Source organism: Watersipora subatra, chromosome 9, assembly GCF_963576615.1.
Source record: "Watersipora subatra chromosome 9, tzWatSuba1.1, whole genome shotgun sequence".
Classification (NCBI taxonomy): Eukaryota; Metazoa; Bryozoa; class Gymnolaemata; order Cheilostomatida; family Watersiporidae; genus Watersipora; species Watersipora subatra.
In genome coordinates, this window is record NC_088716.1 from 53,224,947 (window position 1) to 53,509,415 (window position 284,469).

Consider the following 284,469-nt stretch of genomic DNA (forward strand, 5'->3'; position numbering starts at 1 on the left):
AGGAACTTGGAGTGGGGTGTTTTAATTTGTACCCGCGAGAAGCAAACAGGCCAAGCTACAAAACTTACATGTGGTCCAAAAGTCCTTTCATATCTAGAAATATATTGCAGGATTCGAAGTAACATTTCTACAAAAAGATGTTTTCTAACATCAATATTTCATATAAAGAGTCTTTCATAAGTAGTTGTTTCGCAGCATTACCTTAATAATTAACTCAGTTGATGTTATTCATAGCTGAAGTTTTTATCATATACCCATAAGTATTCCGAAACTTCTAACTCTTGCTTCTTATCCATTGATTAAATTAGAGCAAACTCTTGTGAAAGTTTTTGGTTGCGAATAAACTTGAAAAGAGAGATAGCAATGTTGAAGAAGCCAGAGCAAGAAACGTAGAGTGGGGATTAGAGTGGTATAAGAAGGTTCAGTTTGATGTGCAGATGTTAAACAAAATGGAAACAAGAAATGTCTACCGAGCCCTTCATTACTGAGAGGTTCTTGAAAGCTGGATAGAAAGCACATTTGTATGATTAAGCATGTTACTATGAGCTACGATGGAGCCTAGCGATGACAGCTCTTAGTAAGGCTACTAGTCTCTACTGCAGCCTAATGTAGAGGCTCATCCGATAGGAGTTCTCTGTTCACTTCTAGCTATTGACACTGAAGCGGTCTCTCCTACACTCTCCTACACTTGCAGAGTTACTGCTTTGACGATTATACATGTAGAATTTTGTGCTGTTTGAAGGCAAGGAATCACAGGTTGCATAAAAGATTTCTACCATTTTGTTTGCACAAGTGCAAACAATATGGTAGAAATCACAAGAAAAAGCAGATTGAGGCTCAAGAATTAAGGCATGTCTTGCTCAAAATTTGTTTGGTATTTAGTGCTATGATGCCAAGCATTCAAATAAAGTAACTCAAATACAAAGTAAAACCCATTATAAAGGTCAAACTGGTTTCTGTTGTCATCTCTAATGCGACAGCAATTGCAGATGGTAGTTATTGCAGATTGTGGCCAGCTGGCTCTTGGCTATCCGCCAAGGTTAGGAAAAAACGCAGTCAAGGCTATTCACTTGGTTATATCAGTTTTATGCTTTTTTGGGTTGCTATGAACCCTCATTTTTATTTCAACCAATGTTGCCTAAAACATCATTTCTTCTGACCGGCAAGAGTCCTGGCTAATAAATACAGAGCATGATCAGATGCACTAACTTTTCTACATACCTGCAGCTATTTGTAAGGATCTAGCGTTTGTTCAACATAGCCTGAGTAAATAGCAGAGTTATTCGTAAACTGAAAGAGGCATTTACCTTTTTGAAGAAACTCGCGACAAGAGGTTTTGAGACAGTAAGGTGCAGGCGAAATTTGAAAAGATGACAGTGACATTATTTATGTTAATTCTTATGACCTTGATTGTACCCAGTCTGTCTTCATACTTTGATAGCTGGTGTAGGTGTATATATTAGAGAATGTGCTTCATTATGACAGCAAACTCATACAAATATTAATCGTACGCGCTTCCTTAGCATTAAAGCTTTACAGAAGTGTAACATGATTTAGTTATTATTACTTAAGATATACCTATGGCATTATTTCCTCACTTTTGTTAACCTGAGCATGTAGGAATGTCTACTCAAGCTTGGGTCTCCCATCTGGGACCTCGGAGTTTGAGCACAATCCTCGAGATCTTAGGCGTTTCCATTAGTGTACTTTTCTGCAACTGACTTGTAGTGGTTGTTGCCAGTATTTGGGCAAGCCCCATTTGAGGCCATTTGATGTTCATATGTTATTGCACCCAATTCTCTAATGATTGCTGGAATTATAGTTGTTCCTGTATGTCAGTATTTTTCAATCTCCTCTTGGCGTAAAATACATTTCTCATTTTTCTCCTTTTCTCTGCTGGCAAAGATGTAGTCACAAGGTGCATCTATTATAGTACCCCTTTTCCTCTCCTTGTCTACCAGTACGATATTTGGATATTATAACAAAAGATATATATATATATATATAGGGTATAGCTATATATATAAATTGTTTCCTCACCTCGGCGAACCCATATGGGTGGTAATTTCTGCTCTAACTCGGGTCTCCTACCAGAGACCTGGGGAGTTTGAGCACTCAACCATTTTTGAACCAGTAGCCATTTTCACTGCCTTGTCCTGGTTCAGCTACAGGCAGCGCGGCCCTGGTTGGACCGGACGACGCTCAAGCCGGCATGGCTTTGGTTATTGCACTCATCATAGAGGTTGTAGACAATATACAGGCAAAGGTCTTGTCCAATGACCTGCCAGAAAGGTGCAGTTGTTGTTGGGGTTTGAGCCTAGGACCCAATGATCACTGTCCCAACACCTTACCAACTGCACTATCTGTCCCGTATATATACATGTATATATATATATATATATATACGGGACAGATATATATGTATTGTGATCGTGGGGATTTGTGTTCCTTGCCTAAGCTCTGAGCTACACTGATGAGGCTTCAATAGCTAAAACAGTACTGTCTGTAGCATGAGTATATACATGTATATAGCCCAAACAGCACAGTCTGTAGCAAGAGTATATATATATATATATATACTTTTGCTACGGTATATATATATATATATATATATATATGCTTGTTTACAGTATAAAAATATATATATATAAATATATATATATATATGTACATGTATATATACCGCAAACCTCTAATTGAATGTCACCTCTATTTGAACACCACCTCTATTTAAACGCCACTTCTATTTGACTGCCACTGTGAGAGAAGAGTTGAAAAATAGAGCGCCACTCTCTATTTGAACGCCACCTCCATTTGATTGTCATTTTAACAATCTTTGATCTTTATGAACCCATAATGTCAAGTGATCAGTAGAAAAATGTTCACAAAATCATATTAATAATGAATCATTTACACCAATAACAATCAATTCTCTCATTGTTCAACTCCAGAATTTTTCGCTTTTCTTGCTAAAACTTTGGAAGCCACACCATGGAAATAATTAATAACTGTAATAATTACTTAATAGGCTAATTAGGCTAATAGTAGTTCTTCGTTTAACACTGTCTTGATACTTCGAAATACATACATGTATATAATAACGGTTTACACTGATGATGGTAGATGAATGATTAGTTTTAGGCCAAAGGCACATTTAGTGAGCAAAACATTTGCGTGTTACATTTGTGCTAAATGCCAAGCGTAAAAGCTTTGCTCTGCCAAAAAACTGTTTGAACACTAATATCAACTAGTTTAGTAGTGCAGAAGAAAAGTTGAGGTTTGAAGACATTGTTGAAGGTACTGGACAACCACAAGATGTTCGTTCCATCAAAAGCAACAATCAGAACGCAGCTATCCAAGCAAACAATGCAAATATTTTTGTTTTAAAAATGTAAATTTTTGTTTCTGCATGTCATATAAATATGAATCGTTTATGTCACTTGTTCATGAATAGATACATGTATTTTCAGCATTTGATAGACTATCATTATATAAGTTATAAATTTGCAGATTTATAGCATATTAATTGATGGCATCATTGCAATAATCTGATCTTACAATTGATCGATGTTCGTAACTCTTCTTCTGCTGCACATAAAAAGCTAGTTTTGGTTGCAAACTAGCAAAAATATCAATGAATGCAATGAGCTTTTATGCAGCATTGGTAAATAAAGATGTTAAATAAAAATGTCTTCAAATTGAGAGTAAAATAAAAATTGAAAGCTCCAAAACCTTGCAAAGCAGGACACAAGTTATAATATAATTGCAGGTTAATTGCAAACAATATAGATCAACTGGTAAAGATAATTTTCAGTTCCTCAATGCATATTTATTAAAATATCTTTGACAAGTTGGAGATAAGCTAGCAGATTTACTGCATCCACAAGGTTTAATATCGATCTACCGGAAAGCGAGGGCAGAATATATAGGCGACATTCACTTCGCCCGTAAAAAGGCTAAATTTATCTTCCCAGAATTCTGATAAGTCATTTGAAAAATACAACATCACCCTCTATTTGAACGGCCCCTCTAATTGACCGCCACTATAAAAGAAAGATTGAAAAATAGAGCGACACGGCGTTCAATTAGAGGTTTTACAGTTTTATATATTTATTTATATACAAACATACATATGTATATATATACATGTATATACTTATATATATATACATATATAAACATTATGAAGACATTACCACATACTGTTTTCTTTATGAATGTTCATTTATTGGGCCATCTTGACCATACATTATTCGCACATCAGGCCATTATTATAGCTTTTGTATCAATGGGTGTGGAGCTGGTGGGATTTGCTTTTAGTCAACCTTAAATCTTATTGGGTAATGAATGCTTTCTAAATAACATCGATAGGCCGAAGCAAAGAAGGGAAATTTGCATGTAGTAAAAGTGCATACTTCTGTAGAAAAAATAACTTGTGATCATACAGACATATGGTAATTATTACGTTGATTAGAAAGCATTGAGTGTGCATCACTATATGAGAACTAATAAAGCCTCCTTTTATCTGCGCTGACTGCTACTCTAAAAACACTCATCATCGAAGCACCCTAATGTTTAGATTGTTAGGAAATTCAAGAGCAAATCTACATGTATATAGCCTTACACCCTTACATCCTCCGCAAGCTGAATATATTTATGCAGCCATAGAAACAGCCATGCTTGTTATCATTGTTTTAAGATAACATTTCGGTCACGCTGTAGCCATACTTTTTTGGCCATGCATTCTTGCAGACATTGTATATATCAAATTCGTTATCTGTAGCTAGATTCAAGACACAAAGCATCGTATTTGGGCATACTCCCATTATTTCCGGTTAGTGTTATATCTGCTCAATATCATTATTACATAATCATGTCAATCAAAAGCATGACTCTTTATTCTATCTATAGGTCTGTCCTGTATATAATTCGTCTTTGATGCCTTGTTGGAAGATATATACAGTTAGTAACATGTATAATCTTTTTCAGATGGGAAACTGCCTATTCAAGCATTCTTTTAACAAGAATCTCCAGGTTTTTACGGACGCTAGCTCAACTTGTCACGATCCAATTTTTTGTGTAAATATTTATCTCAGTATAGCATATCTGGGAGTAAATGCAAGTTTCACAGCTGTATATATGAGCTCGTTTTATGTTTAGTTATGAGAATTGCTAGTAACTGTATTCAACTTTTTATGACACTTTGCTCTTAGCTATTAGGCAAATTTTTGTTATCAGAGTACACCTGTCTTAGCCATCATTCGTAAATAACTGTTTTGTCATTGCTTCATAGATTGCCTTTAAACATGGAACTGAACTTAATCCAACTATATATTAAAGACCTGTTGTCGAGTTGCTCATGTAATTTTTAAATTTTTGATATTTTAACCGCCTTTTTGCGTTCTTATTGATAAAACCAATGACCTTTGTTAGATCAATTGGTTTCAAGAATAATTTTATGGGTTGCTTAGTTTATTTAACGTTAGTTGAAAGATGTTTTAAAAAATTAGTTTGACTTTAAATATAAGCCTGATACTATTTACCTATAGCCTATACTTTATATGTCTTATCTTTGTCAAATAGCCACGCATAACTAAACATCAGACATATTTTAAATTGTTTCTTTTATGCATACATGTGACTTTAATCAATGATGCGCAGCTGTACGTAATGATCTCTAAAACTGTTAACCGGTAACTCAGAATGGCATAACAAACAGCTAAATCAGAAGTCAAAATTAAGTTTCATACTGCAGGGATATGTAAGTTTTGGTTCATATTGCCATTTATCACAAAATGTTATGCGCGGTCTTATTTATGGCAAAAACAACTAACATTCGCTATGAAAGTTGTTTTACAGTTTGGTATGGAAAGCCCAACAAACTAGCAAAGCTTCCATGCTTTCAAAGGGCTTTTTTAGTTGTTACTCCTGCTTGCTTCTAGTGCAGAAATCTCGTGTAACAAGACACATTTTGGTTAGGCTCATCTTTGTTTAATTGGAAAAGTAAACATTGAACGATAATGGCCTCCCCGCAAGATTAGCCCCATTAATATTCATTAAGGTTGAATGGGCGTGTCTTAGCGGCTCATTAAATAAATCATAAATCACGAAATGAAAGGTTTGCAGAACTGTATCGAGTAGCGAAGGTTCAAGTTATCTGCTCGCTAGCTCATCCCTTTGCAGATTTCTCTGCAAAAATGTCAACGACTAGGAAATGGTTCCTGGTCTTCGTAGCAATTTACTTCATCAGTCTCCTAGATAACATCTCTTCCGCACTACCCAATGTAAGTTATTTGTCATATAAGCATGCATTTTATTACAGTATTTAATTTATTTAAAAAATGTTTTGTAATTTTTTACACTGGCGAATTACCGAAAGTCTATTTTATGTTTTATTGTGAGAAAAATGTAACTTTGTCTGGTGGAAATGTTTAAACTCGCTTTTGAAATATTCAAGAGCTTGGGAGATAATTGAGGGATCAGATATCTTCTATTGCCAGACAAGAGACCCTATTGTTGACACTGGATACCGCTCCCTAATCATGTATTTTAAACAGAACTACGGTTTCACACACTGAATAGACAGCTTGCCACCTATTTGCCTAAGACTATTTTAGTGTCATCTTGTCTTTAAGGTTAAAAGCAGTTCAGCTACTTGCTTTTGCACTCCTGAGCTATTATATTATCTCTCTACTTCATCAATGTGTCTAAGAATTACCAAGGTCGATTAGGTTTCGTGCTAACCCTCATTTGTTACCGGTCCACCTAGCATATCATCAGCAATAGTTCAGCAGATAATCCTGTCAAATAGCTAATGTTCCCTCAAATCATCTTTGTCTACAATTCACAACCAGTTGATTCTCCGACGCGATGCAAGATCTAATTTCAAGCCTGCAGTTGTCGATTATGTGTAAATAATGTTACTCCCTTGATACTCATTGTCTTGTATGGCTGCCATGCGTAAGTTGTATGACAAACATATTCCGTGCAGCTAACGACATAGCTCATACATAACCATAACACGTATTGGTGTCATTCATGAAATAGCTCTCACAAGGGACTACTAATAACGCTCCATAATGTCCGATACCCATATGAGCTTTGATTTTAGCGTGTCTATCTTAAGGATGGTTCGCACTATATCACCGTAGGCTATCTCGGCGTTGATGCCACAATATTTTGGTGATCGTCGATGATAACGATGTTCACACTATCACAAACCTATCCCGTTTGCGTTAGAAAATACTCTGTGATGTAGTGTTCCCACTTCTCTTTTTAAATTTTTGCAAAAAAACCTCAATGTTTTTGCACGCTGGAATTAAATACTAGTCCCGCAGCGACTATCATAAATGGATATGAATAAATCACGCTATCCGCGACCGCGAATTACCATCGCCGAAAGGGTTCACAATTGAAAGGCAGTCATCGATGCTCGGCAAAATATCGGAAAAGTTTGACAGCTGCAAACGTTCCCGACATGTCCGTGTTGGTTCGTCGATGCCATCGATCTAAGGTTTACATAATCGATGATGAACGCGGAAAGGAAAACGCTGACAAACACAAATATAGTGTGAACCAGCCTTTACACTGTACATTATTAAAACCAGGCAGCAAGTCAGCAAGTAGATTGCCATATCTCATTAATCCCGCAAATCGGATAGCAGTAATATCTGATGTTATCTCTGTCAAATCCTATTCTCAAGCAAGCACAACAATAGTTTCTAAATTTACTGTAATATAACCTGCATAAGGCCATGTTACATGTTTGTATCTTTGAAATAGTATACTGCTGGTGCCTTGTTTATTAGTCTGTTGTTCCCTGACTCGATCTCAGCTTTGTCAAATCCTTTCTATTATAAACACGTTGCAATTTATTTACACAGTTTAAAAGATCTTTTATTGTTAGTTTAGTGTTACACTTTGTAAGTTATTCTTATTTCTACACTCCTTACAGCTATTTTCGTCCGTCCATGTCATATAAGGTCTGCATTCAAAATTCGGTTGTTGCTTAGCTAGATGATGATTGGTTAATTCAAACAATTGGTTTTGGTATTCCTTAAAATGTAACATAGAAATTGTGAACTACTATACAGTAACTTGACAGGAAATCAACAGTTACATCAGAGACGGGGAAAAAGCGTTTAGTTTATTCAGTTGCTGAAACATTCTCATCAGCTGCTTGAAATGCTACTGCTAGTCAATATTTAGTGTTGCCCATTGTATAGACCCGGCAGGGCTATAAAATCCTTGCAAATGGCTACTGAAGGTGCTTGTTATGCAATTTAGGTCATATAGACATATAGGATGAGTTGCATTGGTTATTTTGGACATCTAGCCAGTACAATGCAAGCGTTTTCTGAAAACTTGCTAAATAGCCTTGGAAAGCTTATTTTTACATCCATAGAGAGTTGGAATCATCTCCTAACACCTCTTTGGAATTTCATTATTGCCGACACATAGTTTATCATAGTTTGCTCTCTGCTGATGGTTTAACGTACTTCAATAACAGTCCGTTCATATGTTGGTCAATAAAATGTAAATGTGCATTCCTTTACAAGTCACAGAAAGTACCATAATCTTACTAAAACACGCTGCCACTGCTATTGATGTTCGCTTTATTTACCTATAAGTCCATCAATCACTATGTTTGCATTCTGCGGATGACACGGATTTGGAGTTGTGTGCCCACGTTGAGTTACCGCGCGATGAGTTTTTCAATGGACATTCGCATGTTGTGGATCAGCGTGAAAGCTTTGTTAAAAAAGATAAAGAATTCTATGCCAGAAGTCATAGCGGCGTACTCCGGTCTCGTCAAATTGAAATAGGAACTGCTGAAGTTGGGAAAATGTATTAAAATGGAATAGCTTGAGCAGAATATTCTTTCGAATCACAAGCAAGTAACATTTCTATCTTTTGCAAGCATAAAACATTCTATAAAAATTTGTGTATAACCAAATTCGCTCGCAGTTTTTTGCCGTTTCTATTTTACGCATGATGCAGACTTGGGGATTAACTTGGGGATTAACCACATTATGAAAATATAGAGAATCGTACAAATTCATTAAAGCCTGAGAAACAATTATAAAACTTCATTAACAGTTATGGTTATCAGTACCATAATTTTATTAAAATAAATTTCTGTTCCTGTTGTTTTATTGGATTTTAGGACTGATACAAATTGTTTCTCTATATATTTATCACTAACCTTCAGACCTCTAAAATGCGCATAGCTTTTTTGCTAAAATCAACCTTGCTCTACGCGATGCTCATCATCTACTCCGCGATGTTCATCATCTACTCCGCCTCATCATTAATAGGATTAATTACTCGCTCCTTAATCATCGTAATTGCATAATTACTAGTTACGCAATTCCTATATTAAAGACTGCCTGTCAGTCCACTACAGGGGTAGTCAACACTATACTTGTGTTCCAGTCATAACATGAAGTCAGATTTTGCAATGAGTTAACAACAGTTACAGTTTAGACAATTTTAAATCATATTCCGTTTTGTTGAAACCTTACTGAAGTGTGGCATCAGATTAGCTTAGCACCATCAGAGCATCAAAGCTCTCATCGTATAAGCATGGAATTTTAAGTTCAGTAATTATCTTATTAAGATTTTCAATGATACGCTCGAAAGAAAGGAAAACAAGTGTATGAAGCGAACTTGAGCAATACACTAACGAGTTAAGGTTTGTTGCGCAATCTTTAGATGATGTCCATTTTGACAAGTTGCCTAGCTGTCTTTTTTCGCAATGTCAGTCCTATGATATTCAATATGACGCCTCCTCAGCCCACCTTCACCTCTGAGTAAGCTGTTTAATTGAACCACTTGTTGAGGCTATCAATCAATTGTGACTACTGCATGTTCAGTGCAAACACATCCACCGACATACGCTAAGCTATAGAAATGTAGGCAAGTGGGTATCTTCTCGTATTGATATTTTACACACTGTAACTGCCACTGCTGCTACGGACCTTTGACATGGTCTAGCTAAACTAGTTGTATGTTTATAACTGTTGCAAAACAGAAAATTGTTTTAAGAAGCTAAATGGATGTCCTTTGGATGAAAATTAATTATCTTGCCAAAGTTCTGCCAACTAATTGATGCAATAAGTACGCTATCTTTGGCTGATTCTAAACTTTCACAGAAGCCAAATAAATCCCAATTGCTTGCTCCCTTTACTCGTCTACATATTATGGTACTTTACGGTATTATCAATAAAAAATAGCGCATAGTCGGCTTGTGTACACCAAATAAAAATCTGGCATTATATCTTTTGTAGCTGTGAAAACGTACAAAACCAAACGATCTATGAATTCATAAAATTATTGCGAAGCAAATTAAATAATTGTATCTGTAATTTTTTTTGGGATGAAACGCACATTAGTATATTATATATGTTATATTATAATTGGATTGGATAATATTATAATACTAATGGATATTAGCAAATATGAAACTGTGTTATAACAAGCTTTTAAGTAAACCAATAAATTCTTCATAAACACATTCTTTGCTGGTTGCTATAGTCCACTGTAGCTTCCATTACAACAATGGTAGGAGCTGGCTGGTACAATGTATGTTGGAATTGCAACAATCGTAGGAGCTGGATGGTACAATGTATGTTGGAATTACAACAATGGTAAGAGCTGGATGGTACAATGTATGTTGAAGTTACAATGGTAGGAGCGGGATGGTACAATGTATGTTGGAATTACAACAATGGTAAGAGCTGGATGGTACAATGTATGTTGGAATCACAACAATGGTAGGAGCTGAATGGTACAATGTATGTTGGAATTACAACAATGGTAGGAGCTGGATGGTACAATGTATGTTGGAATTACAACAATGGTAGGAGCTGGATAGTACAATGTATGTTGGAATTACAACAATGGTAGGAGCTGGCTGGTACAATGTATGTTGGAATGAAAGTTGAATAGATAATGGTGATATCAGCTGATGACAACTGCTACTGAGCATCATTCATTTATCAACTTGTGGTTTTAATGGTGACCACCTGTTTACACAAACCTTTAATTCTGATATTTTGGGCATACCGGTTTCACTAGTTTTTCTCAAGGATTACTCATAGGATAGCGGGTGTAGCGGGTACAGCCTATCCCCCATTCTTCACATAATTATGTATCTTTTTTCAAATTAGTTTTGCTCTATTTAATCTCGTCATAGTAATCTTTCTTCCTCTCAAATATCTCAGTTTAAAACAAGCGCTGGTATTTCTCTCAGCTCATTGCTCAGAGTGATATGCCGATAAGGCTTACATGAACTCATTGTCTTTAAATATAATTGGCTGTTGCTGACGATTTCTTTATGGTTTTATTAGCCCAAGCTGCGTTTGCTGAATATAAACTCTTTGTCTGATAGGTACAGAACACACTTGCTTTTTACAGCTCCATAATTTAACAGCAGACTTCCGAGTTTATTACCTCGGACAAATCTAAATAGCTATTCAAATATTGAGTTTCTTTGGACTACTCTTGTGCAGATGAGGTTTCTTAGTAACAAGTACTTGCCGTGTAGTTGCAATATTCATCTTTCTCGGCTGGTTATCATTCTGAGTAGACCAAATTTTTTTCGCTTGTAAATCTTTTTAACTTAGACTTAGTAGGTGTTTCAAATAGACGTCCGTTTTTACGTTATATCAGACAAGCCTACAAAAAACATACAAAAAGAGCTTACAAAATTCAACTATTGCAAATTTACTTTAACTCCATATTTTTGTAGCATTAGGTTTCAGGGACTGCAGTCATTTTGGTGATAATGTGTTCAGCTTCTTTTTACCGTAACTTGGTTAATCTGATTAATAATATATATAACTTTTTAATTACAAAAAATTACTTCAGTAATATTTAGTTAAAATAGCTAAAATAATCACTGATATTACTATTTAGAGAAAGTATAAGACTTCATCGCAAGCTAAGTGAATTACAAGTATATATGTATTTAATTGACAATTCAAACCAATGAGTACCGTTGAGTCCCAAAGTACCATTTCATTCTCAGAGTACCAAAAGTTTCATTTCGTTGTTTTAAGTATTGTATTCTTCACATAATTGTTGAAAAACTCTAGTAAAGTGGCTGCTATTAGTAATAAATAGCACCTATTTGTTGATTGCTTTATACGAGTAGTCAACCGTGGCTTATGGTCTAGAACGCCTGAGATGCAAACAACAGGTCGGGGTTCAATTGCCCAAAAGCTCTGCTGGTGGTGACAAGAATGACATCCAGCCTTCAATTGTTCTTTGCAACTTAGCATGCCTCCTGTCGTTTAGGGTTTGTTGCCATCAGACTCAGACATTTCCAGCCAAGATCGCAGAGCCATTGTTTGTGCAGCAAAGCTCTTGTAAAACAAGTACAGCCTCTGCTTGGAGTAAGCTAAACAGACATCTTGCTTGTCCTTTGAGGGATTGTTTGCACACTATTCTTACCTAAACAAGAGACTTAATGTTTCTTGTCAAATCAGCTGATCAATATAGTTAATGAATGATTAAAATAATATATATTGAATTAGAAGATCTTCTGAAAGTTTTTTGCTATAGATTTAATACATTTTTCCACTAATCTTCTATATTGTTCTAGACTTAATATTGTTAGGCTTCCAATCCCCGTGAATGCTTGTCCTGGCTTCTATCGACTGATTTAATAAAGACACACAAATTGGTCTGTTAAAATAACAGTCTGCGTAAACTAATCTGTTGAAATTTAAAAGATAACATCATCTTGACTTTTGACTCATCATCTCAACAAGCATGATGTTTCCGTAGTGCATAAAACCTGATAACTTTATCCACTTTTGGTGCTTTAAACTAAACACTTGAGCATCCAACTTCTTTGCCAATAAATTTTTGGTTGCATTAATCTGACAATTATGAGCCAATTCAAAGCATGATTATTACAGTTTTAACACGTAATGTGTAATTGTTAGTTTCTGCATTTTTACTCACATTTCTACAGTTGAACAGATAACATTACTCGAAATGAGGACTTCAAAGTCAGCAAGTTGGGTGTACTAACATTAACTTACATTCTGCTTATGGAAAGAATGGTGCCAGTTTTGGCACATAAAATTGTTTTGACGTTAGAGGTCATTCTGGTCAAAATATTCCATACTAGTGCTTTGAAGGTTTAATACTCGGTACAACTTGTGAACTCATAAAAAATTAATAGTAAGAGAGCTGTCTCATCTTAACATGAGCTTTCATAAATTGTTTAAACCAACCTGAATAAATACGAAAATGCCAGTTAGGCTGCTTACAACATCTGAAGGTACAAGTTTTTAGAAAAGCTGCATACTGTCAGCCACTAGAGTAATACAATTTTAGAATATAAAGCACCAGATTTAGATTCCTATAAAAAGAAAGAAAAATTGTTATTTGGATGAATTTTCAAAAGCATTTTTGGAAGAGGTACAGAATAATTTTTGTCCTCGACATCGTGAGACTGAACTACAACAGGAAGCAGCATTAGCCTGGCCCAGACTCACACCTGGATATACACTGAACATAAGCTATAGGTGACTGTAGCTGTACAAAAGCACGAAATGAATTTTACTTTCGTTCCCAATTTGTAGTCAATGTTATTTGTTAAAATAAGACAAAGCTTATTTGGACGAATTATTAAGGATTATAAACAATTATTAGACGAAAAGCAATATTTTTAGTTTTTAGCAAATATTTGTTCCTGCAGCAAATGATTGTTATTATTATTATTATTGTCATCAACATAAATTATGTTTAGGTCTACTACTTTTTAGAATTAAACTTTTTCTTCTCTCAATCCTAATGAAGTACACGTACTTAGAGTTTCCCTAAAATCAAAAATTAAAAATGTCGCTAAATTCAATTTCGATAAAGCCTAATATAACATCTGTGTGAATATCTAAGCAACATGAACCCACACTATTAAGGCGATGAAACCTACACCCTATTGCGGCTTATCTTCTCTTTCCCCTCGCATACCAGTAGCACATTAATCAACAAGCTTTCAAATCTTCTATCACTAGCGATTGACACTAGAGTCAGACGGCCTGCAGCGATGGTGTCAGTTACTCAAATATGTTTCTCGCACACATACTGGTCATAGTTTTGGTCCATAGCTTTTGTCAAAAGCAGAAGCGAGACTACATGTTACAGTAGATTTCTTAGACGTTATGGTGTGCTGTTTCATTGTTAAGCTTTGTGAGCAGCTTACATTTGCACAACCCACTGGCCCGATTGCAGACCATATGTGATCGTTCAAGATGGTAACTTAATCTATGTAGATTGCTAATAGTCAAAACTTAACTTTTGTTGATGTTATCTCACGTACTGGCATGTTATGAATGTCCGTGATTGACAAAACACTTGCCTATTCACTCGCTACTGCTTAGAACTGGCAAATGTCAGTGGCAGCCATAATGGCATGTTTTAATTTCTTGCCGGCTATCGGAAATTCTTTCCGGAAACATTTTGGCTAAGACTCATCACCAGGCGATAAAGCACTTTCCTAGATGTACAGTCATGTGTTGGGTTTTTAATATTTCATGGGAACGAGTCATCATTGGTACAAATCATGTGTTTTAGGATTTCTTATTTGAAGAGGATTTATCCTTAACAAGAGCAAAAAGGCAGTTTGATATATCAGATTCATCAGGAGAAAAAGAGAGCAAAAACACTAATGACGCGGCTTTGCTGACTTCAGATGGTAATTGTATTGTATACTCACCTGCTGTACACCCTACAGACACATGTTTTGTCTGTCAATGCTACCCTTGTCTACTGATGCTATTCAATATTGCGCAGACGGTTGATTGTGTTGTCAATTATCTGAAGAATTTGCTACACATTGGTTTCCTGTTTTATCAAATGTGAGGAAATCAATTGCTACTGTCAAAAAACGTATAAAATCAGTGCTTTTTGTTAGTAGTGACTTATCTTTGTAGTTGTGTTCTCATGTGGCATTATACTTTCTGGAAAAATCATAATAGTTTCAATAATGATTTTTCGAATATCCCAGAGGTCGACACAATGTAGAACTGTTTGGTTTAGCTGCTGTTTGATGGTTTGTGTGAGAGAGTTGAATTAAATATGGCGTATAGGTACCCATTTATTTGCTGACGAGAGTGTATTGAAACTCATTTTTTGTTTAAACTTTATTTTCTCAATGAAATAGGCCGGCATTTCTGTGGTGTCGCCTTCAACTGATAATTGCAATTTGGTTTAAGTTGTGCAGGTTCAAAATCTAAGCTAACACTGTTTTCCACCAACCTGGCCATTTTGTGATACACTAACCTGGTAAAAGTAATAAAACAAGTGAATTTGTGTAGCATGAAGGAGTTGTCTAGTCATAACATTAGCTTGTATGGTGTATCTTAGACCCGACCAACTTCTGATTGAACGTGAAAGTGTGGAACAACCCTGGTCAGTCTTTGCTTGCACTGTGGATATCAGGATGACAACAAGAAACAAAAAAATTTCTGGATTTATATTCTAACGTGGCTTTCTGTAGTTTTAATTTAAATTTGGCTAAATTTAGATCATTGTTTGCTTTTGGATAAATTTCTTTTGTGAAAGTTTTATTAAAGTAATATCCATTTTTATAATAAAATTGGAGCATGATGAGGTGTTGTTACAAGTAAACACCTCACTTACTTTTTATGTCTTTTGTGATATTATCAGTTTTTTACGGATTCTGAAGCAGCTGATAACGCAATAACGCAATAACGCAATAACAATAGCAAATAATCTAATAAACAAATGGTTAGCGTCGACAATATATGAAGTCTCCAACTGGTGTATGGAGGATGCAAAAAGTTGTATAATTAAAGATCATTGCTCCTTTCTTACATTTAACCGTTGGCTGACAATTGAGCTACTAATTTTAATCTGACAGCCATGTGGGGTTATACTCCATTGAGCTACTCACACTGTGTTCTTCGCTGGCCCTTCGCTTCTGTGGTTTCCCTGACAAACAAAGGTTTGCAAGGAACAAATTTTTTTTAGGCAAATTTGCCTGAATAAAAGTTCTACAGCAGTTGACTTATTTTTTATTAAAACTTTACTTTTTAAAAAGTAGCTGTTCGCCGCTGCTAAGGAAAATTAGCATGATAACGGTTGAAAGAACTTAAGGAACATAACTCTGGAATGCTCCTCTAGTTTATATGTGCAGAGAAGCAGGAATCAAATAGACTTGTTGAAGTTTACTAGTGTAAAATATGTGAAAAATGTGCAAAAATGGTGTTTAGCTCAATATAGCATCACGACTTTTGCAAACCTCTAGGTATTTGTACTCAAATCAGAAGTTATCATCTTACATCATTTTACTCTTATCTCATCCTCAGGCAAAGATGAGTCACCAGAGAAAGAAGACTCAAAGTCAATTATCCTTCCAGCAGCATCGGATGATGACATGGACCTAGATGATTGGAATGGTTTGTTCCGTGACAGCGGTTCTGGTCTTCCACCACCAAATCCAGAACCTCAACCTTCTAGTCCAAACCCACCTGCTAGCAGAGCAGGTCGGCCATCTTAATATTTTGATTGCTATCTATCACCAAAGTTTAAATATGAGTCATGATACGTCTGTAAATGGTCTGATTAATTGACAGCCAGATTATCTAAGATTACTGAGTTGAGCCATTTATAAATGTCCTTATGCATTCATAAGATGTCATGGTACTTTTGTAGGCTTATACATTTATTCCATGTTACAGTCTGAGAACACTTGCCTACACACGTAAATCTCATGTGAATTAATAGAGATGTGTACAAAAACAGAGTTATCTAATCCTACTATGATAAGGTTCATTTCCAAAATCATTGAGGTTTATTACAAATCTTTTTCTGTAAAAAGGATTTTCTGAAAGTCCATTTGGTTAAATTAAAATTCAAAATAATTAGTTTTACTATTGAGGCACAGAAATCAGCTCAAAGTTACCCATATATTACTTCTTACAGCCAAATGTAATTACAAAAAATCTTTGAATTGATATTTTAAAGCACTCAGTAAAAATGAATGAAATTTAAATCCACAATTACAAAATCTAGTACACTAATCCTTAAAGATAAATATGTTCTGTCTGTACTGCTAGAAAAAGACAAAGCTGCTTGTTTTATGCATACCAGCTGTTGGTTTTCAGCTTTTTGATTTTTAAAATCTGCAAATTCCGGAGTTTATCTGGCTCCCATTTAGTGGTTTATTTGAACGACACACCAATTTTCCTGCAGACAGGAAGACAAGCTTATAATTCAGAAATGCTTGCAAAATAGAAACAGTTGTTATACTTTTTCCGTTTCAAGCATGACATTACTTCAAAATTGTCAATTTTTAGTCTAGGCAAAAATCAGTTAGCGTGACACTCATGCCAGCTAAAGTTCACTAATAGCCCTAAGGGTCACAGGTCACACAAAATAACAGCAGCGTTCAACAGTTCGTGCAATTAAAAATAAAATCTAGCCAAAGCACTTAGTAGTTTTTTGAAGCAGACACTAAAGGTTGTCAAAGGAAGGAGTGTATTGTTCATCAAGATATTATGAGTAGGAGTATTTGCTGTCATATGAATAACTGAGTGATGCATAATACATTTGATGTGCCTTATGAAACTCCAAGTGCTTTGAGATTATTTGAGGAACGGGGTGCGGGTTGTGGGGTGCGGGGTGCGAGGTGCGGGGTGCGGGGTGCGGGGTGCGGGGTGCGGGGTGCGGGGTACGGGGTGCGGGGTGTGGGGTGCAGGGTTTCGGGGTGAGCAAGTAAGGGTACATGATTAGTAGGAGAACTACAGTGGTTTTTGCCTTGATTGTGGTAGATGAGGGTACATAATAACCAAATTGAGTGAGTCCAGTGACAGCAGATCAGCGCATGCATGCCGATGCATCATTAAAAGCTGTATCGAGATTTTTCCAAATAGTGTGATGTTTTCAGGTTATGATAACCTTATAACAAATGCTATAGATTTTTACACATATTCATTCGGTGTATACTATAAATCTTTTATTGGGTTGTTAGTTCCTGACCCTCGATAGAGCAATTACTGTGTCTGTAAGATAGCAATAAAAAGGCCTGTAGAAGATAACTCCATGTTTATGCATACACCTATGACTACAGGAATGCTTATCGCGTATCACATTCTGCAAAAGACATTTTTCGATATTTTGGGCATGCATAGGAGACCCAAAAGCACCGCAGCTATTGCCATGACTTAGCTTCTTTATTGGATACTGGTCATATAGACTGTGCTTCTAAGAGTACTTCTATGAAACTTCATGTACTTTTACATATGGATTGTGGTTCTTAGAGTATTTCTATGGAATTTCATGTACTTTTACATATGGATTGTGCTTCTTAGAGTACTTCTATGGAACTGCATGTACTTTTACATATGGATTGTGCTTTTTAGAGTACTTCCGAGTGACGATGAATATCACCTCCATGCTTTGCACGAGTAGCCTGATTTCTCGTGAATCAGAAGAATTTAAAGATTTTGAGGCTAGATGGTCTTTGTCAGTCATCTCTCTGTTGTCTGGCATATCTGATCGAACGGATATAACTATACTCGTCATACGGTAAGATCTGAAAAAATATGTCAGGTTTCATACACTGCCTTTTAATGAATGGGTACTACCAAAATGTTACAAATTATATAACAATTTTCTGGACTTCTTTGGTTCTATTTCAATAATAAGAAAGGTAGTTGATTAGAATCTTGAATCTGGGTTGCCAACTCGAGCAACAACAACATCCCTGAGCAGTTTCCTTTTAAAATCGGCTTAATCAAAATATTTTGTTTTATGTAAATTATTGAGTATTAAAGATCATGTGCTGACAACATCCCAACAACTCCAGCTCATAAAAGTCAAAGTTTCAGCCCCCGAATGACCTTATTTTTATTATCAGCAGTCTCAAAGGCGACTAGTCTTACGTGTATTCAAAACTGTGAATGCACACTGAACTTTTAAGATATATGATGTCTATAAACAGTTTAATTACTTTAATTGTTAACTCTAAACTTTCTGTGCAAAGACTTTTTGATTACCCGGGCAACACCGGGCATTCAGCTAGTCTTTACTATAATAAGAGTCACGTCCGTCTGTTCGAAGCCACGGTAAGAGTGTTAGGAAAAAAGGTTGTCACACACAGGAATCAAACAGGGGCATCATATTCAAAGCCTGCTCGCTACCGCTACACCCCTAGGTCACCATACTGTTTCATGGAATAATTATGCACATACTAATTACTCATGACACTCTCTCACAATGCACAGCACTGGCAAGCGTACTCGTGAATATAGTAATCCGGTATTAGATGCCAACTCAAAAATAAATATAAATATATAAATACATATATGGCGAATAAATATTTTTGGCAGAATCTCATCACTAATAAGTGGCTATTACAAATACATGTGAGTTTCTCCAACTATATGGTTGGAGGTGTTGCTTATGACCAAAGACAACTTCAGTTTAGGATTAAATTCATAGTTGCCATGGTTACCATGTAACTCGACTTGCAAACGCACTGACTGAATGTGCAAGGGCAGTGTGAGCTGAGTGAAGTGGGTAACCAAACAAGCGTTTGACAGATTTCTCTTGGTTGAATTGGTCTGATTACCAAACAGCTTTTTTCAGTGATAGTTGGGATATGTCTGTTTGACTTGTCAGTCATCTTCGTATGGTGATTGGTCAGTCATCTCCGTATGGTGATTGGTAAGTCATCTCTGTATGGTCAGCATTAAATATAATATATGATAATATTATAATAATATATATAATATAGCATGTGAATTTTTATATTGGCACTAGCTCATTGATTTATTGTTTTTGTCTTATGCGCACTTCTCACTTTTCTTAATTTTCTCTGAAGAGAGAATATTTCAAGTTTAACAAAATTAAAAAAGGCTCGATGAAAATGATTGGCTACTAAATAATTAGTGCAACTATTACTGGGGTTTAGTGATTTTACAGATATATGTGCACTCGATCTTTTTGAGTATTAACTTGGGAGATATTGTTTGCTTGAGCTTCATTCGAACTTGAGTATCACAAGTTATTTTGTGTAAATGGCAACTTGGTATCACCCTTCTCGCATCGCAAGTTGCAATCAAACCTCTGACATTTTGCACGTCTCCACTTTCTGCCATACCGTCAGAGACTACGTAAAATGTGGAGTTGCTAGCATGACCATAACTATGAGTGTGGCAGTAAAAAATACCTCTACCAGCATCAACATGGTTAAGCTATCCGTTACAGCGAACGAAATTAAGAAATCTTCTAACCTACCATACCCAGAAAAAAGTTAGTTTCTGTTGATAAATTGCTGTTAGTCTCAAATGACCTTATTGCATTGGTCTGACCTATAAACCTCCAGATAAAAATCGCAAATGTCGAACCCAGCTCAGTTAGTCACTCTCACTGCTCATTGCATTGATCAGATCCGTATATCCTCTCACAGCATTTTACTTCAATAGGTTGGACATTTTTGTAATGAATTTCAACTTATGTTAATAACTATTTAATTTTTAAAATAGAAACAAGCAACAAGGATTTAATACTTTAAAATATTGAGCCATGCTTTTAACTGAAGTCAAACATTGGCATATGGAGTTAGTCTAGCCTGGGCATGGCTCTCTTGGGGGGGGGGGAGAAAGAAATTGTGATATTAGCGACTACAGAAGTCGACTTTTACAGTTGTCTTCCCCGAGTGTTGCTATGTGCCCCAGGCTCTCTTTCTCCCCCACCTCCAAGAGAACCATGCCCAGGCTAGAGTTAATCCATTCTGATATCTTTTTCATGAATCAAAACAGTCGTAAAGTAAAGCAATTATTTTTATAAGAATATATTATATTCAGTTTGATTCATTTCAGAACAAACTATAAAAACTACAAAATAAGAAAAGCTAAGAAAACAAAAAATATGAAAAAGACTTCAAATAATCTTTTAGAGCCTCAGAACAGATCCATTATTTGGAACAATTAGAAAATATATGTAAAAATCTCATTTATGTGTAGAAACCAAACTATTAAAGTAAAAATCAGTAAAAAAATGTGTGTTTTGATTGTTACCTTTTTCTGGAGACACGTGAAAAAAATGTTGGCTTGGCAAGGCTTGAGTAACAGAATAAGGTATATCAATCAGGGCATAACTTGCTTCAATTTGTTAACTCGCTCTAGATATAGTTTCAATTAACTTAGCTTTTAAATATGTTATCATTTTATCTTTTTTGTTTGTTTTATACCAACTGTTTTGCTTTGTCTAAAACAAAACTATAATATTTTTATGAATTTTAGGTGAATGTTTTTTCAACTGATTTAGTAGGTCAAGACTAATATTTGGTCTATTTTTATGTCATGTGACACAATTTGTATATCGAGGTGATCATGAGTCAAAGTTTGACTGTACTGAAGAATTTCTGCAAAATCTAAACAAAACAAGGGATGATGAGCTATCTGATTCTTTTGCCGTTTGTGAACAAAAGCTAGACATTAGTGTCTTTCCTTTATCCACATGCACTTACGAAATTTTGTAGATGTGACCCACTGACAGTTGAATTTGATATCAGCAGCCTAGGCTTTGGTAATGGTGTGATTTTCAACACTCGACTAATGCAAGCTGTTAAGAGCGGCTATATTGGCGAATTTAAAGTGTCTCCTATAGGCTATGACTTTACTCCTCTGGATGGATGTAAGTCTTCATTGTTATTAAATGTCTACCTTTCATTGTGTTCTTATTGAGGGTCATTTCCTCATTACTTATACATGAACAGACAACTCTCATAAAATGTTTTATCGCAACAACAGTCTCAAACAGTAATACGTTTTAGTTTAGCTGGCTAAAAAGGTCACCACATATTCAAAGTGTATTTCTAGTCATGGCATCTGGTTAGCAAATGTAGAGAGGTTGTTATCCGTTCTTATAAGGAGCCAAAAACTTGAATAAGCTGTGCGTTTGCTAGGCTACGATAAAACAAATTCTCCCTAGACTCTCATTTCTATATTATTAGTTATTGATATTGTTAGGTAATTAGGTATGTAGGTTTTCTATTTAGTGACCAACTATGAGACTTGATATTGATTTACATGCACCTTAAACTATCGTTTCTCGTCTGCTTGTTTTGTTCTGGCTGTACTAGACTCTGATCCTGGGGCATATTGATCACTGTTTACGCATAAAAGAAGTAAAGAGATGCAAACAGAAATGTTTTATTTAGTAAAATGCTTCTGTCTATGTCATACATATTTTACACGTTAACAGTGGCTGATGCAGTCAATACTTTTTCAGGTGCAGCTTCAGTCGTGTAGATGCTCCGAAAGCGCTTAATGGCCACTCGTAGACTGCTATAACGACATGTAGTAATTATTAAATAGTTTCAGTATCTTCTGCTGATTACAAATTGTAAATAAAACAATGCAAGAGTCAGTAACTCTATGTAGTCATCTGCAGGTAGTCTTTTCTTTATAAATGCCGTAATAACTTCATAACACTGTTCGTTTGACACGCGGTATAGAATAAGCTCTCCTTGCTTCTCTTTGTCAGATACTGGTGATTGTTCCATGAAATTAAACCTTTATGCCATATAATGAGCTGTATAAGTGGTATATGCTTACTTATGTATTCTCACCCGCATATCTCACCCACAAATTTGCTTATTGTTCTGATCAAAACTTAAAGATTACCTTCACAGGGTGTCACAAGGTGTCACAAGGTGTCACAAGGTGTCACAAGGTGTCACAAGGTGTCACAAGGTGTCACAGTTCTATAGATACATTGTGAAGTCTACCACACTACGCCTTTAAAAAGAGGTAATATATGCTGGTTAAATATGGCAGCAGTTAGCCCGAGATCATTTAGTAAGGGAGGGGCTATTTGATGGTTGCACCAATGATAGGCAGCACTGACCCGTGATAATTTCACAGCTTCATATTTGCAAACTTAAAAATGCTTGGCCCGCTTGTCAATGTCAAACAGCCTGAATGATTAAAACAACAAACACTGGGTTCTGTGTCAACAGTTCGTTCAATTCAAACAAGAACAAATAGCTAGCTTTGTTGGTGACTTTAATAACTAGCATTAGCATTAGAACCTCACGGTGGAAGGGTGGGTGTATAATAAATCCCCTATGAATACAATCTTAGTCCAAAATTTCTCTTACGTAACAACAGCAGTGGTGGAACAGTGTTATTGCTTTATTTCATAGCACTTGTTTGAAGGTTACATACTTACCAGTTGTACTTGCAATGTATTTCCAGACAGAATAAAATAAACAATAGAATTTATTGCTTTTTACAGAAACACAGAAGTTCTGTCGGAGAGTCTGCTGTTTATTGAACTAGTTTGAATAGTTAGCATTGAGCAGCATTCAAATCAAGAGATGTATCTTAATCATTGCTCCTTATTATAGCATATGATTTTAGTTTTGAGCTATAGCTTATGTACACTATTCAATTGGCATTCGGTCATCATTGTAACCACACGCTACTCCTGAATGCTGTGATGAGATGCATCAAGTTGACAAGCTTAACTTTTTTTACTTTCGAAAATCTTATTCATAAAAAACTAGCACCAGTCAGTTAAGCTCGATGTTAGTTGTCAGCTCCACGCTGCCTCTCATCTCTACGCTGCTGACAATAAATCACTAATCAGATAATTGGTGAATGCAGATGTATTGGCATCAACCGGCCATGTCTATGCCAAAATTAGTCTTCATGCTGTATTCATAGCAAAAGAATGAATACATACAATCAATACTAGACACAGAATTCCTCACAAAACTTGTCTAGCGAAGCACGGCATAACTCCAGGTTCTAAACTAAGCAGAAGGAGGTGTTTTGTTACCTAAACTCAAACATTTCTAACAACTTGAAAGATAACAAATTATCACTATTTGATAGCCTTTTTCCTGTCTCTTTGCAATGTTAGTTTTTTTCCATTCGCTAATAAATTTTCCCCCTTCGCATCCTTAGCCCCATGACCAGCCAATCAGTGAGAAGTGTTTATCAATAGCCATGCGGTCGCTCCTATCTTACGTGATTGCGGGTTGTGCTGTCTGGGTGATAAGGAAGCACTCCAGTGTCCTCTACTACCTAAACATCAGTTTCATAACTGGGAGCCGCAAGACCAAGCTTTTGGTTCCCATCATCTGCAGAGTGTTTGCCATTATAAACAAACCAGTGCAGACACGAAGGCTAACTGGGAAGTTTATCTTCGGAAATCTATCGCTATTTTGCGAGAAGCTCTTTGGAGAAAAGCATCAGATGCATAGCGGCTCAAGCCCAGGCATAGTTTGTTAGTCTACAGCGTACAAACGTGTGTCAAGATGAGACTCACAGCTATTCCTCTTTTTATACTTCTAGCCAACAGCCGGGTGGAGGTGATACAGGGGCAAACTTGTCGATCCAGTGAGTTCAGATGTGGCTCTGGCGAATGCATTCGAAGTGAGGAGCAGTGTAACAGGGTAGTCAACTGCAGAGATGCTTCAGATGAGCGAAACTGTGGTGAGTTTAGCTTACTGAATCTAAAGTTTTAAATAGGCTGGTTTAACTAGAAAGTTATCTATTTCAGTTCCTAGTTAGTAATTATTGTGAGATTTTGTGATTGAACAACTTTAGTACACAGTAAGAGATTTTATTTAAAAAATGAGCCAAAATTCTGAAAAACCGAAGTTTTACCAATTTTTCAGGCAGAGTGTTTGATTGTTGTGAGAAAAATCATGTTTGCAATAATCGCTTTGTACAATTTAAAAGAATATAACTGAATGCGTCTATGAATAGAGGAAAAATAGTGTTTTAAAGATGAGAGCAGGATTGTAGATTTTTAACTTGGATAAGTTTCAGAACAAAGTCTTAAATAGCTCCTTACAATAAAGTACAACCGTTTCTAATCTTGATCATAAACGTTCATAGAATTATGCGCAACTACAAGACTTGTCTACTGTGTATAGAAGGTATTTTTGACTACCAATTTATTGTTGTGTTTCATAAACGATCTCAGAGAAAATACAAAGCTCAAATTCATTAGACAGGAAGAAATAAATCTATCAGTTGCCAATTAGTATATAAGATATTCTTATATCAGCAGTTATAGTTTAAAATATTCGCAACTGCACAGTAACTATAAATAGTACAATAAAATTAAATAATCAAATAATATTCAAGGGATGATCTATGGTATGTCATATGTTTATGCACAGCTCACATTATATTTTCTCGGCAGACATTAACGTGGCTTCTATCAAGTAAAGATCAGAACATTGTACCGATCATGCTATATAGCGATCATGCTATATAGCGATCATGCTATATAGCGATCATGCTATATAGCGATCATGCTATATAGCGATCATGCTATATAGCGATCGTACTATATAGCGATCATGCTATATAGCGATCATGCTATATAGCGATCATGCTATATAGCGATCATGCTATATAGCGATCACGCTATGTAGCGATCATGCTATATAGCATGGATTTGTTCAATAAGGAATTGTAAACAAACTTTATTGGAGTGCAGTCAGCCATAGCTTTGCTGAAGTGTAAACTTTTGATATATTTGCTGTTATAAAATGGCACTAAGATTGCTAGAAAAGAAGAAAGAGCATTGTCATCCTCCGTAGTGCTGGTGTCATGAAGGGCCAGCCAGTTAATGTAATAGCATTACCTGAACTTTTACACTGAGCTTTTATCTTGAGCATATTTGGTCACTAGGAGTGTTTTGGTTGGCGAAGAGCTCTAAAGAACTGTAAAGGCAACAGTGTGTTAGTTATCTCTCATATCTTTTTACGTTATTCCTAGTCATTTGAATATAAGATTGCCAAAACTAGCTATGGTATGAGTCGTATTATACACTAATGTTTACAGGGTCTGTACAAGTATTCACTACTTTTATTAATACCTTGACTCTAGTTGTAAAATTTCTTGCCTATAAAATATAAAGCTGCTTTACTTGAACATTTTTTCAAATTTTCTAATTTTTGCTCCATGAAGTTTGTCCTAACCTTGCTGATAAGCTTTATTCTGATTGAAATGAAATTCCTTACCATACAGCCCAGCTTTAAAGGCGCTATGTCTGTTAATACGCTCTGAAGACACTTTCAGCATAGCATATACCGGTACTCGCCAAAACCGCATACATATGTTATGAAATAATAACAGCTTTAATGACTCTAGAACTCTGGCAGCGTGCTTTGTTACACCGGCAATAAAAATCAGAGTATTGGGTTAAACTGATTAGTCTTGGAGGAGGGAGTGTGGTAATCCTGTTTGCTATTCTCAGGACAGTCATTTTAATTTTAGCTGTTTTCAGAAAAGGCAGCATCATGCCATTTTTACTGGCTACTGCCGTTTGAGAAAAGGCTTAATCAAAGAACCGCTATTGCTTAACTCCAACTAAGCTAATCAACAGTCACCTTACATCCTACATCAAAAGAAAAATTGAGCGCCGGGTCCCCGAACTTTAATATTTTGAAGTTATAATAAATTCCCTGAATAGTTGCTAATACTTCATTTGGAGGTGCCTTTGGCCATCCTAAGGCTCTTAGGTAAGATATTTGAAGAGGTAAACCTCAGGCCAAACACAAAGCATTGCACTATTTACACTAAATACGCTAAATGCGATTGTGCAATATCATATAATGTATCTGTCTAACATTAACATATTGCGTAGTACTTAGACATCAGCTGTTGAAATAGCTGAAATGCAAACAGTCTTATTCATGTGGTGCAGTCACCTGGGACTCCATGAGATTTAGGCCTCTCCAGCCCCATACCTCTTATATTACAGCATATGTCAACAGAAATGGTCATGTGATATGGCGTGGTACACACTGGACTGATAAGATACGCTTTTGGGGCTCTATGTCTACGCTACGCATAGTCCGTTAGTTTTAGTCAATGCTGTCATTCCTTTGTTTTACATATGGACACCCTTCAATTTAGCCAGCGTGTATGCTGGGAAGTTTATAGATTTTTATTTCTGACAGCCAAAAGCGAGTGAATTACGGACATCGCATACAATTAGAATTAGTTAAGGCTACTGTTTAAAATCTCTTGTGGCAAAGTGACTGCATGTAGCTTTTAGACTAGTATTAAACTAATATGACAGTGGTCAGGTACTACTGCAGGTTTCAAATTGGGCATAAGCGTTTCAACTATCTCACTGCATGTAGTGTAACTACATGTATTCCAGTGAGTTATTGTCACTATAGGCATCAAAGTAGGTATACTGCAACGGCAGACATCGCAGTGAGTTACTGTAACTATAGGTATCACAGTGAGTTATTGTCACTATAGGTATCACTTAGAGTTTACACTACCTGTATAAATAAAACTGAGTTCCAAATATTTTTCAAAACCAGCATCCGATCTTCAAAGGACAACTAAAATGTCACAGACAGACCAGACCTTTAGTTGCCCTCTGACTAGCCGCTGGCTATGAATGTCCCTACCCTAACTGTAAACGCCTCCCTCTTGGGGAGTTCTATCTGTATAGCTTACGCTTCTAGTTTAACGCTTAACGGAAACTGCTTCATTGTTAGCCTTGTAGTCAGTTTCCTTTAGTCTCCTTTAGCTGCCTGTCATGCCTCTGGTGTGCTCAAGTTGAATTTCATGCAGGTCACCTGCTGTCGCATTGTGCGAAATTTGCTGACACCTATTGATACGCTATCGCCAATGCTTCAGTATTGGCTTGAGCTTAGTATGTCATCACTTATGCATTGTTGTACAACAGTTATGTTGTGTCATCACTTATGCATTGTTGTACAACAGTTATGTTGTGTCATCATTTATGCATTGTTGTACAACAGTTATGTTGTGTCATCACTTATGCATTGTTGTACAACAGTTATGTTGTGTCATCACTTATGCATTGTTGTACAACAGTTATGTTGTGTCATCACTTATGCATTGTTGTACAACAGTTATGTTGTGTCATCACTTATGCATTGTTGTACAACAGTTATGTTGTGTCATCACTTATGCATTGTTGTACAACAGTTATGTTGTGTCATCACTTATGCATTGTTGTACAACAGTTATGTTGTGTCATCACTTATGCATTGTTGTACAACAGTTATGTTGTGTCATCACTTATGCATTGTTGTACAACAGTTATGTTGTGTCATCACTTATGCATTGTTGTACAACAGTTATGTTGTGTCATCACTTATGCATTGTTGTACAACAGTTATGTTGTGTCATCACTTATGCATTGTTGTACAACAGTTATGTTGTGTCATCACTTATGCATTGTTGTACAACAGTTATGTTGTGTCATCACTTATGCATTGTTGTACAACAGTTATGTTTGCAGATTTGGCTCACGCGAAATGCATAAAATTTAATCTACATTTTGCTGAAATTAATAATTTAAAAACTGCCATAAATGAGTTCTTGTCTAATAGCAGCGATACTAACTCGAAAAAATCTATGCCTTTTCAAAAAAATTCCTTTTGTGTTCTGACCAGAACAACATTTTTAAAACAGCTCGCTGCAAATGGTAAATTCGTAATAATAAGTTTGGTATTTCCAAATAATTAATGAAATGTGTATATTACATGTAAATATACATATATGTATACGCATACAAATATACATATACTATATTCTTGCTAGTTTCTTTAAGTTGTCTTAGGTAGCTCAAGCGTACTCTTCTTGTAAGTGTCTAGCCAGGGTCGATAAATAATTGCATTTCAAGGAATTCTTTTTCCGATTCATCTCAATCAGAATCATATGCTGCCAGTCGCGAGCCTGTTTTGATCATGTACCTTGTACAGCTGTTACTTGTACTCTTTGCTAATGCACCTCCATGTCTCTTTCATCATTTCATCAGTTCACATTATGGGCATGTGCAAACCTGACATTCGTTGCTCTACCTTGTACACACCTTGCCTCTAAGGCCTTTGTAGCTTCGGCTCAGCTTGGCTATTGTGACAGAGGCGACAACCGATATAATTTCTGCTTGCTGACATTTTATCTTGCGAGTGTTGACCCACGAGCCATTGTTTCGATCGTGAGGAAATTTGTACACAAAAAGAATGACTTAGCGCCGTCACAAAGGTGTTACATTTTTCATTACATATGTCTCCTTTGAAATTAGCTTGCTAATGTTTTTTGGGAAAATATGATTTTTGTAAGACTCGATACAGTTGAATCTCGCTGTGGATGACACTTGCATTAAAACAAACGTATTGGAAGACTGTCAAACATCTTCAAATTGAGTCTTTTTCCCGCTTGCTTGAGTTGTGTATTTGATAAACAGCGGGAATTGATAAACAGCGGGAATTGATAAACAGCGGGAATTGATAAACCGGTTGCCAATAATTTTCATCTATTTACTAGTTATAATGAGTGCAAAAAATTCTTTCATTGGCCAAATTTTAAAAATAAAAAATTAAATTGGTTATTTGATAGTACGTGTCTGGTTTTATGCAAACTTTTATATATTTTATCAATATGCGTTTCATAACAAAGAGAGGTTTTCTTGAGAACATTAGTGTAGCCAAGCGTCCATCACCCTGTTAGCCATTCCTTTTAAAACCTTTTTAATAGTTGTGCGCCTTTTGCAGCAATTTGTATTTTTTTAAATAATGAATGATTGTAATTATTAATATCAACGCTATATGACGAGTGTTATCAAAAAGCAATTGGTTTTTGCGCTTCAAACAATACGTTTTTAGAGGTTTTTTAAAGGCCGCATGATGCCAGCTTAGATTGGCCCACTAAGCTAATTTATGCAGTAAGTGGCTTATAGAGCCATCGAATGTCTGTTCAACAAGCTATGTCCCTCTCTATAGTTGCTAGCGGAGTGTATTCCTGCAATCACTGTCACCAATCATCCGTTAAGCAATTCCTATGTAACGTCTGCTCTCCTTTAGGTCACGCTTCTCTTAACCTGAATGCTTACTTCACAAAGCCAAAGATGAAATGATAACCTAATTATTTGTTCCTGTCCCACCAGTTTCTCTCAATTGTAGACAACAGCAGTTGTCTCAACTAATTTTTGTTTGACACTGCCCTAACAGCTGTTTGATTGCATTTTAACCGACATTTAGACCTGCTCGGAACGAAATAAGTCCACAGCTTTTCCTATGTAATAGTACAATTAACAAATAGCCAAAGTACCCGATTCGTTTAATATTTCAAATTCCACCACAAAAGAATTTAGTCTGCAAACTCTGTATCAACATTTTTTGAACAGATCAGCATCTGCTGCCCACATTGTCATTCCTATTTGCTTGTTACAATCAAAGTTTATACGACCTCTCCTTTTATCTTCCACGCCTACATTCATTCCGACACCTGCACAGTGTTATCAAATCATGGCAGGCCTTCTCAACGCCTCAATAATCTCAATTGTACAGTGTCATCTACTTATTTATAAATGTTAATAAATGCTGATATTACTATGTAATGCAGAGGCAATACCTAGTGTCTGTTATAAAAGTTGTCACCAGTTCTTTAAAAATTATTTAGTTCACACAGAGATTGAATTTCAAAGAAACTTTTAAATTTATCAAAGATTTACTATTCCAGTGATATAAAACAGTTTGCGATACTGAAAGTGTTGAGAATTATTTTATGGTACTTGATGACCAGAGCTATTTAAAATTTAGCTGTCTGATAAGCAATATTCTTGTTAAAAAAAGTATCATTGATAATTTTCAAGTTTACTCGGCAAGGGTCATCAAGTTTATATCTCATATTGCAGTCCGATGAAATTAGCTGCTATTATTTGTTCCAAGTGTAGGAACCAGAAAGTGCCGTAAGTTATGTTGCCCGTGGCAATCATGGCGTGTTTATATGACAGTTATGTCTGCATGGTGTTGATTTTTATAACTTCAATTGGAGTCCATTCAACTAACAAGGAGCCAGTAACCTCTTATGGTGTCAAATGCAAGCACCTACATAAAGCGTTATTTGGATAAGAGACGCTTTGTTCTACTTTCCTCCCCACGCCTTCAACTACGCTATAATCAACGGCATGCTAATTAGTCTTCAAAAGACCGCTGTTCAATATAGATTGTTAAATCATAAACATACTGGCCACTGCCATTTTCCTTAGGAAGATCTAAGTTTTAAAGGAACTAAATTTATACTGGTTTAAATGATAAAACAACATTTTATTGCAATTTTTTGTTGGGAAAAGTGATTAACAATGTAACAAAATAGTAACCTGGTGAACAACATTTTGAATTTGCAAAATTCATTAAAGAAAAAGATTAATATTAATTTTTCAAATAAAATACTGCATATATTAGTTTCACTAAAAGTGGTGATACCACCTGATACCATATCCTTTTGTCAAAAGAGCAAATTTGTTTTAGCAAAAGTCAGAAATCGTTTCAACAATTGCATGCAGCTCTATGGAATAATTGAAAAATTGGCAATCTCTTCAGCCGATTTCAGGCTGGTTCTCTGGCCAATTCTCTCACTGACCAAAAAATTGCATCGTGTGAACATAGCAAATGAGCCTGAGACCAATTTTCTGCAGAAAAAAATTTGAAATTTGAATGAAATCACTTTCATAGCGGGTCACGCATTGTCAGTTAAAGTGAACGTCATACTAGTCTTCACATTTGAGCATATTTTTATCATAGCTTCACTCACGAATAATAATTCTGTTGATAACACCTCTGAAAGGTGTTATCAACAGAATTATTGCTCAGGTTCAATTATTATAGCAACAGTGCAACAATAGAAGCATCTGCTTCAACTATTAAGCTGTGGCTATAAAAGTTGAAGCATATTATGTTAGCAAAAGATCATCTTCTCTATGGTTATGCATTATAAGTGATAAGTTGGGCAGTGCGAAGTAATTTGTAAACTTGCCAAAAAATGTCCAAAAGGAACATTGTAGGAAACAGTCAACAAAATGCAAAGCATGGCTCTCTAAAAATGTATCAACTAAAGTTATCTGACCCTGCAAATAAAAACTGGCAACATAGACCTCTCTCGGTCCAAACTCGGCTTAGTGTGAGCGAAAAAATCTGCTCGATAGCTTCTTTAAAATCGTTCAGAGATCGGCCACAAAAACTCGGTTTTGCATTCGGCTGGTGTGAATGCAGCTTAAATTTGACAAGCACTTAACCAACCAAAGAGAACATATTATATCATATCACTTGATTTCAACACTAGTTGAAGCCAAAATATACGTATGTAGGCTACTCTATAGCTATGCCCACATAGAGCTGAACAGTTGATGAAATCCTGTTCTATGTGACTTGTAAAAAATTATCACTAATCTCAGTATACTATCCGACATATGACATAACCTTAGCCTTGCAGCGTTACAATATTATTCATGCATGTCTATATCTGTGCATATCGGTGAATCTAGCAAACTAGACAGTATTTGCTAGAAAAGTTGACTACAAATAACCTATAGTGTTCTTTCTGAATAAGGTTTAACATACATGTACATCGGCTTGAATATAATCGATGGTTGAGTTTTCTGTAAGAGGTAATTTTCTTTAATCTGAGTAATTGCTGGGCACCATTCATAAACTTACTGCCCTCGTAGTCTTACGCTGGTCAGCAAATCAAAGCAAATCTGTCTGAAACCGGCTTCCTCATGTAGATATTTGGAATGCTTTTCTTATGTAATGTTAGTAAAGACTCATTAATGACCAACAGCTGTTAGCCGTTCACTAATAACACGTATTTCCTCTAGTGAAGACTGTCTGTTCTTCTCATAGCAACAGCTAGCCTCATTTCAGTTTGTGCCAGTTAAAATTTGAACCTGTCATCTTTGCCAATCAAAGAGATAATACTGATAAAGTAAACTGATGATTAAAGTTTACTGGCAAGAACATGTGTTGTAGTTAAGTATATAATCAGCCATAAAGGAGCCTCTATTAATCGATGTCATACGACTACCTTAACAGGTGCTTGAATAACATTTGAAACAGAAAAATTAATTTTCACAGAAGTGGCGTATAACACGTTTATGTCCTACTCTGCAGCATGGGTATTACACATCATTAATAGCATACATATTACAAATAAATTTTGTATTGAGATATATCATGTATATTTCATGATAGTTTGGATAAATTAAAGGCCAATCTATCAAGCGAATTACATGTACATAGCCTTAGTGCTTTTTCGTGTCATTACAGAATCTGTCTATTATATATAGTGAATGTGTTGGTTATTATATAGTACACACATTGCAAAACTTGAAGAGTGCTGTTTTACTGTATACTGTGTATATTCAAGCCCTAAGTTATCCATGTATTGCATACATACTGACTTTATACAAGACGTTTGACATTCCATTAAGATTTAAAAGCTTCAAGATGTTGGAGCTCTTTAAGATAATCATGAACATATAACTGAATTATGGCATGTATTTCATGCTGATGAGTTGTTTTGAGCTCCCAGACAAACTCTCACACTGCCAAACTGACAGTACTAACTTTACCTAAACATGCCAGGGCATGTGAAAAGAAGTATTTTGACAGATAATGGCAGAATAAAATATTAAAAGTATTTCTATAGTATCTTTATGATGAAGTCATTCTTAGCATGTCTTGTTTGAATGATCGATAGAACAAGCTTTCCCTTTAAACTTGTAGGCAAAGCCACCTTTGACAGTTCAAATGATGAGTTATTTTATTGAATACTCTCAATAGATAAATCACAGAATTGATGCAGTTATCTGCCCTTGTAGTATCCTGCAGTTAGAGGCTTATTTCCATTATAACTTTGCACAAATCTTATTGTTGAAAAATATAAAAAGTCCTAGATTGGTAACTTGATTACAATAAAATTTAAACCGCCCCTATTAAGTTCTGTTACAATCTGGTAAAACCTACAAGCGTGATTTTTGCATTGGCTCTTAAAAAAAACATCGCATGCCAATGGAAGATTCTTTGAACAGAGCAACTAGAGATTTCTGAACGAATTTAGAGTATTCCGGAAAAAGAACGTCTGTAAAAAGGAATACAATCTTGGAATGGATAACAGTAGTTCAATTCGATACTGTAATAGTACCAGCACATCCTTTTATGGTAAATAATAGCAAAGTCTATCATGGTGCTTCAATTTTCAAACGTAATCATAGATGTGACCAGTGCGTAATCATAAATGTGACCAGTGCGTTCATATCAGAATGACACGATGGAGTATCAAATAATCTGCAAACTAGCCTAGGCTGTCATTGTGTAATGGCGCATAGCTGTGGTCTAATATTACACCAAATGCAAACCGTAATCGGAGATTGAGGTTCCCTGTGCACCAAGTATTACCTTTGACTACTTTTCCCTTTGTTAACTCATCTAGCGTGTAGATACTGTTACACGCAATCTTATCTTCAGCACGGCTCTCCAGTCAGTTCAGTCAGTGCGCTTGAATTCGGGCTCACTTTCCAATATTTACATTTGCTTATTGTAGCCTCCTTGCTTACACAATGTCTCGCTCGCGAAGATGCGCGAAAAGTCTGCACTGCATAACCGACGATTACGTCGAAAGAACGCGGAAGCGTTTTATTGTAAGGTGCTCTTGTTGATTAAAGCTTCGACGCGCAGTTAGGAGACACGCTGGCATACGGCACGCGACAAGTTCAGTGCGCACGCTTTTATCTTCATACTTTACACTAGTTGCAGCTTAGTTGCGTAAGAAGATAACTCCCAAATTGGAGACCATTCGGTACACATGAAGTAGCTCTTATTGCAGCAATGGAATAATTGTGAACAATGCTACGCTCAAACGTCTCACATTCATCTGAATGCTTCCATAAGTGTTCAACGGAACCACATTGATCTTTTCTATTTGACTCCAATAGAAAGAAATTGCTAAATCGTTGATATGCCGTGTAAATAGACAGTACTGATCGACCCGCAGTTATTGTCTCTCAATAATCCGATAAACGAAACAATGAAATGAAGGCTTAAGCTAACAAGCTGAGCCGGCAGACTCATACTAAAAGTCATCCAGTTATTCCAGTTCCTCAACCATAGCTCGCTGCCTCTATTACTTCACCACAGCGAGTAGCTCATCTGATGCCCAACTTGATTTGGTACCGCCTGATGCTGTTTATTGATCATTTATTGTGGCATACCAAAACATCATATTTATTCTCCAATGCTAACAGCAAAGTTTTGTTTGCTTCTAAAAAAACTATATTTGTAAACAAAAGCCTAAATATTAATAATCAACTGCTATATTGATGTGCACATTTGGGTGATGGGTTAGATACATTCCTTTAAGCATGAGCCATACCGACATGGTCTGTTGTCAATTTTTTACATGGGAAGACAACTCATCACGTTAGACCAAAGACCACATAAGTACTTTATATATTTTTTCTCAACTCACTCAACTAGTCATATTATGTCGCTTGTATTTGAGTTAACATATATAGTTGGTTTGTAACGTTTTGGGTAACTTTAATCAGAATATACTGCTTTATACATCATTAAACTCATACTGACAATGTAATATACTCATAATTTAGTGTAGAGATGCTGAGTTTAGGTAGAGAAGGAAATTTATCTTACTTATATCTCAGAAGTTGGTGTTATTCCAAGTCAAAGAACTTCAAGCTCAAGGCCGCCCATTAAAAGTTTTAAACAAGTTATTAATTTTAATTATGATAATAAATAGGATTCAATTTAATAAGATTTCTATGAATAGATCACAAATAGTTGATCTAATATATGTAAATATTGATGCAAACTTCAACTTTTTTATATATTTTTATAGCATTTCCATTTCCTTTTTATAAGTTTCCAAATGTAATTTTAAAATTATATAGCCTATACAGTAATTGACTTGAGTAGTTGATTGCCTTCAATATAAGTTGAGTTTTGAGCTTCTGATTTTTTAATATGCTTTAATTACGCATTCAAAGAACAATTTTATTGTTTCAAGGTTTTGTATATGCAAAGCGGAAGAACCATGCAGTAAAACAAGTTTGTAGCATCTTTAAGAGTAACATGCAGAATGAGCCGGACAGACATTTCAGCTCAATTGCTATGAATTAGACAAGGCTGACTATATATGAAATTTATTATATATGAAAGGTTCTATCAATTAAAATACTATAATAATAATGATAGTTTTTGTGTGTAAAACATTAATTTGTACATGATTATTAATGCTAATAAGAAGTTATACATGCCATATACATGCATACATACGTACGTATATACATACATATGCACATACGTATGTGTATACATACGTATGTACATATATATGTATATACATGCGTATGTACATGCATACGTCTATACATACATAAGTACATAGGTACGTATATACATACATATGTACATGCGCATGTATATAAATACATATGTACATGTACATACGTAAATACGTATGTACATATGTGCGTACGTATTTACATACATATGTACATACGTAGTAACAATAATAATTCTAATGCTGATATTATTAAAACAAAATATCGAGCATAAAAATAAATGATATTTTAAATCTATTAATTTATTTGGGTCACTGTAAATTAGTTGATTTAGCTAATAAAATGTTGAAGTCATCATAATATTGAAAGGGAGGGGATGCTGTGAAAAGTGCTTAGTCTAGTTCTTTTTTTACAGCTAGACAAAAATCGTGTTCCATACTCATTGCCCGTTAAACACAAAACCTTTTGTTCACATAAAAAACTGCCTTACTCTAGAGTCTGCTAGAATCAACTGCTCATCAATGCAAAGTACCAACTGGCCAGAGTAGGCAATCACTAGCTATCTATCTATTGTACTTATGTTTCCATAGCGAGTGGTCACAGTTTTAGTTGATGTTTGTAGATCAAAATGATTATACTCTCTCTGTAGAACTCTTTGTTTCGGATGCAAAAGAAAGTTCCGTTTTATAATTAGTTTCATACATAGAAATTCTTAATGGCAAATATTTTTGAACACCTGATTGTTGAAAGTACTACTGTCATTAAAATGACACTCACGATGGTTTAAAAGAAGGTCATCAGCCAGGCCTTGAGATGTGACACGACAGCAGTTATAATACACCGAGTTTATGCTAAACTATTTGACTTATAAACTCACAATAGTTTTATCTATTAGTATAAGTTGCATCATCAATGAAAATCGATCAAATTTTATCTAATTAGTTGGCCTTACATTTGCTATGGTCAAAAGCGCCGATATGTTTAGAACACACAGGCAACAAAAGTTGATAGAATATCAAGGTCAAGTCTTAATGACCCATCTAATTGAGAGGTAATTAGATTCTTGTCGTCAGAGGATCACTCGGGCAAGAGTAGTGACTCCTTCCGCTAAGATTGTTATAGTCTCAGGTGTATGTGGGAACAAGAATAAACGGATATCCATTGAATAGCGCAGCCTTATCATGTTCTCTTACTGTTGCTGTCTGCGACAATTCATGCATTTAGCATACAGGCTTTTTGCTTTCTTTCGCACATGAATTTTTGTGAAACGGAATGGCCAGCTTAATACCCAACTGGGTCTACAGCAAATATTTGCTGTTGTAATGAAAATTCATTGCCAGCAGAATTTTCTCACAAGAGGCATTAATAAACAACTTGAACAAGAAGTACGTACAACAGTCATCTTAACATGTGTGTCAACAAGCGTCTCACTGGAGGAACTTTCTGTACTGGTGTTTTTTAAATGAAACTGTTTTTAATGTCAACTACTGTGATCAAATAAAAAATTTTTTGTTAGCAAATTTTAATTAAATTTTACATCGAGCTTTACCACAATTTATCATTCATTGCCTGATTATTCATATGGTGCTTTTTTGAATTGCCTCGTAATTTTATTTGTCCCCCCTTCTCCCTCTTTGTCCCCCCCCCTTCTCCCTCTTTGTCCCCCCCCTTCTCCCTCTTTGTCCCCCCCTTCTCCCTCTTTGTCCCCCCCTTCTCCCTCTTTGCCATCCCTTGAAGCTACGTGTCTAAATGCAGCCTGAAACAGCATAAACGTAGTAATACAGTATTATTCATAAAATTTATAGAATTTTTTCTGCTTTTTTATTTTTGTGGAATAAATACGAAATAGAAGAAAAGAGTAGCGTCATTTTTGTCATGAGTGCGAATTTCCAACGCTTTATGTCTTAGTAGATCGAGTTTCGATGGTAGGGCTAACAGAAACTATTTGCAAATCATGAGCTTTTCTAAACGTGATTATGTTATAATGACTGCTACAACGAAAATGCGAAACCACAACTATTGCCTGAAATGATGTTGCTTTTTTCTTCATAGTTTAAACTTGTCTTGCATTTTGAAAGCTAAAAGCAATGAAATATCCTAATAAAATTAAACTCCAATTAGCTATGTGCTCTATACAGCAATATTCTTGTTGTTTAATAGCTCACGTCATGTGCTATTATGTAAGAGTTGTTCTCTCTCTTGAAGATATTTTGTGAGAATACAACTTTAAAAATATTAAATGTCATTTCTATTAATAACTCCCATTTTGTCATTGTGTGCGCGCGTGAGTGTGTTTGTTTGTGTGTATGTCTGTTAGCTTGCACAAATTCTATGCATGTCTACATTTTTAGCTGATTTCATCCAAACTTCACAAGCTCAATGCCTTCTGCCAGTTCACTAAAATACTTCGTTTCAAAAATTTGCTTTGTTCCTGAGAACAGGCTCTTAAACATCAACCTGCAGACTATCTCAGTGAAAATGATAAAATGCTCAGGCCTTACTGGGCTCACTGCTAGTTCCTTATAAAACAAGGTCATCGATGAATTGTAAACACTTGTACAACTATTCAACAACCTGACATAGATAACCGACAAAATGTAATTTTAACACTCATAGACCATTTCTAAAAGGATTTTAGACAGCCAGCTGATAATATAAAGTGTAAGAGGGAAACCTTTACGTTAGCAAAGTCTTAAAAGAAAATCAATTCGCTATTGTATCAATTAAACTTGGAGGAAAGGATTTCTGTTGTGTAATTGTCTCTTCACGCATCTGCTTCCTGTTGGCTGTTATTAAAAATAACATGAAAAGGTTGTTTACTGTTGGCACTCATACATGCACACTTATCTGCCCTTTAAAGTATTGAATGTTATTTTACTTTGAGTGATGTTGATTCGGTCTTGTTGTAGGCTCATTTAGGCGCTGCTCGCCAGATTCTGAGATTGATTGTGGTAATGGACTCTGTGTTGACATACGAAGACGATGTGATGGAGTCTTGGATTGTCCAAATAGAATTGATGAAGCCAACTGCGGTCAGTATGAGCACTTGTAAAAACATTCAACTACAATTCATTGTGTACACTACAGTCTGAGTGTATAGTTCCTGTAGTTTAAATTAACTTTTTGCTCTATGAAGCTTAGTCTGAATGATGCACAAAAATTGAATGATGCAGCCGCACGCTATTATATTTTATGAGTCTCTTAGCCCAAATTTTATAAATTCACTCTATTTTGCACTATATTAGGACTTTGCAGACCGCAAAATGATTTTCATTACTGAATCAATGAAAACTTATTAATGAATACTGCAGCTTATTGTGTACTATGCTAGGTCGGCTGTATAAATTATATGCATATACTCAAAAACTATATAAAGCAAGGAACCTTTTATTGTTTAGTCTGAGTTCTACCGGGCCATCTAGCATCTAGAACAAACTATTTTCTGTTATATTTTTATACTTACATAACAAAAGAGATATTTTAGGTGTCTGCTGCTGATAGTATTATTGAACTTGTACACTTGTACACTTGTACACTTATACACTTGTACACTTACTGTCCTGGAACCTTGTAAACAGATGCCATGGAAGGCTGAAGCTTGGCATTTCACTCAACCTATATAGAAAAACCTCTTCTGGTGTGGCTCAACGGTGTTTCCTTCTCTACATTGGTGGTTTACAGTAGGCTAAACTAAATCCCAATAGTAAAAGTACATTATTTTGAACACTTCAAAGCCTACGGGAAAAAGTAAAGCATTCTACACACATGTATGTTCGCATAGGAGTCGAGGAAAATTAGCCGCTTCAAAGAATATGACTGCAAGATTTAGGACTACTCTCTCTCTCTCTCTCTCTCTCTCTCTCTCTGTTAAGCAACTCTTGTGGTTTCAGGCATATTAAAGGACAGTATGGCGACAAAGGGTGCGACAAAGGGTGCGTCTAAGTCGCTCTGCCCTATTGGCTACTTTACTTGCAGTAGTGGCAAGTGTATTTTATCTACCAGCCGGTGCAACGGGGTCGCCGACTGCTATGACAGCTCAGATGAATGGCTGTGCCCTAGTGAGTCAATCTGCGTTTTGACCGCTTTTTTCACTCGCCTCAAAAGTGTTGTTTATTTTTTAGAAATTACCTCCACATGATCCCACCACTATGTTTGATTTGCACAAGCTCTGGAACCCATCTGTGTTTGTTCCTCACCTACCCTGTTTTTGCCTACATAATTATCCTCTCATCACAACAGCCTTACTGGTTGTATTTATGCTTGTCGTTCTATATTCAGTTACTTTTATTATGTTTTGACACGTCATCAAATCGCTTGATATTTTCTTCTAGAGATCTCTAAAACCACTAGAACAGGCAGCATGGGTTTTTGCTTCACTTCTCCTCCTTACAATGATACGTTGAATGCCTTTAGCTACAGATATGCCCTGTTCCTCTAACCAGCACTTGTGCGATAAGGATGCTGATGGACCAGGCTCTGTTCGGTGTATAGGTATCTTGCATTTATGTGATGGGTACAAGGACTGCTATGACTCTAGCGATGAGACCGGATGCCAAGTTAGATGTAAGCTGTGATTCGGAGTTGTTGACTCTTTAAGTGTTCTCGCAATGGCTCAGTGGAATGGCACAATAGTTTGAAGTCTGTTGCAATGAACAAGCAATGTATAGCATTAAAGAAATATTTTTCAGTATTTTCAGTAAATAAAATTGCATTGCTGTCACATCACGGATTAAACTTCCTCTCATCCAATTACTTATCATCCTAATGTTTTAAAAATTACGGTATGTACTGTGAGTTTCTAAATTCTATAAATACTTATTGCTGATATATATATTTTATGAAAATCCATTTTACAAGATCGCTTCATAAATTTTGAACTTTATCTTACTTCATTAACTTCTCTAAGATTTGAGAAGATTTGCTTGCGTGTATCTCTTTTTTCTTTATTGAGGCAATTGTGCACTGGTTTTAGCACTCTCTCATCGCTGTCGGGAAGATGACTTCCTGTGCGACAATGGTCGTTGTTTGCCTAGTCAGCAGCATTGTGATGGAATTATTCATTGCCAAGATGGCTTGGACGAACGCGACTGTTGTATGTATTGAGTGTGCAGCAAAGGGTCGCATTTGTCCGGTGGTCTCTCCATGCCTCTGCTTCCTGTTGTGTCAAGTATTGTTGAAAACAACGGTAACCCTTGTTTGTCTACTGACTAACAGCCGTCAGCTTTGCCATGATTATCAGCAACTGCAGAAGATGACATGTTGATTTTAATTGTTTCAAGATATATGTTCTTCCCTAAAATTTCTCCTCAATCACACATCAGCCCGAGGTGAATGTGCCATTTTTATGTACTTTACATTCTAACATCTCTGACAAACTGTGTTGTAGGGCCGCAGGAGCAGTGTCCGCCAGAAAGCAAGCTATGCGACGATGGAAGTCGTTGCTTTGATTTGCGCGGACACTGCGATGGAAGGCGTGATTGTCGTGATAATTCAGATGAGCGGGGATGTGGTTAGTGCACTCGGTGCTGTCTCCACCCAATTTTTTATTTCCTTTAGCCCTCCCCTAGATGTTCACTTAGCATCTTCATGTTTAACAGATATGTTCTCCCTTTTTCTTGGTGTATTAAAAATAAACAATAGCTGTAGTTCGCGTAATGTGAACTACGTCAGCCCTATCTCTCCACTGGATAGTGTTGTCTGTTTCTAGACAAGAAGCACTTTAACAAAGTGTGCTTAACATGTTTCCATTATATGTTGCTTTATTAGTTTTTTGCCTCCCGTAATATTGCATCTGCTAACATTTAAAAAAAAAAGTTTTCTGTTTGCAAATGCTTGGAAGATTCCATGCATTGTTCAAAGGTAATGTAGCACTTACTATTTAAAAAACTATTTGTACTTGTAATTGACAGAATTTTATTATGAGTGTCTGTTGAATATTTTGCAGAATCACTCCTTGCAGTGTTTATCGAGAATCCCAGACAAAGAGTGAATGAAGGTTCTGTGGCTTCTTTTACCTGCACGGCTACCTGTCCTCGGTCTCTCAGTCCCTGCGTTGTAAGATTTTAATTTTTTACTTTCTTTCTCTGTTTGCATTTAAAAAGCACATTTCCGTTTCAACCTGTCCGTCAGGTAACGAAACTTCCGATATGTAATCTTCAAATGATACGTCTCACTACATACAATAAAAACGGATCTTAACTTTTTGAAGTGTTTACATACACTGTAAATTTACATTTACATTATGTACACAGTGGCACACAAGAGTACAACTATATATTTAGCCAAGTTGTTGAGACTATATGTTTCAAGGTGCAGCAAAACCTGTAGACGCATTTTATTGAGTTACAAAAGGTAGTTACGCTTCAACTTGCCAGAAAGTTGATAATTATAAAAGACGAACTTTGCACATAACATCTTATTAACAGATTGATTCACATCATAATAGTTCAATAACATCATTAAGCTTTATTTATTTATTTACGCTATTTATACTACTGCCTAAAAAATGTTTTTAGTTTCTCAAAAAAAATTAAAGAGATATTGATGCTGTTTTGGACTGTCACTGCACAATAATTTTATTCATTTATAAGTCTTTCACTGCGAGAGGGGAGGGAGGGGGCAAGTTGAATCAATTTTATACAAAGGGAAACGAATATGGACATGGACTGTAGGCTTTATCGTATGGTCAAGTTTTAAACCAATCTGTCAATTGTTTCCTGAGACGGGCAACAGGAGAAGTCTTATTGCAGGTTCAATGGAGCTATGGCTCACCCACAGGTGTTTTACCCTACGATGTAGGGAACAGAGGAGCTACTATCACGTTTGGTCCGGTATCTACATCTCAAGCGGGCTACTATTACTGCTTTGTCAGTGGCTATCCTCAATATGCTGAGACTGCAGAACTTGTCGTAGATAAGCCTGCAAGCTGTACTGTCCTTGAGTTTCGATGTGGCAATGGTAACTGTGTGTTCCGTGGAGATCTCTGCAATGGTCAAAATGACTGTGGCGATAACTCAGATGAGAACAACTGTCAATCGTGTAAGTGCTCATTGATGTCATAGTTTGGTTACATAGCGTGCTAGTTTTGAAACTTGTAGTTGTCTTACCACTTCCTTTGCCCTTACATTCCTATCAAAACAAGCATAGAGATCTTGGTAAATGTTTAATATAGCATTGACCAATTTAGCTTAGAGTTGTAATGATGCTTTCCTTTGTACTATTAGTCTTTTTCTGAAGAACCGTGTAAGTTTAACACGATATTATTACTATAGATGGTCATTGGAACTATTGATATTATTACTATAGATGGTCATTGGAACTATTGATATTATTACTATAGATGGTCATTGGGACTATTGATATTATTACTATAGATGGTCATTGGAACTATTGATATTATTACTATAGATGGTCATTGGAACTATTGATATTATTACTATAGATAGTCATTGGAACTATTGATATTATTACTATAGATGGTCATTGGAACTATTGATATTATTACTATAGATGGTCATTGGAACTATTGATATTATTACTATAGATGGTCATTGGAACTATTGATATTATTACTATAGATGGTCATTGGGACTATTGATATTATTACTATAGATGGTCATTGGAACTATTGATATTATTACTATAGATGGTCATTGGAACTATTGATATTATTACTATAGATGGTCATTGGAACTATTGATATTATTACTATAGATGGTCATTGGAACTATTGATATTATTACTATAGATAGTCATTGGAACTATTGATATTATTACTATAGATGGTCATTGGAACTATTGATATTATTACTATAGATGGTCATTGGAACTATTGATATTATTACTATAGATGGTCATTGGAACTATTGATATTATTACTATAGATGGTCATTGGAACTATTGATATTATTACTATAGATGGTCATTGGAACTATTGATATTATTACTATAGATGGTCATTGGAACTATTGATATTATTACTATAGATGGTCATTGGAACTATTGATATTATTACTATAGATGGTCATTGGAACTATTGATATTATTACTATAGATGGTCATTGGAACTATTGATATTATTACTATAGATGGTCATTGGAACTATTGATATTATTACTATAGATGGTCATTGGAACTATTGATATTATTACTATAGATGGTCATTGGAACTATTGATATTATTACTATAGATAGTCATTGGAACTATTGATATTATTACTATAGATGGTCATTGGAACTATTGATATTATTACCATAGATGGTCATTGGAACTATTGATATTATTACTATAGATGGTCATTGAAACTATTGATATTATTACTATAGATAGTCATTGGAACTATTGATATTATTACTATAGATGGTCATTGGAACTATTGATATTATTACTATAGATGGTCATTGGAACTATTGATATTATTACTATAGATGGTCATTGGAACTATTGATATTATTACTATAGATGGTCATTGGAACTATTGATATTATTACTATAGATAGTCATTGGAACTATTGATATTATTACTATAGATGGTCATTGGAACTATTGATATCTATCTATAATCATGGAGGAGGCAATTTTGTTTATTAATCTTGAAAAATTATTTATTATCAGGTTTGTCAGCATAATGCCGCAGATGTTTTTTGAGAACTCTGCCTGCGTTTGCTAAACATAACAAATTGAGTATTTTGACTGTATTTTAATGTCAGTTTATGAAATAGTTCAGAGCTATTAGCATATGTCATGGCAGTTCCAAATCATATTATGCCACTATTTTAGCTATTCGGTAATCAGACAATCTAACATTGATCAAATCCAATTTCTTTTATGAAAGCTGCTGAAATATTTAATGAACAAAGAATTTAGAGTTTCCTATTAACAGTGGATCTCTAAATATAGAAACAATACAATATTTGAGTTTGTAAGTTGTAACATGTATAATGAAGATAGCTTTACAAGTGCATCCTCAAAAATGCTTAAACCTACGGCTGCACAAAAGGCTAGCTAAGGTAGTAAATCTAAAATTAGTTTTAGCATCAATAGAAAAGACCATTTTTTCAAAAAATTTGCAGTTTATTAATTAAATAATTATCCCATGAAAATGCTTAGCGAGTCTTCAGATTTTCATGAGGTGTAGGCACTTTATCACCATGTGCAACTCATGCCCTTGATAAATAACTATATTATATAATAATTAATAATATATATATATTATTAATTATTATAAACAGCTATTTATAAATTTAATAAATGCCTTTTTAGACTGCAGACACCAGCAGAAACACAGAAGTTTATTCGATGTTATTTTTATTTTTTATTTATATTACCCGTTATTTTTAAAAAGAAGAAAGTTTTAATTTTGGTCTTTTTGAGCTTTGATTTGTTCATCCGATTAGACTTTTGAAATACTTGGAGCATAAAAAATAATTTGATGAATATGAAATCCATCTAACTTTTGAGCAAGCCGACTAAATCTGAACAGGTTACTCCTATTGATTTGCCATCTCTAAACATGTATTTCTGCATTATGTATACAAAGATCTTACATTAGGACTGGTGATGCAGTGTGTCTGCTATCCAATTTCTTTAGAAAATTGCAATGCAGGTTTATGTGTTCTATAGATTACTGGTTGTTAATCCATAAATTACCGGTTTTTAATCCATAGAACTCAATATGATACAGTCACTGGTGAAAAGAAAAGATAAGTACACTGGTTTTTGAAATTAACTATTAGTGAGACAAAATATGTGAAAGAAAAAATTCTTTCATTGTAATGAGCAATAAAGTTATTATTAGTAACAATTGTTGGTTTTGGTTTAAGAGATTCTTGTTGCCACTAAATACAATTTTCTAGCGTTGATAATTGTTATAAAAACTTTATAAACTAAATTCACTAATTTTAGCAGGTGCAGTCTATGCAGCACATGAATTGTTTATTATGAATGATTGTAAACTTCAAAAATGTTCACAAAATAACTTAGCTTAGCCTTATTGCTTGTTGAGTGCTGATTTGCCACGAGCTTTACTAGCGTTTTCTGTGCTAACATTCAGTTGATCAGCGGATGTTGATGATGAGCAAGTGATCTTGACATATGAATTAGCTTCTTATATGGGACATGTGCGCCCTTACAACAGGTAGCATTCCCTTTTAGCACCAGACCAATGTGAACCTCCAGAGATGAAGTGCAACAATGGTAGATGCGTGCAAAAGATATGGAGGTGTGATGGAGATGACGATTGCAAAGATGGTACTGATGAGCAGAGACAGTACTGTACCGCGAAACCCTTTGGTGACCCGTGTGAGCTTCACGAACACCAGTGAGTTTGTGTTAGTCTCGTGCTCTACTTATCTTCATCATGGTCGATGCTTTTTGGTTCATGATCCTTGTAATTGTATTTGAGAAGTCAACTGCATAAAAATTTGGGTATAATTTTCAAAGCTTCAGGAATTTTTCCAACTGACATTTTAATATTGCTTTATAACAGTTTAACAAACAGTAAACTAATTTATTGTTTAGAAGCATGGGGCAATGCTGCAGAGTGTCATTTGAATAAAATATTCCTGATCCAAAAGCGTCTAATGCGAATAATCTTCCATACAAACACCGTTTAGGTATTCTCGCTCATTCATCATTCTACTCTGACACTCATGTTCAACAACACTCTTATGCTAATCGTTATTCTTCTTATGCCTTATCTTACCCTAAGTCTACATCTACAGCTGGACATCGACAGGTAACTTACCAGTTGTCCAGTATTTGGAATGATTTTCCAATATCGATCAAGTACATTGAAAATTCAAATAGCTTTAGGATTGCTTTAAGAGGCATCTACTTGACTCATTGGGATGGCTTTAGGTTTTAATATGTGAAAATTATTATATTAAGAAAAATGTCAACTCGGGCCCTGCACCTTGATTAGCCCTGCTACTGTGCACGTGAGCCTTCATCACTCCCTATTGTATTGTGATTGCTCATTCATATATGTATATTTATTTAGTTTTTATCTCTGTGTGCATCTGTTTTTATGATGAAAATAAACTCAAATCAAATCAAAAATTGTTTGCGGGTGTGTTTTGGGAAGAACCTACACACTCAGTGGTTATCAAACGTTAAGAATATGCCATATCCTATTTGTAAAATAATTTCTTCTAGAGTATATCAACCATCCCTACTTCACATACAACCTTCAGGAAGGTACACTAGAATGATTTTATTGCATTTTTTGTATTTAACTATTTACCCTATGCGTCATTTCATCTATTTTATGTTTCATGGTACTGAGTGATATCAATATATATCATCAGCCCTCACACATTGATCATCTAAAAAGATTGGTTAGATAAACTTACCTCTCACTTGGATCTCTTCATGATTTTTTGACAAGACTCATGCTAGGAACTGAGAAAAGCGCTTTTACTGCATTTGTTATAAAACTCATCAAATGAGCTTATTTCCTTTATGCTCTTTTCATCTATTAGACTGTTTATAACATGCTGTGGTGAATTGCAGTTTTGCCTAAGCTTTACAATACTAAATATGGCTACGATTAGAATTATTAGTTGGTATGAAAATATAAAAAGCGTGGGGTACAGAGTGGTCTGAAGTAAAAAATGTATATTTTGAGGAACATAGTAAACAGCTAATCAGAACAAGAGTAAATCTACTTCTCAGATGCTCTAGCCGAGATCAGTGCGTACCCAAGTCATACATCTGCGATGGTCAAACCGACTGCCTTGACAACAGTGATGAGATTGGCTGCTCCATGCCAACAGTCACTATTCCTTTAAGGCCAACGCTGACAGTAACAGTGGGTGATACCTTCACTCTAACTTGCACTGCTATTGGCTACCCGGTTCCACTCATCAGCTGGAGGCTTAATTGGGGCAACATTCCTACTGGAAGTCGGGTGACTGTGAGTTTACGTATTAATGTTGTTTGTCTTGGTCTTGTTTGTCTTGTATATACATTTGGCTTAATTCCAAATTCTTGTGGTTACTACCTTAAAGCCAAGCTATTCTTTGTGGTTGCTACCTTAAGGTCCAGACATTCTTTGTGGTAGCTACCTTAAGGCCCAGATATTTCTTGTGGTTGCTACCTTAAGGTCCAGATATTTTTTGTGGATGCTACCTTAAGGCCCAGATACTTTTTGTGGTTGCAACCTTAAGGCCTCGATATTTCTTGTGGTTGCTACCTTGAAGCCCAAATATTCTTTGTAGTTGCTACCTTAAGGCCCAGATATTTCTTGTGGTTGCTACGTTAAGGCCCAGATATTCTTTGTGGCTGCAACCTTAAGGCCCAGATATATCTTGTGGTTGCTACCTTAAGGCCCAGATATATCTTGTGGTTGCTACCTTAAGGCCCAGATATTTCTTGTGGTTGCTATCTCAAGGCCCAAATACATGGGTACAAAATTTGGGGTGGTGGTATTTCGTGCTGTAGTAAAAAATCATGCGTTGGCAAAATCATAGTTCATTACAGCTTTTTTGAAGTCCTAGCTGACCAATAGGGTGCATCAGAGTTAAAAATGCGAGCCTACTTTCTAAACTTGTTAATGGCCAATGCATATCCTATAAAAACCAATCAAACTACTTATATCTATACAAATGCATACATGTACATCTATATATCATGGGCTGAGCGCAAAATTGTAACTTCATATAGAACATAAGGGAAGTTTGGCGCTCAACCCAATTTGGGTTGAGCGCCAAACTTCCCTTATGTGAGCGCAAACTCAACCCAAATTTTGGGTTGAGTTTGCGCTCAACAACAATTCGGCGCTCAACCCACGATATGTAAGTTGTATATATTTTGTATATATAGTTAAATAGAAAGATTTTCATGGAAAGTCAAATGTGTCTTCACTACAAATCTATTTCGTCATGTCATTCGTCAAGTGTCTCTGTTTAAAAATTAAGATAATGCCAGATAAGTTTTAGTCTAGAAAATGACTCCACTTATTACTAGTAGTATAGAGTTATTTTGTAGCTTTGAATTTTACTTATCTTATTTATGTTTAGTTGTAGAATGACTTTTAAACTTAAACAAAGGATCTTCAACTCTATATGTATATGTACATATGTATATCAAGTTGTCAGCAAATGTTTATAACACTTGGCATTACTTTGGAATGTTCATATCTTTGACATCAACTCGAGCCAGAGTTTTTATCCATCTTAAGACCTCTTAATGAGACTAGAAATAACTCAAATATCTGAGCCAAGATTATGAAATATCTATTTTATAACATACCTAATTTTAGTAGCATTATCTTGTAAAAGATTGAAGTTCATGATTGGCATGCAAGAGAATTTGTCATTTACAGGAAACGAGTGTGAATGGTAAAGGCGTCCTGATAATAAGAAATGTTCAAGAATCGGATGCGGGCGCTTACACTTGTGAGGCCATCAACAATCAGAACAGCATATTTGGTACACCTGACACAATCGTGACAGTTGATCCAGGCGAAAGTAAGCTACATGACCGTAAAACTGTGAGCTTGTGCAGAAGTTAGCATTTGTGAGCAAGTAGTAATGACACAGTTCATGATACTCACTTCAACTCACATACAAGCGATCTTTTCCTTGCAGTCAGTTGTTTCGACAATGACTGTTTTAAGCCTTGTTCCCATATACGCCACAAGCACCGGCGACAGCACCGCAGGCCTATCAGCGGTAAAATGTGAACCTACGCGCCGGATACCACCGGTCAACGCAAGAGTTCAGCTCTGTTCAACTTTCGCGAAAAGCTGCAGGCAAAATCTCCCTAAAATGCATTGTACAGGTGAAGGTCAGCACTTTTGAGATGGCATAGCTAGCACCAATTTTTATGCAATCACCAGCGACGCAGCTTTATGTGAACATAAGCCACCAAGCCTAGCGTCCGCAAGTGTTTTGCTGCGCGAGATTACCGCCAGGGTCTCGCATTCGATGTGGGAACCAGGCTTTATGGTTTAAACTTTATCACTGTCTTTCTCACAGCTTTGGTTTTTGCCTTCTCTTGCCATCCGTTTGTGTCTAGTTCCATCAACTTTATGTTATGTAACACACAAGAATTAGCTACATGTATACTGCATATTTGCTGTCAAATCCTATCTATTTTCTTGTGACCTGTGTAGGAATTTATGAACTGATTCGACAATTTATGAATTCAATCGGCAACCAATTTTTGCAAGATTACAAATAATGACTAGCCGTCTGCTACTTTGACCAGCATTCTATTATGAACGTGTGATTACAGTAATAGATGATTATTGCTCAAGGGGAACGTTTAACAAAGCTGCTACAAGGCAAGAGGATTGTCTCACTTGCTACTGCTCAGGTGTAGGAACTGGTTGCGACAGCACTGATATGAACATGTACAGGGTGAGGAACACTTAAAAATATTGTTTTATTTGGTAGCTGTACTGTTGATGTTTTTGATTAAATTGAAAATTCCAAAAACATTCAAAAGTCACATAAATGAGCGCATGCAATTGAGGTCTATCTACTATCATGACTATTTAACAAGATTTATGTGCTTCAAACAGTGCTACCCTTGAGGCTTATTGATACATCATATCAGAGGTAAGACCTGATAGTTTGCATAGCAAAGTGAAGACGATTCTGAAGTGTCAATGAATTTATAACATGAGGCTTAGTGAGTCACTTTCTTGTGAAAAGTCCAACAGCTGAAGAAAATATTTTCTGTCTAAAATGCATTCCTCTTATGTCAGCTTCTGCAACTGTAACAATACTTTATATAGAGTTGATAGTAGTTTTTCAACCAATCATTTTTGCATATATATTTGGGTATATATATGTGTATATATATGTGTATATATGTATGTGTATATATGTATGTGTATATATATATGTGTATATATATGTATATATATGTGTATATATATGTGTATATATATGTGTATATATATGTGTATATATATATGTGTATATATATGTGTATATATATGTGTATATATATATGTATACAGACGGTTCCCAACCTACGAACGAGTTACGTTCCGAGCGATTGTTCGTAAGGTGAATTTGTTCGTAAGTTGCTTCAGTGCTATATTTTGTATTATAATTTATGTTTAAGGCCTATATAAGTATATTGAAGGTTTATATAAGTATGTTTAAGGCTTGTATAAGTAACCTGTATTGGTTTGTACTGAAAATTTTTTTCAATAAAATGGAGATAATACTTTGGTGGATGCCGGGCCATGACACTGCATTTTTTATAATTATGTCTTGTTCTTTTTATTATATTGTTGTTTAATCATTATGCTATCACTTATTGTTGTTGTCTTATTTTTTGTATGTGTTGTCCTTTATTATATCGTTGTTTCACTCGTTATGCTATTGTTATATCTGATATAACGTCATAACACTATCACTTATCGCCACTTATATTGTTGTCATACCAACGTGCTATCGGTCCTATTTATTCACCTTGTTAGCCCGTGTTCTTATCGTTTGCCGTTAGCCCGAACGGTTGATATTATTGTATATAACTGAGTGCGCTCATTTAGTTGAGCAGAGCAGATAGCCGTACGCTACTCGGCTAGTGAAATTTCCTTCGCTAATTAAAAGCTGAATGAAACTACACAGACTCTCTTCTCTTTATTTATTAGTAGAGATCGTGCCATGTAAAGGCCGGCAAACCCCTTTACAATACGTATGTAAAGTTCAAACAAAGTTCAAACAAATAACTCGAAAGTTATTCGAGTTACGAACAACATACATTGTACATACGTTTGTATGTATCGTTGTTCGTAACTTGAATGTTCGTAAGTAGGGAACTGTCTGTATATATATACATATATATAATATATACATATATGCATATTAAAGCTGCACGACGATTATAAAAATTAATTGCGATTAATAACTGGTCTGAACCAGTTAATTTTTGACTAATCTTAGAATTAATCTAGCAAAAACCTGCATATTCAAAAACAAATAATACAGCTACATATAGATTAATTATATTTTAGACAATTGTTAGCAGTAGTACATGTTATGTACAATGTACATAAGTTACAATGTAATAATTATTATGAGTATGAAAACTGCCTATGAAAGTTTTTAAGCCAGCCAAGAGTTGAGGCAGCACAGTTTATTCACATTATCTGAATAAAGAGATGCCCTCTTCCTACATACAATATTGCCAGCTTAATAAAATAGCCGCTCACAGGGGACAGTAGTGACGGTAGTCAGTAGTATTAGTTGTTGTCTGCGACAGCTGGTTATGATTTCTGCACGGTAGGAGGAGAATTAGTTAAAATACACTATATCCTAATGATGATGTGTTGTGGTGGTAAGCAAATTTTTTCTGGCATATATTGCACTTGGCTTTCTTGTTTACGCTTCCAACAACTTATAGAAATGTGCTACTTAGGGTGGAAGACATTTTTCTGCTTTTGTGTTCCAATAAAGTGTCAACCTTATATTACTAATATTCTGAAGCTGAAATATGATTGTGATTTTTTTGAAAAATGAAAAACCATGTATAATTTATTTTTAAGAAAGTTTTTAAAAATAAACAAAAATAAACTGTAAAATACGTATTAAATAATACTGAAATCACTTTTGTTGCTATTACATAAAAACATGTTCAAACAACTAACAACATGTCTGCTTACAGCTAGATCTGCACGGCGTTTGCGCATTGTATTGTATAAACAAGATTAATGTTAGCGACTCAATGTGTTTTCATAGTTGAGTGCAAAATAATTGTGGTTTAATTTATTGGTAAGAAAGGGTTGCTTGTCATAATATTTATTTGTTAGTAAATTAAATGCTAGTAACCTGCTATGTTAATGGTATGGTACTAAATAGTACAAAGGAAAGGAACCACATCAAGATCATCATCTCGGTTGCATTTTAGTTGAAAATTAATTAGCCCAACTCCGTTAATCGTTTATTTGTATAGACCACGTTAATCGTTTAATTAACGCGATCATTGTGCCGCTCTAATATATATATATATATATATATATATATATATATATATATACCTATCCATATAGCTCCTCGTCAGCCAGTAAAACATCTAAAAGACGAGTCAGTCGCTCCACTCAGCCTTTAGACTTTGTTATCGTCTGTGAAGATGTGCTCTGGTGGCGTCATCACTCTGGCCATCCTTTTTCTGAGCATGGAGTCGTGTGCTCCCTGTCGTGTTGGGCTCGATAGAGCCGTGCTGCTGCGCAGCCTGCGAGATGCTTCCGGTTGATGCTCCTCCATCTTCCGGTTAGTAGTAGACCCAGCCACCGACTCTCTAGAGGGCCGGTCAGCTATGGTAAGTGTTACGTTAGCAGGGCAGCATCTTCAGTTCGACCCGCCACCCTTTGGCAAAAAAGGGTCGTTAGCTGTTTTGCTGTTTTTTGCTGTTTTAGTCATTGCTCCAGTCATTGCTCTATGTACCATGAGTCGGTCTTAATGCCTTTAAGGTAGGCTTCCGATGGCGTACCAAGCTGTTTTGCTGGCTTAGTGCTTGTGCCCAGATGGGCTACATGCTACTGCTGCTAAGCCAAGCAAGCCTATCCTCTCCAAGCACTACTGAGGCTGCCGGGCGGCATTCTGAAATGCCTTCAAAGCCCAACCGGTCTATGTACCATGGGTCGGTCTTAATGCCTTTAAGGTAGGCTTCCGATGGCGTACCGAGCTGTTTTGCTGTTTTAGTGCTTGTGCCCAGATGAGCTCAATGCTACTGCTGCTAAACCAAACAAGCCTATCCTCTCCTAGCACTACTGAGGCTGCCGGGCGGCATTCTGAGATGCCTTCAAAGCCCAGCCGGTTTATGTACCATGGGTCGGTCTTAATGCCTTTAAGGTAGGCTTCCGATGGCGTACCGAGCTGTTGTCCTTTTTATCGCCTCTATGGCATAGCCCAGAGGCCCACACTTTTGAAGCGAGCTCATGAAGTGCCGCATTATTATGGTTAAATGACAGGAAACACGTCGGTCCGTCCGTATAGGCAGGTTTCCGACTCTGTATCGGCCAGTTTCTTTCCCATTGATTCTTGAGCATGCTCTTGGCTGGGCAGTTTAGTGCAGCTTGACTTGAGCATGCCGACATGTTGGGTTCATCCTCGTGAGATCAAGGCTTTAGATTTTCGTGGGTCTAGTAATAGTTTTGAAGAGCCTTGAGGAACATGTCTCCTACTGTCAACCTGGTAGGGGAACTTCTTCTTTTTTGGCTTCCCGCCTTGGCATCAGCGCTTTTGGGCGTGAGTCTCCCTTGGTTGGATCTCGTCAGTCGTGACTTGGTCAGGTCGATCGTTATGATGTGCCTTTGACACAAAATTTACTAGTTTACTTTTGCCGGGGAATATGAGTTTGGGGGCTTAAGGCAACCAGCGGTTGCCACTACTGTTGCAGTCGTTACGGTCAAGCAGTGCAGAGGCTTCAGCTCTTTTCTGTTGAGGCCGATTCATTCTTAGTTGCAGCTGCTGCACTTGTGTCAGTTGCTGCACAAGCCGGTTCAGCTGACCAACTGCCTTGTCTTGCATCACAGCTGTGTGTTCCTTCGGGGTTTCCTTCAAGGTTCAGACATCGGTTGACCTTTTATCTTCGAACTTAATCTGCAGGAACTCCATCTCAGGGCACACTGCCTTCATTAGAGTGGCTGTGGGCACGGCCAGTAGGTGTCATTGCAGGCCGGCATGATTGACCAAGCTACAAAACAGCTCCTTGGCCATACCGGTCCAGTAGTGGCCCAGCAAGTCACCGTCATCTACTTGAACTAGCTTTTTACTCGGGAGGTTGCTGCGGCCCGCCTCAGGGTGCTCAGCGTATTGCGAGTCTGTTTGGGCGAGAGACCAAATCGGGTGCGAAGCACATGAAAGACGACTTTTATGCGGTTTGCCTGTTCGCAGTTGTCGGCCTCTTCCTTCAGAGCCTCCCTGAGATGCAGTACGCTAGCTTCCTCGGTCTAAGCGTTTGCTCCTGCTATTGCTTGAAATCAGCTGATAAAGTACTCCACATCTCCAGTTTATGAGTACCGATGTACCTTGAACTGATAGACCAGGGCCTGAGCCTGCGTGCTATTGCCAGTCATTTAAGGACCTCTGTCAGCTGGTCCATCTCTCGGTCAACACTCTTTGACGGTCGGCCATCTATATTTTGTTTAATCAGAAAAACTCACTGAACTCCATGCTTTCTTCCTACTGGGAAAAACTTACTAAACTCTGGAGCGGCCCTGCTCTTGCAACACGGCCTACTGAGTTCAGAGAAATCTCTTTCCGCTTTTCACCTAAGCAGTGCTCACCAATCGCTAGGGGAAAGTGATACTATCTCCAGCACACGGCTCAAAAGAGATCAGGGATGCTCCTGCTTTTTGACTCTGTCTTGTGAAGTTCTCAAATTCTACTGCTGCAGCCAGTATAAAGGAAACTTTACAGTTCCCTTTACTTTCCACAAAACAGTCAAACAACAACACCGAGTGTTAAGTAGCAATGAAACATATATTTAATAGATAAATATATAAGTTTGCATGCATGACAGGCAGTAAACCACATTCAAAGCATGCAGAGAGGGTGTGCATACCGCTCTGCCAAAACAACCAAATCTTTTTCGTGCTATACTTTTACTTTCATTTTAGGTTCCATTCCTTTTCTTTTGTTCTACTCTCAGTTTCTCTTTTACGGTCTCTCGGTTTTTTCTCGGTCTTTCGGTTTTTTCTCGGTTACTTAAGCGCTCTGACAGTGTCCAGGCCCTCTTCGGTGTTTTGAAAGCTTGCCCTTACAACAGTGGTGACCAGGAGGCCTATCGCCATGGCCCTAGTCACACCACTCTACCGTAACAATAGTGTAAATACTTTTGATAAATACTTGTTTTTGCTAATAAAATGTTTCGGTTAACTCGATCAGCTTGCACATGTGTGAATGCTTTCATGCATAGCCTATAAAAACTATAGTGTTATAAAACAATAACTTATAATACAGTTGCCTGTGAACAGTATTTATTTGTATATTTGGTGTCAGAGCTCTTAGTTTCATTATGTATATGTCCAGTACACAATAGATGAAGGCGTGACCCTCGCAGATGAGAGAGCGTCAGAATTGCCGAGCAACCTTTACTCATATGATCCCAGATACAGGCAATACACTATTCCGAATTACAGAGATACTCCGCCTAATAACCTTTACTGGAGGCTTCCAGATGCTGTCAGGGGCAACCAGGTGGGACTCAGTGGTTCACTAAATTTCTTTTTTGAAAGCTTTTTAAAAGAAATCTTTACTATAATAGCCTGTCTGTTATTTCATTTGTCTAAACTCTAAAGCCATTGCTGGAGGTTGAGATAGAAAAACATTGCTATAAGCGAGATTCGAACTCATGACATCTGGCGTGGTAGATTGACACACTAACAACGGCACCAGTAAACGAGTTTCTAGTGTTTCAGAGTAATTGTGCAGATACGTAGCCTCAGTGCTCATCGGCACACTTGATAATCTCCCTGAGCACACTAGACTGCCAGGGTACTAGTATGTATAGGGTACTAGACTGCCAGGGTACTAGTATGTATAGGGTACTAGACTGCCAGAGTACTAGTATGTATAGGGTACTAGACTGCCAGGGTACTAGTATGTATAATTCAACTACTCTATTACCACTTTGAGCTTTAATGTACTTACGATTAGCACTAGTACATATTGCTTTGATTTACCCATGTTCGTGACATTCTTCCTTATTCTCAATAGTGTCTGCCAATATACAATCCGTGTTACTTTCAAACCTCTTCTTTAAACATGTGCAACTTGAGTTTTATTTAGAAGAAAAAGGGAAGATCAACAACTCATCTTTGAGCCTTGCTTAAGATAGCAATTGTTACTATAGTCTGTATTTGTCTGTCTGTTCAAATCCGCGGTTAGAGGTTGGGAAAAAAGAATTGCATCATACGAGAATTGAACTCGAGCCCTGCGCGCTGCTACCTACATGCAGGGCTCGGGTTCTTTATTCTTCAACTGCATTAGCATTATTGTGCATATACTTATTGTTTGTGTTTTTAACACTCATGACAATCTCTCACAGCGCACTAGACTGTCAGAGTACTAGACCGTCAGAGTACTAGACCGTCAGAGTACTAGACCGTCAGAGTACTAGACCGTCAGAGTACTAGACCGTCAGAGTACTAGACCGTCAGAGTACTAGACCGTCAGAGTACTAGACCGTCAGAGTACTAGACCGTCAGAGTACTAGACCGTCAGAGTACTAGACCGTCAGAGTACTAGACCGTCAGAGTACTAGACCGTCAGAGTACTAGACCGTCAGAGTACTAGACCGTCAGAGTACTAGACCGTCAGAGTACTAGTGTGGAATAATATATCAAGTTTAAGTTGAACTACTTGTGCTTACCAAATTGGAGTGAATATATTTAACTCGTTAACTGAAGTTTTTCTAGCATTAATAGAAAAACAGTAAATTTGGTGTAATTAGCTGACATAGTCTTATGCTGCTTAAGCTATCAGAATACTCTTGCAAAATTTGTTACAAAGAGTAACAGTGGGTTGTATTATATCGGAAAACTTGAACTTTTGAAATAATTACAAAGACTACGGAATAAGCTGCTAGTGGTAGTATCATATACCGCTACACGCATTTTTCATTGTTGAAACCGTCTAATGAAATACTGGATTTCTTAGCGTGACAATTTTTGGTACACTACAAATCATGAAGTTTTTATTCATTTTTTTATTCTTCATACTCCATATGCAAAGAATGGTTACTTTTACTACCCTTAGTAGACTGCCCACAGAGAATTACATTTTCTAAGCTACCTACCCTATAAAAATCACTTAGATTATTGCACATAAACTCAGTTTGTATATAGGCTTATTTTGAAATTACAGTATTTAAAACATCTATATTTCACATGTTTTAGCTCATGTCTTATGGTGGAACACTGCGCTACAGCATAGAGTACAATGCACCCGATGGTCGGCTCAACTCGGCGTATGATGTGATCATCTTTGGAAGCTCCCTGGTTGTGTATTGTCGCTCTGCCGCCAGATATATTCCTAACAGAGTCATGCTGGTGCAAGTGCAACTGATGGAGAGGGACTGTGAATCCATGAGAATTTCATCTAATTCTGATTTTCCGGTAGGTTCTTTTTTCTACTTTTGCTCAAGATATACACTTAAATCTACACTTACATGTATATACATCATGACTCAACGTCGTCTATATTTATATTTCTCAAAGTTTGTCGTCGTCTGTTTGGATGTTTATAGGTCGGTCCGGCTATAACTATTAAAATCTTGGATATTAAAATTTCCCATTCAGATGGACTCGAACTCACGTAGATTGCAACTGCAGGTTTGCAATCCAATTCTACATCCACGAGACGATGAAAGCTCATACGATTCCTAGCTTTTTATATATACTCTATACACCATTTCTTGATTGTACAAGCTAAATGACATATTAATTGAAAATCTATCAACTCTATGAAACACAATGCTTTTTTGTGTTTTCGTGAACTTCCATTTCCGGTTTTTCGTAAGGTTCAATTGCTACATCGCAGTTAAGATCAATAATTTTTATGCAGACAATCATTTTATCTCGAGTAGTAAAATGATTGTCTGCATTTGATAGTATCTCGAGCCTTCACATTCTCTCTCTGTTCAGTGAGTCAAAGACACTCCGATATCCCATTTTTACATGTGTACCAGTATCAAGAGGTACCAGTATTGTTGCATTCAAAGTTTGATGGCTAGCTTCTGGTGCAACAGTAACCTTTTTTATACACAAACACTTCTATGATCGGATTGTTATTATTAATTCAACATATTCAGAATTTTTATTTTGTTTTCTCAGTTCGGATTAATTGTATCATTACCGAATCATCTTTTATTGTAATCAAAGTAAAGCCGATTTAATTTAGCTGTTACTTGCTAATTATTTCACATTTACATCCAAACACTTTTATATTTGTTTTATTTTGTTTCTTGATTTGTTTGACCTGCTCAAAACATTTTCTTCTTGATGGTAAGTTTGAAAGTTACAGCTGTTTGACAATGTTTAAAAGCCTACACAGTTGTTTTATTTTCTCTCTTAATAAATTTAAATTGCACAAAACACTTTTCTCATGATATGAAGTTGAAAGGTTAACATGGTAACTGTTGTCATATGTTAAATAAAAGTACGTTTTCTGTGCAAAGACCTTTGTTACTCGTACCATGCCAGGAATTCATCTAGTATACTTATATAGCCATTTACGATACACAACTCATTGTCATGAAGACATTTGGTCTTTTGCTGTGTCACTATATGTTTTGCTCTTTTATCACCATTTATATAGCCTATAATATTGAGCCATAACAACCTTAATACAGTTATTGTTTCAGATTGCCAAAACATGACGAATCTTTGTTGCTAGGTAGAAATTTTATAATGTCACAATGTATATTCTTTGTCATGTTATTGTGGTAGTCACGTCTACTTAAGAAATAAACTATCCAATGATACCCCTTTTCCTCAAGTGCAGTCGTTTTTTACCTTCTGGTCAGATCAAAGGTAATGCTGAGATCTTTCAAGTTATCTTTTATAATTTGGAAAATTCCCATGATTCTGAAGGTTTCTAGAATATCAAACAAACCTACTTTTTTCGAGTTATAAATTATAGTTCTAGTGCATGTGGCTTGAGGCCTTTTAAGGTTTCTGTACATGACAAATAACATAAATGTCTACAGATACCCGAGACAGTTACACGAGCCGAGTTTATGGAAGTACTCATAGATGTGCAAGATATGCTTATCAGAGCCACATACAATAGTGATCAGTACTCGACATCTATTAGAGAAATAAGTATAGAGAAGGCAACTCCTCAAGTTTCAGGATCACAGGCAGTTATGGTAGAACATTGTGACTGTCAAAGAGGATATGTCGGTGAGTTGGTTTGCAATTGCTGACATTTTCAGAGCTGTATTATTTCATTTTCTTTTTAAAATTGCACTGAGATTTAAAATACATTTATATTCGAATTCCTTAAATTTAGTCAAAAGCTCATTTGCTATACATAAGCAGACAGACATCACTCTTGCAGAATATCACACATTCGTACCACGTTGCTGTTAAGTCAAGTTGTCAACTCTATTTTTCAATCTCAACTTAATAAAAACTAAAAGTCAGCTTGCAGGTTGCTAGTAATGATCAAAAATGGTTTCTTCATTCTTGATAAGCTCTGCTTCCCTCTTTGTGTTTAAGATGATAATAATACAGGTATAGCTGTGGGTCAGTAAACGTTAGTAACCGTATAATTTGATGACCTTTGATGACCTCACATTTACTGATTATAGTTTCACAGCCAGTGTTTTGCTGAAATAACTGTTAAAGTTCTCTATTCCTTGCTTGTAGGGAAGGGAATATGCGCATTGAATTTCAATTCCATTTACCAAATTCTTAAAAAATGGTGGTTTGTGTGCCAAATTAGTTAACGATGGTTCGCAAGAAAATTTCCTAGAGGGCTTGTTGACAGGGGCTACGCTTATGTTCTGCAGTAAATTATTAATACCTGTGGCTGAGATCATCAGCAGCACCCGATGTCTGTAGGCTATAATAAAAATGTGTTTAGTGAGTGTTAAAGGTTTGGTTATTGAATTCATCTGTGGGTATTCATTGAGTTGATACAGTATTTGCTACATCTATTGTTGAAAGTGACATGCAAGTGATAACTGCATGCTTATGGATACACATAGGCTGTAATGCTTACTCATCACACACTATTTGTCAATGAGAGGTATTTTTCACGTGTACTTGAGTCGAATACTCGAAAAGAGTTCAAAGGCGAACTGAGCCAAATAATAAAACTTAATTTCAACAAAATTATAAACTTACCTGCAAAAATTTAAATGTTTGTATTAAAGCCCAATTACAGTTCATTCTTATCAGATATTATACCATTGTATCTTATCAGACTTTCAAAAAAGCTAAATTTTCATGATCAGAATAGGAGTGACTAGAAGTGGAATACAATTTGACTTTGAATTTAACTGGTTGATCATTCACTATTTATCACTCTCTGACTCTAAATCAAGATTATTTGGCTTTTTCCATTTTTTTGCGTTTCTCAAAACATATTCAAATTATCTTTGGACAGGTATGTCATGCGAAGATTGTGATAATGGGTTTGAAAGAAGAGGTCCAACTAGTCAATATCCACGAGGAGAATGTGTGCCCATAATCACGACGCCGCCGCCATGCAATTCCTATGGCACCCTGAGAATAGATAATGGCCGATGCGTTTGTAAGCTCTTCGCTAATGGCACGTACTGTGACCAGTGTTTAGGTAATGACCATCTATATGTATATAATGGTACAATGGAGATAGAAATCTTCTCTCGAGCATATTTGTAAACTTATAACATCTATCCCACTTGGTTATTATTTTGTTTTTTGTTCTTGGCGCACATGTTTGTAGTAACTCAATTCTCCTTTTTATTAAATAATTGACCAAAAGAGTTGGAACACTTGTAACAGAATGTCTCCCTGGTGAAGCCACTCATCACCAGTAAAATAGTCAGCAGATTTATGGCATTCTGTCAGCTTTGAGCTAGCTCGTAATATCATATGAGCTGGGTATGAGCTAACACAAGCTATGGGTTGGTTAAGGATTTCACCGATTGCACCTGTAAGAGGCTGCGATACCAGTCCTTGTTTGTTGGATCTTGAAGACATTGAACCCTACTAGATGTTAGAGTATTCCTTTATAGTGGCAGCTTTAGCGATCATACTAGCTTAAGTGATTTATAATTTGTTCTTTGCTCATCGAATTCAATAGCATCACGTTTCTCCCATGAACTAATTATGTAAACTGTGATATTGCTATAGAGTTGCCTGCTCATTCAACCTTTGAGCATTTCAGAATCAGGCTGATAGTAAAAGGTTATTTTATGATTATTTTATTGTAAGTATGTGAATTTGTGAGCGTTTTTTAGAGTCAGTAGCATTCTAAATAGGAGCTATAATGTCTTCTTGTTATAAAGGTGTTCTAGAATCTTCTATCACGTAAAGCCTAGTTTGCTGTTTGCTACCGGTTAGCTGCTTCTGAGCATCATGTCCAGTGAGGTGATGATGCCATAACCAGTTAAGGTGTAAACTATGCAGTGCACAGACATGGCGTTACACCATATGCAATACGCTTTACCCTCTTTATGACTCCTTTCTGTTACTTATATCTTAGCCAACACATTTCACCTCAATCGCTTAACTGAAGGCGGCTGCATAGAATGCTTTTGCATGGGTGTGACGAAAGATTGTACAAGCACATCGAGACGACGAGAAGTGGTGAGTGTCTCATCATATTATTCATCCAACGACTGGAGCCTCGCCGAAGATGATGGTCAAACTCTTTCTTCACCCAACGCCGGTATGTTTTAGAGTTTTGATGGCTTGTGTTGATCCGCTATATATTTCTGTATTTTAGCTGGACATTTGGGTATCACACGAGATTGCCCGACTCAATGCTTCTGTATGGGGGTGACAGAAGATTGCGATGCATCCTCAATGAAATATGATCCAGTAATGGGGCTTGTCAGTGAACTCACTGTTATCTCAAACGAGGCCAACTATGGCAGTGGTAACTGGTTTCTGGGCTATGCTTAAAAATGGCTGCTCATGCCTCTCAAAATGGCTTCAGACTTGCTTCCCAAAGCTTTTGGCGCAAGTTTTAGTGTTTAACCCTGAATCATTTACTGCAGTTTAGTTTGATCGGTTGCTGTTGAAGCTTATGCTCATCAGTAGTTAAAGAAACGAGCTCTTGTGGTAAATGTGAAACAATTTCAATCAACAGCAATGCTACTGTGAGGGTTGCAAATATTTGTCAATAGCCTGTGTAACAGCCAGCTAACAGCCCACACAACAGTGAGGTAAAAGGAATTTCCTTAACGCAGCGCAACACCTAACATAAATTTATTATATACTCATAGATCTACTCATGGCTTCCTAATTACTTAATGTAATATAACCTAGTTACCTAATTTAATATTCTAATTACTTAGTGTAACATAACTGTGTTATTTGGAGGTAAAAACTGCCGTAACTTTTACATTCTTTTTAAAAAAAAATTAGTCATCCGATATCCGCTGCTTAATTTTTGCTGTATTTTGGTTTTTCAACAGTTCCCAAGTATCAATGCATTGTCCTTTTGTACAGATACCAAAGGTGACCGTCTAAAGCAACAAATATATATTCACCAGCTTCACCTGTAAACCTCTTAGTTTCATTGCATAAGAAAACTTACAGATTTATTCTTGAATACTCCACTTTTAAAATGTTCTTAAGCCTTGAAGCTTAGGCTTTTGTATAATAGATCTTATCACAACCAACCAGATATTTTGCAGCTGTACAGCCATGCTGTCAATTTCACACTTTTCTCTAATTGCTTTGAATAGTAAATCGGCAGAGATGCAGGAACGTAGGAGCTAGCACTAAGGAGCTAGGAGCATATAGTAGTGTAGCAATAACATGCTAACACAAAAGTAACCCACTATCAACGCATAACATAGCATTTATAGCAAATAATATTATTGTATTTATAGTTTACTCCTGTATGTAACCAAAAAATGGCAAAACCTTTTGTGCCTTTTTGAAAAAAAATATGTACTTGCTTTGCCCTGTCATAGCATGAACGAACTGAGTCCTTGTCAAGTTGTCATTACCATAACTTCTGTATTAGCCCATTAGTGATTCCTGCTTTATAAATTAGAACTCTGAACACTTCGTCAGCTGTCTCATGTGACAGAAAACTGTAACATTGAGAGCATTTAGCTAATATCCGGTTATCTTAGACTCGATCATTTTTCTAGTCTTTAAAAACATTGTTGAAATTGATGAATGCCACTATGCCCTTGCGCTTACACAACTTTGTGGGCCTTTTTACAGTGATCTCTGCTTCTGGCAACGAGATGATTGCTGACCTAAGGTCAATGGGCAGCGAGACATACTTTTGGAAGCTCCCCAGCCAATTTAACGGCAACAAGCTGGGTGCATATGGAGGGTGAGTGAGTGTTTGCACTTACACAAACACCTATACATGTATACACATAATTAAGAATGGTGTGTTTTATTGTGCGCCAGATGGTACTAGGGGGTCAGGTCAACCCTTTTCTAAACTAAAAGCCTAATTGCAAGTTGTGTACAATGAACTTTTTCGATGGTTGGAGGTGCTTGAGAAATCACTAAGAGTAAACATACATAAGATCCTGGTAACAATCACTATGTTTCCATGGTGCGCAGTACTGCGAAGCAGCCCCCTCCAAAGCAGCCCCCTCCGAAGCAGCCCCCTCCGAAGTCGAGGGGATTGAACGTTTCCATGCTGCGCAGTGGTTTTCAGCAAATTAGCCAGAGAAGAGAAATTGTATAAATCAAATCGCCTGATGGAGAAATAGAATCGATCACGGATACCGAACGTCATAAACGGTCTTTTTATGATTCTGTCGTCATTATTCTTTTATTTACAATACACATTCACAAGGTTTTACAAACCTTAACACACTTTTTACAAAGTAATATATTTTTAATAAGTATTTGTAAGTAATATATTATTTATACGTTAATTTAGGACTTGCCACCTATTTTTTGAAAAGTGTTGGCATCGATATCAAAGTCCAGGAAAGTAATCACCTCATCATCCTCGTGAATGCAGACCATAATAAAATTTAGGTGAAAGAAGATCGGAAGAATAGAAAAAAAACAAGATTAGCTGGACAACCTTTGTACTAGTTTATGGCCCTCGAAGAATCCGTCTCCACGGCATGAGAGTTATGCGCAGCCATTGCGCAGTTGCTGTTTCCTTGCTGCGAATTTGCACTGGCTTCGCACTGATCAGTGCGCAGTGATTTCAGTGTGAAGACGCTGTTTCCATGATTCGGAGATAGCGCAACTCCGAAGCACTGCGCATCATGGAAACATAGAAACATACAAACAAAAATGTTTGTATTTTACACAGAATATGAAGATTGATTTTGATTAATTATGCATGAAAAGTGATTAGGTTGGAGAATATTTATAACCTAAGTAGCTATAAACTTATGGTTATAGATTGGTAGGTGTACAAATTTAATTTTATGACAATTTATGTTGCAAATAGATTATTGTCAATTATTTGTACTGACAACCTCTTTGACTCATATATTTGACAAGTACAAGGATTTTACCTCAGTATTTATGTCTATTGATATGCACTCCAATAGACTTGGTCACTGTAATGTAACTGTTTATTATAATAGCATTTCAGTATAGTTTAATTAAGTCAGCTACTATTAAGTTGCTGAATTTAGTTTAATCGCACGGCAGAGTTTGCATTTGTTGATGGAGAAGTAACTTTCACTGTCTTATGAATATACAGTCTGACGCTCTTTAGCATCGTTTAACTGTTTGCAATGACATTGCTGATCAGAAGTTTCGACAATACTAACGTGACCCTTAATCTCTGCAGGACCCTGAGGTTCACAATCAAGTTTATCTCTCCCTATGTCGACCGACCGACTAGTGAACCAGACATCATTATCATCGGAGGTTATGGAATTCGGATGTATTCACCATTTGTAGGCATTAATCTGGATACAAGAGAGTACAGTGCTGAGGTAGGTAGTAAAGCACACTCTTTCAGCTTTGTATTATTTGAATCTATTTGAATCTATTTGAATGTTTATTTATATTTTAATATAAATATAATTTACAATTATACATATTATTAGATATGTATAATATATTATAATATATAATACATACATATCTTAAAATTTGTAATTATAATATAATATATTATAAATCATAATATTTGGAGCTTATATATATATATATAAGCTCCAAATAATTTTTAGTACAATCACGTCTGATGTGTGCTCCGCACGAAACAAATTTGTAACGCAAATACTAAAAGTTTACTTTTTTCGCAATAATTTTTCAAATATATATATATATATATATATATATATATATATATATATATATACACTCTACTATATAACAACCACTAGCAAGCAATCTGATTAAAAAAATACCGGGCAACGGTGAGCTTGCTACTAGTGTTTATATACATAGTGAGCCTGGCCATGCCCAAGAGTTATTTCATATACATGTAAATTTATCTATATATTTCTCAAAGTATGTCCGTATGTCGTATATCTGTCTGTAATTCCGGCTATAGCTATTATTACAATAGCGTAGCTTGGCAACAATGCTGACGCAATGTAATTGCCTACCAGCATTAGAAGCTTACTAACTAGCTTAGTGGAATTTTCCATTGGCAATGTGCCTGGCTAACAGCTTGAAAAGTACAGTTGTTTGACAAAGTTTTAAAAACCTTTACAGTTGTTTTTATTTTTCTTTTAATTTATTTCAACTACACAAAATACTTCCTTCATGATATGTAGTTAGAAAGTTAGAATGGGAAATGTTGTTATATGTTAAATACAAATCAATTTTCTGTCTGAAGACTTTTTTATTACCCGGGCAACGCCGAGTAGTACAGCTAGTCTATATATAAATCTTAAAGTTTGTGTGTCCTTTAGTATGTCAAGTAATAACTATTAAAATCTTGAAATTAAAAGCTTCATGCATGCTGGATTCGAACTCCCAGAGATTACAACTGCGAGTTTCTAACCACATATTTAACCACTGAGCTATACAGTCTTTATCATTCTATTGCTCTTATCATATACCGTATACCTTATGCACATGCTAAATGTGCACTTTTGATTATTAACTAATGGTAACTTTTGCATTTGTTATTTTTTGAAATTATTTAAAAAAATTTTTGCTACCATTACCTAGTTTTTAATTTGTAATTTTTGAATGTGCCGTTTCAATTTCAAATGTGCCGTTACACTTCTATTTCCGGTTTTTGTAAGGTTCGATTGCTAAATCAGTGAAGGATAATACTTTTCACGCGGACAATTGTATTATCTCGAGTAGGAATAGCCTCTACATTCTCTCTCCGTTCGGTCAGACAATGTACCAGACAAAGATAGTCCGATATCTCGTTTTTACATTTGTACCAGTGTTGAGAGGTACCAGTATCATCGTATTCAAGCTTAGATGGATAGATTATTGTGGAACGGTAACCTTTTTTATACACAAACACTTCTATGCATGAATTGTTATTATTAATTCAACATATTCAGGATTTTTATTTTGTTTTATCAGTTCAGATTAATTGTATCATTACAAATCAGCTTTTATTGTAATCGTAGCAAAACAGACTTGATTTAGCTGTTACTTGCTAAGTCTTTCACATTTACATTTTAATGCTTTTGTAGTTTTTTATTTTGTTTCTTAATTTATTTGACCTGCACGACCTCCCTCATGATATGAAGTTTGAGAGTTGCAGTTGTTCAACAAAGTTTGAAAACCTTTACAGTTGTTTTATTTTTTCTCTTTATTTATTTAAACTGCACAGAACACTTTTTTATAATATGAAGTTCAAAAGCTAGAATGGTAACTGTTGTTATATGTTAAATAAAAATGAGTTTTCTGTGCAAAGACTTTTATTACCGGGGCAATACGGAGCATTCATCTAGTATCTATATATACATCTCATTGTTTGTCCGTTCGTCTGTCTGTCTGTCCAGCTAATGTGATAAAGTTTCAAGAATGAGAAATCTGCTGAAAACTAGATTTGAACTTAGAACCTTCAGTTTTGCAGACAGCCATTTATCCAATTCATACACTGTTCAACGGGCTATACCATGGAATAAATTTGTCACATACTTATCATACATGCCAGGCTTTCATGGCTTCACTGCATCTGCACGCTGCAGCTAAAAATACACGAAGCCATACCAGAAGAAAAATGCCTACCAATACAAAAAAAATTGAAATCACCTGGCCAACAAGACGATTGCAATCAATTTAAAGATGTTGTAGGCACAGAGCCGGTACAGTATAAATTACACAAAAATAAACACAGTACACAGAAACGAACTCAACCCTTTCATTTAAAAATTATAATGGCTCATTTGTTGAGTAAAAATAAATTTTTTTGCAAAAAACATTTTATTACCCGTGCAATGCTGGGCATTCAGCTAGTATATATACCAAAGCTATTAGTTGGCCTTTTCATGCCTGCGTTGACCATCATTATGATTTTTACTGTTGTTAAGTCTTCATCATTTCTTTGCTTTTTAAAATATTACTTCTTAAAACAATAATTATTTGTTTGACAATATTGCGCGTGTCATAAATTCCAGTCATTGCTTTTTAGTTATGGTTTTTAATATGTTCAGCCAGCAGCTCATATGCTACAGAACCTTTTTCACCGAAACACTTATGTTACATTACAGATCCCCATGCTTGCAAATAACTGGCGCAGATCAGACAATGCCCCATTCACTAGGGAGCATTTGCTCATGGCCCTTGCTGATGTTCAAGCAATACTCATCAAAGCCACCGTCACTGTTGACACTGAGGAGGCATGGATACTAGACGTTTCATTGGATGTGGCCTCAGAGAGAGCAGCCTTTGGTAACCCAATAGCTTATGAGGTCGAAGAGGTAAAGGCTTGTTGACTACTTCCTTATTTCACACAGCATTTTTAGCTCATTGAATGTATAATACTAATGCCGCAAGTTACTCAGCTCCCCAGGATTTGTAGCAAAATTATGTTACGTAAATGAGTACGAAAGTTAATTAATATATTCAAATCAATGGTTGTCTGAAAATTGGAATGAATGTAGCAATAACAGTTGTATTAGCTCCAAAAGCTTAAAATAAAAAACACTGTTTCAGTTTCTTGTAAACCACCTTTTGACTGGACATATAGGCCTTTGAGTGGCTGTACAAGTACTGTCAGAGTATCAGAATAGGGTAGAAGGCTTCGCTGATTTTGTCACCAAATTTTGTTCTCGTTCATGTTCCAATTTTTTTTTTAATATTTCATTGACAAGGACATCCTAAAAATATTTGCACATATATTATTTTTATTCTGAGCCCTTGGCTTTAGTTATATTGAAAATGCTTTGATTTTATTGGTTAGCAAAATTATTCTACCCAATTTCCTTTGTTTATATTTTTGGCCAAGTTATTGGTCACAAGTAGAGCAACCCGATGCTAAAAAGTCAAAATATTTTTGGTACTAATTATTGTTTGAGACCCTTATTTGACCATTCTTTTGAAAGCTTGATGATAAAAATGGCTGTTCAAGTAAATATAGTCAGAAATAAACTTTTTGGATCAATAATATCAAAATTCTGTTTCTTTAAATTTTAATTTTCAGAAGAACAAAATTTAAGTCATCAATAGTTTTTTTATTCTTAGGTAATTATAAAGAGATTTCCAATTACTCTGCTCATTGTGGTTTTGCCTTCAGCTTGATACTCTCATATTTTTTACTGAGTGCTTAGAACTACAATGATCCCTGACAACAGGATTTTTCAGATTACAAAGTTGATAAGTGTGTGTAAAATATAACCCATTTTTATTATGAATTTTGATGGATATTGCTTTTGCATATCTATTTGTTAGTGTTTTTTAGGCCAAAATACCATTAAGATAAGCTATTTTTAGGTCCAAGAGTTAAATTTTTGGTTCAGAATCAACAAGTTGTTAGGTCAAAACTTGGGTTGCCATAGGATTCTTAGATTTAGAGGAGAACAAGAAAAGCTAACGACTGTTTATTTGTTGAATGTGAATGGTGGAATGGTGAAATGTGAATGGTAGAATGGCTGCGAATTAGTACTCATAAAGATACACAGTGATACAGTGATACAGTAATACAGTGATTCAGGGATACAGTGATACAGTGATACAGTGGTACAGTGATTCAGTGATACAGGGATACGGTGATATAGTGATACAGTGGTACAGTGGTACAGTGATACAGTGGTACAGTGATACAGTGGTACAGTGGTACAGTGGTATAGTGGTACAGTGGTACAGTGGTACAGTGATACAGTGATATAGTGATACAGTGATACAGTGATACAGTGATACAGTGATACAGTGATACAGTGATATAGAGATCCAGTCATACAGTGATACAGTGATACAGTGATACAATTTACTTGAGAGAATAGTAAGTTTGATCAATATAGAGAATAACACCCGGTGCTGGGACATGAAAAGGCTGCTACGCTCAATAATTTTTCGTGGTTTATCGGCTGCTTGGTGGCTGTTGCATTATCAAAGACTTGTTGGTCAATAAAAAAATCAATTAATTAACTTTAGATTATGTAATATATGATGACAGACAACAATAAATAAAAAATAACCCTGTTAGGGCATGATATGTGAATGACAGTAGTCAGCATTCTCAACTAAGCTATGTAATTAATAATTATAAACCAGATAAATCTATTCTGATATGTTTGCTTGGGATGATAAATATTAGTTGTTGAAGAGTCATAGATTACCATAGATCATAGAGAGTTCATAAAGATGTCTGGCATTTTTAGTGCAACTGCCCAGCAGGCTACGAGGGGATGTCATGCGAGACTTGTTCGCCAGGCTACACCAAAAGCGCTGGAGTTTATCTTGATATCTGCACCAGATGTGATTGCAATGGACACGCTGATGAGTGTGACAGTGATACTGGCGCCTGCATTGCTTGCGCTCATGGCACTGCAGGTAACTTAGATGTTTAGTAGTGTTAGTAAACAAATGGTAGTATAAACAAAGCATTTGTGCAAAGCTACTTGAGTTTTTAAGTTATTAGCAATATATGTATTAAAATATTTACTCTACGTGAGCTACATATATCCACGTTAAGATTGTGACAAGCATTGAAAGTGAGAATATTGAGCTTGCAATATGCAATATTGATATATTGTAATATATGATAATAAAGTAATATGTTTAAGTTTTAAGTTAAACTGGTCTCAATATAGTGTTTTGTACAACCTCATAATATTAATTCGATATTCATAGGTGATTCTTGCCAAGTTTGTGACACTGGATATGTCAGGAATGCGAATGACAATTCTCCTTATGACTGTATAAATCCTCGCACTATGGTGACCATATCTGAACCAACAATCACCGTGACGATAGGCGGCAGGGCTGAGCTTATTTGTAGTCCTTATTCTTCAGGTATGGTTTTAGGAAGTCTCGAAAGGGTTATCAATGCAAAATGATTGATTTTCACCAGCACTGCTTAGCCTTGCGGTCTTATAATTGTTTTTGCTTGCTGATGTTGTTTTTATATTAAGCGTTCATTCTTAGAGCGGTAAGGCGCAAGCATAAATCTCATGAATGCTCTTAAGTTATTTATAAATATGTAAATACATTGTTTAATTAATTTAGGTATAATGATTCCTACCAGATTGTTGAGCCAAACCATATACATATATATATTATCAGTATTTGCTATATGACCATTTGCTTTCTTACTTCGGCTTGGTTGAGCTCTCTGTGAAGGGTGCGACACTATTAGCCTTCTGGCATAGCTTATTACTTTCATGATTTGACCAGGTTTGTGTCAGGGCACTGACTTTCTTAAAGCCTGTGAGGTAATTTAGTTGTTTCATGGCAGGGAGTCAAATCTCAACAGGACTGTCTGTAACATGAATATATATATAGACTATTTCTTAAAATGTGTGTATGTGTGTCCCTCCAGCTGAAGCTATTATTTGAATAGCTTAGCAGGACAATGCTTACACAACGTCATGGCTTACCGTCATTAGAAGCCTAGCGCTTATTAACTAGCTTACTGGAATTGTGCATCGGTAATGTGCCAGGCTAATGGTGGTAGGTGGGCAAGTGGTAGGCAACTCTCATCACTTTTCGTTGTTTTTAGGCTAATTTTTAATACAATTTTCTATTGGCATTTTGCCAGGTTAATAGCAAGGGGTAGGCAACTCTCACTACTTCTCATTATTTATAAACTGATTTTTTATACCCGGGCAACGCCGGAAGGCACAGCTAGTATATATATATTTCTCAAAGTATACATATATAGCATATATGTAGCATGAGTATATATATTGTTATATATACCGTATTCATATAAATCTCAAAGTCGTGTATCTGTGTGTAATACAGTCTGTCCAGTTATTACTAATAAAATATTGGAATGAAGAATCCATATCGCAGAAGATTTGATCTCGGAGCCTCCTATTCACCAGCCAAACGTCTTACCAATTTAGTTACACGAAATTGATATCGATTGATATTGATTGAAATTGGGCGGTATATGTCGCTAAGTGGGTGAAAATAGGCTACCATTCTTTGTTACGTAATTTTATACTTACTCTCTCGTGAGAGCAAGTAGTTAGCTCTTATTAATAAGCATACTCAATTTAGCCATTGGCAATATGCTAGACTAATAGTAAGTGGCAGGCAACTACATTACCTCTCATTGTTTGCAAGCTGATTATTAATACTCGTGCAACGCTGGGCATTTCGCTAGTATATGTATATATATGTAGCTAAACTGTTAATTATATATGCTGGATGGTGTTATATACATGTATATGTTACTTTATTGACAATAATTTAATTTCTAACATAAATTTTTTTCAGTGTATGCCATACAAAAATCATAAAACAAAAACATAATAAAAGCATTGTTGTTGTTTTTATGCAATTAACAGAAATACTGTCGAATTATTTTTACATGTGGTTCATTTGAAAGCGCTCATAATTAGATGTAAATGTTACAGAGTTTGGTTTGCATTAATATACCATGTGTTTTATAGATCTTCCTTACAGTGAGATTATCTGGAGACGAACGGATGGTCGGCCAATTCCTAGTACAGCCACCTATATTTCACCAGGACGGTTAATGTTTAGTCGAGTACAAGTGAATGACGAAGGGCAATACGAGTGTTCAATCACGACTGTAGGTGGTGTTGTGGGCACTGGCATAGCTTCCATAGTGATTATCAATCCTCAGCCATGTCCCACAGGCTACACTAACTATCCTGTGTGCAATGTGTGCGCCGATGGCTATTACTTCAATTCAGCTAGAGTCTGTGTGGAAAGAAGTGAGTTTGTACTTTTACTTGAGAGAATACAGGAATACAGTGATGCAGTGATGAATTTTACTTGAGAGAATAGTAAGTTTGATCAATATAGAGAATAACACCCGGTGCTGGGACATGACAAGGCTGCTACACTCAATAACTTTTCATGATTTATCGGCTGCTTGGTGGCTGTTGCATTATCAAAGATTTTTTAGTCAATAAAAAAATCAATTAAATAACTTTAGATTGTGTAATATATGATGACAGACAAAAATAAATGGCAAATAACCCTGTTAGGGCATGATATGTGAATGAGAGTAGTCAGGGTTCACAACTAAGCTGTGTAATTAATAATTATAAACCAGATAAATCTATTCTGATATGTTTGCTTGGGATGATAAATACTAGTTGCTGCAGAGTCGTAGATTTGCTATTTAAGTTTAGAAATATGCATTGAGGTATGACTATTCCTTTCTTTCCATTACATAAAATTCTAACACAAATTGCTAAAATTGTATTGGCAAACTATTATTTGCTAAATTAACTTTTTTTGTGAAAATTTATAATACTGTAGCAAAGAGATGAAGCAATACTTATTTGTATAAATAAACACATATATATATATAAATATATATAAATATATATATAAATATATATGTATATATATATACATATACACACTAGCATTAAACTGTGTAATTTATTAATGTAGCTAAGTAATGTTGTAGCTACTTACATGTATATCTCTATTAATAAAGTCAACTTTGTCATTATGTGTAGGCGTGTGTCTGACTGTCTGTCTGTTAGTCTGTCTAAACACTGCGTTTTTACATTTTTTGGCTGATTTTATTCAAACTTGACGCATGCTCCGTGTCTTCCATCTGGTCGCCAAAAATATTTGGTTTCAAAACTCCGCCTAGTTCCTGAGAACCAGCCTCTTAAGCACCCGTCTCATAAAAATTCAAGAGTACGATTTTGCATGCATTAAGAGCAACTGCCCTCTATGAACATATTCATAGATTGTTGTTGTGAAAGCAGTGTAACAATTTGCGTTAGAAATCTGAATTGAATTCCTGCTGATTGAATTAAAAATATGATTATATGATTATGATATGTGCGATATGATTGAAAACGAAAGAACTCCTGGGCAGCACCGCCAAGGAAATCATCGTCTACGCACACATTTCTCAGCTTGCTTTACTTTATATGTTTAGATATATAAGTATGGCTTATGTAAGTAGGTATTATGAAGTTATGAGTTTTCGTAAAACTGCTGCAATTATCAAAAAAAAACTATCTTCGATTAGTTTGGGAGCTTTTCCTTTCTAATTACTGCTCAGTTGTTTATTGTTAGTATTATTGTTTAGTTGTTGTTAGCACTCTAAAACTTCATATAAACTATTGCGCAACTGTGCAGACACGCAGCGCACGTCTAGTTTTATGGTATTTAATATCATACAGTAGTACCCAAGTCCGTATGTCTAGTTAGATGTTTCATGAGAAAGAAATTAGTAGATCATGTTTGTTTGCTTACGTCGCTACAGGTCAAATCCTGGTCACAGTGAGCCCTACTTCGCTGACAGTAAATGAAGGAGAGGACATTAGACTCTACTGTACTGCCAGGAGTCAGGTAGATAATGTAAGTGCTGCTATATCTCCTCTTTTATAATACTGATTTGCTCATACTTCTGTGTTATGGTGAGGTTTACGATAACGGCGTGTTGATAATTGTATACACAGCATGTCTTCTATGAGACCACAAAGTAACCCTGTATATATAGACTCCTGGAAATTTCAGTCTGGTGCTCCTGACTCTACCCTTAATAGCTTTACTTTCCCGTGTGAGGGGCAGCATATCAGATCTGTCATTATAGATTTTTATAGTATCATATATATTATATTATATATTATGTACATATAATATAAGTCGTTATAAGCTTTTAGGACCATTTTTAATTGGTCTATTGATCTGATGGGTAGTTTTGGAATTGTGGTGTGGAAATATACCAAATACCTTGACATATGAAGTTAATTCATTGCCAAATTCACTTCATATGCCAAATCCATCATACATGTACATGTATGTCAAAGCAAATATTCCTATAAAACTGTATTGTATTTTGTTTCATTTATTCCAGAGCTTAAAAAAGAGTAATACATGCTCTAAGTAGAGGCGTGTAGCATTAAAATATGCTCTATATAAGAATGTGTACAAATGCTACATGCAAACACTTACATATGTGTAAAAAATTAATACAACTGCGGTTAATAAAAATGTTTTTATTTTTATATTATTTTTGAGATTCGTGAATGGAGTTGTCAGCTCAACAATTTGTAAGTTTGTTAGTGGAGTGAGTGATAATTTACACTAGACATAGTTACAATTAATTTAATTTATATATTTTTTGTTATTGTAGCATTTTGATTTTTAGTAGCTTTGTAACTTACACTTTTACTTACTGTACATGTTCCCAAATGAGAAGTTTTGCATGCAGTTCTGGCATGATAAAAGTGTTCTCATTTTAGATTTGCCACCTTTGGGTCAACTATTTTGATTTGTTTATTCTGAATTGTCACAATCTATCTTGTAGACATTTTCCTATGTAACAAAGTGTAAGGTTTGTGTGTGACTAACCCAGGAAGATTTTGCTTTGGGAGTTGTCCCCTTTTTTGGTGATGAACTTATGACTATATTACGCTCCTCATTTATAGCTATAAAAATAATACTTTGCATTATTGATTATTGATTGAGTTGCCAGTTTAGTTTTCTTTTTCTTCTAATAAATGATATTGATAAAATTCTGACCTGTTCCCAGAATGTTTGGGGAGTATTTTTTAGCAAGTTTTGATAACGGTTAGATTAATAGATAGAATAATAGATAGCAAATGTCATGAACACTTGCCCATCACATGCCTCAAAATATTAAACCGTGGATTGTTTTCTTGTACATTTTATTTGACTTGAAAAAAGCTGACAACTTTTTATTTGACCTAGTCATATTTAAATCACTTTTCCCCAAACATCCGTGCAAATCGACACCTTAAAAGTCATTTGGCTGAAAGTTTCTATTAACAGGTCAAGAATTTTCATAATGTCATTTATCCATGGAGAAGATTGAAGTTTTTGGTGATAATCTTCATTTTAATGTCAATGATGTCAGTTTCAAAGTTTTGGCTAAGCTTCTCTCACCCTCTGCTATATTCACAACATAGAAGTCTTTAAACTTTACATAATTTTAACTAGCTTCGTCAGTTTTTTAAATGACTATAATAATTTTAGGCGGGTTATTTGGTTGTGTGGCGACGAGAAGATGGGGGCTTGCCAACAAAAGCAAGAGACACCAACGGTGACTTATACATTCCTCAAGCTACGCTGAATGATGCAGCAATTTACATCTGCACAGGAAGTAACCAATTTGAGCAGCGATCGGAGCGTGTTGTGGTGAGAGTATTGAGAGCCACTCTACCCAGTAAGTATGATTTTTGACATAATATTTTATTTTACCCGACTCTATTTTGCATGAGAATAGAGAAGTTATTATCTCTTTGCATGATTTCATATCCTGCTTTGCATGCTTTCACAGCTCTCTCCCCTCCTACAACACCGCCTCCACGGCCTTCCAACTCTGACGTTAGCCTCAGGATTTATCCTAACTGGCTTTCAGTGGAGCCCGGGCAACCCGCAATGTTTGAGTGTAAACTTAATTGTAACAATGCTTCAGTATGTAACCCCCTGCCTACAATTCGTTGGAAGTCAGAGTTAGGTTATTTTAATCCTGGGGCTACCGTTGAGAATGGTCGTCTGTCAATTCCTGCAACGAGCAGTGAGGACCAGCAGTATTACATTTGTACGGCTGTCAGCGAATTTCTTTCGCTGTCGCTCAGAACAGTTATTGTCGTACAGAAGAAGTGTGAGTAGACACAGCAGCTGCTGCTAGTAAAATCAACAGCAAATCTTTTGATGCTCTAAACGCTGCTAGGCGCTAAGTTAAGTCTCATCGCAAGCCGTTCATGCTACCTCTACCACTTTCTGCGAGTATCCGTGTCTTTCTCTAACATATCTTTTACATCTGGGGAGTCTGCACAAAAATTCTTTCTGTAATATATAATTTTATCAAACTTTATTGGCTAGTGTGTGTGGAGGGCAGTTGTGCTATACAACCCCTTGTATATCATGTATATCAGACTTTATTGGCTAATGTGTATGGAGAGGGTTGCCCCATTCTGCTTCTTGTAAATCATGCACATCAGACTATTGGCTAATCTGTATGGAGGGGAGTTGTGCTATACTGCTTCTTGTATGCCATGCCATGTACATTATATCAGATTCTATTGGCTAATGAGTATGGAGAGGAGTTGTGCTATACTGCTTCTTGTATACCATATATATCAGACTCTATTCGCTAATGTGTATGGAAGGGAGTTGTCCCATACTGCTCTTTGTAGATTATGTATGACAGACTCTATTGGCTATTGGCTAATGTGTGTGGACAAGAGTTGTCTCATACTGCTCTTTGTATGTCATGTATATCAGACTCTACTGGCTAATGAGTATGGGAGGAGTTGTGCTATACTGCTCATTGTATGCGCATGATGGTTTGGTTATCTTTTGATGTGCTGATCTCTTTCAACTTCTCTTGTTCAGTAGCTCCAAATGTGTGGCATTAAACATTTGAATACAAAGTAAAGTATATAGGATAACTCTTTGTCTCAGTATGTTATATTTCATGTCATTAGTTACTGTAGAATAGTATCAAATCTATAAATATACTGCTCTACATGACTTATTCACAGTTGATTGCTAGTTGCCAGTTTAGCTAGAAGGGGTGCTGGGTAACGGCTATATGGCCTATCTAAATTGCTACGCTTCTATAACCAGCGCGGCATTCCATATCGCTTTGTAAATAATTTTTGGAGCTGTTTCATTGTACGGTAAGATAACTCATTTTGCAAACAATAAGTTTTTTACATGTTTATAAATCTTCCAAAAATGCATCACCCAATTTTTTTTCTTTGTGTTCTTTGATTGCAAAAATTACTAAAGATTTTGCTCTTTTTTGACCTAATTTTGATTGCTTAGTAATGTCAGTAGTCACTTCTTTCTGCATTTCATAAATTCATCAAGTTTTTAAATGTTTAATATAGATGCACAGGTTTACATTCTATTAGTTTCTATATTTATCTATTATACGTTGTTCTCAACAGCTGATCTCACAGTTAGAATTGAACCAAACAGATTGTATGTTGCTGAGGGCAGATCAGGCTCCATCCGTTGCATGGTTACTGGTAACGCCAGGTCTGTCTCGTGGAGAAGGCCCAGAGATGTACCAATATTAGACAAAAATCAGGTATTTTAATATTTGCCGTTGTTGTCTACTTTTATAATTTATGTGAAGATAACTCTATCAGCTTCCAATGTATTATTTTGTCATCGTTTTGTTGTCACTGCCTGCCTAAAGCAAGGCCAATCCGGTACTTCAAACTTGCAATTTGTAATAATACTACTGCTTCTTGTCTTATTGCATGTTTTGTGCCATGCTAGTTGCATATTTTATGATCATTACATTTTATGATATACTGACTAGTTGTGTTTGTTCTAAGATTTTTGAACTTTTTACTTTCTCTGCTATAAACCCTTATCACACCTGTTCGTTTACATCCGTTATTTTCTTCTTTCCATATTTTGGCAATTTCTTGAGTTTAGTTTAATCATTTTGCTCCCCATAATAACTCTACTCCATGGATGTGTAATAATCATTATTTGAATGGTTGCAGATAAGTACGACGATGATCCGGGATGACACTCTGACTTTTGTGAACATGGCTGTCAATGACCGAGGCTACTACTATTGCACAGCCATTGGAGCAGACTCTGTAACGCGTGTTGATTCAAGGGAACCAGCTGTTGTTGACATTGAACGTAAGTAACTAGGCTATTAAGTACTCTACAATCTTTCAGTATGAATTGCTGTAATACGTTACTTAGTTTGGTTATTTAACTTTACCAACCCTTTTCAGATATTTAGCCCTATTATTTTAGAGTCTTCACTTTACAGCTCACAGCTCTCTGATTTCTGATAGATTTGGTAATTATAAGTATTAAAATTTGTTCACAAGGTACAGGATAGGAGATGTTATTCCAGCACATATAATAACATAGATTTCATATAATAGCACAAAGTTACTTGAATTATGTATAAATACGTTATACATAATTCTTTAGGTTATCTATTGGGGTTTGTTATGCGCACATTCTAATACTATCCTAATGTTTCACAACTAATATTATAGTTAGTTGAAAAGACTGCAAATGCTTAGTTTTATCTATCACTGACCAGTGTAGTTGTTTAGTACATCAGAGTGTAGTGGTAAGCTCTAATAAAGTCTGGAGTCTGTGTTTTATGCAAGTCTGCTCATTGAGCATTATTATTACTGGAGTCGTCTCATTTTGCATTTACTAGAGACAACTGGTACATCATATACAAGCCATTCGTTCGGAGTGGCTATACATTCATAACTTATTGGTCACATTTTACTGTTTAATAAAATGATGACACTATAAATGCTTTCAGATCTTGAATCCTTTTTTATCTTAAGAGGCAGTCTTTGGAATAGTCAGGTTCCAAAGACTAGAATTAGTCAGAGTCAGCGACAATGGTGGGCTGAACAGATGACCTCTTAAAATAACTAATTATCTAAATCATTTCACTGGCTAGATTATTCATGTCTTTCACCTATTTGTTTTAAAGTTCTTTATGTTCCTGTTTCTAGTTGATATTTTACAGACAATGATGGTAGGTTTTTATGATGGTATTTTAGTATTCAACTTGTATTGTCTTTGTTAAAAATATATAAACAAAGCATTTAGAAGTTATAAAACAGACCGTATGGCAAAACTTTATTCAATTGCAGTATCAGAATGGCTTGAGGGTATCACAATAACACAATATCTTTATGGTATCAGAATTAGTTGAACTTACAGTATCACCATTACTTCAACTCACAGTATCGCAATGACTTGAATCTATAGGATTATCATGACGAAATGATCTTCGAACTATCTATAGAAGAATGATATATTTTAATGCTTTTGAAGTTAGTAGGTTAGATAAGGCTTTGTGATGGTACACAAAGTTGAAGTTTTGAAAAAGCACAAAAAATATTTAGTGCTTTGAAGACGCGGGCTTGTACACAGATGCAGATAATCTTTTGAGTTTTGCTACCGTGATTGTGTTACTGGTGATAGCTACAATAGTTCTTGCAATAGCTTGAAGATGCTCACTTTGTATATGTTTTGCGCAAGTGCAGTGCGTTGACCTTAATCACTAAATGTTTACTCATAACGGAGCTAATGTGTTGGTTTGTACATGGCAAACATGTTTATGATTTGGCAATGTAGGTACAATCACTCCTGGAGAGATACGTAAGTATGAAATCAGCTAACTAGTTGTGATGATTGCCAGGATGGTACACCAGTACTGTAGCTCTCTTTAATTTGCACTGCTAAACAATAATCTATCTGTCAGCTGTCTGTCAGCCATGTGGTTAACCAATCATTTAATTTTAGTGCTTGTTCAATCATCTATCTGCCAACTATCTAATTGTCAGTCTGCATATCTGTCCGCTCTTGTTAGCCTACCTTCTATTGGTCAGCTTTGTAATTTTATAATCTATCTAGTTTCTCTATCAACCAGATAGGTCATTCAAGCATCTATCTGGTGAATGGATGTTCATTCCCAGTCAGCTCTCCAATCTGGATACTCAATACTTTGCCTCTGGGCTGTATATCTCCATACACTGGAAATATGAATATGGAGCTTTAGCTGTCTCAAAATTTCTTTCATCAGCCATTATGAAAGTCTATCTATTAACATTCCTTTATTGGACAGACTTTACCCAACTTTTTTCATCTAGCCAATCACTGTTCATTTATCTATCAGTCAAAAGTTGATTGGAGGAAATTATTAGTTAGTTATTAATCATTTAGCTTCAGTCGAGCTGGTCTAACAAGCTGTAGTGTTGTCTTCTCTTGCGTTAAACACGGTGTATTCCTTTGAGATGGTGTGAACAGCATCAATGGAACACACCATGTTTCACAATTCAATAAGATGTGTATCTTCAATATGTTTTTAATTACTGCCAAAAACTTTATCTGCTATCGAATAAGGCTCCTACCTTTATAAAACATATATAACATATATGGACTTTGTAAAGCTCTGGTCATTGTTGATTTATGCTGTCACCCTTTCTGTAGGTTTGGTAATTACTGGTAATTATTATGCTTTTTCAGGCAACTTTATATCCATTCCAACTCCAGATGTTAGAGTAACAGCCGGAGATAACGCTAGACTTGAATGCAGAGCAGACAGCTCTGTTGCGGCTGTTAGCATCCAGTGGAGTCGAGATGCTGGCTCGATGGACAACAGGTACAAATGCACCACTTAGGCAAGAGAATAAATAAACTAAACACATGAAAACCTAAAGAGATGTAACATAAACGGAGAGCATTTCCTGCTGCTTTTCTCTGCTGGGCTTTTCTCTAAATGCGGAGTCAAACAGATTTGGTTTCAAAGGCCTTGTGTTGCTATAGGCATTTCAACATTTTTCAAGACTGTCAATAACATAAATTAAATTTTGTAAGAGTACTCCAGTATTACATCCGAGATTCGCTTGGTGGCTGCAGCCACCAACCACATACCAGGTGATATAAATCGGGTGAAAAAAACATTTTATTTTTCGTTTTAATAAATTTATGCAAATATTCAAGGTTATTGTTCGATTAAAGAATATATTCAATTGCAAGCATTATAGAAGCAGTTTGCTCCAATCGGTAAAAACATTATAATTAAAATGGTGAAAGGATTATAGCTCAATAAACCATTCCAACATGCGAAGTCTTGTTCTAGAATTGTGAGTAAAATATAAATGTATAATAATTTATAAAAACGTATTTGGTTTTGTAAATATTTTTACAAATTTAAATTTTTTCTCTATTACTTATACGATTCATGAACATTTTGTATGAGACTTGCTTTATCGTAGCCCTACCTTTTAATTCTATCTAAATTGAAAGCTTCCTTAATTATTTATTCTGTTTAAATATTATTTGGTGAAATCTTCGCTTTTTTACTGCAGAGCAGTATTTAGTAGATCCTTTAAAATGTCAGTAAGTACTAAACCAGAAGTGAAAAATTCAAACCACATTCTTTTGTACCATATGTAGTGAATAAACTATTTTCACCAACTTGGTGGAAATTATTGCAAGTTTCAGACAATCAATGTACCAACTTGAAGCATTACCTACAGCAATTACCTTTACTGCTGCCGTAGCGAATGTTCAATTACCTTTACTGCTGCCGCAGCGAATGTTCAATTACCTTTACTGCTGCCGTAGCGAATGTTCAATTACCTTTACTGCTGCCGTAGCGAATGTTCAATTACCTTTACTGCTGCCTTAGCGAATGTTCAATTACCTTTACTGCTGCCGTAGCAAATGTTCAATTACCTTTACTGCTGCCGTAGCGAATGTTCAATTACCTTTATTGCTGCCGTAGCGAATGTTCCCATGATGCACAAGTTTGCGTCTGCACAATGGAAATGACAAAAGTTCACAAATCAAGCAAGTTTTGTTACTTGCAAGTCTTTGTCGAGTTTTTCAAATTTTGGAAACGTCTTTTACAAATGATGCGCAAGGAAATATGATGCAAGCTTTTTTATTTTAAACATCTCCACACTTCAGTCATTCCTATTTTGATTGGAAAATGCGAGAGTGTGCCGCTATGATCTCTGACGTAGAGTTCCTTACCTTTTTTAACAAAGCACAGGCGCTTATCCGCAACATGCGAATGTCCAATTGAAACACTTATAGCACAGTAGTTCAATGTGCACACAACTCCAAATCCTATGGAAACCTAGTGGTAGAAAGAATATGTTCAACTTTTAGATTTATCCATTTTAGTCTAGGAAACAGAAATAGGACATAAGAAGCTGCAAAGATAATGTGTATTTACAGATTAAAGGTTGTTTACACATATTATTACTGATGACACGCAGTAATAATACTTAGCTGGCTCAGCTGGGTATTCGTATGGTTTAAAATTGCATTGCTTTTGGTAATGGCGAGATGTTAAAATATGTAGACCTGTTCAATGAAAGTTAAATTAACGTTATATTTTTGCTATTATTAAACGTTATACATAAATGTAACATGGCCAGAATTTAAGGCCTTCATTTAACAAATGTGAATAAACCATAAAATGAGTTGAACCACAAAAATATTTAAAAAAACATATTTGATTTTTTCATAAAAGTTATAATGTTTACCAAATATGACCATATCAGAGCCATCTTTTGTTATTCATAAATTTTAAATGAAAATCACAAAAAAAATTCTTTTCTTATTGTTAACTATATATCAGTGACAAATTGTTTAATTGATTTATCAAATAGTCAATCTACGAAAATACTTTAAATAATTTTTTCAGTCGGTAACATCTATTCCAAAAAGAACTGCTGATTTATAGAAAGCAATAAATTGTCCTGTTCTTATCTATCTTTGTAGGTTTAGGCAAAGTAGTGGCATACTGGATATTATTCCAGTCGAAGAACGTGATGATGGAACCTACACCTGCACAATACGTACCAGCACAGGAGCAGTACAGACGGGATCAGCTCGTCTCACAGTCTATCCTCGTGTCCCTCAACCAGGTAAGTTATCCCTTGTTTGGTCTCGTTACTCACATGTGGAGACAGCTCTTTATGTGGTGGAATTGCACATTAATTTTTATATTTAGGTAGCCTCGTTGAGTGTCAGTGTCTCAAATTGTTCAGTTTCGTAGTGTTTCTATTGCTGCCCACTAAAGTATGTCATCAAACTTAAAAGTCTACCTAACCTTGCCCATAGGTTCGCATAAGCAAAATATTGTTTAAAGGTTTTTTATTTTATTCCTGCACTCTATGTCCTATGCTAGGTTGAAGTTTTGCTAAAGAGATTCTCGGCTAACCAAAAGTAAATGTGATGGAATACGCTTGAGATTTCATCACTTCATATCTTTGGTTGGTAAAAATGTTGCTCATAATAAAGCGTCATTGTTGATGAGAGCGCTTGAGCTGTCAACATTAAGCTGAAGAGAAAGAAAATATACTTTAAAGAATTTATTGATCATAAGGAAGTACAAACTATTGATTTTTATATATAGATGGTTTCAGTTTGTATATATATAGATGGTTTCAGTTTGTATATATATGTCGATGGTTTCAGTTTGTATATATATGTAGATGGTTTCAGTTTGTATATATATAGATGGTTTCAGTTTGTATATATAGATGGTTTCAGTTTGTATATATATGTAGATTGTTTCAGTTTGTATATATATAGTTTGTTTCAGTTTGTATATATATAGATGGTTTCAGTTTGTATATATATATAGATGGTTTCAGTTTGTATATATATAGATGGTTTCAGTTTGTATATATATGTCGATGGTTTCAGTTTGTATATATATGGTTGGTTTCAGTTTGTATATATAGATAGTTTCAGTTTGTATATATATACATATAGATGGTTTCAGTTTGTATATATATAGATGGTTTCAGTTTGTATATATATGTAGATGGTTTCAGTTTGTATATATATAGTTTGTTTCAGTTTGTATATATATAGATGGTTTCAGTTTGTATATATATATAGATGGTTTCAGTTTGTATATATATAGATGGTTTCAGTTTGTTTATATATGTAGATGGTTTCAGTTTGTATATATATAGTTTGTTTCAGTTTGTATATGTTAAAGATTATATGTATATTCTATTATGTATTATATAAAGATTCCGGCTGGGTTTTCTCACTCTCGTAGCCAGTAGAATAGAACATTGTTTGTAATTGTTTCAGAGAATATAGAGGCTGTTATTGATGGAGTCAGTGATGATTCAATCACCTTCACAATAGGCTCACCAATTCGACTTCGCTGTTCTCTCATCAATGCCGTAGGCCCCTATGAGACATACTGGCAATATGGGTATGCAGCCAAGTTCTCTCGCTAGTAGACGACTTTCTAGTACGATTTCTTTCAAAAGATTTGTGAATGTCTAAATGTTTAAAAGACAAGATAAAGGTTGAAAACACTATCAGTTCAATTTCTTAAAAAATGTTGCTTTTTGTCAGAATCGTTTTATTTTTTAATCCAGGGTCATGTTTTTTTAACTTTTGTTGAGCATACAAAGTTCAATCATTCACCATGAACTTGCTGCAAAGTATCTGTTCCATAAAGGTCTCACTGTATCTGTAAATGTTTCAGTGGGTCACGGAATGCATTACCAGACAATGCACAAATCTATGATGGTATAATGTACATTCCATCAGCAAGAGGAGACAATGCTGGTAGATATACATGCACCGGTGTGTCAGGAAATGTTTTTTACACAAGAGATGTGTATCTATTGATCAGTTCACGGATTGTCATAAACCTTCCAGATAAGTATGACGCACCACTAAACACAGATGTCGACCTCACTTGCAAGGTTTGTATTTACACCATGTTTATTAAAATGCTCATTAGGCCTATATTGATAACCTTAGTTTATTTCTTGTGTCAGCATCATTGGCCATTAAAACTATTACCTTAACAAACATACCCTTTTTGAGGTTTCGTAAACGAATAATGCCAAACTGCCCTAATGAGAATCTATCAGAGTTTTGCAAAATTGTCTTTGGTTATTTTTTGGTTTAGTCAGATGTCACAGGTTATGAATAACATGAAGCTTTGTTGTACTTATATCACTTGAACAAGCTTATACGCTTTCACATCAAAAATAAAATATTTCTAAAGCAGAAACAAGTTATGATGTTTTTAACTGAGGTATTTTTTAAGCATTAGTATATGTTTGTGTTGAGCATGCAAACTGTCGAAAAAAACATGATGTGTTTGACTTATGAATAATGACTATTGATACCCAAGAAGTGTCTTTAAACAAAATCTGTAATTAAAATAACATTTCAGAGCACTTTGCAAACAATGTTTGGAATCATCTTGTTGTATGGTATGACAACTCCTTATACAACTTGTTGCTTGCATTTGTTTTTTACATAAAGACAAGCTTTTTAAAATTATTTTTATTGAAACTACTCAAAAAAGTTAGAATTTTTGCTTTTTGGGATAATTCTGCATCGTAATATCTACCCCTGGTTTTTTCTGCATTCTAAAAGTGCTTTGATATTTTAAGTGTTTTATATCCATGCCCAAGACTCTGTCTTATCAGGCCGATATCTCATTTGCGGGTTTCATGTTTGTTGAACTATACTTGTTAGAAAGAATCTGTAATCTTAGCTAAAATGTTTGAAGTTATTTTCCATAGTTTTAGTGTTTGCTGCGGTGCTGATTCATATCAAATAATGTACTTGTGCATCTCACTTTTGCTTGATTAGCCCTCACGTGACCTTCATTGAATGGATACCAAATCCTTTCAGTAGAGTCTTTGGTTGCAAATTGACCTCTTTGTCTTTTTTTAGGTACCTCTCAGCCCAGGCGCTGTGCAACCAGTAGTGTACTGGGTTAATGGAAAAGGTCAGCGACTCACTCAGTCTCAGTATAATGAGTAAGTTATATTTTTATTTAATGATAATGATTTACTTTTTCCTAGGCCAATGTAATCAGCTAAAAGAATAGGAAAAAACATCATTACTTAAAATGGTTTGATCTATTAAAGGATGATGTAAAATGAATATATATTTTTCACTTTTGTATGTCATAAGAGTTTAAAAATAGACAAACTGGAACTGTGCGCCATGAAGCCATTCTCAATTCTTGTTGATAGGGCTTTCAGCCAGCTACACCACAAGTTGAATCTAGATTATACAGTTAGCTAGTGCATGATTACAGGTTTTCATCAGATAAACAAACTGTTCTGGTTTTTGGTATAAGCAACTGAACTCGCTGTCTGATTCCATCTCTTTAATGTCATTGTTTATGTCAATTATTTTATTGTTTATTTCAAATTAAGGTTGTTCTGATTATCATTGGCCAAAAAGATCAATTAATTTAGCTGTTCTACTAAAACCAACCCAAATCATGCATTATCTACAATCACAGGCTGTTTATAGGCTTGCTTGCAAAATGTAACTAAGTTGCTATTAAGATGATAGAAGCTGTCGTTGTCTAGTAAACTAAGGGTAGACCAAAGGAGGCAAGAGTACAATTGATTTTGCCATAAATCCTACAATTTAGAAGTAGTCACTATGTAATTGTTAAAATTTTAATGACACATTTAAATTGTTTTTACTTTTGATGTATTATCCCTTTGCACTGGTAAAATCAACCAAGCAGACTCTATTCTCTTTATTAAAGTCTGATTGCATCATCTAACAAAACATTATGTTATGTACGATGCAGTTCAGTTGATAGAACAGCATTTATTGACCAAAGTTCAAAAGAACAACTTACATCCACCTCCAAGGAAATAGTAAGAAATTGTGTCCGCCACTGGTTAACAGAATAGCGAAGTTGTAAAACTAATTGTATTGAAGCAATTGTACTTCTCTCTTGTGATAATTTTATTGGCGAGCCAGCAATAGAACAACATGATTATAAGCATATTATCATTTACTCACCAATATGGTTGTCGGTTTATTTGTAAAGTCTCTCAACAGTATATAAAGTTTTGCTGTTTTCCGATCTGTTTAAAAGGCAAGATTTGAGTTCAAATCCTCAAAAATGTTTTGATTGTTTTACTTTATTTTCAACATTGTATTGTATCTGTGGGAATGTTTGTTTTCTTGATAAGGTTTTTTTTTAGCAAGGTTCCTACTTTATACTACTTAATGTGCTGTTACTAGGGCTACACTCAGCATAGTCAACGTGCAGATGTCAAACGCTGGAAACTACACGTGTATAGTAGAGGTGGATGGAGCAAGTACAAGTAAAACATTGAGGCTTAATGTTATCCCAAATTCCAATGGTCTACTATACTGGGCACAGAATCCTCTGACTTTCAATTCAAGGCCTGGTGCTCAAGTTAGCTTGGATTGTCAACCAGAAAGTATGTTGGCGATAGACAGTTTTTGCTGGTTTTTAAAATAACTATTTTTAGCTGATTTTCATTTTAATTATGTTTTTGAAGCCAAAACAGAAATCTGGAAAATCTAAATGAGAATGAATACCATAGAAATAGATTTAGTTAATAACAGGTAAATGAGTATGCCATAGGAATAGATTCAGTTTGTAACAGGTAAATGAGTATAGTATAGGAATAGATTTAGTTAATAGCAGGTAAATGAGTATAGTATAGGAATAGATTTAGTTAATAGCAGGTAAATGATTATATTTTAAGAATAGGTGTATTGGGTTGTGCTAAAGGTCTTACAGAATAATTATATGGAATTAGGCTGTGAATGATTAAATGTAAGTTAACAGGTCTGAAAGGCTTCATAAATAGCTGCCATCTTTTCTTCACTGGCTTTAAACAATTGTATTCGAAAAAGCTTGCTATATAAACGTTTCACCTCAAGTTACATTTGGTTAATCTGCTTTAGATTGTTCTCAGATTCAGTTTTTATAAATAGCGTTGAGTCAGTTACCTATATTCAATGTTTGTCTACTTAGCTTCACAACAAGTTGTGATGGTGTGGAGGCGAGATAACTACCCTAGCTTGCCTGCTGGAGCTGTTCAGCGTGGAAGTATGTTGGAGTTTAGAAGTGTATTGACAAGTGATGCTGGAACCTACACTTGCACAGCAACTAATGCATTTGGCTCATCCGAGCTTTATGCAACCCTCATGGTTCAGGGACCTCCAGGTACTTCTCTCACCTTAACTTTGTTGCTCTTACTTGCTCCCAAGTCAGTTTTTAACTTTTTTTCTGGAAACTGATAGGAGATTTTAAATGGGCTACAGCTATTCAACAACAACAATTCAGGCTAGTCACTTTCGTCTTTTGCAAGCCCAACTCTGAAGCAAGATGTTGAACTATAAATGAGTTGCTGTTTGCATGACTCAACTGATGACTCAACTGATGACAGTATAAGCAATAAATAGTAATAAATAAATATAAATGTATGATTGAGTTGAGAAATAAAATATCGATGCTGATCGATTGAGTTGATCAAAAAAATGCTAATCGTGTTGCTGATTCCTAAACCTATTATATTCTGTTAACAATAGGTAGACCGGTTGTTTCTGCAAATGGTGACAGAATGGAGCCTGATGGTGTGAAGACATACAACTCTGGAGACCAGGTAGTTTTGAGCTGCATTGCGGATGGCTCACCATCTCCACAATATCGCTGGAGCAAAACAAATGCTTATGGAGGATTCGTGGAGCTACAATCTGGTGGAAACATTCAAATCAATGATGGCATCCTAAAGTGAGTTGTATAAATTATTCTTTTTCCTGGTTTAGAAATCTTCTTGTCAAGTAAATTCTCTTTCATAATATGCGTTACATTACATTTATTTGTCATGTGCCTACAAAGTTGATCTAAATGTTGTTTCATTTAGGAGAGACCAACTCAACTATCTAAAAAGCTACTTGTGTTTGTGCAAACTTACCTCATAACCCGAAATAGAAGTGTTACAAAGAATATTAGTTGAATCACAAAAATCTTTGTCACTAATATTTGGAGTTGTCACTAGTATTTGGAATTGTCACTTCTTGTTGCTGAAACCGCAACTAATCCAGCCAGTAAACAATGGCAGGTCTAATGTTACAATTAGCTATTACCTAACCGTTTAACATGTAATGTATCTCTATTCAACAGTGGCCAAGGTTCACAGCTTATGTAAGTCAGCCTATCTATCACAACATGAGCACAACAGTAGTCAAGTACAACCACCTATGTTTACTTGCCAATTGTATGACATCGCTAGCTGTCAGTTACTCGCTAGGGGTGTGAAAGGCAAGACAAGGTGGTTGACTTGACTCATTCATTTGCACCGCTTAAGTTTTTATATCGCTTGATCTTTCTTCACTATCTGTTGTGCATGATTGTGTATGCCAGCTGTTCATCATTGGTTGCTCTTTCTTATTCCTTCTTTATTCCTATAGGTCCTCAATTTTTTCAAATATTACTTTAAGCTTTTCAAATTAATAGTGATGAGTGTATATAATTTTATTGCAAATACTTGTTCAAATGATGATTTTGTCAAATTACAATTACGTAGAAACTTTTTACTGTGCTTTTTAATTTAAAGTCAAAGAAGTGGCAGAGTAGTGCTAGCTAATGATTGGCACGCTTTAAGCATTACTGTTTTTGTTGTGCGCTCAACAGCTTTCCCCTACAGAAGGCTTCTGCTCAAGTTATGGCCATGATCCACTCAATTTACTTCGTACACTCTTCTTATTTAGAAGTCTGCAGCAATCTATATTGAGACATTTTGTTGCGTAGGCGGAAACTGGTAGTTATTACAATATTAAAACTTACGAAGTACACATGTAAATTGCTTTATGACTGGAACAGTTTTATTCAAGTTTTGTCTTCCCATCATATCTTTAACCTTATTCTAATAGATTAGAATTCTGGTATTGATAATACAACAACTATCTTGTGTTACAGTATTAGTAATATAATAACTATCTTGTGTTACAGTATTAGTAATATAATAACTATCATGTGTTACAGTGTTAGTAATACAACAACTATCATGGGTCACAGCGTTAGTAATATACTAACTATCATGTGTTACAGTATTAGTAATATAATAACTATCATGTGTTACAGTGTTAGTAATATAATAACTATCATGCCTTACAGTGTTAGTAATATACTAACTATCATGTGTTACAGTGTTAGTAACATAATAACTATCATGCGTTACAGTGTTAGTAATATACTAACTATCATGTGTTACAGTGTTAGTAACATAATAACTATCTTGTGTTACAGTGTTAGTGATATAATACTAACTATCATGTGTTACAGTATTGGAAATGTGAGAATGGCCGATGAAGGATACTATAATTGCACTGCTTACAATAGCCTTGGCTCCAGCTATGTCTACACCCGCCTCATTGTCCGTTCAGGATATGGTAAGCTTGACTTTTAAGTTTTTGGTGCAGTTTGATTCTCTCTTCAACATTGTTTCTATCAGATAAAACTAAACTAGTTGTAGGACCAGTCATTCTTTGAGTTGCCAACAAATAAATTTTATGTAGTTTTCCAAAGCGAAGTATTGTAAACATCTGTACAAAATATATTGTAGACTAGTGTGTTGATACATGAGAAACTACCCGAAAAGCAATTATTTGCATTTAAATCATTTCAATTTTATTAAACTTGCCACTCATTAAATTTATCCAAGCATCAAGAGTTTGTAATTTGATTAAACTAGCGATCAGACCAAACACAACTGCCATAGTTCATGTCAAAAGAAAAAAATGTATTGGTAGGACATATGACTAATTTATAAAACTGTACAACACTTTTGCATTTGTTATTGCATGATGGTGTTTTATTTTCAATGCACAATCTGTATTTTCATCTACCAATGCAGAGCCGTATTGGAGTCGGTAAAGAGCATGATATTTGACGCCTAACTATTGCGCCTACCCGTCATCTGCTGTCATCCATGCTTTAGCTTTCAATAGCTGCTAAAAAACTTTATAAGCATTGTTATTGCTCTTTACTTAAGTAAAATTTGTTCATATCTGTATCAACAGCTACATGCATGCATTGTTAATATTATAGACTATCGATCGCTGAAAGGTTGACAAAAAGTAACTCTGTGTGTGGATGATAAGGGTCTCAAACAAAGACCAGCCGTGTAATGTTTTTCGCAGAGGTTGATTGTCTGAGATCAAATAGGCATTATATTTTATGCTAGCATTCATTTAGTCAACTGCTTCTTTCTAGTCTTTATGCGGTTTAGCACTATATCTTGAAAATATCATTACAAGCTGTATACATGAATATATAAAAAAAACTTGTTATGAAACATATACATATATAATTAACATGTATATCTATGTATATCTATGTGTGTATATATACATATCTTCAAATAAAATTTTTCAATTTCATCACAAATTCTAATTATGTCTCAGAAACCATCAATGGGTTGGTCCTTGTTACAAAGGTCATGACTTAAGGATTGCAATGGTAGGCAGCATTATTATGGTCATCAATGTCTATAATAGTCTATCAAAAGCAAAACAATAAATAACATCACCTAAGACTAAAAAGGTTGAGGAATGCATGTTTTGTGCTATCATTTATTCAGTTGTTGCCTTATTCCATGTACAGCTGTGCCTGCTAATGTCAACATAATTGGTGGCGGGGATGGACCTCTGAGGAACATGTATAACATTGGTGAGACAGCCATTTTGAGATGCCAGGCTTCTTCTGTGACTGCTATGACATACAGGTGGACATTCAGTGGCGGAGTCCTGCCATCAAATGCTGTCACAAGGAGTGCAGTGCTAGAGTAAGTGTCGTTTAGTTTTATTTAATACAATAACATCATATTTATCATGTAGCATAGCTCTGACAGTTCTGATGAAAACATACAAAAACAAGGCCTGTGACGAATGTATTGCGGTGTTATGTTTATATCAGTTAACAGTGAACCATCTGAAGACTCTGGTAGATGTACTAGTAAAGCTTCACCTGGCAGAAAATAAAAGTAATTCATACAGAGCTGCAATATCGATATCATACCCTTCTTTCACCGCTCTAAAACTTGAGCAAACTTAATCTGACCTTCTGAATCCAAGAGTATAATTAATTTAAGAGTTGTCTGGCGCGCTGTTTCATTTTTATTATTCACATTCAATGTGCAGAAGCCTTTAACTGATATTTAGTTTTCAAAATTTTGTTTGCTTGAGATGATGGTCCTTTGTCAATACCAGTTTTTATCTATTCGCTGTAGAAATCTCAATTGTCAGCTTAATTTACGTACTGCAATTTTTGATAGAATAAGAGAACTGGATGGTCGCAACCAAGGAACTTATTACTGCGTTGTGATGAATGCAGCAGGGAGCTCGAGTCCAGCCGCTCATCAAGTTATCGTATCAGGTTTGTTGCGCAAGACTCGCTTGAAAATTCATAATGACTGTCTCAGTGATCATAAGTTCAGTACACGCACACTGTCAGAATATCTAAGACTTCCAGACACTCAAATACTTGTAGTAGCCATTTATTCTATTTAATTTTACAGAACTTTTGAAAATATCTAGGACAGCAAGGTTTTATTCAGTAAATGAGTCTTTCTCAAAAGTGGCATTTTTATTGAGACTTAGTTTGCTATGGAATTGTGGTGAGAAGACACGACATATTTTTGCCATCATTTGCCTTTGATGCCCATTATACAGCCACTTTCTCTGAAATGCTTCATTCGCAAGTACAGAACTAAAGTTAATATTTCGCTCTTTATTCTCTTTTTGTTTTCACTTTACCTGTTGTCCAAGACAGACTTCTAGCGACAAACAAATATCATTCTAGATTCATCAGGAGGTCAAGCTGACAGTAAGTAATGGCTCATATCGAGTGATAATCTAGCTGCCCCACTTTTCTAACCTTACGATTGATAACTTCTTAGTATATGTAGAAAGCAACACTTTCATTTCATACAAATTCTTTTTTTCATGCTAAGTAGTGCACGGATAATAGATAACATAACTGGTTAGTAGTTAGCGATCAGAAGGTATTGTGCAGTCTGTCTCTTCAAACATGCTGTATGTCCAAGAATGTGTAGAAGTTTGCTTGCTTTAGAGTCTTCCTTGGCATTAATTCATTTATAATTTAAGTGACTCAAGCCCCTTTACATCAGGATGATTTCACTGTCACCATATCTGCTGTAACTTATAAATACTGACTAATACCGACTTGGTACTTCAGAAGCTGCTAACCCTAATATCTATAATGCTGGTTGGGAAAAGCTTTAATTTGTTTCATAACAGCGAGTGACTACAATACAGAAGCTCAGCACTTGCTGATTTTCTTGTAGTCTACTCTGAACTAATACATAATCCTAGATAAACACTCTAATTTAAAATTAGACTATTTTCTACTATTTGGCATATCATCAATTAATAGCGGGTATATATCCGGCTACTTTGTTCATTGATGGCCCAAGCCGACTCAAATTGCAAATTAATCAGTTTTCAGTTGATAGTCTCTTTCTCTCTCGCATTAGAGTAGCTTCTGTCACTCTTCTCTGTAATAAGCTATATACGTACGTACACACGTACACACGTACACACATACACACATATGTATATATGTACATACGTATATTTACCTGAAGATTGCAATACAATTGCATGAAACTGTTAGTAGTAATAATTAATTAATGTTAGTTTTAATAACCTTAATACACAGCTCTGATTGACTCAATTATCGATCTCCTCACTTTACAGTGTAAACTCCATATACATCTGTATATTTATATATATTTCATTTTTTATTATTTGAATCTTTTGAATAACTTCTCTGATACATGCCTGCTTAAGAAATGTATACGACAAAGATAAATATAATTATGTGAATGCTTGTCTAATTAATATGTAGTGGAGACTTCCGAAAGCTTTTATACTCTCTTTCTGTGCGGTTTTAGTTTTATTGTTTTTCGCTGTCCAAGTCTTTTTATTTGTTCGAGCTTTTGTCTTTTTTATATGTAATTTTATAGGAACACCGGTGGTTCCAATTGCGGCAAGAACCGAGTACAGGGCTGATGTCGGAGATTTAGTGAGACTGCAATGCTCTCTGCCAGCCAATGCTGACAGCATACAATGGATAAGAGAGAATGGTCTACCACTTCCATCATCGGCACGATTGAGTAGTCGTAACCAACTTCTTGAGTAAGCGCATATGAGTTGATTACCATGTTATATAGTAAGGTGCCGGTTTCTCTTTGGCTGTAGATTACGTGTTAATAATAAGCTTGCTCTGACATGCTTACGTATGTTAGTATTGTGTTGATGGTGGACATTTAACATGTAACATGTTAACAAATTCTGCAAATTTCAAAAGTCGCCTTGTAAAATCAAACTTCTACTTATGATTACCTCAATGTTACAACATACAATTTGTTTTAGCTTTGCGTGTAGTTTGCATACAATAAGGGTTTATGATTTGTTGCGCATTCATAAAGGAGTTATTGCAAATTGTTAGGCTGTGGATTATAAGGACTAACCGAATGATTGTAATATACAAAATAGATCTCGGAACCTATTAACTTTTTATTTGGAGGTTTGCCTGTATAATCAGCCTTGACACAGAATGTTTGAAAAAAATCTGAAATACAAAGCGTTAAGCTTCACTGATTACTTTTTATATTGTTTACACCAACAGGCAATTTCTATACAAGTGAAGCAGTTTAACTTGTTTTCATCTTTCACCAGTTACTCTGATATTATCTCTGGTCTATCTAATGGCTATTATCATACTGCATATCAACCATACACTGGCTCTCACAAAATCACCTAAATGTGTTTTATTTTGTATATTAGTATCATTAAACACTGTCTGACTATTCATACAGACTCGTGGATGTGAGTCTAGGAGATGCTGGAGTATACTATTGCTATGCCACAAATTCTGTTGGATCAAGTCCTTATGTGGCTCTTGATGTCATTATAAGTACGTTTATTTGAGTCTATTCATTTCGATTTTTATTGTGCAGTCTTGTTTCTCTATCGCAGAAAACCCATACATCTACAGCACTAGTTCTGTTGTGGTTTCAGTAGAAAAATATAGTTAGCACTCTTCCCACAATGCTTTGTATAGTCACAGTGTATGATTTTATTTATTACAGCATAACATGACTGCTTTTAGTTATTTCAGGATCTTTCATAACAGTGCACAAGTCACACTAAAGATTAACACGTTGTGTTGCTTGTATTGCTGAATAGATGAGTCGTATAGTAAAGTCGACTAACCCTCTCCACTAACTGTAGCTAGCTAACCTACTGTTTCCTCATTCTTCATAGATCACAATTTTATTTGTACCCGCTTGCTATGCTTTGCTTTCACTTAGCCCTTTGCACCACTCCTTGCTATAATAGGCTCAGAGCTCGCAAAAGAGATCGGGCCTCAAAGTTATGACATTGAAGAGAACGGTCAAGTGACACTCCAGTGCAATGCTCCCGATGCTGCCATTGACAGCATTTGGTCACGAGAAGGCAACAAATCACTTCCTGGCCAGTACTACTTTGAAAATGACCTTCTGATTATTCCTCGAATCAAAGTACAAGATGGAGGCATATACTATTGCACGGCTCAGTTTGCTAATGGCAAGACTCAGACCACATCAGCCATTGTTAATGTTGTTGGTGAGGAGTTGCTAACTTCTTTCCCCGCTCTTGCTTGCTTCTAATTGATTTGTAGATCAGTTGTCATGTGCTTCTTTAGAGTAGAATAGATAATAATTGTGCCTCAATTTTCTAGCCTAACAGCCTCTGTATAAAATAAAGTCTGTTTAATTTAACTAGAAGTATAAATGATGACAATTTATTTGTGTCACTGGTTTTGCATAAGTGTATGCTGTGGATGTCATCTTACCTCACTTTTCCCAGCTCAACCAGATAGTAGACCGAGCCTTTCTTTAGTGCCGGGTGTCGCGGCGCTGCAACGGGTCAGAGAAGGAGCTACGGTAGATATTAGATGCGTAGCCTCAGACTCTGATGCACTCATTACTTGGGCACGCCAAGACGGCAAACCTTTGAGCTCTAATGCTAGACAGATAAATGGTGAAACGTTGAGGTAAGATTTGCTAGCATACAATTGTGACAGTCAATAACACCGCAACCAATGGGGGCAAAGACAATTAAAAGAACCTTTGTTTCCATCCATTGTTAACCTTCCCAGAGGTTATGGTGTTAGTGACTAAAGCAAGGACTTATTTTTCTCATGTAATGGGTAACATAACTTCCTGTTGTTATCAAGGTCAAGGACTGCCTGAGAAACCCAACTCTGCTAGCGAGCGAACCTATATATTTACATACCCTGGTAGTGATGTATACATGTCGTGTAAGACAACTGACAATAGTGATATTCTTTGGTCGAAAGAGGTTGGCTCTCTTCCATCCTCTGCCACGACCGCTTCTGGACCTGGATGGGCCCGTCTTGTGTAAGCAGCCTGATATTTGACAGGGCATGCAGGTGGTCTGCGCATGCGGTGCATATGTATCTTTTCTCATCTCGGTCAAGCTTGCTCAGCTTGTTGCTCTGATAACTGGTCTAGTAAAAGAGAAAGATTGATATTTTAAAGCTTTGCTCCGCTACAGCTGTTCATATCTACTAACTGACCCATTTAGTTCGTAGAAATTGGGTCAGTTGCTTTTTCAGAAAAAAAGGATAATATCGTGTTTGGTACACCAGATAGAGCTTGTGAGCCAGACTCAATGGTTGCCACGAGTCGCTCTAGGGTTTTGGTTGCTGGCTTTTCATGTAATTTTGGTTGTAGAAATCTAAAGATTAGCAGGTGTAGACTTTAGTTATTTCTAACACAGTGATTATCCAATGGCAGTTGTATCATTAATTTCTGCGATGGCTTACATTGCTTTCAAGTACTGGCTAGCATGTGTCAACCTTTTTGGTTCAGCACTTATCATTTCATCGCTCGTATGACTAATAATGCTTACGATTAGTTATTCATGTTATTATTTATTTTGGTCATTTCATGCATGAGTAATAACTAATTTGATATAATACCATTTTTTCTGGACATTGATATTATTTATTTAAAATAGCATATACTCATTAAATATTCTATAATGCTCTAAATTTTGCCATGTACCATGGGATATTTTGCAAATTAAAAAGAGATTATTCTAGTAAACTATATGACAGAGACCATGAAAAACATTTTTTCGCAGCATTCATGATATACTTGATAGTTTGTAGCTCAATAGTAATAATTCATTTTGAAGATTCATGCATTTTGGTTTAAGATTTATTAAAAAAACAGCTGCAGCAGTAGCTACGATGTAGTAATAAAAGATTGCTTCCTCCGGTGAAACAACAAGCAACAAAATAGTGATTTTACTGTTTTTATGGAATTTTTTTGTTGCATTGTTGCTAATTTTGACAACTCCATCCCAAGTGCAGGGTGAAATTAATAATGGCAAGATTACTTAGTGGTCAGTATCACTTGTGATATTGTTTCTATTCATTGGTCCATTATGTTATTAAAACCATAATAGAGGAAGTGTGAAAACAAAAAAAACCGATTTATTTCCATTTTAATTTATTCCAAGAGATGCACCAAAATAATGGAAGGTAACTCTGTTTCTATAGTGAAGTTACTCTTCAACAAAATCTTTGCTAACATTTTCAGACTTGACCCCCTCAGTGTAGTTTTAGCTCACTGCAATATTGTAGAATCTCGGATATAAAACCTGACGACGCAGGTGTGTACTTATGCCGAGCAACCAATGGATATGGCGTTTCTGAACCCCTTCTTCACACCATAGAAGTTGGATCTGCTCCAGTAAGCTCCTCATCATGTCTACTCACTGTCTTCTTGGTTCTTAAAAAATAAACTTTTAGTGTATAACTTTTGTATTATTGTTGATATACTTTAAAATACATATTCCTTCACACATTTGTCATGAAGAACAGAAACCATGTGAAATTATTTCTTACAATTCAAGTAATAGCATAAAAACCAGTTAGTTATGTGGTAAGCACCCAGCTGAATTGCCAAACTAAAGTTATGCTTACCATGACATCAATAAACTATGCTTAGTGTTATTTGGGTTAGATGCAGGTTAAATAATCAGAACTCTGATGTAATGTGTAGTTGAAACCAAGCAACATTACAAATTAGAAAGGCCTAAATACTAGGCAGGAGTTCAGGCAAACTTTATGTTCCGTTAAAGTTCTTTCTTGAAAAATAGTGAAAAAATTTTTAATTTGTTTAATTAAATTTAATTAGTTTCGTATTCTCATACAAATCTGTAGCTACTCATAGTAACTGTTATTCATAGACTGTATAAGCATTAGTCTATTTTACAAAATAGTCATATCATTTGCACTAAATCTATTGACAGAATCATGTACAATATGCTCAATAATGTTTATTTATGCTTTATTTATTTCATTTTACTTTCAAAATGCCCATCCGGTTTTATATTTACATTTATTATAAGCAAATTCATTTATAATTTGTTACAAATCTATATAAAAACTTAATTGAAATTTATCATACTGCACAAAATACAACATTCTAGAGAGCAGAAGATTTTACTGCTATCATATTATTTCTAAGCATATCTTATAGACCCTTATATAGCACGGTCAAGATATCTGTACAAATTAGCCTTCATAGAGCTATTCATGCAGCTATTCATAGAGCTATTCATGCAGCTATTTATAGAGCTATTCATAGAGCTATTCATAGAGCTATTCATGCAGCTATTCATAGAGCTATTCATAGAGCTACTACTGGGTAGCAAACTTGTAGCTTCAACAACATATTTTCTCAGAAAAGTCAACAACAAAAAATAAAACTAAGAATATTTCAATATTTAACTATGATTGCAAGGTGCTTTTGCATAAAAATTATTGAGTTTATCAAATTGTTTTGAAGTGGTTTCTTTTATAGATTATTTCATTTTATAGTTAAAAATATATTATTATTTACCACTTTTGCAAGACAATTTTTCCAAGAATCTTTGTAACAAAATTACTTGACAAAGAATGGAACAGACAATAAAAGCGTCCAACTTAAATCCTGTAATGAGGGTTACTTTCATTGAAGACAAACGGAAGAACACTATGTACATCTATGTGTTGCAGAGCACGTTATTTGTATTTGAGCATGCACAAATTCATAAAAGAACAAAAAACTTAACTACAATATTGGCATTATTGTCAGAAATTGTTATACAATCATGTAGTAATAATTACTGATAAGCAGTAATTCATATTGATATATTTTAATCTTTTATATAATCATATTATAATATTTTACAACTTTGCCAGTTGTGATAATTGTTTTTTTTTTCTAAAGTATTTCAGTTGTATTTGCAGTTCTGTGGTCAATTTCATTTTTTTTCAACGTGAAGACACATTACAATGTTTTAAGCAATTGGATGTCTTTAAAAAGTTTATCATCTGCTATTGAAGACAGCTTTCTAGCTCTTACAAAGCTTTTAAAATTGATGTACACAACGCCAAAGTATTTAGTATTGTCACATTGCATACACAGTTCATGAATATGTTTGCAGAGGCCCTTGACACTACAGATAATGGCTGAGGGTGTACTAGCTGATGCCAACCAGCCTAATACCTACAAGGAGGCCTCTCAGCTAAGTCTTGATTGTACTGCATCTGATGACCAGGCTACGGTGGTGTGGAGCAGGATTGGGGAGGTTATGCCCTATGGAGTCCAACAGTATGGCAATGTGCTTGTGTAAGTAATTGGCACTTCTGTAGTTTTCAATTTTATAAACACATCATTTTCAGACATACATTTTATACATACATTATTTTATACATATGACATTTTATACATAAATTTTTATGCATATGTTATTTTATACATATGTTATTTTATATATGTGTTATTTCCCATATAGGCCTAAAGTGTTGGAATCTTACACATCAAAAATGTTCAGTATTTTGCAAAGAGCTTAAAAGTGGGGAAGAAATGTGAAAATGTACCATTTTGCTTGATTTTTCATGTTTTCATGGCGGAACTGAAACATTCCAATAGCCATATATGACATATTGTCTTTTTTCCATTTTCCCCTTCTATTTGGCAGCCGTCAAATGACTGCAGCTTCTAGGATGAGAAACCAATTTTATCACTCTCTTCTTTTTTTTTCCCTTTACCCTTTCCTTATAGTAAATTAGTTGCTAGGCATGATTAGATGTAGGCATATATTTAAACTCTTCTAACTTGCAATGAATGGCAAGGAATCATCCTTCCTTACTAAAACAAAAAAGTAACTGACTTGTAGATATATAACAAATAGACATACCTCCTTATCAAAATAGATTAGTAGGGTTTCCTAAGAGGTGGGTTGTAGGTGCTGGAGCTGAGTATCATTGCACTTATGGAGGCCATCAAGTCTGGTTCACACTATATCGCCATATCTTAGCGTTTATGTCACAATACTTTGGTGATAGTCGATGATAACCATGTTCACACAATCACATACATATCTACATTTGCATTAGCAAATACTCCGTGACGTAGCGTTCCCATTTTTCTTTTTAAAGTTTGGCGAAGAAACTGTTTGTTTTCATGTGCTTGAATCAAATACTTGTCCCACAGCAACTATTATAAACGGAAATGAATCACATTATCACCGAGAGCGAATTACCATTGCCGAAATTGTTCACATTGAAAAGACATTCGTTAGTGCACAGCGAAATATCGGAAAGTTTGAAAGCTGGAAACTTTCCGAAAGTATCCGCTTTGCTTTATCGATGCTACCAGTTTACGGTTCATATAATCGATGATGAACACCAAAAAAAAACGCTGTCACATGGCGATATAGTGTGAACCAGCCTTTTAAGGTAGTTTAACCCTAACTAATTACTTCACTGTTGCCATTCACTCATTTCTTCTGAGGTCAACCATCATCAGCCATCAGACAAGTGCTCTCTTACATTTTAAAATCATACTTTCTCGACCGAGGATCGTCTTTAGATTCATTGCAGTTTTGTTAAAACAACTGGTCATCACTAAAAGTTGTCTAATAGCAGCTTAATTATTTGGGCTCTACCTCTTAGGTTTGCAAGTCTGGAAGAGAGGGACAGAGGAACATACAGATGTGTTGCATCCTTGTCTGGTTCTCGAGTCTACGGCGACTATGCATTTGATGTGATCTACAAGCCGAGTGGTAAGTACTTTTTGTTTTGTTGTTGCTAGTTATCTGCTGTTGCACGTATGCTATCAGCATGCTTATAGTTTCTTATGTGGTCGTACAACAGTACATACTCAGGTCTGATGCAGCAAAATATAATCAAAAAGTTGTAATTTAATTACTACAAATGTTGACTTACAGGTTTCGTGCAGTGACAGTTAAAGATTTAAAAGTTACAAGGTGCTGTAGGCTTCTTTATCATAAGTAGTACAGTGTATACTTTCATATTAACCGATTGCATAATTAAAATAAAATTATAAAGGTCAGAGGTCAGCTCCTATACGCAGAAGTTTGATTTTGCACAAATGAAATAACATGACCTAACTTCTGAGGTCGTGCAATATTAGGGATATTCTATTCAATCATATATGCATTTATAAAACAGACTCACATAGGTTTTATTGGTTGGAAACGTATTGCCATATTGCAGGCACCATATTGCATCATATTGCAGGCAATCTTGTTAGTAATGTGAGCATCACTGTGCAACCGAACAACTACGTGTCAGAAGGAGGAAGTGTGACGCTACAGTGCTCTGCAAAAGGAGATGGCATTTACTATGAGTGGACTAAAGATAATGGTCCTATCTCACCAGAAGCTGTCGTCAGAAATGAGTATCTAGGGTCAGTAGTATTCCTTTGATCTGTCAAAGATGGCTGAGCACTACCAATTTAATCACTTCTTTTTATCAACTAGTGTGACTGTATTGATTGGTGCTCGAAGCCTTTTTGTTGAACAATATTCCTTGAAAGAAAACATTTTACAAATCAAGTGCCATCAAAAACAGCCTTACTTGTTTTTCTAGAATATGCCGACAACAAGCATGTCATCTTCAACATAATACTGGCTTATTGACAACCTTTAGTATTACAAGTACTTCAAAATTTATTGGATTCTATAGAGCGATGACTTTCTAAGAGCAGCCTTCACGTTTAGGCACATGTGAGGAATAATGACAAGCTTACTGGTGACAGCTTAAATAAGATTGCCGTAGCTTAATATAGGGTTGACTAGCTTCTATTTAGGTTTGGTCTCCATGAATCACCAACTGAATGATAGGAAAGAAACTGAATGATAGCTACTGCTCTTTCCATTCAAAAGCCTTCGTAATTTGAGAATGAGAAATCATATATGTATCTTTGATTACAATTTCTATTAGACTTCCTTCTGGCTTTGTTTGAGAGTCATTTAAGAGGATACGTACATGTAGATGTCTCATTAGTGAATGGTGACTTTCAGATCAACAATAAATTGTCAAAAATGATACCGTGTAGTATGATTGTCCACACTTTTTATTTTTATAGTACCATAACAGTTATTTTACATTTGTCAACTTTCACGCTCTGCACACAATTCTACACATGCAATTACTGAGATTACTGAAATATTGGCTAAGAAGGGTTTTGAACCTATGGCATTGAGCTTGTTAGACTGAGGCCCAACTAACTTAGCTAACCAGCTACAGTATTCTTTTCTCCGTTGGTCTTCTAACCCCTCAGAATAATTTTGCCATTCTTTACTCTTTGTACTTGGTGACAGTAAAATTGAATGACATACAGATGGACCGACAACAGTCAATAATAATATGTGCACAGAATTCAGAGATGATTTTCTATAGAACATGAGTTTTTCATAAGAATTCGGTCTTGCATTAACCATTTGCATCACCAACTAATGGCTCATTGCTTCGATAGAGTTTTTTTCAAATGGCTCTCTCTTAAACAACCTTTGTTTAAAATATCTGGAGCAAAGAAAGATTGGGCTATGGAGTTAAGGCACCAGAGATATATATGTTGGCAAGAAATTTGTTGTAGTCATGAATGGCTGGTGTTATTGACCAGAAATAGTTGTACTAGATAAAAAGTAAAACAACATTGGCTTTTCCTTTTCATATGTTTAAACTCATTCTATATTAACTGACTGTGAAATCAAAATAAAATGATAAAACTTGAGCTTTCGCTCATACAAGCTGAACTTTGATGTGGAATGAATCAAATAACATGATATCTTTTGTTTTAGAATCACTGACTTCAACATTGAAGATGTGGGCGAGTACACCTGCACGGCTTCCAACAACTATGGGCCATCTAAGACGGCTAGCACTCGCCTCGCACTTCGTAAGTAACCTCAGCTCTCATTTTGCTCATATTTTTACCTTTGGCTAATCGTATTTACTCTCACCGACTGCATTCAAGTTTGTTTTATACTGTCAGGCACTTTAACATAATCGTGTGCAGTTCCATCTTGCCTATAATATTTGATATTTTTTCAGCAAGTATGTATTTTATCAAACGGGCTGCTTGCATTTTACGAACCACTGTTTGGTATAGCTACCGCGCAGATGGACAGCAACGCTTACTAAAGCAATTTGGCTTTGCTTCAAACTCCTGTTCTACAAATTAAAAAAAAACTTCATAGAATTACGCAATACCTGTCTTTAACACTGAAGCATATTTAATTCTTTTGTCAATAGAGTAGCTCCAGTATAAGGTGTATATGTGGACTGTTAACTTTAAATGCTTGTGAATCTGTGAAAACTGCCTGTCTGCATACTTGCTGGATGCCTTTTTCTATTTTTAGAAGTGATCCCATATGTTCATGTTTATATTAACATTTGTGGTCTTCTATCCGACTTCATAAGCATGATTTTAGAATCTCAGCTATTTTAAAAATAAAATTAAAATGATAAACCAAATATTGGCTATTTAAAATAGTAGATCGCTTCATGAATTTTTGTCGTCATAAAACTAAATATTATATGATATAGTATTCGAGTGTTATTATTACACTGATATCAAAATTGAGCATGGTGGTCAACAAGATAATTGCTGTTTGCCTTCAACTCATGAAAGCAAAAGCCATAAAATGGGTGATCATTTGGTTGGGAGTGATTATTCATTCATTTGGTAGAGCCTTGAAGTTTTTCAAACTTGTTGTCACATACGTGAGCGGCAGAAATTAAACCCCGATCAGTCATAAAATATTTACACACACTTCATGATTGGTTAAATTCACATCTCTTTCATGAAGAAAATTCTTAAAATCGTTTTGTAACTGCTTCTGAAAATTAAACCTGTCAATTAAAAGGCAGATAATATTTCATTTATAACTAGGTTTTTTGTGAGTTAATTGGCATAAAAAGGTTTCAATTCTTCAGTTTTTAAATTTTCAATTAGTTATATTTCAGCCTTTGTCTGATAACTGTGTCAGAGTGTATCAAACCAGTTTAACTGAACTCGCAATATTTGTATTCCGTTTTCTATCTTATTGCAGGTTGAGACTCTATAGTCTTACATTTTTGATGAACTCTAGTTTGTATTATTCTTCTACTGACATGACTAACATGCCCCACCGTGCATAGACATTGATACTGCATTAGCTCACCTCGCTTTACAATAATAAGCTTATTAGTATAAGCTTTCTTTGTCTGTGCCCACAGTTTGCTTGCGTATTCTGTACTAAGATGGTTAGCATTTTCCATGTTTTCATCTGAAATATGAAACGATGTCTCATTGCATCGGTCTGTCATGAGTTGGTGTTGTCGCGGCTGCAGCCAGATGTGAAAGTTTGTAACAGTTTACGTGAAATGTGGCTGATGGCCTCTGTTTATGTTTTATGCTACTGCAATTGTGCTAGTACACTTAGTGTTTCTCATTTCAGCGTTGCTGTACTAAAGTGTTTGTAGAATGTCTTGCTTTTGCTGCCAACACAAGTTTCCTTTGAATGTTGTTATATTTTTATGTAATTTGAGAAACTAGTGTAAACTTATTATGTAGCCATGTGTATTTTAGTTTTTATTTGATACTGTGAATGTAGTGCAACCACATGGTTATTGTTATGTAGTCATTAGAAGGGCATTTTGATGATTTTACAGTTATCTATGCTTTTAGTTAGATATCAAAATATAAAAGTCAGTGTCGCTAAACTGCTGAGTAATTAGCTTGAACTAAAAACACTCCCATTTAAAAGCTTCATACAATTTAAAATGGAGTGATGCAGTTTGAAAACATTTAAAAACTCACAGAAAATGTTCGATCATGTAAGCTAATCGCAAATGCTGGTTGCTTCTATTTCTACAAAGGAATAGAAGCAACCAGCATATTGGATTCACAACATAGCAAAAATTATCCAATTAAATTCATTCTTTATAACGCATGTCATCTGTTGAATGAAATGCTATCTATATGTATTTGCTTGCCATATACAGAGGGTTCTCTTTTTGTGATCTCCCGCAATGTTAGTTTGGTTCATTTGTGAACTTGCTGACATCAAACGGGCAGTCTTTCCATTTAGATTCAGCTCAAGAAAATCAATTATAAGTATTTTTGTTTTATTGCTTATAATGCTCGCTCTATTCACCAAAGAGTTATACATATCTATTAAAATCACACAAAATTGCACTTGCATGTTGTTTCACAAGCACGTTTATAATACTAAACCTTTTCAAGAGCATTGCCAAATTCTTGTGGATTTATGGTGAGTGTTCGTTCATCAACTTGACTTAGATTGTTTAATAAATTGCGGATGATTTATTGATTGAGCATCATTCCATCATTATGGCTTGTGGAAAGTTGTTAACTAGTCTTTAACCAGGATCTCTGTGGGGGTTCTTTTAGGCGTAAGCCTCTACACTCCTTCACTCACCATCAATGGGGAACAGCGTTACGGTGAGACGGTTACCATTGAATGCTCAACAGTCGACAACGAAGCAAATTTGAGCATAAGAAAAGATGGTCTGATTTTAGCCCAGTCCCCTTTTCCTGGAGGGGACGTCGAGTATAGGTCAGTCATATTTGTAACTTATTTTTATTTTAACCTCATCACTTTTTTCTGGTATTAATACAGAGTATAGGTCAGTTATATATGTACTCTAGTTTTAATATAACCTTGTCACCTTTCTCTGAGACTAATATGGAGTATAGGTCAGTTATATATGTACCTTAGTTTTATTATAACCTTGTCACCTTTCTCTGGGACTAATATGGAGTATAAGTCAGTTATAGATGTACTCTAGTTTTAATATAACCCAGTCACCTTTCTCTGGTAGTAATATAGAGTATAAGTCAGTAATAGATGTACTCTAGTTTTAATATAACCTTGTCACCTTTCTCTGGTAGTAATATGGAGTATAAGTCAGGTTTAGATGTACTCTAGTTTTAATATAACCTTGTCACCTTTCTCTGGTAGTAATATAGAGTATAAGTCAGTTATAGATGTACTTTAGTTTTAATATAACCTTGTCACCTTTCTCTGGAACTAATAAAGAGTATAGGTCAATCATATATGTACTCTAGTTTTATTATAACCTAGTCACCTTTCTCTGGAACTAATATAGAGTATAGGTTGGTTATATATGTGCTCTAGTTTTATTATAACCTTGTCACCTTTCTCCGAGTCTAATGTAGAGTATAGGTCAATTATATATGTACCTTAGATTTATCATAACCTGGTCAACCTTTCCTGGGGGAAATGTGGAATACAGGTAATTTATAACTGTCTTTTTAGTACCCGTCACAATTAAGTCCGTTGTTGCAAATATTTTTCTGTTGTTTAAATTAGAAATTTGATAAATTTAGGCATGATTTCATACCTTAGTAGTAGCAGTCCAACTGCCATATATGTTCCTTTTACCAATTTTAGGTCTTTCCGTTTCCTGCCACATTAATGCTAAGAATTCTATTACTCTCTAAAATAAATACTTAGTAAAAATCTATTTTTTGGCATTTCGTTTAGAGTTGGTCCAATCACTGTTGGTGACCTCGGCACCTACCAATGCTTAGCCACTCAGGATACTGCAACTAACACTGACACCATTGAGCTAACAATACCTGGCCCTCCTCCTCCCCCTTATGTTGCCATACAGCCTCCGCAGGCAGACGTTCCTGAAGGCTCTACCTTTCAATTTAAGTGCCAAACTCCAGGTACTGGCTTTAAATTTATAAATTTATAAAATTTATATGTTTTTATTTAATTTATTTATAAATTAAATAAAAACATATAAATTTATATGTTTATAGTTTATCAATAAAGATATACAGGCTGATGAAATACTGCTAAAGTTAGGTTAAATATTTATTAGTGGTTCCATACGACTATTATTATTATTATGTTTATGTAAAAGAAGAATATAAAGATGAATGTCACTCGGCATGTCAATGTATGTAAGCGTTGTATAACCAGTCAATGGTTCAATTGTTCTCGGTGATCATTTATTTAACAATTGAATATTTATATTGCAGATGATTTGACGTTGTCAGGTAAATTTTAATAACATCTAGTATTTGTGTGTGATCTACATGTTACTATTTTATCACAAACTATAAACTGATTTGGCTTCTCCCCTTCTCCTTATAACCTATTATACATCCTTCCTGAATGTAAAGTCCCCTTCGCGTTATGTTCTATTCAAATCATTGATCACAGCTTTAGTTTCGGACCTGTAGAGAACATGTTGATTTGCACCTGGTATTTGACCTTTTTGCCACTTTATGCCAGTAAATTCAGGCTATACCCACTTATTCTCAGACTTTCCTGAATCATTTTCAGTTTGTTCAAATTTTGGTCAGCTGCACACCTTTTTGGTAAAACTTGTTTGCAGCTCCTAAATATCCCAGACACGTCTTACGACCATTATCTGTCGTGGATATTTTTGGCTATATTCTGTACAGAAAATGTGTTTTGCAGATGCTTAAGTACATTATCAAACAAGTTAATTTTTGTTATAAAATAATAAAAAGATGCAAAGCAGTTTTTTGTCAAATATATGCTGATAACAGGGTTACATGTAGTTATTATATAGTTATATATGCTGATAACAGGGTTACATATAGTTATTATATAGTTATATATGCTACTAACAGGGTTACATATAGTTATTATATAGTTATATATGCTGCTAACAGGGTTACATATAGTTATTTACACAGTAAGTCTGAATAAAGAGTAAGTTTGGGCCCGCGGTTATGAAGTGGATGTTACAGCCGTCATCTGCTATCTACTTCCCTGCACAATACAGTATGTAGTCTTAAACTCTGAAATTCTGTATTCACAAACACTGCATGATTCCTCTTAATGTTACTAAAGGTCATAGGTTAAATGAGGTATACTCATATAGCGGTGAGTTTTAGTTTATCATGTTCTACTAAGCATTGGCTTGCAACTTTAATAGAGACCTCCGTTGAAATGTGTAATTTTCTTATAGAGACACGGTTTTAAATGTGATATATGAGTGCTTTTAGTGCTGCAATTTTGATTTTTAATAAACAATGAGTCACTCAAAAACACTACAAAAAAGTTAAAACAAAAAACAATGTGTGAATAAATTTATTAAATTTGTCTAGTACAAAAATACAACTTGTATTGACAGGTATTGTAATGATGATTGGCGTATATAAATTGTACACACAAATAATTTTGATTTTGCTTTTTTTCTACTACTGTGCTCCAATATTAGGTGGTTTTTGCAAACATTAGACTTAGACAAAATTTTAGGTTACAGGCGAATACAGCTACGTAGCAAAATTGGCTAACTTTTAGTAAAACAATTAGAGTTGTCTAACAATCAGCCAATTCTAGTAATGAAAACATTTTTTGTCTTTATCTAAAGTGTTAATTATAAAATGTGCAACATATGGTTAATATATTATTAACATATGGTTAATATATTATTAACATATGGTTAATATATTATTAACATATGGTTAATATATTATTAACATATGGTTAATATATTATTAACATATGGTTAATATATTATTAACATATGGTTAATATATTATTAACTAGCTTATACAAGCTCAGAATATTGATCTTTAATTTGTGTTAATCTTCATTTAAGAAGTTTCATAGTATTGCTTTATTTATGAATTTGATATAGAAGCCTTTTCAAATGTATTACTATATGTAATCATGACTAATGATGATGAGTGTATAAAAATGACAGCCTCACGGGCCCAGTAAGTAACAGTACGATTTTTTTTGTTATTATCAGTTAACTTTTCAATGCCAAGCAATATATTGCACCTTTTAAATTGCATAAGGAAAATGCTAGGAACTGCTAGGTTTCGTCATGGGTTTTTATCTTGTTAATGCATTTTGCTAGCATAAACTTTGTTTCGCATTGCAGCCATGGCCAGCTACAATTGGACCAAGGATGAGTATGATATTCCTGATCATGTGGAGGTTACAGGCAACACACTAACTTTTACAAACACATCAGAAATTGATGAAGGGAACTATACCTGCATAGCATACAATGAAAATGGAGAGGCGCAGGCCACTGCTGTACTAACATTGCAAGGTATCACTTTACATCCTGTGTTGGCCAGGTAATGTCAATTCAGCAGTTACACCCATAGCAGTAAATGCAGTGAAAGTTACACCTGCGCTATTTAGAGTTAGATGGCAGATTTTTCACCAAAACCTTGATAGATTTGTTGCTTATGTCAGTGTGATATAGCTTTATTGTATTTGATTTCAAGTCTATGTGATGTAGCTGTATGGTACTTGATACCAAGTCTATGCTATTAGCTTCTTGGTACTTGATGTCAAGTCTATTTTATACAGCTTTGTTGTACTTCATATCGAATCAATATTATATAGTTGTATGATACTTTATATCAAGTCTATGTTATATAGTTTTATAGTACTTGATATCAAGTTTCTGTTGTTTATTTATCTGGTGCTTGATATCAAGTCAATGCTATGAAGTTGTATGGTATTTCAGTTGCAGGAAACTCAACAGTCACATATGCGAATGTAAATAAAACTACAGGTTCACCTGAATACGATGAGACGACCTTAAACGATTTTCTCACAACTCAGGTGTTTTCTGGTGAGTATCTACATGTATTTTATAATCTTTACAAGTCTAATAGACAAAAGCCTAATTATAAAAATGATTATTTATATTCGTAAGTTAGCATCTAGTGTTATTAAAAGCTAACTAGTTCACTACATAATAGTAGTAGAGTTTTCTACACAACAGTGAGTGAGAGTAGTAATAATGATAACAATAAAAATAGTGGTTTACTAAATGTATTTTTGGCTACCATCAGTTTGCTATTGTTCTATTTGCTGCCCACAGGCCAAAGTTTGCAGAAATAGAAGCTGACAGTAGATGAAAGAAAAGTCATGAATCCTTGTTTTATTTTTGGCTAAATTTATTTTATTCAACAATCACAAAGGCTGTGCAAGTTTACTAATCTATTTATTCTTTATTCCTAAGGACTGCCTTACTACGCTGTGTCTGACAACTGTTTGTCACGGTTGTATCTGTAGCTTTAAAACAGGATGTTTCTTGGCATTAATCATCTACTAGTCTTTTGAGTTTGTTGGCTACAGTTCTATCTTTAACGAGTTCTTGTGTTGAGAGAAGTATCTTGCTATGCTTTAGGTCCTCCTATGATAGCAACCCCGTGTGAAGGGATACGAACAGGAGGAGATGCGTGTTTGGTGGCGGTTGAATTAGATCAAGTCGAGGTTTCTATTGACTGTACAGCTGTCGGTTCTCAAGGTATCAAATACGAGTGGAGACAGCAAGGGTAAGTTTTAGTTCATGAATGTCAGCCATGATAGCATGCAGAGTATACCCTGACCTTATTTAACAAAATTGCTTAGAGAATACTCAAGTTGGCATATATATTAATTATGTTAACATTTCACTATTTAGCTAAATTACAACAACTATGTTAACAGTTTCATATTGAGTCAAATTACAACAAATATGTTAACAATTTCATATTTAATTAAGTTTTAACAACTATGTTAGCAGTTTCACATTGAGTTAAATTATAACAACTATGTTAACATTTGTTTCTATTTAACCAAATTGCACCCACTACGTTAATAATTTTTATATTGGGTTCAATTACAACAACTATGCTAACAATTTCGTATTGAGTTAAAATACAAAAACTCTGTTAACCATTTCATATTGAGTTAAATTATAACAACTATGTTAACTATTTCATATTGAGCCAAATTACGACAAATTGCTAAAGTTTCATATTTAATTAAATTATAATAACTATGTTAACAATCTTTTCTACTTAGTTTAATTGTAATTACTATGTTAACAATTTCATATTGAGTTTAACTACAAATGGAAATTGAAGACTAATTTCATAGTTATTCAAAATCCACAAAACAAATTTCGATTAACAAAAAACATTTTCATGAATGGACAAAACATACAAATGATGGATAGCATAAAATTTTTAGGCGTTACAATAGATAGTACACTTAACTGGTCAAGACTCATAGAACTATTGAGAAAACAACTGCGACAAAGCTAGAGACTTACATGTATTTACCAAGCTTCGTTGATCTTACCAGAAATGCCTCTTTTGCTTTTATATAATACTCCAATTAACGGTAAAATAGTTTATTGCTTGGAATCATGGGGAAATGCTCTAATGAACTACTTAAACAAAATTTTAGTCATCCAGAAGCGATTGCTTAGAATAATATATCATAAAACTCTTATTTTCCATCAACTCCTTCGGTTAAAAGATCTCGTGTTTTGCCTATACAACAACTTTAGCAACTAAAAATATGTCTTTTAGCTTTCACACAATTTAAATCTCAAACTAACTTGTCAACACATTATAACACTCGTCATTTCTCATTTTCATTACCTCTTCCACCCTCCTCCTCTACTGGTGGCCAAAGAAGGGTTGCCTATTGCATGTTATCAGCATGAAATTCCTTGCCAACTTGGCTAAGAAAAATTGGTAGTCATGATGGTTATAGAGCTGTTTTAAAGCAGTACTTGCTGGGCTCTCTGGGATAGACTTGCTCCGGTTTCTATTGCTTAGACAACCATGTTTATTTCATTGGCGATCAATCACATCTGTTAACTCGGGCTCTGCGCCTCGAATAGCCATGCTACTGCGTATATGGGCCCACATTGCACCGTAATTTTCTATAATCTTATGTCATGATTTAATGTGAAATAAAACAAACAAACAACAGCTGTGCTAACAATTTCATATTGAGTTAAAATACAAAATCTATGTTACCAGCTTCATATTGAGTTAAAATTACACCTACACTGCGCCCTCGAGTTACGATGACCCTGTTATATGATTTGTTGGCCCTTCATGATGTAGAACACAATGATTTTTTGCCCTATCCAAGCACAATATTTTCGCCATATGATATCAACAAAAAACTCATCTCGAAGTTCAAATTCAGCAGTCGGTGTGCTGATTACGCTGGAATAACAAATATGCCTATATGCTATTCGCTGAAATCCTTCGAACAACAAATGAAAGAGTTACGATGCTCCATCTACAGTGTAGCTCAGTTCAGCGTTCTTCGTTATTAGTTATTGTGAAAATGGAACCGGAAACAGATAGGTGATAAAATTTTCCCGATAAAAAAGTTGAAGTTCCCTAAGATAGTTAATAATACATACTAAAACTTGGCTTTAAGTATGTGTTGAGTAAGCTAAATTCATTTACATGTAAGTTAAATTCAACGTTCATGTTATACGTCTGCCTCAAAGGTAAGAAATCTCTACGATACGTGCTGCACATAGTGCATTGTAACGTGGCATTTTATTGCAGATCATACCTACTAAATACACTAAATACACTAAAGTTACTGTAGGTAACTATAGTTACTAAGGTTAAAATACTATTTTGTTACTAATTTTTAATATGTACAGTACGTATATAAAATTTGTATGATTTTCACCAAGGGGTGCTTGCATTAGATATTTACTATGGGTTTCTCTACCCCTCTATACAAAATTTTTGCCCTAGGATGCCAACACTAAAACAAATTATGACCATATGGCGTGAGTCCACTGTACTATGTTAACAGTTTCATATTGAGTCAGAATAAGGCTTCTTGTCGATTGATTCTGCTTCATAAGGGCAATGCATAGCCTGCCATAATGACTGATTAAGGGAAGACAACCACAAAACTCTCTTCGATTTAGGAGTCAATTTCATTATTAAACTTACTTTACAGCTGCAATTTTATTTGCATAGAACAATATCTTACAGAACTGGCATTAATATGCCAAGAATATTAAATAATATATAATAATATATACTAATATACCATGTGATATAACTATGGCCAGTAATGCATCCACTATTTTAAATATTTTGAAAGTGCTTTTCTTTGAATTCATGTAACTTTTAGGTGTTAAGCAGGCTCAAGTTAATAGTTAATAAAACTTTGTAGGAATGACACTGTTATAAGCTCAGATCCAGTTCTCAAACTAACGGCTGAATCAGATCTCTCTTCCGTTTATATCTGTGAGGCTAGCAATGAGTTCGGATCGGAGTCAGACTCTTGGCAGGTTGCCAAGAACGGTGAGCGCATTATCAAATCTTTAAAGACTAGGTGAAGACATGTTACTTCTTTATTATGTAAAATTCCATATTAAAACATTATTCTTGTAACTTTCATCTATTTTTGATGTGTGAAAATTACAGGGAGCTTGGCAGCTGCTGTTTATTCATTTTTAAAAACTCATGGACAGAAAACTTCATTTTAATCAGAAATAATTCCCCCTGGGGACAATCTGTAATTGTTTGTCATGTTTGTCCACAAGCAGTAGCACATGCATATAGTCATGTTTGTGCACAAGCAATAGCACATGCATATAGTCACATTTGTGCACAAGCAATAGCACGCACATATAATCATGTTTGTGCAGAAGCAATAGCACACACATATAATCATGTTTGTGCATAGGCAATAGCACACGCATATAATCATGTTTGTGCAGAAGCAATAAAACATGCATATAGTCATGTTTGTGCACAAGCAATAGCACATGCATATAGTCATGTTTGGGCACTAGCAATAGCAAACTTATATAATCATGTTTGTGCAGAAGCAATAGCACACGCATATAGTCATGTTTGTGCACAAGCAATAGCACATGCATATAGTCATGTTTGGGCACTAGCAATAGCACACTTATATAATAATGTTTGTGCAGAAGCAATAGCACACGCATATAGTCATGTTTGTGCACAAGCAATAGCACATGCATATAATCATGTTTGGGCACTAACAATAGCACACTTATATAATCATGTTTTTGCACAAGCAATAGCACATGCATATAGTCATGTTTGTGCTCAAGCAATAGCACATGAATATAACGAATGCAAATTAAATCAAAATTGCTTTTTACTTTGCGAACTAAAGGAAGTTAATGTTACGGCTGACACATCATTGCTGCGTCGTTGTTTTGTTGGAGGACATCGTTGAGCATATTTAATATAGCCTAATATTTGACAGGAAAACAGATCTCGCTATAAAAATAGTTATGAATGCATAATTATGGGGACATAGTTATGGGTCCTTAGGTATAGGTATATAGTTATGCGTACATCGTTCTTTAGGAAAATATTGTTACTGTCCTTGAGTCAATTGTGTGCCACTGTACATTTATATGAATACCGCACGTATATATTGCTTTTACAATAACTGGGAAGGCAGTAAAGTTAATTTTACTTGAATTTTTGTTTTCCACAAACTTTTTCAAGTACTACAAAATTGGACAGGCACAATCTTTCATTTTAGCTGCTGTAAAATAAGAATATAGACAATTTTCCTAAATTTTCATAATATGCGTTTGTATGAAATTTTGCCTAGCAAAGGTGCTTATCCGAAAGTATTCATACTTGTCGTTATATAGAAGACTGACAGAGGGAGGAAATCTAGAATAGGTTTTAATGTAAAATATAGAAAAAGTTATAACTGTGTGCAGCTTGTAAACTGTTCATGTCACACCTTTAAGATCTGAATATGCGAATAGAAGTTCTATTCATTATTTTTGGCAGATACTTTTAATGCCTACCATAGCAGATTCAGGATCTTGGTATTTATTCAGAATACTTGTATTGTTAACCTTTTGATTTGCTACCTTTTCAGCATTGAGCGCAGCCTTTGGTAGATTTGTTACATCTGATAGTCCCACCATTGCAATAAAATTATACTAACGGAACTAACCCACAGCTCAATTGTTGTTATAAGCAATGTGATCGGTTTTTGTCCTCTCTCGTGCTGCTTAGGGCTAGGGGACTGAGCGACATGACTTCTCAAGACTGTTGGGTGAGCCGTAATGTGAAAATTAATTTGCAAATTTCTTCTTGGTTTGTAGCATATCTGCCAACTTTCGTCTCTGCTGACTCCTACTACACGCTGCCTGGTATCCCTGATGCTTACTCATCTACAACTTTTGGTATTTCATTCACTCCGCAGGACGACTCTGGTAATATTTCATTTGCAAATCAATATGTCATGAACTATTCATACCATGATTGACTGTTTCATAGTCATATTTTTTCATGTTTATCCTTCTTAAATATTATTTAATTTGAACTTTTTTTCACCGACTAATACCAGCAAATTAAATCAGGTTGTGTGAAAAATAAATAGGTCTAATATATAGAACAAATAAAATAATAATATGGGAGTTTAATAGTATTTAAAAAAGAAATGCTTGTGATATAAGAACTTTTTTTAATTCAGGATGGGCAAGGTGTTTATGTCTGGTGTGCTCAGTGGACTTTGCCTGTGGGTGTTAGCTGTGGGTAGACCCCTTTGGGTAGACCACAAACAATGGGTAGACCACAGACAGTGGGTAGACCACAAACAGTAGGTGGACCACAAACAATGGGTGGACCACTGTTTGTCTTATGACATGTGCCCAACCTATTAGGTGTGGTTGGGCACACGGCATCATCTGTTGGAACACTTTAGACAGCAGAGATTCAAAAATACCAGAAATTTGTCGAACTCAAGGGTCTCTAATTATTAGATGAGGCATCATTACTCTACCACAAAATTTTTGTAGCCTTTCTAGCTTCTCTTTATATTGAAACTAACAAAGAGCTGCGTATGACAAGATGGACAATAATACTCTACTCCATTAAACAATGATCTTTATAAGTAGGGCACCATCGAAAGTTGCACATCTTTATAGGTTTTTTATATGCATTGTTATAAAAATAGGACCTTAACATTGCTTTCATGATTACTTGAATGCATTTTTATTGACCTTGAATTCACTTTGGACTAGCGAATAAGATTCAGTTTGATAGAGCGTAGTTTTTGACTAAACAAAGTTGGGCATAACTTTTAGCATGAAGTTGTCTCGATACAAAGCGAGCCGTATTCTCAAACAGTGTATATACACATGTGCATGTGGTTAGCTGGCTATTGGTACATTTGTTACAGAGCTACATGTTACTAGCTGTGCATGTGACTAACGGTGCAGGTAGCAGGTGGCTGCGAAAAGAAAAATGTGCATGGATTGGTAGCAGGCAAAAATGTTCATTACATGACATTCATGGTTCTCTGTATCCCTGACACATGGTCTATACTGTTTTATACCTAGTATTGGTTGTGGATGGAGTATGACTGATCTAGAATCATGGACGGAGGTGGGTGTGTATGTGCGTGTGTTTCCTCTTCATCATAAAACTGCAACATAGAATGTGCGTATTTGATGCAATAACAAAATATGCTTAATAAAATCAGAATGACAGAAAAGGATCAATAAAAAGTAAAATTGTGAATTATTTACAGTATAAATCAAATCTGTACCACTAGCTACTCTTCCCGTTCATACAGAGGATCAAAAATTTAGCTAAAGTTTGAGACGACAGCAAAAATATAGCAGCATTTCACAAAGAGCGCTGCTTCATTGAAATCCAACTTGAACAAAAGGCAAAATTGTTGTGTGTGTGCTATTGGATTTTGGCATTAATAAATGCTTGAGTGTCAGATAATGAGAGTTAAATCCTCAAATTGTGCAAGGATAGCATGTGTGTGGTGAATGTCCACCATTAGATTGTCTCCCCTGACAACTTTCCTTACACTATATTTACACATACGTGTACGTTTTACTATACGATAAGATAGTCTAGAATAATACGCTTTCACATGGTATCTTATTTAGTGTGACTGATCAATGCTTGAAAGTTGTAGAAATAGTTTCATTGCAGTTTCATGAACTATCTTTATGGTATCATCTGGTCTCTTTCTTTTTGTGTGGAACCAAACAGGGTGAGAAAAGTCTAATGTGAAAGAGTTGCTTGCATTATTATCAATGGCAAGATTTCAAATTTTATAGAACTATTTTAAATTTTAGATCTTTGCTACTTTTATAGAACAGTTTTGTCACAGAGTAAAACTAGCAAGCAATGAGCATAACATGATATACACTAATATATAATAATATAATAATCAAAGCATGTTTTGTTTGTCAGTAACACAGACAAACAATGAGAGTATTTGCTGTTCTACTCATCTTCATAACTGAGTTTGGAAAGTTTAGTCACCATTTGTTCAGTTTTATGTTTTTGAAAATTCTTAAATTGTGTGCTAATTATTGTAACTGCCCAGCATCACATCACATGCATCACATTATGATAATTGAAAGGCTTGCCATTTTTTACAGGTTTATTGCTTTATGCTGGTGCTGAGAATGAGGAAGATCAGGGAAGGGATGCCATAGCCCTCGGTCTAGTTGAAGGGACACCAGTGCTCAAGATAAATCTTGGCTCGGGCTTGAAAGAAGTAGCCTCTGCCCAGAAGGTTACCCTCAACCAACCTAACATGGTAGAGGTGGCCCGAAACAAGAATTATAGTAAGTACTTTATCCAAGCTAATATTTACTTTCAAGCTTTCCATGATTTGCAGAAAATCCTCAAACTGCCTAGAACTTTTTGCTGCCTAGAACTTTAACCACAAAAATGTTTTTACTTATTCAGTGCAATCAGAGAGCTCACCAAACTCATCAATTTTAGCTTAAAATTGCTGGGATAAACAAAAAATCTAGTTGCAACATTTCAAATACTTTGATTTTCAGCATTTGATCGGCTTTTCTTTGTTATTTTACCAGATAAAGTTGAAACGATTTCTATATTCTGCTTATCTTGTTTTGCTGTTTAAAAAATAACTCTGCATTCAAACACTAATTTTGCTGAAGCGTTAAGGTATATATAAAGGATTACATAATACATTCAATACATTCAATCAATCATAAAATATTTGCGAACAGCTAGCACAATATTTAGCTAAAATAAAATCTGGAGCCGTACATACAGTCTGACTACACTAACTTGTTCCCATGCTCTCAAATAGTTTAATATACATGTATTAGCATACATTTGATATGATTGTTGCATTATAATTTTGCAATATGAATGCTTAAAACGTTTACATCTGTAGAGATTGGAATTAGTGCCCTTGACATATTCATAGGGAATTCGATAGTGAAAAAGCTTTTTTTGAGGTTTTTTCATTTATCATCTCACTGCAGACTCTCATAACTTCACTACATGAATATAAGTTACTGTGCAGCAAATGAATGGCCAGCACCAATTCTTAAGTTCTGCTTGTCATAACTTGGTCTATTTCACAAGATGTTTCCTGCTGTGTACTCTGACGCTTCATATTTTTCATAGACACTTTAGAACTCAAAAATTTCGTTCACACTATATTTATAGTGTTCAGAACTCTAAAAATTTATCATTTCTCTTCTCAAACGCACTGTCTTATTATCTATTGAGTTGATGTCTTCTATCAAGTTTCGTAAAGAAATTTCTAATTTCATATATTCTAGCTGAAGCAAAGCATTACAGTCAACGTTTAATAGAACAAGTTGATGCTGAGTTCACAGATTGGAGTTGTCATTTTTCGTTTGTTATTGCAGTAAAAATGATGGTGAACGATGAGGTAACCGAGAGCACCTTGGAAGGAAGTTACGTTGGACTGAGTCTTGGGGAAGCTGCGTACGTGAGTGGAGTGCCTGAGGCTGTCAGCGGCGATCAAGTTGGTTTTGGAAAGTCATATCAAGGTAGGTGATGAAGATTGTATTGTGACAGCGCTATTTTAGTCCAGTTTTTGCTTCATTGTGTCACGCTACTAGGTAGGACAGCAGGTGAATAGAATGGTGCATATGACAGGAGACCGCTAGTAGATTGTGTAGCACATATGAGATTGGACAGCAGGTGATGTGAGCAGTATATATAAGTGAGGCAGCATGTGAGTTGAGTAGTTCCCATAAGAGGATTAGCATTTTTACTTTTTTTAGATACCAAATTTATGACCACATTTGAAGTTCGACTTGGAATGTAGCAGCATTGAATATTTTGGCATTTTGAAGCAGCGAGTCACATCTTATTGTTTGATTTAGATGTTTGGTGTTTGAAGGCAGCGATCTCGTGATTATAGTCAATTATAAAATTTGTCACAAACAACACAAACACTGATGTCTAGATGTGGTATTTACTGTTGTAGGAGTTATCAACTCTCTTGAAATACAAGGGAAGCCTGTTCAGTTTGATATGAAGACCGCAATGGATCAGGGTATTTTGCCATCTAACAGTTGCCTGCCAGTACAATGCCAGAATTTTGGTAAGTAGAGATTTTGGCTCAAGAAAATTTTTTCAACAAAGAAGCTGTCTTTGCCATACTATTGAATTGTAAAAAACTTCTATAATAGGCTGCTGCTGTTTGCTGGTGATTATCCCCCTCCCTCAAACCCATCGGTCATTAACTGATAGCTTCTAATAATACAATCATTTTAATACGAAAAAGTAAGGCTGTCTATTCATGTCTATATTGATTATATTCTGGAAACTTCTAAATAGCATCTTCAATAATATCGGTGAGATTGGCTTCGTAAGACTCATGCTCAAAAAGATGCGCTTGGGTTTTTATAGGTGTATGCGTGAGTGCAACCAACATGCAGGGCTATGACTGTATTTGTCCCAAAGGCTATTCTGGTAGTCTGTGCTCCACTGAAGGCATAGACTGCTACCCAGGTTACTGTTTAAATAATGGAGAATGCTTAGATACTGGCACCGGACCCTCTTGTAAGTGTGGACTGGCATATGAAGGGGACAAGTGCGAGACAGGTAATTGAGCATGAAATACACACCAGAAACATCACCATGATCTCTTGTTTAAACAGAAGCTATATAATTCTATTTAAGGTCAGTCACAAGGTTTGACTATAGGATACTCAAGTGTGTGAACTGCTAGAAATTATCGAATTGTGTTGAGATTAATGATTACATTTATATTGCCTTGTTGTGAGCATAGCTCTAGTGCCTGAGCTGTGAATCTCACTGTATTTTTAAAGTATCTAACAAGCTCAAATGTGAACACAAAAATGTGTGACATCAGCAACTCCGTCATACTGCTACTATTGTTATGAGCTTGTGCCTTCTGTGAGCTAGACCTTTTTAGTCATTACTATTGTACAGAGTCCAAGATCGAGACACCTCAGCTTGATGGAGAAGGGTACCTGCGGTACCCCCCACTTGAAGGTGTATCGAGAACTACAACGATCAAGTTGGAAATGAGGGCTGGAGATGAGTCAAATGGACTCCTCGCGTATGCTGGAGAAAATGAGTTTGGAAGTGGAGACTACATGGCATTGCTTATTCGAAATGGGTTTGTTAATAGTACAACATCTGGTTAGATTGTTTTAAGTTTGTTTTGTGAAAACTTTTTTACAGTAGTGATTCTCTCATGTTTTTTTAAGGTCATTAATAAATTTAGTGAAATACCCACTCTAAACTCAAAGACAACCTCTAAGAGTAATCTTCCTTATGGTGACCTTCGACTATCTTTTGTTGGCACGGCATAGGAGTTGTAACTAAGTGAAATGCTCATGACTGTGACACTTTCAGATAAATTTCACTTGTGGCTCTTCTAGGTAATCTGTCATCTACTGACACTTTCAAGTAACTTGTCACCTAATGACACTTTCATCTAGCCCTTCACTGGTAGCACTTTTGAGTAACGTTCCACTTAGTTACATTTGCAAGTAACCTGTCATCAGTTACACTTTCAAGTAAGCTGTCACCTAGTGACACGTTTGTGTAGCCTGTCACTCTGTGAAACTATCTCTGTTATACTTAACTACTCAATATTTTATTAGAATTGCTCATACCACTTCAATTTTTTTATTGGTTGTGTTATTGAGAAAACTTAGTATATGGATTTTCATGTTGCCTAAACACCACTCATTTTGAGATAACTCGTTTTGGTCATAAAGGAATAACTCGCTTCTGATGGACAGACAGGAATATTATTTGTGAAAAATATTTTCATTTAAAAGATACGATATGATATGCTCAACAAATGTTTTTCAGAGCATGTCAGTACCGTTCCATGGTAAAAAGTGAATTTGCTACATGCATAGAACATCTGATAAGAAATTCAATAATGTGCTTATATTATCTTACTTAAACTAAATAGATAACTGATGTAGAAATGCTGCCTCTATAAATGGTCAACAGAGTACCTTGCGGAAATAACAGAGTGCTAGAAGCTCACTGCCATTTAGGACAACTATAAATGCAAACCATAAAAAGCACTCGAGGAAAAATACGATATTGCTTTAGGCTGTTAATCAGTGCATGAAAGTAGCATGTATAATTGTTTGTTTTTAGTTACTGTGAAGCAGGCAGAACATTATTTATCTAGAAACTTAGCTATTGTGACGGCTGCACATTCAATAGCTGCTAATGATCATACTAAATCTGAAAACAGTCAACTGATAGCAAATAAATCAAATATCAAACTTTTAAAAACCATAGTCCTCCATCGACAGGTCAGTTGTGTTTACCTTTGACCTGGGAGAAGGTCCAGCTGTAATAGAGGGCAATGTCAAGGTAGAACCGGGTGTATGGCATGCGGTGGAGGCAGAGCGCACGGAGATGGAGGGCTCACTTATCATCGATGGAGGAGTCGCTGTCAAAGGTACATGATTATATTCCAGTAGCGGACTACTTTAATGCCCTTCCAACAAAAACTTTTAAAAAATCAGCGATATTGATTACTGTTTAGGTGTGAATAGTTGTACATTATTGATTTTATTAAAACTGATGCCGCTCAATTGTATTAAGACAATTTGTGCTGCTAATTATCTCCAAGAAATGCGCTTAATTTTTGGTTACTTGTTCTTCAGTGTTTTTCTGGTAGCTCAAAATATTAAAAAAGTTTCAAAATAACATTTTTTTAGCTTTTAAATAATAATTTGCAAACCATGCTATAGCAAAATATTTAGATTTCCAGAAAATAAATCATTTATGGTCAGCACAAGTTGTAGCTGGAGTAGAATCATAGAATGAATCTTATTACATTTTGCAGTTTAGCTCGTACATAATTGTAACACGATATGGGAATTCAGACTAATCAAATTCTGGGGATAACTTGTATTCAAGTTGGCCTTACGAAGGTGGCTGATGTGCGATCTTACTCTCAGCTGATTTTTAATAAGTTGTTGATGGCGCGCATGTCATACCATGTTAAACATTGCAATTCATAGAATAGAGGCTGTTCAACGGGAATCAACAGAAACCACAAAAAGGAATCAACTGAATTGATTTGCCCTTTAGTACTTGAGGAATGTTCAAATCAATAAAGATCAAGTTTGGTGTCGTAGATAAGATTGATAAAAATGGTTTTAATTGGTGGTTTTTAGCCACTATATTTTCGTCTTTTTTTTTCATGTAACTGTAATGGCATTTTGGTTTTGACAGTTTTTTGGAGACAAAATTGTTTGAACAGAGATGGCTTTTTTCACAAAAACCTTTTTGTTCAAATTGTATTTATTCAGAGTCTTAGTAAATGCTAGTCATGTGACAATTGATGATCTGGTTTACATAGAGGAACCTTGAAGTGTGAGTTTATGATTATTGCTTCAGTTTCGCTTCGGAGTTATCCTCTTTGTTTTACTAGTCAATCAGGTTTCTGTAATTAGACTTTATCGTACTATTTAGCAACACTGTGCCATGACCTTGACACTGTCTTAGTCATTGCTTTGGATCATTTAGAGGTTCTGTTCTTAGCTATTGCATGATTTGCTTTAACTTTTCTATCTGTATGTAGTAAGTTGCACGGCTTTGACTCATTTCACTCATTTTGTAGACTCTGTTCAAAGAGGTAAATATCTTATTTCTTTTATTTTTTTTACATATTGTCTAGTGTATCAGGGATTTGACTAAGGAATTTTCATTTGTTACACAGCGGCATCATACGCTTTGGTTTTTACAGCTGTTATCTCAATATGAAGCTGCTTATCTTTTACCAGTGAAGTGCTATCTAGTCTGCATCATTTGGTTTTTATGCTTGTGTTTTGCCTTATAATGTAATTAATCTATGAATAAAACACAGTTTCATTCGTAAACTTCTGGACGATAAATTTTTATTTTGACCAAAAGTCGATAAGCTCAAGAAAGAGTTTATTTGAAAATGGACTAGCTTTTTGTCATGAAAATCATTTTTTATGATTTATGTATAAAAGTTTACATTTAATTTTAAAAGCTTCTTATCATGCTGTTTATCCGCCGTGATTGTGTAAAAAAAATTTATTTTTGCTCTGAACTGATTCTATTAAAAACATCTGCAAATGGTTTTGAAAGACAATAATGAGAGCTGAAGCTGAAAGGCAAAGAAAATCTTGGACATTGCCATGCGTTTTGTGTGAAGATTGTAGATACTCCACAATGTGATATTAAATTGATGCATTATAGCTATTCTAGTTAGCATAAAATAACCTGAACAATTTTTACCTTTGTACAAGGTGACCAAAATGATTCAGGATTTATGTTAACAAAAATCAAAATTAAATACATTTGCAAATACAAAGAGATTTTCATAACGCCTCAATCTCCAATGCCCTTTTTAAAATCGCATGGCATAGCAAATCAGTTTAGCAAGTTGACATTACAAATCGACCTTGCAAATCAGCGTTACAAATCAACAAGTTCGTGTTAGATTCAATAGTTTGATTCTGCTGCACTATTTGCATTATGCTGATTTAGTATGACGATTCGTTATGCCACAGTTCTAAGAAGATTTTTGGAGAGGGGCACTGTGAGACTCTCTTTGCATATTTATAGAATATTTTCATATTAAAGATGTTTAGTAAAAAGTAGTATTGATTATTGATTATAATCAATATTATATAATCAATGACATATTTCCTCAAAATGCGGGTATTAAAAACTAAGTTTAACTAACAAAATTTTTAAATAGTTGGAAATGAAGTTGATGATAGTAGTTGCATTTGTTTGTTGGAGAATCGACAACTGCATATCTTAACGGTCAGGTAATATTTATTTACAACTTGACAAACTTTTAGACAATGCTTAGATATGTTTCTATTTTAAAATATTATAAAATCTTATCGGAGAAAAAGCATCAAACTACACCTATAATATCCTATATTGTGGTCTGTATTGTTAAATGAGCCAGTCGGAGGGCTTTTGTATCACTTAACCTACATTTAAATTTTACGTTTAAATTTTTTTTGGAAAAATATGAATCACACTAAATTAAATAAATAATTTAAGAATGCATGTCTTAATAAATTGGTACTCTACTAGCTTTAATTTTATTTTTGTTTCGCTGTCTAAATTTAAATAGTGAAAATAACGTAAAAGCAAAAACACTTGTTGCTGGTCGAAAGAGAAGCACTTATATAAAATACATACCCCAGAGTGTTTGCTGCTGCGTCGCTCAGCTGTTACTAATCCTTGATATCTGATACTGGAAGTCTTCCCGTAACCATTCGGCACAAGGTTAAGCCTAATCATTTGTGTGCTAGCTTGCTTGAACACTCACAACATGAGCTGTTACTTTTCAGGCAAGCTTGATTGATTTTACAGATTTGTCAGACTGTGTCTCAATTCTATCAAATGATGATTTCCTGAGCCTATCGTTGTTTTATGTTTGTGTGCATTTTCCACAGACTTTTGTGCTCTCTTCCCCTGTTACTTACCTATGTATTGATTTTGTGACCTGTATATTGACCTGGTGACCTATACATTGACCTTGTCACTAATGCTCTGCACAGGAAATAACCAAACGAAGCCAACAGGTACTAGCTACCCTCCCATATCTTAGCACTCTAAGAGTGCATTCCGCAAAATTGCTAGAATGTGTGCTTTTGTGATGGGAACTAAGGGTATCACTGAGGCAGCTCTGGAATTCTTTGTCTCAGGGCTATCTGCAGATCAAGCTTTACCTAAAAGGCTAATCAAAATCCTTGAACCGTCTTCTTGGGCAACAGCTTTTCTGCTTTCTGTTTGAACCTATTCGCTGAGTCTTTCATCCATATATCGGAAAAATATGCTCTCAAGTTAGCAGTACAGATAAAAATAAATCAAACTTTTGTTGTTGCAAAAGAACCAAAATTACTCCAGTCAACAAATATATGTATCTGTTGCCAATATTGGTAAAATGATTACATCAAAAATGAAATTTAGTACACTTTCAGAGTGCTTGTGAGCTCCTGAATTTACCTTGAGTTGGTGGCAGTTATTCTTTTTGATATGTTTGCAGTTGTCTGATCATGTAAGAATTCATCTCTGATTGACCTTCCCATGTACATGTATCATAAAAAATTCATGGTTACTCGATTACTAAATTTTTGACTTGCAAGTAACTTTTGGCTTGTGCAAACCCTTGTAGAAGTATAAAGTCTAGCTACAATTTTATTTGCATATCAAAATTTCAAAGTGGTATGAGTTGTCCTTACCTTGCACGCTGTTGTAAAGCCATATGATGTTTATTTTAGGTTGCATTAGCAGCTTGCATGGCAGCTTTTTAGTTTTCCTGCTTACTGTATTCTATGGCTTTTAGCAAGTACAACAACCACGACTGAAGAACCAAGAGGTTGGTTCTGGATTCCTAGAGCGAACAATGCAGAAGACGTGCCTGATGAAGGTATTCAAAATAAGGTTATGATAACTCCTATGGAATAGGTATCATAGACATAGTATCATAAGTATATGGTCATATTGTTACTGCTGTGTAACAAAGATATACCATACGGAAGTAACAGTATTATAAAAATACATGCACAACCAGGAGCTTGCCAAGCAGTTGAGATACTACATAAGCTATACATGCCATAGAGCTACTATAAGTAGATCATACCATTGAGCCCTCCTTGTATGTATGATGTTTATGACACTATAAAGGTCCTATAGGAAATTACTTACAACTTAGAACTGTAATAAAGGGTTTAAAATGCCTTAAAGCTGGGTGTACAAATACATAGAGTTGTTACAAAGTTATGCGGCACAAAAAGTAATACATGTATAATATAGGTCAACTCAAGTGATGTTGTACCATAAAGCTACTGAACATATGTTAAACCATAGAGCTACTAATAGTATGTTGTACAGTAAAGTTACACCGTAATGTTATATTATAGAGCTATTGAAGCTATGCTGTAACACATGAGTAATAGGTGATTATAATTGCACCATAGAGCTACAAAAAGTATTTGATACAGCGGTACCATAGAGCTATTAATGGTATGCTGTACCATGGAACTGCTACAAATATTTTGTAATGTAGAGCTGCTAAGGATATGGTGTAGCCTATCATAATTTTCATGCATTTGTCACTTGTTCAAAAATTATAGTCTGTTTGAGCTATAGATATAGTAAATCCTAGATATGCGAATAATGAAGAGAAGTGAGGCGTATAAATAGCACGGCGCAACGTCATGGAGATGTGTAGAGTGCATCAGCTGATCTATGTACTCGTTTTGACTTAACACTAAAAACTGCACAATTTTTCTATAGTTTGTGCATCTAAGACTGCACATTTTATGGAAAATATTTACAACTGACTTGGGATGAGAAAGATAAAAAACTTACACACATGGTATCGGATAATACCAATGGTTTAGAAGCTTCTATATCATTGATAATACAAAGAGTGACCAAATAGAAATTCTAATCTTTTTTCTAATATTGAGATACGTGTGACAGCAGGCTGTTTAGGTCTACCACCAAGTCAGCAGTTTGTGGTTGAGGGTGTAGGTGTGTCCTGATTGTCAGAAGCTGCAGGTTTCTCATCATCATGAATAGTAGTATCAACAGGTGTATCTTCAGGGTCAGGTATCATGGTGCTGGCCGCAGTCTGAGATTTTCCTCTATGTTTCGGCAGGCTTTCTGTTCTAATGGTCGATGTCCGTCTTTTCACAGCATTTGGCAGAAGGTAGATTAGATAGGCTGTAAATATTGTAGGTATCACGTCCGATTATAGCATTGGTTTTTTCCTATACCTGGTGGAACTTTGTAGCAGTCTTTCTCAAAATGTTCACTGCATAATACAGAGCTTGATATTGGGGTCCAGTCCTGTCTTCGCACCGCCTTTACCTAAGCACTACAGGTTTCAGCTTGTTTCTCGTTTGAAAACCCGTCAAATGCCAGATCTGGGCATTTTTCAGGACTGTTTGATCATCCATAGGCTCATCACCAGCTGCGACTAGACTTTTTTTTAGCCTAAACATTAACAATACATACATGTTCTAGAATGAATATCATTACATTACTTGGAATGAGACAAAAAAGGCATTTATTCAATCACGCCAAGCTAGATTACAAACCTATCAGCTGAAAGACAAGTTTGTTAACATGTTGTTGTAATCAGTCTAAACATTCTTTCTTTTGATAGTCCCAAGCATTCACTTCACTTTCAGTTCAGAATAATCATAGAAAGGTATATTCGTCGTTATGAGACCATGAAGAGACAAGTAAATTCAGTTGAGTTGGTAGTTAGTTTGTTTCCAGTAGTTTCTTACAACGTGAACCAATGATATAGTGCATGTGCAGAGTTTAGGTTTATTAAGTATTTAAAGTTTTTATTGTGGGTTCACATACCTGGGGTGTTGTAGTCTCCTCTGCTAACATTTCACCAAAAATTTGGTCTTATTGTAATGTTTATGACTTACAAACTAGTATGATAAGCATGTATTCACTACTAAACTCATTGCTTAATTGAAGGCTCTGATGCTGTGATGCACATCACTGCGATGTAACTTCATGAAAACAACAGTTCCCAGCCAATTATATGCCTCACTTTTGCTCTATTATAATGATTGCTATTCGCCAATCTAGGATTTATTATATTTATGGTTTGAACTTGCTATGAAATAAAGATAACGCAAAAGTTAACATCGAACATTTGTTCATAAAAAAAAAGCTTCAAAACTGTAGTTACACAGAAATTAGTTTATAACTTGACTCTAGTGGTAACCAAGTTTTGCTGTTAGTATGTTCATGGCATCTTATTTACTTGTAAGTTTATAAAAGGGATAGTTTTGGGTGATAGTTCAAAAGTAGAATAACTTGCTGGGCAAGATTTATAAGAAAATTTTTTGTAGCAATATGTGAGTTTGTGGAGAAAAAATAACTATTTTCTGAGTCATTCACAGCCACTTCTTGGCACATGCCAAAACTTATTGTAGAACAGCATAGAACGCAGGCAGTTCAATGTAAATATTCCACTAGCTTCGACTCCTTTCCTTCGCTCATGCATGCTTGCCATGCCTCTGTAGACTTCGATACCCATTTGCTGTTGTTATGCTCTCTTAGAATAGTTTCCATCCTCATTTGCTATTCTGCTGATGCAACATTTCCTAAAGTTAACCGTTGTATATTTAACATATGCATGTTGTTCTATATTTTGTACACAGATATCTTACTATAGCACTAATTCTTAAAGATGGGCTTGCCCAAAGTTTGAGTAGATTTTATCAGAAAGTATCTGTAATTTTCTGTCATTTGTGATTGTTTTTGATGTTTGAGGTGATCTGATTGCCACGATGTTTCAAAATTAAAATCGATAAAACTTTATCACAGTTAGAAAGCTAAAAAAAAAGCGTTTGAAATGACGTCACTAGTTGTGATGGTTGCGATAGTTGATATCAGATATTGAATTGAAGTTGCAGAGTCACGCGTCTCTAATCTGTCAGTTTCTTTGCAACTATAGATGTCATAATCACACTTTCAATTGGTCTGAGCGTTTTAACCGCGATCAAGTTTTATTGATTTTAATCTTAAAACATATTGCCATTCAGTTTACTTCAAATATCAAAACAATCACAAGTGACTTAAAATAACAATAATTTCTGATAAAATCTACACAAATTTCGTGTAAGTTTATTTTTAACCGTTAAGTTTAACCGTTAAGTTTAACCGTTAAGTTTAACCGTTAAGTTTAACAGTTAGCACTCATAAGCGTTCAAATATGCGATATAATACATGTTCGTGCCTGTTTGAATTTGAAGAGCCTTCAAGTGGCTCCAATGTTGGACTGGATGTCAAGACTCCGCTGTTCCTAGGAGGTGTATCTGCTGACTACAGCTTGCCTGGAACTCTTAATGTCTCTGGCTTCACCGGCTGCATCAGAAAGGTGAGTTGAAGTTAACCTGTTTAGGGCAATAACTGTAGGATATTCAAGACTGACCAGCTGTTCAGGGAACAAGTGTATAGTAGAGTTAACAAATATAGAGAGCATGCGACAACTATGCTAGTTAATATAGTCGTCCATGTCACCTGCTGCATCTGTCATAGCACGAATAGCAGTACCAACTTATGCTAATAACAATTGATTAATATTGGTTCATATTTGCCTCGTTGCCAAATGTAGTTCAAATGTAGTTGCCTTGTAGTTCTAATCCTGTGCAAAGCGCCATGGACGTTTCTAAAAATATTTTATTATAACTGGACGCACGTAGAACAAATGGCCTACAGACAAACAATGAAATTTATATACATGTATGTATAGACGTGACGGGTACAGGCTGCTTATCAGTGGTAATAATAGTCAAAAAATCATTGAACTATCTTAATAGCGCTTACTTCTTTAATTCTAAGAGTTAACAAGTTCTATATCGTAACTATAAAGCGCTGATGGATTTTGAGAATGTAGACATTGTTCGCTCTTTACTACTGAATTACTGATTAATCAATTATTTAGGTCTGGCAGCGGTAGTTTTTAGGTTTCTGGGTGCAACTGATGCTTCTCTTATCTGCGTTGACTAACCTTGGTGTGCAATTGTAGATGGAGGTTGGAAGTATCGCGCTCGACCTGATTGCTGACAGCACAGACTATGGCAATATCTCATCCTGCCCAGATCTATCTATTATGAATGATGATCCTTGCCAAAAATTACCTTGTTTGAATTATGGCACTTGTCTCTCGGTGTCCACCAGCGAATTTACCTGCGTCTGTCCTAAAGGTTACATGGGTGAGTCGAGCTATTTTATTGGCAATTTTGAAAACTAGATGAAGGCTACCAGTTGTAAAAAGCTAATTAAGTTAATATACTCAAATGGTTGTTGTGTACGTGAATGTCTTGCTACGTTTTTTTTGTAAACTTGTTCCCACTTAAGGGCTAATGTTCAAGAAAAGCTGTTCACTTAGCAGATTTTAGAAAGCCACGCCTACAAAGTTACATTGGCCTACTTTGAGGCTCGGACAAATGAGTGTGAATCTAGTTATGGCATTATGTTGCGTTGAAAAAAATTGTGATCATGCGATTGCGGGTGCAGCCTGATAACAAATTTAAGCCTATGCTCTTATGCATAAGCGTAACAGTTTATTTTATTATACATGCAAGAAAATACATTAATCTCTATGCACTCAATTCGTCTAATAAAAATCGATTTCTCTGCACAAACGGACAAGAGAGCTCAACGTGGTGACCTCACGCAAACACACAAAGCGAATGTTCATAGCCATGAATTTTATAGTACTTTTTTATTTTATTTGCTGCTCGTCTTTCTAAGTAATCACGGTAAGCTTCAGGTAAGAAGGGAAAGCTTACTTCCTCTCGTAAAAAGCTTCAGTTAGCTGGTGTCACATTTTTAATGAATAGCTATGCCAAATATGATACAAATATTTAGCATAAAGAAGAATCGCGTGGCAATGGCGTGTACTGTTATTATCACCACTTTAAAATGACACCTACACATGCTACATATTAGGTAATAGTTGGTGTGTAAGCGGTCATTGGCTTTTCTGCTGATTGTAATAGTTATTCTTCTATCATTGCCAGTTTATACAGTGAGAATCTGGCATGTGTTGACAGGTGAGTTTTGTGCTGAGAAAAGGACCGCATGTAGTGTGGACAAACCTTGCAAAAATGGAGGACTATGTGAACCTGTAGGGGCAGACGATTTCAAGTGCCGATGTTTAGTTGGATGGACTGGAGAAACCTGTGATACAAGTGAGTGAAGTTTATCGTACTATTGGAAGCAATGAATTAAATTGGATGACAAACGGTTTACATATAACATATTTACATATAACATATGTTTTCAGTTGTTTTTCGATCTGCTGCACTGATCGCAATGTCAGCGATATTAGCTGGATTTTGCGTGACCTTCCTGCATGTATACTAATTAAGCCCTGCCTTGTTTTATCTTTTTTCGATTTATTTATATGTTACCCACATTCCTTGCTGAGTCACTTGGTTCTAACTGGTGATACAATATATTAGGTAGGCTATTATGGTTCAGACTAGCTGTCTTGTAATACTTTCATTCAGGTTACCTACTATCAGTTATTTTGCTGTCGTTTGATTTATCAATTTTTTCTTTTCGCTTCTCAAACTAACTCATCTGGGATTCAAATCATTTAAACTCTGAATGAAGTTGTCTCCTCATGTACTCAAATGCTCTCAAACACAGAAACCTTATAATCTTTCAATTACTATTGGAATATAGTAAGTTTGTTATTGCAGTCTTTGTGTTCATCTAACAGAAACATTTACCTATATTTTATTATTGCGCATTTTCTGTCTAACAATTAAAATAAAAATGTTTTTTATGTATTTGGAAAGCAGATAATTTTGTTCATACAAAAATTCTGTCTCGCGATGCTATAGCTTCACACCATTAACTTCACCTCTAATAACTGACAAAGTAATTTTAATAAATTTTCTCTTGGCACTTTTTGGTTGTTATGAATTTCATTGTTTAATTAGTCATATAATCAAATATCAAGGTAACTTATTAATTCAAAACTTTCATAGACTAACAATTGCTCTTATTAGTTGTAATATCAAAAACTGAACCACTCAGCTAAGCTGCTAAATATTTTAAAAGATATTTGAAATATTTTTAGTAATCAGCAAAAACTTTACCAGTCTTTTCACATTCATATCCATATTTAGCAAACATGTTGAAATGTTGGTTTTAAATGTAGCTCTGTAATTACGACACGGGGCAGACAACTCCTCAGGTTTACATGGTAAAGTGAGACGGGCTGAATTGGGATTTGACAAAATCTTTATATGGCTATGATAATGAAGTAATAGCATGCAGCATGTTTGTAGCGTAGAAAGTCCCATTGTTATTGGTTGTGTGCATGTCTGCATCTCTTCCAGGTGAGGCTAGCCAAGATTTAGCGTATGCTAACGGGGTGAAAGACAGCGTGGCTTTGCCACAATTCAGTCCTGACGATTTCTCAATTTCCTCTAGTTTATTGAGCAAAGCCGCTGACTCTTCTGCAGTCAGTGGCAGCAGTAGGTCAAGTTTCGGTAGTCCAAGGTTTGGTGACGCCACCAGACCGAATGATTACTTCAAACAACTCTTCCAGAGGCTGAAGGGGGCTCGAGGTATTGTCCCTTTTATTAATATTGTGTTTTACGTCAACAGCACTGACCAGATAAAGTGGTGTCAGATTCAGGGTGTTGGCAACTACTTGGGTTACTTTAAATTATGTCTATGTGTTTGTGGAGAGGGCAATTATAGATAATAGACATATGAAGAGATTTGTAAGCAATATTGATATGCCCTTAGTTGTATAGGTTTAAGGTTACATTAACACTCAATCTATTTGTAGAACGTATATGTTTATACATAGTGTAGATCCAGACTCTCTTTTCGAAGCTGATCTATGTGCAGGTGCTTGTATTTTCTCTTCGTAATTTAAGTAGGAAAAATAATTGTTTAACTAATGAGTAAAAACGTTCCGGCCATAGTTCACAGCTTCAATATAAACTTGATAGCTCCAATGGGACTTACATGGGGGCCAAAAGATGCTTCCACTCTTCAGTGTGCCAAAAAATTTTAGACGACAAAATATTTTAACCATAATATTCAGAGTGATGCTGAACAGCTTAAAATGTAAATTACTTTGATTACTCAAATTTGAGAAATACATTTTAGTTGGATATTTATTATGACTTGTTTGAGTTTCAGCCAGCTGAGTGACTTTTAGAAAACCTGTTTGATAAAATTGATTAGTTTTATCATGTGTATCAGCTTAGAAAAGACAATAAATGTTAAAGAGGGTAGTTTATAGTTAGACAGCGAACACTTCAATTACCACACACATAAATAAATGCTGTCGGTGTCTATAACTCTATTATGACCCTATTTATCTTTACTGTTACTGCTAGGATGTTCAGGTAGTACTGGTATTCCCGGTTTGAACTGGCAGTAATGCTATTGTCAGGCAGCGCTTGTACTACCATTATTAAGTAGAATTAGTGGTATGAATTTGAAAAAGTAATTTTGGTAGTGGTGGTATTCTCAGATAGCAGCTGAAAGCAAGGATTGTATTAAGTAGCCTTGGGAGTATCGATATAATTAGGTAACACTGTTAGTATTGATATTACCAGGTAACACTGGTATTACTTGTATTCTCGAGTGCTTCATAACAGCTAAGAAATAGTTGTGTTGCTATAGGCTACCAAATGAGCGCTGAGTGTACACCGGGGTATAACCTACCTTTAGTTCTTAGTCTTTTTTCACAGTTGATGTTTTCCTCAAGTAACTGATACACATGATAAAAATTATGCTTGCAAATACATTAAACTTTGCTATTGACTATTAATGCATTACAACAGTGATAGAATTCATATTTATGTTTAAATAGGAGAAATCGGTTTGTTAAAGAGAAAGTGAAACTGAACTCAATTTGCTTTGATTGATTGTTTTGACCCAACAAGCTTTTGCAAGTTGAACTAGCTTAAACTAGAGGGGTGGAGATATTTGGGCACATTTTAGTGAGTAAACAATAAAGATTTTCAAAGTTTATCGTCTGATCAAAGTTTTGGTGAAATTGACTATTTGCTAACTATTTGTCTGACTATTTGCTAATGTGCATGTAGCGTAACTCTAAACTAACATTCATCAAGCTGCTTTGGTTTGAGAAACTTTGATCACTTAGGAACCACCTTCATATAGAGTGTGAGTTAATTTAGCCCCAGATCAGGCAACATATCTTATGCCAGAGTTTAAGAGTTTGTATAGTATCAATTAAGGAAGTGTGTAGACTAACGCCCTGCAAAGTTAACTTTAAATGTTTTATGTTAGCCTCGCTTGTACCTTTCTCCCTTCTACTTTTCCTTTTTGGATTAGTTGCATGGTCAACAGGTGCAACATATTTGTTCACAGTTAAGAAAGGAATGGTATAGTTTACTAACAGTGATGTTAGACACCTGCATTGTATTTCTTTCTCATCTGAAAAATTATTTTTATTCTTTATTTATATGATCTGTTCTGCATGCTCTATTAAAACCAATTTTGTACTTCTATGCATTCAAGGAAACTCATGTTTGTCACCTAAAGGTATTTCTTTATTTGATACATGCAAATTTTCACTAAACATGCATTCTGTTTTTGGAGCTATCAGATGTTGGTGACACTTGCAATTTAAACTCAACTTCTTATTCATTCTCCTGTGTTTAAAATAAAAATATTCTGTTTTTTCTGAATAATAGATGATTTCCCCCCAATTATCTCACAGTTATTGTAACTCAGCAAAGTAATGCTGGCAGTTATCAATCAATTCATGTCGTCTTGTAAGCTGTCTAAAAATGCCTAATGAAGTTTTACCAATTATTTAGAAGATGGCAAATAAAGCAGATTCAAATTTTTTGTATCGTTTCGGTAAAAATAGCTGCAAGGCACCACTTGGTAAGCGTAGGATGTGAGCTTTATAAATATATCAAACATGTATAATATATATATATATACATGTATATATAATGTATATATATAAGGTATAATATATATAATGTATATATATAATGTATATACATAATGTATAATATATATAATGTGTATATATAATATATAGTGTATATATAATGTATAATATATATAATGTATAATGTATATATATAATATATAATGTATATAATGTATAATATATATAATGTATAATATATAATTTATAATGCATAATATATATAATGTATAGTATATATAATGTATAATATATAATTTATAATGTATATACATAATGTATAATATATATAACTTACAATGTATATATATAATATATATGTATATATATAATGTATAATATATACAATGTATAATGTATATATATAATATATAACATATATATATAATGTATATATCATATTATGATTTACTCTCGTGACTGGAGAGTTTAGTGATTTTCACTTTTGTTTGTTCAGAAAATTTTCATCTTGATATCTGTCTCATTTGTGCTTTTCCAAGCTTCAAATTCCTAAAGGGCACATATCAACTGCTACAAAAAAATTATTTTCTGTGTACGAGGTGTAGATGTGTAACCATCACAAGAGCGGGTGAACTAAATGGCATGTGAATCCTGTGTCAACAACCAATGTTATTATAATACAGTTAGGTTTCAGGGTCAAGGTCACATATGATGGTGCTTTGCTTATATTGCTTACATCTTTAAAATGAATTTTTTGGTTGCCTGTCAATTTATTTATCTGTTTTTGTTGTTTAGGAATAACTCCAATGTCATTGGCCTGCTGTTAACTATTTGGTTAAAGGTTTTGCAATGTTTGCATATTTATATTAGAAAGCAATTTAGATAACACATCTTTCAAAGACTGGATCTTCAGAGGATATTTTTACATGATTTTGTGTACTCTAATATATACAGTAGTTATACTTGGTACCTTTTACTGTTGTTTCTGCCACGTGCTTCTTTGACAAGTTGAGCCTTTCAGCTGATTTCACTAATCTGCTTCACCTTAGTTCTAAACCAACTACATTTTGTATTCTTGCAGACAAAACAATATTATCAGGAAAGAAGGCTTGCTTTAGTGGCACTGGCTACCTTGAGTTACCTCGTCAGATCTTGCCCAGCAGCTCTCCAGAGATGAAGGTGCAGCTGACAGTGGCAACGAGAAGCAAGGAAGGGCTTCTCTATTGGCAAGGTCAGCAGTCAGCGCTGAGTGGTGCTGGTAGAGACTTCTTTGGTATCGGCCTTGTCAACGGATACGTGAAATTCAGGTACAAGGCTTTGTATACTACCCTGTTTGTTTTGGTCAGTGCACATTTTTAAACTATAAACCATAAGGTCTTTAGTACGCAGTCTAACTGCACTGAACCAGGGTGATAATCCCTACACAGTCTGACCACGCTACGAATAATCAGCATGGTTTACGAGCTACCAACTAGCAAATACTTGATCAACCTAGTAGTAAGGGCTATTTTCAATGGCAGATCAACAGTTAGATGTTAAGAGCCACATTATTTTTTATATTATATTATTATTATAATTCTACTGTGATGATGCTTTTACTATAAACATTAAGCATCTTGTCTGTGCGCCAGGGTTTGTCTTCTGTTGTAATAAAGTAGTGTAACTACTGCATGTAATGCATAGACCTTTTAACTATATTATATTAGTATATATATATTAGTATAGTTGATAGGTCTATGATGTAATACCAACAATCGTTAACCTTCAGTCTTACTGATATACATAAATCAAAACTGATAGCGCATGCCAAAAAAACTGTTTTGTTAGAAATGAGAAAATTGATTGTTGATGGGCATTTACCCATTTTTGCCTACTCAAAGTAGCCAACTTTCTCATATGGCATGGCATACCGAGTCGCATGCGCCACGCCGACACGACGGGCCAAAACTTTTTGTGTGATAGAGGTTTGCAGATTATTAAGCAAATTTGTTGGTCAAATGAGTCTATAGACCCCTGTGCAAAGCTGTTGGTTATCTGACCAGTAGAATCTCAACTGACAGCAGTTTGCGTATAAAATAATAATTATATATTTTATTAAACAAATTTTAATTTCCAAAGAAGTATTTGATAGCTGTAACATATGTGAATGTGCTAACCACATAGCACTGATTTGCTAAAGTTTCTGTGGGAAATGTTGCTTTCATGATCTTCCACTTTTGATCATTAGAAGGTATTGTAGTCTAGTTCTGACTAAGCACTTGGAAAAAACATTGCTAAATACTCATAGAGGTTACTAGCTATCTGCCACTATTTTCAGATAGCTGCGCGTATTTAACTATCTCAATTGATTGACAGGTTCTGTTTATTTTGCCAGTTTTGAGTTGGGAGGAGGACCTGCTGTAATCATGTCGACCATCAGGGTAAATGATGGAAGCAGTCATGTGATCGAAGCAAAAAGAAATGGGCAGCAAGGATTGCTGATTGTAGATGGACTGCCCAAGGTAATCGGGTCTTCGAGCGGACCTTTGAAGCACCTAAATGGCAATGGGAACATCTATATTGGTAAGCTGGTATGATCTTTCCTACCTGTCAATGTTTAACATATCTTATTTTAATCACCAGTAGTCATCTGGTGGTTATGCGCTTGTTTTGTCAGCAAGAATCTCTGGCTAAAGACTGGTTAGTGCTTACAGTGAAATAGATTCTGCCTCCCCCTTGAAATCACCATTGTAAATTTTGCTGTCAGATGCCTGTCCAGTTTTATGCGGTGTAAGCAATGTGGACTTGACTGGCCACTGAATAAATATATAATTTTTAGCTGAGTTGAATAGCAGTAGAGAAAATAGATCATTACTTTATTACAAACAATAATCCATGATGAGGTTAGAAAATTCAAAACCAGGAGTTGTCTTCTTTTTTGTTCCAATCGTAAGACAAAAGCAAACAATTTGTAATGTTGTATTTTAGTGTAGCTTGAGGAACTCGTGTAAATCCTTATTCATATCAATTTTGTAACAAGCATTTAGTTCGACCTCTCGCCAAACAGGTCGTATATCTTAATATTGTCAAACTGTTTTACAAACCTTACCGTAGTTACTACTTTGTACAGAGGGAATAACAGCCTGAGATTAATAACTTACTTGTATATGTCTTCTGATGATATGACCCAATTAGTCAGCAATGAGGAGTTATCCCGATTACGGTGAATCAAAAAATGTGTGTCAAGGTGTCTCAATTTTTAAGACTGTGTGTCAAGGTGTAAATTTTATATTCACTCATGAATATAGTGCAATGACATCTAGTAATATCAGTTTATTCAATCACTTAGAATGTTTCTGCAGATCAAATTTTATGTAAGTGTTTAATTTGTACAAGGAAATCTGACTCATGTGAATAGCTATAGCAATGGGTGATGTTTTAGCCCATTCATTTTCGTTCATGACAGCACATGTTACATTCATAAAACCATCTTTATAACCAAAATGGATCTTTTTACATATAAAATGTTACTACTGTGGTGTCCTACTCAGAATGGTCGGTCAGGTACTCCTCCTGGCACTTTTGTCACATTATCACATAATATAATACCTTTGTTTGGTTGCTTGGCGTTTTACCACTTTAAATTTTGTTTCACTTAAGATTTCGCTCATTACCTTAAAGGTTGACTTGCAACAAAATTCACATTACAATTATTTGGTATCAAAAGATTCCCCATGTCTTACTCTGTTGTGTTGTAGGTGCAAAATATGTGGAAATGTGATTACAAGCTCTTAAAAGCTCAAAAATGAACAATTAATTGCAGCCATCACAAAAACGCCGTAGTGTGGAATCTCTTTATTTTGATGACATTCTCAAGCATTTTGGTTATTGTTTTGACACGTGATGTTCTCACGTGAAATTAAAGGCCAATAAAAAGCTCAATATAAAACAAATTCTCGTAGCACCAGATTATGACAAACGCTTCGGGTTTCACCAGAAAGCCCTTTTCAAATATAGATGCTCGCTACTTTACAGTTTTGTTTCGGCTTGGTCTAATCGTCTAGTCATAATCTGATCATGTGACCCATAATTCCTGCCAAACGGCGCGAATAATTTCTGCAGCATTTTTCAACTATCACAGATGACCAAAAGGCTCATCATGTTCATCAGAGGATGATATGTACTCTTTCGAGCTAAGGTTAAAAAATTAAACGAATTTTTACGGTGGGTTTTGAGATATCAGTGGTCAAAGTGACAGCATTACAACGATGATGAAATAGACGCGTAAGGACAATACACATGATTTTATTGAAAGTGTGAAGTATATTTGTGAAAATATTTCGACGAATGAGGTTGCATGAATGTGTAAACAGAAGCCATCGTGTTCAATTACGTCCCATTTGAGCCGTTTTGGAAAAGGATTCTGATCTACGGCGTTTTTGTGATGGCTGCAATCAACTGTTCGTTTTTGAGCTTTTAAGTGCTTGTAATCACATTCCCACATATTTTGCACCTACAAAACAGCAAAGTAAGACATCTGAATCTTTTGGTATCAAATAACTGCAATGTGAAACTTGTTGCAAGTCAACCTTTAACAAAACACACATAGTGACCGAATTTACATTAGCTTCGGTTGTTTTATCGTGTAAATACTTCATACAGCCAAACTGGTTAAACCAGGAGTTGTCTTCTTTTTTGTTCCAATCATAAGCACTTTTAATAGTACAGTTAGTGCTTTAATCTAAACTTCAAACCTGTAGGAAAAATATTTGTGTAAATATATTATTCATCAATATACAGCCAATGCCGATCGATTAACATCTAACTTAATTTGGTTCTTGCAGGAGGCGTCCCTCACTACAAGCGGATGGTCTCTTCCAACTTCAGCCCTGGCTTTGATGGATGCATCAGCCATATGAAAACTAGTGGCACCAAGGGGGTCATCGATCTTTTTGCACAGCGGATAACAGGGGTCGATGTAACAAACGAGTGACCAAACCCTTTCTAATAGTTTTATAAGTTCTTAGTCTAACAAGTACTTAGTCTAATGAGTTCTTAGTCTACAAAGTTTTACTCAAGCAGGTTTATAGTTTAGCAGTATAAATAATTCAGAAGATGGTATACCCGTATTACTCAAATTTTAATCTATGTTTTGACATATTTTGTACCATTGAGCTCTGACCAAGCTTGACAAACATAATCCTTTGCTGAGTGCGGGTAGCATAGTTAATATTCTGTAAGGATTTACATATTTTAAAAACCCAAACCGCTGTTAAACTTTTAGTGTTTGTTGAATCAGTACCATTGAATTATCGAAACAATCTAGATTGGTTTTCATGGATACAGAATGTTAGGTTTGGTCAAATTTATATTTACCTTCGGTTTTTAAACGACTTTCATAGTTTCCATGTTTCTGTCACTTTCATTCATAGCTTTTGTTGTCTCAATGAGTTTGCTACACATGGCACTTTCTTTATTTTGCGCTTTCCTGTGATTATATGATTAGTCAAAGATATTTCTATAACAGAGTATAATAGTGTGCCATATTTGCATTGATATGCCATACCCACTTTTTCCACTTTCCATTAATATTTTTCAATATACTTGTATATTACATAAATTTGTATTGTTGCGCTAAGCGTGTCGAAATGCTAACAATACAACGTGAAACCAGCTTCGTTTGTTTGTTTAGTCAACATCAAATCAGGTATCTTCAATATTTGAATCACAAAAGGCTCCTTCTAAAAAGAAAAGATTTGTATTAGAACAAAGTTTGTATTAGTTTCTTATCACTTGATGTTATGTTTGTTAAAAATCAGGTAGAAGTATATCTAGTTTCGATCGACTAAAGACACCCATTTTAAATTCCTGATACCTGAGCTGTTATTATGCTGAAACCTTCCAACATGATCATTAGCGTCAACATGGCTTAGACTCTCAGCTTCTCATGTGTCATACTTTGGCCTTTAGCGTAACTCAAATATAATCTGTCCGTTGGATTACCAGCCCTGTCAGTATTTATTCATGGTTAAAACTACTGTGTTAGTTTTAATTCATGAAATAAAAATGCTATCAGAAAATATTGTCAGCTTCACTTCAGCCAGAGGATCTTGTGGCTTTTATCAGGTTTAAGAACCTCCTAAATATCAAAAAGTTCTGGTGTTCTTGTTAGTCGTACATCAATATGGCTCATAACTTCCTTCATTATACACATTGCTGGAGGAATATAGAAGTAGCCAAGATTAATTTACTACTTTCAGCATTGACAAATTATTGCAGTTTGTTTTTCATTTGGTAACAAGCTTTAAATGTTTGTGGGGTTATCCGACCTTTTAGGTTTTCCATGTTTAGATCTAGCTGATAGCAGCTATCAATGGGTAAGCTTAGTTCAATACAAATAAAATTGAATATGCATATCTCACATCACTTACTCCTGAGTTGGCCCCAAGACTGGATAGTTAGCTTTCTAAACTGTTTAGCTTAGGTTAAGCCATCCAAGTCTCTAGAATAGTCCATAAGATAACATCTGTAGTTAACAAATCTATAGACTTATTAATCTAGGCAAAACCATATTGACATACTATATACAATTGTTTATGAGTGTAGATAGAGTCAGTTTCAAGTAGAAGCTACAGCGTATGATAAGATAGACATAATATTATTTTATAGTCAAATGAAAAGGTTGGTAATTGATAATCAATAGAGACAAGTCGAACTTAGCCTCCGTACAGATAGCAGCTGACAAAGCATAATACGGCGGGGGATGATCGAACGATAAATGCAAGTGTGGACGATTTCATGATAATAAGTTTAGGGAACATTTCTAGACACGTTGTCGATTCCACTATATGACAACAATTAGCACTGAGCTATGAATCGAAATGCTGAATCATTCAACCTTTTACAAGTGAATAAAATAAGAAACGTCAAAGAAGGGAGGGTGTCAAACATCAGTCTGATTCTCTATTGGCTCACTCTGTATTGAATAGAACTGCGCTAAACATTGCACAATTGTATGTGACAATAGAAAAATTTTTCTTATTTAAACATGCTATTGATTTTATGACCGCATGACTCATGCTCTTAGCTATTCTAAAAACAAACTCACTATCGTGCTGCCACACCCTTGAAACCCTTAGTCGAAAGTGGTTTGTTATGAAAGACGAAGAGTCGTTGAGAACTTAGTCTAAATATTTGCCGCTCACCTATAATCCGATTGTTTATACAGTATTGATGAGCGTCATTTATACTCGGTGTACAGGCAGTACGGGCAAGTCATCCCTGAAACAACAGCAAGGTAACCGTCGCTTTTTATGTTGAAAGCTTTTGGTTCTGTTTGCAGAAAATGCTGTAGAGAAAGGTAAATACTAACAATGACTGTAAACCTCACGAACTTGTCACCTTGATGAGTGGTTTGAGGCTTTTGGGGCTAGAGCTTTAATGTTTTGAGTTAGTTTAGGTTTTTTGTGTTCCCGTTTGCAAATAAGTGTCACAAGTATTATTACTGGAAAGAAAAATTGTGCGCTAGAGAAATGGTGCAGCATCAGGTATCTAAGATGTAGTAATCGAGTTTTCTGTGTTGTAATGTTAACGTTTCTAAATGGTCAGTGCGGGTTTTGTAGTCAAAGTGCATGCAGATCTAGTGGAGTGGTAAGAGACATCATGACACCTCTAAGATAAGTCTTAGAGGTATAAGTGCAAGATGGTGATCAGAGATTAAATCAAATTAAAATAAATAAGTCTGTATATAAGCGACAAAGCCAAGGCAGGTGTAAAACCGGGTTATAGATGCACTCAGGTTAAAGTAGAGTTGTTAAACTAAATTTATCATTCATTTTTATTTATTTACTATCAGTAAGTCTAGCGATGCTCGGGATGTCTCTCATTTTCAATCAGATAGCCTGCAACACTCGGGTAAATTTTCCACGCTAAATTGCTACGACTAAAATGCTACACTACTATCAGGACAACAAATTATGAACACCTTCATTGATGGTAATGTTCCATAACGCTAGCGAAAGTGCATTTTTGAATGACTAATCAGATTGGCTGTTTCTCAGAACCAAACAGAGTTTTAAAACCAAATATTTTAGTGACCTGGCGAAAGGCACATAGCATATGCCTGTAAAGTTTGGACGAAATTGGCCCAAAAGTGCGGAAACGCTTAGTCTTTACGCAGACTAACAAACACACACAATGACATACTAGGAATTATTAATATAGACATTAATTATTAATATTAATTGACAGAAACCATGGCAAAGTCCGATAAATGAGTAGAGGTTTATGATACTTATTGCCTTTTTATCGTCACAACTCATTTTTATCATTGCATCATCGGTTAGTAATATTATTTTGAGTTATATTTTCCTTTGCAACAGAAAGGTTACAGGTGATAACAGAATTTTTCAGTGTTTGCATTGACCAAATCTTGATTAGGCTATGGAACATTAAAACTTCAGCCATGCTCGTAGACCAACATGACATATTTCTTATGTAACAATGTTAGTTAGCGCATAGTCGTAGCATCGTGGCATGACGATTTTAGTGTAACTCATTGTAGAGTGAATCCATTTTACAATAGCAAAACTGAATCCGCTGAATAAGTCGTTCGAGTGTTTCCTGTGTGTTATTGCTATTTTTTCGATTGATCAGAGTTTATCGAAATCCTAAAGCTTCATAATTTCAAACACAGAGTGCAGCTGTATACATTGTTGAAGGGGCTTCTTCGATGCACCCCAGGTGACAAACAACAGGTCATATTTTGATACGCTGAGCAATTTTAATACATTTTCTTCGCATAAAGGCTATTTGAAACTGCCACACAAGTGCATGAGATGTTTTAATACTACCGTATAAGCAAATTACCTAACTGATTTTATTGTGCTATTCATGAGTAGACAAAATGAAAGCCAATGGTTTTTGGTTTTTGGAGCTATCAGTTTTTGAAAGAACTGCTGCATACTTTTCTTAATTTGGAGGATTAGCGTGTTGGTGACACTTCCTAGCAGGTACCTCATGGCTATTGGCATTTTTGCAGTGATTTTCTCCTGAGGATACAATGCTTCGATATAAGCTATGCTCATTTTTAATTATTCTACTTACGCAATACGGATTTGTCCGCTCTCTAATATCTACGAATCTATCTTCATCGCAAGTATATGTGGACGACGAAGGACGATACCAAAGTCTTGTTATTTTGATCAATCTCAAGATGAGTCGGGAAGAAGATAAGGATTCGTTCTTAAAGGCTGTGAAGGTGAGTTTTACCGTGCATATTTTACTAAATAAAAAAACTATAACTTTTAACGCCGCAACGAACACAAACCAGCAGTAAGTGTCCAAACTTTTACTTTGGCACACATGCTTAACACTAGGGTTTTGAGGTTTAGAAAGACAATTTGAAAAAGACAGCGAATTCATATCTGTTGTCAAAAAATATACAGAATAGTTAATGTGGCCGTCATTGCATTGAACAACCTGTAACTTGCTGATTGTAGAAATGCTAGTGCAATGCAGCTATCGATCCGACCGCCTGTTAAGAAAACCGGTTAACAGGAGATAAGAGAAGCCTTAACAATGCTACAATTGAACACTTTCCTTCAGGTTGCTGTAATCGTAGACTATGATCATGTGAAAGCAACCATCAAATGAGAATAGTTTCGGGTAATATGGGAATAAAAGTGTAATCAGATCTTTTAGCATGACAAACAAATATTGATTGTACATTTTTAAATGGCAACTACGTCAAGAGTGTCAGTTCCATTTACTCTTCACGCTATAAGAATTGTTTTCAGAGCTTTTAGAGTCAATTTCAAAAGACCGTTACAAATATTTCTTATAATAAGAACCTTGTCTGACGGTCCGAAGCCGGTTAGAGGCTAGGAAAAAGATTACATCATACGAGGCTCGAACTCATGATATTCAGCATGGTAGACTAACTCTAATGCAAGGGGCTACTTGAGTTTGAACGAAATATAAAAAATTAATTTTGTGTCAGTTATTTCATGCTCTATTTTCATATTGCTTTCTGAAGAATGGTTAAATGAATTATTTAAAAAGAAATAAAGTAAAAATTTTAATTGCTAATAACATGTTATCCAATCAGGTGCAAAGTAATGTTACAGGCGACCAAATGTTGCATAGATTAAATCACTTGACTCCATGCTTTTTGGTTTCCGCTGCACCGCATGTATCATTTCAAAACTTAACAATGTACTTTATAATCTTTGTAACTAAATGATAATGCTAGTTGGGTTGTTTGGGAAACCATTGTTTGTTTTTCAGTTTTAAAAGATAACCTCAAAACAATAAGAAGCTGAAAGACAGGGAGAGGTCACTTTGCCAATCATTTTTATCAATTCAGTAGCAGATTCTAATATATTCTGTTATGTTCATAATATGAAGCAGTTTATGGTACAAAACAGACTCACTGTACTTTAAAACTGGTAAAAGGTACCCTTTTAAAGAGATTGAGATAAAAGACAGGTTAATACATATAGCAGTTCTTCTGCTTTACACCGTAGAGAGCGTCAGCTGTTTCTTGGCATACAGGTCTCCAAGTCAGCAAGAAGTAGCTTGCTCTATTCAGCTTGGTTACTAAAGACTACGGGACCTCAGTCTTTTGTGCTGCTATGTAGCTGTCTTTTGTATGTTGTTTACATATCAATTGCTTTTGTTAGCTTTGCAAACCAAAACATCAATTTCAATGTATAACTAACTCCAGATAAATCAGCCACTTGATCTGCTTTAGTTCTCACTCAGTCATATGCTCTTTGTATCGATTAGTTTCCAATGCTATTAGCAAATTGTACTCATCGTCTGGTATATTTCCTGGTCACTGGGTTCAATAAGCACCATCATTGATCAATTATAACGTAGGCCAGTTTTTTCACATGCTAGTGTTTTTATAAATATTAATTTATACACCTCAGACTAGTAAAAGAAAATTTAATCTTTACTAGTTCTCAATTTAACGTCTTGAAGCATGTTTCAGTAGTCGTACAATATTGTATATATTTCATGCTTACGCTGTTACCATACAACATGTCTTCTATGATAAGATTCTTCTTATAGCTAATATGCATGTAGCCTTATTTTTATAAGCATGCTTAAGTTGAACTCTGATTTTAGGTCACTCCTGTTCTTGTGATTACATATAGAAACTTGGGCTATGATAAATGCGACAGATAAAATAAGATGTTTATGTATGTTAAAAATAGTACATTATCAAAGAGCTTTGAAGCCCTACTAATGCCAGCTGCTTAAAAACAAGCTATGTTCCATTTTTCATTTATGGAAAAAGGAGCTTTTTCAATAATTATGTATCAAAATGGTTAGGGTCCAACTTTATACTTATATACTTATATGTATGATGAGAAGTGAGTCGAATATAAACATCATAGTTAGAAGCTGCGACAACTGACTGTACATTTAGCTTATGACAGTATTATTGAAATATATTATTTACAATGCGCTTATTTTGCGTCGGCCACAGTATTAAATTCTATTATAATTATCTTGTTGGCTTCAGCAGTTTCCATTACGTGACTTTCATCTGACAAACCAAAGCGGGAGGCTTGTTCAGCCTTTTTTCAACTGACACTTTTTGGGTGCCTCTTTTTCAGCAGCATTGCCTATATTATTTCTAGACATCACTCCGTATACACTTGGCAGAACTATTAAGTTATAAACATCATTATTTAGATAGCATTTTATGACAACGTTGACATAAGAGTTTTCGAATAGACATTTAACGAGTAAGTGTCGGGACGGTGTTTCAACAGCCGGATGTAAGAATTGAGTTATTGTGTTAGTGTACAATAATCGATAGAGTGTTAAACGGTTTACTAAGGGCTACATACAGAATCCATTTTATCATAAACTAAACTTGTATGTCTACCAATTTTAGCTACTGCTAGCCGCTAACACATATACCTTTACCTAGTAATAATAGTACTGTGTAAGGTGTTATACACTCTGTTGTGAACTTCTTCATCTAAGCTAGTTTACAATCCGTTCTGCATTATTGACGTTCGGTACAGTTTGAGACCACTGGACTGTTTTCTCACCAATCTATTGTCTATCACTTGTCGTTATACATCATTTGTCTAATCTAGCATCTAATATTGATTGCACTTTGTTTTTAACGGAAACTATTGTTACAATCACGCGCAACTCTGACATAAACAGGTAGGCAAAGTTTATTAAGCTTCAACACTGTAGCTGGACAGCTTTTGACACAGCTGACTAAGCAAATTCATAGGACAACCTTCATCCAATGTCAATACATATTAAATAATTATAAGACACCAAAGGGATAAAACTGTTAACAATTTACCTGGCAGTTTGGCCATGCATCTCTTAGCTTTTTAACTAACTGTTGAGAAAAAATTTTCTTTTTCCAAAACGAGTGGGGAGTTAAAATTTATAAAAGGAAAGCATGCAATCTTCTAGTCAGCCCTACTTCTGCAGAAACAGTCTCTTGTAAATAGGATGAATGATAGTACAGAAGATACAACACGATGAAATGTTTTTTCTGTAACAAGCTTATCTTCAAGGGCGCAGCGGCTGGCCGATAATATTTATAAAAGTTAAAAAATAATTTAACGGGGAACTGTTAGAACTTTAGACAACTAGAACTGTCACTTTAGACTTTTAATGCTTTTTAGTACACTTAGTCAAGCAGTATGGCATTGTTATAGGAAACAATAAGCAATGTGTTTATACTGCTTATTCAACCAAATAATTAGCTTTAGATGTAATAGCGTGTCGCTAAGATACCAGCTTTTTGTAGCGTTCACTTGTATAAGTTTCGTATTACCAAGTAGTGGGCTATTAAGGTTCTGTTTACACTGTAACACAAAGATAGTGAATCTTGAATTGGCATAACTTTTTTGAAACCATTGTGAGGTTATATCTGATACAGAGAAATATGACCCAAATATCAGATGAATTGTACACTTGTATAACAAGTCTATAATTGCTCATAACATGAGAGCCCCTTGCTGAAATATCTTAATTTCAGCAAAGAGCTGAACTAACATGCCTAATATCTAAATCTTTTAGCGTTATTAGGAAGAAAACTTCATTAGGCTCAACAAGTACTGCTGATCCTAGTATTGACACGCCTAAAGGCCATAATGGTGCAATAATCACACAGAATGGTAGTTGTACTCTCATGGTGAAGCCTGAAAAAAGAGATCTGGCAATTGTTGGTTTATTGCAGCTATCAACCTCCTGCAACAACATACAGTGCTTTGCAAAATTATAGCAACCCCCTGCACAATAACACAAGTGTCACGTTTCATTGGTAAATTTTGTGCTTAAAATCAAGAAAACTAAGCAATGTTATACATAATTTTGCTCAGAAATTTGTGAGCAAATCAAAGATGCATTTGAATCTTGGCACATTTCAACGACTTTTTTATAACTGAAAATATATTTCTAATGGTGGAAAACCTGTCACTCTAGTGAAAGTGCTCGAATTAGTTTAGCATCGAAAATTGCTCAATTGAAGAAAACTTACAAACTGAACTCTTTGTACAAGTGATGGTGGCCCTAAAAAGGGCCGTTGGGTTTAAAATTGAGGTCTAGTACTTTGTTGGCCAGCCTTTATTTCTGATGACAGCACGACACCGCCTCGGCATACTGTCAACAAGCTTTCGAGTTTGTTCAGGTGTAAAATGTACATTTCAGATGTAAACGTATTGATAAAATGTAAACGTATTGATAAAATGTAAACGTATTGATCCTGCAAATGTTTGCAAACAAACCGATGACAAACATAGTACAGTGGGGTGCCAGCATTGAGCCTTGGCAATAAAAGATTAAGTATAATATACTTAATCTTAGCATATATTATATACTTCTGTTTGAACTAATTTGCTTTCCGTAGTATAGATTAAGCCAATCAGCATGCAGTGATACATAAAGCTAGTTCTCAGAAGACTTGATCATTTGTGTTGCCGGGCTCTCCAACTTTATCTGAGCGAGCAGATAACTTGCCAATATTTGCTTTGTATAACCAAAGTAAAAACAAATATTGGTTAAATTAAGCTCTCCACATTTGTGTACACCTTCCTCTTTGTGCCACATTATCTACAGGAGATTTCTCCTATATTTGTAGACACATGTGACATGGCTATCACAGTCTGTCCACAATACAACCGGCCTCTACTTTGGTAATGTGACTATTCTGGTGCCATCTGATTGGAAGGATAACTCTGACAAACCGGCAGTCAATAAAGTTCCTGAGTCGGCAGAAGTGGTAATACAGCCCTTAAAGGAGGTGGAGTTGTACACCCAGCACATTCAAGGATGTGGAAAACAGGCCCTCTTTATGGCAATTGATTCAGCCTATATAAGAGAAAACGGTTATACCACCTTGCCTTCCATAATATCGGGTATCTAGTTTAAATATACCTAAGTTATCCTAATAACTGATTGTGTCTGATTATATTAGCTCTTTACCGAAAAAACAACATTATTGAGTATCAGATTTGACACTTCTATTATACTAAAATTTATACTGTTCTTTAGAAAAATCAAAGCGATTGATGCACGAGTGGCTTCATGCTAGATACGGGGTGTTTGATGAGCACCCATTGAAAAGAAGATTTGACATAGCCTCAGATTCAACTGAGATTGACCAGCAACATTTTTACCATTCTTCCTCTTCAACCACCGAAGCTGTGAGGTAAACATCGTGTAACTGAAGTTAATAAACAGCAAATTCACTTCTGAAATACTCCTATGATCATATTCATCAGCTTTTCTGTAAGAAAATCTTTTTTTAAGTTCCTTATTAAAAAATTTTCACTCTGCATGTCAAACTCACAGCAAATAGTGTTGATCCTAATTATGAGAAAACCTAGTAATTTTGGTGTTCTTTGTCATTTATGGTATGAATTCACTTTCTTTATTATCTTGGACCATTCATACTTTACATATTTGAGAAGGTAGTTTTTTAAACACTCTGTTGCTACCGAAAGTGTTCTAAAAAAATCTTATTTATATATCGGGCCCCTTTTTCATCAATCCAATGATTGACAATAAGGGCTGGCTAATGAAATACTGATATCATTCTAATACTCTAAAGATCGCTGATTTACTGTCATATAGTAACGTGTATAGATATGCTAAACAATGCAATATTCGATCCCTTTTGTCAATACTGATATCATTTTAATACTCTAAAGATCGCTGATTTACTGTCATATAGTAACGTGTATAGATATGCTAAACAATGCAATATTCGATCCCTTTTGTCAATGACTGTAAACCTAATTTTTATATGATTATAGTCATAATATGCAGGTACTGTTATGTTATGTTATGTTATGTTAATATGTTACGTTACACCAAAACCAGGCTAAAAAAGCAAATATTAATTGATATGTGATAATATTTATATGTAGAGCATCCTTGGCTTTTTATTGATGTGCATTTTGCTATAATGCATCTGATAAGTATGTAACGAGTTGTGAATTAATAACAAATAACATGTTTATTTTCAGCGGTGCCGTAACTACAATCACCACTATAGAGTAAATAGGTAATAGACTTTTGCAAGCATTACAAGCTGAAGAAAATATTTTTAGGTGTAGCTTAGCCTTGGAAACACACACTTATTGTGACCCAACTCATTATAAAGCCAATGGAAATATGAACATGAAGACTTATTTGCCAGACAATCACTGCTCCTCTACCCTGCGGGCACCAAGCAGTCCGACACCCTCTCTCATGTTTAGTTTAACAGAGAATGTAAGTTGCTATAAATATGTACTTTTTTGAGTGTGAGCATTTTTAGAGTCTACAGTTATAGGCACATTGACTGATTCCATTTCATCGTATTTAAGTTTTGAATTGTTGTCATTTAACATGTTACTAAAAAATTTAACTTGTCTTCTCTGTCATCTACGAATTAAGACATGGAAGCTATAAAAAGCTAATAAAAAGACAACACGCAATCTGTTAGTCAGCCCTACTTCTGATAATGCCGAAGGTTCATGAACTGTGCTGACTTTAATGATGGAGATAATTTGTTTTTCTTTCTAGGCCCATTTTCTACAACTTAAAAAAAAGTGCCAAGATCATCTCATGATCATAGTTGCCGTTTTCGTATTTTTGATGATAATAGCTTTGTTAGTATTTACATGTATAAATACTGAATCACCAGTCAGTAGTTTATTTTGGAATTTGTTACAGTAGCGAACACAGGCTTAAGATGAAAGTTAATGTCTGGTATTTCTCTCAAACAAATCTGCTTTATACGCTGAATCAAATTAGGAGTAGTCTCCTCTATAATAATGGTAATTACCTTTTCATATTTTTCATCAGGTAACTCAGCTTTGTGACAGTGAATCTCACAATGGGGAAGCTCCTAACCGACAAAACAGACTCTGTAATGGTAGCAGCATCATGGAAGTTTTATCAGATCATGATGACTTCAAAAAGTTAGGTGAGTCACTACTGGTGAGCTTTGCTACTTCCAAAGGATAGCGTATGTGTCTGTAAATATAGCCACAAGTACTTTGAAATTTCTGGCTATTTTAGCAATTCAAGTTAATAATGTTCAGCAAAATCATAAGTTTCTTTCATTGTCTGCTCACCAGGTGAGGGTGTAGCAAGTTTTGTATCGGGCACATCAACAGTCCTAAACAAAGTATGACATTCTAAATGTTATGTGCAATCTGATTGGTCACTCCTGCCGCTTGAAAACTGTCATGACTGTTGCCGAAAGTAGACACGCTAAGCAGAAACAATAGCTAACTTTAGGTAGCAGTTAATATATTTGTTTTAAAGCGGGAAAATAACTCTTTTACCTTAATCATAAAAAGTATAACATATCGCAGTAAACAAAATTCGAGATGCATAAAGATTACGAATCCTTCGTTTTTTGTGACATCATTCTATCGTTGTCCGCCATCTTTGTATACAACTTTTATCATTAAAAACACAAAGCTTTTTCAATTAATTTTGCAAACGACGCGTTTGTTTGCAGTTTGTTTATTATAATATCATAACAAAACAAAAAATACTATTAAATAAGCGAATGACAATCGTTTGTGTACGAATATGGCGGCGTTTTTGCAAATGAGCCCATGTGCAAACAAATTTATGACGTTAAAAAACGATGGATATGCAAAGTATGATTTATCTAAAAGAGTCGACAACTCGAGCTTATCAAAAAAAATGCAGCAAATATTTAGGCATTGCGCAATACAATCAGCTCAGTAGTAATTTTATTGAAACAATATAAAAAACAATATAATTTCTTAGTCATTTTGTTAATCAAATGCTGGTTTTTGCTTAAGACATTTTGAACGCAGTTTTAAATGAGGTAATAATTATTATATGTTCACAATAGTCAAAGAAAACTTGAGTTTGACCAAACATATACTAAGCAATTTGTAGCAAAAAGTGACAATAATTATGAACATCTGTTGTAGTGTGAAAGTGCGGATATTAAATACGCAGCAAACTGCTATCAGTGTCTAAACCTTTTTACAAAAACACTTGCTGAATATTAATGTAGCCACGCTCCTTTAACATTTTAAACGATATTTAAGACACGCCTTTTTACATCTTTGCAACCACAAAAAAACTTTTTCAATATCAGTTTTTAAAAAGCTTTTGTAAAAAAAAACTACATATCTTAATAACCAGCATGTTTATCCACTACTGTATTAGCTCATTATCTCTGAACAACCAAAAAGCAGCTCACCACGCTATGGTAGTAAAAGAGTTTAGCCACCTGACAGTGCAAAAGACTGCAATCGATTGCTTTCACCTTAGTCAGTTTTCAGAAAGCTCTGACACAAAAGGGTTCTCTTTAATATATAAAATGAGACAAAAGCTGACGTTTGAAAGTGTCTTCTAAATGCCTGCTGATGTAACACTGTAGCAAAACATTTGCTTCAAATATACGGAGCTACAGTTGAAGAAAAGTCAGTAGCTCAAATTGCTGGGTGGTGTTGTCCTTTTCTGACTTCTTTCTTGTCAGCAAAAGTATAAATTGAATTAAAAAGCAAAAAGCAATATGGCAGAGAGATGGCTATAACTTTTTCTCACACTCTTCCCTTCTCTCTTGTTTTCTCTTTCAGTTGCTCTTTTTTTCTCTCTTTTTATCCCTCGCTCTTTCTTCCTCCTTAAGCTAAATCTGCATGACATAATCAGATATCCCAATTTGTGTAGTTATAGCACCCCTGACACAACATGTTACCACCAAAATCTTTATGTATGTTCTGACATTTTCTATCTATTACAATTTAAAGAGGACGTCAAAGATAAGCTGGGAAAGACATCTTACGAAAATCCTGTATTTGTTGTGGAGCATTTGAGAGGACATCGCACAATAGTGATTGTACTCGACATTTCAAAAAGCATGAAAGGATCTCGTCTCAATTTAGCAAAGCAGGTAACATAATTTCTCAACATGAAGAACTTCAGATTTTCAAGTTAGTCTGGAATGTCTAAGAAGGTTCCAAAACAAAAAGCTCGCAAACAGCAGTAACCTAGTCCAAAGATTTCTTGATCAGCACAGCAATTGTTTTCTTATGTAGCTGTAAACTTAACAATAAAATATAATAGAATAAAATAATAATGTAAAGTAAAAATATAATAATAATATAATTTGATGTTTATGCTTTTTTACAACCTGAGTCAGATTTGCATATACTTCAATTTGTAGAAAGCATATTCTGAAAGTATGGCAAGATAGCCCAACGAAATATAATTTTTTGTATTTGTAATATATTATGTAATATTGCAGGCTATTGGCAGCATGGCAGAGAATATTATAGAAGACTATGCAGAGATAATGATCATAGGTTTTTCTAAAACGGCTGTAAAACTTTATCCGCAATATCGGGATGAACCTATTGAACTAGATTCAGAAGACAGAAGACAAGAAGTTCTTGAGTCACTAGTAAATGTTACTACTGGACCTTACACCTGCATTGGTAGGTTGGGGCTAGACAGTTTTCACACCTTCATTTATCTTTATGTATAAAAAATAAAGCTTTGTGATACATAGAGTATTTATTAAAACAAGAAGTAATTGGAGATTCTTGGAAAGATATAACTGAAGGTGTGGATGAACAGCTACTGAAGCAATATATGAAGGAAGAGTATTTGAACTGGGCAACAAAAATTTTATACGAGAGACATATTACCATATGAGTTTGAACAAAATACAGAAAATTATGTCATGTCAGCTATTTTCTGTATAGCTTTTTTGCTTAGTTCTATTTTTACACTCATTTCTTTAAAATGGCTAAACTAATCATTTATAAATAAATTAATTAAAAACTGTAATCGCTAATAATTTTCATATTGCTTTCTGAAGAATGGTTAAATCGATTATTTAAAAAGAAATAAAGTAAAAATTGTAATCGTTACTAAAATGTTATCCAATCAGGTGCAAAGTAATGTTGCAGGCGACCAATTGTTGCATAGGCTAATAACGTGTTATCCAATCAGGTGCAAAGTAATGTTGCAGGCGACCAAATGTTGCATAGATGAAATCACTTGACTTTATGCTTTTTGGTTTTCACTGCACCGCTTGTATCATTTCAAAACTTAACAATGTACTTTATAATCTTTGTAACTAAATGATAATTGCTAGTTGGGTTGTTTGGGAAACTGATGTTTGTTTTTCAGTTTTAAAAGATAACCTCAAAACAATAAGTAGCTGAAAGGCAGAGAGGTCACTTTGCCAATTACTTTGCTTTTGTCAATTTAGTAGTAGCAGGTTCTAATCTCTAAGGTTGAGTATGTTTATAATATGAAATATCTTATAGCGCTAAACTAAATGACTGTAATTCAGAGAAGGTAAAAGGTACCTATAAAGAAAATGACATCAAAGATAGGGTAATACATATAGCAGTTTTTCCATTTTACACCATAAAGAGGGTCAGCTGTTTTTTGCTTATAGTCCCCAACTCAGCAGAAAGTAACTTAGTCTATTCAGCTTGGTTACTAAAGACCATGAAACCTCAGTCTATTGTGCTAATGGTATTAATACATAAAGCAGTTTTTCATGTTATACCATAGAGTGTGCAGCCTTTTCTTGGTCCGAAACTATCTCTTATGCGTTGCAAGATATCTAGTCTACCGCAACTGAAAAAACTCAGGAGCTAGAACTAGACATTCCCAGCAACAGCTTGTATAGTAGCAATAGACTTCATAATAATTACCTGCTAAGGTGTCCTTTGTAGGGCACCAAATTGCAGTAGCGAATGATATTTTAATGCTCTAGTGGAATCAAGTATTTAAGTAACATTACTTCTACTCTACACTTATAGCCTGGGCTCCATGTCTGAATACAATATGTGATACTGTCAACTCTATGTTTACTACAGGATGTGGGTTAGAGCTCGGGTACGACTTGATAAAAGAAGCAAAAGGAACAGTTAGCAGGACATTTTTTGTTCTCCTAACAGATGGTAAAGACAACCAAGACAAAGACAAAGTAGCAGAAATGTTTACTAGAAGCAGAATTGAAGGATTCTTTATTGACACAATTTTTCTTGCAGACGATGTTGATGGTAAGGGCCATCTTATGTTTGTAATATATTAACATACCGGCTAGTAAAAATGCATGCAATTATCTGCAGATACACAGACACCTTTATCTTTTATCTATCTATATATATATATATATATATATATATATATATATATATATATATATATATATATATATATATATATATTTCTCAAAGTATGTCTGTATGTGTATTCTAGGTTTGATTGTCCGGCTATAGCAATTATTAGAATAGTTGTAGCTAGACAAAGCAGGCGTAAAGTCATAGCTTACCACCATTAGAAGCCTATCTTATTAAGCAGCTTACTAGAATTTTCTATTGGCAATGTGCCTGGCTAATAGCTTGAAAGTTACAGATGTTTGAGAAAGTTTTAAATCCTTTACGGTTGTTTTTATTTTTCTCTTAATTTATTTCAACTACACGACACACTTCTCTCATGATATGTAGTTTGAAAGTTAGAATGGCAAATGTTGTAATATGTTAAATACAAATCAATTTTCTGTCCGAAGACTTTTTTATTACCCAGGCAACACCGGGTAGCACAGCTAGTCTATATATTTCTCAGTGTTGGTATGAGTGTCACTTCCGCTATAGCTATTAAAACTTAGAATTAAAATTATGCATGCTTATGGACTCAAACTCCTGACGATTGCATCCACAAGTTGTTTGCCCAAGCGCTCTACCACTGAGCTACATACACCTTCTTAACCAAAGTCATTATTAGATCTCCTGTATATGCATACTCATATGCATGTGAGTTCAAATCCATTAAACACAGAATTTTAATAGCCAAAATTTTAATAGCTATAGTTGCACAATCACATCGACGAATACACATATGACAAACTTTGAGAAATATACATATATATATAGATATACAGGTTACGATGTATAGATAAATCATCGTATAAGTATCATTGTATATATATATAGTGATCCTGACAATTTGTAACAGGATAAAGTGATGTTCAAGTTGCATGATTGAAATTGGCTAGATGTTTCCTGTCTAGTAAAGATTTGTTGCAGTTTGAAGTCTGTGGCTATTAAACAGGAAGAGATATAATAACATGTACGCACATTTGTATGTAAACAGGAAGAGATATAATAACATGTACGCACATTTGTATGGTTTTAATGTTTCTAACCAACAGAAGAGCTGGTAGACCAAGTGTTAAATGCTGGTTCCAGTGTATTCACCGCAACTGATGACTCATCAAGCCAGGTAGATGGCTTCACTGAAATGATCACTAACAGACAGAACCCATCTAGTCGTGTCATTCAGGTAAGACGGACACTTTTTCTTTAGCACACTTTAAAATAGAAACGAACTGTTTCACTTATCTAGCTATTGCTTCCATGAACAAAATATAAAATATAAAGTTGGTTTGTTGTTTTTAAGAAACTTTCTTATTCAAGATAATTTTATCGCATTACATTGAATCAAGACAAGGCTCACATTGCCGTAGATGCATATCCCAAAAACCCATCTAGCGCTATTCCTATGGGATCCCTTGAAACACATTAAAATGATTCTCTAGAGAATAGCAAACAAACTGAGCCAAATAATTTCCTTCTTCTCGAGTTGTCTGAGCTTAAATTAACTAAACAAAAATTATGCTTCAGGGTTATGCTACCTGATATGGACAGTTACGATCAGTGTTGAAATGCCTTTAATCCTGAGGAGCTAAATGTGTTTCTAGATATTTCCTGTTTAGAATACTCAAATTGTATCTCAAAATGTTTGATCATTCTGTACATTTCTACTTCGTCAAAAAACTACTACACCTTATACCAGACATCTATCTTGCCAATGTACATTATAGAACACGAACACGCATAACATGCGTTATGAAAAAAAGGCTTTTTCTATCAATACACGTAATTTACTTTACTATTTTTTGTTTTTTTTGTGTTGTTCTTTATTGCCTCATGGTCTGATCTGCTTTAAATGACATTGAACTGTGTAAGTGAAGTTACTATCCAACTTTATTGCCATACTATCTGTTACTCTACATTCCTTAAAATGAATTTTTATGTATTTTAGATATACAGTCAGGTGAATCATGTAAGAGTAAACCAGAGCACATCTGATCGGATTGTAGTTGAAAAAAACCTCGTAAAACCTGCTGAGATCATTTTTTATTGGAACTCCTCGGCGCAGCCCTTCCTAGCTTTTAAGCTGACAAGAGAGAATGATGGCAAAGTTCTGCTTAATCAAACAAAGGCAACAATGAGCAAACTCGGATATATAAAAGTGCCACTTTATGATGACGGCTATAGAGCCAATAGCGACGCACTTTCCTTCAAATACCAGTGAGTCAATACATTCTGAGGCGGTTAATGCACCACTGAATAGTTATATTTGCAGCACCTCATGTTAGTTTATATTTATTTAAAAAAGCTGATTGATGTGTCATTGAAACAGTTTTGTTTAATATGCCTCTTTACTATATCAAGTACATGCTTAATAATATTTTAGGTTAGTTTCACCTATTTCAATCTATCTTGTAATATTCAAAAAATGAGAATTTATGTTTGCATAAGGCGTAAACATCTCTTTATTTGCAAAGTCACATAGACAAGTTATTGTTTTTGTATGACTTATGTACAATGATTAAGTGATAAAGATTGAATTGTAAAAACTCTCAAATATTAATTTTATGTTTTAATATCGGTTTCAGAATTAAAAATTTCAACTCTCCCGTACCTTTAACTTCTTTGGTTACTGTCAACTCGCGCAATGAAGAGGATGATGAAACTGATGGCAGACGTCGCCGGGACATTGGTGAAGATTACACTCAAGAATATGGCATGCAAGCATTCGTAAATGGAAAAAGCAACTTCACGATCAGCAGCAAAGGTGCACACGCTATAATTAAAAACATAACACGTGCACGCATTATGTTAATGCTTTAGGGATCATACAAACAGGCAAATAAGCCAAAACTTGTTGGATGTATCTACATTTTTGATTAGAAATGTCTAGTATAGCAATGAAATGAAAATTGGGTAGACATTAGCAAACAATTGCAAATTGATCTTATTTCCTGTTTTAGCAGATTTCCCTCCAATTGTTTCTATCCACGCGTTTTTGCCTATCGGCTCAACCAAAGGTGTACCAGACAACGTGACAGCTACAGTGACCGTTGCAAGCCTGACCAGCAACCAAACTGACGAGTTTAATGTGAAGCTTAGAGATTTAGGAACGGGTGCTGATGTGATTGGAGGAGATAGGATCTACTCAGCCTTCTTTACCAACTATGTAGCATACAATGCTACTTACTATGTGAGAGTTCGGGCTATAGGGTAAGCGAAAGTGTACATAATTTTTACATAGAAACATCCTTTTCCATATCATCATTATCTACAACTAGCACTAAGTGTCTCATTAACCAAGATTTCTTTCCTTTTAAATCCTATGACCTGCTGCAGACACGGAAATTTTGCTGCAGGCTATATAGTTGAATTGCTAAACTAAATCATATAGCCTGCAGCCTTACAGGCTACACTTGCTATAGCCTGTAGCGAGTGTAGCCTGTAGTGCTGAATACTTTATTGCTACTCTGCTTTCATGCCAGCAATCTATAAACATGTCAATTGATGGCAACTGTACATAATATGTGGGAAGGTGCATTTTTGAGTGTCTAATCAGATGGGCGTTTAGGAGGTTGTTTTTCAGCAACCAGACAGAGTTTGAAAGCTAAATGATTTTAGCGGCGTGGTAAAAAGACGAGGTGTATGCGTGTAAGGTTTAGATGAACTTAGCAAAAGAATGCTTAAATACATAGCGTTTAAGTATACTAATACTAACTAGTGTAACACACACCACACACACCACACACACACACACCACACCACACACACACCACACACACACACCACACACACCACACACACACACCACACACACCACACACACCACACACACCACACACACCACACACACACCACACACACCACACACACACACACACACCACACACACACCACACACACACACCACACACACCACACACACATGCACACCACACACACACACACACACCACACCATACACTACACCATACACACCACACACACCACACACCACACACCACACACCACACACCACACACCACACACCACACACCACACACCACACACCACACACCACACACCACACACCACACACCACACACCACACACCACACACCACACACCACACACCACACACCACACACCACACACCACACACCACACACCACACACCACACACCACACACCACACACCACACACCACACACCACACACCACACACCACACACCACACACCACACACCACACACCACACACCACACACCACACACCACACACCACACACCACACACCACACACCACACACCACACACCACACACCACACACCACACACCACACACCACACACCACACACCACACACCACACACCACACACCACACACCACACACCACACACCACACACCACACACCACACACCACACACCACACACCACACACCACACACCACACACCACACACCACACACCACACACCACACACCACACACCACACACCACACACCACACACCACACACCACACACCACACACCACACATCACACCATACACACCACACACACCACACACACCACACACACCACACACACTACACACACACCACACACACATACACACACAACACACACACAGGCACACATTCAAGTGCACAATGACAAACTAGAGTTTATTAATATAGAAATAAATCAGTAGTTCAAGAGCTTATACTTTTAATACAGACTTTACACTTTATTGGCTGGTTAGGAGACATTTTGATAATTTTTACACAGTGGTAAATTGATTTACTGTGAGATGTTGGTTAAGCATCAAACAATCAGTATTCTAACACCATCTAGCATCCTATGGCATGTTAGTCAGCTAACATTGCCTTGATCTATGGCGTGTTAGTCAGCTTCTACCCTAAATCGCTGAAACTATGAAGTCTGTCAGCTTATCATGATTGGTATGTGTAAAAACAGTTAATCAAGTTGTACATATTTTAGGAGCACATTCATGCGCTATTCAAGTACAGGATATTTTGTGGTATACATGGAGCCATCTCTAAATCTCAAAGCACATCTTCCTCCATCTTCTATTATGGATTTGCAAGTAGTTGAAACACTCGCTACTCGAGTGAAGGTCAAGTTTACTGCTCCGGGAAGTGACGCTGATGTTGGCACTGGTATGTAATTGTAATGAAGTTAAGGAGTGCCAGACGTGGCTACACAGCGTCATCTTCAGAGCTCTGGTTTTACCTAGACACATCATGTTTATGAATTTGTGTCTGTATACACCAAGATTTTTTTTGTTCACGCTTTACCGAAATATTATTTAAACAAAACACTAGCTCGTCATTATTGCAATGACAATCTTTTCAATTTCTCAAGTTTTAAAAACTCAACAAATGTACTCATATCACTAACAGAATTAGCCAATGAGGTGTGACCAATGTGAAATAGTTCTGAACAAACACCAAGGGGATAGAGACACAATCTGAACAAAAAGCTGTTTGTATAAGACTCAGTATTGATGCATAACATTAGCCTATGTGACCTAACATTTATGTCTTACTGTACAAAGTATCTTGAGGTAAATACGGTGGGGACAACTCTTTCCAAATTTGAGTGATCACAAATTGACAGTTGTTTCTTTTAGTTTACTTGTTATTTTCTAAAGAATATTGAAATATATCCTCTGATTTTTATGACTATAATACTTATATCAAAAAGTATAAACGCTGTAAATTTTGTTTTTGTAGTTTCCAAGTATCGTGTCAGATTCTCAAATTCTTCAAAAGCATTAAGAACATGGAGACCCGATGTGTCAATGACAAACATCACTATAGATTTGCCCGAACCAAAGTCGGCGTACAGCCAAGAAAGCAGAGTTATAGACATTCCGACATTAATTTCTGGGACAAATGAAACAGTTTGGATTGGCATCACGGCTGTGGATGAAAATGATTTGGAGAGTAACATTTCTAACTTGGTCTCCAGTAGATACATGAATATGCCTGTAAACGTGCCTAAGAACCCAAACGAATGCCCTCCTGGTACAGTAATCAAATGCCTCTCAGATCTTTATTTTTATATCATTGTCGGAGGCTCAGCACTGTTAATCTTTTTGTTCCTATTACTCATACTGTTCTGCTGCTTGCGCAAGCGAAGACGCCCAACAGGAGATGAAACAAAACTGCATGATGGCGACTCTTCGACTATTAGTTCACCGGCGAGTGACAGGGACACCACCAATTATTTTTATTCAGAATTCAGTGGTATGGCTGGACAAGATGAGATACAAATGACTACGGAACAGGCTAGTACTTATCGACGCCAGCCTCTACCTTCAACAAAAAAAAGAATTCAATCATTTAAATTTCAGATGTCTTTAAAGAGAGCCGACTTTAAGTCATCGAAAACTCCTGCACCAGCTCCACCCTCTAATATAAACCAATCAGTAAAACAGACAGCAGTCTCTAAAGATGTGGAACAAAACAGCAGCATGATTTCTCAAATGGAAAAGGTTTGGGTAGACAGTAAAACCAAAAAGACGGTTGTCAGTAAAACACCCGCACAAACAGTGAGCTCGAACATGAAGAGCCTGCATTTCGATCGTTCAGAACCTAAACCTGAGCATGTTGATGTTTCAACTATACCCAGTGACTTGGAAACTGCAGAGGGCTACTGCAGTAATTTCATACAAGCAGAAAAAGAGAAATCATCGGTCACAAATAAAGCTTGCAATCCAGACGCAGATGTTGGCTTATAAGTGACTGACCCTTTTATTTTTTATAATAATCTGCTCAGAAGAGTTTTTTACACGATAAACTGCTTGACTATGCATAATACAGCATCAATTAATATTCATGATAAAAAACTACTACTGGTATTCATTATTTTTACTATGTCGATCAAGCTTGCATACTTGCTGTAATAGAAAAGCCCTACATGTATAGCCTGTGGACCTGGTAGTATTAACTTTATTCGGCTAAGGTCTGTTTAGGAAATTATTATTAAAGTACCAAATTTCTGTACTTTTTGGCTTAAACAATTTTAAACTAAATTGCAATGGCAAAATATAATATATAAATATTTATGATTATGTTATGCTGCATACTGCTTTGTAGCGTATATAATCAGCTTGTGATTGTTTCCTTCAATGTAATAAGAAAACTTGAAAAAACAGTTTTGGAGACTCGTTAATAAGTTTACATCATTATATTGGTTAGACAGTTGCAATTATTATGCATTTATACTATAGTATAATTTCTATCAACATGCGGAGAATTGATTCACAAATGGGTATTATATCAAGTTGTGATCATCATTTTACAGTCTTATTATTTTCTTTGACAATAGCTCTAACATTTTAGCCCGATGTAGCAGATATGTCACACCTCCATATATCTTTTATAAGTTGGCACAATGCAGCAGGTGCTTCATGACTACATACAGCTCTTAAAAGTTAACATGATGTAGCAGGTGCTTCATGACTACATACAGCTTTTATAAGTTAGCACAATGTAGCAGGTGCTTCATGACTACATACAGTTTTTATAAGTTAACACAATGTAACACATATGCCATGCAGTGCAGTTAAGTACAGCTAAAATAGTTAAAATTTTACATCTAAAATTACTAATTAACAAAATATTTCCATGCAGCCGGTCAGAAAAATAAAGCATAGCTTAGAAATAGCTATGCTGCTATAGACACGAAAAGCTAACTACATACTCAAGCTAGATGTTTACACTGGGCAGCTAGCAGTTATACTGCTATGTGAGTAGGGTAAGCAGTTGAGGTAAGCAGATATATAGCTATAATCTACAGTTTATATGTAACATACTCTTAGTTGTTAACCAAGGACAATTGGTGTGCTTAGGGTTATCAAAAATCGCTACAGTATCACCTATTTTCATATATTAATACTACACAAGGTTTAATAGGTGTGACAAACACCTTCTATTAAGACTGTACAATTATTATAGGTATGGCACCAGAGATCACAAAGAACATGTGACTTATTCTTTGTTGTAGCCTCATTATAGCAACATTTCAATATAACAGCTCCTCTTTATAACTAGGCTTTACCACTTTATGGTTTTCACACTATATAGCACGAGAACACAACTCTGCAACAAGTGATCAACTATGGAAGGACTGACCATGTTACTGATATGAAACCAAATCTCAAACCACACTGGCACGGAAAACTGAACTCACTCTTGCGACAATCTACTTGTGCAGAATCTGACAATAGTGATGCTGATCAGTGACAAAAGTAAAATTCTAAAATGCACTTTCACAGCTTATATAGAAATACACTGATGTAGCAAAAGAGCTCATTGACTTGTGCAGTGGTTTGAGAAATCACAAGAAACTCTTAAGATGGTAGATAACTTTAGTTTGCCTGAGTATTATGAGCCTCTCAAACCATCAGCACTTCTAGGCTTCTGTTGACGCTTCTATTGTCTCTTCCGATCTCTTCTGCTAACGTCATAACTTTTAATAGTTGACTACTACTCCCGATATATAGAATTCTCTTGACACTCATGCATGACAAGCACACTCTACCGCAGCACTCCGATAAATGACAGATATTCTTCAGCTGAGAATAGACAACTTCAGACTGATTTACCTATAGAAACAAACACTCTCATTGCACACAAGGTAAATCACAACTTCATTACAAGTAAGAACTCACACAACAGTTCTCAGAATACTCGGGAAGTGCCTAAACTTGGTAACCCACTTTATGTAAGCAACCTCGGCGGATGTTATACTGTCACTGAAAATCAACTTGACAGATCACGTGTAATTAGTCCTGACACTGTAATATGGTAATTTGCTGAAACGGATGCTTACAATCTGCTCTGCCAAACCCAGCCCGATATTTGTAGTTATCGGTGATAACTCAGCTCCTTGATAAAACACTAACAGCAAAACTGACGCTGCAAACTTTGATCACCATGCCAGCCAGCCAACATAGACTGTTCTTTTGGCTTTCATGTTGTTCTGCATTTCCGGATTAAGAATGGTTTGGTGGTTGACATCCAAACTGCTTACTCTTAACATGGATTGTTACTTTTTTTGAAATAGACAAAGTTTTTCAATTCTTGTATAAAGGGAGATGTGCCACTAAGTTTACTACAATTTAAATAATGATTGGTACTGGTTTATCTGTGCATGCGGTGTGCTTTGCTTCTTGTAACCATGTAGTGAAAATATACTACACATGTTAAAATGTCTGTTCATTTACAATTTTTACTATACTACAAGTGCATAATAATGGATGGGGTGTCAACCAGAGAGATCAAGGGCTGTACGTATAGTATATTATGTCACTGGTTAAACCAGCACAGCTACTAATTCTCTTGTAGTATGAGATACCCCCTTATCCGTGTACTATTATCAAGTAGTAATAGGATCTTGTGATTTGTGAGACGCTTTTCTGTGTATTTATAGTAAGTGATGCTAGTATCTTGTAAGGTAAGCCAAATTTTCATAGTTTCTTTATCCAATAGTGGTTTAAAATCTGTTTGAAAATACTGATGTTTCAAAGCAAGTTAAAACCACGAAACTGTTGTATCACCAGTTTATGTTTTTATATTTTATATTTTTTTTCATAAAAAAGTACAATTTTGTTTTATCAGTAGAGTTGATAGATAGTCAAACTATTGATTTTAAAGTTTTTTCAAACAACGGATTAGTGCCATTCTAAGAACTCTGTTGAATTTGTACTGATTATGAAATAATAACCTTACCTATGTTAGATAGTCACTTATCCAAATATCTAAAAATAAAACTAAAGCTCCTACATCTGCCATCTTATACTTATGCTTGGGGCAACTCTTGCAGATTATGACATCATAATGGTTCATGTAGCATAAACCTGGCCTCTTAAAACCAATCCGGCTTTTTTAACCCAAGTTCCTATAAAAAAATCAAGCGTGCGAAGGGTGCATGCATACCGTATGTACCACCATCTACTTATTCATCTACGATTATCGTTGCAGTGCTAAAATTCGATGTTGTCTTGAGGCTATTTTCAGTTTTGTTGAGAGATGCACATGCAAGTTTTTTGCAATAATAATATAGAATCATGGTTGCTCAATAATATCCATGTCTTTGTATCGCAAAACTTTGTTCAAGCTAATTAAAATTTGTATATTTGAATATTCGAACTTTTGAAACAAATCCCTTTTGTAGTAATTTAAGTCAGTTTTCATTTGACGTGATTTGATTTGCATTGACAATTGCAAAATTGATTTGGGATTTGACTTGAGAAAAATAAAATAATTCTGATCTTGGCTGTAATACAGAAATTAAATTATTACAAACTGACCAGATGTGCTCTGGTTTACTCCTGCACAATTCAGCTGACTGTATATCTAAAATTACGTAAAAAAGCAATTTTAAGGAGTGCAGTGTAACCGATAGCTTGACAATAATTTTCTTATGCAATTTTTTGACAGATACTGCTCATTTATAAAACAGAAGCCTTTGTTATAGCAAGCAGCTTCCCTCATGTTAAATTATTGCCAAAGGCAGTACTGGTAAACGATTGATTAGCAAAGCCTATACGACACTTCCTCCTCAAAGTAAAAATACTCCTCAAAGTAAATGTGCGCTACAGATCTGGTAACTGAAGGTGATACCAATTCATCTCTGTAGCCACTTATGAATCATGAGATGATAAGTGATTTTTGAGGTATTTCATTGATTTTATAAAACGGCAGTAGCCCGCTCTTTATAGAATTAAAATAGCATGAGTGGTCATTATTTCATTGTAACTGTAACCTTTTGTATACAAGGTCAGTCGCGCGCATTGGAAGTCTTCCATGACATTGAATAGACTCATCAAGTTAATTTGATTCACTAGTAGAACTCAAGTTGGGACTTTCTCACCTTCCTTATTGCCAGTCTAATAGTTCATAATTATTGTTTCAGTAAAAAACTGTACATGCTGAACAGTATCTTACAACTATTGTATCCTTTACTTGGTTGTTTTTACCGCTAAGCAAGGGTTTGAAAATAATTTACACAGTGCCTTTAAGAGCATCGTATGTACATTTTTTATTTATTGATAAGATAATATCTTCTGGCCATTTATCAGACCTTTTGTCCTAGATTTTGACATTGACAATAGCAGGCTTAATCATTATTTTATTCACAATACATAAACGAAGAAAATTTGCAATTTTATTACTGTTGAAGCTTTATTAGCTTTTGGTCCCTTGTGAAAAGATTGTGTGTTATTATGCTTATTTTTCTTAGACTCAATGATAGAAGGAGTTATCTTCCCCTTGTTCATCAATTGCATTGTGTCATCATTTCTAATACACCATGATCATGAATCAGGTTGCATGACACGTGCAGAAGTTTACAGTTTGCTAGGCCTTTGGCGTTGTTAGCGCATGATTGGCTAGTGCGAGTGGACTACACTTGTTAGGCAATGATATGTGATTTTACAGATATGTTTCCGCACCGAAATTGGCTTACAGACTTTTTAACAGACTTTTGTATGATCTCTACTTATATCAGTATATTTTGCTATTTTTAAATATTTAATAGTTAAATAAGTCAATTGCAAATAGCTGACATAGGTATTTATTGAAAAATAATGACGTTTTTGGTTGTTTTCTGATCCCTATCTCACTCATGCGAAACTGCGCACCTCATTCAGAGATCATATAGCATTCACGAAAAGGATTCCCAGGGTTTTCCATGGCGTTACGGTGGTTTTGACTGAGTGAGATAGTGATCAGAAAACAACCAAAAACGTCATTATTTTTTAATTAATACCTATCTCAGCTATTCACAATTGACTTATCTAATCATTAAATATTTAAAAAGAGCAAAATATACAAATATAAATTGAGATCATACAAAAGTCTGCTAAAAAGTCTGTTAGCCATATTTGGTGCGTAAAAATACCTCGATTTTAGGGCTGGTCATTGACCTGTGAACTCTGTTTTAGCCGACGACCAAGCAGTTAGCTTGTTCAATCAAAATGAGCCAGTTTTCGTTACTTGCTGCTAATCATGTACCTAATTACTAAAAGAATACTTGTTACTCAAAGTTATTTACCAGGAGGCAGAAGGTACTAACTATGAACTTTTATATTATATTTTTAATCTGTATGTTCTTGATTTTCCATTTGCCTATGGTTGTACTGTGCAAACCTGGTAATGTTGCTACTCATTCAACTAGTTCTGAACTTCTGTACTGTTTACTTGCATTTGTATTTAGACTTCACCAGATGGAGTTTTGGTTGAAAGTCAAGGTTCAAAGTCAATAAAAATTATTACAACCACACGCATCAGTAAAGTCATAACCTCTCTAAACATTAAAGTCCTACCAATTTTTCCACAATGCTAAACCTTGTTTAGCAATCTTAGATGTATTGCTTGTGATTATTATAGCTCTGTTTATTTACACTTTAAATACTACAAAAACTTTTAATTCGGTGTTTTTACAGCCCTGTTTGATCTTTGATTATTTCCTTTTTAAATTTTATGGTTTGAAACATCCTTGTTTAAATTCTGGTTTTTGCCCTTTTTTTTACTTTTGTCGCAATCTTGTTGGTATCTCCACTATTTATTACTCATTATCAAGGTCATTGATTCCTTTGAAAAAGATGTAAAACTATCCCTAAGATCCAGGCAAACCTGTTAAATTACATTTGACAGTAAAAATATTACCCTTTTCGAATACACTGGATCATACATTTACGTAGATAAATTAGATAATGACAGATGTCAAACACTTTGATTCACTTTTATATAATGACGATAAATCTTGATTGATTTTATTATATATGTACATGTATGTGTTGTAGAGCTGCATCCACACAAGATTGCTGTTTATGTGCTATTTTGCTCTAGTTTAATCATTGGTGTAGAAGTCATCACTTGTAATGTGTTTGCCTTTACTCATGATACCAGTCATTGGACATCACGTGGTTGAATAGACTTTCTTGTACTCACAGCTAACAGCTCTGATTGCTGATTCGTTGCAGAGATATACATCTAATACTATAATTGACCATTTATTGCCGGTTAACTGGAGTGATCTAATGCTTGTCTTAACACCTGGTTGTTTATTAGAAAAATACATGTAACATCAATCAGAGTCTGTTACCTAGTAAGATGTTAAGGTTTGTTTAAACACTAACATCTCAGCATCGTGTTGGCTGTTTCAGCACAATGCTGGTGATTCCAGTAGTCTATTCATCTCTGAAAGTGGTACTTTATATCGGATACAGTCAGCCCTCAACATACAAACTTAATCCACACTAACCTACGTAGGTCGATTTGACTTGTGCACATCAGGCGAGAGATTTGACCTGTTGAATATCATTTGACATGAACAGATGACTTGATATTAATCAAATCAATATGTAACTGATTAACTGTGTAACTGGTACAGCTCTTCTGACTGTTTTGATATTGAGCTGATTGACCAATAGGATATTAGTCAACTTCTACTTTAAATAGCTGAAATTATGAAGTCTGTCAGCTTATCATGGTTGGTATCTGTAAAAACAGTTAAAAAAAGTTGTACACATTTTAGGAGTAGATTAATGCGCTATTCAAGTACATGATATTTTGTGGTATATGCCGAGCATTTCTAAATTTCAAAGCAATTCCTTCATCTTCTATTATGGTCTTGCAAGTAGTTAAAACTGTCACTTTTCAAATGAAGGTCAATACTGCTCCTGGAGGTGACTCAGAAGTTGGTGCTGACTGTTAATAGAGTTATCTCATCATACTTAAACAAAAAAATTGTGTAGACAACTCCTGTAATTTTGTGACCACATAATTATAATTTTCGTTTTTGTCACCTTTTAAACACATTTTTATGCCCTTGAAAGTCAGCTTTTACTCTAGAAATCATAGTGGTTAACATTCTGGCATCAGCTTCTGTGATCAATTGAACTATTTGGACTGGCATCATCTCTGTAGATGAGTTTGATTAGGAGATTAACGTGTTCAACTCGGTCTTCCAGGAATCAGTTCTATCATGGTTGAATGCTCTTCGGGCACAATTATCAGATGCATGTATCTTGGATCTCTTTGTTTTTATTTTATGACTAGAACTGCTGGACTGCTAGCCCTTTTATTGCTGGGCTCACCATCTTTTGCTGCTGATGTTAGATGGTGCCAAACAATAAAACAGATGTCACATAACAATAGCTAACAATTGATATTGTTAAACAATAGCTCTTGCAAAATGCATAACAATAGCGAGGTTTTTATGTCTCTTATTTGGATGACTCTTAAAGTTACTGCAGCTATTTTATACGGACAAAAATAAGAAACCATCAGTCGCTGAAGAATATTAAAAGTAATATCTGAATTAATAAGTTAGTCAGTTCCAGCAACAAGAAGGAATAGACTTCTTAATGAAAATACTATAATATAGGTGTAATTTTTGCAACCTCTTATCTTGAATGCAATTAGAGTTTTTAATAGCCAAAGACATGTGTTGATAGTTAGGATACTATTTTCAATTGCTTTAGACTAAGATCTTACAAGAAACATAAAATTCTACTGTCAGTAGCAAGTGTTTTACACTGTAATATTATACACTATTCATTCCCAGTTATGTAAAATAAAATTATTTACCGATGTATCATCATACAATGTCATTTTTCCCTTGGGAAAATTGTAATGCTTTATGCTACTCTAGTTGGCAGGCCGATATTACATGCAGTTGGGTAAGTTAAGACACAGGATTGAAAATACGTGTTTATTGTAGGAAATAAAAAGCAATAACCAGTGAAGAATAGTTGTGACAAAGAAAACTTTGTGCGTACAAGTTTATAAATAGGTGAAAACTCGTAAAATGTACTAGTAAGAAAAGGTTCACTTCTCCAACAGCTAATAAGTCAGATGCAGTTGGAAAGTGTCTAAAAGAGCTAATGTCCATGTAAGCAGAACTTTTATTTTGAGATGTAGAGTTTTTATTTAGTAATCTTTTACTTGTAAAATCTTTTCATAAAACTTTGTTAATTTAGGTTTAAACAATGCATCCAAGAGCAGCCAATGTTTAGGTTATCACAGGATGTAGAAATTTGATAACCATCATAAGAAACATTATATCAGCCATTAAAAGATTTTTTAGCTATACTAAAAAGCCTTCCTAATACGCATGATAAAACAACTTTATGTAATTACTCTTTTGATCTTATCTCAGCTGTGTAAATATATACACCGCACTCTTGAATCATACATGCCATCAGGAGAAAGACTCCATATCGTCTTCTAAGTTACACAGCGTCATTAGCGGCTGGTTCGTTCAGAAAATTTCAGTCACAATGTCATGGTTTGTCAGTGTTCTGGTTAAGATGTTATCAGACACCATGACGAGTTAAGGATGGAATCATGCAATACTGTTTATTAACAGAACCACAGGCTATCTCATGCATCAGCGTAAGCAAACCGAGAAGCAGTCATCGAATGAGCTCCGGAGTCGGCTTCTAATGTTCTCTCTCGCGAATGTTCATCAGAGGCCTTTCCACATGCTGGTTGATTCATCCTACCTTCCGTATTTTGAGATAACCTGGACAATTTGCAGTTGTTTGTCGCTTCAGAATTCATAGGGCAAGATATAGGGCGCAGATCCTGCACAAGATGTTTATAATGACTCTCAATGTCATCAATGCCCTGTCGCAGGACGACTGCAACCCAGACACTCCATCCACATTTATGCTTTCGCAAAGATTTTCCAATAAACATACCAAAGGGATACAACACCTTTGTATCACGATTTTGAACACTCACAATCAGTCCACAGTCTCCATGCTGAAATTTCCTGTGTAAAAAACAAAATATTTGTGTAGGATGCACTGTGCATAAACTCTAGAATTTCTATGCACTTCAAAAGGACTCCAAATGCTACACATTTTCAAACAACAGTAATTCCTCACTTTTAGTGGTCGATCAGGAACGGCGCTGATAATAAAATAATATCATAAAATAAGTGAAATATATTCGCGGTTAAATTGTGAAAGTTCAAAAATTAGAAAAAAATTTTTAATTCACTTTTTCATTGTAATCATTTTCTTCTTTTTCTCAGTTTTATACTGACCATTTTGAGAAACATGGACATTCAAGAGGCATGATGAAGGGCATCACAAGTACTCTGCACTTTTATTCTACACAAAATGTAACAGAAAAATAGCAAAATGCGATGGCTGCTGCACAATGACGCACACGGAGGGATTTAACTCTCTCAGAGTATAAGAGAGATTTATGAATTTTTTATATATTTTTATTTATTTTGTTTAATTTTTCATTTTTCAATGATTATTTTTTAACCTGAGTAGTAGTGAAGCAACGAAACGTGACCTGCGATGTGGCGAGTGATTCCTTTATATTATTTATACATACTTCTAAAGACTTCATGTAGAAAAAATGATAGCTTCAATGATTTTGAATAGTTTCAGATGACAAGCAATTAAAACGCAAAGCCAATAATAATACTTTCTACGCCTATCTGGCTTATTAACACAATGGCTACACAAATGTCTTACCGTTTCTTGGTCACAAACTCAATTGCATAAGTCCATTTTCTTTGGCTGCGAGAGTCCACTCGCTCACCGCATGGGATCATATAGCCCGTATCTTGACCGATAAAAACGCGGACTCGTAGGTGCCCCATTTCCTTGAGCATGTTATGGTCTATCAGAGGAAAGATATCATCGAAGTGTGTATAATGCGCATCAAAGGATGCTTTAGTTAGGGAATGTGGAAAGTCTTCACGTTTAGTCATAGTAGATTCTAAATTCTCACGCTTATGACCAGGCTGCGTCGTAGACTCCCCCATCACCTGCTCAGGCGCTATCTGCAAAAGCGCTAAGTCGTTGGTGAACTCATAAAATTCCTTAGCTGAGCTGTTGGGTGGCTTAAAATGTCGATACGCAAGCATGGGCAGTTTATTGGTGTCATTTTTAACGGGGGAGTTGTGTGAGCCAAGGAGATATCGATTGAAAGCAGCTTCACTCTCCACTTTAATTCGAACTTCATCAATTAGTTTGCCATTGACCCGAGTTAGTTCAGTGCACTGGTCCATGCTGAGTACAAAATGAGCTGGTGAGACAAGATAAAGAGCTTCGATAGGATTATGTGATCGGGTTTTTCCAACGAGTATCAGGCCACACATCGTCTCTCGATCCAGAACGTAGTCATTTGTAGTTCTATCATAGCAAAACTTAGATATGTCTAATGTCAAAAACTTATCATCAATGTATTCCTCAATATGCCGGGCATCCTTAGTGTGCGTAAACATAAAAGAGTACCCTGGGAACTGGTTTTGTACTGAAGACAAAGATGTTGCCTGATCCCCCATTATAAGCAACTCCTTTGGATACCTAGGAGACTGGTAGATAGCTGCCCCTTCCACATTCTTTTTCTTTGCTTCTCTGAAATATAGCATGGTAACAAAACTGCTAATGGATATCACAAGTTTACCAATTTGATCGTAATCAATAAAGGTGTACCTTAGTGCGGTGTCTCACTAAAACTCTTACCTATTGATGAATTCTTTAATGTTATTGGGTATTGGTGCATAACCATCAGGGGCGCCCTCTTTGGAGAGAGAGTCAATCAGGGCACGAGAATTCTCATCGAAAGCTTGACTTGATGGTGTAGATGCCGGTGAAGGACCATAGGTGCTGCTTGCGGAGGCAGCAGGTACTGTAAGGCTTCTGCTTGATGGTCCTGCTAACTGATTTGATTCTATGGGAATAGTTCTTCCTTCCTCCTTGTCTAGAAATCATATTTGTCATTAACAAACTCCTATAAAAGATTGTGCCAACATAGAACCGTGCCTTTCTACATCTGTACAAAGCTTATTGCCAAATCTGAATCAAACAGATGACTGTTGTGACTGTACAGCTCTGTTCACCACAAGTTTATGTACTTCTTTTCACTGAGAAAAGTAAAAAGAACGGTGATTATTTGATTAGGTCCTTTTTTTAGTTAGATAAGTTGGCCTCCTCATTCAACTTAGATAAGTTTATCCCTCATTCAACTTAGATGAGTTGGCCTCCTCATTCAACTTAGATAAGTTGGCCCTCTTATTCAACTTAGATAAGTCCCTCATTCGATGTACATGAGTTGGCCCATAATTCAACTTAGATAAGTTTGTCCCTTTTTTAACTTAGATAAGTTGGCTCTTGTATTCAACTTAGAAAAGTTGGCTCTTGTATTCAACTTAGAAAAGTTGGCCCTCTAATTTAATTCAGAGAAAGTTTATTTTTCCCTAGAAGTGTTATCAACCAGTCAAATGACAGGAGGATTGTATTTTATGAACATTAATTCTAAAGGCTAGTACATATTGTACCGCAGTACATTGGCAGTAATACCATAATACGGCGGAGATGTTACGGCAGTGATCGGTGAACATCGGTGAATCGTCTGCGACGATGTTCTCATTATACAATGTGATCACAAAAATACCTGTCACATAGCAACTATCATCAACAATCTGCAACAGCCAATTGACATCAACATGATGCAGATTGCACAGGCGTGGATGCACTGCGAAATTTAAAAAAAGTTTAACAGCTGCAATGTCTCCTGATATATCTACATTGCCTCGGTGATGCCATCATTGACATGTTCACATGGTCTATAAATAATCGCTAGGAGGACAACCTGACATACTATGATACAAGGTGTACCAGACTTTAGCAAGACTTTGAAGCTTGGAATTCTGCCCCATTTTGAAGTACCCACAAGGTCAAGTTTACTTCTTGTTCATCGACCTAGCAGAGTCAAGTGTTGATCTACTGAGTGTTGTTACAGTTTGTACCTGGTTGATAGCTAATCTAAGCTATGCATAGTGACAATACCTGTTTTATTCTTCAGCTAGTATGATATAGTCATAATATTGTGGGTAACATATTAGGGGCAACAGACTACGGGTAGCAAACTTTAGGTACCAGATCCTAGATAGTATTTTAGGGGTAGTGTGTTGCGAGTAGTAAGTTGTGTGTAGTACAATGCGGAGTAACTTAATTTGAATATCAAGCTGTGGGTAATAAATTAGGGATAACAGACTCTAAATACCAGACCATAACCAACAGGTGGTTAAGACAATAAACATTTTTCTGGTCTAGCTAATACAGTAACCTAACTTCAAGTTGTCAGCTATAATAATAGCTAGAATAGACAGCAAATTCTATTTATGTAGTGCAACTAGATGAATGCTTGGCGTTGCATAAGTAATAAAAAACATTTACCATTCTAACTTTTAAATGAATTTGCTTGTTTATTTCTGTTATTTGTTGTTTATTCATTTATTCAATGACTTCGAGAAATTTAAGCTAGTCTAAATTTCTACTATATTAAGAGTCGTGCCATCATTCCGTTTGAACAATACTTGTACCTCTCAATACTAGTATAAATGTACAGCAGTAAAGCACGCGAAGGTACTTTTTCTTTGTACTTTGTAGAATCAGCGATCACTCTTAGGAGAAACTGGAAATAGGAGTGTAACGGTCCAGCAGAATTTAAAATGGTTCATTTGAAAATTAAAATTTGAAAAAAAACTTAGAATAGCTTTTAAAAAGATTCCAAAAAACAGATGCAAAAGGTATTATCACTTAATAAGAAAAAGTGCAGATTTTGATTGTAATCTGCAATCGTGATAAGAATAAATAAAGAGTTGAAAATGATAGGAATGGCTTAGCCTAAAGGTTACGCGTGTTTGTAGCATTGCGAATTGAAAGGTGCGAGTTCAAATCCCCTGCTTAATGGATCTTTCGTTCCTAAAATTTTATTGTTATAACTGGACATGCAAACGACAGACAGGCTTTGAGATATACAACAACAACACTGTATATATATATATATATATATATATATATATATATATATATATATATATATATATATATATATATATATATATATATATACAGTGTTGTTGTTGTATATCTCAAAGCCTGTCTGTCGTTTGCATGTCCAGTTATAACAATAAAATTTTAGGAACGAAAGATCCATTAAGCAGGGGATTTGAACTCGCACCTTTCAATTCGCAATGCTACAAACACGCGTAACCTTTAGGTATATATATATATATATATATATATATATACACATGTATATACATTTGTATATATACACATGTATATATATATATATATATATATATATACACATGTATATACATTTGTATATATACACATGTATATATATATATATATATATATATATATATATATATATATATATATATATTCAAATGTATTCTACTTGAAACTAAAATCAGAGTGCTCAACATAGGATGGAGCAGTATAAAATGGAAAGTCAAATAGTTTACTTATCTTTCAGCTACTGTCAGTTTCCTGCTGGCGCATTCTTCAGGCTGTAAGCTTCAGGCGGGAAGCTTACAGCCTGAAGAATGTGCCAGCAGGAAACTGACAGTAGCTGAAAGATAAGTAAACTATTTGACTTTCCATTTTATATATATATATATATATATATATATATATGCGTGTGTGTTGTTGCCTCAACACTGTAAGTTGTTGCAAGTCACTTTTAATTTGATTATTAGTTAGTTCAAAATACAGTAGATTAGTGCTGGGCACGAGTACTTCTTGGTCAACGGGTTTAGACCCGCCCCCTTCTGTTCGGGTTTTTCGAGTATCGGGTAGCTAGTAGTGCTAGGCTCGGGTATTTCTTTGTCTACGGGTTTTTTCGGGTATTGGGTTTGTTGATATGAATTTTATGTTTAAATTTTCTAAACAGATATATTTTCAAACTTACAAAGCAATTATATTTCTTTTCAATTTATTTACCATTTTTCACAGTTTTTATCGACTGACATTCGTACTCGCAGCGTTAACAGGCGGATTGTTAAACAGTCAAGATAGTTTGGGGCCACAGGGAATTTTCGTGTCAACAGGTGGCAGAAGATAGGGTCTATGGTAGCTTAATACTTAAGCATGTTTTATGGACCACTCTGATTTTTGTAGATGGTGCTCCAAATCTCATAAAAAACTTTACATTATCGGCTTTTTCCGTTAGTAAGGCTTGTTGGCTTAGTAAAACTTGGTTATAATGAATTATGTAATCCATAATAGCTAACTGTGGTAATCAATTTAAACATAGTTATTAAATTTTCACTGCTACTACTGCGAAGCTGATGGCAGTTTCTAACAAGGCGATAGCGGAAACAGACTAAAGACCTATTGTTATCGGTGAAAGCAAACACGCGCCGTATTAAAAAAAGGCATAGATTTGTTTACGAAGCCGATTTGGCTAATTGCGCAAATAAAATTTGATTTAAGTATTTCTACTCACGTTTTAATGACAAGTAATCACTGCTTGACTACAATATATCCGGTAGGTATGGTAAATAAGGTATGAGATGCTTTATTCTATCTATTAAATTAAAGACTCGTTATACCCCATTGTCGCGCCTCCTTAACAAAAATGACACGGAAATGCCCTGTGGGCCCAGACTAAGAGCGCAGGGTGCAATAGACCGAGTTTTTGTTCACACTACCTGATGGATCCGTGTACCAAAACCCAAACTCGAAAGTCAAAACCCGAACCCGAAAGACCGGAATACCCAAAATCTCTATTACCCGATACTCGAGAGAAGATAAACCCGCGAGTTCAACAAGTATTACTACCCGTGCCCAGCACTACAGTAGATTGCAACTAGGGATGTAAGAATCATGGTGGTTGTCTCCTACAAAGTGCGGATAACTCCAACTATCCTACAAAGATCATGAAGTTTAACATAGTTGGCAATGTATTTTTAGTGATAGGTTCACCAATGGAATTTATTACAGGATTATTAAAAGTAACTGTCTCATATTAACTAGCGGTAACTAAGTTAAGTAGCATTTGGTTGAATGGCTTGCATAAGCATGTGATTCATTTAAAAAAATTTTAAATACATGTACCATTTTGGAAAGTCTACCTTAAATTGAGCACAAGCAACAAAAAACTATAGCAAAAAATATGCATTGCTTTATCAATTTACCTTGTCTAGTTAGCTTTTTGCGGTGTGGGTCTTTTTTCCGGACATCTTTATCTCCTTCATCCAACAGCTCAAACGAGGCCGTCCTTTCACTCAGGTCAGCTGAAAGAAACAATTCAAAGCTACGAGAGATGGTAAAAAGCTAGTAGTTGAAAATAGTTGTCTAGACTAACTGATTTAAGCTTTAGTCACAGTTGCTGATAAAAGTTTTTATATACATATATATTATTTGTCAAATAAGTTAGCTGGTTGGCAAATTCTCGCCAACTAACTATCTTGTTACATTCAACTTTTACATGTATGTTTCTAGCTGAATTTATTGAGCAAACATGTTAGGTGTTTTCTTTCTAATGTGCACATAACTCCGTCATGGTTTTCAAAAAGGATTGCCAGAACTGCTCATGGCTGCCTCCACTCCAAAGGACACAATCAAACATGAGTTGTACATTTCTTATGCTGTGGATTCCGGAAGCTCACCTCTAGTATCAGTTGTCAGCGCTCCCGGCTTACCCAGCGTGCTGGTCACAGGATATGGTTGTTCATCTACCGATGTTGCTCTGCAATTATGTCAAAACTAAGTTTACCATCTTCGCGCTTCAGAAACATATATCTGAATCTCCATGGCTAACTTACAATTATTTTGTTTGATAGAAGCATCTGTTGAAAACAGTCAGCATTGTACAATAGTGCGTTAACTTTTAGTCAGATATGATTTACCTTTTATAAGTTATGCGAAGCAGGAAGAAAGACAAAGTTTATAAGTTGATGAGTGTTTGATTTTTTGTTGTTTAGAAGCCATTGTTATTGAAGGCAGCTTATTAATGTAGTCAAAATGTAAGAATATCATTCAGTATTCAGGTTAAAATGTTTTGAGTATTCAACCTACTTGCAAGCACTAGGTACTAGCTAAATAAAAATGCCAGATCTGCCATTACTGGCTACCTGCATTCTAACTAAGCTACCTGCTGGCATCTAGTAATTCACACCTTAGGGCATCTAGTAATGTATACCCTGGGGCATCTAGTAATTTATACCCTGAGGTGTCTAGTAATGCAAACCCTGGGGTATCTAGTAATGTATACTCTGGGGCATCTAGTAATGTATACCCTGGGGCACCTAGTAATTTATACCCTGAGGCATCTAGTAGTTTATACTCTGAGGCGTCTAGTAATGCACATCCCAGGGCATCTAGTAGTGTATACCTTGGGACATCTAGTAATGCAAACCCTGGAGCGTCTAGTAATGTATACCCTGGGGCATCTAGTAATGCACACCCTGGGGCATGTAGTAATCTATACCATAGGGCGTCTAGTAATTTATACTCTGAGGCGTCTACTAATGCAAACCCTGGAGTATTTAGTATCATATACCCTGGGACATCTAGTAATGCACACCCTGGGGCATCCAGTGATGCATATCCTAGAGCATATAGTAACGCATACCCTGGGGACGATTTTTGTGTCGCAACTGGTTGACTTTTTGGCTGTTCTGTTTCACTGCTTTTGTTGGTTTCTTCTGAAAATGTTAGCTCTTCACTTTTCATTGAGCCAGCACCTAACAAAATACCAAAACTCAATTTGACACGTATACTAGCAGAATTTACTAGCCGCAAACAAAAGCCTATACAACTATAAGTTGTTGAAATTGTTTTAATAAATTATTTAAGAATAGAGCACCTGGATGAGTAAAGACTATTTGATAGATTATATTTAGGGACACAAATTAATTTGTTGTAAACAGTCTTGTCAGCTGACAACTCTGGGAGTGACAGAAGGAGCTATGCATGTATTAAGTAACTAGTATAAAAATGAATATTATACAGACCAACGGAACTGGTGGAGGAAGCTATTGTACCTAAACTGGTACTATTATTATCTAGCTTAGTGGAACCAGGGTATCTAGAGAGGGGCAATCCTAAGACCGTCCCTAAAAGAGCAATTTCAATAGTACTGGTATTATGCTATTTCTGTGCAAGCATAAAATGGCAAGCCATGTTACTTATTGTTGCCATGCTGAAGTGTCCCTGATGGCTTTTAGTATGAATTATATAGGCTCCTTAATTGGTAAATAACTTACAGTGACTGTCGTGGGATGATTCATCATTGTCGTGTGTGATTACTCCATCTTCAAAACCAACAGTATCTCTACCAATGGGTGCCACTACATGTAGATTAGCTCTTTCTCTGATTTCAGTCATGCAGAAGTTAGCTGCAAGTTGAGAGTGAATCTGCACTCTGCGTGGTGCTGGAACTGGAGCAGGTATTTTTTGGGATGCAAGTTCACTGGCAGACTCACACACTTGGGTGCGAGTTGGCAGCTGTTCTGTGGATGTATTCACCCCGCTGTCCTGAACGGCTTCACCTTCTCCATGGCTTGTGTTTGTATCCTCTGTGGTTCCAGTATAGGAACGCTGCTCCGATGTGTGACCACTAGGTCTGCAAGGTATTGTAAACTTACCAGTAGTTCTTAACCGAACGTACTTAACTTCAACCTGCTAAAAGATACGAGCGACTAGAGAGTATAACAATGTCTGTAAAATTAATTATTTGGTGAGAAAACATTCAATAGACAACTTTAAGTATGTTTAGTAGTTGCTTATAGCTGTTTTATGCGTGTGAGTCATATATAGAGGTATTATATATGTATACGTTAGACACACTATAGCATGTACAGAAATTATTCATAGAGGTGTTATGTATGTCAGTCATATATTGAGATATTATGTATGTTAGTCATACGATAGTATGTATAGTATAGTAGTTACTTATAGATGTGTGCTGATAACTGAATTTTAAATTGATCAATTTATCTTTCGAGTGATTTTCTACCAGGTTTAAATTATTGATCAGAAAAGATACTTGATTTGCTAAAAATAAAATTGAGATCAGGAAACTACAATGAAAAGCCATTAACACTTTTAGTAGTAAACCTACAACAAAGATTGCTTAATAGCCTTTCACAACACCCTTAGAACTGATTTGTTTATTTACCCATTCACCCTTTTACTTACTACTTCTAGAACATTCTAAAACATTCTAGGTTGTTCATCATTTTATGTTTTTTCTCTATTAAACTTAAGCTCTACATCGATAGTGATTAATTCAAAGAGTTGTTGAGTGTTTCTGAACTAAAATAGTAACGGAAAAGAGTTTTTCAATTAATGCTTTTGGTGAACTGACTTGGTTCATATATTTGTAAAATTATTCTGTCCGTAGAACTCAGTCAACTTTTTTAAAAATGTGGTTGTTGAAATGTCATACTTGATGTCTTTTGTGTTTGGTTCAATATCACCATCACTTGCGTCATGATCATAGATGCTATCCATATCTGGTGCACAGGCTACAACATAAGACACAAGAATGTAAACCAATACACTATGATCTGCCTGACCAAATCACAGCTAAATGACAGTTTTGCTTGGCTTGATGAGGTAACTTGACTTTTATAATAACACTGAGCAGTGTAGCTCGTCAACGTTAATCAGGTACCTCGATGCTATTAGCTTACTATTCTTGAATTTAAAGTAATCTGGCACTAGCACCTTCCAATTTACATGTAAGCTCTAAAGAGCCAATACAACACTTGACAATTTTTTTGTAAAGCATCATTTACTTTGTTAGATAAAAGCACTAAAAAGAAGTAAATCTAAAATGGGCTTTATAACTTCCCTTGCACCTCATTTGTTGAGAAACTGCTTTTCAGTTGCTTGTTTGGTGAAATTTCATTTGCGATTTATTTAAAAACTAAATAATTGAAGATGCATAGCAGAAGTGCATGCTCCGAGCTGAAATCCTTTCATATCTCAAAGGTTAACAAACTACATGTAGTTTATACATGCAAACAGCTATAACTTGAGAGTGCAAGGTAATGTAACTCCCAAGTGTTAACTGGTTTTGATAACTAGTGTAATAGTATAAGTTTGTGTGATATTTAATGCTCGTGGTGGTGATCTCGCCAGACTGCCGAGAGCAGCCCCAGTGGAAGTGCGCGTAATAAACAGGTAGATTAAAACACACAAACTTAATTTAGGTTCTGATCATGCCTCACAGTAGGTACCCCTCTCTCTGGCCGGCCAGTTTTTGTCCCTTTATTCTTGAAATGCTCTGACACTTGCCACAATACTTATACACAGGTAATCGCCAACAATGCATATTATTACAAGTAAATAAAGTAATGATCTCACTAATATTTACATATTAGACTTCAATGGTTACCTGACAGTTTTTCAAAATAACAATGTGCTACAATAGCAGTTCAATAAAGCTATTTTAGTTTTAGAATGAATTGTGACATTTGCGGAGTGATACATAAGCTGTTAAAATGGTCATTCTCAGCTCTTTCTCAATTACCTTTAAATATTTATATGTAGTTAGTTTAGAATGTATAGAGAAAGTAGCTTTTTGCTGGTTATCTTTGTTCAGTGACAACTACACTTGTTTTGTCAAGATTTGAATATTCTGATTTTTCTACCAGGAGTGGGATAGACTAATAAAGGTTTAGAAAGCATGGCATCGTTTTCCTAAATCAATGCATTTTTATACTACCATGTCGTTGTTGTTAAAACATGTTATAGTGGAAGTAGAGTTTATGAGCAACAACTCCAATGTGTTGATAACAACAATAATATGAAACAAAAAATAACAGTTAAATAAATAAAAGTAATAATGATTCTTTGAAATTGGTAACGCCAATCATAAAAAATTAAAAAACTAGACCAAAAAGCAGTTCTGAGCTATCAATACATAAGTAGATGTAGACTAAGATTGATAGAATAAACTAAGAATGCATCGAAACAGATAACCTGAAGAATGAGGGAGGGGATAATGACGTACCATTTACATGTATAATAAAACAGAACTCATGTGAAAATAGGGTCAGAGAATGAAGACTGATAAACATAGAAATACCATGAATTATGAATCACATTTTTGACAAGTGCACTTGATAGCAAAAAATGACAGAAGGACAATGATACCCTTACAGTGACAGAAGGAAGTATACATTTGTTTCCAAGTCCTACCAATATTGCAAAACTCATTAGCATGTATTACATCAGACGCGGCGGACCTTGTGCAGTACCTCTAACTGTTGATACTTTATCAAATGCAAAGCTGAGCATAAACATAAACGATCATCATTGATTACTTACATTCAATGCTGCACTGAATGGGCAAGTTTTGTTGATGAGGAAACTCTGTCTGATCCAAGACACTGTAATCTGATTGGTTTTCATTTTCTGTCTCTCTGCAAAATAGTAATGAGAGATAGATAGATCTTTGGTATGATAGCAATGTTAATAAGTTGGAGTGAAGCTTTGGAGGCATGTGCCAGTATAAAGTTTTATGATGTGCTCCAGAGATAAAACTGGAGTGAATATAAGAGTATTTAACAGTAACTCTTGTGTATCAGTGAGGGGGAGTTGTGTCGCATCTATATGCTCTCAAATGCTGATTGTTGCTGTTAGTAATCCAGGTTGAACAAACACTCGGGTTATAGTGGTAGTTTTCTGATAAAACAGTCTGTACCACAATAAAGTTTTATTCAGTCATTGTCCCATTATGAGGTATAAATGTGCAACTACATTCTTTTTAATTAGTGTTACATGTTCAGAAGGTATTTTTAGTTTATTAGCTACAAAAGCGTAAGATCATAAGGAAACACATGTCATGTGTTCTTAAGGATACCTAGCACAAAGTTCAACCCGTTAAACTTGGTGATACAATCGTACTATGTACGTTAAAGATAGCATGTCGTATGGACTCACATCCCTTTACTCGTAGATGTTGTTCTGATACTAAGATTATGGGAAAGACCCGGTTCCCTAAAGCTGTAGAAATATTACGCAGACACACTGTGCACAGTGAGTTGAGTTGATGGTTGTAATATTTTGCGTAAATGGAAATCTCTGCAAATTTTTTAAGCTATGAAAATTTCTAATAAAAAAAGTAAGGAAGGGTGGACATTTTTGATAATGGTAAATTATTTGCAGACATTCCCATTCTAACAAAGTAAGTATTGCAACTGTTTTGTTTGAACGATATTAAATAAATTACGACTTCAAACTAACTCAAACTTATGTTTTGGTTTTCTAACATATTTATAAACCATATAATATAATATTTCACCATTATAAAAGTCAAATAGCACACAAAGGATAAGATGGAAAAACCTGTTTCACTCTTGCTAGTGTTTTAATAAAAGAGCTCTAATAGATGAGTGTTTCTTACATTCAATAATTTTATTACAAAAAATCAAAGTCATTGTAGGATGAATATCAACTGTTTGAACATAACTGAACTGTAATTGTAGTTTTTATGTCAAAACATGCTATAAATTTTAGTACCTTATATTCTAATGTTTTTAATAGTTTTGTAGTTTATTGGTACAGAAGTTGTCTAACCTTTGTTGCTATTTTTAGAACTTTCCACAGCATAGAAATTTTGTGAAAAGTTCTTTTCACGCATAGTATTGCTACTGCTGAATTAGCAGGTCACAGAACGTTATAGCCTAGTATTCACCAGTTATGGCTGACTACTAATGGAACCACCAAGAACCGTATAAAGTTAAGAAAGTAAGGTACAGCACATACACTTTTACTAAAGTCTTTGAGGGGTTGGAGGGTTTCTCTAGCGAATAGTAGTTGGCGTTGCTCTGCTGGTTGTCAGTCTCAAAGTCAGTTTTGCAATCATCAGGAATGAGCGCTTCTGTCCCTCCATATCTCACTGCAATGTTCCACTAGCTTTAGATATACTATTTGGCAACTAAATTGTTCTATCAAAGAGTCGAATCAAAATTGATTGTTCAGTCTTACCGATTTTGTGTGACATGTACATAGGGAGTGATACTCAAACCAAAAAAGTTACTAGGTGGTGCTGCTGAAACTAGCATGACCCAAAAGGTCTCTAACTACAAACTTCATGTAATGATTTGCTTGTCACAGAAATTGTTTCACTACATATTGAAGTTTTGGAATAAAATAGAATTGGAGTTATTGCAAGCATTTTATGTCACAAGAAATATGATATCGCACAATAGTTGCAATAACTAGTTACTACTCTGAGGTTGCATATGAGTGAGCCCCATACCGCTAGCCGCACTTAACACCAATCTGGACTGTTTAATACTTGTATCTACATGTAGTTAGATATTAGTCTGTTTACACAGGTCGATGTCGTTTAAAGCAACCCAGACCATGAGACAAAAAACAAATACACAAATAGTGAAGTAAATTATGTGTATTGAAAGAAGAAGCTCATTTTGCATAACTCTGTTCTATAATGTAAAATGGCAAGGTTTTGGTGCCTGGTATATGGTGTAGTGGTTTATGGAAAATAGGAATGTAATAGATGGTCAGACAGATTGAAGATACGATTTGAAAATTTAAACTGCAAATATCTAAAAACACACTTAGCTCCGTAGCATTAAGGATATTTAGAGTGCGTATTTATCAAATTTACATGTAGGTCTGTGTAAATATTGGGTACAAATTGTATCTTACCAGGATAATTGGAGATCCGTACAAACTCGTAATCAGAGTCCATCTACAAGTAAATTAATCACATAACATAACTTACATAACATAAGCTAACATACTGAATGCATGGCCTTTGTGTTTGAAACTTATAGTAGAGCTATTGTAACACCTCTAATTGAATGCCCCTCTATTTGAACGCCACCTCTATTTGATCGCCACCCTGAAACAAGAGTTGAAAAATAAAGCGTCACTCTCCAATTGAACGCTACTTTCATTTGACGGCCTCTTTAGCAATCTTTGATTTTGAACCCATAATATCAATGGATCAGTAGAAAAGTGTTCACAAAATCGTATTAAGAATGGATCGTGTTTACATCAATAACAATTAATTCTCTCGTTGTCTAACTCTGAAGCTGTTCGTTTTTATGTTTTCATTAAAACTTTGAAAGCAACACCATAGAAATAATTAATGACTGTCTCAGGCTAATAGTAGTTCCTTGTTTAACACAATCTGGATATTTCAAAGTAAACGTATATAAAAAATGGTTTACATTTACGATAGTAAATGAACGACTAGTTTTAGGGTCAAGGTGCGTTCACCGAGCATAACTTTTACTCATTGCATTTGCGCTAAATGCAAAACGTAAAAGTATTGCTCTGCAAAAAAACTATTTGGATGCTAATATCGACTAGTTTAGCTGTGCAGAAGAAGAGTCACAGTCAGTTGACATTGTGAGACATATTGGATGACCAGAAGATGCTCGTTTCATCAAAAGCAACAATCAGAACGCAGCTATCCGAGCAAATGATGCAAATATTCTGGTTTAAAAAAAGTTAATTTTTTTCTGCATGTAATATAAGAATGGTTTGTTTATGTCACTTGTTCTTAAAAATATATTTGAAGCAGTTGATAGATTATTATTATATAACTTATGAATTTGCAGATTTTTAGCATATTATTTAATAGCATCTTTTCGGTTATCTTACCACGGCTTGCAATGGATCAACGCTTATAATTCCTTTTCTAGTGAACATAAAAAGCCAGTTCTGGCTGCAAACTGTAGCAAACACATGAATGAGTGCAATGAGTTTTTATTCAACATTGTTCCATATAGATATAAAATAAAATATGTCTTCAAATTTAGAATGACATTAAAAATTGAAAGCTCCAACAAGTTGCAAACCAATACGCAGGCTATAATATCATCATAGATCAATTGCAAGCTATAGATATCAACTGATAGAGATATTTCTCAGTTTCTCAATGCATATTTATTAATTGATTTTTGACAAGTTAAAGGTAAGTTAGCAGTTTTATTGCATTCAAAAAGTTTAATATCGGTTCACCGGAAAAAGAGGGTAAAATATAGGTGACATTATAGCTTCGCCCGTTAAATGGCTAAAGTTATCTTCCCAAAAATCTGACGAGCCATTTGAAAAATACAGCACCAGCCTCTATTTGAACGCCACCTTCAATTGACCGCCACTAGAGAAGAAGGGTTGAAAAATACAGCGTCATGGCATTCAATTAGAGGTTTTACGTTAAGCACTGCTCTAACAACCAACCGATCAAAGCTTTTCAAATGTGCATATTGCATGGCAAACTAAATCAGACAACAGGAGTCATGTTTTGTTTCCTTTGGCTGTTTCCTCCAACCAAAATTCTGAATCACAGATTTGATTTTACAGCTGTGGGGTGACTCCTCAAGGCGGTACTAACGGCACTCAAATAAAACATGGAGTGAACTAGTGTCAGCCAACTACTGCTAGTTCAAATGGATACTCAATGTACACAGTGTTAAGGACTTAAGGCCCCTGCGCTATCTCGTTTAGCTGCATGATGGACTGCAATGATTAACTGTTATTACATCATCACCAACGATAAAGTGTACACACAATGAGAGATTAGTTATAGGTAACTGCTAACCAACAACTAATTAGAAATTACTAAATTGCATTGATGATATCGCGATCCTTTTGTTATCTTTTAATTATCTGATTACGCAATTCATCATGAGCGTAGTTCTTCGCCATGCTTGCGAATATGAATTGGGTAAAATCTAGCTCCTATCCAAAAGGTTCTGGAGTAGCGACGGTATACGACATATACGTTAAAAAAATTCTCATTCTTATCCTAAAAGTCTCCTTTCTGCTTTAACTCGCTACGACCAGCGAAATTTTTTCGAGTTGCTATTCTGCGAGTACTTACATCACTGCATTTTGGTCACTTACATCTGCTCATCAGATACTTCTAAAGGCAAAGAAGCAGTTTCACCTTACTTTACCCGGTAAAAGATTTAAGACTTTTAGGATAAGAACGGAAATTTTTCTACTGGGTATACCGTATACCGCTACCGCAGGACTTTTTGAATAGGAACTAGATTTTACCTATGAATTGAGACTAATCTTCACAATTGTTGAAATTGGGTCTGATGTGGTCAACAAACAACCAATCAAGATGCTAACGGTTGCGATCATCGATGTCAAAGTTCAACTTGTCGAAACTCCATCGCATCGTCGCTAGCAACGATTACGTTGGCCGCTCATCACAAAATGAGGTCATAGTAGCCCATCGTTGCGGTCAACCACACGGCTGTTCATCAATTTGAGCACATAGTGTGCATGGGCCTTTACCCTTGGATATCTCTATGGCTCATCACAGTATACATGTAAAGCAAGTTCAGTTCTATTAGCTGGTTACTTTTCAGCATGCAATCTTATAATCACTGGTTTCATGTTTGGAAGATGCTTTTCATATGAATCACTATAGTCTTCTTAGGTGTAGTTGCAGACATATTTCTGTACTGTCAGAGATGTTTCACCAACTTTACTATATTGATGATATATACAATGTATGTTTATATATATAAAAATATATATAAATATATGTTTATATAATATATGTTTCACAAATTTTACTCTATTGCTGAAGCGTTTTACATGACAGTTAACCAATTTCAGTTGTTTTCTGTTTTGGAGATTATTTACATTTGACAATTTAGCAGTGATCAGTAATTTGTACTAATGGTTTCACTTAAACTAGTATTATACTAAATTTTATTAAAACAAACTGATACATACAATCATAGTTACAATGGCAACTATGTAAATAGAAGAGTGGTTAAATGTATTGGTGGGTTTGTGGATAGAGGCTCAGGGAATAGATTTGTGAGTGGCTGAGTCAATAGACACCCGAAAGGATTTTTGGAAGAATTTGTGGGTAGAAAAATGGATAATGCGTGAATGGATGTATGGATACATGCATGGAAAAATTTGTGGATAGAGGTGTGATGGGATTTGTGAATGGATGTGTGGGTGGATACGTGGATGGATGTGTGGGTGGATACGTGGATGGATTAATGGATGAGTTTTTGTATGGATATGCGGATAGAAGCATGGATTGAATGATAGATGGATGCGTGAATAGATGATGTGATGACTGTGTACATGTGTGTGGTGGTGGATGTGTAGGGAGATATGTAAATGTATGTAGTGTTGGGTATGTGGAGAGAGGTTTGGGTTGATGTGTAGATGAATAAATAGAAGGAAATATTTAGTAAAGACATCTACGTTACACATATCTTAGCATTTGGCTCAACAAAGGCATTAAGCATGCGTAAACTATAATACAACAGTAATGTAGGAACATAAGTTCTAAGGCCAAAGCTAGGTCGTAGAACTAACCAATTTTTTGTAAAGCTAGTTAATACTTACTGAAGCAAGAGTTGTATGCCTTTTGCTGACTGGTGAGAAACAGAGCAGCGATCTTAGACCACTCTAAAAATATAATCATTGTAAATTGGATTTTTACACTCATTCCAAAGCATCATTCTGGATTAGCTAAACATTTTACCTTGTAACTTTCTTAAGTAGCAAAGCTCAACAAATATCTCAGAATATCATTTTGCTAGTAAAATTGTCTTGTTAAAATCTGTCTCAAGGTAGATTCCTGGCCGTGTGACTAATCTCTTGATATTTAGATTTCATGATTTTTTTTCTTGCAACATCACAACAGGCTATTTTGTAGCCATGGAAGCTTGGTCTTATTTAACATCCCAGTTTTTTGTTTGTTAATAATTGGGCTGACTTACAGCATTGTTATTTTATGTGCTGCAAAAGATAAATCCGCAGTTGTTTAAAGAATTTATGTTGAGGCAGTATGAGAGTAACAAGTTTAGTGAACCCAGTGAACCTGTAAGTAGACTTGCAAAAACTTTTATTAGGTGGTCACCTTTTTATTCTTACTTTTCTTGGTCAACTTATTCAATAGTAAATACTTTTAGTAGAAGGCAGTCTATCATTGTCGAATAATACAGTTGTAAGCTGGAAAAGAATTTGAAATGAAATGAAGGCACCTGACATAAGTAAGCAAACTTTGAATCATTAGTCAACTAAAATACTCGTTATGACAATTCAAGGCAAACGCCTAGCATTGACATGCTTGTTTATGGAAAAACTGGTAACTATTATAGTTGTTGTTATGAATCGATTTGCCTATTGATTCCTATTGAATGCTATTTTCTTGTCTGTATGTGTTATGTTTGGTTGAGCTCAAGGGGAAAAGCGCGCTTGTAGAATGTATAGAATAGTAATTATATGCATGGCTTAAAAATAAAAAAGATTGAATGAGATTGAAGCAAGCCTGGCCAAGTCGTATGTATAAAAATTAGCAAATAAACTAAGCTAGCAATCACAGTTGCAGCCACAGATAAGGTCATCGCTGTTCCAAAATTTAATAAGACAAAACAAAAAATAATATATACATGTAGCTCTAAAAATTTTAAAAACAACTACAGTTGTTATTACAATGTTTTACAATCTTATGACAACTTGGGTTTTTTTAATTGCATCATAGGAAATACATGGGGTGATGCAATCATCACATGATGGTGATTACTACCTTGGAATTTCCATTGTGCATATTCTTTAAAGTTTTGGTGAAACTTTTACCAGTTAACTTGTAAATTGTATTTCTGGTCTAAATTAATCTTTGGAATTCTACAAAGAAGTAATCATCAAACCTGATTTACCGGAGCTGAGCGGTGCTTTGTAAACCAATCCCGTAAACGAGATGTATTTTTCTTTTTGGTCGGCATGTTTTGAAGATGATCAGCATAGCCATGAACACTTTGATAGTCGCTGTCATCAGTTTCTTTTCGCGGAGTATACTTGGGGTTATCACATGATGTTTGAGAAATGTTTTGTGATTCTATTTCCATCGTTTCCTGAAATTTAGAAAATCAGTGTATAAACTACTCTAATAAGTTTTGATAAATTACTCTAACAAGTTTTTAACCTGGATATTTTAACATAGAGTTTTTAACTCTAAGTATTTGACTTTAAGTGATTGTAAAAAAAATAAATGAACTTGGCGATTCATCATTCGAAGCCCACAAATGTTTTTCTAATAAAAAAGTATTGTAGCAATTGATTGCTTCAATAAAATCTGAGATTATTAACTTGAATTGCTAACTAGATAAGCTCTTTGGGTTTTTGTGCGGCTTTAAAATAACATAATACATATTTTAAGACTAGCTCGAGATGATGTATTCCATAGTAATTCACAATTCACAGTCATTATTTTCATGAAGATTCTAGATAGAGGTCCAAAATAATAAAGACTATTCAAACAAACCAATTAAATATGCAAAAGCTGTCCTTAACACAGTAAACAATATAAATGGTTGATTTCAGAAGCAGTTGTTTTATTATTAATGTGAGTGTTATGAAAGGAGCTATATTTGCACATTTTAGGAGGTGTTTTTGACATTTCATGTTTAAGAGCAATGGCACACTCGCTTGTCCTCAGCATGTAGATAGAGAAGGAAACTAGCAGCAGTCTTATCTAGACAATGATAGTCATTACTTCAATAAAATAATTAGTTTTTCTTCAGTTGTCCTTCCTTATTTCTTGTCAGTGTAGTCCTTTCCTTTTTTGCTAGAATATTTGTTGAAATATTTTTGAAAGTTGTCATACTATAAGCATACAAGTAGCTGTGTGAGGAGTCAACATTAACGGCTTCTTTATCAGCATTGAGCAATGCTAGGCTCTAGTCACCACTGATTCATTGGTTAATCAAAGAGTTAGAAACCGATTTATCAAAATGTCCATTAGATTTAGTAGTGAGAGTTGGTAAAGTTATTACTTTGGCGCTCACTCAACCATAGCACTGCTCATTAAAGAGCAACTGAGTCAAACATGAAAAGTCACGTTGGACTCATCCGTCATTTTGTTAGTAAGTCTATTAGTTCAAAATCAAAGCAGTTACTAAACTGATGTAAATAAAAGTTTAGAACAAATCTTTTAGTTATGTGTATTATAAACTAAACCATAAGGCAATAATTTTCATGCCAAAATTAACACGTATATTGTCTAAAACTACTGTACATGAACCTAACACTAGAGCTGTAGTTCTTAACCATTTAAAACGTACTAAAAGCCCAAAAACTTCAGATGCTCATTCACTGGAACCTTTTTTACTTAAATATATGAAGTAATTTTTTCACATTCAAGACATAGGTATATGTTTGACTGGTGCACATAATAAATTGTGCACTAACATCACCATGTTAAAAGGCAAAAATAAATACAGTGCATGAACTCACAACAAACTGCATATCTTTTCATAAAGGCATAACCTTGCAAATTAGTGTGACTTCTGCAGTTGCCTTTGAGAGACTTCTATCGAACCCTGAGACGGCCTCACTAAACCCCTAGGGTTTTATTGAACCCAAGTTGAGAACCAAACAATACTATAAATCTAAAGCATTCATCTTTTGTCACGCATATGTGTATGATTAGTTTTGCACCAACCATGCAAATCCCTGAGTTTAAAAAAGCAGCCTCTATTAGTTTTTTCCCTAGTCTTGCAGAAATGTACATAATGCTTCAAGTTAGTAGCAGTGTAGGAACTACTGATATGTAAATATCTTTAGACATACAGAAGTCTACATAGTTTGATAAAGTAAATTAGATAGTGCTTCAAGTTAGTAGCAGTGTAGGAACTACTGATCTTATGTAAATATCTTTAGACATACAGAAGTCTACATAGTTTGATAAAGTAAATTACCATAGATAGTACTACAAGTGGGTAGCTGTGTAGGAACAACTGATCTTATGTCAATATCTTTTTGCAGATTTAAGAGTTTCAGAAGGCTGGCACACACGCTGTACCCTCGGCTACAAGAATAATTAATGTTCTTAAAATTTGAGTATTTCTCATACCACTACATTTTTAATAATACTTTTAATAATACTTTTAATAATACTTTTAATAATACTTTTAATGTTTGTTACACAGAGAGTAATGCAACCAAAGCTTACCTTCTAGAAGCTTATTTGGTTGCTTGTGCGGCCATCGCGCAAATCAACTTGAATAATTGCCCGTCGATGTTTATCCATCAGTGAACACTATTGCGTCAGCTATAGGAGATTTTTATTTCCTTATTCGCACAATAGGCTGTGCAGTCAGGCGTGTTTAAGCATGGCCCACAACTCCCAAACAGCAAGCTTGCTTTTCCGAACTATTGATATTTCACTTGCATCATGTTTCAGCTAAAACTTCTGTTCAATACAATTCTACATGACCAAAACATTAGCGTCACACGCCTAGATAGTATTCACATTTGAAGGTCGGCGTAAGGTGAATAAACCTAGATTACAGAAGTTGTGTCAACTGTTTGATCATGTCAATCGGATACATACAACATATTTTTATTTTCCAACGGCCATTATTGTGATTCTTAATGCAATATTAGCTTGAGATCTTACATAACTTTTTGAATAGTCGTTATAGTTTAGTTTTTAGAGAAAGGTCATGTCTAGCAATCTACTTCTTGTTTAGACCAGATTATTTATAGTAACAGAGCAAGCTAAGCAACTTGTCGTCTAGTAAATAGCGCCTTGTGGTAATACTTTATCATTGTAACAACATTTATAAAACAAAGGACAGTGCGATAACTTTACCGGATGTACAATCATAATATAATAATGTAATATAATATCTTATATTTGCATGGCAAGATATAGCCGCAATATGTCTGTCAAGTATAGTACTTTATGCAGCTTCATGACAATAGTCGAGTCTCACAGCTACAATATGTATTTAATATCTAAAAATGCTTCCAGTGTAAAGTTCAAATGCGAGTTTAGGAGTAATCCTAAACTCTAGGCTACAAAAGGTTTAAGCATAAATATAAAAACAGTAACATTAATAAATAAATGAACAGAAGTGTAAAAATATGTTATCATACAGCAAGAGGAGCTGATTGTAGGAAATATATTCTTTGCCATGTTATGTGATGGCTAGTATCGCCCTTGATAATTGATGTCTCAATAGCATATACTGGATGTATGACGCTAAAAATGCCCTGTAGAAGCATGAGTTTCTCACACAAAAAAATTGTTTTCATTCAACAAGAATTCGCTCAGAGAGATATCTAGGACCGCCTTTCAACGAACCTCTCTGCCCCAACTGGAATACCACTACTTAAAATGGAAACTATTAGTTGTCTGTCCCTTTATTAAATTCCACACTAATTAGGTCATAACTCCAAATTCTTATCGTATAGATTTAGGTGATTGTCTATTTCATATTTCAAACATCAATGGAACAGGCTCAGCCCTTTTGCTTTGCCAAGCAGAAATTGCCTCCTCCATTTTCTCATTTTGTTCATCATTAAGATGAGTCTTCCAGTCACCCACTTTCTACAATGAATGCCATCACAGTGGTTTACTACAAGCGTTTTATCATCAGTAACATATCATTTTATCATCAGTAACATATCATTTTATCATCAGTAACATATCATTTTATCATCAGTAACATATCATTTTATCATCAGTAACATATCATTCTAGTAAGCAACAGAAAAACATCCATTACTCTTACATTTCTCACACTCCAGATCACAACTGTTGCTATTGACAAAAATCGATAGTCATCTATAATTGTAATATATTAGTGACGACAGAAAACTTTCTGTTACTTTTTCTTACTACATTATGTAAATCCGTGTTTCATATTCGGTGTCATAAGCAGACTATATCAGTGATCGCAGTACAGCTCTAGCAAATCGGCCAGGATCATGCAAGGAAGACCATGTCATTAATAAATGAGCAGTTACTGTCTCATCCATTGAGATCACATCATTACCACGTTTTACACTATGTCTCAACCTATCATAACATCATGTCGTCACATCACTTATTTTTGCACTTTGAGCAAGAAAAAACAAACTATCAGCCATGCAGGGTTTTGTAGGCTAAGAGTCAAATAGTCGTACAAATGTAACATAATTATTAAAGATATAAACTGCAGGTTTCTCGAGAGTTGCCTGTTCTTACTATTACTGAGAATTAATCACTCTTGAAGCAATCTAACACACATAGCTAAATTATTGCAAGAAGGCAGGTCTGAGAGACAAAATAAAGCTACATTCAAAAGTTAAATGAGTTAACACTCTTAATGTTAGCCTGTGTTCCAAATCATCTTTTTCTTGTTTTTAACCATATACATGTATATGGTTAGAGAGCATGTGCTGAATAGTCTTTTTGAGTCATCAGAAAACTTGCTATGATAATTCAGCGTTTCTTAATTTTCTTTTGATATTTTTTGCTGAAAGTACTTTCTTTGCTATTTATTTTTCAACAACATTTCATCAACATATTTCACTTTCTAAAAGCACTTTGGATTATCTACATGTTTAGTAAACTTTCCTCTATCAAATATTACCATAGCTTTCAACCTAAACTACCAAATATCATTTTACCATCTCATAGCTTATACTATTGTGCTACACATCACAAAATCGTGTTGTTATTTGTTTACAGCTTCAATAAAACAATGACATGTTGATCTGGATATGAAAGTTAAAAAATCATATTCGTACCATGTATTCTTTTAAGCCAGTGCTTCTTATTTGCTATGTAGATCTACAGAAATTATATTTTAATGTGCCTCACAAAGTAATGAATAACATAATTAAAAGTTATTTACCCCTTTTCTGTACATGGTGCCTTTGAAAACGATTTCCAAATGTTTCTCTGATTGCGCTTTTGCTTGCTTCATAGTTGTGAAAGAAGTTGCCTCAGCAATTTCTTTCAGCAAGTTTTCACTAGCTTTCGTACCGAGGTGCTCATCTATTCGCTTTATCTCACCCTCTGGGTCCTACAAGAAACCAGCTCATTTCATAATCCAAATAAACACATAAGCAACATTATGAAAAGGACACAAAAGTAACCACTCATGAAAACATCAACAACTAATTTCTTTATGTGATAATTTTAGCTGAGTTCTTAGTAATAGTTCACCTATTCCTAGTTTCAGAGTGACCTATGTTAGATCGAGGAGCAAACTATGCATAACTAGCACTCTGGAAATCTAGCGGGGCGTAAGAGATCATCAGATGTGCCGATGAAGCAGAGAGAATAAGTATGTGCACAGCTATTCCAAGATCCATCAAAATAAATTATTAGTACAGGTGGTAGCACGCTTGACTGCTAAGCCGAATGTAACGAGTTCGAATCGTGCGTGACACAATTTTTTTCCCACTCTCCACGGCTTCAGACAGATGGACATGGCTTTTAAACAGTAAAGATGATGGTGCTTAGCAGTTTACAGTAATTTAATTTGGTATTTAGTTTACAACAGGCTCATGTTGGCCTTGATAAAAAGTATACGTGTCTTGTAACAGATGTTGTCAAGTCTGCTTTTATTGTTTTCATTTCATGGTTTCATGGTGAGCTAATAGATAAATTAGTAACGATTTCCTTACTTCTGAAAATTAATGCTAAAAACAAGTTGCTGCTTCACTTCCATTAGAAAAAGCATCTCAACTTTCCACTCATCAAGCATAAAAGCAATAAAATTCTTCAAACCTTTGATCCAGCAGCGCTCTTACATGTATGTTTCTAATTGCATGTTGCACAGCTTTGTGAAGATTATTATTTAAACTTGCTAAGATAATGTAATAATAGAATTCTAGTAATAATAATAATAATAGAAATGATAAAGTTTAGTCTCTTAAAAGAGTTTAACATAAAAAATATAGTCAAGTTAAGAAACCTGATTGGCTGCATAATGAGCAGTCAGCAAGTATATTTGCTCTATCGTTGGATCTTTAGCCTTTTCTACTCTGTAGTTGCACATTAATCCAATTTTTATTTACTTTTCTTGGCTCTTGTTTTTAACAATGTATGCATGCATCAATGAAATATGGACTTCAACATAAAAATGAATATTTCATAATCATAACTTTCATTCTATTATACGTCACCGAAATTGAACAAATAAGATTTTTCTAGTCTTCATATTTTGCTAATCAAATCAATGACAACTTCACAGGCTTGATTTGTAACACTTGTAAAGATTCGAGGATTACTTTATTGCAGCAAGAGGTCATTTTCCAATAGAACCCACCTTAATCATCTGCTCATACTGAATACAGAGGATGTCAGGATTACTTCTGAAGTTGTCCCAAAAGTCAGCCACATGGTCAAACCAAGTGCCCATCAAATCTACAAAAAGCAAGAACTTTCTCATCAAATATAAACAGGTATAAGATAATTTTAAGGTTTTTAACTAAGTAAAATAGTATTTACTATTCTAAAATCACTATATGTGACCTCTCATGTGAAAATCAACAAAAATGAGGGATTTTCAGATTTTGAGTTAGTAACACAGCCAGATGCAGAATTTTGTGGAGAATTTAAAGCATTTTGAATTTTTGAGTTAGCTTAAGTAGTTCATGAGATATTGCAAATTTTTGGAAGGCACGTCAGCCAAAACTCTCAAAATCTGAAACGGAAAAAATCGCGAATAAAGACGTGACGCATGGAGGTCACATATGCAAAGCCAAAACTATAATAGTTAACTCCGTTGAAGTCTAGTATTTCACTCCTTAGATTTGTCTGCACCTGAATCCTGAAAATATACTACTATCATTCTAGTCTAGTAGTAGTCTACTATTAAGACTTATACCCTGGCAGTCTACAGTGGCTAAGTGTGCCGGGAGAGCTGGTCAGGTGTGCCAATAATGCACAGAGAATTAGTATATCTACAATTATGTTGAAATGCTGCAAGGCGGTCAATTAACGCAGTTGCTCTTGTTGGGCTGCTAAACCTAATGTGAAGAGTTCAAATTCCATTAAATTTGAATAAAAGCAACCTTTTAATCTAACCTTGCACTCTGACCTGGGACAGATGAACAGACAGACAGACACAGCTCTTATTATAGTAAATATTGGTTTATACCTGGCTTACAGTAATATACATCTGACACAGCTGACTACATGCTGACACAGCTGATGACATGATAACACAAAGACCACATGATAATAAACATGACTATACGCTGACACATCTGACTACAGATAGCACACATAAATATCTGACAGCCATTTATCAGCGTTGGTTGAAAATGAATTAATGCTCTTGCGTCCTAAAAGTTAATTAATAGACCTACTAATTATCTCTGGTATTAACACAATATTTAAAAATAGGAAAAAACTAGCAATATGACTGGAGTAGGTTAAAAATGATGAGGGATGGAAAACATGGTAAATTTTGAGGGAGTCAAACATAGATAACTGTTGGCTACACATGTAGTTATGTTTTAAACTACCGAGATATGGCTGTTTATGTTATACACTACGGTGTGAAAAATTATCTTTGGCTTTTAAAAAGCTTTGAATTACTCATAAAAGTAGCGGTAGACATTGTTCATACAACTTGACTGTCATTTCACCTGCTTTAATTGAGAGATTTGATATTCCACGCTTGCAACTTATTTTATATTTCAAACTCAATTAGCTATTCAGAGAAGTGATACAATTTATAGTTAATAATAAACATGAATGATTACACATTAACTTACCAGGAATGTGACATCTTACGAAAAGGATTTGGAAGTGACTGACACATAACAAATTGATAGATTGCTTAACTGTTCTACAACTTGGCATGATACGCATTCTTCACCATTTATATTAGTGGCTAGTAAAATATATTACCTTTTAGGAAACACAACTACATAACTACAAGTAAATGCGCTTATGTTCTGAAGCGCTGAAACCTAAAAGCTATTATGCTTCAATGCTAATCGTGTCGACAGTCAATTTCAATAGATTTACATATATTGTGTATCGCACACGTTAGATTTTTTCATATAACACTGTCAACTGTCTATAAAGGCAATATTGATTTTGACTTATCAGATTTATGTTATGGCACAGTATGCGCTGTGTCAATATCTAATTACATGTATTACCAAATTTAATTATTTAAACCTTAAAATATGTGAAGTAAGGTGCAGCTGAGTTTCAACATAGTTTTTTAGCTAAACGTCATTTAGACCTGAACATTTAACATTTATTTTGTGGGAAAAACAACTCTCAGCAAAATCACTAGTCAGACTGAATATAAATTTATAGTCCTTGTAAGCCTTGAGCAGGTAAATAATTTTAGAGCTGCAGGAAAAGCTGTCGAAGGTTTTGAACAATGAGTATCTATTTTTGTCGAATCGTAAAATGCGTTCCGCTTAATAACAAAGCGACGGGTTAATAAGTGACATACATACTTGCTTCAGGTGGTCCGAGAAACATCCCAAAGAATGCTTCAAATGGCATTTCTGGAAATCCAGTTGGATTCGCTTTCGACATGGCCATGTAGTGGTAGTAAAGTGACACACAGACATCCTTCGGGTTACGATAGACGTAAACTGCAATTAACGAGCTAGAAAAATAAATTTATTTTTTCATTCATGCTTGTTAGGATATCCATCAAATAAAGAAATTATTTCCCAAGAAAATTTGACCCCATTATATGACCAAAGCTAAACATGGACAAATTGAAGAAAGTGTCACAAACTGGATTTTTTTCTAAAATAATTTATGACTCTGATTTTGACATCACTCTATCCTTTGCTAAATAACTTTATTATTCCTATTACTTTAGTCACGTGTATCTTTATTGCTATCATAACTCATATATTAGTTTCAACTTAATTTTTTAGACGATTCAATTGTTTAGGTGTACATTCTAGAAGGACTTAAAACAGCCATTATCCTTTGTTTGACAGCGACTACATTGTTCAAGTTTACATAAGACTAAGTTTGTTTGTAGTAAGAACTTTACTACCAAGACAGCAAATTAGGTAGGCAGCATCAGTTATGACTTAATATACTGTCAGCAAATTGTCTTGCTTAGTGGGAGCAAGAGAATTATTTGGTATTACGCTGTGCATAGGACAATTAGCTTGCATCCAATTATATTCTGAGTAATCTAAAATTTGTTGTCCGGTAAGACTTAAAAATCACTAAAGAATGGTGTGAACATTCTCTAAAATTTGGGAGTTGTCTTCTTCCACTTTAAGGCCTGTAAATGATTTAGACAGTCTTGTTGACTTCAAACAGTTATATGATATAAAATAATAATTTTTATCTTTAGTAAAAACATGAGGTTGTTTACATTTTGTAAACTGTTATAATATCCTGCTGCTGAAATTCTGTAGATTTTTGAAGTGTTATTTTTATAACATAACTAATTGATTTTTGGCAAAACAGAAGTCAAATATAAGTATGTTTCATAGACTTATAAGAAAATGCCACAGGTGGTAAGTTTATTTTTGTCAAATACTGTAGGAAGTTTTAGGCAAGTGATGGCAGGTGCATTTGACATAATAGACCACAGATGTGGACATTCATAGGTAAGGAGTATGCGTATTCAGCTGTGTTATAACTCATATACTGTTTCATTCCAAGTTTCAAGCAAAAATATCTGTACTTTGTTTCTCTAAATGCTGGGACGATTTACAAAATTTAAAATGATTTGTACCAAACAACTACGTTCACTCTCAGGTATGTATGATTGCCACTACTTGTTAACTACTGCAAAATAGTTTTGCGAAAAGCCAAGCAAATAAATACATGTTCAAATATGCAGCCTAACAGAAAAAGAAGTAATAAATGATAGGTTACCTTATCAGGTACTAAGCCTTCCACTATAGCCATAGCAACCAAAAGGATTGTGAGATTGTACAAGAGGTAAAATAGAGGGTGGTACTGCCAAGTGAACTGGCAAGTTTTTGTGCAATGCCATTAACAAGGGACAAAAACTGTAGAATCTGGTAGTCTGCGCCTGCCATAAATTATTGCAAAGCATTTTTGTTTAGTTTGAATTAATAAAAAAACTGTTTGAAGCAAAAAATTCGCTTTATTCTCAAGTAGATTGTATTTAATAGAATGAAACACGTGTTGGTGGAAAGTCGAAAAATCTTGAAAGTTGTTGCTTTTTGAAACTAATCAACAAAACTCTAAATTAACTCTGGTCAACTTTCATTGTATCTAAAAAGGTTACTTTCTACAGAAGTAAACAACAGTAGTTACTACTCGGCATCTCATGTGATTACTCTGTCTACAGAAGGATAGGCTACAGACTAACCAAGTTTTCTGCCGCTGTAGCTCTGGCTTGGTAGGGTCCACATAGGGAAATGTGTAACATACTCTTGCAACTCTTTACCATGGACCTCTTTGATGACACTTGGCGGGAGAATCTCCATATGAGCAGTTTCTTTTGGCAAATTATCAGCTGTTGCCTTCCTCTTATGTAGCATCTTCACTATCTCCCAGACCCAGTGTGTGCCTGCGGGTTGTTATTAGAACATAGTATAGCTGTCACTATAGCACTTCAAGATTAGTGAATGAAACATACATGTAGTTATCTTATTATGTAGAGCTGCGTGAGAGCTTACTGAGACAATATATATATATAGGTTATTAATCTCTGACTAGGGGTGAGTATAATAACATTCTTGAGGTGTAGAATTCTTGAGGAATGCGTGATAGGTTGAGAAAGAACTAAAAGTAGAATAATAATGAATGGAGCACGTCTTTCACAACTATTTCACTGATGGATTACTCTAAAACTGGTGGTGAAAGCCTTTGCCTACGTGAGCAGCAAATATAGGTGCAAGAGAGGTGTTTACAATACTTCATGATATCAAAATGACATCTAATATAAAACTGCTTGCTGTATAATTAAACATGGAAAATTGTCCTTTTCTTTATTTTAAGTTGAATATTACTTTTACTACTATAAAAATGGTGGTAAGATTCATGGTGGTCAGCCAGAGATTCATACAATCTCTGGCTGACCTCAGTTTCACTTTGCGAAACACATTTTTATAGATATTTGTTCTTTGCAATGATCAGATTCATTACAGCTACACAGGTTTCACCAAATTTAGATCAATGAATTTCTAATGATAATTTATTGGGCAATAGTAGTAGTGATAGTGAGTATTTATTTTTAACAGTAATAATAATGATGCTAGGCTATAGTAATAGTAGTAACCCATCTGACTCGTAATATGCTTGTTAACCACAATAGTACAAAAAGGACCAAAAAGTGTATGAACTGATTCTGTAACACATGTGTGGCCTTTTTATGGCATCAGATGATGTAAAATTTTAGGCTAATTAATTTAATCAGATATTATGACAACTTATTGCGCTAATGTATGATATTTTGTTTTACCGGATATTTGTTTCGGTAAAAACTTTATTTGGTAGCGAATGAGTTAATGATAGCGATAACCATTCTTATTGTTTACTTTTATTAATAAATTTGAGTTAATAAAGGTTCGAACTGTAATTTGTTGAGATTAAGTCGGCACAATTCCATTATTTTGCTTTTAATCAATGTTACATACGTATAAGCCGAGCCCATTAGTTCGGAAATTTTTTTGTTATTTTGGAAACAGCTTATAATGCGGAAATATACGGTAATATCCTTAGCTTATCCAGATAAATGATTTTACATTTCTAACATACTCTCCTTAGGTAGCTTATCCTGATAAATAATTTGTATCCCAAACAACTACCCTTAGCTGTCTTATCCTGATAAATAATTTGTATCCCAAACAACTACCCTTAGCTGTCTTATCCTGATAAATAATTTGTATCCCAAACAACTACCCTAAGCTGTCTTATCCTGATAAATAATTTGTATCCCAAACAACTACCCTTAGCTGTCTTATCCTGATAAATAATTGTCTATGTTAAAAGACAAAACAAGTTACTGGCTGTGAAGTTTTGCATAACAGCGGAGGCAACAAAAAACAGAGTCTAATAACATGAAAACAACAAATTTGAGAAGGCCAGCATTATAATATTGTATATTGTTGAAATACAACTATCTTGCATTAACCGCTAATATCCAATCTACCATATTATGACATATCGACACTCGCTACTAAATCCAGATTAACCTCACTAGGTAACGAAGAGTAAATATTATAATGTACATACATCTGGCTTGCGTTAATTGCTACCTCGTTTATTTTCAATGTTGCAGCGTTTACCCTATACAAGACAAATTTAGGGCATGGTTGCTTTATTGTAAAAGACGTACAGGAAATACAGACTAGTTTTGAAAAGTACCTACCAGATTTGAGATATGTAACAATAAGGACACTGTCAGCTGGCAATGGTTTTTCCTTTAGCTCAGCCAGAGTCTGTTCACAGTTGAACAAAGAGGGTATAAGCATCATTCTAGGGTCTCCTTCAACCAGTGGCTTCGGCATTGCAGGTGGATCTGAAACATGCAATCTTTGCCCTTACTGATGTAGAAAATTTCATTCTCAATGCCAAATCATTCCACAAGCTTTTCTGGTTTCTACGAACTGGTAGCATGGTGACTTGATGGTACCAAAATTATCACTTAAGTCATTTTAAAATAGCGGTATTAGCAAGTTTTGTTTTTGTTGCTTGGTTAGGCGCTAAAGCAGCTTTCATGTCCTTGTTAAAAGCTTAATTATTGTTGAAAGTCTTTGATTTGATGAATATTTGCAGTGACAGCAACTCCAAAATTAAATGTGTAATCTTTAATCTTTTGGACCCTGACGGCCACCAACATTCACATGGCTCGGTCTACATATGCTGTTTCCGAGTAACAGCGCAAACTAATCAAATTAATTCTTACATAAAGCATTAGACTGAAAATTTACCAACTTCCTTCGTTATTATAATAGTTTTAGTGGAACGGTATAGCCAAAAAGTTTGATACGATTCGGGTTTTGAATACAGGTTTTAGTGATGAGGATGAAGAATTATGTGATACTAACTATAATTGTGCTGATGACTTTAAGCCAGACAACAATGAGGAATTTTATCATTTTGTTTTCAAAAACACATTTTTCTATAATTTTTTTAGAATTTGTTAAAATCATATTAATTGTAGCAGTTTTAGCCCAGATTTAGATATAATTAGTAACAGTTTCAAAATGTCCTACTTTTTGGCAAATTCCTATTGATACTGACACGCATGAACAAGGAAGCCAGGGTTCAGTACAAGCAAGTTGAAAGAGAGGGATGATACACAAACTTGTTTTCTTTTATCGACGCATGAGTTAGCTCAATGCCATCTTTTGATACTTTGTACAAACTTAACATTTATTCACTATAATAAGTTTAAAATGGCAAACTCAAATAAAACATCATTATTTTATTTGTGGTCTTCTCAAGCCTATTAAATAAGCGTTATCATTTCAACAATTTTCAACCAGGTGGTAGTCACACACTTATATGACAACTAAAGGGTAGATGTAACAATTTATGACAATGTTTTTTACATATTTCAATATAGATAGAATCTGAACTACAGGAATGAGCAGTTAAACGTTACCAATCTGTTCATCGATTGTGGTGTCATACTGATATCTGTTGCCTTGTCACAAAACATTGCATTTCCACGTTTCGAATGGGTTCAGAGTTGCTTCCACTCTGAATCGTCGAATCAAAGCATTGGACGCCATTTTGCTTCGCTGAATTAATGCGAAGGTATTTGCTGTGAGAGTATTTTGACATCATAAAAACGCTCACCGCTGATAGATTAGAATCAATAATACTCAGGAAGCCCTCCCCAGTGTAAGTGACAAAAATTTCAGCACACTTCTGCCCATAACCACAGCAGGGTCTCTGCTATGAAAACCTTCTACTAATCACTACTGTTTCTGCTTGACTTTTTGTCTTAGCATGAATATTCACATGCTGTTTATACTTACATGCTAATATATTTATATGTTTTTCATGCGATGATCATATAACAATATGGTAATTACTTTTTAGTGCAATTAGTTGACTACGTATGAGTTGAAAAGTGTGCATGACCCAAAAGCGAGTCTCCCTTAGCAAGTTTTGTAAGGGTTGCATCATGAATCTTGAAAAGATCTTTAGTGCAACTTCGAACCATTAAACCGGCAGGGTGCGAATTTATGACTAGCGGGAAAACTCTAAACCCATTCAAAACATGAAAACACTGCAAAAGTAAGCTTTATAGCGGGATTAGCGGAATTCGTGTTGCACAGGTATTAAAAAAACAGCTTATAAAATAGCGGCGGGTAATGTAGTTGCCTGCCACTTGCCATTAGCCTGGCACATTGCCAATGGTCAATTTGAGTAAGTTAATATTACTAAACTTACTAATAAGAGCGGTGAGAGCAAATGTAAAATGACATTGCGCTGTAACGCAGAGCGATATGCATATTTTCACCCACATTGCAACATATATCGCCCGGTGAATCCATCAATCTCGCATAGCGCAATTGTTTAGCACATCGTGTAGGGAACGAAGGTACCGAGATCGAATGTCCTGCGATGTGGCTTTTTCACTCGACTATTTTAATAGCTATAGCCGGACACACCGATTCTCACAAAAACTTTGGAGTTATATAAATAGGAACTTTTAGCTTGATCAACAGATCTAAAGGTCAAATAGCAAAGTAGGAAAATTTTTCTGTTCTCAAGCTGTTCGAAATAAAGCCTAAAAGAAACTTTTTGGTGGAACCAAAGCTAGTACAAGTACATGTAGGTCTTCACGTTGCTTTGCTTGTGAGAAAAAGGTGAAAAGGTTACAGATTTTGCTCAGCTCAAAACCACATTTTTTTACAACTATCATTGAAATCACATGAATCAAGAGTTGCTTTCATGATGATAGTTTTTCAGTGTAATACCAAACAATTGTACTGTTATGTTTTGACTAAGGGTTAGCAGACATAGTAACAAACTTAGGTGAATGTAATCTAACAGGGTGACTAAGAACTGTAAAACAAATTTCTATGGTTTAGAAAAGGTAAGATGTGCGATCGATAGCTTACACTCTTTAAAATTCCCACCATTACGTTTACCGCAAGGTTGCTGAAATGACTTTTCTTTCTTTTGAAGAAAGCATTCAAGTTTCTACCTCTTCAACCCGCAAACGCATTTCTCATACTCATTTTTCATTTAAGCCTATGTAATATGTAATTAATTTGTTTTAATGTTAATTTTTGGTTTTAAAAACTCTCTAACAGCTAAAGTAAAATAGCCTTCATGAGGAAAGCAACTTTAGTAAGTAGAGAAACAGAAACAGTGAGAACCAATGTGCATTGTTACAGCATACCGTTTGCAATGGCTTGTAGGCGAGTCATCAGTGTTTTGTTAAATCTTTCAAGAGTTTGGCTTTCTTCTGTTTCATCAGCATGCTGCTTTGATCCCGCAGGCTCTTCTTTAATGCCATTAGACTGGACAGCACTGCTTTGGTTGCACCCCATCTGTTAAAAAGTATCAAAATTTCAAACCAAGTTATAAATCCCTGTTGCATGTGAACCTGCCAGTTCTTTAGCAGGTTATATTCCAAGTCCTTACTCTCAGAGTCTCAGCAAAAGCTCTTTGGTTAGTATATCTATGAATTTCAATAACACTCTCGGTAATCTTTGACACTGCGCTTTTTTTGACTCGATTTAAATTTGCGAGTTGGAAAACATTTTAAAGACAGTTGTTACTGGCTTCTAGGTGGCAACCATACCGGCGCTCACACCTACACCTACGGTACATCTATCGCCATTCTCAAATTGGAGATGCATGAGAGTTTTTTCACTAGGTTTTCTATGTACTTACCTCCTGACTAGTTCAATCCCAAATGACCAGCCTGCCAATCCTGCACTCAACTAGACAGTAGCGTGATGAGGCCAGTGCTTGCAAGTGATATTTATGGTGTAAATATGCAGGCATAGCGCATACATGGGTAGATGCGAGGAGATAACTTCTAATGAGACAGGATATATTATTCTTCGCTACTACCAGCTTAGTTTACTCAAGTTTCTATTAAGCATTTAATTATTATATTATATATGATGAAATCAATCAACAAGCGCAGTTCGGTGGTTTGTATGTTAGCTTGTGATGTTAGGGGTGCTAGGAAGAGCCTCCAACCATAGTTACTCCTTGGTTCAACTATCATGCCAGTATTAGTACAAGATATGGATGGCAGCAGTAACCACGCAATGAGTGGGAAATGCTAGTAAAGGCAAAAAAATAAAATGAATACAGTCTATCTTCTACCTATGATCACATCACTTTTTTCAATATTTCTTTTTTCTGTAAATCAATTAAGTAGAGAATTGTACTATGTAATTAGTTACTGTTGGCTAGTTATTTTTCAAACCAGTAGGACAGAAATTAATGTTAGTTTTCAATTCACCAACAAATCAGTAGATTATTACCCTTATTTATTTAACCAAAAGTTGAGGTACGTACACTGTATATAACTGGTAATTATCAACAAAACAATGTTTGTCGTTTAATGCAAAAAAATATAAGACAGAAATCAAGAATTATTGAGTGAGTTAAACAGACATGTTTTAAAGTTGGTAATCTAATAGTATTGTGGAAGACTCAGATAGTGGTTTGAAGGATGTGTTCACAGAAAGTTCATAAACTGAAACATACAATGGTGGATGTAGTATGTTGGTGTTACGAAGTAGAAAACGATGTTGGTCACATGCGTGAAAGGATAAGTACGAATGCTCTGGACATAGTTTAGGCAGAATATTGAAACTTGTAACACAGATGCCGAAACCAAATAATAGAGGAGAATTAGAAATCATGAAAATTAACAGACAGCGTAACACAAGATTAAAAATCTGAAGAGGCTATTTAACAAAAGATAACAGTTTTAACTACGCAGTGTTTGTCTCTAGGATTTTATGCCACAATATCCAATGGGAATGTTGATAATGCTCAGATTAGAGAAAAGACGCTATGAACAGCTTTCTGATAGTTGGCATATTTTCGTTGCTAGGGTTCAGTGATTACACCAGATTGTATTTATTTGTGAATGTCTAGACTAGACTATTAAATATCAGTAATATCACTTAGCTAAATGAGGTGTGAGCAATACAAATTACTTTAGCTAAATGATATGTAACTGGCTTAGCATAGCTATCGAAATTCTCACGCTTTCTTGCCTCCTAGTCTAAAGAATCTTAATGATAAAATCATAGATATTTGCAAAAGTGTGTTTACATTATCCCAAGCAATTACACAGTATTAAACTTCATAAAATATGCATTTCATTTGAAAACATTAGGTTGTGTGTTTTAGCGATTTCATCCGTGATATTTAGTAGCAGTCCATTTGTAATAGGTAAAGAATGGATTAACCAATAGTCATGTCCAACCATTTATTTTGACTAAACTTTTTTCATTTTTATGTAATCGATCAAAGATTTAATTCATTAATATTTTGAGTCGTTAAAATGTTATTTACAAAATATTTTGTTTTTGAAGTAAAAGCTTCTCTACATTATGTTTTTAGATGAAACATAAAAACCTATTGAAAAGCTAAGCTAAGAAGGTAAAATGGTAAACTAGTATCAATTTTCTATTACTCAGTATAAAACTTTAAACCATAACTGCCACGAACAACTTTTATCGTATTTAATAGGTAATTCAGACACGCTGATTCCAATTTTGTAATCAAAATAAAGATTAGGCCACTAACTTTCAGAGTAATGAAGGACTTTTTATAGCGATTTAATATCGGTCTCGAAAACAACACGATTGGCATAACAAGCTCCGCCCATAAATACGTGACGTATCCTAGCTTTTTAGGAACAGAAGTTATGTAGGTATGTTTAGACCGATTTAGAATAATAGAGATGGGTGTTTTAAAATCCATTAATATCTAAATTCAGCCTTAAAAATAATATCAGTCTTTTCTGAAAGGTAGATAAGCTATTTAGCATTGCATATTTAAAAAGCGCGATAACAACGCTAGCTTGTGATAAAACCGCGCTTTTTGAGCTCATTTTTCTTGGCGTCCAGCCCATTTAAACGTCATGTAACAAGCTGCGAGCAATTTTAAATAGTTAATATCCTTTTCATAAAAAACTGAAATTATTTTACAGGCTAGATTTAGATAATAATGGGTTTTAAGACAACCATCTCTATTATTCTAAATCGGACTAAACATTCCTAACTTCCATTTCTGAAAAAGCTAGGTTTCGTCACATATTTATGGGCGGAGCTTGTAATGCCGATTGTGTTGTTTTCGAAACGGATATTGAAACGCTTTAAAAAAGCCTAAATGACTTTGAAGGTTAGTGGACTAATCTTTATTTTGGGTACAAAATCGGAATCAGCGTGTCTGATTTACTTAGGAAACACAATAACAGTTGTTCGTGACAATTATGGTTTAAATACCAACAAAACTTATTCATTGTCCACATATTTTTTGCTACTTTATTCAACTCTTCGCATCATTTTTAGGACTTAAAAGCTTGATGTAAACAAGCTGAATAAAAAAGAGCAGCCAAATAAACTCCATTGTTAACAATTTTCACTCCTTGTTTAGTATCGTTAGTAATTGTCACTCCTTGTTGAGTATCGTTAGTAATTGTCACTCCTTGTTGAGTATCGTTAGTAATTATCACTCCTTGTTGAGTATCGTTAGTAATGTGTCACTCCTTGTTGAGTATCGTTAGTAATTATCACTCCTTGTTGAGTATCGTTAGTAATTGTCACTCTTTGTTGAGTATCGTTAGTAATTGTTACTCCTTGCTGAATATTGTTAATAATTGATGTATTGAATAAATGTTGAAAAGTTAATACAAAACTAAAAAGCTATTTGATTAACAGTAGTTTAGCCTGTGCACCTACTTCTGAATAGGCAAAAACACAAACAGTGCATATGCCTTTTTGGCAATATCTCTCAGTGCCTTTTCTGGTCAACTTTAAGTCACATAACACATCATGTAGCATCTTTCTTTAAATATACCAAAAAAAGTCCCCTCCTTTTTTAAACTGAACATTACACTGAAAAAGCTTTTATTCCAATAAAACCCAGCATTTACACGGCTAAAATATTTAGATAAATAAAGAGTTCTCAGACTTTCAAATAACGCTCATCCATGGAAAGACAGCGATATACCGTCAAGTAAGACTCTGTTCGCTACATACTAACGCACTATTGGCTGCAAATTACTAACTATTGGCAATGTATGGTACTGTAACTGATTTCGCAACAGCGTATTCATGAAAAGCGGCAATCTATGTACAAACACCGTTGCAACTTCCGCAGACAGACAAGCTCTGTAAGTGTGAAAGCGTTATTCAGTCTGTAACTAGCTGTCAGCGTAGCTGTCAGTTACTGAGGGTATGAGACCAATCAGTACGCTGTCAATGCTGGCTTCACAACATTGCACAGTTTTATGCATAAAGGATATCATTATTTACAAGTTATGACAAGCCCAAGTGGATTTTCAGCTCACTTGCCTATCTTGGCACCCAATTCATTCATTCATGTCTGTTCGTGTGATCTCCACTTTTTAGCAAAGTGCTGGAGAGTGCAACAAAGTAAAAGCTCTGCTTGCACATGTTTAAAAAATATTTTATCTAAAAGCATTAATATTTTTCTATCATTTGCAATTGTTTTTGATGTTTAAGATGGTCTGACTGCCAGGATATTTCAAAATTAAAATTGACAATACGTGATCGTGGTAAAAATACTCAGAAGAAAATTACATTTGCAATGGGCGTCACTTGTTGATATCATTGCTAGAGTTGCTATTGGCTATTGCATTCTAGCTACAGCATTACACGCTTCTGATCTGCCCGGTCTCTTCGCAACTATATACATCATAACTACACTTTCGTTTGATCTGAGCGTTTCAGCCGCAATCAGGTTTTGTCGAATTTAATCTTGATACATACTGGCAGTCAAAACACCTCCAACGTGAAAAACAACTGCAAATGATGAAAAAGCATCTTTGATACTTTTTGATAAAATCTACTAAAACTTTGGGAAAGATTATCTTTAAAATAAAAGCAGCAAACTAATCCAAACCATTATGTCACTTCTGAGTCATTGCATTGATAAGATATTATAACATTTTTTTACTTTTACCAGACATAATAGATGACACATGTAGCAGGTGACACATTTAGCAGGTGCTATAATATGTTTTTTTTCCCTATTGTTGGCCTATTGACAAAAAGTATGAACTACATGAACTACTTTTAGAAAGGTTTCATCTTAAACAAGATTTCATAAGATTTGAGCTGCTGATTTATTTTACCACGAAATCAAAATGGTGGGTTGTTTTAAGACAGCTAGCTAGACATTAAACTGTGAAAGTCAACAAAGGCTGCAGGAAGTATTTTGTGACAAGCAAAAAAGAGAAAATCGCTTTGTACTAGATTAATCAGTTTGGCTCTACTTGTGAATAAAATTTTTGCATTTGCGGTTTTCCAGCCTCTTCATACAGTTGTGCTGGGAGTTTTTCTTAGTGCTAATATCTTGACACGGCCATATTTTGACCTAATAAATTGGTGTGACTGATTTATGTCTGAGACTGCGTAAGAGTTGAAAGGAGATGACATAAACATTAGACCAAACCTTAGTTCAACTGTTTTATATCTCATGGGGTAACAGCTGAGGAATATCGAGAGCAATTAGCAACCACTACAGCGAGGTCAAGCGCAGGTTATACAGTTTGTGATGAGTCATCTCTCCCACGATGGCGTAGGCTTCATAATGGCTAAGATCATTTAAAAAAACAACATTATTGAAATTCAGTTTTTTTTTCGGATAATCGAATGACAGCGAACATAATTTAAAGAACTACTAAAAGCTTGATTTCCTTTCTGGCAGCAGTCAGCAAAGCCCAAAGGTTGGTGTTTGCTTGTTATTCAATGAGCTTACATTGGCACGGTAGTTGCGACAGTAAAAACCTTTCTGAAAAATTGTCATTATCCAATATATAACTAGAAGAATCCTTAGTGAGTTTTGCAAAATATTTTTTGTTGTGATTTGCAAAAAAAATCTACTATCTGTAAGCAGGGTGTAATGCTGCACTAACAACTACTTAGCTCAAAAAACCTGAAAAAGTTTCATCAGAGCAGTATAGCTATTTTTACTATTTACCAATTTATTACTGAAGGGCTATTGTTTTATGTTACTTATATGATATCAGATTTAGCATAAACATTTTTTAAAGCCAAACGCGGTGCCTTTCGGAGTTAGACTTTAACTAACTATCCCTTGACTTCATTACAACTTAATTTTATTTTCAAAGTTGAATATTGTATTTTAAACTTTTAAGATTTTATTCAAGAATGTAATTAATTTTAAGTTTGATACTTCAATTCGCTGCGATACAGGAAAGATAATCAATGGCTGACACAATCCTTGAGGGTAGATACTATTAGCATTTTAACCTAATAAGTTTTATAATATGTAAGAGAGTGATTTATGTAATAGCCAATAGTCTAGAGTCTAGACAGTCAGTACAATCAGTCAATATCCACTACGACTTGGCTATAACAAGGTTGATAAAGGATAACTCCTAAACGATAGTCAGTTGCAAACAAACAGAAGCAACATTCCATCTAACTTCTTAATACTTTTCTAATATGCTGGTAGCTCAAGCTGTTTGGGCATTTAAGCACACTTGTCAGCAAGTTGTTAGCGTTCTGGTTGATACAGGCTGGGTAGAATTGTAACTTCATTTAGTGAGATCCTTTCTGAAAGACCTTAGTACCGTGAAACTTAAGTTTCCTTTTGAATGTTTAGCTACAATCACGAACAAGTGCATTGACTTCTTGTTAACTTTAAAAGCGATGTTAGTGCGATCACGAAACTTTTGTTGAGCTGCCTGCCACACATCTCTAGCGTACTTCTTCAGGAGATCTTAAACATTTGAGGATTGTAACTTTGCAAGGCGGTAATTTATAGTTTCTCATTCTGGTGAATATATGTTTTTCTGTTTGTGTCAAATGTTTATGAAACTGAATTCTGGAGGTTCCAACTAAACAAAAAGGAAAACTTAAAATGCTGACAGATATATCACTTTTCTATTGCAATGCTATGATAGTGATCGATTTATAACTCACTTTTCTATTGGTCTTACCGCATTAGGCAGTTCGTAGCAGGCGCATAAAATTCCAATTTCAATTGCGAGATGAGAGTTGACAGGTTACCCAGGTTGCTCAGCAAACAGCTAGCATATGTTTAGGAAGGCCAGAAGCGATGTGATTGATGTTGTTAAACCACTGCCTTTCAGTTAACTGGTTGTGTTGACTTAAATTGCCTTGCTGTTTGTTCAGTGTTACAAAATAAAAGCATTTTTACTAATACCATAAAAAATACCTGTTGGTCGTGTGAGAATTTGCTGACACATTGTTGGTAAACCACCATAGGATATTATACGATTTTCTTAGAATATCATGATTTATAGGTGAAATATACGAGGAATTCTTACCTTTGACCTTGAGTATTCACGGTTCAGATCTGAAAGATCACGCGTGAGCATTACTATTCCATCCATGTTGAAAGACAACCTGCTATTGAGTGTCATAGAACAATGTTACCCTATTACCTGTACTCCTTTTATCCACTCAACCATGCAAAGGTTATAGTTGCACTTCGCTCTGTGGTTGGCTACACTCTCTCACGCTTGTTTGAATATTTAACTTTTTTACCTTGAGCGAAAGCCTCTCGTGCAAGTAGACTATTCTTATTAAAGTTCTACGTATGAGTAACTCAATTCCTATTGCGTCATTTGTGATCAAATCTATATGAATAAATTTCACTATCTCATTATGTGTCTGTCTGTGTGTCCATTAGGCTGCGTAAATGTTATGTGATTCCACATTTTTGACTGATTTCATGCAAACTGCATACACATATGCTCCGTGCCTTTCGCCAGATCGCTAAAAATATTTGGTCTCAAAACTCTATCTGGTTTCTAAGAACCAGCTTCTTAAACACCTACATACTGGTTATCTGGTTAAAAATAGAAGAAATCCTGGCATCACCGATCTTACTGCGAGTATCAAATAAGCAGCGTACATATTCAACCTAACCTCTCCACTCTAACAGTAAACAATTAAAAATTAACATCGATCGTAAATATGGCAGAAAAAGGGGACAAAAATAACTCAACCTTTTGTTATGCACGTCGCTTTCATCTCAGCTCAGCAATGCTATGGATGAACAGCATAAAACCTGTGAACAGAGAGAAATGTGTGTGCAGGCGTACGGCCTTCCCCTACATTAGCCAAAATAAACTCACTGGCGTAACAGGATATTACATAAAAGTGATGAAGCCTTTGAATTCTTTGCATTAAGGGGTATTATGTGAGTAAATAGCCTTTTATTGTCATGTAATCAATTGTATCGTGAGCTAATACTATAAAAATTTTATACCTCGCAGCGCTTTCATTTTGGGCACTGAGTCAAGAGAAATTCGTTCAAGGTGTCAAAATGTTGATCAATGTCTCTGTTCATTTATCAAAATCAAATTGTATTAGTATCGTGGCGTAACAGTAATGAACCTTGAGATTAGATTCATTGAATAGTACTATTAATAATGGCTCCAGGCTTTTAAAATGGCTTTGCAACAATTGCCTTGTGTGTCAGCACTGAGCACACATCAGTGATCATTTAAGGTGCTCTTTGACTCCCTATGTATACCCTTCTTGGCTGCGTGTGTGCAAAAAATATTTGCCATTGAATGAAGCTGCGCGGTAGACAACTACTTAGGGTTGCCTGTATTCATAAACTTGAACTCAGTGAATTAGCCGATGTCCCTGATGGGTGATTCAAATAAGCACATTTTTGGCATTCATTGAACATGTTGCTTATTAGGGCGAGTGGCCGGTCAATCGGTCACCATAGCCTGTGAGTAATATTAACCAGTTGTAAGGATTTAAGGTCATGGTTTGAACTGCTGTATCATGGGGCATATGCTTACCCACTGCCAATGAGGGTTCTATGACTCAGTTTTCGCCCACTATAATTGTGTACCTAGTCAAAGAAAAGCTATCATACTTCTTATAAAATTGTGAGAGCTGCATCAATGTAATCGAAATGCCATATGCATATTAATTAATTTTTTAATTAACCTTTTTAATTAAAATCTTCAGTGATTTTACATAATAAACAGTCGACATGCATAAAAATTGGATGTCAATTTAGCAAAAAAATTTTAACCGTCAGGAAGAATCCTTGCAGAAGAAGTTAACTTGATTCATTCTATTTAGGCGATGCAAAGTTTTATTAAACACTGCCTATTGTATGCAATTTTACTAAAATTTAATTTGCTTCATTCACTAGAGTCTGTTTGCCCTACATATGGTGCATGAGCTATATATGTATGATGTGTCTATGTTGATGATCCCATATTGTTGCACATCAAAACAGCCTTTAATTGAAAGTGCTTTCATGAAACCTTTCATGATTTCATGAAAGGTTTCATGGTTTTATGAAAGGGTTTCATAAAAGGTGAAAAAGGAATTTTAACAGCTCTACACAGTCACAACTGTCACACTTGAATCTGTGCCAAAACCAATTATAGATTTGCTTTTCTTTGTGCCTTCCTATTGTGCACCTTAGGCTGTTGAAATACATTTTAATTACAGGCTGTGCGATATTTTGTATATGTAGGCTATATATAAAGAAACATTAAAAGTTCGGGCTCTTTTGATATTTTAGCGCTGCTGATAACGAGAGATTTGTCCAACTATTTGGTAGTGTTTAATTATTTTAATAAATACCGGTGGTTGAAATCCCTCAAAGACCATTGGTGGTGTTAGGGAAGGCATCCTACCACCATTACTCCTTAGTTCAACTATCATGCCAGTATTACTACAAGATATGCCTGGCAGCGAACACACAATGAGTAGAAAAGCTAGTAGAAAAAAAAAAATAAATAAAAACGGTTTATTTTCTACCTATAATCACATCACTTTTTTCATTATTTTTTACTTCTGTAAATTAAATAAAGAATTGTATTATGTAGCTAGTTACTATTGGTTAGTCGTTTTTCAAACCGGTAGGATAGTTAGAAAACAAAAATTTAACTATTGTTAGATTTTACTGACTGTCAAGTCAGCAAATCAGTGCAAATTATATCACTGCAACAGTGATATAATACTACTCGTATCGATAGCCAACAGCACGCTTGAATTTCTTAACAATAGCTACATGTAGGTAGAATTCTATTGGTGACAAGATCTGCTTGCGTGACATATACCAAGCGACCTTAAGTTTTTAAAAGGCATCAGCACCAGTAAACGGTGCGGCAATTTGTATTGTATGATGTATTTGCCAGGAAATAACATTTTTCAGTTATTCGGTAGATAGTGAATTACATTATAGCTGTCACAACCAGACCCGTGTTTCTTATGTGCCTGCTATTCTGTAAGCTCTGCCAAATGGTTACAAATTGTCTCACAAGGAAATTACTTCTGGGTTTTAATTTTGCTGCCCGTTCCACAACCTTGTTTGTAAAATGCGTATACATAGTTGCTGTCACGTGTGTAAATAATTTCAGCAATCTCTTTTCTGCTCTATTTACCATTATCTAAGATAAACTAGTTCTTTCCGTTATTCGAAGAGATATGCAGCTGTATATATAATTAGTGTATTTATCACCATATCTAACAAGTTTGGTTTTACTACAGCAAAGGTCTTATATAAGCATTGTACGGCTGTACACTGATGTGAAAAGGAAAGGTGGGGCTTACCTGGCAGTTCTGTAATGTTTGTTTTTGCCATTAGCTGTTTTTTTCTTTGAGAGCCGGCTAGAGCTAGTTACTTATAGCCTGAGGGATCACTACATAAGCTCTGGAATTGTCAGTGTACTGCATACATATTTGTATATGTATAAAGTGCATACTGAAAGTTTGAAAGCTTTGGACCTATTGTTGTCTTAACCATTTCTAGTTGCTGTTAAACCAAATCAGCTCCAGCTGTAATTAGTCATAATTCCTAACTAATGGAGCAGCTGTAGGTTAGAGGCCTAGAACGCCTGCCCTACCAACAACTGTTTTGGAGTTCAATTCCCAAAAAATGACATTCAATTTTAAATTGCTCTTTGCAACTGAACATGTCTCCAATTGTTGTGGTACCCTTGCCACTGGACCTGTGACTCAGACATGTTCAGCCAAGATCACAGAGATACTGTTTGTACAACAGAGGCTCTTAAAAACATGCACAATCTCTGCTTTCAGTAAGCTATGCAGACATCATACTAAGTCTTCAAGGGATTACTCACTCAATCTATAAATTTTAATCACCACTTACCTTTAGAATATTGCAAGTACAAAACAATGGCTGGTAATCACGTCTGGTTGGTGGCGTATCCAAGAATTCTTCAGCTTTCACAAATCCGGCTGATCTTAGTCTAGCAGTCAAACTTTAGGCTCATCCAACCTGCATGTGTGATAAATAAACATCGTTAATAATGGTGCTACAAGTTGTTTGTCAGCTTGATTAATTTACTAGGCAATTTATCAAGTGGACCGGGTGATTAAATCCCTGATCGAAACACAAGGAAGCCAAAGTGTGAAGGTTTGGGGAACGAACTCTAAAAGGTGTAAGAGTTCAAAAAACAAAATGTAATTATTTCGCGACTGCTAACAACCCGTGTATTTATTTAAATTTTTTGATCAACGAATCTTAATAACACAGTTGTTGTGAATAAGTTATATTACCTCTTTGCACGGCTCGCTGGTATTTAGAATGTTTCAACAGCTTGGAAATGAGTAATGAGCAGCCAATCATTGAACAAGCCTGTTTGAGAGAGCGCTATCGATAGCACCCCTTCATAAAACTTAATATTTCTTTAAATCCAAGATTTAAAGAAATTTAAATCTTGAATTTAAAGAATTTAAATTCTTTAAATTGCTCTCTATTGTTGCAATACTGGTCAAACGATCTTAACCAATGTATTCTATAGAGCATAGCAAAAGAACCTCTATATATGCTACTATCTGGTTGGCTTAAAACTGTTTTGTATTTGTATGCGGTTAAATGCCGCTAAATCTGTGAACCTTGTGAGGATTTACAAAAGATTATGTCTGGTTTAGACCAATATTTTTGAATAAATCATGTGACCACGCAGGACAATGCTCTTGCGGAGTGTGCTGTGCGCATTTTCATAACTATTTGGTTCACATCAATCGGACACTTGCGTAAAGCTTGCGTATCAGGGCGCAGCGCCTCTCACGCCATACATATAATAGGTCTGAATCAGGCATTATGATATGTATGTACATATGCGTGTCCTGTGAAATTGTTAGCAGCTCATCCATTGATATTGACCGCCTAGAGGGATCAGTTGCACACCAAATGCACCCACTGTCGCTCTTGTGAACCAACCATGGCATTGCAAATGTAGCCAAACACCTTGTAAAGATTCCTCAAGAGTTTTAAAAGTGGGGCCAGTGTCTCCCTCTGGTTGGCTGCATTGTAATAGTTCTTAAGAAAATCTACATGATAAGTAGACACTATATTGTATTTAAATTGAGTTGACATGCATTCTCCAGGGCTTTCTACAGCCACCTGACACGCATTTTTGTTGAAGAATACTGGTCTCTCGGCTGGCCACACATTCCTGATCAATTCACAGGCAACCGGCCTTTTATCATGGCATACTCTCTACATGCATAATGCTTACTAATAAAGAAACATGCATGTAGATTCATAATGGCACTTGGGGATTTGAGCAAGCTCTCTTCCTCAGTTGATGACACCTCTACCAGTATAAGGAAACATGTATTATCTAGTATTAACTAGTTGATCAAAAGCAAAGTAATTCATCTCAGACAATCAGTAGGGACTTGCTGATTATTACAGCATTTATGCTACTCGATTATATGAGTAATATTTTAATTTCATATCACTAGCTAGTAAAGTATCACCTTGCAGATCACACCTCATACACATTGTCAGCAATTCATTTGTATAAAGTTGAAGGAATGTGTCACAAGTAAACAACAAATAACACACCGTGTTACAATTGAGTAGCCAATAGCGGACTACGTTATAGTTGAATAGCCAATAGAACACAGTGTTTGAGTTTTAGTGATTACAAATTTATTTATTAATAATAAAATAAGACTGTGTTTGCTGACACATGTTTTGTATTATGGTGATTTATTTGTAGCAAAAGTATACATACCAAAAAGTTATTTTTTATTACTATTGTGTGCAAAATCACTTTTTAGTGTTATTCTACTAGTACATCACTTTTTTAGAAAGTTTGACTGAAAAAGTCATACTTCTCAATCCCGTAGTATAAACAAGCCTTCATGTATAGCTATGATGCTCATGTATTAACCCCTACTAGTACGCTGACAGTCTCGTTTGCTGTGAGAGATCATCATGTGCGATAACTACTTGGACAATCATTCATCAATGTGGCTTGATTGAAAGCTGAGTGGTGCAGCAGTTGGTGCAGCAGTCTATCGAGATGAATTCCTGTGTGAAGCATTTTTTGTAACGCTCTAAGCATGACTTTGGACAAATGGGTGGACGGACAGATGGACATGGCTCTTAATATTGTAAATATTGGTGATTGTGTCAAATGTGTTAAAACATCCTAGTTTTAGATTACTTTTTCACACCGATGCAGCCTCACACGCAGACAGACACACACATACAGACACACACAGACAGACACACAGTCACACACGCAGACAGATGCACAAGGACACACACGCAGACACACACAGATACACACGCGCGCACACACATACATACACACACAGATACACGCACTCGCGCGCACACACACAGGCACATACATACACACACACACACAGATAAACACATAGATACACACACTCGCGCGCGCACACACACGCGCGCGCGCGCGCGCGCACACACACAAGGCCTGCATACTAAGCCAGCTTCAAGGAATGCTATCAGATCACTGATAGATGTGTTGACTCGGGTTGATCCGGTTGAACACAGTAGGCCAGTAAGATAACTATAAAAACATGATTATCTGTTACCTTTGAATATAAGCATCAGATAGAAATATGTAATTATATCAGAGTCAGACCATACATGTAGATCATTTTCTGTAACTAAAAAATGATCTATGGTCTGAGAAAGATCTATGAGCTACTACACTGAGTCATACACAAGGGAATGTCTCATATTTTTATCACCTGCAATTATATTTCATTTGATATTGGCAGCGACTTTGTTTACTACTTGCAGGTGTTGAAACGCTGCCTAGCTAGTAATTCATACTGAGCCAGTCAAATCACAATCTTTACTACTATAACAGCCATTTTCATGCGACTGTATGTACGAAGCAATGGCTGAATATTGGAAAAAGGACTGCAGCACAGGGGTTTCAAACTTGAACATTCTGCTTAGCGACAAGGATCAGTACTATCTTCCCTACTTAACCACTTTGCTGCTTTTTGGAATACTTGTGCAGATATTACAATCTCTTACAATGCATTGGACTGCCAAAGGGCTAATCCAAAATAACTTAGCAACTTTGTAGTACTAAAAAAGACCAGTAGATGTGGTGCAATGATAGACAAGCATTACAATTTTTGCAATAGCAGCCATGCTCTACATTTAATGCAATAATGACTATACACTATATCTGATACAATGGTAGACAAATACTATGTTTGCCCTAATGGTAGTAATGCGCTACACCAGGCCTAATGTCTAGTGTAGCGCATTACTACCATTGCGCTATACCAGGCATTGGCACCACCATTACCACTACCATTACCACTACCACTACCATTACCACTACCATTACCATCACCATTACCACCACCATTACCACCACCATTACCACCACCATTATCACCACCATTACCACCACCATTACCACCACCATTACCACCACCATTATCACCACCATTACCACCATTGCGCTACCTAATGCCTGTGTTCGCTCAAATTCCTTAAGTTGCTCACCATGTGCGTAGAAAACGCATGCACTTTACATACAGTGTTAGCATCTTGTATCAACAACTGTAAACTACTGTGTACAGCTGCCAGCACATGTAAACACCTGTAAACACCTGTAAGCACCTGCGATCTCTAAGACTTGATTTAGAGCCATAAACCGTAAGACTGAATGAATTTCAAAGTTTAAATTTAAGAAAGTAACCAACTGAATTCATTTTGTGTTTAAATACTGCATAAACAGTAAGCATAGTTCCTTTGAAAAATTAACATTCTACAACTGGTTTAAGGTTTTTATGAACTAAATGTTTAAGCAAAAGATATTTTATTAGAAAACTACATCACAACTCCGCAGGTGCCTAGTTATAGATGCTCTATAGATGCCTAGTCATAGATGCTCTGAAGATGCCTCTCTTGTATGTAGAAAGATCACACTGTCTGTCAGCTTAATATTTTACAGAATTTGAGGCAGAAACTGAATTTTAAATCGAGACAGGTTGAAACATCATGAATTTATATTTTTAAAACCCTTAAAAATCACTTTTATCATGACTCATCAGCTCTGGTATACAAACTCTTATTAAATATTATTATATAAATAAAAAATAGGTTCAATAGCGGTAAAATTGCAAAAATCTATGGAATTGAATTTTGTTGATGGATTTTTATGAGATGGAATTGACAAAACAATAAGTCTTGTTTACAATTGGCAGCCTGTTGCCTTGCCTCAAAGCAAATCACTCAATAAAGCTATAATATGGAACATCAAATGTCACTAAATGTCATATTTTATGGCAACACATCTCCTTGTGACATATAGGTGTAAACCATTGTTCCTTGTCAAGCAGTGAAACATCCGCTCCAGTAATTGGCATGAGAATGCAATAATTCAACGAATCATTAAATACTTGGAGTAAACTTGGCCAACATGTGGTTAAACAGAGCATATGATTAGAGATAAAAGCGTCGTTGATTCGCCGAGTAGTGGTATGCCAAAAACAAGTGTGATTAAGACATCTTCCAGCACGAAAGGTGCTACATTATCATAATTTACGCAGCTCTCTATACCATCTGTTTGGCATCGCTTCAGCTATCAATTATAAGCTGTGAATTTTAAACAGCCATCGACTAGGCTGGTCCATAATTATTATTTTCTTGACACAAATTCATTTTCGCTTTGTTGTAACTTATTTCCTATTCTTATCGAGCTATAGAGATGAGACTCACTTATCTCTTCTTGTGTAATTATCTGATAGCTTTGACCAGCAATTTGCTGGTAGCAATTATAACTTCTAGAGAAACAGCAAATATAGAGACTAACCTTGGCAATCCTTTGCGAGCAAATAAGGGCTCCTAAGGTCGCATATATTAAGTAGTCCGAGTCCTCATCATCAAACAGGCTCTTAGTAAGGGTGGTAGGCCATAGCACTCGTCATTGTGAACTGGCGCATACTAGGCATCTGAATGCCATGTGCATTATGGCTAATTGTATGTCGTATTTAAGTGAGACCGTATTGTCATGCTAACAGCTATTACAAGGCTGTTGCCCACTGTCCATTGTACTGAAGCATTGAGAGAAAAAATGTTCATCTTTTATGGTCTATGAAAGCAGGTGCCTTTGAGAACTAGTCATGCCTGCTATCAATGGCAAAAAATGAAAGTTGTAACGAACATTCTATGCATGTGTAAGCATACAGATACGTTGATCATTCTATAACTTGTTTCCAATTGTACGATAAGCTGAAAATCGAAGATAGCTGGCAGTCTGCTGCTGACTATGTAATGTCAAGGTCATTCAACAAGCAATTGTGAATAATGAGCCTACTATCCAGGGTATGTCTAAAGATTGAGAATAAACCCAATTTTGTAGGTACAGTTCGGTATGTATTGACAAACAAAGACCAGGAAATTTGCATACAATGCAGATGCAACGACCACCATGTCTACAGTTGTTGACAAATTATTTTGGAAGAAATGTTGAAATAAGCTAGAGATGCATGGGTAAGAAAGACAGTGAACAAAAATTAAAAACTTGTTTACTGCAGTTGTCGCCTTTAGCAGACCAACCAATTACGTTGTTAAATAAAATGCTTAATATAATTCTGAAAACAGTTTTACTGCCAGTATAACTAATATAGAGTTATAGTCGTTGATCTATAAACTAGAACAACATTACAAGCTTCTGGCTAGTAGATTACTACAAAAGTAGCAATAGCAGCGATAAGTGTTCAAATCGAGTATGACTTTGCATTAGTAACTTTGCATTATTACTGGCATTAACAATAAATCAGCATTAGTAATAACGTGAAAAATAACGGAAACTATAACAATGGCGTTAACAATAGCATTAGCATTGATAAGAAAATTCCAAACAACAATAGCAATGGTGTTAGCATTAGCAATAGGATTTGTAGTAAAGCCAACATTTTATTGTCACAGAAATGATAAGTTTGGCTGCTTGGACTATCTAGCTTCTGGCTGCCAGCTGAAGTCAATCCGTTTTTATTTTCGTTTCAAAGTATACGCTTTTTGTTGGTTTGAGTTACGAAGGCACAAGCCGGACTGAATTTTACTAGCTAACGAATTGTGTCCACGAAAATATGGACTGTATTCCATTCAAAGTGTTGGCCTCACTAGTGCATTTACATGTATATCCCTCCAGGTTCTAATTTTGTACCTCCAGCTCTTCACTATTGCTATAGCTATTCATGCCACGCGAAACTGTTAAATGCGTTCTTTTAATCATTTCCAGGATCAGGGGGTCGCATGACTGCATGAGATTAGAAAGGAACATGCCGATCTGCATAAAGTGCAGTGTATTTCAGCCAGTTCCTTCAGATCCTTTTTGTCTTGTTCGTTCATTGCGCTCATTGGCTTCACACTTGCAGCTTTCTTAACAAGCTATTTAGGGACAATTTCCAAGGCTAAACAATTACACCTTTTAGAAGGAATGTTTACGGAGATTGGCAACCAAACATAACACAATTTAAAACAAAGAGTCCATTTCTATGCTTCCTGCTGCATGCATAGTTACAAAAGGCACTGTGCTGAAAAGTCGGCTAATTGAATTACAATAGTAACTAACCACATTATATTGATTCAATTGAATTTTCATTCTTCTAATCACAAATCATGCGGATTGTATTGATCCCATGGTATAAAAATAAACTTAATGTTGTTTTTGCTATAGCAGGTGGTAAAATCTGGGCTTATAAACTAGTTGAAAAGTAAACAGTTGACTCAAAATTTGATAACTTTCCAGCTATATACAGAACTTTTTCTTGGAGTTGTCTACTCAATCTAAAAAATATAACAAAGAAGTTTTCATCATACTTTTTTATTAGCTTCAAAATAGGATGTAAAACAGATTATCAGTGTATTTCTACTATTGCGTCTTAGGCAATGGAATGCAGATATGCAGCATGATGAGCAGCACTTGTTATAGTTTTTGTCATTGCTTCAGCTTGGCTCTTGTTCTAATGAGAAATATTGTTACCATAGTAAAGCAGTATTACTCAACTCCAGTTTCTCAACAAACCACATCAACCCATCCTCTTATACCAGCAAAACAAAAGACCCTCAGAGTCCTTGGCCCATTTGCACCTGTATAGCTCTTACCTACTTGAAGAATTTTTGCAAGCTCTGCGGTTTGTATATATTCGTCTATGATAATCCATGGCTAGGTTTACGTTTTATCTAGAAAGTGGTTGTGATTAGCATAATGCAGGTATGAACATAATAACATGTAATTGAGTACAAGTGTCACAGAAGTAATGTAATCCGTGATGTGGCTATTGCTCCATCAGCCCCATTCTCTGACAAAGTTCTCTCATATACTCATGGAAACTGTGAGACAAGCAATGAATATCTAATCACTTAGTTCTGTCTCACCCACACTTCATAAGTTATCTTAAACCTAGAAACTAGATGACTTCCTGTCTCGCATACCTGATGAGTGTGATAAAATATAGTAGGAGAGGAAAGGTACATGTAGCGCCCTTTTAGCATTTACTGTATAACTAGATATTGAACTATAACTCTCTGTTTTATCATCAGGTCATAAAAATTCATAAAGCTATAAAGATATCATACTTTTAAAAATCACTTTATACAATACTTGTCCTATAAAGATCAGGCTGGGTTAAAGATCTTCCAATAAGTGAAAACGGTACTTTTTGATAATCTTAACTGCAACGAGTGATATCCAGTTTGTATTCAAGGTCTGGTGTAGTAATTCATATTGCGATCAATCATATTAGTTTGTTGTAATGAAAATTATACTTAGCGTATTGGTAATTTTATACTAGAACTGCAAAAGACTGATTGCTACAACACTTTGAAATATAATAAACTAAAGAAATCATAACTGACATTGTAAACTGATAATAACAACAGAAACCGACTAACAACCAGCTAAAATGCTATCAGCAATTTGTTAGTTCAATGACCTCATTTGATTTCAACACAAAAATCATCTAAAGTTTGTAAAATGTGGTTGCTTGTCGTTTTTTTCGACCATATAAAGCTCTAAGCTGAAGGTATTTTTCTAAAGGAATAACAATTCCTATATAAAATATCTTCAGTGCATAAAAACTCAGTCTTGCCTCGCCTGGTGAATGCTGACTGGCTGTTTCTGAATTAGCTCATATAACTAATTCTTGTACTGTTTCATGGAATCTAACTTATTGAGTTGTGACCATTTCAATGGGCCCTCAGAAGATGTTTTGTGTACATGGGACCTAAGGCTAGTGGAATCATCATGAAGCTATAGCCAATTTCCTCAGTTTAACAACCTTATCAGAGCAAATAATTTTGGCTGGCTATTCTGAGAATTTGAAGCATTGCCTTTTCACCTTCTTTTTACTCTGGTTGAAAACAAACATACAAGATCTTATCAGTGGCTTACACACAATAGACGTTTTCTACAGGTGACCTGGAAAAGACCCAATAAAAATTAGTGGCCATACCATTTGGTGAAGTTTCGTGAGGTAAGTAGGGAAGGTTGCCTTTGATAACCTGTTTGTATTTGAAGATTATAGTTTACCTTTCCACATTCATCACATTTTTCATTCAGATTAAAAGAGTCTAGATCGAGCTGGTCAGAAAGTAGTTAATTTATTACAGTACCACAGACAGTTAATCTCTAAACAAACACGATTGTGTTGTGAACAAATGAGTGTATCACTCTTTAACTGCATTAGCAAGATGTCAATGGAGCCAACTGCACCATGTTGTTCTGTTTTAACTTTTTTCTCTCTCCTCCCTCCCGTTCTCTCATCCTCTCTTTCCTTTCTCTTTCTCCATATCCTCCCATTCTCTCATCCTTTCTCCTTTCTCTTTCTCCATCTCTTCCCATTCTCTCATCCTCTCTCCTTCCTCTTTCTCCATCTCCTCCCATTCTCTCATCCTCTCTTTCTTTCCTCTTTCTCAATCTCCTCCCATTCCCTTGCTTACTCCTTCCTCACCCTCTCCACTTTCCATCTTTCCCTCCCCCTTTTCTCAATGTTTTCCCCTCCCTCTGTGATAAGTTACTACTCTAAATGGTTCAGGCCTGTTTGTTTTGGCCATTCACAAAGTGGTCTTAATCTCCTGGCCTGAAACAACTTGTCAAGATTCACTTCCTGAAAAGGGCATTATTGGTGGCAAGAAGGGCCTACATTAAACTACTTATTTCTCAAGTAAAAAGCCTTGAGTATCATTCAGGGTACTTGAGTTGATCCCTGATTTACTGTATTGCAGCTCTTGCACCAGTGCCCTCTCCCAAATATATTGACCCTGCCTTTCCTCTGATGTAGAGAGCAACCTAGTGAGAGATGTCCTTGGCTAATGCAAGGACCAACCAAGCATGCTTTCATGTTCCAGCTACATGTAACTTTAAAATGATCTCTTTGGCATCTTTTACCTCTAGACTAAGTAGCAAACTTTAGCATGACTAAATATAACATTAATATATTTTGAAGATGACTGGTAATGAAATGTAAGATATATTTTTTGAATATTATTATATAAGACAGATGATAGATCAGCGGATACAGATAGTCATAAGTATAGAGAATCTAAGGAAAGCTAAGCTATACTAGTAATCTTTTTGTCTGTTATTTCCTTGGAAGTGTCACTCGCTATTGCTGAACAAGCTAGAGACCTTGTATTTTTAGATATATGTGTGTCATCTACTAGTATGTCCGTCATTTGCTAGTATAGGATCGGTAGAAAATTAGTAGAAAACCACATGCTGAGCATGTGATGATGTCAGTCCTTGAAACACAGCATATGATTATCATATAACAGCATATGCATTGACCTGATAGTATAATTGTAGACAATGAAGTACATATAAGATCACCACAGCAGCAGTAATAGGTGCTGGTGTATTTGTAAAATCAGCAGCAAATAGAATATCAGATTCACTCTTACTTCTCATTGATATATCTCCTTTTATTATTTCCCTAACTGCATCAGCAGAAGCGGTACTGTTTCTTATTTCCTAAGAAGTGATAGCAATGTACACTGGTGTCAATACGTACTGTATGTTTTCAAGTATATATTCTTACAACAATCTTTAAAAATATGAGTAAATTTAAGAATCATTGAGTTTTTTATCAGATAGTTTATAATTCGGTGCATGCATACGCTATGTGCATGCACATCGCATAGATACTATATAGCATTGGTATGCACATCACATGGGTGTATATCGTGTGTTATTACACAATGTAGATGTATATCGTGTGTATATACACCACATAGATGTATATCATGTGTATGCACACCACATAGCATTCACACAAAACATTTGCATAAACGCACGTAAAGAATGATGAAGAGATCTATGTGAATCCTGCAAAAATGAACAAATGTGTCTGGATTATGAATATTGTAGTCAAGTCAGGTTTGGATTTGCTCTAGAAGGGTACTGTGACCTTGAGCTGTGTTTGTCGTGGCTCGCGGAGAAATCACTTCATCCATGAGATCTAGCTTATCTTTGCCATTGGAGGTAAGAAAACGTCTCTTATCTGCTGGATTTTCGGACTGCGATGTCGTACCTACTTGTTTCCAAGAGACGACATAATCTTCATAGTTGAGACTAGTCGTCCATTCAAGGAGTTCATCGACCTGCAGCGCAGCACACTTGCATATACCACTCAGATAGCACACTTGCATATACCACTCAGATAGAACTAAATATATACATATACTACTCAGATAGAACTAAATATATACATATACCACTCAGATATAAATAAATATATACATATACTCTCAAATAGAACTAAATATATACATATACCACTCAGATAGCACTAAATATATACATACATATACCACTCAGATAGAACTAAATATATACATATACCACTCAGATAGAACTAAATAGATACATATACCACTCAGATAGAACTAAAAACTCTGACAGCAGTTAAAGTTATCAAACAAAATTCAAGTAATAACTACCCAAATTTTAATGACATGGCTTTGTGTATTAAAACCCGTTTTATCACACTTGCAAATACCATATAAAACTCTGATAGCAGTTGGAGTTATCAAATAAAAGCTAAGTAAAAACTGCCTAAATTGTAGTGACAAGACTACGTGGGCTGATATTTCTCAACCAGAGAAAACTCACGTTTTATAAGAAAACTAGCAATAAATGCCCCAGAGACAATGTTTTAAAATTTATTTGCGTTTCCCACATACCATTAAGCTGTTGTCTCACCTTTACGAAAGTCAACATCAGCATTGCAAGTAATTCATTGAAAATCTTGTCTTCATGTAATAGTGTAAAGATTGACCTTTTTAGCATTTTAGAACCTACTAGAATACTTTATACAGACAGAAGTTGTTAAACTACATAGAACACACACCAAGTAATTTGCAATATTTAAATTGTATGAGTAGCCATCTTAACAATACTTTTATCGTCTGATTTGGGTGTCAAATAATATTTATCAACAGTTCAAACCATCGTATGGAGCCAGGCAGAAAAAAATAAGAGCAAAACCATCTCTCGAAAATTCATGCAAACTGCTTCTTCGAGGTTCAGCAAACTCACCTGTCACAGAACTTTCAGTGTTCACTGAGGCAGTCAATAAACCTCTGAAAAGTTTACTCTTGCTTTACACTGTGCAAATCTTAAAATCTCTTAATAATATAATTAAAAACATACTAGATACACGTAATTATTTGTTTAAAACAACTAGCTGGCTAGTTACGTCTTAGCAATGGGCTATGCAGCCTTGTCTTGTACAAATGTATGTGTTTCGTTATACATGTAGAAGAATTTTGAAATTAGTCATGTTGTCACCGAGAGGACAACTCTGAAGTATTTTACAATGCGATTCGTTTTTTCAATATTTTTAGTCTTGTTGCTATACATGCATTGGGAGTTTCATATATATTTCAATTTAAATATGATCGTGTACAACTTAATGATGAATAGCTTCATGGAATCCAATAATAATTTATATGATTGTAAATTCATCTGTGCAAATGTCAGTTTTTTTTAAATTGTATGACTCGGCACAACCTGAGATAACCTAAAAAAACTATAACCACTTTTTATAAACATGCGCAAAAAATTAAGATACAGATGACCTTGACAATTGCTCTCACAAGATTTCACATAGCACAATTGCATTTTTTATTCCATTTTGTTTATCCTAATAAAGACTCAGACTTTCAGCGAGGCAACCTGTAAGATTATAAGCTAAGGTAAAATTACTCTGAAGCTAATCTTTAGTAACAATAGTTTTATAGCAGAAGCTTAACAAGTGCAACCCATGCATTGCCTCACCTCCCACTCCGCCACGGCGCCTTCTCCTTCGAGTTCTAATGTGGTTACCATCCCAGACGTAGCTCCCTCCACCAGTGCCATTGTCTCTGGGTCGGTAGTCTTGGCCTGCAGCATTCCATCTCTGTACCTGGTAAAACCGTGCAGAGTTTTAAACAGCTTTTTAAACCTCACAATGTAATTCTGTCACCTTGCTGTAGAGCAAATAAGAGTTGTGATAACGAGTAAATCGCTCTAGAGACATCAGGTATTCTAATTTGTTATCTCACCAGCATTACTGCGATGGTAGGCTCACAGGTAGCAGTGCTGAATATATTCATTTGTAATTTTGTTGCATTTAGTTTAATAGTTGACACTGATTATGTTTTCAAATAAAGTTCACACTGTACCATTTAAAAACAACAGAACATCTCAAAATAAAATAAGTTTATAAAACATAATTGTTGAACAAACGAAAGTAAAACTGATTCCAATGTTCCAGCAAGTTCTTGTACAGAATCATGACTATCCGGGAATGACAAGAAGAAAATTCTTTTCAAATACGTTTAATCTCTAGGTTGTTTCTGAAAAAGGTTGCTAGGAGGCTGGTGTTATTAGTGCAGCCACCGGTTAGCACCGACCTAACAAATTGTAGATATATTTTCTAAAGTTAATGAACAATAAAGATTAAAATAGACTAGCTAGATGTCTATATCTAATATCTGCAGTATATTATCTTGCAACATCTTCAGCGGATGTTGCAAGATAATATAATGAACACGCAATGAATACAATGGACATGAAAGGCATTCAGTCATAAATAACAGTAATTGAAACAAACATTTTTAGAAATGCCAGCAGTTAAAACAATATAAAGCTTCATAAGGCATTCAATGAATACATTTTTAGGGTTACTACAAGGTCGAGCCACTGACAGGAAGAGGCTTCTGAATATCCTAACAATGAACATTGAAAAGAAAAAGAATTCCAGCTGCCAAGATTCAATCAAGTTTGGCAATGCGGAGAGACTCGACAATGATCCTCGCAGGTATCAGTAGTGACTACTGTTATTACAGTCTATCGTGTCATAACATTAGTGACAAAGGAAGTTGAAGCAACACAAAGAGGAGAAACATACAAGTTACTCACATTTTCTTCATCCAATCTATTTTTCTTCTTTTTCTTGCTTTCTCTACATCTTGCATGCGTAAGACCTGTACGATATATATATAATTTTATTGGTTAGTCCAGAATTATTTTTATAAAAAAAATGTTTTACAAATGGTGTTACCAGAGAAAAAAAAATTAAAAAAGTCAATAAATAAAAAAAGTACTTTTATGTGGTGGTCATGTGATGTCATAAACACAAAAAACAAAATTTATAAAAAAAAGACTTGAAACTACTAACTTTAGTTATATATCTTATCTCTTTTACTTTAGTTATATATCTTATCTCTTTTACTTTAGTTATATATCTTATCTCTTTTACTTTAGTTATATATCTTATCTCTTTTACTCTAGTTATATATCTTATCTCTTTTACTTTAGTTATACATCTTATCTCTTTTACTCTAGTTATACATCTTATCTCTTTTACTTTAGTTATACATCTTATCTCTTTTACTTTAGTTATAATTATATCTTATCTCTTCTACTTTAGTTATATATCTTATCTCTTTTACTTTAGTTATATATCTTTTCTCTTTTACTTTAGTTATATATCTTATCTCTTTTACTTTAGTTATATATCTTATCTCTTTTACTTTAGTTATACATGTATATCTTATCTCTTTTGACAAAAGATAAAAAGAACTAGCAATACAATTGTTGAGTGTATCTTTTCGTAAGTACAAAATATAATCATCACGCCGTGTATATCTGGTATTTGAGAATTTAAACACATCAGTGATGTATGAAGGAGTTTAACCATTCAGTATTTAGAATCCAACAATATTTGATTGAATACAATGATTAAATATATAAAAACTGTACAATGATTTCATACACCCCTGCAATAAGTACATGATTATAATGCTAATTACAACATGCATGAGTAGGGATTTGATAAGTTATTACAGAAGATTAATTTTGCTTTTCTAAAACACCTGCCGGAAAACGATTAATTAACGTTTTTTTAAGAATCTGGCCTCATCGACTCTCTTCATCACGTCTTCTGTATCTAACCATCAGCAAGAAGTGGCAAAGTGTCAAGTCCGACAGTGTAGCACAATTGCCATAATCCGCCAAAGTCAAGTGGGCCTAATGTTATCCTAGTTATTAAATGCAAAAACATCCAGGTTGGCTTCCATTAGAATATTTCCTTGTGAGCCAGTCTTGCATTAATTTCAGGTATTCTGTGGTTAACTTTAGCTACTTATGACCTGAGACAAACGAAATCACTCTTATGCAACAACAAAACTCTGTTGTTTGTCCGAAGCCATAGTTGGAAGTTAAAAATGGCGCATCCCTAGCTTTGAAAGGGCTAAAAAGCGGCAATCGAGTCACTTCACATTGTGTCAAAATCATCTCATAAAATTCGCCTTGTATGCCAGATGTGATCATTTTTGTAGAATTTTTTCTACAAGATGAGTCATGCCCATCCATCCGAAGCCATAGTTGGAAGATGAAAAAGATTGCCCCGTACAAGATTCGAACTCCTGACTTTTAGCATGGTAGACTGACACTCCAACAACTGTAACTATCAACTGCCCACTGGCACACGAGATTAATCCTATGTACAGTTATCACATTCGATGATTTTTCACGGCACACCATACTACCGAAGTACTAGCCACAATAAACTGCGGTTCATGCTTCAGCAAAAATGATTTTTTCTGAAGAACAGAGAACAGGGGAAAACAGAGTAATATCAACAGAGACAAAGTGAGGCTCACTAAACTAACAGCAATGAGTAAATGAACAGCTGGATTTGTTAGCTTAGTAAATAAATGTTATTGATGTAGAAGCAGTGGGTATTAACAACAGTATATTAATAGGTTATCACTAGTTAAGTCTATAAGTCTTTGCACTAGTAAAATGTAGAATGCCACCCATACACGGTTTCATCACCCCTAGAGCCACCACATTTACAGCTTTAGGTAAACTAGACTTAGCGTTAATCCATCATTTTAATACCTGATTAACTAACAAGAGATAATCCGCACAGATTACCAAAACCTTAGAGTACGAGCATAACGCATGCAACAGCGTTTAAAGATTTAGCGTTTTCAGATCATAGTTACCCAAACTAATTGTAGGACAACTCCCTCTCTAAAACTCTTTGTTTACAAAAGAAAATCAGATTTAATCCCAAAGTTTAAGCTATTACCGTGATATATTATAGACATGCAGTAGTGTTACCGAATAGGTTTTCTCAAGGACAAACATAGCAGACATCTTTCAAAACGTTACTCAAAATTAAACCTCCTTGTTAGAACATAAACTCATACGAATATCTATGACCTTTCATTCAATGCTTTCAAGAGACTGACAGTGGTTTTTTTTTGCAGATACGGCATCTGCTTAGGCTAATATACGTTTTTAATGGTATTTTGAACAGGATGCAGCAATCATTCTATTCTTAGACAAAACATGATGCAACCCCGACAAATGTGAGCACAAAAAATACCAAATTTTTACAAAAAAAGAAGTTCTACTATTTGTGTCTGCACCTTTGGACCTTGGAAACGATTTTCTGCTTGTACAAAGTACTTGCCTACTTGTCACAAAGTATTTCTGTTAAACAGCTATCAGTATCGTATGAGTTGACACCCATCGTACTGTAGTGTTGTACAGCCAGTGAGTCATGCAGCTCAGTGGTTGTGAAGGTGAGTAAAGGTTCTGTTAACTCTGCTAACTATCTTTAGTTTATAACAAAGCGCAGAGGTTTTGTTAGATTTAAGTTGAACTAAGTTCAATACAGCAAAATATTATTAACCGTTAATATTCAGCGTAATCATGAGTATTAAATCTCAATGCAGGATTCCAAGGATCTCTCCATACAACATCAGTTACTTGATATATCAATAGTTTACTACTTATTTAGGAATACTTAGAAGTCAGCCCTAGATGACTGTTAACAGTCTGCTAATAGTCAGTAGAATTTTTCATGGAAAGTTGGGTTTTGTTGAATTGCAAATGTAATGCGGTGCTTACTCGGTCAGAAATATTATATATAGTGTTATGTTTGCATAAAAGAAATTGATGCTAAAACAATAATATCTAATTGTTTAAAGTAGCAGGTGTGAACATATCAAAAACTAGATGGTTCGCAAATGAGCTGATATGAAAAAAGAAGGCAACTCCAATACATGTTTATCAACACTAACAGTATTGAATCCTTCTTTTTTTATAGACAATGCCAGTTCTATAGGGAGTGATCTGGTTAAAAATCTGCAAAAAAGATCCAATAACTGACTCATTAATAGTAGCCTGACTCCTATAAAGCGACGTACATGTATATCCTTACAGAAAAGTGTCAAACCTCTAACAAAGTGGTTGAGAGAGCACATGTATATACTTATAAAGTACAGTCAAACCTCTAACAAAGTGGTTGAAAGAGCTGCATGTATATCCTTGCAGAATACAGTCAAACCTCTAACAAAGTGGTTGAAAGAGTTACATGTATGTCCTTGCAGAATACAGTTAAACCTCTAACAAAGTGGTTGAGAGAGTTAAATGTATATCCTTGCAGAATACAGTTAAACCTCTAACAAAGTGGTTGAGAGAGCTACATGTATATTCTCATAAAGTACAGTCAAACCTCTAACAAAGTGGTTGAAAGAGCTACATGTATATCCTTACAGAATACAGTCAAACCTCTTATAAAGTGGTTGACAGAGTTATATGTATATCCTTATAAAGTACAGTCAAACCTCTAATAAAGTAGTTAAGAGAGCTACATGTATATTCTTATCTCCTATACATAACACAATTAAACCTTGACATACTACTATAATTTATTCTAGAATAAAGGCATATTGTCAGACTCATTTGGTGATCAAGTATTCCTATAAAAAGACTAATTCATTTAATTCATTCTTCAACTCCAACATCTATGACAACATCATAATAAATACTGTATATAATCCATATTGCAATAAAACAAATGTATTTTATAAAAAATGTAAAAAAACTGAATTTAATAAAACACAACTAATAAAAGGATTTTTATTGTAACTTTATCTTATAGACAAACAAATGAAGGCATAACTCTAACAATAGAGGAAACGGGCGGTATGTAGAAATAATAGATAATGTAGGCGGTATGTAGAAATAATGATAATAGAAATGTGCTGACTGATTTGCTTTGATTTAATTTAGACTACAAGAATTTAAAATAAACTCGGGTTATACACTAAATTTTTATTCTTCCATTATTTTTTATTTTTAGCTTCAGACTTTTCACTTGCAGTCACTTCATGACTTTTTGTGCTGTTTTTGCTTTTTTTACGATAACCCATTTAAATTTTTTCAAAGAATAGATAGAAAGATCGTTGCTTGTATTTCCTTTTATAATCTCACACCATAATTCTAAAGAAAGCATGGCCCTTTTCCAGTTTTCACCATTACCGCTACTCACACAGGTGATGATGGGCCTTTCAGGTGATCCATAATTTTATAAAGACAATTTAGAAAGTTGCTAAGATGTGAAAAATAACTAATTTTCAAGATGGTAAGTGCCGATAAATGTTGTTCGAAAAATATAGAAGCACCTGAAGCAAAAGTGAAATATAGTCTAATCCATAAAACTGCATTGACTCAAGAAACTTTCAACATCGTATGTTTAGAAATTACTTTGAGTGTATGGTCATATCTTAGGTCAAATTATACTTTGATTAGCCAAATGTTCGGTGTTGCACAGGTATTAAAAACCAGCCTATAAACAGTGGCAGATCATGTAGTTGCCATTGGTCAATTTGAGTAAGCTAGTATATGTATTGCTAAACTTACTAATAAGAGCCGTGAGAGCAGGCTTTAGTGATGTTGCGTGTTACACAAACTCGCTATGTTATGCTTATCTTAACCAATATAATGATAATCTGCCCAATGAAACCATTGCATCCGATGTAACTTAATGGGTTAGCCTTTTGCCTTGTGCATAGGAGGCTTCAAGATCAAATCCTCCGTGATACAGATTTTTCATTGCTGGCTTTTAATAACTATAACTGGACATCGGGTGCACAAGAAATCAAAAAGACAAACATTGAGATTCATATATATATATAGAAGAAGATGTAATCGTGAGAGGAGGTTCTATTGTGCTCTATAATGTTCATCACTCACTTTTGTATGATGAAAGTTCCTGACAGGTTTGTTATGAGTAGACCAGGTCACAGGGTCACTGAGCATGTGTGGAATAAGTCTGTCAGATACAAGCCTCCAGCCATTGTTTTCTATTCTCCTGTACCAGTCCTCTGCGCTATCTACTGGCAAGAGTCAAACTGAGAATGTGATATGCTTGCGGGTTAATTACCAACTTTAGCAACAAGAAAATATGATAGGTAGGACAACTCTTACTACATTGGAACAGGTTATTCTGCTTCATGTAATTTCTTATAAACACATTGTAAGAGTAGTAGGTGAGGCAGCAAGTACACAGGTCAGCGCTTCAGGTAGATTAGTCTATTACAGGTGAGCATAACTCCTGCTGATATTCACAGAGTCGGATGTACGCTCATAGCATTATGTATGCACCAAGTAATGAAGGCTGACTTGAACCTAATCATAGCATTGGTGAATAGTAGATCCTGGCCAAATAATGTGATGTACAGTATTTCGTTATATAGATATCACTGTTATTAGCTTGCTGACATCACTAGACTTAGGGCTATAAGGAAATTGTCACACAAAGCTAACACCTTTACTAAAGAGTGTGTTTAGTGTTTGCAGGTAGAACAAAAAGATGACAAAAGCCAACCCAGAAACAGAGGCGGCTACCAAATATTGGCTTTCACTAGCTATTGGTATACACACAACCTACAGGCTGTAATCTAAAAAAGGTTTTTTCTCTTTCACCCTATCTTGGCTGCCAGTTAATGTACATGATGTACTTACAATAAAGTAAATTATTACACTCATATAGTATATCATCATTGGGCGTAGTAAATCAAGATATAGACATACCTGGATTATTTATGATGTAGTTTCTGTTGTGGCTGCACTTCATGTCTTTGAGTTTGCTAGACTTGGTGTAGTCACGAGGAGCATTAGCGCAGAGGTCTTGAATAGGTCGGTGTGTGTATATTTTATAGTATATATTAGGTGGAAACCGATCCTGGAAAAAAAACTGCAAATATTAGGAGAGGTATACCTAAAGGAGACTACTTTATGTTTATGGAATGAAAGAACGAAAGTTGTGTTCAATATAACTATGAAGGAAAGGGTGTCAGCGCTTATACTTATTCAAGATTGATAAAATTGTAAGCAGCAGCGTGAACACACTTATGAAGCAAGACAAATGAATTTAAAAAAACAGAATTACGGTAGTTTGTTCAGCATAAAATTAACATATGTACTGTTATTTATATCAACTTTTAATTCTCTAAAACAAAGAAATGAAAAAAAAACATATATATTAATCTTGATTATGTTTTTTAAATCTCCATGAATAATAAGAAGACTATTTCCTGTATACTCTATAGTCTGTTTCAAAAACAGACAGTTTTTTACAGAAACATAATAGCTTGCGTCTTTTTGTCTTTCTCAACTTACCTGTAAAGCAGACATGATATATGTTATACGATTAGAGCATAGCAATAATATTTTACACATCTACATGCTGGAAACATGTAGCTGTATCAAATATCTTACTAATCAAAACTGTAAATCTTATTAAACACATCTACAAACCATGTATGACTTGGTGCATCTACAAATTGAGCCTACCATTTAAATTAAAGCCAACTAAATTAAGCACTACTGTTTTTACCAGTCTACTAAATCCTAATAGAAAGTGTTTAAAATATCACACTGATAGACGCAGTTGCCGTAGAACTCACTCCAGCCAGTCTGAATTTAACATGAGTCCCGGAGGCAGCATCCAACAGGGCAGCCTCTTTCGGGTTCACACATCTGAGCATCGCCGCAGGGTCACCTTGATTTTTGAAGCTGATCAGGTCCTTGTAGTACCTGTAAACCTACATTTGTAACAATTTGTTAGCATGAATGTTTTGGCCATCTAGTTTGTCAAGGAGTGAGTAGCTTTAGAAACTGAATACTGGCTCACACGCAGAGCTTAATGACAAGAGCAGACAATTAATTAGCAGCCTAGCAGTGTACAACCCTTGCGTTAAGATTGACAGTATGTCAAGGTAAGACTAGTTCTATTAAATTAAATTAAAACGCTTTCTTCCCTCTTTCTCTGTCTAATTTGGCAGTTCATATATACATTGATGCCAGCTGTTAGCTATGTACATTGTAAGCTTGTTTTAACCTGCATGTCAATGTGTTTTCTCCAAAGTCTTTGAATTTTGGAAGCAGCTTGGTGTGAAGTCATGGTTTGTACCCGAGATTCTGAAAACCTTGATGGTCCAGTAAACCGGGCGCCCTTCCTGGAAACATCATGTCGAGTAGAGTGGTGGCTACGCGCAGAAGTAGGCCTTCCTTCAACATCTGGCTGCAATAGGTTTGCTTTCCATGCAACATACAGCTCCGGTCCGAGTGATCTACAAGCACGCGGTCATCAAAAAGACTAAACCTGTAGTAGTAATAATATAAAATTGCTAATGACAAATCTGTAATAGGTTTTAGATTCAACCCTCAGAGCATTTTCTCAAGTCTTTATGTATAAGTATATCATATCATCACTAGAAGTGTTTTATTGCAGAATTGAAAAGTTATTTTATTTTAACACTCAACTCGACTAGGTTTCACGCTTTGTAATGCTACAAATTTAAAATGGCTACCGCCAATTGCTAGATTTTCTGACAAGACCTTCCTGAGTAATGATCTAATTTTAGTAGAAAAAAATACCATCTAAAAACTGGCAATGGATTCAACTGTTCATTTGCATGAATTGAAACAAGCACTTGTGTTTTTAAATTGATTATACATATTGATGGTAAACAACCTACACACTGATTTTGTAATAATAAAAGGTTTAAAGAAGTCCAATGGAGCATTTGTAGCTACATAGAGTTATCTCTCACACACACAAAGAGTTATCACTCACCTAACAAGATGCCCTCTTAAATATCTCTGTATCTCTATGGCAGCTGATATTCGGGCTTCATCTGTTGCCTGCTCAGCAATGAGCACCTACAAAATAAAAATTGTTTTACATTAGCTGCAGAACTTTTACACAGCAACATATTCTATTCATAATCTGTTAGGTTGATGAAAATCTAGCTATTACTGGTGAAAGCACGCGATTTATGAGTGGCTTTCAATTGTGATGACTTGAGAAAATTGTAATGTGTCTATTAAGTTCTCATTGAGATCGGGACAAAATCAGAAAAACTAATATGCATATGTAAAATGGCATGAAGGTAGCAAAACTCAAATATTTGAAACGCATTCAAATAAACAATAAGTGAGTAGAGAAAAAAATTAATAAACATAGTGAGTGTGTTTCAGCATCAAAAATAAAACAAGTAAAGATATGTGGCAAAGCAACCTAAAATAGAAAAAATTCCAAAGTTTTTCACTGTATAACTGAAAAGAATAAGAAAACTAAAACCAAATAAAATTGATAAGCGAATAGCCAGTAAAAATTTATGCAATCAGTTCAGCTTTAACTTAATGGTGCAGTTCTTACCCACATATTTTAAACATTTTACTTTGTTGATTATTAGTTTTTTAAACTTTATACTCCATATTTATGATTTTAAGATGCACACAACTGGGTCATGAAGTGCAAACCTTTCTCAATGTTTTGGGTGCTTTGGCAAGCCGCTTTGATTTCTCATCCAATGTCTCCTCACTCATTGCAGTGACTAAAAGCTATTGAACTTAATTACATGATCAAATTGGTTCAGTGGCTCAATTCTTGAGCTAACTGTTTCCAGAGAACTGTCATCAGAGAAGATCTAGAACCAGACAGGTAAAATATTAATGAAAGTAAAAACATAATAACGTCCATGGCCATAACAATTATGACAATTATTTTAACAGTGCCCAGTACAGAAAAGGCACTGCACCATATCACGTCGTTGACTCGCGCAATGTGTGGTATGAACTACGCGAGGTTTTTGGTTACTTATGAACGTCAAAGATTGAATTCATATTAAGGTATTATAGTATATCAAAATGATTCAAGCATTATTTTTCAACTGTCAAACTTTTTAAAACACAAACTATTCTTATGAATAATGTATGTTAAGAAGTTAAGTATGTTAAGAAATACATTGCTGTGATAAGCTAAAGACGGAAGAAGCAAGTTGAGGTTAAAATTTATATTCAGACCATGCGCGCATTTTGTAAAGCGAAGCTAATTTGATTAATATTAAAGCAACATACAACAGCTGTAATATAAAAAATCTTTAATCATAAGACTAAATTTACTAGACTGCATTAGTAGAATAGATAAACTTCAAAACATTCTATTCAAAAGTACTACCATCAAAATAAATCGTTTGGGATGATTCTGCGTTAAATTAATTACAAATATAGCATGTAGCTAGTTTTTATTATATCAACCTAATTTTAGGTACACCAAATACACTTCAGATGTAACCCAGTCGAGTAGCATTAACCTACCAACTAAATTGGCCAAGGCTTATAATCGCAGCACTGCCAAATCGCTATTCCTAACACCGGATGTTTTCTTTTACGAAACAAGTTCAATCCAAAGCCATCCGCGGTTACGATGAATATCGGCTACTTAATCTCTCGACTAAGCTGAGGGCTTTTGCTGTTCCGTTATGAGACAACTCTCACCGGTGATCGAACGGGTTATTTTTTAAATCACCATTCAGTACAAAACAATAGCTTGCTGCTTCTGACAGTCAGGTTTATTGCAAGAATAATAAATCATTACAATTATAAGCACAAAAAGCTAAAATTAAGTTTATCTTGCAAAATGATTGACTCAAAAAATACAATAAAAAAGCTTTGGAGAATAAAATAAATGCTGCAACACTTCAAAATCTGCCATAACGTGGAGGTAATGGTAAAGCTAAGTGATTGCAAGCAAAAAGTGCTTAACCAGAACATTGATAAGGTGAAATATAAAATGAGCAAGCATACATGAACTGATTAAGTGGAAAACTGGCCCTTATTAAAATATAGGTTCAACTGCCAGGGTTAACAGCATTGCTGCTCAGTATACCAAAACTTAGTTAGCAGGGCCATGTGAGTCCATGCTTATGGCAGCACGTACAATGCCCTGTTGTGAGTTGAACACAGTTCCTAACAATTTAATCTCTTCATCCTTTTGATGTATCTCATCTATGGGAGTCCAACTTCGGTCCATCTCCAGTCTGTAGCCTCCGTGATACTTCTTAGGAGCATTTGAGCCCCACTCCTACAAGTGATAGATGTATGATAACTCATACAAGTGATGCATGTATGTATAACTCCTACAAGTGATGTATGTATGTATAACTCCTACAACTGATGTATGTATGGATAGCTCCTACAACTGATGTATGGATAACTCCTACAAGTGATGTATGTATGTCTGTGTGTAACTCCTACAAGTGATGTATGTATAACTTCTACAAGTGATGTATGCGTAACTCCTACAAGTGATGTATGTATGGATAACTCCTACAACTGATGTATGTATAACTTCTACAAGTGATGTATGTATAACTCCTACAAGTGATGTATGTATGGATAACTCCTACAACTGATGTAATGTATGTATAACTCCTACAAGTGATGTATGTATAACTCCTACAAGTGATGTATGTATGGATAACTCCTACAACTGATGTATGTATAACTCCTACAAGTGATGTATGCGTAACTCCTACAAGTGATGCATGTATGTATAACTCCTACAAGTGATGTATGTATGGATAACTCCTACAAGTGATGTATGTATAACTCCTACAAGTGATGTATGTATGCTTGTGTGTAACTCCTACAAGTGATGCAGCGTGTTGAGTATTTCAGGAAACCAGATGTGTGTCTTAGTTTAACATTTGAGTCTTACATTAGACTAAAATTGAACTTGAAAATGAAGTAGGCAAAAACTGTAAACAAAACTGCATCAGGGTGAGAATAGGAAGAGTATAAGAAAAATTATACTCTAAGCCTTATACATTGAGATTGAGTATGTACATTACCGTAAATAAGCACAATTTTCAGGCCAATCAAATCCTTGGCTAACAAAAAACAACACAAAGATTTTGTCATTAAAACATAAAAATCTTGTACTCCTCAACAGCTGAGAATACGGAAGTCTGAAGAGAGTCAGGCTAAGCATTCAGATACTGTAGCTAGGCATTGTTCTCTATAAATTGGAATTAGCCAAAGTTACTACATAGACATTGTATATCATGCATTAGAAATATAATCATGCACCTCTGTACTTATCCATGCTGTCTATGCAAATTTTTCAATTTAACTGAATACAAGGGCAGAGTAAGTTTAAGAGACCAACATAAATATGTCCAATGTACAAATTTACTTCACCTTTGGGGATATGATAGAAATATACTTCTGACCACTATCTCGCTCATAAAGGTAATAAATGCTTCCTGGTTTTTTGACGATGTTGCAGGCAGCGTGGTGCAGCTCAGCATCCTTTCTTGCCTTTTCTAATACCTACATGTACAACACATGATAATATATAGCAAATTACTTGATATTAGTCAACTAGCAAGGAACGCATTCAGCTAGCAAAAATTTGGGAGCATAAAACCACAAAACAACAACTGATTTGTCAAGTATTCAACAAAAGCAGGTTGTACTATTACAGAAGATGAGAGACCAGCTTTACTAAAGCAACAAAACCAGTTATCGGAGCTTTTTTAGAGTTTTTCACCCTTCTAGCAATCTCATCAGCTTTTTAGAGTTGTCATCTCAGGAATTAATGAGTTCTCGTATGTATACACTCAAGTCATAAGCATGTAAAATAATACCTGTTTTGCTTGTTCTTGTAAAAAGCGGATTTGCTCAGCAATGACAGAGAGTTTGTTACAGGCTGTGCTGTGAACCCCTTCATCACCTCTCTTCACCACTTGAGCTAACTCGACAATATCATAAGCACTCGCTGTCTTCGTAGCCTTACGGCTGTTGACCAATGCAACTCCCAGTGGATTCTCCGATGTTTCCACTAATCTTGCTTCTACACAAATTTAAATTCAATTAAAATATAAACAATGTATAAAAATTGTATTACTTTGTATCAAAATTGTATCACTTGAGCACTAGCTATTGAGGACACCCTGAAGTTGTCCAGCAACAGATAGTAGAGGGATCCATTAAGGCCAATAGCTTTTGATGGCATTGCGCATCTCAGATTGTTTATGTAAACTAAAACAATGACAGAGGAGTGATTTGATGCCTGTCAAAAAAGAGGTCTAACTATATAACAAAAATTATGTCGCTGACCTTTTGAAATTGCAGACATTAATCGCCATATTTCAGCAAGTTAATTCATTGCAAAAATCACTCTCAACTTACAGATATGACATCACAATGGCAGCAAAAAAATGGATGACTGACAATACGGGAATAGGTTCCATTATAATGAAGCTTTTGAAAAATGATATAGTATAAATATCATAACAAGTAAAATTTTGTTTACCTTTAATACTCAACCTATTCATGAATATGTTAATCAAGAAAAACCTGCTTTACAATCCATTAAACTTCGACAAATGGATTAGCTAATAAAGTACAATATGAGGAGTTATTAGCTCATGCAGATACTCAGTAGTACTTTTCTTGCTGCAACGCAAAGGAATTAGAATATAAAAAGATAGTAGCTGGCTGCAGTCTGTCCTTACACTAGACAGCAGTGAAAAGAGATACTCGTTGGAATGGATTTTCACCCTATAACAGGAACAACAAAGAGGACAATTATTGTAAGCTCGAAAATACGCAACACTTTGGCATCTATTACGCCAAATATGGAACTGGGCCTAGAAAACTGATTTTATGGGAGACAAAAGAGAAACAAAGTTTTTCAGAGAATAGTTATGCAAAAAGGTCTATTAACAATCGTAAAAATATGTATATATTCCATCTTACACTTGTTCAAAAGATGTAAAGACACAAATAAAAGCAAAGAAATGCTGTAATATACCGCATTTTTATGAGGCATAGTACCATTGAAAATAATCTTCAAACTGAACCACAATGTTTATAAGGCATAGTACCTTTGAAAATCATCTTCACACTGAACCACCCAATCAGACCAGTGTGACCGCAATAGCCCAGTATGTATTGTAATGATGCCAGAATACTCACAAAAACATTTCTTTGTAATGAGTGCGCAGTTTCCATGGTGTGAATATACATAAGACTGTTGTTTATGTTGTTGAAAAGGCAAAGCAAGATAAGGCGCCGATCGTTGTCAGTTGTAAACCAGATTTTTATGTGCACCATTGACCTATTAACTTTCCTATTAACTATAGTTAATAGGTCTATGATGTGCACACTGAAATCATTTTACAAGGTCTCCACACAAAATTGTACTTATTTAATTGGTATATAACTGATCAAACTTTCATCTTTGTAATACTTTTCTAGACACCCGCCACACGACAGGTTTTTTATTAAGGTTTATTGTAAAGGAAGCCTGAAAGACTACTTTACGGCACCACACCAATCTCAGAATAACTGCAAGTGGTAGTTAAGACATATATATTTGTATATAAAACATACAGGTATAGAGAAGGTGCAAAGGTGCTCTCAATCTCTCATGCGGCTTTCGCTTATATAGTGCTCTTGCGAAATAAGCTCCACCTTACTTTACCGAGTGTGGCGCCAGTTTCTTTTTTGTTATCGCCTGGCACTATCCATGAGTTGAGCCGTACAATCGAGCCAGCCTGGATACAGGGCTGGCTCCCAACACATTATTACACTATGAAATTCAGCAAAACTAGATTAAGCACTATTTTCAAATTGAAAGCAAGTATTATCAATTGGTTAAATGTTTTGATTTTTTATTAAAATACTATTTTAAACAAAGACATTTTTGTCTATGTTGTCTCAAGTTAGTACTTATCACTTTACACATTTATGTAATCATTGGTAAATTCAAGTATTGACTACTGTAACTACTACAACCTTCGTAAATTGAAACAAACTTCGATACAAGACTGGAGTATTGCTACTGAGGTGAACTATAATAAAAACAAATAAAATAACAGCTAAAGATGCATATTGGCATTTACTTTCTATCAGGTTCCTTCACTACATTTTTTGAAGTAGCAACAAGTAGCTACAAGCTGTGTGCCAGTCAGCACCACTGATTGTGAATGAGCCTTCTGAGCACAAGTTTCCCTATCAAAGGAGGTAGGCTAAAATTAGGAACATGTTCAAAATACACGATCCTGTATGAAATTCCATTTACTTGTTGGGTCTAACCAAATAGGCTAATGCTGACTCAGGACACACCAATGTAAGTGGTACGGATTCAGTAGAAGAGAAACTTGAAAGTGATTTTTAAAAGTTGTTATGCACATCTTTACAAGATTTGCTGAGTCATCAGTTTTCCTCTGATAACTCCCTAAGGGTACGGCCACAAGAAACGATTTTTTCATCGATTCTGACCGAAATCATGCAATGAACGAAAAACACAGAATTATTCAATCGAAATTCACAGAATTGTTTGAGCTAGGCATGTACACTAAAATTGTCGACAAAACGCTTTTAATTGGCTAAACAAATTATTAGCGATCGCGATTCTAGCAGCTTTTGCAATTTATATAGTCTGAGGCATATAATGTGACACGAAAGAAAATACCAATGCGATTTCCCATAGCAAATACGATGCAACTGACTTGATTGCGCTGAAGACGACAACTCTTTCTACAACAGAACTTTTACTAAAGCACTACTACTTTTGCTAAAAAAGAAATTGTTATTATTAAAAAAAGCGATTTGTAGCCATGGTGTCTGAATGATAAAGAATCAACAATAGCACAATCTAGGCAGTTGCATCGTATGTACCAAGTCGAATTGTGCTGGTACTTTTATTGTATGTCGTAATACATGTCTTGGACTATATAAATTGTAAAAGCTGCTAGAATCATGCTCGCTAATAATTTGTTTAGATAATTAAGTGTTTCGTTTTCGCACAGCTCAGACAATTCTGTGAATTTTGGCCGAATAATTCTGTTTTTTGTTCATGTCGTGGTTTCAGTTAGTCAACAAAAAAATCATTTAGTGTGGCCGTACCTTTAATAGGTATTTGATAGTGTATTCTTTGATGTTTGTCATTTTATGTTAATCGTTTTGTACAATTTATGCATCACATAGGTGTTTTTCTTAAAGGTTGACTTGCAACAAAATTCACATTACAGTTGTTTGGTATCAAAAGATTCACCATGTCTTACTGTTGTGTTATAGGTGCAAAATATGTGGAAAGGTGATTACAAGCCCTTAAAAGCTAAAAAACGAACAGAAAATCGCAGCCCCATGAGACCGCCGTAATTTGGATTCCCTTTACAAAACGGCTCAAATGTGATGTAGCTGTGAGAGATGGTTTCTGTTTACACTTTCATGCAACCTTATTCGTCGAAATATTTTCACAAATATACTTCACGCATTCAATAAAACTATGTCTATTGTTCTTACGCGTCAGTTTTATCGTCATCGTAATGCTGTCACTTTTAGCAGTGATATCTTATAACTTACCATAAAAATTCATTAAACATTTTAACCTTACCTCGAAGGAGTACATATCATTGTCTGATAATCATGACGAGCCTGTTGGTCACCCGTGATAATCGAAAAGTGCTGCAAAAATTATTTGCGAAGTATTGGGTCACATAATCAGATTACGACTTGCCAATTAGACCAGGCCGAAACAAAACTGTAAAGTAGCGAGCATCTATATTTGATACGGGGTCTTCGGTAAAACCCGAAGTGTTTGTCATAAACTAGTACTACGATAAGTTTTATATTGAGCTTTGTATTGGCCTTTCAATTCACGTGAGAACATACGTGACAAGACGATAACCAAGTTTCGTGGTTACGTCATTGAAATAAAGAGATTCCATTCTACGGCGGCTTTTTTTTAGCTTTTGAGAGCTTGTAATCACATTCCCACATATTTGGCACCTACAACACAACAGAGTAAGACATGGTGAATCTTTTGATACCAAATAACTGTAATGTGAATTTTGTTGCAAGTCAACCTTTAAATAAATTACTTTAAGAGGTTCCTGAACAAATTGCAAGTTGATTGTCACTTTGTCATAAATCTTCAGTGTATAATTTAGATGTATCATCAAATCAAGATATCAATTTTGTGTAATGCATGAAGTCTTAAAACTCGGAAGTCAAAGTTTTGGACGTTTTCTCATGAAGAACTGGGTTTCCATTTAAGAGATTATCTGTCTGCTTGCATATTTCTATCACAAAAAGGACATAGACAATTTTTTTGCAGCAACAATGAGGAACTTTTTATCAATAAAACTGCATTACATGTGATTGTGCATGTTAGTTGTTCAAATAAACTACCTTGCTGCTGACCACAATTTTCTCCACCTATGTCTTACGATGGTAATTTACTAACAGGCAAACGATCCCTGATCAATAGTTTGAAGTGCATATAATATTAATAAAGTTAAAAGATGTTTTGTTCTGATGTTTCTTGGAATATTTAATGATGCCATTTGATTTGTACAGCAAATCACTTGCATAGCATGAGAACTGGTTCTCACTGCCCAGCCTCAAGATGCATTTCATACAAAACCCAAAAAACCTGCAAACTGTTTCAGACACTGTGTACTCTATGCCACATAATTATTACATGTATGAGTTATGATAAGTGAAAAGGGTCAAAATGAGATGTAAAGAACCTCTTTTCACACAAACTTTATTAGTAAACAACAACTTTGTTCATTTACCTTGAGGGCTGGTACTAGCATAGTAGATACTATTGTCATTTGTTTTATTGTAGTATTGTAGTATTAGCTCAGGTATAATCATGATATTGACTGAAGTGTTATTGGCCAAAGATAAAAGTTATTGAAGGCCTTAGTATCGGCTAAGCTGGTTGAATTAATTCCTGAAAGTCATTGTTTTATTTAGCTGCATTTAAATCAAGTAATATTGGTAGAGCACCAAAATCTACTGTGGATATAACTGCTAGTTGTAAATAAGGTCGTGTGGGCTAACAGCCAACCTTCAACTCTACGTATTACCTACTCTTGCATCTGTTTATTGGCTGACCATTGGGTTTGTATTTTGAATCAATCTTTCGATGGCTTATCTCACAATTTAGTTTGTGTGCCATCTAGCCCCTAAGTCTATATATACAACTGACCTTCCACTCTGTGAAGCATCTCACATTGTAATCTGTGTATTAGCTCATCGTGATGTCTGTGTACAGACGTATGTTCAAATTACTTTTAATGGTTTGTATCTCTCTAATAGCTTAAATTGCTGATATTCGAAATTGATTATCCTTTCCTAATAAGGATGCTCTTGCAATAAACTAGCAATTTACCTGGTGCAAGCGTGATCCAAAGCTGCTCACGTGTATTAAAGTTTAGGAGCGTTAAAGGCTAAACGTGATCGTGGGAGAAATCAGAGGAAACTTATATAAAAAGGTTCAAGGTTTACATGCTCTGTCTGATGATTATAAAGCTATTTCCTGGCTTCATTGTTATTTGCATATAACACGTTTTACACGCAAAGAGAAATGATTTATATGAAAACACACGTTATAATTCTCATGAGTGTAATAACATGGAAGATTTGTATTATAGAGCTCATCTTATCTTGAGAGTTCTAAGGAAGCAATTGTGTTAGTAACTGCGTTGTTAAACACGCGTAGCATGGAGACCTTACCATGATTGCCTTGTTGCAGATTAGTTTGACTAGGAGAGGACAGACTTGCAATGTCCATGTGACCAAAAGACGTTAAATGCACAACTATTTATTGCAAGTAGCCACAATTATGACTGCACAGCAGAGATGGTAAGGTCGAGAAGGTTACACAACTAGAAATAATAATTAGCCGAGGGTCCATACCATTTATGACACACGCTAGTACGTGTTTGATAACAATTATAATGACAGGTAGCTTGTATACTTTGTTCAATTAGTTTCGAGGAGCCTGGCTATTTGAAGCGTTGACTCTTAGACGTCTGGATTGGTCACTTTTATCGATAATATAATTATAGATCACTTTTCATTAAACGTTATACATTGTTAGTTGGTACAGTAAGCATTGAAGAAAAAAAATTTGATATCTTCTTTTCTTTTTTAGAATTTTTTCTGAGATAAAATTTTAAAATCGATACTGGCGTAGCAATCATCGCTTTTTAATAAATTGTCCAGAAGTCTATTTTAGCGCATAGTAAAACCATAGACTTACCTAAATCGAGTTTGTTACATCTACGGTAGCGTAACTTCCTGTAGAATATATCTAGAATTTGCTTTATCAGTTTCCTAACGCTTAATACCAGCGTGTCGAAGTGCACTGCCACGAAAACTCATATATTTGAGCACATTTATTTGTATTCACATCATGCCTACAACGGAAGAAATTTTGCAAGGATTCAGACTGTAAGTTCGTAACTTATAACTTTGGTGATGTGGAATAGAACGGCAAAATCCATCTTCGTGCTGTTATTGATCATGTTTTTTCCTTTTACACTTAAAATGCCATAACAGAGATGGCCGCATTTAAAATTAGTAAGGTAGTTTATCATTTATCATCAAGTGAACAACAGTTTCCGGTTCGCGCGTTTTGGGAGATAGTCGTGCTGTTCAGAGCTCTTCGAAGATTTCTAGATTTCTTTTTACAATTTCTCTCACATACCTTTTATTACCCCTTTTTATTATCCTTTATTTATCCTGATTTATATTTTATACTAACATAACACATTAAGGGTAGCTCGGCCGTTTCAGGCGCTACCAGGTATATGACACTGAGTGGGATCTTTTTAAATTTTAAGTCCCAAGTTTTTAATATTTATTACTAAACTCGGTGATCATCATGGCAGGTGGAAAACACACTGTAAGGAAAAAAGCCATGTCAACATCAGGTCCTGGCTGTGGTTATGCTAATGCAGAGCTGTGTGGCAAGTGTAAAAAAGCCATAGATGAAAGTTCAGGGTCATCCATTGAGTGTGAGATTTGCCATTTTTGGTTCCACGGTTTATGTGTTGATGTCCCTGAGAGTCTCTTGGATCTGTTGAGTACTAAAGGTTTGCACTGGTTCTGTGCAAGGTGTGATATTCATGCTGATAGGCTAGAGCAGATTGAGGTTAAAGTAGATAAAATACATGAACTTATTAGCAATTCAATAGATAGTAAGATCAATAACATTCAGAAAACATACGCTGAGGCAGTCTCCCAATTGGAGACCAACTCAGCAGTCATAGCCAAGGCAGCTAGTACCTCGATCAAAAAAGAGGAAACCGAGTCTAAGAACATTCGCGACAAAAATGTTATTATCTTTGGTATACAAGAATCCAGTATTGATGAGACCATGGAAAGTGTTAAATCCATATTGGATGAATGTCACCTAACAACCACAGTAAACAAAGATTCTTTGTTCAGACTTGGTCAATATGACCAAAAGGAAAAAACTAATAAGTGTAGGCCCGTGAAACTGTGCACAGAAGGCAAACATAAAAAATGGGACATCTTGAAAGCCATTAATGATTTGAAAAAACCTGGGATCTTTGCTCGACTAGATTTAAATAAATCTGAACAAGAAGAGGATTTTCGTCTTCGACAAGAGCTAAAACAGATCAGGAGCAAAGAACCAACCAAAACTTTCAAAATCAAAAACAAGGAAATCGTGGAAGTAAGAAAATAACTGTAGTGTTAGCGAATTGCAGATCGGTTAAGGGGAAAATAAACGAGATTCAGGTTATGTCTTACCAGCATGATATTCTTTGTTTAACAGAGACTCACTTGGACAGCTCAATTGATGATAATTTAATACTTTTCCACACTGATAAGCAAATATATAGACAAGATCGAAATCTTCATGGTGGTGGAGTCTTGGTGGCAGTAAATTCGGAAATTGATTCGAGATTGATTCCTTTGAGTTTGTCGATATACCCTGTTGAAGTTGTCGCAGTGCACATACCCAAGCAATCTATTTTTATTCTAGACTTGGTCATCGTATGCGTATATATGCCACCCGGGAACTCATCTAGATCTGTTGAAGGCCTGAATCAGCTTTTTGAGTTTGTTTTTTCACATTTTCCGTTATCACAGATATTAGTCATGGGTGATTTTAATTTTCCCGATATTGATTGGGAGTCTTATTCGACAAAAATAAGCTCAAACAATAAAGGTTGTCATCAAATTTTTTTGAACTGCTTGGCGGAGTGTAATCTTAGACAAATGGTCAATAGGCCGACACATTTTAAAGGAAATATTTTAGACTTGGTCTTAACATCGGACTCAGAATTTATTGAAAAAGTTGAGGTTGTGGAACCTGGTCTGAGTGATCATTTTTTAGTAGAAGTTGAGCTCAACATATCAAAATCTGACAAGGTAGCTAGCAAAGATTTTTATTTTGTATATGAAAAAGCAGATACCATGGCAATCAGGAAATTTTTACTTCAAGCTTTGGAAGACATCAAGGACGCGATAAAAACAGGACACAATATTGACCAATTGTGGAATATTTTTGAGAAAGCCGTTAAATCTGCTGTCAGTGATTTTGTTCCTAAAAAGACAATAAAACAACGAAATAACAGGGAACCAGTATGGTTCAACTCTCAGGCACGTAAGGCTGTGTGCAAACAACGAAAACTATACAATAAGTTTAAAAAAACACACTCTCCTGACTTGATGGCCGAATACAAAATTATGAGACGCGAAAATAAAAAGATGTTTCGCAAAATTGAGCAGGATTATTATAATCGAGTTTTGTACGAACCACTCCGGGCTGGCATAAGCAAACCTTTTTTCTCTTTTATGAGGCGCACTCAGGGTCGCAAGAACAGCCCCTCCGCCCTACTAGCTAATATGCAATCAGAGTCGGAGATGGTTAATAATTTTAACATGTTTTTTCAAAGTGTTTTCACAAAGGCAGATGAATTTTTTCCTGAATACGATTTACCGGATACCAGCACCAGTCCAATAATAGTCACTTGTGAGGGCGTGGAGAAAATGATCGTAGGTCTTGTAAAGGGCAAAGCCCCTGGGCCCGACGGCTTAAGAAAAGAGGACTTCATGGTTGACGTCAGCACAGTGTCAGCAATGCTCACACTGGTTTACCAATACTCTTTAAATACCGGAAGTTTACCTTCTGCATGGAAATTAGCCAATGTCACACCAGTTTATAAAAAAGGCGATAAGACTCTCGCCGGAAATTATCGCCCTGTCTCACTAACATCAATAGCGTGCAAGATGCTTGAACACATCATTTTGAGCTATATCAATAAGAGCCTAAATCTTTCCTCGCATCAGCACGGCTTTAGGCATGGACTGTCGTGTACCACTCAACTGGTCACTGTTGTCCATGATCTTATGGATGCAAATAATGAAAATCAGCAAATACACGCTGCAGTTCTTGACTTTTCGAAGGCCTTTGATAAGGTATCACATTCTCTGCTTATAGTTAAACTTTTAGGTGCTGGGGTCCATCATTCGATTGTTTATTGGATTCAAAATTTTTTAAGCAACCGATTTCAAAAAGTTATTATAAACGGTCATGCATCAGCACCCTTAAAAGTCCACTCTGGAGTGCCGCAGGGCTCCGTTTTGGGGCCCACACTCTTTTTAATATATATTGACAAGGTCGGATCAGTTTTAAAACACTCCACCATCAGACTGTTTGCTGATGACGCTCTTCTGTACAGTCGAATTGATAATCACCATGATTGCATAAATTTTCAGTCTGACCTCACTGCCTTGGAAAATTGGGCCTCTGAGTCCAAAATGATTTTTAATGTAACAAAGTGTCAAATTGTAAATTTTAATTTCACGTCAGACTCTGGCGTCCCAGCTGAGTACAACCTTTATAATACCAATCTGGAAGTTGTGGATAGCTTTAAATATTTGGGCGTGATTATTACAAATACATTGAGCTGGGACCACCATATAACATCGATTTGTACCAAAGCATTACAAACCTTGGGAATGATAAAACGGGTTCTTTTTAATGCTCCTAATAAAGTAAAGAAAATCGCATATTTGACTTTATGTAGACCCGCCTTGGAGTACGCTTGTGAGGTCTGGGACCCTTTTTTAGTCAAACACATATCTCAAATTGAATTTATACAAAGAAGAGCCGTGAGATTTATATGTAATTTGAAAGGAGTTGCTAGCGTAACGGAAGCTCGAGAGAATATCCAGTTGGAAGTTTTAGAGATCAGAAGAAAACGAGCAAGACTCAACCTTTTAATAAACATTTTATCTAATAGCACACACTCAGCGCTAATTGAAAGTTTTAATTTTTTAATGTCCCAACCACACCAGTATGACACCAGATCATCTCGGTCTAACGCTCCAAAGGCAATCGCCTGCAACACAAACACATATTTTAACAGCTTCATTCCACGAACTTCTCGGGATATTAGATTGGGAGATCACTAGAACAGGAAAGTTTTATTAATTGATGTTTTAAATTCACTTGTTCAAATAGATAAATTTTTATTCTTATACAATCTATGCAAACGGTCTCCACTTCCTCCTTTTGAGGTCTCGAGACTCTTTTTAATCAGAATCAGAATCAGAAACAAATTATGTTATATAAGAATTTTACGGGTTGCTAAAATGAGTCATAACAGAAAATACTGCCTTTAACGCTGCCCAACTTCCTGGTGTAGCTCCAAGCTGTATCAGATATGAACCTACAATAAGCCTATATTCAGCAAAACTAGTGAGTACTTGCATTGTATACTAGATCTGTTTATTAACCGTTTTAATAGATATACGATTCACTATTAAAAGATAGCAATAATGTCATGGAATTAGGGTAACCTAATCAAAAAAAAGTTCTTATAGTCAAGAGCTTAGGCATTGCGTTATATTTATACAAAGTATCATGCCTGGGAGTCAATTAGTTGATAAAATATAACAAACTCACGATGTAATAAGTACACACAAGAGTAACAATACATAGAAAGTTTATGTAAATTAAGGTTTTCTATATGGGAGGACTATATAGATGCATAGCATTAGCCCATTGCGTAAAGGTTTTTATGTCAACACGAAATTGGGCTTCTTATAAATGCAGCTGTTGGTCTATTTGTGTAGAATATATTTATAATTGGATTTGTGTGTGTTCCAGCAAACTAATTGCATGACTTTCATCCAGTTGCTAAATTTAAGAAGCTGAATAGGCCTATTTATTGAGTTGAAAACTGGCAGACAACTGTGGAACAGCAAGATGCAACAGTAGGTTTTATATCTGTTCAAATAGCACCATGAACTAAAACTGTTCTATATTTGTATCTTGTTAAATATCATCTATCATATCAAACTTAATTTGACTGACAAAGCAGTTAAATACAATACAGCACATGGAAGCAGTTGAGGGAATGCAATTAAAGGTATTCACCGTGCTGCAAGAATATCACTCAAAAGAACACATCCCGTACTGTGTAGTTATTTGCTATAAAAGAAAAAACATTGTACAGTTTTAATAAAAGGCTACTAGTTTCATGTCTTGTCAGAAAGGTTTTATAGTTATGTTGATTTCTTGAATTTTTTGTGCGTCTATTTAATACTATTTATCCCTGAAAGCTTGGGTAATGATAACCACATGTAAAATTACATACTTGTCCATAAAACTAGCTTAAGCATGGAATATAATTGAACTAGGGTCTAATATATAATCTTGTAAAACCCGGAACCTTACCAAAAATTCAAAGTACGTTCATTTGGCTCTTATATTTGTATGGAGCTCAAACTAATTATTATGAATGCAAAATGGTGGCCAACTTTTAAAATTTTTAAGATCTAAAGATACTTACATGTGCTGTATATAAAACATTGCGTTCAAATAGAGGTTTTACGATATTTCAACTGCTAGCAAAATATACCAGCTGGTCGAGAGATTTTTCGATTTCTCAACATTTATGCCTTGCTGCACCTTTATTAAATGTCTATAGTAAAAATTGAGCTGCTGAATAGACTCGTCTTTACAGTTCATCTGTTGCTATGGGCGCTCAGTCTAAAGGGCTAGTTAGATGCGGTGGGAAAAATACGGTTAGGGCAGTGCAGCCCTCCGCCCCACCTAGGGAAAACCCTGATTACAATTACATGTATATTATGAGAGGAGAGCTTGTCTGGCAGAAAGCCAAGGTTTTCTGATGTTGGAAAGCCGTCTAGTCATCCCTCTCAATCAAATAACGAAGGTCTTAAAGGACATACATCGTGGTCAACAGCGTGTGATGGTCTGCTATGGTAAAAGCTATTGAGGCGATGGTTGGTCAGTCTGAAACTTGCGAGAGAATCCAATAAAATAGCAGAGCGCCTAAGACCTATCTGCAACTTCGCAAAGGCTCTGGCAAATTCTTGATTCGGTAATATTTGATTTCAGAGGTCAGGTTTACTTACTGGTCATAAATTATTACTCCAGATTCCCTAAAATTGTACTATCAAATGCTGTTCAATTAAAACTGTATACTCAAACTTAGCTATCTTATATCAAGAGAACAAGCAGGAAACAATAAACTCAGGCTTTACTCCAGTTCAAATTTTGTGTCTAAGTTTCTTTTTATGACCAGCACAGTACATTGAAGTTTCGTTTCAGAAGTGTTATTTATCAGATAGATAATTCTCATTTAAGCTCTAATTGATTATATCTTCATATTATGGGACCTAGCATCATTATTGGATGATTTTTTAAAGGTTGGCTTGCAACAAAATTCACATTACAGTTATTTGGTATCAAAAAATCACCATGTCATACTCTGTTGTGTTGTAGGTGCCAAATATGTGGAAATGTGATTACAAGCTCTTAAAAGCTCAAAAACGAAAAGCCGCCGTAGATTGGAATCTGTTTATTTTTTTGACGTAGTCATTACAGTTTGGTTATTTTCTTGTCATGTGATGTTGTCACATGGATTGAAAAACCAATACAAAAGCTCAATATAAAACTTATCGTAGCACTAGTTTATGACAAGCACTTCGGGTTTTACCGAAGACCCCGTATCAAATATAGATGCTCGCTACTTTACAGTTTTGTTTCGGCTTGATCTAATCGTCAAGTCGTAATCTGATCATGTGACCCAATACTTCGCAAATAGTTTTTGCAGCACTTTTCGATTATCACAGGTGACCAACAGGCTCATCTTGATTATCAGACAATGATATGTACTCCTTCGAGGTAAGGTTAAAAAATTAAATGAATTTTTACGGTAAGTTATAAGATATCAGTGCTAAAAGTGACAGCATTACAATGACAATAAAATAGACGCGTAAGAACAATAGACATAGTTTTACTGAATGCGTGAAGTGTATTTGTGAAAATATTTCGACGAATAAGGTTGCATAAAAGTGTAAACAGAAACCATCTCTCACAACTACATTACATTTGAGCCGTTTTGAAAAGAGAATCCAAACTACGGCGGTCTCGTGTGGCTGTGATTAACTGTTTGTTTTTTAGCTTTTAAGAGCTTGTAACCACATTTCCACACATTTTGCACCTACAACACAACAGACTAAGACATGGTGAACTTTTTGATATCAAATAACTGTAATGCGAATTTTATTGCAAGTCAACCCAATTGCAGTCAAAGTCAAAAGTTTTGCAGTTTTAGAACACTAGGGAGCCACTTTATCGTACTGATGAAATAACAAGCTAATCTCATTGGTAAATTCGTTAGCTTCTCTTATAATTAGCATTTTTGGGTCAGCTGTTTTAGCATAACATACCCAGATTGTTTTTCACTTTTTCACTTATGCGTGTAAGTAAAAAAGTGGAAAGAATTTTTCCAGGAGCAATTTTTCTTGGGTAACACATGTTGTATTCTAATGAGAGTCTCACTGGGAAAAAAGTAAGGCTGCATAGTATTCGAAATTTCAAACTAACAAAACCTTGTAGTTTTCATAATTGTAGAATTGGTTTGCTGTTTGTTAGGAATTGGATGAATCTGAGAGATGCCGATTCCGGAAAAATCTTGTGGCAAGGAAATGAGGACCTGTGAGTGTTATTAATCATGACCTTTGGGTTGGACTTTGGTTTCATTTCTTTACCAAGCAGCATCAGAGATAGAGAGTATTTTATAGACAATCAAACATCTTCTAATTATAACTACGAGTTTTACCTTTTATTTTTGAATTTTTGATTAATGAAGGGAGACAGATCATTGAATCGCTTGAAGCTGTTCGATATTTTTCAAATAGTAGTGACTGGTTGTTGACCAGAAATGTTTGTTTGTTTGTTTACAGGTCATCTCCAGACAAGGAACATGAAGGTATGTTTGTAGCGGGCCAGACGTTGAATTCTTTCATTGAAGGTGGTAAAGCGACCTCAGCAGTTCATGAATCAATGCTCTTTTCATACGTGTATCGCTGATCGCAGCTCTTTTCTATTCAGCCGTTCGCATCGTTATTGTGTGTAGCGTTACAGCTAATCGCTATTGTTTGCATAGGTACATGTAAACACTTTCGTGGTAGAATTTGTAGCAGGTCATGTGCAAGTTTATTGCTTTCTTCAACTTTGCTCAAGAGCAATGGGTTCAAATTGGTTTATTCAACTCCAACCTTTCCAGCAATTTGAAAATAGTTCCTGCTATAACGAGCTAAGGGTTGTTTTTAGGTATGCGTCTGATGTTGTTTTTGCTTGCAGCACGTGTTCCCAAGAAAATACTAAAATCACGGGCTGTTTCGCGTGAACTTAACTTCACATCGGCGGAAGAGATGAATAAATTTCGGTTGGAACAGAAGGTTATCTTCAAAGGAAAATGTCTGGAAGGTGATGAGCAGCTGCATTGTAGTGTTTAGATGAGATGTTTATTACAGGTTTAAGTATACAAGTTTATTGTTGACTGTCAAGGTTGGGCTTCAATACCTTGTTGGTACATCCAGCACCAGAATATTTTACTTGCAAATGTTCCTTGTCTTCTCGAAGGTTTTTGTGCGTAAATGTTTAGTCAATACATAATAATATCGAAACTTTGTAAGTTAGCAAAAACTGTATTACATGTAATCATGACACTGGACAACTACATCATATGAGCGGTTAGTAAAAGTTGTATTCCCTTTGAATCCCTTGTAAGTCTACTGATGTCCGAAGGCAGAGTGAATATGATTAAAATTATCTTATAGAATGGTATTTTGATTTTGGATTCGTCATTCCTGGATCAACCAACACCTGGCAGTCGATGATAGAAGCAGCACCAGAGGGTCAAATGATGCCTGCGTCGCTGCTCAGGTGAGCGACTAGTTGTTCTATCTGGCTATTTCATATAATTATGGCTGCGCTAGACCTAAAATATTGTGGCTTTTTGTTAGTTGATTAAAGTTATTGTTACTTTTAAAGCGTCTAGGCATTTATCAATTTGTAAGTAGTTCATTTAAAGCTGACCCTATGTAGAGCTCCATTGGCTGACTAAATGCTGAGCAAGATTAGATTGCTTCCCAATGCCATTTTCCATCTCTGTATGCCGGTGAGCTGAGTAACACTTTGGGTTGGTGAATTTTGCTGCGCATGTAGCAGAAGTGCATAAAGAGTAAAAAAAATACTTGCTTATGCTGTTTATCCTAAATGAATTATTGGCAGTTCATATAAAAATAGTTGTGTAGTTTAGCAGTTCACCTGTGAATTGCTTGAGAATATGTTACTGTTGGAGACCATGAATGCTTGTCTACTATAATAGTTTGAGCAACAGAATCTACATGAATATAAATCAGTAACAAATTTAGCAATCAGTTTATATGCGGTCACGAGTATTAGACTGTATAAATCGTCACAAAGCATCTTTCCCTTGCAAATATTCTAACATGGGTCGAGACTGTTGTGATTTTATGTTAACTTGTCAGGAGATGAATGTTAATGATTTACTCCTCATCGTGCAGGTTCCTTTCGGCCATACCAATAATTTCTAGTGGTGTTATCAGAATGCCACTTTGTTCAATCGCATTTGTTGCCGATCACCCGGATCGGAACCAACCATATAGCTGTGGGAGCATTTATGCATGTTTCAAAAATGTTCAGACATGGGGACAAATTTTGGTTGGTGACACGCATTATTTTTCTGGTAGTCTCCAATCTCATGTCACCATTTGTGTTGCAGTGGCAATGTTGTGATTGAGACATCTTTCTACGACAATGATGTGCATGTGAGTACATCTAAAGTGAGACTATTTTATGTGTGAGTCAGACGACATCTGAGCGACATCCCACAATGTCGTAGTAACCGTCCATTTTTCACACGGACTGAAAACCCTCTATTCTCATTTTATTGCTGCTCTGTTCTACATTTCATAAACACCATCTTATCTTTATTTGAACTGTATTTTTTCAAATCACTGGTTTAGTGATGTAGTTTGTGACAACGCATAACCCTTTTTTCTGAGTTCCATTGAATTTCACCATTCTTTTCCTGTTACCATATCATCCGTCCATATCGTGTAATTTTTATTGTGGAGCCATGATATATATTGTTTGTTTCATTTTAAAGTGTTTTAGTAATTTTTTTTAAATATAAACCCTTGTAAAAGGAAATATTTGACATTGACAGTGGATTAATACTACACTACCATCATTGTCAACTCGTCAATCTTAAAACTAAATGCCTGCGCTATTTGTAGAAAGTACCAGTGTGAGTCATTTTATGCACTAAGTATCATTCCCTTGACAGAGGGTGGGGACACAGAGTGTAACCTGGTGACATAATGGTGTAAAACTAAACAGATTCATAGCAGTTCAATCACTATGTTTCCATGATGCGCAGTGCTTTGGATTTGCGCTATCTCCGAATCATGGAAACGGCGTCTTCACACTGAAATCACTGCGCACTGATCAGTGCGAAGCCAGTGCAAATTCGCAGCAAGGAAACAGCGACTGCGCATAGCTCTCATGATGTGGAGACGGATTCTTCGAGGGCCATAAACTAGTACAAAGGTTGTCCTGCTAATCTTGTTTTTTTACTATTCTTCCGATCTTCTTTCACCTAAATTTAATTATGGTCTGCATTCACGAGGATGATGAGGTGATTACTTTCCTGGACTTTGTTATCGATGCCAACACTTTTCAAAAAATAGGTGGCAAGTCCTAAATTAACGTTTAAATAATATATTACTTAAAAAGGTTTGTAAAACCTTGTGAATGTGTATTGTAAATAAAAGTATAAATGACGACAGAATCATAAAAAGACCGTTTATGACGTTCGGTATCCGTGATCGATTCTATTTCTCCATCAGGCGATTCGATCGATACAATTTCTCTTCTCTGGCTAATTTGCGGTATTTGCTGAAAACCACTGCGCAGCATAGAAACGTACAATCCCCTCGACTTCGGAGGGGGCTGCTTCGCAGTACTGCGCACCATAGAAACATAGTGATTCCAAACTGCTGTATGCAGAAGCATGTGCTATTTTGGAGTTATCATATCACTAGATGGACTGAGCATACCATTACAAATAAACACACAGCCTTTACAGATGTAGTGGTACAAAACAGGTCAAGTAAAAAATTATAATTTGTATGTATTAGATTCTCACACCCAACAATCCAAATAGTACAAGTTGTTAGGAAGATGACAAACAAGCACAAATTGTCTAAAGGTATGTGCACATAGACAGCACAGCCCAAATATTTTTACACATAGCAGCCTGTACACTGCTTACTCAAGCTGCCTGTCTTAGATCTAAAATTAGATTTTAGTGCCTTGTAGATCTATCTAGAACTGTGGAGTGACAAGGCTAGAGAAAGCTTGATGTGGTACACCGCCATGCCTGTTCTAGTCACACCCATGCTAGGCTGCTTGACAAAAAAGAAGTGAGTGGCCAGTCTCTATCTTGTGCCACTTTCTAAGTGCACCCTTTGCTTCTCACCCTCTCTCACACTCTCTGTAAATCTTGGATCAACAGCAGGCACAAAATAATAAGCCCGATAGTCGTCATAACTGTGTATCATATCTTTTACCAGTTTCCTTCGAGCTCTACAATACAACGCAGCAGTAACATAGAGCCTTGATTATACGATAAATATAGGTCAACCACTGCAACATTTCCAAGTTCAGCATACTCACTGCAGTCACAAAACTTAACCAGTGTTATATTCACCAAACACAGCAATAGTTATGTATGAATGTGTTACATACCTGCAACGAGCTTCTTCAAATTCAAGAACTGCTTCAGCAGCTTCCATTTCATAGAGTTTGACTGGATCCTCATAGATGTATCTTGCAAACCAACGGCGTATTGGGTGCTAAATATGGGAGAAGTGATGGCGTGAACACCAAAATCTTATAGCATAATAAATCAGTTGCCTGATATTTTAAGCTTGAATGGTTGTAAATTTGGAAACAAAAATCAGTCACGCGTTACTAAATAGACCAACAGTGTTTAGAAAGCATAGGTTCACAACTGAATTATTCTAGAACGGTGTAGGAGAAACATCCAGGCATTGTGGCCCTCGTGACAAGGAACAACACCATAGTTATACCAGGAGAGCATGCTGTTGAGGAGATCAACTTTTAGTCAACATTCACCAAAATTCAACGATGGCCTTTATAGCATTTAACTACTACATGTCTAATAATAGTTGGATATGCTAGTGATAGCGTTGACACACTTCTTTCTGATAGCACTGCAGTTTTGAAAGCATAATGTCAAGCTGAGTGCACATGTAAGGACGTGAATACATAACATAAAGCTCGCTTATGGCTACGTACAACAATATAACTCAATGAAATGTTAATTGACAAATAGATTAACCACTGAGAATTGTCCATTATGGATTCACAGCTTGTGATAGTAAAATACTTTGTGCCAACTACTAACACTGTTATATTTTGCTGTAGTAAAAAAGGAAATGAGTTAAGGCTGAAATTGGTCGGCTGTAAGAATGGCTAAATGTCCTAAAATGGAGAACCCAAAAGACACACTGGTTTTCAATAGATCAACTAATTAATTAATCAATACCAATTAACCAATTAAATACTTGTAGCTCACTATTAAGTTTCATGATCAATTAGTTCCAACTAATACCAGAATATTTTACTTATCAGGCAAAAATATCTTTGCCTACATGTAGACTGGCAGACTGTAGCTGCGTAAAAAAAGACAGCTTGCAATGAAAATTGGCAATATGGAATCAGATTTTTTCCATTGGGAATTAAGCCTTTTGGCGAATCACATAACATGGAGATCACACAATCTCTAAGTTTTCACCGACAAAGACCAAAATGGTTGCATAGACAGTAGTGGAACAATGTCTCACACATCAACTATATGCATAGACAGTAGTACTACAATCAGTCTCACACATCAACTACATGCATAGACAGTAGTACAACAACCAATCTCACACATTGACTACAGGAATAGACAGTAGTACAACAACCAGTCTCACACATTGACTACAGGCATAGACAGTAGTACAACAACCAGTCTCACACATCAACTATATGCATAGACAGTAGTACAACAACCAGTCTCACACATCAACTATATGCATAGACAGTAGTACAACAACCAGTCTCACACATCAACTACACGCATAGACTGTAGTACAACAACCAGTCTCACACATCAACTACACACATAGACAGTAGTACAACAACCAGTCTCACACATCAACTATATGCATAGACAGTAGTACAACAACCAGTCTCACACATCAACTATATGCATAGACAGTAGTACAACAACCAGTCTCACACATCAACTACACACATAGACAGTAGTACAACAACCAGTCTCACACATCAACTACACACATAGACAGTAGTACAACAACCAGTCTCACACATTGACTACAGGCATAGACAGTAGTACAACAACCAGTCTCACACATCAACCCCACAAATAATGGCTTTAGTCAGCTTGTAGCCATGGCTTAAATTACTATATAGTTAAATATAGCAGCGTAAATGTAGTGCAGTATTCTCATAGCTTGGAACACATTCTAACTGTCTGTCAAAAGAATAGAGCTGCAGCATAATTGTGCATAAAACTAGTTAGTTTGAGATCCTAACATCCCTCCTACCTTGTAGTACTCCCAGTGTTTGGGCTCATAGCCTTCTGGTATCTCTGCCAATTCGGCTTCGCCTACAGACAAGAAATGCCTAACAAGTCATTAAAAATACAGACTGAAAGCACTCGATGCTAGCTTACCCGTTTTTAGTTGGTTTATCAAACAAATGCTAAAACATGACGAACATGAGAGAGATCTGTGTTGTGTGACCATTCTAGTCTACAAGTGACTGCATTAGACAGGTGTGGGCATTATTTGCCAAATTTGAACAGGTCATCCAAAATCAGATATAACCATTTTCAATGGCGCTGAAGTGCTTGAAAATGGAAGATCAAAAGAAGATGGTATTTCCACCGGACTGCTTGTGATACTTATCACGAGTGACTGCCACTGACAGCTAAAGAAAATTCTATTATTGGGTATTTGTTGTACCTTACCAATCACTTGACTATGACAAACAAAAAGAAGGAAAAAGCAAGTACATAGATTAAAATACATATTCTACAAAGGGAGCTTAAAAACAGTAACAAATGCGACGAATCACAAGATATAAACTATCATAGATATTGCTAACTAACTGGTTATTAATTGTTAACAGGTTAGATTGCATTCTATAGCTCTAGAGCCCATTATTCTGGCACAGTAGACGCTCCTAAAATGTATACCTCCTATAAAGTAAACTCCACATAACATAAAAAAGTTATGTAAAGTTTTTGTTTTGTACTACGTAAAAAATTCCATATAACAAAGTGTCAAATTGTTGCAAGTTCTCAAATTCGATTTTAGCCGTAGCTTTCATTATCTCAACGCACTTGTGAAACAAAACTACATACGTACATATAGCGTTATCTCTGTTACATATACAAGTTCCATGACATTCTAGTTCGCCATGATAGAGCATTAGACGTGTTGACAAAACAAGCAGCTGCGCAATTGTTCATAAATACTTACAGGCGAGCGATTGGTGCAGGTGTTACAGCGACGATCTACCAATCTGAATATTACAAGTTGGAGTATAATCAAAACAAATATTTTATCTTAACCTTGAGCCCCTAGATACAGATAGACAATGGCCAGGTACAGACCGTTCTTATATAGTTAAAATATATTTTTATTCTACTTCATTGTAAACGTATAAAATATTTGTAATTAGTTTTCCCTTGCAGAATAGACTGCTGCCTAAAAAATAAACAAATCATTGTCAATGATATCGAAAAAATACAAAACTTATTGTAAAATCACCACAATCGTGAACCATAAAACGAATGGAGGTGATAAAAAAGGAGAAAAGTTGTCGATGCAAACCAATAATACTGCAGTTAAGGTAAAGCCAACAAATTAAAAAGTTAAACCATAACTGTCACGTACATGTACAACTTTTATCGTAGTTACTAGGTAAATCAGACACATTGATTCCGATTTTGTACTCAAAATAAAGATTGGTCCACTAACTTTCAGAGTAATGAAGGCTTTTTTACAGCGTTTTAATATCGGTCTCAAAAACAACACGATCGGCACAACAAGCTCCACCCATAAATACGTGACACAACCTAGTTTTTTAGGAACGGAAGTTAGGGATGTTTAGACCAACTTAGAATAACAGAGATGGGTGTTTTAAAATCCATTATTATCTACCGTAAATTAAGCTTTAAAAATGTCTTTTCTGAAAGGTAGATAAGCTATTTAACATTGCATATTTGAAAATGAGCTCAAAAAAGCGCGAAAATTACGCTAACTTGTGATTAAATCGCACTTTTTGCGCTCATTTTTCTCGGCGTTTGCCTATTTAAACATCATGTAACAAGCTACGAGCAATTTTAAATAGTTTATATACCTTTCATGAAAGACAAATTATTTTACAGGCTGGATTTAGATAAAAATAGGTTTTAAGACACCCATCTCTATTATTCTAAATCAGACTAAACATCCCAAACTTCCGTTCCTAAAAAACTAGGTTGTATCACGTATTTATGGGCGGAGCTTGTTGTGCCGATCGTGTTGTTTTCGAGACCGATATTAAAACGCTGTAAAAAAGCCTTCATTACTCTGAAAGTTAGTGGACCAATCTTTATTTTGAGTAAAAATTCGGAATCAGCGTGTCTGATTTACCTAGCAAGTACGATAAAAGTTGTATGTAACAGTTATGGTTTAAGTCTAGTTTTTTCCTTTTTGTAAGGCCAAAGAGGTGAGTTTGGAAATATCTTGGAACGGACTTGGAAATTTACATGTAGTTTACTGTTCGTATAACGTAAATTCCCTATAACGTAAATGTTCCTGAAATGAAGTATTTACGTTTTAGGAGCGCCTACTGTACTCTAAGTTAGTGCCAGCATTTGCTAGTAGTGGTCTTGCGAAACAGCAAATATCACATGCCTACCATCTAACATCACATATTTTATGCCTTCAAACTCTGCATATAATTTTAGCGTAACTTCATGAAAATAAGTAAATGGGAGCACTGCATATCCAAAATACTTCATACGACAAGTACTAAGTACATTTACCTTGAATGAAATTCGCATAGAAAATCCAAGCTCCTAGCGGCAAGCCGGTGAGCATAAGGTAAAAATGAAGATCATTCTTGAAACGGAACCATTGAAATTTGGTGGGTGTGATGACAATTTTTCTCGGGCCTGATGCCATCCCTCGAGAGATTTCTGTTTTGCATCCTGCAAACCAATACAAGAAATATTTATATGCTTTCAAGGCAGTCAGTTCTATCTCCTCAAGGTACTCAATGTTTCACCATGCATGTACATGATGCTTTTACCGGTTTGACAACTTTCTTATTTGTGAGGGCAAGTCTCATCCTAACCTAACAATGAACACTTGGGAAGGTATCGATATGAATCTAACCGATCATCCTTTATGAGGGGAGCGAAACAGACTTTGATATCTTCAGCTCATCTGCTGCGAGCTCAACTAATAATGAAAATGTTTTAGATAAAGGTATTTGAGGAAGGTAATTTCTTTCGGAGAAGAAGATACCTTGCTTTTGAAGTAAAGGTACATTCTTTCCGAGGTAAGAAAAAAGTTCTTTTTGTCACAATAACCAACAAAGATTTTCGCAAAGTTCATTCAACAAGCAACGTGTGAAAGTTAGGCACTGCTAAAAAAACTTTGCTCTGCTAAAAAAAAGTTTTGCATTGCTGAACCAATATCGACTAGTTCAGCAATGCAGAAGAGTTGAGGTCAGAAGACTGTGGAAAGTATTGAACAGCCAGAAAATGAAATAGAGAAAAATAAAGCAATCGATGCAAATATTTTTATTTCAAAAATGTTACTTTTTTGTTTCTGCATGTATTATTAGTACGGTTTGTTTATGTCACCTATTCTTAAAGATATATTTGTAGCATTTGATTGGTTATTATAATTATTATGTAACTTATAAATTTGCAGATTTATAGCATATATTTGATAGCATCATTGCGGTGAACTGAACCTACAACGGATCGACACCCGTAACTCTTCTTCTGTTGCACATAAAAAGCCGGTTTGGCTGCAAACTGTAGCAAACATATCAACAAGTGCTATGAGCTTATAAAATAAAAATATTCCTTCAAATGTAGAATAATTGAAAGCTCCAACAATTTGCAACAGAGGTTACAAGCTGTAATATCATGACAGGTTAATTGCAAGCAATAAATATCAACTGGTATTAGAAACATTGCTCAGCTTCCAATGCATATTTAGACACCTACGACAAGATGGAGGTACGTTAGTAAATTTGATGCATCCAGAAGGGTTAATGTCGCATCTGGTCAGAAGGTGAGTGCAAAATATAGGTGACATTCACTTCATCCGTAAATAGGTTAAATTTATTTTCCCAAAAGTCTGACCAGCTATTTGAAAAATACAATGCTACCCTCTATTTGACTGTCACCTCTAATCAAGCGCCATTAAAAAAAAGGTTGAAAAATAGAGCGCCATGGCATTTAAATAGAGGTTTTACGGTATTTCAACTGCTAGCAAAATATATCAGCTGGTCGAGGGAGATTTTTTGGCTTTTCAACATTTATGCCTTGCTGCACCTTTATTAAATGTCTAGAGTAAAAATTGAGCTCTGCTGAATAGACTCATCTTTACAGTTCATCTGTTGCCATGAGCGCTCAGTCTAAAGGGCTCGTTAGATGCAGTGGGCACAAAATATGGTTGGGGCAGTGCAGCCCTCCGCCCCACCTAGGGAGAATCCTGATTACAATTACATGTATATTATGAGAGGAGAATTGTCTGGCAGTAAACCAAGGTTTTCTGATGTTGGAGAGCCGTCTAGTCATCCCTCTCAATCAAAGAATGAAGGTCTTAAAGGACATACATCGTGGCCAACAGCGTGTGATAGTCTGCTATAGAATAAGCTATTGAGGCGATGGTTGGTCAGTATGAAACTTGCGAGAGAATCCAATTAAATAGCAGAGCCCCTAAGACCTCTCTGCAACTTCGCAAAAGCTCTGGCAAATTCTTGATTCAGTACTATTTCATTTCAGAGGTCAGGTTTACTTACTGGTCATAAATCATTACTCCAGATTCCCTAAAATTGCATTGTTGAGGAATTATGTCATTTAGGAACATCACTGCGCACTTGAAGAGCGCGGTTTCATATCACGGAATGCCAGATTGCATAATTTCAGACAATGGACTACAATATGCATCCAAGAAATTCAAGGTGTTTTCCAATAAACATGGCTTAACCAACAGCCCTCTACATCCACAGGGAAACAGAGCTGGGGGGAGAAAGCGGCGCAAACAATAGAGGATGCTCAAAAAAGAGCCCGATTCATATCTTGCAGCGTTATCATATTACTATGCTTCAATTCTAAGACAGAACTCTCCTGCAGAACTTCTACTAATGGAACAAAAACTTATAACTACTGTTTTTACCAACTCAGACAATCTGTTACCAAAATTACTTGATCATGAAAGGTTTGAGTAAAGAAATGACTCATGTAAAATAACATGAAAGCAAACCAGGTAAAAAATTCAAAAGTAAAGACCCCAAGGTCGGTTACACCAAGGAACTCGAGTTTACATAAAATGCAGTAGCAGACCTGCCAACCCAAGAGTGGGGCAATGCGTGAGATTTGGTTTTGGGGCAGTTGATGTATCAATGATAGTATATATACAGTTGTGGAAATTGGGGCAAAAATCTCACGCATTTCTCACGCATTTTCATTTTTTCTTTGGGGTGATTGCGCGAGTCTCACGCCCAATGCGTGAGAGTTGGCAGGTATGTGCAGTAGGTCTAAGTGGAAAGACATTATAACAAATCAAAAGCTCGAGTACTTCAAATCACTACAATTTGTTTGAAAATATACAAAACAAACTCATGTGATAGTACCCTGACAATGAATACGATAACTGCTTTCAATGCTATTTTAATAATTGTATATAAAATAAAAACACTAGATTATTCTTAGCTAAAACTATAAAAGTTTAGAGAGTTAGCTTATTAAACTTGGCACAGCAGTTGGTCTAATAGAAGGATGAGTAGAGCTAGAACATTAATTTTTAATTATGCTAAAACTTTAACACCTACCATTCGCAACCGATCCTGCAATCAAGGATTTTGAGCATTTCAACTCTCTAAATCTAGATGTTTTGATGAGCTGAGAGCAGAAACTACGCCATACAGGCGACGCCATGTTCTGTAGAATACTGTCATCTACTCTTGCTCAAAGGGACGCTACTGTACCACACGTTCTTGTCATAACCTCGGTCTACTCAAACCGGCTTTAGAAACAGTAGACAACTCCTAAAGTAATTGTTTTTCCATTTTTCTATTCTATTTCAACTTACCACTTCTTTCGAGAGAAGACAACTAACAAATGGGAAAAAAATTATTAACAACTTTCAGTTTGAAATTTCAGTGGCATCTGCTGTTATTTGAATGAGGCTATATATCATTATAATTAGCTCATGTTGTGTTTGTTATATTCTAAAATAAGTTTTATTTTATTCTACTACATACGCGTAACTGCTATCACAAGTATATATTGCATTTCACACTACATGCATTACACCTCTTTATCATGCATACAATCTTGTCTAATTTTTCATTGTGTATCGTTTTGGGAATAAACTGGTTGTGAAACTTTCTCAAGACTCGTAAATCATGTTATGTGCATGGGCTCTTCACTGACTAACATGCCTACCAAATGTTAAATGTTCCTTCATGGCAACTTGCTAATATTATGCGTTATACAAACATTACAGTGCAAATGTAAATTATCATTTTAGATATAATGCTAGCAACTAACGATCAATGAATCAGGTTTTGAATTGATTTACAAAAATATTCTCAAGGATGAAATTTTCTAGTTAACAGATGGACATTGGAGTGGAGTTTTAATATACACATTATATTATATTAAATGCTATGTTATTCTATGCTATGTTATTCTATGTTATGTTAAGCTATGTTATGTTACACTATGCTATATTAGAGTAAGCTGTGTTATGTAATGTTATGTTACATACCACTACATAACATTATGTCTTGTTATAACAACTTTGACCGAATGTAAAGGGCATCACATCATGCACCGAGGTCACCAGTTAAATATCAAAGACCAATGTATACATTCTCCATGTGTGACGCTTTGCTATGGTCTACATTAACAGCAATTACATAACCACCATGTTCTTTGGTTCTTAACTTTGCCTAGACAAAGGAAAAGCTAAGCTATGATGCTTGTATAATTCTCAGATAAAATAACAAATCCTAGCTATATTTGATAGAATATAAACTAAAAGCTGGCTATATTACATGTAAAGCTACAAATCTTGACCTGAAAGGCCCAATAATACTTTGTAGAGGTTTAAATATATACGTGGCTTTGATAGCTTGTTGATAGTAATTGAACTATTTATTATGCTGGAAAGTTTTATAAATACGTTTACAAATAGTGTTACCAGTTTAGATAATTTAAATAATACATATGCATAATGTATACATGAGCGCAGCATGATTTATGGAAAGCTATGGAAAAATTGTCAATTAGTCTCTAAAATTCTTCTATATTCACAGCTAGATTCTCATTCTTAAAAATTACCTGACAATATAATATCTTGGTTTATGGCAACAAATGGAACAAATATTACATGTCATTTGCCTTCTCTAATGTGTTGTAAAGTTTGGGCTCAAGCAGGTCGCACTTGCAGACAGTAAAAAAATTGGAGTCTGTTTAGAATAAACAATTTTAAAAGCCAGCATGCTCTGTGTATAACTAAACCAAGTCTATCTACTGTAGGGTAATAAAACAGCAGCAAAGGTTGTTTCTGTCAGCTGTTTAAGCGACCTAACTTATGATAAATATTTGCAAAAATCTAATGATATATATTAACCGTGCCAACACATTATATTGTGTTTCTTTTCTCACCTTGTTTTGTGCTTTATAAAAGCGTCTATTTTCTTTGGAACAGCTTGAGAATGAAGCAAAGGCTACTGATAAAGCTAGCCTAAAACATTAGATCTCTGAGGGCTTCTTTCTGGACTCCAATTAAGTTCTTTAAAAATTGATAGTGTCAGATTTAGGATAAAAAAATTCTCTCAACTCAATCAGTTAATTTAAGCATTACATACGGTTGCTAGTGGTTTTAAGTGTCAGCCTTAGTAAATGTTTTAGATGTTAAAAAGCGGTTTTTGAAACAAGTTCTCGTTAACTCAAATAAGTTATATAAGTTTTTTATGTTCTTATAACTTTCTTTTTTAAAATAAAAAAGTGTTCATATAAGGTTGCATCGCTTCTTAAATGTCATTCATGTGAAACAGTATCTTGAGATTGATTTTAAACTTAAACTATTGATTTTCTCGACGGTGAGTTGGTACAGTTTAAAGCTCAATATGAACATGTTTGCCGTCTTTAGCCATTGAGATGTATCATTCAACGCATAAATTCTATGATGTTATTGATTTTAGCAAGTCAGCAGTCAGCTTTCATTCGCTTTTCACACTCAACTCGCATATCTAAGTTGTCTGCAGAAAAGCTATCATAAATTACTCAGAATTTAAAGCAAGATGCCGCCGGTGAAACTGCCCTAGCTTGTCCTAAATTGTCATGGCAGCAGATACAACTGCCTGTCTGTAATCTATATATATATATATTTCTCAAAGTTTGTCTGTTTGTAGGATTGATTGTCCGGCTATAGCAATTATTAGAATAGTTGTAGCTGGACAACAATGCAGACGCAAAGTCATAGCTTACCACCATTAGAAGCCTATCTTATTAAGCAGCTTACTAGAATTTTCCATTGGCTATGTGCCTGGCTAACAGCTTGAAAGTTACAGATGTTTGACAAAGTTTGAAAACTTTTACAGTTGTTTTTATTTTTCTCTTAATTTATTTCAACTACACTAAACACTTTTCTAATGATATGCAGTTTGAAATTTAGAAAGAGAAATGTTGTTATATTTTGAATACAACTCAATTTTCTGTCCAAATACTCTTCTATTACGCGGGCAACACCAGGTGGCACAGCTAGTTTGCTTATATATTTGAAGCGTAGTATAAACTGACTGCAAAACACTTTGAAAATTATAAACATATTGTTTCATTTATGATAAATAGCAATCTTATGAATTGATTAGGAGCTGACAGTGTTCTGTTGACAGAAACTAATTTTCATTAATTTGAATAACTTTTGCTAATGCACGAAACAAAAGATTTACAGTCAAGCGTTATGGGCTATCAATTGTTCGCCAGAAATGACAATACATAATGTTTGCCCTATTCAAACACCTTTATTAAGTCTAGCTACGAGACTAGTTAAGCATATTGATCTTTGCTAGAATGCTAGACATCGCTGGGCATTACCGAGGCTAATGATTTCAAGTTTAGTTGTCAAGTACGTAGCTTTGTCAAGGCCGTTAGTTAGTCACACTTTGGTTTGTCTCAGAAGCCATTGACTTTGGATTCGTATAAATCGAGAAATGAAGACCAGGAAGAGTAAGAGACGAGAAAGGTGATGTATTTTGCAGCATCTTTTCGACTGATATATGTCAGCGTAGAGAATGAATCGCTCCAACATCACTACAACGTATGTCTATGCAACGGGATATTATATATTTCATCAGGGATCTTCAGGCAAACACTAACATGGAGTATAGCAAATCACTCAAGACTATCACACTCTATTTTGAGCTAGAGTCACTCAGCTTCTCTAAAATACATTTTACTAGGCTGCTTACTAAAAAGAAATTTGTTGGAAGTTTTTTTCTTTTTCTCGTACTTTCTACGGGCTGTATTGCAAAACTGCTGAGTCCTAAAGCAGAGTTTTACAACACGCATCGCTTCAAATATGTCCCGCAAGAGATAATCATTAATCCTGGGGAGATCGCTGACCAAGTTTCAAATATAACTCGACATGTCTCGCTGAATGACTTCTCCGATCATCGATACATTCAATCATACAATGTGACAGAAAAAGTTCAAGAGGTCGCGCATGTGCAGACTGCATACCAAAATGTGAATGACAGCGCAACAGTGGTAAGGGAAACGAAAGGCTGCAATGCGACGCTATGTAACAAAGGAGTTTGCTTTGAGAACATGCTCTGCTATAAGTTGCCACCTTTTGATCCTCGGTTCAAGAACCCCTGCTTCTATGAACAGGTATGTTACAGATTATGTAATATGGCGGATGGCTTTCTATTGGTTTTGGTGAAAATCTATTTACATCTAACTGGAAACTATAGTAAATTCATATAATGAACTAGATTAAATAAGGGCAACTCTATGTCATTGATGATAGTAATACTAGATGGCATGTAAGATTGATTCTATAAAGCAGATTAATATGATATAACAGAATAACGCACAATATATTATAACACAGTAAAATATAATAAAACATAGAAGGTTTTTATATTATAATATAATTATATTATAATATAATTATATTATAATTATGAATAGTAACTATAATGTAATTTTTGCGAATAAAGTAATATTTATACATATATACTAGAAGGATACCCGGCGTTGCACGGGTAATAAAAAGGTTGTTGCACAGAAAATTTACTTTCAATCAACATATACAACATCTACTATTCTAACCTTTAAATTAAGGTGTTTATTTATTTCTGTGTACTGTGTTTATTTTTGTGTAATTCATACCGTAGTAGCTGCACTGCCTACTACAGATCAATACTGATTGCAATAGTCTTGTCGGGCTATACGAGTTTACACATTTTGCTTCATGAATGGGCGTGCATTTTTCTTCTGGTATGGCTTCACAGGTATGGCTTTACGCATAACGTTAGCTGCAGTGTTCAAGGTGAAGCCATGAAAGATTGGCATGTATGTATTCCAAGCATGTTTCAAGGTTATTGGAGTTGGACGGTGGACAGTGTAGTGTATTGGATACATTATAGGTGTCTGCAGAACTGTAGGTTGTGAGTTCAAATTCAGTTCACAGCATTTATCTCATTCCTGAAACATTATCGATACAGATGGAGTTACAGACGAAGAAACATCGAGATTTATAGATTATGGTTATTAATAATACTATGTTTCTTTGTCTTTGGCAACTTTTAAAAGTTTTATGCATTCTTCAAACTAAATGATACAAATAAATGGATAAAAATTTAGTCGGATAAGAATGAAGAAAATATCAATAAATTCTTTAAAAGTATTTTACAATGTATATTCTTTCTTGAGGTTGTTCCATTTTATTAGCTATCTTAGTTTAGCAATAGACCAGCTGAAGTATCTGTAATTACTCAGAAGAATTTTGCTGAGCTTATCTCTTTCCTTTGTGTTTATCTCATCTAATCTATTCCATATGATGTACGTATTCGTGTGATACATACTCAGCTTTATTGTGGTGCTCATATGATGTACGTATTCGTGTGATACATACTCAGCTTTATTGTGGTGCTCATATGATGTACGTCTTCGTGTGATACATACTCAGCTTTATTGTGGTGCTCATACGATGTACGTATTCATGTGATACATACTCAGCTTTATTGTGGTGCTCATATGATGTACGTATTCGTGTGATACATACTCAGCTTTATTCTGGTGCTCATATGATGTATGTATTCGTGTGATACATACTCAGCTTTATTGTGGTGCTCATATGATGTACGTATTCGTGTGATACATATTCAGCTTTATTGTGGTGCTCATATGATGTACGTATTCGTGTGATACATATTCAGCTTTATTGTGGTGCTCATATGATGTACGTATTCGTGTGATACATACTCAGCTTTATTCTGGTGCTCATATGATGGCGTAAAGTTGTATCATGCTATGACGGTGGTTCAAAAAGTCATGCCCGTTGTATACGAATAGAGAGTTTTCATTGTTAGCAGACATGAAATGCTTATTAAAATGGCCAGATTACCGGTATGTTTTTCAACATACAACCATTGTCCAAGGCAGCTGTCCAGAGTTTTGTAAGAGCTTGTATTTTAGCCTCATAAAAGGAAGATGGTTGTGTGTGAAGGTAATATATTTTACAACTGTTTTAACTCTTCTATCAGTGGAGAATCATTGACTATGAAATGCCTTCTTCATCAGTACAAACAACTTGGCTTTTACACATATTGGTTGAGACAGCCATTTAAAAACGGAATTATGGAAATGCAGGGCACAGAGAAAGCTAATTTATGGATCGCAATGACATAAATGCATGACTAAATATGTTCTTCAAAGAGGAAACAAATCTAGTGAAAACCGGCGTGTTCATAGTGTAATAGGCATTACTTTTCGAACCATCCACATAGATTTATAAATAAAGCCAGTCACATCGGAGGTAATAAAAAGATGTGATTACATCAGGAAGAACAAATGTCTCCTTAGTATATTATTGAAAGACACATAAAATATATGGAGGCAGAGTAGTAATTGCTAGACATGTCACACAACAACAAAGGTTCATAGCACTGAATCCATATCAACGTTTATAACATAAATACTGAGAGTCGTGTGTCACAAAACAGTTTCTCAGCTTCGGCCTACATTTATTAGGAAAAAATTATTGTTCTGGCTTCCATTTTCTCAGCATTAATTAAAAAGTTTAGTAAAGAGTTGTGATGTCAGAGGAATAAATATATGTAAGTTTAATGAGGCTTTTTAGATGAAGCAACAATGATCATTAACAAATGATTATTGTTGTTTCATCATTGTTGCATGGTTGTTTCATAATCAATGACAAAGAAATATCACAGTTCATTAATCCCAAATGAGCAGGTAAATTTATAATATGAGCAAAGAAGGCTGTAAACTACTAAATTTATATTCGGTTGAAAACAGTAAAACTGATAATTGCCCCAAAAGGAGCAAATAAAGGAATAGCAATTTAATTCATACACTTTATAAATGAACAAAGTTTCACAGATATCTGAGCGTATTTTGAAACCAATTATAACATTTTAAAAAGCAAAAATTTGTTGTTAGAATTCACCATAAAATCAATTTGTAAGTATTCAAGATAGTGGCTCATAGAGCCTATTCTTCAAAATGCAATAAACTTCAACTTAAGCAAAATGAATTTTTTAAAATATTATAAATGTTGAAAAGAATTGTTTTCACAAGCTTTGCCGAGAGGTGAGTATTCTACACGCATGTTTTCAAGCGATTCTGACAGGCAATTTTGAAGTCTATACAACACAAAGATCCCACTCTCAAGCTCCCATACAAAGACTTCTCATTTAAATATAGAAATTGTCAACCCTTTTTAGTCTAATGATAGAACAGTGTTGCTACTCAGAACTTTAAAAGGTTTGCCACTCCTATCCCTTATCCTGCAAGTTATGCCGGACTAAATTACAATCTTCTTTACTCTAACCATGCTTGTTGTTTGAGAGACCTCTCACCTTGCGCCCTGATACAAAAAACTAAGCAAATTCTTTTGACACGGCTAAACTAAGGTTTGTTTGCTTTGTTCATATACGGTAACTATAGAGGCTGACCGTTGCCTTCATATAGTGTAGTGTGGTCAAGTAGCACAAAGCTGGAAAGCAAGCAACTCAAAGCAGCTTAGGTACTAATAACCATAGACTTATTTCTATATGCGTTCAAAGGATTTGCCTACATATATATATTGTAAGCAGGCTGAGAGTTAACACGGGTTAGTAAACACCCACTCAGAGGGGAGATTAAAGATTGTAGTGAAATTCTGCTTCAGATAGTCAAAAGCTAGTTCTGCTTAACAGCAAATAGAGACATGAGCGAGTCAACGCTTCGAAAAATGAAGCAGGCAACTACATAAACGTTACATGTGCGAACTCATGCATATTACGTGACTCGTATGTTATTCATTTTGAAAGTTAACTGACAGCATATCAAGAGTACATCTATTTAGAACTAATACAATGAGGATATTTTGTCTTTCAGCATTTACTTTGATAGAAAAGTTCAGTATTGAACACAAAAACACTCATGATGCAAGCTTAAAGCTGCGACATAGAGACTCCATTTTGTTGACAAAACATAGAAATATGAATAACAATGTTAACTTTCATAATTAGCTAATGTGTGAACGCGAGACATGCATTCCTGTTGCAGCCATTTGTATATATTTTCACCCCACATAGTCATCATGCCACGTCGATATAATTAATTATGAAATAATTAATTATATTCCTATTCCATGTATATTGACTCAGGTTCTATGAATATTAAAGTGTTTATTGCGCTACATCAAGTTAGTCATACCACATGTATATTCTGTACTTTGTATCTCATACACATCTATTCATATTTTGATAACATAAACTCATCTTTTATACCCATTCGGTTATTTTTATTTTAGACATATTTCTGTGACAATATGTCATCCGTGCATATACCTAGACCCATATTTATGCATATTATGTTGCTGATATTTCATGCACAGCTATCTTGTGATCCATATTCATATGATTTTATACGATTTATGTATTCCACGTTTGTTACGTTTTCCAAATTCTATACCTACTAGTTTTTACATGTAGGCCTACTTATCTTCGATGTACAAAACAAAATACATATGCATAATGCATGTATTTGTAGTGAGATTCAAGATTATACATCAACTATTTCATATGCTTTGTGTGTGATTTCAGGTGAGTGAGGATGACTCAGACCAAAGTGTCTATAAGAACCTCATCGTACAGCGCATGGTACCAGATGTGAGCATAGCGGCGGTTCAATCGTTCCATAGACATTGGCAGTCAAAAAGAAATGGGACTGGTCCCCGCAAGCAGTTGAGATGTCTGCCATATTTCTTTATTATAGGTAAGTTGGCAACACAACATAAAAATAGAAAGCACTTGACTCGATGTACCAGAGCCTTAGCGCCAAAGTTTAGTTGGAACAAGCACTGAGCTCTGTTGCACCAATACAGAAAGGATCTATTGTTCTTCTATTTAGTTATCCTATGTTGGTATACCAATATAGAGAATAGACATCTAGTTTATTTAGTTATCCTATGCTGGTATACCAATATAGAGAATAGACATCTAGTTTATTTAATTATCCTATGCTAGTATACCAATATAGAGAATAGACATCTAGTTTATTTAGTTATCCTATGCTGGTATACCAATATAGAGAATAGACATCTAGTTTATTTAATTATCCTATGCTAGTATACCAATATAGAGAATAGACATCTAGTTTATTTAGTTATCCTATGCTGGTATACCAATATAGAGAATAGACATCTAGTTTATTTAGTTATCCTATGTTGGTATACCAATATAGAGAATAGACATCTAGTTTATTTAGTTATCCTATGTTGGTATACCAATATAGAGAATAGATGACTGATTTGCTTAGTAATGCTTCGTCTACTTGTATATGTTGATCCAAATGACTACTCGTGTATTCCGAGAATGACTAACATAATCTGTTGCTGTCAGCTAGTAGCATAGGTAGACATACGCAGTCTAGGCAAAAAGTGGAACTGAAATCTATACATTCGGGAATAACTTTATTGATGTCAAAAGCAGCCATGTCATTCATCGCTTGTTCGATTGTTAGCTGAAAATCTTCAAACTAAAGTTATAAAAGGAAGATAAAATTGTTGTAATCAGAGTAGTTTAGGTCCAGTTTCGCTTAAAATTATCTTTATAGTCATATTACATTTATGTTCTACTCATATTAGGTCTAGCGCAATAACAATTGGCTAGAGCATGTCACGTGTAAATGGTTTTATTTAGAATAGTTCGGAAATAAATTTCACGCCGTAACAATAGTTTGAAATGAGTTTAATTCAATACTTCATCTTTGCACATATCACTTGGGACTAATCATTACACATGCAATAGAGATCGATAGAGCATTCATTGCGTAACGCAAAGTTGTTGATAAAACCCTTTCAACTGGTAGGTAACATCTGTTGACAGCAAAGATGCGGCGACGCTAAAAAGCTGTGGGGTGTCTATAGCTGCCTTTAATGAAGACTAAAATTGGGATAGTGAAAACTTTATTAAAGATATATAGTGGCATCACTCGTAAGTCAAAGTCTGCCTTAGAAGGGATTTATACACTAATAAGATCAGCAAACACGATTCATTGTGTCTGAGAAGAACATCTTTGTAGCAAGCTCAGTTTTTTTAGTGTAGTTTTTTCTGTACTAAAATAATAAGCCAATGGTAATTTTTAAAAGCAGCGATGGCTAAATAGCACCAATGTGATCCACTGTATGATTAGTCAATCAATTACAGATCTACTGCAAGAGGAAAGGGGAAGGGAGTAAAAATGAGAAGGGGTGGAAGAGGAAAAGGGGCAAGATGGGAAAGAAGAGGAGAAAATGGGTTAGGGAAGGAAGTGGAAAAGGGGAAATAGGGAACAGGGAGGAGGGAAGGGGAGGAAAGGAGGAAAGGTAGAAAGGAGGGAAAGAGTGAGAGGAAAAGGTGAAAGGAGAAAAACAGAGGAGGCGTTGAAGAAAGGAGAGAGGATTGTTGGAGCAATACACCGAATTTCTTAGTCTTTCATAACAGTGCCATCTCATTTCTACGGTTCTACAACCATTTTAATTCATGCATTTTTTTAAGTTCCTTGTTTTAGTGATGATTCTAGAACTATTCAAGTAATCTTTTCCCAGGCCAGATCAATACAGGTAACTGGTTGGGTCTGGAATAAGTAGGAGAGTGTAAGTAAGATAAAAAGGTGCTCTAGAATTCTTTGTAGTTGAGCGCAGAACACAGATTAACATTTCTATGGTTTGCGGATGCCATTACCTTCAACTTTTATAGTTGGCTAAAAGTTAGTTTAATCTACAACTGAAAAGCTGCAGTTTGTCTTCAAAGCTTTCAGGATGAAAGTATAAATGTTAAGTTTACAGAAGGTGTTGTTTAAGCTCACTGTTTTTTCCTCTTATAAATAACTTTATTGTACTGCTGAAAGAGATGAAAATTGGAAGTAACTAGTATGTATAACGAACCTGTTTGCTTGTCTTCTTAATATACCCAATAAATACCAATTAAACTCGAGAGAAAAGCGAGTACACTACTTTATTTTTGACAGGAATGGAAAAATGTGGAACCACTGATCTTTACCAAAGAATTAGCAAACATCCAGATGTTGCACTATCCATGGCTAAAGAGCTGCAATGGTGGACGAGAAGACGATTCTTTTATTCATCGAATAACACATTTCCTAAAGGCCTTCAAAGTGATGAATATAAGTTACAGCATACCCCTAATCTAACCAATGTCCCTTTTAAGCATTACTACGCATTTTTTGACAGCGTTGCTGACCAAATCGCTGCTAAAACGCAACGTTTTATCAATGGTTCTGGCCATCATAGAACCATAACTGGAGACGGATCACCAAACACTATGTACTGGAACGACTTCCGGTCAATATACAGTGTGACAGGAAGTGATGCTCAAGGATCACTGGTCGCCGATCACATTGCAGCTACATTGCCACAAGCTAAAATTATCGCAATTTTACGTAATCCGGCAGACAGGCTTTATTCTTCATATTTGTTTTTTAACCGATTTACAGGAAAAATTGATTTTCATGACATTGTACTAAGAGGAATAGAACTATTTAATAACTGTATAGCCCACAAGCAAATCAGGAACTGTGTCTATGATCCTGAATTGAAAGAAAAAGTTGGCTCTACCGTTAACCTCATGCAAGGCATATATTCAGAAATGCTCAAGGACTGGCTTAAGGTTTGTTGTTTAACTATAGTCCTGTTACATAGTTTAGCTCATTGATTAATATAATTCTTCAATGATTTGTTCGAAAGTTCAATGACCGATGATGAAGCCAATAGAGAAAAGAGTGGCAATTCCGCTGTCCAAAAGGCTTAAGCAAATGGTGTGACGATAAAATATGTTTCATGATTTAATAACTAAAATATGGGCCTTTTCTAAACCTGCTGGAGGGCAACACACTAAAAAAAACGTTAGCAAAAGTGTCAAACCATTTCAGAGAGGAGTCATACAACGTTAACATATGTATTGGGGTGTAAAACTTGTTAACAATAATGAGAAAACAGCGGCATTAGCTGAAAATTCTATTACAACTGATTTTCAACAGATGTAATTGCCTTATCATTACTAGACAGTAATTTTCATGAAAGTTTGAACGCCATAAATATCTGTAGTCAATTAAAGACATGCTCAGTCATAAGTGACATGCCTTGAATGTATGAGCGAACAACTCTCTTCAGTCTTGCTAGTTTGTTCAAATTTATCTTTTGCTATTCCAGGTGTTTCCAGCGTCACAGGTCCACATCGTCCACTTTGAGACTTACAAGCAATCAGAATTAGATTCTATAAACAAAATATTTACATTTCTTGATCTTACGAAGGTTTCTCCGGAAGAAATCATCGGCCAGAAGATAATATCACAAAGTAAAGCATTTGCTGGAAAATCATACGAAAAAGCTGGACAAATGTTGCCTCAAACAAGGAAACTGTTAGAAACCTTCTATCAGCCTTTTAACAAAGCACTCGCTCAATTGCTAGGTGATGACAGATATCTCTGGGCTTCGTAGTTTCTGTTAGCAGAAGTTGCTATAGCGATTACATATGCATGATATATACAAGCTTTCAAGTCTTCAGATATGCATGTCAACCAATTTTGGTGATTTTATTTTAGTTTGAGTCTTTGGTCATATGATTGTAAACTTTCACGTATTAAAGTAACAAGTGTACCATCTATTATTATTCCATGACTAGCTTTACCAAGGTAAATATGCATAGAGTTACGATCATAGCTCACTGTTTACCAAAGTAAATATGCATAGAGTTACCATCATAGCTCACTATTTACCAAGGTAAATATGCATAGAGCTACCATCATAGCTCACTATTTACCAAGGTAAATATGCATAGAGCTACCATCATAGCTCACTATTTACCAAGGTAAATATGCATAGAGTTACCACCATAGCTCACTATTTACCAAGGTAAATATGCATAGAATTACCATCATAGCTCACTATTTATCAAGGTAAATATGCATAGAGTTACCACCATAGCTCACTATTTACCAAGGTAAATATGCATAGAGTTACCACCATAGCTCACTATTTACCAAGGTAAATATGAATAGAGTTACCACCATAGCTCACTATTTACCAAGATAAATATGCATAGAATTACCATCATAGCTCACTATTTACCAAGGTAAATATGCATAAAGTTACCACCATAGCTCACTATTTACCAAGATAAATATGCATAGAATTACCATCATAGCTCACTATTTATCAAGGTAAATATGCATAGAGTTACCACCATAGCTCACTATTTACCAAGGTAAATATGCATAGAGTTACCACCATAGCTCACTATTTACCAAGGTAAATATGCATAGAGTTACCATCATAGCTCACTATTTACCAAGGTAAATATGCATAGAGTTACCATCATAGCTCACCATCTATTTGTGTTGTACTAAATCACAGTGCGAAGATGAGTTTCTTTAAATTGTGTAACTAGTCGGCATGGCTATTTAGATTTGTCCCTTTACGGAATTATTTTATGACTTTTAATGTTTACTCAGTTACAATTGACCAGTTTGTAAATGAATTTCTTAAAAAGTCACGGCTATCATTTCCAAATATGATAAAGTTTGCAAAAATCGCAACTGTCCAACAATTACATGTATAAGGAAAAATAACTTGTGGCTGCTTAACAACAAACCTCATGCTTGGAATTCAGAGCTTCCAACAACTTATTTATTTTTTGTTTTATTGCCGCTAGCAGTATAACTAGAAAGCGCAAGACAGACTCATTGGATAAAACCAATATGCATTGGACATGAGCAGACAAAATTATAGTAGCTTTCTGTCTACTAGAGGCCACTAGATATTGTCTTTCTCTCTATTAACTGATAATTAATAAACATAGGCGCACAGAAATGGAGAGATTGCAAGTGGTTGCCAACAGAATGAAGGAGGGGCCTGAAGCTCTGTTGTGACTGGCCAATTCTGCCCTATGACCATACATCATTGCGCGAGCGTCAAACACAAATGAACCAAACAAATCTTCCAGTTTTATTGTATAAGAATACTGTTTGCTAACAACTGTTCTAGTTTACTGGTTGGTAGTAAACATGATTGAAAGGCCCAAGTACAAACTTACCAGTGAGCTCTGGTATGCAAATCAAAAACTGATCCTTTATATCTGAAAGAGTATTGTGTAATAAAAATAGAGGTCGCAGTATGGCGCAAAGAGTGTATAATCTACATGTATATAAATCTCAGTGTCCATCCGTCCAGCTATAGCTATTCAAATCTTTGAATGAAAAGCTCTCTTTGTGCTGGATTTAAACTCACGGAGATAACAACCACAAGTTTCTAACCACACAATTAACCACTGAGACACACATTCCTTAGCTTCTGTAGCTCTTATCTTATACCATACACCCTTTTCTTGATTTCACAGGTTAAATGACGTATTACTTGATACATTGTGCCCACAGGTAACGTTGCTCGTGTTATAAGATGTCTTTTGCCCGATTTTATAAAACATATGATGTTCCTTTGTCCTTGCCATACTAGGGCAAATTTGTTTACCACCGTACCATATCAACAATAATTTCTTTTGATATTAAAATTTGGTGATTGTTGTACTGATTACGACAAAATAACAAAAGTGTCAATATGCTATTTTGCCGCTATCTAAGTTTAGCTTTATCTGTTATGGCAAAGACAGATTCGCAAACAGATTAGTGATAAAACTTTAGCTGAAAGTTTGAAGTTTACTAAAATACATACTTAAAACTTCCTTCAAGTATGTTTTTTAGTAAGCTAAATTCATTTAAGTTAGATTCAGTGTTTATGTTACACATCTGTCTCGAAAGTAAAAACTCTGCACATAGTACATTGTAATGTTACATTTTCTTGCAGATCATAACCACAAAATGCATTAAAGTTGTTGTAGGTAACTATAGCTACAAAGGTTAATATATTGTTTTGTTACTATTAGTTAATGAGAACGATTTTGATGATTTTTACCAGGAGGTGATTGCATTAGATAATTACTATGGGTTTCTATACCACTCTATATGTCTATACGACATTTTCGTTTTATGATGGCAATACTGAAACAAACTAAAAGCTAAAATTGTATACCAAATAATTTTTCATTGTACTCGTAGCAAAACAGACTATATTTAGCCATTACTTGCTAATGATTTCACATTAACATTTAAACACCATTACAGTTTTATTTTTCCTCTTAATTTATTTCAACAAGACGCTTCTTTCATGATATGAAATTTAAAAGTTACAGTTGGTTGAAAAAGTTGTACAGCCTTTATAGTTGTTTTATTTTTTTCTCTTAATTCATTTGAACTGCACAAAAACTCTTTTCTCACAATATGAAGTTTGAAAGTTAGAATGGTAAATGTCGCATACATTAAATAAAAATATTTAATTTAAAATAAAATAAATTCTGTTCAAAGACTTCTTAATTACTTGGGCAGCGCCTGGTAGTACAGCTAGTGAATTTATAATTATATACAATACATTATAATACATTATATATAATTGTAAATATTATAATTACGAATGCTTATTATAATTACATGACTAGGTGAATGCCCGGCAACGTCGGGCATTCATCGTGGATCTGTGACGCTGGAAACACCTGGAATAGCAAAAGATAAATTTGAACACACTAGCAAGACTGAGAGTTGTCCGCTCACACATTCAAGGCATGTCACTTATGACTGAGCATGTCTTTAATTGACTACAGATATTTATGGCGCTCAAACTTTCATAAAAACCCACTCGGGCTACCCAACTTTTAAATACAGAAATAATATTAACTCTTCTATAACGCTCACTGGTGTATCCCCAGACTCCCTGCTCAGACTAAATATGGTCATCAGGCGGGAGATTGAGCTCAAATATTGCTTTGACTACCTGGAAATATCCGAAGTCATAGGGTTTCAAAGTCTATATTAAGAGCCATGTCTGTCCATCTGTCCGACCCGCTAAGAAAGTTAGTAAAAGTTAGTAAACTGAGAGTTAGAAAAAAAGATCGCAATGCACCAGAATTGAACCCAGATATTTAGATTATTAGCAAATCACACTACCATCTGCACCACTCAACCACCTTTTTATATTTAAGAATAATTGTGCACATAGTTATTACACATGATAGTCTCTCACTGCGCACGGGACTATCAGGGTACTAGTGTAACATATCGTTGGTTTCGTGTGAATGTTAAGTTAAAATAGCGCATAAAATGCCATATTATTTCTGAGAAGATGTGCCTTGACATTACATCTGTACTACCCACTCATCTCTTCATAAAATTTGCATGCTGCAACCACTCAATTAATGTTACTGCTATGCATGATACCAGTGGTCCTAATCTGTATGTTCTAGATAGTCTAAGTTCCGTGTTATA

At 35.2% G+C, this 284,469-nt stretch overlaps 9 protein-coding genes across 12 annotated transcripts; 4 read left to right on the plus strand and 5 right to left on the minus strand.

Annotated features, from left to right (window-relative positions):
- The first annotated feature begins 42,798 nt into the window (after nt 1-42,798).
- Nucleotides 42,799-141,208, plus strand: LOC137405216 (basement membrane-specific heparan sulfate proteoglycan core protein-like). The gene is made up of 66 exons (XM_068091444.1): nt 42,799-42,811; nt 42,922-43,182; nt 46,298-46,463; nt 47,819-48,059; nt 49,470-49,614; nt 50,384-50,508; nt 56,140-56,307; nt 58,008-58,226; nt 59,819-60,014; nt 61,225-61,413; nt 62,308-62,493; nt 64,008-64,122; nt 65,563-65,710; nt 68,411-68,620; nt 70,520-70,691; nt 70,992-71,153; nt 72,761-73,048; nt 74,572-74,666; nt 76,308-76,497; nt 78,233-78,375; nt 78,803-78,947; nt 81,318-81,453; nt 83,589-83,734; nt 84,918-85,044; nt 85,324-85,546; nt 86,535-86,620; nt 87,858-88,060; nt 88,624-88,815; nt 89,181-89,382; nt 89,776-89,796; nt 90,937-91,043; nt 92,257-92,437; nt 92,927-93,027; nt 93,454-93,477; nt 94,640-94,811; nt 95,495-95,592; nt 96,018-96,284; nt 96,528-96,714; nt 98,335-98,443; nt 100,185-100,369; nt 101,698-101,807; nt 102,286-102,454; nt 103,851-103,948; nt 106,448-106,613; nt 107,565-107,752; nt 108,071-108,088; nt 109,957-110,130; nt 110,557-110,664; nt 111,226-111,373; nt 114,030-114,160; nt 115,966-116,076; nt 118,270-118,458; nt 119,527-119,670; nt 120,114-120,230; nt 120,539-120,733; nt 121,085-121,274; nt 122,440-122,588; nt 123,759-123,773; nt 126,477-126,560; nt 129,922-130,046; nt 130,698-130,884; nt 131,728-131,865; nt 133,027-133,257; nt 136,660-136,885; nt 137,953-138,140; nt 140,402-141,208. The coding sequence occupies exons 1-66, from the start codon at nt 42,799-42,801 to the stop codon at nt 140,548-140,550; spliced, it is 10,092 nt and encodes a 3,363-aa protein (XP_067947545.1). The 3' UTR covers nt 140,551-141,208.
- A 3,563-nt stretch (nt 141,209-144,771) lies between these two features.
- Nucleotides 144,772-163,228, plus strand: LOC137405217 (calcium-activated chloride channel regulator 1-like). The gene is made up of 14 exons (XM_068091446.1): nt 144,772-144,816; nt 149,686-149,932; nt 150,099-150,255; nt 151,160-151,322; nt 151,899-152,019; nt 153,836-153,978; nt 154,333-154,522; nt 155,924-156,109; nt 157,261-157,391; nt 158,154-158,422; nt 158,791-158,969; nt 159,169-159,415; nt 161,165-161,343; nt 161,920-163,228. Exons 1-14 carry the CDS (start codon nt 144,772-144,774, stop codon nt 162,927-162,929), a joined length of 3,267 nt encoding a protein of 1,088 aa, XP_067947547.1. The 3' UTR covers nt 162,930-163,228.
- A 7,673-nt stretch (nt 163,229-170,901) lies between these two features.
- Nucleotides 170,902-193,037, minus strand: LOC137403770 (uncharacterized). Of its 2 annotated transcripts, none has more exons than XM_068089806.1 (14): nt 192,964-193,037; nt 190,670-190,864; nt 189,354-189,416; nt 185,664-185,706; nt 184,755-184,887; nt 183,315-183,409; nt 181,426-181,504; nt 180,242-180,600; nt 179,608-179,719; nt 178,643-178,722; nt 178,169-178,267; nt 173,697-173,934; nt 172,701-173,588; nt 170,902-171,979 (listed from the first exon to the last, which is right to left on the minus strand). In XM_068089806.1, exons 2-14 carry the CDS (start codon nt 190,856-190,858, stop codon nt 171,586-171,588), a joined length of 2,772 nt encoding a protein of 923 aa, XP_067945907.1. In that variant the 5' UTR covers nt 190,859-190,864; nt 192,964-193,037; the 3' UTR covers nt 170,902-171,585. The 2 variants fall into 2 exon arrangements, with proteins under 2 accessions (XP_067945907.1, XP_067945906.1); XM_068089805.1 differs by having other exon boundaries at nt 190,661-190,864.
- A 595-nt stretch (nt 193,038-193,632) lies between these two features.
- LOC137404227 (sulfotransferase 2A8-like) lies at nt 193,633-217,173 on the minus strand. Of its 2 annotated transcripts, none has more exons than XM_068090390.1 (8): nt 217,045-217,173; nt 206,078-206,228; nt 203,084-203,233; nt 201,080-201,280; nt 199,218-199,358; nt 197,060-197,157; nt 195,638-195,808; nt 193,633-194,346 (listed from the first exon to the last, which is right to left on the minus strand). In XM_068090390.1, the coding sequence occupies exons 2-8, from the start codon at nt 206,226-206,228 to the stop codon at nt 194,230-194,232; spliced, it is 1,029 nt and encodes a 342-aa protein (XP_067946491.1). In that variant the 5' UTR covers nt 217,045-217,173; the 3' UTR covers nt 193,633-194,229. The 2 variants fall into 2 exon arrangements, with proteins under 2 accessions (XP_067946491.1, XP_067946490.1); XM_068090389.1 differs by lacking the exon at nt 217,045-217,173 and adding an exon at nt 213,218-213,307.
- A 9,996-nt stretch (nt 217,174-227,169) lies between these two features.
- On the minus strand, nt 227,170-240,196 carry LOC137404162 (protein MFI-like). 2 transcript variants are annotated; one of them, XM_068090319.1, is made up of 10 exons: nt 240,152-240,196; nt 239,315-239,481; nt 238,626-238,711; nt 237,888-238,119; nt 237,454-237,591; nt 236,579-236,729; nt 235,739-235,878; nt 230,603-230,667; nt 229,478-229,604; nt 227,170-227,799 (listed from the first exon to the last, which is right to left on the minus strand). In XM_068090319.1, the coding sequence occupies exons 2-10, from the start codon at nt 239,378-239,380 to the stop codon at nt 227,572-227,574; spliced, it is 1,233 nt and encodes a 410-aa protein (XP_067946420.1). In that variant the 5' UTR covers nt 239,381-239,481; nt 240,152-240,196; the 3' UTR covers nt 227,170-227,571. The 2 variants fall into 2 exon arrangements, with proteins under 2 accessions (XP_067946420.1, XP_067946419.1); XM_068090318.1 differs by having other exon boundaries at nt 235,739-235,881.
- A 191-nt stretch (nt 240,197-240,387) lies between these two features.
- On the minus strand, nt 240,388-248,515 carry LOC137404260 (uncharacterized protein C1orf50 homolog). Its single transcript, XM_068090437.1, has 4 exons — nt 248,375-248,515; nt 242,485-242,690; nt 242,036-242,167; nt 240,388-240,917 (listed from the first exon to the last, which is right to left on the minus strand). Exons 1-4 carry the CDS (start codon nt 248,430-248,432, stop codon nt 240,729-240,731), a joined length of 585 nt encoding a protein of 194 aa, XP_067946538.1. The 5' UTR covers nt 248,433-248,515; the 3' UTR covers nt 240,388-240,728.
- A 429-nt stretch (nt 248,516-248,944) lies between these two features.
- LOC137405503 (retinal rod rhodopsin-sensitive cGMP 3',5'-cyclic phosphodiesterase subunit delta-like) lies at nt 248,945-259,175 on the plus strand. The gene is made up of 6 exons (XM_068091796.1): nt 248,945-249,094; nt 256,587-256,649; nt 256,898-256,923; nt 257,298-257,423; nt 257,777-257,882; nt 258,745-259,175. The coding sequence occupies exons 1-6, from the start codon at nt 249,057-249,059 to the stop codon at nt 258,824-258,826; spliced, it is 441 nt and encodes a 146-aa protein (XP_067947897.1). The 5' UTR covers nt 248,945-249,056; the 3' UTR covers nt 258,827-259,175.
- A 962-nt stretch (nt 259,176-260,137) lies between these two features.
- On the minus strand, nt 260,138-268,300 carry LOC137405502 (NADH dehydrogenase [ubiquinone] 1 beta subcomplex subunit 5, mitochondrial-like). Its single transcript, XM_068091795.1, has 5 exons — nt 268,185-268,300; nt 265,156-265,320; nt 262,664-262,725; nt 260,775-260,881; nt 260,138-260,612 (listed from the first exon to the last, which is right to left on the minus strand). Exons 1-5 carry the CDS (start codon nt 268,288-268,290, stop codon nt 260,465-260,467), a joined length of 588 nt encoding a protein of 195 aa, XP_067947896.1. The 5' UTR covers nt 268,291-268,300; the 3' UTR covers nt 260,138-260,464.
- Nucleotides 268,301-272,074: 3,774 nt separating this feature from the next.
- On the plus strand, nt 272,075-280,597 carry LOC137403682 (carbohydrate sulfotransferase 15-like). The gene is made up of 4 exons (XM_068089683.1): nt 272,075-272,256; nt 276,702-276,873; nt 279,109-279,767; nt 280,310-280,597. The coding sequence occupies exons 1-4, from the start codon at nt 272,194-272,196 to the stop codon at nt 280,595-280,597; spliced, it is 1,182 nt and encodes a 393-aa protein (XP_067945784.1). The 5' UTR covers nt 272,075-272,193.
- The last annotated feature ends 3,872 nt before the right edge of the window (nt 280,598-284,469 follow it).

Coding starts and splice junctions, on each gene's coding strand:
- LOC137405216 (XM_068091444.1), top strand. Junction 78,948..81,317: donor AGCTGTTGTTGACATTGAAC/GTAAGTAACTAG, acceptor ATGCTTTTTCAG/GCAACTTTATATCCATTCCA. Junction 103,949..106,447: donor TAGCACTCGCCTCGCACTTC/GTAAGTAACCTC, acceptor GGGTTCTTTTAG/GCGTAAGCCTCTACACTCCT.
- LOC137405217 (XM_068091446.1), top strand. CDS start 144,772: ATGAGTCGGGAAGAAGATAAGGATTCGTTCTTAAAGGCTGTGAAG. Junction 153,979..154,332: donor GTCTCAATTTAGCAAAGCAG/GTAACATAATTT, acceptor GTAATATTGCAG/GCTATTGGCAGCATGGCAGA. Junction 161,344..161,919: donor TGACGCTGATGTTGGCACTG/GTATGTAATTGT, acceptor TTGTTTTTGTAG/TTTCCAAGTATCGTGTCAGA.
- LOC137403770 (XM_068089805.1), bottom strand. CDS start 190,858: ATGGAAATAGAATCACAAAACATTTCTCAAACATCATGTGATAACCCC. Junction 185,707..189,353: donor GGCATACAACTCTTGCTTCA/GTAAGTATTAAC, acceptor ATTTACTTGTAG/ATGGACTCTGATTACGAGTT. Junction 184,888..185,663: donor ACGGATCTCCAATTATCCTG/GTAAGATACAAT, acceptor GGAACATTGCAG/TGAGATATGGAGGGACAGAA.
- LOC137404227 (XM_068090389.1), bottom strand. CDS start 213,283: ATGGATGGAATAGTAATGCTCACGCGTGATCTTTCAGATCTGAACCGT. Junction 199,359..201,079: donor CTACAGCGGCAGAAAACTTG/GTTAGTCTGTAG, acceptor CGTTAATTGCAG/TTTACGTCTATCGTAACCCG. Junction 194,347..195,637: donor GCACCATGTACAGAAAAGGG/GTAAATAACTTT, acceptor CATTCATTGTAG/AAAGTGGGTGACTGGAAGAC.
- LOC137404162 (XM_068090318.1), bottom strand. CDS start 239,380: ATGAGTGAGGAGACATTGGATGAGAAATCAAAGCGGCTTGCCAAAGCA. Junction 235,882..236,578: donor CTACATCATAAATAATCCAG/GTATGTCTATAT, acceptor GACTCTTGCCAG/TAGATAGCGCAGAGGACTGG. Junction 229,605..230,602: donor ATAGATTGGATGAAGAAAAT/GTGAGTAACTTG, acceptor CGGTTTTACCAG/GTACAGAGATGGAATGCTGC.
- LOC137404260 (XM_068090437.1), bottom strand. CDS start 248,432: ATGGACATTGCAAGTCTGTCCTCTCCTAGTCAAACTAATCTGCAACAA. Junction 242,691..248,374: donor TCTGCAACAAGGCAATCATG/GTAAGGTCTCCA, acceptor AAATTTGTGTAG/AAGCAAGATTAGTGGAAACA. Junction 240,918..242,035: donor TTTCTATCATATCCCCAAAG/GTGAAGTAAATT, acceptor TATCACTTGTAG/GAGTGGGGCTCAAATGCTCC.
- LOC137405503 (XM_068091796.1), top strand. CDS start 249,057: ATGCCTACAACGGAAGAAATTTTGCAAGGATTCAGACT. Junction 249,095..256,586: donor ATTTTGCAAGGATTCAGACT/GTAAGTTCGTAA, acceptor GCTGTTTGTTAG/GAATTGGATGAATCTGAGAG. Junction 256,924..257,297: donor TCCAGACAAGGAACATGAAG/GTATGTTTGTAG, acceptor TTTTGCTTGCAG/CACGTGTTCCCAAGAAAATA.
- LOC137405502 (XM_068091795.1), bottom strand. CDS start 268,290: ATGGCGTCGCCTGTATGGCGTAGTTTCTGCTCTCAGCTCATCAAAACA. Junction 265,321..268,184: donor TGCAGGATCGGTTGCGAATG/GTAGGTGTTAAA, acceptor ATTGGTTTGCAG/GATGCAAAACAGAAATCTCT. Junction 260,882..262,663: donor AACACTGGGAGTACTACAAG/GTAGGAGGGATG, acceptor TCCCATATTTAG/CACCCAATACGCCGTTGGTT.
- LOC137403682 (XM_068089683.1), top strand. CDS start 272,194: ATGCTCTGCTATAAGTTGCCACCTTTTGATCCTCGGTTCAAGAACCCC. Junction 272,257..276,701: donor ACCCCTGCTTCTATGAACAG/GTATGTTACAGA, acceptor GTGTGATTTCAG/GTGAGTGAGGATGACTCAGA. Junction 276,874..279,108: donor GCCATATTTCTTTATTATAG/GTAAGTTGGCAA, acceptor TATTTTTGACAG/GAATGGAAAAATGTGGAACC.